Source organism: Manacus candei, unplaced genomic scaffold, assembly GCF_025592945.1.
Source record: "Manacus candei isolate 608988 ecotype Guabito, Panama unplaced genomic scaffold, ASM2559294v1 h1tg000008l, whole genome shotgun sequence".
Lineage (NCBI taxonomy): Eukaryota > Metazoa > Chordata > Aves > Passeriformes > Pipridae > Manacus > Manacus candei.
This window is the reverse complement of record NW_026138056.1, coordinates 10880166-11168523: the sequence shown is the minus strand read 5'-3', so window position 1 is coordinate 11168523 and position 288358 is coordinate 10880166. Positions and strand designations below refer to the sequence as shown.

General features: G+C 39.9%; 6 protein-coding genes across 12 annotated transcripts in view; 3 read left to right on the top strand and 3 right to left on the bottom strand.

Moving 5' to 3' along the window:
• The window catches only part of LAMA3 (laminin subunit alpha 3), a 114039-nt gene extending 6905 nt beyond the window's left edge, over positions 1 to 107134 (bottom strand). Inside the window, exons 1-68 of one of the 2 annotated variants that reach the window (XM_051774596.1) lie at positions 106751 to 107134; positions 100675 to 100827; positions 89953 to 90070; positions 89223 to 89341; positions 87523 to 87693; positions 84604 to 84701; positions 82998 to 83113; positions 79127 to 79245; positions 75066 to 75156; positions 73924 to 74055; positions 72455 to 72517; positions 71076 to 71117; positions 70806 to 70943; positions 69851 to 69985; positions 67052 to 67186; positions 65390 to 65527; positions 64893 to 64939; positions 63893 to 63992; positions 62650 to 62702; positions 62179 to 62284; positions 61158 to 61257; positions 60500 to 60656; positions 57483 to 57621; positions 55600 to 55742; positions 54172 to 54272; positions 53902 to 54055; positions 52369 to 52529; positions 50051 to 50159; positions 47806 to 47903; positions 45560 to 45725; positions 45030 to 45156; positions 43793 to 43932; positions 43307 to 43422; positions 42573 to 42784; positions 41544 to 41748; positions 40770 to 40914; positions 39892 to 40032; positions 38418 to 38582; positions 35533 to 35634; positions 34477 to 34560; positions 33288 to 33518; positions 29462 to 29575; positions 25625 to 25734; positions 23678 to 23758; positions 22136 to 22242; positions 19284 to 19334; positions 18745 to 18896; positions 18101 to 18211; positions 17891 to 18002; positions 17160 to 17327; positions 15846 to 16042; positions 14326 to 14442; positions 13638 to 13789; positions 12149 to 12290; positions 11467 to 11566; positions 10967 to 11083; positions 10704 to 10883; positions 8735 to 8877; positions 7549 to 7725; positions 6271 to 6422; positions 6000 to 6162; positions 5372 to 5505; positions 4736 to 4883; positions 3772 to 3891; positions 2719 to 2843; positions 2253 to 2373; positions 971 to 1111; positions 88 to 218 (exon numbers count right to left, since the gene is read on the bottom strand). In XM_051774596.1, coding sequence (XP_051630556.1) covers positions 88 to 218; positions 971 to 1111; positions 2253 to 2373; positions 2719 to 2843; positions 3772 to 3891; positions 4736 to 4883; positions 5372 to 5505; positions 6000 to 6162; positions 6271 to 6422; positions 7549 to 7725; positions 8735 to 8877; positions 10704 to 10883; positions 10967 to 11083; positions 11467 to 11566; positions 12149 to 12290; positions 13638 to 13789; positions 14326 to 14442; positions 15846 to 16042; positions 17160 to 17327; positions 17891 to 18002; positions 18101 to 18211; positions 18745 to 18896; positions 19284 to 19334; positions 22136 to 22242; positions 23678 to 23758; positions 25625 to 25734; positions 29462 to 29575; positions 33288 to 33518; positions 34477 to 34560; positions 35533 to 35634; positions 38418 to 38582; positions 39892 to 40032; positions 40770 to 40914; positions 41544 to 41748; positions 42573 to 42784; positions 43307 to 43422; positions 43793 to 43932; positions 45030 to 45156; positions 45560 to 45725; positions 47806 to 47903; positions 50051 to 50159; positions 52369 to 52529; positions 53902 to 54055; positions 54172 to 54272; positions 55600 to 55742; positions 57483 to 57621; positions 60500 to 60656; positions 61158 to 61257; positions 62179 to 62284; positions 62650 to 62702; positions 63893 to 63992; positions 64893 to 64939; positions 65390 to 65527; positions 67052 to 67186; positions 69851 to 69985; positions 70806 to 70943; positions 71076 to 71117; positions 72455 to 72517; positions 73924 to 74055; positions 75066 to 75156; positions 79127 to 79245; positions 82998 to 83113; positions 84604 to 84701; positions 87523 to 87693; positions 89223 to 89341; positions 89953 to 90070; positions 100675 to 100827; positions 106751 to 107008 — 8894 coding nt within the window. In that variant the 5' untranslated portion in view covers positions 107009 to 107134. Of the gene's footprint in view, positions 1 to 87; positions 219 to 970; positions 1112 to 2252; positions 2374 to 2718; positions 2844 to 3771; positions 3892 to 4735; positions 4884 to 5371; positions 5506 to 5999; positions 6163 to 6270; positions 6423 to 7548; positions 7726 to 8734; positions 8878 to 10703; positions 10884 to 10966; positions 11084 to 11466; positions 11567 to 12148; positions 12291 to 13637; positions 13790 to 14325; positions 14443 to 15845; positions 16043 to 17159; positions 17328 to 17890; positions 18003 to 18100; positions 18212 to 18744; positions 18897 to 19283; positions 19335 to 22135; positions 22243 to 23677; positions 23759 to 25624; positions 25735 to 29461; positions 29576 to 33287; positions 33519 to 34476; positions 34561 to 35532; positions 35635 to 38417; positions 38583 to 39891; positions 40033 to 40769; positions 40915 to 41543; positions 41749 to 42572; positions 42785 to 43306; positions 43423 to 43792; positions 43933 to 45029; positions 45157 to 45559; positions 45726 to 47805; positions 47904 to 50050; positions 50160 to 52368; positions 52530 to 53901; positions 54056 to 54171; positions 54273 to 55599; positions 55743 to 57158; positions 57292 to 57482; positions 57622 to 60499; positions 60657 to 61157; positions 61258 to 62178; positions 62285 to 62649; positions 62703 to 63892; positions 63993 to 64892; positions 64940 to 65389; positions 65528 to 67051; positions 67187 to 69850; positions 69986 to 70805; positions 70944 to 71075; positions 71118 to 72454; positions 72518 to 73923; positions 74056 to 75065; positions 75157 to 79126; positions 79246 to 82997; positions 83114 to 84603; positions 84702 to 87522; positions 87694 to 89222; positions 89342 to 89952; positions 90071 to 100674; positions 100828 to 106750 lie in introns of both variants that reach the window. The other variant, XM_051774606.1, reaches the window with a different exon arrangement.
• Positions 107135 to 121560: 14426 nt separating this feature from the next.
• ANKRD29 (ankyrin repeat domain 29) lies at positions 121561 to 154932 on the top strand. The gene is made up of 10 exons (XM_051775551.1): positions 121561 to 121628; positions 127345 to 127455; positions 129307 to 129405; positions 131246 to 131344; positions 137958 to 138056; positions 140781 to 140879; positions 146698 to 146796; positions 147270 to 147365; positions 148423 to 148521; positions 150116 to 154932. The coding sequence occupies exons 1-10, from the start codon at positions 121608 to 121610 to the stop codon at positions 150197 to 150199; spliced, it is 906 nt and encodes a 301-aa protein (XP_051631511.1). The 5' UTR covers positions 121561 to 121607; the 3' UTR covers positions 150200 to 154932.
• A 6282-nt stretch (positions 154933 to 161214) lies between these two features.
• NPC1 (NPC intracellular cholesterol transporter 1) lies at positions 161215 to 188516 on the top strand. Its single transcript, XM_051774802.1, has 25 exons — positions 161215 to 161467; positions 168261 to 168383; positions 169657 to 169763; positions 170324 to 170499; positions 171373 to 171540; positions 172147 to 172396; positions 173948 to 174024; positions 174698 to 175068; positions 175428 to 175654; positions 176193 to 176293; positions 177222 to 177324; positions 178292 to 178481; positions 178909 to 179091; positions 179748 to 179862; positions 180674 to 180801; positions 180891 to 181031; positions 181639 to 181728; positions 181837 to 182027; positions 182389 to 182504; positions 183058 to 183187; positions 183914 to 184114; positions 184936 to 185167; positions 186209 to 186322; positions 187086 to 187248; positions 187889 to 188516. Exons 1-25 carry the CDS (start codon positions 161390 to 161392, stop codon positions 187969 to 187971), a joined length of 3858 nt encoding a protein of 1285 aa, XP_051630762.1. The 5' UTR covers positions 161215 to 161389; the 3' UTR covers positions 187972 to 188516.
• On the bottom strand, positions 188432 to 204517 carry RMC1 (regulator of MON1-CCZ1). The gene is made up of 20 exons (XM_051775207.1): positions 204263 to 204517; positions 202442 to 202518; positions 201036 to 201120; positions 200596 to 200652; positions 199419 to 199505; positions 198093 to 198233; positions 196357 to 196460; positions 195803 to 195892; positions 195043 to 195148; positions 193615 to 193726; positions 192576 to 192620; positions 192132 to 192185; positions 191709 to 191837; positions 191272 to 191378; positions 190446 to 190565; positions 190162 to 190239; positions 189900 to 190004; positions 189746 to 189814; positions 189371 to 189596; positions 188432 to 188609 (listed from the first exon to the last, which is right to left on the bottom strand). Exons 1-20 carry the CDS (start codon positions 204476 to 204478, stop codon positions 188530 to 188532), a joined length of 2088 nt encoding a protein of 695 aa, XP_051631167.1. The 5' UTR covers positions 204479 to 204517; the 3' UTR covers positions 188432 to 188529.
• A 2840-nt stretch (positions 204518 to 207357) lies between these two features.
• On the bottom strand, positions 207358 to 219373 carry RIOK3 (RIO kinase 3). 2 transcript variants are annotated; one of them, XM_051775268.1, is made up of 13 exons: positions 218851 to 219373; positions 217923 to 218044; positions 216935 to 217080; positions 216702 to 216806; positions 216063 to 216172; positions 215206 to 215349; positions 214219 to 214346; positions 212887 to 213075; positions 212272 to 212431; positions 211243 to 211323; positions 210622 to 210711; positions 210151 to 210258; positions 207358 to 208683 (listed from the first exon to the last, which is right to left on the bottom strand). In XM_051775268.1, exons 1-13 carry the CDS (start codon positions 219043 to 219045, stop codon positions 208582 to 208584), a joined length of 1680 nt encoding a protein of 559 aa, XP_051631228.1. In that variant the 5' UTR covers positions 219046 to 219373; the 3' UTR covers positions 207358 to 208581. The 2 variants fall into 2 exon arrangements, with proteins under 2 accessions (XP_051631228.1, XP_051631231.1); XM_051775271.1 differs by having other exon boundaries at positions 212887 to 213072; positions 218851 to 219367.
• A 3402-nt stretch (positions 219374 to 222775) lies between these two features.
• On the top strand, positions 222776 to 278197 carry TMEM241 (transmembrane protein 241). 5 transcript variants are annotated; one of them, XM_051775507.1, is made up of 15 exons: positions 222776 to 222944; positions 226403 to 226449; positions 229041 to 229118; positions 232613 to 232694; positions 235759 to 235836; positions 237251 to 237276; positions 238968 to 239019; positions 240146 to 240194; positions 242210 to 242255; positions 243251 to 243286; positions 248276 to 248310; positions 249553 to 249622; positions 252329 to 252422; positions 270045 to 270133; positions 270869 to 274087. In XM_051775507.1, exons 1-15 carry the CDS (start codon positions 222873 to 222875, stop codon positions 270900 to 270902), a joined length of 888 nt encoding a protein of 295 aa, XP_051631467.1. In that variant the 5' UTR covers positions 222776 to 222872; the 3' UTR covers positions 270903 to 274087. The 5 variants fall into 5 exon arrangements, with proteins under 5 accessions (XP_051631467.1, XP_051631459.1, XP_051631452.1 ...); XM_051775499.1 differs by lacking the exons at positions 270045 to 270133; positions 270869 to 274087 and adding exons at positions 274118 to 274182; positions 277508 to 278197 and having other exon boundaries at positions 222778 to 222944; XM_051775488.1 differs by lacking the exons at positions 222776 to 222944; positions 270045 to 270133; positions 270869 to 274087 and adding exons at positions 223005 to 223209; positions 274118 to 274182; positions 277508 to 278197 and having other exon boundaries at positions 237254 to 237276.
• The last annotated feature ends 10161 nt before the right edge of the window (positions 278198 to 288358 follow it).

Below are 288358 nucleotides of genomic sequence, written 5' to 3'. Positions count from 1 at the left end.
CTATTTATCTAAAGAACAAGTCCCACAGAATTTGAATCTTCTTTCTCCAACCACAACATACAGAAGCAGATAAAGAACTGGACTCACGTGCTGTCTGTTTTTATTACTGTCACATAATGCAATGACCCATCCTCGTATTTCTTTTCCAGTTTGATTTCCTTCTCTCGCATCTTTGCAATTACAGAGCCAGGTCTCAAAAAGATGGTAAGAACATCAGGCTATAAAAGAATCCAAAAAAATCATCAGCCAAATGCAAGAGCCTTTAGTTCTTGCTTCTGCCATTAATGCTGTTCTCAGTGGTTGCTTGTAAGAAACAAATTTTCCTACACTAAATCTGCATTTCTCAGTCATCCAGTATGAGATGTTATGCCAAGTTCTGCACAATTAGCACAGTTTCTGTTTTAAAATACTTCTGCACTCTGAGTACCAAACAATTAGTTAAAATACTTGTTTATTTTTACAAAAAGCAGAGGAGTCAGTTCTCCCCTTCTCAAATGCCTGGTTTGCATTCATTTCTTAACACCTCCAGCCAGCAAGAATGCGGTTCTGCTTGAACCTCCCTGCTTTCTGAGGAATCATAGCCAAAATCAACCGTTCTTCTCTGCGTATTTGATCACGATAACCTTTCTATGTGGGCAGAACGCCTATTTTTCCTGAGAAAATTTCCAGCCAACTGTATCTGGCAACAGTTTTCTTACTGGGATGGTGGTGTTAGGTGCACAAGCTAGTCTGCAGAAGGCTCAAGTTCAAAGCTCAGTTACTGATCAAACTACTTGCTGGCTGTGTGAAGAAATTGCCAGGGTGAGTTTGTCTGGCCTATGACACCCAAGATGCCATGCTCAAAAGATGATTATAATAGCCATTTCTTGCCTTAAAATACAGGAATATACATGAGACTTAGAACAGAAACTGACAAGACTGCTTCAGAGATAAAACCAATCACATACACAAAGCTGAACAAGTTTCGTACCCGAAGATTGTAATTTAAGAGTGTTCCAGTCGAAGACATGGTCTGAAAGCCAAAGCCAACTTGGAAATCATTGGGATATGGGAAACCTGTTGCACTCAGGCTCAGAGTTCCCTCTGTGGAGAAAGCTGCAGATCTGACAAGCTGAAAGAGAGAAAATAATGTTTTCAGTGATTTTCCTCTTAATCAGAGGAAATGGAAACATGAGACAACAGCTGCCCCACTCAACATAATTGTGACCGACTCCAGTCAAAACCAAGCACAAGGCAAACAACAAGCACCATTATTTCAGTACAGAACACACTGACTGAATTGGTTTTACCAGCATTAACTACGATCTGAGAAATTCTAAAGCACGTCAAGTATAATGAACTGTTCGTCTCTAGCTACTCTGACTTTGAAAGTTTTCACACTTGGGGACACAAAAGTGAGTGGCTATGGAGCTGTGTAGATGAGCTACATAACTGAAACTGTGTGAGTCATAAGACAGAATATACCTGCGCCTTTTGAAACAAGACAAGTTTTAATACTTGAGAAGTTGCACAGATACGAAGAATGAAGGTCAGATCCTCTACACTGGGAAATAGCCTGCAAAGAAATTGCTCTGTGAAAGGTTTAGATGCCAAGAAGGGAAAGCAAACAAGCACAAACTTACAGTGCAAGCCCAGAGTAAAAAAGGGCAAATGAGATAATGCACCATGTAAGCAGCAGTAAGGAGAAGCAGGATAGTTTTCATCTCTCCGTGCAGCATTGGTCAAGCCAGCACTGAAATGTCACATTGTCCCATTTCAAAAAGAATGGGGCAAAACTCAAGGGTGCACAGAAAATAATTACAAAACAATCAGATGAGTGGAGCAATAGCCTTACAATGAGAGACTTCAGCAGAAGTAGTCAGTTAAGATCTTTCAAGAAAAAAGGTTGAGAGGTCATTTAATTAGGAATCACCTTGATGAGAGGGAAGATCCAGAACAGTATTAAGTAACTAAGTATTCCAGCCTAATCAATAACAGCAACTAGAAGCCAACAAGCTTACATGGTAAATATGAATTCCTAATTGTAAACAGTATTAAATAAGAGGGTGGACTATATGCTGGAGCAAACTATCACAGTAGGGATGGTGTCTCATTTCTTCTGTATCTTCATACCCAGCCCCCGTTCTTTTATTGCAGTCACATGTTAACCAAATACAATTTTTGACTTAATTAAAACATAATGGTCCAGGATTTACAGGCAAACCAGATCATGTGAATTCGAGGAGAAGTTTTTAAGGAACTTTTTTAATTACCTTCCAGTCATCTGAACATTTCTTGCTGACACCAAAAGTCTCATCAAAAATAACAGATGCAGTGGTTGGGTTTTTCACATTTTTCATGCAGCCCCGGAATGGAGGTGTGGATATATTAAAGCTGGTTTCAGGGAGTGGAAGGAAAAAGAGTTCAGTAGCCTCATATTTCAAAGTACACACCAATATAGTAGCCTATAAATGCTGACAATATAAGAAATAGAAAGACAACACAAGAGCAACCTTTCTTGCGTACACATACTTCATGCTGATCAAACCCAATCTTCAGGATACACTCCAGCAAAGATCGCACCCTTAGCCAAAAATCCCAGATGATGATCATGTATTATACATTTGTTCTTTTTATGTCACATAAGATACCTGACTGAGTGTGTAAGAAATTGTTTAAGGACAGAGTTTAGATGGAGTTTCCGTACAAAGCCTGTGCACTACAGTCTTTTTTACTCACCGTTCCCGTAAAAAAGGTGGAATTCCACCTAGGTAGTACTCAGTGAAATTGAAGACATGTATGTTGGCGTTAATACCAGGACCGACATAAACAATATTCCTTTTTCGGTCAAACACCAAATTAATCTGAAATATGTGAATCATGAGAATTACTTCACTTGGTAGAAACAAAAATAATTTAGCAGATTAAAAGTACTCCCATGGAGCAGGACACAGTGGTGGTTCCCCTCCCCCCCCGTTTACTAGTGATTAAATGCAGGATAACTGCAGTAGTTCAAAAGTACTTTGCAAAATTTGGGTATTTAGCCAAAGCAAATGCCTAAGGAAAATGTCTTACTATCTAAATACAAGGTGAGGTTTTATTTTCCTCAGAAAGATTGTCCTAAAATCTCATCTAAGATTCAAGTATTTTTGTCTTCTGTTTGCAGCTGAAGATTCAGAAGCTGCTGTCTGATACAAGGACTAAATCAGTCAGTTGGCTGGAGGTAACTTGACCCAGTAGGGCATAAAAGTTCCTTCCAGAGACCCTGCAACTTACACTATTTAGTTGGAAATATATTAAGATGAAAAGGGAGAATAATTCAACATGGAAATCAAAGGTTTTTAACAACGTCTTTACAATTTCACTAAGGTAGTGCTACAAAACAGCTGGACTGAAGCTAAGGAGACAAGCAACAACAAAAAGACTACAAAAGAGTAATCCCTATAAAGATCAGTCCACCCAGAAGAAATAAACCCTTAGGTGGTGAAAACACTAATCTAAGTATTAAACTAATGTCAATAATTGCAATGTACACATTGTAAGCATTTCTATGTAAAGCATTTCTCTGACAAAGTTTTTTTCTTTGGTGGTTTTACTGTTAAAATTGAACTTATTCACAGTAAAGCATGACAAGAGAAAGATTAATTTTCACATGTCCAAACTAATCCCTAGTGACTAGATTTCCTCATAGAAAAAGAAAACTCCACAACTAAACATTACAACAGGATATTTAATTTCACTTAATCTGTATTTTTACAAATAATGATCACTCGATTCTTTAAAATTACATACTTGTTTATATGTTCCATCATTTACAGTTGCGTTGGTTTCTATTTCTTTTGGAGGTTCAGAATCAACTTTGTATCTAAAAACTCTATGACCATTTTTAATTAGTGCACTGATGAACTGATCCTGCAAAATAAAGAACACCAACACAATTAAACTGCCACAATTTCATATATATTTCACTGTCGTGAATAATTTTAATGAAGCTATCTAGTTTATTCAAGAAAGCTTTTTGGGGAAATGGTAACACAAAGCAGACTACATCTTACACTAATCAACCATAATTACTTTAAACTATTATAAAGAGATCTGGTATCAGCTCCAGGTATTCTCCAAATCTCTAAAGGACTTCAAGTCATTTCAAGATGTCTACTGAAATAGAAAATTATCCAGAACATGTCACAGTGATTGCCATATGCCTACGACATTACCAGATAAGTAGCATCACTGCCTTTTTGAGCACCTTTACAGGTGTAAGTCACCAAGTCACTTTCAATATTTTTCCTTCCTCTGTTTCTACACACATCTAGATTTGGAAAGAATGCACTTCCAGTATTGTAGGATTTCAGTATTCCAACATAGGTTTGATTCCAATTACATTCCTCCTTTCCTGCCCCCAGTTCTGAATTCTCTGCATGGCCTAATGGAAGAGCTATTTGGAATGATTTTTTTTCTCAGCTTTGACAAAGTGAATATTCAGTAGCCATTGTGGAATCATAGAATATCTCAGGTTGGAAGGGACCCATAAGGATGATCAAGTCCAACTCCCTGTTCCTTGCATAACTACCAAAAACTAAACCATATGACATTAAACATACAGCAGAATCTACTAATTTTTTGCATAGAAAAAAAATCACACTTTTAAGACATTTCCTTACAATTACTACTAAATCTAACATGTTCTTGAATAAGCAAGATTTTTAAAGATGTTCTCTGACCACAAAACAGACAGAAACATTCCACACATTACCTCATGTGCTGCAAAAAACACAATGCCTTCATCTGCAGTAGTCTGAATTGTCTGCTCGTACCGTACTCGGTCAGCATTTCCTTCTCTTGCTGTGACACGGGCATAACCAGTGCCCTCAAAATAGCTTTGGTCAGTCTCTTCTTTATACCTGTAATAATTCAATGTCACAGGTGTGAATATATGAGAGCAAAAACTACTACCACATGGACTTACTGCTGTTGTAGTTTTAAAAAAGCTTAAGTTAAAGCATTTGGTATAGGGCCAAATTCTGATCAAGCCCAAGCAGAGAGAAAACCTTCCACTGCCTTCTATCAGACTCACGTCTAGTCTTTAGAGAGGAAATCATTAGTGACTTTTTTGAACTTAATGTAATATTTAGTTTATAAAGGAGCTGAACCCATTAGTCCACAAATTGCGTCTGGATTTTATAACACCTAACTTTAAACAGACTGCGACTGCCATAAATGTGAATTGTGCCATCACTAAGAATTTTCTCTAAGAAATGTAATAATGACCAAGAGTTAGAAAAAAAATCACCTGTTTAGCTACAGTGGTTATTCGTCTGGATGAGAAAAGACAAGAATTCATAATGATAAAATCACAGAACTGTGCAACACTTCTATGTTTAGATCATACCTTCTGCAGGGTTGCACTTCAGTGGTATTGAGATTAAATGTCCTCTTGAAGTTGTAAAGGCTGATAATATGCTCGTTTAGGCTGTCTAATTCAATGCAGCCTTCATAATTAGGATAGTCAAGATTACGTGGAGGCTGCAAAATAGTGTCATCAAAAACATTCCATCAACATCAGCTGATAAAATTTTACATTGACATCTAACTGCTAAGACTTACTGCAAATATTATTAAGACACAGAATATGACATTCTAAATATATATTAAAAATATTATATACTTGTATATAATCTCCAAACCATCTGATACCACCCTAGGAATACTGCAGCTCAATTAACAGTGGAGTCACATGGATGGATTGGGAACAGTACTTAGCAGGGCTGGACGGGTTTCATGCTTTACTCAGGTTTCATGCAAGTGAAAGATCATTATGGTCCCTGCTTTGAGTTTTGCATGCTACAAGCCAGGCAGCTTCTGTAGGAAGTGGCATCTCCTTGCATCCCATCTATTCCTAATGACACGAATAAACTTTTACACATGCTTTGAAAGACTGCTAGTTCCAATCTTTACTTGTAAGAACAACAGAATAATTAACAGAAAATCTCTTTAAAACACTAAGAAACTCTTTGTACCCTAAAATCTGCGGGGTATCCTCCAACATAAAAGACAACAGTGCTGGGATCAAGGTTTAGGAGAGTGTCACTGCCTCCAGTGCTTGCACTCATAGGGCTTTCCTGCTCTGGAGAAATTGATGTTGCTGCTCTGATGTAATTCAGCTTTGCATACTGGTAAATCCTAAAACCAAAACAGAGAGGAAGAATATCACATCACACTGAAAAAAAAAAACCCACCACGTTCTTAGCAGGTTTTTGAGAAGGTTGTTGTGCACTGTGGATCTTATACCTTTCAAACTTAATTTGATCCATAACAGCTTCCTCAGTTTCGCTTTGAGTCACCAATGACTTCACTCTTATTTCTCCATCATCACCTCCCAGGTTATAGACACAGGTAAGGTGACCGTCTTTCACAGCCATACCAATATAGTCCTTGGAGGCCTAAAAATAGCCAAGCAAATAATAATTAATAAATGATTAATGTTAATGAAGCAGCGCTTCCTCAGAGATATCATCATACTGTGCATGAGTCATAAGAAATCCACCCACCTAATGATGAGAATTAAGTTTATCAGTTCTGGGAAGAAAAAATGGTAATCTTATATGCTGCACTGATTCAATGAATATAGTTACAAATTAATGTGTCGCTTTTTATTTTTGTAATCATAGTAGCTAAAATAATTTTCACATTTGTAAAATCTCCCAGATAAAGCCATGAAAACATGACACCTTTACTAAAAGCTAGACTCAACATCTGTGAAACAAAAAAGATGTTCAGAACAAGTCTCAGTGAAGGACAGTGTTTCCTGCTGAGGTGACGGAGAGCAGTCATTTTCCAAAGAAATTCATACTATATTTCTTCCACATACCATATTTCAGAAGTAACAATTAAAATGCTGTCAACAGATATCCTGGCCAGTTATTCAGGGGATAAAGAGGTGAAATCCAGTGTAGAACAACTACCTTTAAACAGCTTTCTGTGTATGCGTGAGATTCACTACAGATACAGCTGCTGTTAAATATTGAAACTTAAAAATGCGTTCGGGAACTGCATGCAGGAAATTTTTAAAATGTTTGATGGTGATGGAACAAGCCTGAATGCACAAGCAGGTCTGCATTATTCTGCATATTCAGAAGTGAAAGAAATTAAGAGCCAAAGGGCTGAATTTTAAGACTGAAATTACCACTTCTTCTTAACCAACAGAGAAACTCACAGTGACTTATACTGTGAAAAGAGTCAAAGCTGTGAGGCAGGAGTTGGGCTGAGTTTGTGCTGACTGCTGCAGAAAGTGTCAGTTCTGACAAGACTGTGTGATGGTATCCATGACGGAGAGGTAATTTCCAAAGGAGCAAAACAGCAAAGAATTAAAGGGCAAAGCAGTCAGCCCCAAAAGTTACTTTGCCAGTGAGGGAATCAACAAAACACTTCTACCGCCATATATCAGCAATTATAAAGAAAAAGGCCAACAGGAGCTATAAACTTCAGTCAAAATAGACCACTTCCTATTCGTTTCTCAAAACATGATGTCTGTTCTAAAAATCAGATTAAATATCAAAATATACCTACATCTTTACTACCCAGGTACAGTACAAACTTATTTGATGCCCTTTCAGGAGCGTCTAATCTTTTCTGAGGTCTTTGGAGAAATAAAGAAAGTGAAGTATAGCCTTTCAGATCTTCAAGGTTGCTCGGAGGTCGAACCTCTACACCGGAGCTGCCATTGAACCTCATAGGAATAGCAACCTGTTAAGAAAAACAAAATTCAATACATTATAATTATCTCTTTCTACTAATTCTACTTACTTTACTGTTGTATTTAATTGCAAAGTAACCTATTACACATCCTAGCCATGTTTCAGCCACCAATTACTAGAGATTTGGACTCTGATCCTACCAAACAACATAATTAGGAAACAGACTGGATAATACAGTAATCTGTATTATCAATACTCACTTAACACAGCACTTTTTTATTTCAGACATCAATTAACCAGAAGGATGTGCCCTGCAGCTCTAAAGAGCAAGCCTGTGAATTATTTAGATGTCTACATACACATCCTGATGCTTCACTTAGCTGGACTTGACTATCAGTTGGGAATTATAACGCACCTCTGATACTGTAAAGACATGTCCTATTACAGCTATTTGCACCATGATCACTGATTCCTCTTATTCACTGTAACTGCAGGTTATTTGTGATGATCTCAGGGATGCTTTTCAGGGCCCTGAGACCACACTATCCCTTCAGCACCTACAGCAGTTACTTAAATGGAGAAAGAACAGTCTAGTAAGAAGGTGCTAGCAGCCAGCTTCTAACATCTTGGAGCAGCTGGAGAAACAAGAGCACAGAGCTGGCCAACTTTTTTGGCAGTGTCAAATTTGCTCAATTGGACACACATGGGTGGAGAGCCCTGCCCCTAAGCTGCAGATCCAACTCTATCTCTGCTGTCAAAGCCACAACAATGTACCTTGGAAGGCAAGAGGCTGTTGTACAAATGAATATTGCAGAGATGCCCTGGAATGGGAGAAAGGTGTAGCAGGATGATACTGCATTCACTCCTTCTTATGTACAAATTATTATGCTTCCCATCATCAGTTACTTTAAATGCTGGGTGGTGCTGTTGAATTAAATTTATGTCTGGTCTTTCACATACATTTCAACAAAATTATTTAGAAAGAGAAAGAGGAACAAAAGTACTGTTGTGTGTGCAAAACACTGGGGTCTAGCATGACTGCAATGCTCACGACAGACCTTATTTGCAGCATCTCTTGCTTGCTGAATCAGCTCTCTTATGCGATTTATGTTCTCAGAGATGTTGCTTATTGGCATCAGCTGTTGGTTGATACTCCTGATCTTGCTGAAAAGGTCTGGAAGTTGGTTTGTCAAATTTTTCACTGCAGTGAAAGAAAAAAATAATAGATGCCAAACAGGAAGAGGAAAACAAGATGCAAAAATGTGGTATCACTACACAATTACCAGAAATGCAGTGGGCAGAGTGATGACAGAACTCTTTTCACTAGTCCTACAATATTAGGAAGTTCTCACTAAACTGGCAGTTTATGCAGAGGTTATTGTACTCCTGAAATTTGTGGCCAAAGGTATTTGCAGAAGCAGTCAGAATCAGCACTTTCAAAAATGTCTTAGATAAAGGTCCAGAAAAAAATATTAAGTAGAACAGCAATGTGGTCTCTAACATTATTATCCAGTGACTGTGGATGCTATGGGAGGATGAGGATAAAGGACAGCAGACAGGGGTCAGGCTTACATATATTTCCTGAGTAGCATCTCCTGCTGCCACTGTCAGAGAGTGAATACTGGGGCAAGCACACTGCTGGCCTGACTGAATAGGGCATGTCTTATGTTCTTGTGTCAAGGTTGCTAGTCAGCACAATTTAGTAGTGAGCCTTACAGTATCTGGGCATGTTTATTTCAGCAGAAAATACTATGAGAATTTCCATTATAACATGAAACAATTTTTCACCTCCTGTGACTACAAAAAAACAAAACAAAAAAACTCACCCTATAAGTATCCGCAGACTGCAACTCTATGATGAAGAAGGTAAATAAAATGAAATACAGACCTATCATTTTTCTAAGTATTACTTATAAGCCAGTCTTGTATCTGCAGGGATGACTTATAACTCTGCAATAATAACCAGGACTAGTGCTTGTATTTATCTTATTTAAAATGTTTTCCTCTCACTTGACTTTATCAGATAAATCTGCTGAAAAGATGTAAAACAAACTTGTTTGGGATTGTGATTGTCCCTTTTTTTTGTATTCAGCACAGGCTCTATGTAATCCATTTCACTTAATTTCAGCTAACAGACATCTAGCCTAAGCTAATTGTCTAGATCCCTTCTCTACCCAGTATAGTAGAAAATCAATAATTACAGGGTGGCTGAGATTGGAAGGGACCTCTGGAGGTCATTTTGTCCAACCCCTGTGTTCAAGCAGGGTCACCTAGAGCCAGTTGCCCAGAATCGTGTCTAGACAGCTTTTGAATATTCCCAAGGATGGAGACTACACAACCTCTCTGGGCAACCTGTGCCAGTGCTCAGTCACCCTCACAGAAAAACAAGTGTTTTATGATGTTCAGAGGGAACCTCCTGTGTTTAAACCTTTTACCCCAAGAGCACATTGCTGGGTCATCTTCAACTTGGTGCCCACAAAGACCCCCAGGTCCTTTTCTACAAAGCTTCTTTCCAGCTTGCCCTCCTGCTCAACATATACTGCTGCAGGGGTTTAATTCTCCTCGGGCACAGAACTTCTCCTTGTTAAATTTCATGAGGTTCCTGTCAGTCTATTTCCACAGCCTGTTGAGGTTTGTCTGGATGGCAGCAGACCCTCTGGTGTATCAGCCACTCCTTCCAGTTTTGTGTCATGAGCAAACGTGCTGAGAGTACACTCTGCCTCCTCATCCAGATCATGAATGAAAATGTTAAACAGGATCAGACCCAGTACTGAACCCTGGGTTACCCTGCCAGTCACTGACCTCCAAGTCTTTAAAGACCAGTCATGGCACCAACTTTTAACACACACCACAGGATGGCTTGAGTCATTCTCTGCTCTGCCTATCCCTTTCTACTGGCAATAAAGGAAGCTCAGAATACTAGCTTAGTCTGCATGCCCAAATTTTAAATGTCTAAACCTTCCACTGCAAAACTGACCATGTTCACCAAACAGTGATTTGGCAGATCCCACATAGCACTTGCAATACCTGAATTGTTTGCCTCCATCAGTGCTTTACTGAAGCCAGCACTCTGTGTGCTTCCATAGGTACTCTTAATTTTTTCCACATCTGCTTGAATTGGGAGCAGTTCATCCCATACATTAGTTGTGACCTCCTCAGCACTTTTTACCATGTTCTTTGCACTGGTAATGAAGCTGTCAATGTCATCTGAAACACAGAGAAGTGCATGTGCAGGTTCTTATAGGAACAGATGAAAGAGGCAGAGCAGAAGTGGTCGCTAAGTAACTGACCTCTGTTTATCCCATTGAGATTATTTTGAACAGTGACAAGATCAATCTGCAGGGTATTCTTCTTTCCATCAGCAACATCAAGTCTTTGCTTTATGTCTTCAAGGTTTGGACCAAGAGCTGCAAAACAGTAATGCCCCATGTGAATTTTAAACAAAACTACCACCTTTCTGTTGGACAAGTGATGTTGCAGGACCAGCCTGCACTCTTACAAAGCTTGTGTTGCCACTGAGCATTGAGTGCACTGCAAAGAAAGAACAAGACACAGGATTTGCTGGGCAAGAGTACTGCAAAGGTATATAGCATAGCAGAAGCAAGACATCTACTTTCCCACCTTTTACCATTGGAATTAACCATCACAAGATGTCCTACTGTAGTAGAACTAGGTTTTATTTTTGGTTAAACAAGTGACACAAAGCTTTGCTGAATTCTGAAAATTTATGCTTCTATGGAAACTTCTCATGCTGTGCCAACATTATTACTAACACTTTCTTTCTTAGTACCTTGCAATGTCCTTTTAGTCTCCTGTGCTTGATTCAAGAGTGTACTGCTCTCAGTTTTTAACCTTGCAGCTTTTCCTGATAGGTCTTCTCTCTTCACAGTCTGATAACAGAAGCATGGTACTGTAAGATTGCTTCATATTAAAAGTTAAAGAGTAAAAGAGGTAGCCCAATCCAATTAAAAAAGCCCAAACTATACAAGGGCAAAGATCTAATATGAAGAACACCGCCTTTAGAAACAATTATCAAGATTCTTCTAGGGTCTTTAACAAACTTCAGGTAGGTTTTGGGGCATTAGGAAGAAATTACTAGCATACAGCTGTTAGATGTTAAGCCTCTGCTGAAGAGCTTGTGGGCATTAGTAGTGCAAAGTAAAAGGGAACACCTGAAATCACCTTCAGTGATTACCAGGCTTGCCTTATAAGATCTCCTTATTTTGCACTGAAAGCAACAGTCAGTATTCATATGAACAGTCTCACCAGAAAGGCAGCGAGAAGGGCCTGTTTAGTGGTGAGCCGAGGCTAATTCCTGAACATGCAGAATAGCAACTCATGTGATGGTCACAGACAAATAAAGCATGACAAGACACACAGGTCTTTGATTTTGGTGCCTCTCTGACAGTTAAAGAAAATAAAAATCTAGTTGTAACAAGTTTACCACAATTTGACCACTTACAGATACTTACCAATAAAGCTGAGTCAGCTGCTTTCCCAGCTTGGTTGGCTGCTTCCTCTGCTGCCTTGATGGCATTAATAATATTGTCATAAGCAGTAGAAGCTTCCACAGCACAGCCTACCAACTCATCCTTCCTGGCACTGTTCTTTATTCTGTGGGAAAAAGGGTAAAAAATGCAGCCTTCTGCAAAGGCTGTGGACTTCGAGAAGTATTCTGAACAGATCTGAACTCAGTCTTTTCTAAGTAATGAAAATACAGAAAATGTTTTTCTGTTAGATCTGTAACTTCATTCTGCAAAAATAGCAAACTTGGAAGCAGAACAACACACAAAGATTCTTCAGAAGACAGGATGAATTCTGGCACATGGAAAAGCACAACTGTGGGCCTCCAAAGCAGCCTTTAAATGATTAAGATGGAGAAAATTTACCAAAGCACTTGGCCAATACAGCACCTCGATCATAGCCCTCCAAATACACTTCAGTTAAGAGGAATTCATAGAATTGTAGATTCCAGATCATCTCTGGCTGCTTCATCATCCTAATGAAGCACAAAGATGGAGCAACTACAAGACCTTTCATGTTTTCCCCAAAAGCCAGCACAGCAGCTCTGGAATCAGAAACCATAGACAAAATCTCTTCTACCCACTCCCCGTGAACTGTACAATTGTCCAATATTAGCTGCCTTGTATCTGTGAGAACAGTGTCGTCTTAACTGAAAAAAATAACACTGAAAACTAACAAAAAAAACTAATGAAAATGTGGGGGGTTTTAACTAAGAATTTTCCAGCTGAGTTAGGTATTTTGGAATTTAACTTTTTGAGGCTTTCTAATTGGTGTAATGACAAATGCAAATAACTTGCACTGGAAAAAATAAATCAGGATTTCATTTTTTTTTATTTTGTTCTGATGTACCACAGAAGGCCTCCAAAAACTCCCATAATTCCAACCCAAAGTACAAAAAATGGAGAAACACTTGATTCCTATCAAGTTTATAATATTTTTGCCTTTCTAGAAGACTCCTTGGAAGGATGAGAAAACTATAGGAAGTCTTTTCCTTAGTAATGCTAGGCAGGTGTGTCTGAAGACTGCCAAGATAGCATTTCTTCCAATTATTTGCCTCAATTCACTGATATCATAAAAGCATCCCTGAGTACGAGTACTGGAAATAACTCTACAAAAAAATATGCTAAACATCTTCCTACTCTGTACATGAGGACTTTCTCTTGTTAGTAAGATGTTAATGAAGTGTTAGTGCAGTAGTATAAAAGAGTATTATGGGAGTTTGCACCTCTGGGAGAAAAAAATCAGTGAAAATACAGGAAGAGCTGTTTTGTGGAGAAAAAAGAAAACTTCCACACATTATGAAGAAGCAGAAAAAGATCAACTTAATTTCTCTCTAACTTTGCAAACAGTTATTAAAGCAAGTGAAGTTACAGACAGACCACTACAACCATGGATGCTCTGTACAAAAATTACTCAATTATAGGAATGGCAACATACTCTTCTAGTTGTTTTGCCAAGTCTTGCAAAGATTTGGCATGTTCCTCGGCCCTCACTACCAATGGTTCTTTGCTTGCTGATGAGATATTTGTCAGTTTTTCATTCATATCCTTCCTTGCTCCATCCAGCTGAGCAGCCAGGCTTTCATATTCCTATGGATTTATAAAGATAAAATTTTATTTTATTCGTACATGCTTGATTTTGTACTTGTCTACTTTAGTGTTACATATACTTTGCATCTGAGGAGAGCAAGGAGAAAAACATTATGTTCCAGCTTACTCTGCAGGTTATTGGAAACAACTGCTAGTCATTACATTATGCTTCCAGACCCATTACATAAAAACTGAGTCAGAGCAAAGACCCTTCTAGCCCACTATGTCTCTGACTGTGGCTGAAAACAATTGCCCAGAAAGAAATACAAGAATATCACAACTGCTTAGGGTATTTCTTACAGACCTTCTCCCAGATTCTGACATCTGCAGTTCAGTATCTTCCTCAGACAGATCACAACCCTCAAAGAGCTTCCCTTACAGACACCTGTGCAGGCAGACTCCTTTTGCATCCAGGATGGGCCGTGAGATCCTTTGTTGTGAGGCTCAAACAAGCCCTGTCTCCCAGCTATGCTACCCATTACAGTGACAGCAGCATATTGGGGTTTTCAACCTTGTGTTAAGAAGGTAAATTATACCTCTTTACTCTTTTGCAATAATCCAAGTACACTGTTAGCTTGGGTCAGGGAAGATCGGGCAGAGCTCAGAACACTCAAGATACCATTCTGTTGTACCTTTGTCTCCTCAATCCGTTTCTGAGGAAAAAAGAAAAGTTGAACAACATGTGATTGAGTTAAAAATAAGGGGCAGGAACAACCATATCTACTCAATCTAGCTGGCAGTAGGATTTACTGAAGGTACTGTTGCTGTGTTAATCAAATGCCTCTAATGTTTAGGAAATAATGCTGTCCTATTAGAAGGGAAAACTCAGGAGTCTGCACTAGCACAGCATAAAGCTGGACAGCAGACTGCAGTAGTTTAGTTACTAATAGTCAAAGTAAAAGGAGTATGGGTCAGCTGAGATAAACTGTCGAGACAGACCATCTAAGTGTCTGATATCTCAAACCTGCAAACTTCAAACCTGGAAACTTTAAAAACAGCTCCCTGGTGACTACCTTGATCTTCTACGTTCTTTGAAAAGCATGAATAAAATGATTACACTATCCCTTCATCTGGGGATCTTACCAAAAAGGAGGTGTGAAATCTCCCCGCCTTATCTTGAAAGCTTTGAGGGGACTGAAGCCACTCAGTCTCGGGCAGCCCTGTGACAACCCACAGTGTAGCTCTAGGATAATGGCACACCACAAACACAGCCAGACAAGTGGTGCTGCAGGTAAGGACACATAACTCTCTTCAGCTCGGCTTCTATCATTGTAACGTGTCAAATCTCTCTACCACAGAAGTGTATCAGGAGATGTAAGACCTGTACCTACTCGTCCATCTTTTAACACAACTGTGCACACTTATGGAACACGCACAATATCTAGTCCATGAACACAAAGGTTCAATTAAATATTGAAATGGACAGTTGAATGAAGGAATTCTTTTGTTCAAGCAGTGTCAGAAAACTGTATGGACATGAGTGTGCTAAAACAGTGATATATTTCAGCAAAATCACAATTAAAAGAATGGGTGCTGCAGCACGCATTTCTCGTACTATTTTACCAGCTCTAAAAATCAAACATTGCTCAGGAAGGACAGGTGTTTCTTGTCACATTTCTGATGAGACCTCAGAAGCAGTTCTACAGAACATTAATCCCAAATAATTTAACAGTATTGCACACATATCTGCTCCCATCTTTCACGGTTGCTAAAGCCAAATACTTTAAAGCACTTACTAAAAAAGTACATCAGCATCATGAATTTGATCTAGAATAGGAAACAAAAACACTAGTGGCAGGTGAAGTGCTAGGAAGAGACTCTTCTTCCCTGCTCTTATCAGAGTTGTCTTGGTCACGCTGTCTTGGTCCCACAAAGAGGCCACAAGTGGGACTAGAGACTATGTTTACACCTATCCATACACACATCAAATGATGGAAAGAGACCCTGGAGAAAGCCTACAGAATTAGTGCTGCTTGGCTTTGTAAGGTCAAAAGCAGCAATCAAAAGCTTCTTATCTCCCGAGTTCTAACTTTCTTCTCCAGAAGCCCAACATTACCTTAATGTCTTCCAACAGAACTCCATTGTCTCTGTTTAAGTTTTCAGCCTGCTTGATTTGCCCTGTTGCATCATTCAGAGCTTCACGAAGGTCAGCGATTTTGGATTCATATTCATTCAGTGAATCCCTCACAGCTTTAATAAGCCCATGATTTTCTTGGTGGTACTTTTGTAGTTCATTCTTAATACGTGTCAGTACTGCAGTATTGGGACCAAAAAGAAAAGTTTTTTTTCAGAGAAGAAGAGAAGCAGAACAAAGTTCATTCAAAAGGGTTTGACATTTAGGATTAGAAAGCTGTGCTTGTGTGTACTGAGCATCCTTTGCAGTGCTAATCTCAGTGTTACTACAGCAGAGACAGTATTCAGCATCTCCCTGGATCAAATCTGCTCACTAGTTTGCTGCTGCAGACACAAAGCACAAATAAACATTTTCTAAATTACCTAAGGGTGAGGCTGCAAATACTAAATAATTTTCTTTTTTTTTAATACGGAACTAACACAATTTCATCAACAGTTTCAACTGCAATGTAGACATCTACAACTGCAGTAGTCATCAATGTCTCCCCTTTAATCAATGGAGAGATATGGGCCCATGTAATCTGAAAGAGAGTAGGAACACAAAAGAGATCAAATTAATCTCCTAAGAGTGTTATTTCACTGCCTACAAAATAGGATACAGTAGAATTTCTCAGAGATAGGTATCAAAGTTGGGGGAAATAAACTATGACTCTTAATCTCTTACATTCCTCAGCTATGCCCCTGGTTAGGAGATATGCCTGTGACATTGTTGTTCTTGCTGTCTTTCATGTCTGGAATGAAGTTTCTGAATGTCCCAGTCAAACGTGTAGAGAACACAAAAGGGAGTACAACTAGTGCAACTAGAACTTCTGACTTTCCTAATCCTTGTATGATCTGGCCCTCAAACTACTCTAGCAGCTTCTGAAAATCTGTTGTTAAATTAAACCCGTAATTTCTCTAAAATAGCTGTACATACCGCAGCCTACGTATTACAATACACGGAAGTGCTGCATAGGTGTATTATAATGGCTACATCTTTATTTTACTGAGATCGATCTAATTACAAAACAAGTATCTACTGGGTTTCTTCCCCAACTCAGTTTCTTCCAAAACAAACTAAAAATGCCTTTAAATCCCCTCCAAAACTACCACTTTCCTGTTGACGAACAACCGCTACAGATCCCAGGGGTTCACTCCAAAAGGCCTCTCCCTGCACTCCATCCCAAACAATCAATAATGCTCCAGTTTTAAGACTGATCTTTCTGGAGAGTAAGAAGCTGAGAGAACAAGCACTTACACCGCTGAGCCTCTGTTCGCTCCTTCTCTGCCTCGGCTTGAAGTTGGCCAAAGTTACGGTTTCGCATCTCCCTCATCATGCGTTGAGCTTCTGCCAGTTCTTCAGAGGCATCTCCCAAGGGCAAGCTGTTACCTTCTGCATTTGTACCAGCTATTTGTTCCAGGAGCACTGAAAAAAGCATTGTAAAAGTCAAAGAAAGAATGAGCTCAAGCCTATTCAAAAGACACAAATGACAGTGCCAATTTCTTTTCTGAAATAGACAGGCCTATTTCTGAATTCCTTAATGAAGTTGATCCATTTTGCATTAATTCTATTAAGATGAAAAGTATCCCATGTCACACAACCAGAGCTAGTAAGATGGCACTGAGCTTGAAATTTGTCCCAAATGACCAATTTCACAGCAATAATTTTAAGTTTCTAACTTTAAAGAGCCTATGATGGCAATCTAGAATAAAGTTAGACTTAAGTCAGTATAGTCAATTTGTTGTTCTAAATGTCCCTGTGGTGAAGTTTCTCTGTCTCTATTCACTCCATAGGGAAGGCAGGCTCCTAAACTAACATTATATATTAGATTTCTAATAGGAAGAGTGAATTCCAGAGCTATGACTAAATTCTGACTTCTGAAGTTGTTTTCTAACAAAACCTCTCCTGTTTAATTAAGAATATTGTAAATAAATTGAAAAGATTTCATAAAACAAAATCATGTTATGGAGTTAGAAACTAATTTTTACCTTGTATATTGTTGACAACTATTTGTATTCGTGAAACCAAATCCTTTCCTTTCTGATGAGTTTGGCCAAAATTATTAAATAATCTCTCAGCTGCTTTGTAGTTCATTTCAGCCTAGCAAGGAAAAAAAATAATAGATTAAAAATATCTGGATACAGCATGCCAATATATACTCAGGAGATGTGTATTTTTAAATTGATTTGGTAAGTCACCTTTTCCTGAAGAGCATTTACATCACTATTTAGTTTAGTGAATTCTGTCTCCAACTCATCTACCTTTGAACCTTGATTATGAACAACAGAACGGTAGTTGTTCAATAAGACCTGAAAAGAAAGGAAAAAATAAGCCAATAAATCACCCATACACAGGAGTCAAAAAGCAAAACATTCATGTGCTTAGACCTTTATTCAATGTAAATAAAAGCAGCATTACTGACACGAAAACTCACCAATTGCTTCCCAAAACCTGTTTTTTATTATTTGTGAGTATAGCAACAGCTATTCCAACTAAAAAACATTTTCAAAATTAATTTCAGTAATGGCAACTGGAATATTGTTTTTTTTCAGTAATGCAGAGATATGAAGTGCTTGAAAAAGACAGAGCCAGAGGGAAACCTCAGAAATATAACTTTCAAGGGGAGCAGGCCTAAGAAAAAGCAGAGATACAAATTCTATTTCAGAGCATGACATAGAAACCACAGATATCTTCCAACAAGTGAAGCCCAGTGCTGCCAGCATCTGGTATTTGAAATCAAATGCTGATGTACGTCCCCTTGCAAACTGACAAAACCTAAGCTTCTGGGTTCATTTCTTATCCGCTTAATCTGAAATCCACTTTTCTGTTTCTGTGTGCCTACCTTTAAGTCCTTGATGCGTGTTTCCAGATGCCTCATCTGCTCCAGCGTGTGGGTACTTGCATCGACATTTTGCAGCTGAGACTTAATGAGCTGAAGCTCGTCACCTATTGTGCTCAAATCCTTCAGCAGCGTAATCACACAGCTATCGCAAGCTGGAGGGAGCACGAGCAATGGAAATCAATATATATCATTGATATTTGACACAGAGAACATTTCACTGAGCACATTAATAAGTGAGATGCAATGGAAATGCTTTGAAGGTTGTCATCTGGTAATGCCTGAAGAACAAAGGCAACGACAAAGCCCGCAGTATAAAGGAAAGTGACCAAAGCCAGAAATAAGAAGGAGATCTGAATTTACATCTGAATAGCTGACTGCCTCTTTAATCATTTTTCCAAGTGTTTGGTTGAATGTTTGCTTTTAAAATGTTTATTACAGGATACCTCCAGTCCTTTTTAAACTCTGTAGCCCTTAAAAGGGCTATATGCATCTGAAACCAGCTGAAAGTAATCCAACTGAAGTTCTATTTTATTACTTACAGTCACAATCTTCATTGGGATCCACATCTTTTGGTTCGTTATTGAAACATTCTGAAATGACAAGATTGTCAAACCAAAGTTTTCTTATGGAAATACTATTTCATTTTTGCCCTCACTTTTCATGGTTGGCAGCCATTAAAACACAGTGCTTCCCTTCCATAAATCTACACTCACTGTCAATGATCTGAAATGACCAGAAGGTTTGAACATGCCAAAATACTTCACTCCCACTTATGCCTTGCTGTAAGCAATGCCTTTTCCATCCCTCAAAGGAAACTTAGTGTAATCCCCTAATATATGCCACTTGGGTAGCAGCAGAAGGCCCTCTCATATCGAGTGTGCCGAATGTATTCCTAGAATTTGCCTAGAATAACACCAGGGGCACTGGAGCCAAGACAGAGTTCAAGAAGCTTTTGGACATCAGTATGTATTTGCTCTCAGGCACATGGGGCTGTCCTCTGCAGGTCCAGGAGCTGGACATCAATGATCTTTGTGGGTTCCTTCTAACTCAGGATATTTTATTATTCTATGACTATACTGTTAAAGCATTTTACCCTGGATGTAAGTTCAAACCCCTTTATCTATCTTAGTATCCATGTTCAAACCACAGATTCTGATTCCCCAAAGAATGTCTTACCCACAAGGAACTAAGAAATATTTATGGATTTCCTTCATACCTGTCACAGATTGCAAGATTTAGGTATTAATTAAGCTGGAGAGAAATCCACAGTGCATGCACAGAAGGAGGCATTTTATATAAACCAAGGCATGGAGCTTGGACCACAGATAGAGGTGGTATGTAACAAACATTGCCCTCAGACTTTTCAACAAGCCAGCACAAGTAACTGCATCTCCACAGTGCTCTTTCGTTTTGTTCATTTGCTTTATGAACCCTGTTACAAGAAGCTTAACAATCCCCAAGTGCACGTGGAATTGTAACATCCTGGGATCCTAACTCCTAGGAGGAAGGAGAGGAACTGGCTCCTACAAATCATATTACATAGATAACGGGAATCTTCCCCGTCTTGATGCCCAAGTCCCTTTTACAGGCTTGGTCTTACTGCCAAAATATCATCTCCTCTTGAAGATGAAAACAGCTGTGCATGTTGGTCAAAGCTTAAACTTGATGCTCTTGGAGGTCTTTTCCAACCCTAATCATTCTATGTCTTTTACTCTGCAGGAAAAGGATGCACCCGATATAGGCTGCTGCTGTCAACAGTCAACAACAGCTTGCAACTGTGAGAGGGTACAGTGATAAAATTGGACCTGAACTTTAACAGCAGCATGAAACAGCCTGGAACACACTGCCTAGATGTGCCATTTCCTTTGGCACTTGCACATTAAATCATCAGGAAGTTAAATGGGATTGGTAGTGATCGTTGCTGCCAAAAGCAGACAAGTCACAAAGAATATATTTGTGAGAGAATGAAGGAAATTATTTTGAGATTCAAATACCCATGCAATTCTGTTGTTGTGTAATTCAGCTAACACCAGACACATTTCAGCTGTCGCTGTGAAGTACCAATTAAATAAAACTATTATTACAGCTTGTGCACAAACAGCATCAGCCAAGAAATGGTGAAGTGTTGGCCAAGCGCCAAACATCACGCAAAAGAAACCTTCTAGAACATGCTGTGCCGATGATCACAGAGGGTTTTATTCCTAATGCAGAGAAAGAGATGGCTGATCAGAATGTATAGTTGGAGGAAAACAAACTGGCACATTGAATTTTGCCCTACGGATTAGTTTGTGCCAGCAAACTCTTGCTTCAAAAAGAAAGGAATGATAAAACATCAAACACTGGTTGGATCTGTTCCATACAAGGTATAAATATAATAGAGATGTATTACCTCAATGATGAAATGTGAAATGAGAACAAGCTATTGAAAAATTGCACCAGCTGCCAACAGCAGTTCACATCACCTGCTGGTTTTCTAATTTCTGTGGCCAAAGAAAGATAATGTGATCCTTGCAGTTACTAGACTGCAGTGTGAACAGCAATGCAGAGCAATGAAGAGCGTATTTGAAAGAGAAATATTTGGAGTTAATAGTTGGAAACTTCACTAACATATGAGGAAGAAAATCTGTCTACAGGGAAAGAAAAGTTAAGGTCATTTCAGGAGCAGCGGCTTATGTGTTTCTGAATAGAAAGGAGTATCCCACGGGACTGAGGTGAATTGAGGTAAAGACAGTCTGAGGAATGTAGGGATGATCAGGCCCTCTACTTCAAAGTTATAATAGATAAAGCAAACATATGCCCATGGTATTATATAAGAGCTTACTAGTAGTGAAGTACCTGTGTGACTGATTATGGGAAAATCACAGATGTCTTAGCTAGCAGAGCAGTGTATAGCTGGATTTATAAAACAGCCTCCTGAGGTCAGTTTCTAGCTTCCACTGTAAATGCAGTTAGCTTGAATACCTAAGAAGGCAGTGCCTGATGCAGACTCCAAAGACGTCACTAATCTGTGCCAAATACATTTTAACAAGGCACACTGAGAGTGCTCAGTTTCATAAGTCCATCAACACAGACTGGCATGATATAATTTAACCATGTCAGCAGAGGAACTATGATGCATTTAAGAACATAGCCATGAAACAAAAAAAAATTGGTACTATTTATGAAGGGAAATACAGGATAAAATGGCTTACAAGGGTAAACTTGATGACTCAGGACAGCCCATCTATTACTATGTTGTTATGTTGTAGGAAATCTTACATTTTGTAAAATATTATCTACATTTCTTTCAAGTCTAGATCTTTCCTTCAGTTCAGCTTATCCAAGTACCTTCCTTCTTTGCTTCCTAAAAAGAAAACAACACTCTCTCCCATGTTTACAGGCCCTCACGTACCTCCGGTCAGGTGGTCACAGCTAGCCAGCTGCCCATTATCATTACAGTTACATTTCTGACAGTAGCCTCCATATTTTTGTGGATTTCCAAAATATCCTGGAGCACAGCTAGATAAAGAGATACAAGTAATTTGGATTAAATATCTGAAGTTACTTTTGTGAAACATACTTTCCCTTGAGAAAAAATCCCAGTTATTGTCCTGAAGAAACTTTCAAGAACTTTTAATTTCATGTCTTGACTTAAACAGAAAGGATATATTTTTGGTTTACAGTATCCTCTGTACTATGCTAAAAATATCTTCGTAAGTGCTGCAGATTTTTTTTCTAAAAATAACAGCACTCCCACAATGCTCTTATAGGAATAATTCACTTAATCTGAAAAAATACAGTGCACACAGATACACAAGGAATTTGACAAGGCTTAACCCAGCAAACCATACCACTCTGGTCTGTGATCCCACCAGAAAACATGTAATAAGGAAGATCACAATGCAAGCACAGCTGAGATTTCAAACAGTAATGGCACTGAATGAAATCATCAACCTTCTGGCTGGGTGATACCTCCTCTTGCCACCTGTCAGCAAAGCAGTCTGTGTGCATGATCTCTAAATATTTCACAGGTAAAATATATTGTCCAGACTGGCTAGCTAATACTCCTAGAAGTCACTCTGTTTTAAGACCTATAAGATTGGTAATGTGGGATCAAAGGGCCATGATGAGTAGCTGACGTACAGCTATATCTAGAAGAGAAAGTCTCTATAACCTGCAGATTAGATTTCTAAGATAACAGTCTTGAAGCACAAGACAGTGTCCTACTGAGGTCCTGTCTACAGATGAGACATCATGACTTATTGGCCTCAAGTTTCCAAACCACACAACACCATTCCATTACACTTAAGTTCTCCATGGATTTGAAACTCAGTGAAATTGGTTCATCTGCCTGCCTCAAACTGCCATGTTGTTCCTCCTTGGCTTTGCCAAACTGCTGCAATGTTCCAGCAAAAGAGATGGCTTCAGCCTGGTGTGTGTAAGCTCCAGCTGTGGATCACATTAGAATGATTTTAGATCAAGGGTATGGTGCTAAATGTTACATGGTTGCTGTGGGATAATTAAGACCATTGAAACACCATCATGTACATTGGAGGAAACAGGACGATGTTTTTAACCTGAAAAGGGATGAAGGAAGTGGAAGTTACTATTACCAGAGTGCAGGATAAGGCAAGGCATAGGGCACTTAAGCAAAGAGGCTGACACTTCTCTTTTTGGTAAAAATTGTGTAGTCACTAGTCTGTGGAGAATTGCTTACATTTCTTCAAGGAAGCATTGGGTTTATTGCTGGAATTACACTAGAACACCACTTTTTAGCAGCTCTGCATGTAAGCAGCTACTCCTTAAGCATGTGCATACTATGTCCATATATATTACCCAATACAGACATATATTACCCAATATTACCATATGTCTGTATGTATTACCCAATACAGACATACTTCTTTTTATGGTGCCTCTCAAAAACGTTAGTTTTGAGAAACAAGTCACCTACCGTTCACAACGAACTCCGGTGTAACCTTCTTTGCAGAGACACTGAATTTCTTCACCATTTGCCACACAACCAGTTGCAAATCTTTGAGAAGAAGAAAATATTATCGTTAGCACATCATCAAATAGGTTTTACACTCTTGAGGTCCAGTTTAATGACTTTCAGATTAAAAAAGTATTTATACCACCAAAGTACTTCTCAGCTAATTTAATTGCCTCTAGATAATCTACCGTGACTAATTCTTTGAAGTTTCATATTTTTTGTGTATATTATTCCCTTAGACTAAAAAATAACCCTTTCCTGACCCTGTGGACTGACTATTAATAGTGCACTACCCAAAGGAATGCCTAAAATAAACCTTAGTAGTGATGTCATAAAATAAAACAAGTCTGGGTAGCTATTTTATCTTAGTAGGCAAGAATCAATAGCCTGTGCTAGACAACATTTCCTCCTGTTTGTATAGCTTTGCTTTTCTTTTCTTCCTTTTTAATGGATGACAACATTAGTGGATATTTTTACATAGCTAATATTGTTTAGGGTATTTTTAACCGAGGCTGAGTAAAGTTGTGCAGCATGTTTGGAATCTCTAGGGAATATCCGGTTAACATAATAAATATTTTTCTCTGCTCTTTCTAGCAGAATTATCTGGATTCAAATTTCACTTGGAGAGAAACCATTATTTTGTCCAATGTTCAGGAAGGAGAAGGCAGGAGATGAAGTGGGGCAGGCCATGTTTGCTATTTTCATTTTTTAATCTATGAACAGTTGGATAAAGCAAGTCTGTGTATCAAAGACAAATGTCTGCACTAAGCATTGCATATTATTTTACTAGATGGAAGACTGCAACTCCAATAATGCCAGGTGGGGTGCATTTCCTATGTCAGGAATGAGATTCACTACCCTAATGTGCAGCTATGAAACTGCATAGGTTTATGGTCTCTCTGAAATAGGTATTTCAGCACTCTTAAAACATGTTCAGTCAGCTTCAGGCAAGAACCTGCAGAAGAGGCTGTCAAAACTAGATCTATCAGAGAGTTCTCTGATAAATGAAAAACCTGTCTATTGTCTGATAGTGTAAATCTCTTACTTAAGCTTAGTTGGTGTTTGCTAATGCACCTGGCAAATATTATGTGGTGCCTTTAGCAATTTATAGCTTAATTTAAAAAAAAATTGATTTTATTTAACACATTTCAAAACTGACCAACGATGACAATGTGCCTAAACATACTGTGCATTTAAAATGCAATTTATTGCCCAATTTTAAAAACCTGGCAACCTCATTAGATCCAAGGAAGTTTCATTTTTTTCAGCTTTGCACTTCCAACAGAGCGTCCACGTGAAGAGCAACCACACTCTTTCAGAGTTCTAAATACATGCTTAAGAGCTTGAATGTTTTTATATTATTTTTGCATCTTACTAATTTTTCTGAATTCATATAAAAGGCTTGTTTCACTGTTGTTACTTATCTCCTAGCCAGAGTAATACTGTTAAACATCTTGCATTTCAGTAAACAAGAAAGATCCTGGATATGTCCAGTAAGGGAAAGGGCTTCCATCCTACATTTGCCATTATGAAGGAGTTACTCGTGGTTTTGTATGTAAGCCCACTACAACTGCCTGGGGCTCCCCAAGGCTGTGAGCAGCATGCCTCTGAAGCCCATGCAATGTCCCACTGAGCTGAGGATGTACTCATAAAGTTAAAGTTCAGGGTCTGAGTGAGAATTAGAATGCTCAGCTCATGAGAAAAGGCAAAGCTGTGAGACAGACTACCAAGTTACTGCTGGTGTAATGTGTCTCAAATGGGTCTGATGCCACACTATGTTGAGCAATATGAGAACACAGAAGATTATTATCTGCCTATGGCAGCAGAGTTTGGGCTTATGGTTTGGGGTTTTTCTCTCATGTTTTTTTTCCCCTCCCCTCCTTGACTTCTTACAAGCTTTTACTGTACCTGTTTGTATAGGGGCAAGGACACATCCGGCAGGAACCCTGAGTGGCATCTCCAAAATAACCATCTTTACAGTGCTCACATTTCTCCCCAGCAGAATTATACTGACAGTTCTTGAAAAGGAAACAAGTAAGACAGTTAGCAGTGCTTTACCACTCAGTATGACTTTACTATTTTTAAAAAAATACAGCTAATCTATTTAGAGGATATTTTCTTTCCCCTCCACATAATCAAGCATTTATTGCCATATTGCCTTCACAACCAGGACAGAGCAGTTTCAGTCAATTTTCTAACCACAGAAAGCACAAGTTCCTCCCTACTGCAGAAAAGGAATTGATAAATAAGCAGAATTAAACATATTTTTAAGGAAATTCAATCAGGTGCATGGTCAGTTAAGGAACATTCCATTAAAACACTCTCTATGTCTTGATATTCCAATTAAAAAAACCCACTACGTTTAAATTTTGCATCTTAACACTAATTAGAAGGCAGATATAATTTAAAAGCATGCAATGAATTGAGTCCAAGTACATTCTTTAAAAAAATCCCATTAAATTAATACAAAAATTGTTTCTCTTAATAGATTCAGATCAGAACTGAGTTTCACGTAGTTTCTCCAGTGCATGTGTTACTTGGTATCTGGGGTAACTGGAATAAACAATGAAATAATAAAATAATGAAATAATGAAAAGCAAAGACTAGGAATACAACTGAAACTGATGCAATTGAGTTACTTTTTCCATGATAAAATTGTTGCAAATTACATTTTGTTTTAGAAAAATTCTTAATTCTGGTTCTGTCTAATTGTCACACATTTATATTTTATGGGGACAGAATGAGTAAGTCGCTTTTGCATTACCTAAATTGATGCTAATTTAAAATAGAAGTTGTTCAAATACATAGGCGGCATAAAAATACATAAGCAGCCATAAAAATTCCAAGTGACCAACACTCAAGAGGCATTCACACTCCTAAGTCCTACAGCTGTTTGTCTTCAGTGCACAACAGACTGATCCAATGTCCCACAGAGCTGAGGGTGTACTAAATAAAGCGAAAGATGGAAAAAAATAAAGTGGGAAATTGGCTGGAAGAGGTTACTGAGCAAATTACACTTCCATTTCAGGGACCTTGATAGCTCAGGGCTATGTTTTACTACCATGACTAGCAGTAGAGGACCATTTTTCCCTATGAATGAGAAATAGTTCTGTCTCTCCCATCTCCTCTTACACTCCATTCTCCTCCACATTTCTTCATACCCAGACTCCCTTAACCACATCAACAGCCCTTCCCTCAAACTCTGCAGGTAGTAACCCCTAATTTTTTTTCATTTTGGTTAAAGACCTAAATCTGTGGCTCAATTATGAAAGGTTCTGGGAACGAACAGTAAAAGCTCCAGTTAAAATATGAGACATTTAACATGAAATTAAACAACAAGTAACACAAAGACACTATGTTTGCAAAAGGAATAATTTTAAAGTGCCGACTCTATAAAAGTTGGTGCATATATTCCTGCAAAAACCTAAGGGAAAATTCAGATTGTTTCTGAATAATTACTGTCAATTTTTATAATCCTGAAGAATAAATTTAACTGCAAAAAGAGTAAAAGAGACATATTTAAAAATACATGTGTTGGTTTCAACTTGGAGCAACTTCCTCCCATCCCCTGAAGTTTATCTCCTGGCTTTTTGTTTTGCTCACTCTGTCTACAGAAACTGAAGCAATTCTGTAATTGCAAAGAAAACGTAAGCTATTTCACACATAAGGCACTCTAAATGTGCCATGCTGCTCCTCTAGTTAAATGGCATATAAGGGCTGGAGGTCCCAAGGCACAGCGGAATAAAGCCAGACCAGCAGCTTCCTCATGGGTCCTCCTTCAAGTTTCACAGGGTCAGAGACAGTCCTGGAGTCACAGCATCTCCAAACCATCAAGTATTGCAAATCCTGAAAGGAAAATTCCCATCTGACTGTGTATGCACCCATATGGTATAAGGAAGTCAGAGTAGAGTGTGTCAGGGCCACAACAGAAACGCTGAGGTTATATGAAACACATGGGGTTACAGGACATGAAGCAACATGTCACAGGATGAGCAAGTCTCAGCACCATGGTGCTGCTGAGGGAATATGCCTTCAAGGAGGAAGGGCAGGGACCACAAGGATCACAAAGCCTGATTAATGGCAGAGAGCTGGCTCTTCCCTACACATAAGAACCAGCCTTTCAGTCTTCTCCACCTCCTCCTGCCCTCCATTCTCCCCTGCTTTCAGCAGTGCAGCAGCACACTCCTCTCCTTCCACTGGTGTGCAGCAGTGGGATAGTTATTGCCTGAGCTAGGGCACTGCTGCCACAGGGGAAGGAGCCAGCCTTGTCTTATCCTCCCTCACAAAGCCTTCTCTGGAGGCTGACACTCAAAGGACACTGATATATGTAGGTACTGGGGCCTGGGGCTCCAGGTGAGGAGCAGGAAGCCAAGAGAACAAGCTTTGCTCTTAGGATGTGGAACTTGGTGGCTTCTCAATGGGAAGCTCCTTTTCTTCTCTGCCCCACATCAGGTCTTTGTCCCATGGCTCCTCTACAGAGACACTAACTTGCTCACGGTTAGGCAGAGGCTCATAATGGAAATACAGGCCCTCAGGGCTTTCATTTTTCACTGCGTTATTCTGGATGACTTTGCTTGCCCTAAATCTTGTCCTTGGGCCAAGGGTTGATTTAGCTTTATCTGAAAGTTAATCCAGCTGTGAGAAAGAGGGGATGAAGAGAAATCTAAGTCACATACTTCATGAGGTGAAAGTAAAATTTGCCTTCATAATTCTAATCTGAAGTGAAACTTCCTCATCTTTCTTGCTCTGCTGCAGCACTTTCCTGTCACAGCCTGCCCTGCCCCTCCAAAGCAGCAGCCTGTAAGTCATCCCCCAGAATGTGCTGAATTGGTTTATGGTTCCCATCAAAGCAACACGGTTGGTTCAGATGAAGACGGGGGAAATGACATAACACACAGGAATGCGCCGCAGGCAAAATGGATGCAGTGCAAACAAGGAAGAAGTAACAAAAAAGACAGACTGTGAAAGATGTTGGCACGGTTTTTGTTTACACAGTAAATGAAAAATTACTGAAAAGTTTTAAAGAGGGAATTTTTCAGAACAAAGTATTCAAAGAAGCATCATAGATATAAACTGGAGAAGCACAGTCAGCCAAATGTCACAATTCCATTGCTACAAGGGCTGATCCACTCCCATGAGGCTGCTTTGGGTTTAATACAGTGTGCCAGGGAGCAAAATCTGCCCCACTACACCTTCTGTAACAGCTAAAAATTTCTATTTAATCTAGCTTTTATTATCTCATCTTAGTTCAATATTTTTTAATCCATCTAGCTATAGACTGAAGTTTGTGGAGATACACTGAAGCTGATTAAACAAGAGATTCTGCAAAGACTGTACAAAAGTCCTGTTTGTCGGCATTGGCAAATATTAGTATATTTGTATAACACTAAGGACTGCATACGCCAGGATAAGACCCATGTTTATTATAAATAACTACAAAAGCTTCCAAAAGTACTAATTTGATGACTTTTTGTACCAGGACCTAACAAAAATAAGAGGGGAAGGAAGAAAAAAACTGAAAACAAGGACACAAATTACTCCAATCACCCACAGTTATGTCAAATATACATTTAAGTGTATGCATCTTAGGTTCATTAACAGTACAAAATTTAGAGAATGAGGCATACAAGGATTATTTTTAGTTGCTTGGAATTTAACAATACTGCATAGTCTATACTGCAGTAAGATAAATGAGTTTTTCTCCTTTTCTTCCCATTAATTTCTTGAATTTTCGTAGTTACTCACAATACATTTTCCAGTACCATCTTGACATCTATTTGAATTTCCATTGCAGTTGCAGGGCACACAACGTCCAGCAAATAATCCTTTATTCTCACGATAAAATCCAAGGCCACATTCCTAGACAGTAAGCAGAGAGAAAAAAATTAGCGAGTGTCGGTGGAAAGAACACGTTATGGGAAGTGTATTTTGGAAATGTTTGTCATTTCCAAGGAGGAGTAAAGGAACACGTTTCTTTGCAAGCTCCTTTATTCTAATGCAGCAAATAGCAATGAATGGAGATGAAGAAGTTTCAGCTGCACCCCTGCTCTTTACACATTTTGGTAGTGATGATTTAATAATTTTCACTAACCACTGAGCAAAACACGTTTCCTGTGGCTATGTACAAAGGTGTTGAATATGATTATTAAACCACAGAAAAACATTTGACTATGAGAATACTGTATTGTGAATCTTAGGAAGAACATATGGAAATGTCACATATTAACTAGTGGTTATATGAAATCTCAATATATAATTTCACTACGATCTATTCCTTGGAAATACTTCTAGATATCTTTTACATACATTCATCATGACTTCCACAGTAAGTCTACCAAGAACTACACAAAGCCATGCCTAGACACAGCTAGGTGATGTAACAAAATATACAGTGATCTAATTTCTAAGTACAGGCTTGCCCTGGAGACCAGGGAAGCATGAGAAGAATGTTTAGCTATTGAGAGCACAGGAGCAGAAGCACAGCCTGTCAGATCACAGTTGGATTTAAGCAAAGAGCTGAACCAGAGGGACATTATGAATGAAGCAAGAGACATCAGGTTTATTAGCCTACACCAGGAAGGTAGTAACTCACATGTTAAAACCAGGTTCTTGCTTGCCAAGGACAGGGAAAGCATAAGGAGTTCCTCCTGTGAGCATGAAGCCCTCCTGTGCACAGACCCATTTAAAAATTCACACCCACCTTCTCTGTTCACATACTCCTGGCACAACAACCACACTGAAAATGACTGGACATAAGTCTACCCCTTCCATTCCCTAGCTCCTTTTCACTAGGAACTAAGCTAGTGTGGTGCAAGGAAGATCAGAGGCTGTATGGAAGTGGGGAGAAAGCTGTGCTCCCCACGAAGCCAGCACCTCCCAGGTTCCCGCCTCCGGGAATGTACTTCTGTGCTGTACCTATACTCACCTCTACCTCACAGTTAGGGGTTGGCCCCAACAACATGCAGAAAACAAGTGACAGTTGAACTTTAAAGCCATAAATCTTTTCTCACAATAATTGCACCACCAAGACTGATGGGACTAATCTGAAGAGCAAAGGGTTTGTGGGATGGTGTCACAAATCATGTTCCAGTGGTTCAAGGTATAAGAATTTATGCAGAGGCAGGATTAACCTGAAAAGAATTTATCAATAGATAGAACTGCCAGAGGAAAAAAAGCCTCTCAGAAAGCAGATCCCAAAAGGAATAATGAGTTACTGCTGTTTAAGCAACTGTTGCTAGTGGCACCTTTGCCTTCTCTACATATAGGATAAATGAAAAAAAAAAAGTATACAGAATACTAATACCATCAAAAACTTCAAATACTGACTTCAGTGTGAGCAAGGACTAAATTAAGAATAGACATTTGAAGTTTTTCAGATACATTTTTAAAAGGGGGAACATGTTCCCTGAACAACAGGGAGCCAATATACACAGCTTCTGAAGAAACCAGGGCCTGAAATACATTAAACAGCATGACTAAGTAAAATATAGGCCCTAATACATATGAATTTTATTTACTTACAGTCTTTTTTTGGAGAGCAAAATGAATCGTACCTTTTAAAAACATAGCCAGATGCATTTGGAAAAATATCTGTGCAGCCTTTTGTTTGTCTATTTATGCTGTGTTTAAAAGGACACATTTGGAGTACACAGGCACTTTGTTTTTGAAGCAGCATTTGTGATTTCCACACAAATGATAAGTTGATTCCATGTGAAGATAAAGCTCTCGCTCAGCACCTTCAAGTGCTTACGTATTTAGGATCATTGTTTTCAAATAACAGCAATTTAAAAGAAACTCTTGCGCACACTTTTGTTGGCAAAGTACTTTGAGACATAAGATCAGCCTTCTCATTACATTTATATTAGGTAATGCATAAGTTGTTACCAAATTAGTTAATTTAAAAACAAAGTGAAAGAAGGAAGCAAGTGAAAATGAGCAAATTACCTGTCTTGGGTAAAAATCCGTTTGAACTTGTTGCTGCTGACTCCTCTCCAGAAGGTGGGGATAGGAGAGCCTCTGTTGCATATCTTGTGTTAAACAATGCCCCAGGGACACTAACGTGACAACCAGCCATCCTACATTTCTTGGCCTCTGTGCTTGGGCCATCATTTTACTTTGGCCCCACGGCGGACATACGTTGCTATCCCTTCGGTGCTCACCCGTTCCTTCTCTTATACACTCCCTTCTTCTCTAGCTTCTGACTCAGATTAATGAGGCTCTGTGCTGTGATGGGCCCCACCTTCAAACTTTATACGTGAGTCAAGTCGTACAGCACACATTACTGTTCCTGAGGTTAACGAGTAACCCTGCAGTTCCTGCAGCTCAATATATACCGAAGTCAGGGTGGGGCAGGCATCACCTCCTCCCCACCTACGGCAGCCAGACAGAGCTGGGTGATTCGAGCAGTAAATCACTGCCTGAGTAATGCTGCATAAACATACGGGGCTTACCAACCTCCCAGGTGAGTGTCTTGGTCACTTCCTTTGGCTTTGTATTTCCACCAGGCTACATTAAAAAAACCCAAACGCCTGGTTTATCAAGGCAGTATGTTGAAAGCAATGCAATGGCACTAGTAAGTTCAGTCAATGCTCATCAATTTGTGTGGGGTACAGAACACCAAATGTATGAAAAAATAAAAAATATTTCCAAAATGGTATTTGAGAGATGATGAATAGCTGCCCTGAGCAGTGGATGCACAAATGAAATGCAAGCCAGACATACATATTTTTGTTCAGTCTCTCTGCAGCTGCTTCAGTCTAGATATTATTCGTTCATTCTCATTTCCAAAAACTTTTCCAAGGTTAGTACAGCAATTGTTGCTTTAGAGTAACCACCAACCATTTTCTGAGAGTAATTTCTCATATTTTGTGCACTTTGCATACTGCTTATCTCTCCAGTACTTTATTCTGCTGCACTGGGTGCTTACACGTGGCAACAGTCAAGCTCTAAGCTAAGCAAAAAGACAACCAAAAGAATTACAGCTACAGGAACAGCATCAAGGACAGGATTTACAGCTGTGGTTAGGATTTCACCAGTCTTCAGGTAACAGTATTACTTTGCAATGTTTACATTATCTTTCAAAAAGTATCTCCAAATTTTTTTTTGCAAATATGTTAATTTCAGATTTCAAATATTTTCCTAGAAATACAGTAGAATTATCTAGGGTCATGCTACTTCCCTTGGACCCAGCTAAAATAAGGAACACCAGGAATCTTCTCCACTGTGTATGATCTCACAAACTTTGATCAAGTCAATACTGACCTTCTCTCCATTAAGGTATGTGTTGACTGAGATTATTCAGCCTCTCAGAGGGCACCACAGAGGAATCCATCATTATAGTGCCTTACACACGTAAAATGACATTCACAGCTCCACAAAAGCAATCACGAGCTGAATAACTCTACAGTGCTTCTCAGACAGCGAAAGCACTTGAGCCATTGAAAGTGCACAGGCTTACAAGAAGCACGCTTAATTACTTTAATAACTAGCCTGTTCCTCTAACGAAGGCAGTATGTATAGCTGCAGGCAAGACAGAAGATAATGGTGCTGTATGAAGGCAAACGTTTCCTACCTGACATGAGTCACCGGTGTACTCTGGAGGGCAGGAGCACGTCTCTACGCTGTACGCAATGCTGCCGCTTCCTGCACTGGTGGCTTCTTCCAGCCCGACCTCACCGAGCGTCAGCCGCTGAGTCTCCGTGAAGTACAGGCCTCTGATGTGTAAGCCATCCAGTCTGGACAGGACTATCATCAGTTCCTCTCTGGATACAGGGTTATTGCTGCTGGCATGCCTGAAGTTTCCCTGTGCATTAAGGGTACAAAATGAGCACGGCCCTGCAGTTTCTTAAAAAGAGTATCTGCAAAGAAGACTGGAGGACGGGAAATGGGAGAAAAGATCCATGGAACAGACCCTTGCAGTGCCAATTGGGGTGGAGTGAAATAGGGGCCAGCAAAATAAACACAGAATGGGTGGAAAAAAGAATAATGAGCATAAAAATGGATGTTGCCTTTACTTTGCAAGCTATGTATATCTTTGAGGTATTGAGAAGTGAAGAAGACTGTAGGTTCCTTTTCAGTCATCCAAATTTCTTGGAGATATCACCCTCCAAACCATAAAAGAATGGAGGAAAATGCTTTTACTTCTAAGGTAGGTGAAGTCTTAGAAATCCCGTCTTTCAGGGATGCCTTCACATGCTGTCTTGCTGCTAATGGATGCAGCATTACTGAAAATGGAATCTGGCTTGAAGAAACATCTTTTTTGCCTACATATGAGAGATAAATAAATAACCCAGTCTGATCTTCTGAGCACAGATTTAAGTAGGAATAATCCCTGTTAAATTCACCTACTTGAATGTTGGACACCCATTCTAAACTAGATAACTAGACACCAAGGAAAACAGATACCAGTTCATTCCATCCCTTTTAAGTACAGTCTGAGGCTGCAATGAATCATCTTCCATTGATGACTGATTCAGTATTACTCCACTAGCCCTCGAGGGGAGTTCTAAGGGCTAAATTGGACAAGATGCCTAGCTCAGAGGTGCCAAATTTAGGTGACATGAACCAGGTTCAATGTGGCAGTAAAGAGAGAGAAAAAAATGTTGTTCATATTTAAGGTCTACAGTATTTAAGTTTATATCCACTACCATTATCAAGTCTTTGGTATTTCTGCACATATTACCTGTGTATTTATATTACCTGTGTATTTTTTATGTGCCACTGGGGAGAAAAGAGAAGGCCCTTCCTTCTTCAGTTCTTACCTCAACCAGCTGCACACGCCCGTAATATTGACGATCAGGCAGAGGGTTGTTGGGATCCATATAAACAACTTCCATTTGATGGCCCTATGTGAGAATGAGGATGTAACATTGCTGTTTCACTACTTGGCTATGGTAAAGTGTTCAGATGCAATAAAATTTGGTGAAACATTAACCCTGTTCTTTGGGAGATAAAAACTAAGTAATACCTCTGAAAACTGTAGCAAATTTTGTCAACAAAGTGGTATAGTGAGCACTGTGTTCTAGTGTCAGCAAGGTTTTCACTGTTTTTGCCTATTAACAACCTTGCTTTCAAGTAAAACATGAAGAGAATCAAATTAATGCTGATCAATTTTCACAGGAACTAGTTAGTACTTTTTATTAAAATGTTTTTGCATTTTCAAACATTATCCTTTGCATCCTGGTGCACAAGCAACTATGGATATTGCTGTAGTACTTTACGAGGCATGTTTCCCAGTAAGAATCCTAAAATTCTGAATTAATATTTCTGACAGTCTGAGGAAATAAGCCTCCCCTTCCCCCCACCTTGTGAATTCCAACAAACAGCCAAAGATTTTAAATTTTGGCCACAAAGTGGTTAAATTTAAAAGCTGTTAACCTCAAATGCATTTTTATTTCAGTCCCTTGAAGCCTTGAAATTATGCTTAATTTTATGCTGAAGAAAATTCTCACAGAAAATGAGATTAATTACACACGGAATTCAGGGCATCTTTTGCAGAGACCAGGCCATACTTGTTGACAAGTGTGTAAGGCACTAATTAATTTTTTTTCCACAGGTGCACTTTACAGAGAGAATCCTATTTCATCTTTTTATTTGCTCTCAAATCAATTATGTTTAATAACATGTTACTTTGGCAACAAAGACAGATGTGTTGATGGCTTTAAGCAAAATGCAGTAAAATCACTTTTACAGAAAAATAGCAAGTTGCTACTAAAGTTAAGTACACTATAGGAGCAAAATTTGCCATAGTTGTCAGGTAACATAAAAATCATGGTATTGGTGTTGCTTAAAACTAAAAATGGCATTTAAAAACTTACAGTTAGTCGTATATCAGGTCTCTTATTCAGAAGAACCATGCCCTCACTAGGTAAGCCAAAAGATTTCACTTGGTAACTTAGGAAGCCACCATATGAAGAAAGCTGTAGCAAAATGCACAAGAACAGAGATAACTGACTGCATTGTTGCTTGATATTAATGCAACTTTGTATTCCAGTTTACCCCATCTTCCAGCACGGTAAATAAAATACTCTTTGTTTTTAGAAAAAATACAAAAATAGTCTTGTTTGCAAGAAATTACTATTTTGTTTACTGTGTGTATCTGAGGTAACTTTTTGAGCAGATACTATTCTCTGAAAGGTTACCTACATCATAAGGGTTTTTTTCAGACCTGGGTTCACACTGTGTGTGTCATGGAGAAATCACATGTTCACATGAACATTGTTCTCCCCTGATTTTGCAAAACAAATTTGGTGCATCAAGAGTAGACATCAGATTGATAACGAAAGTGAACAGCCACAGACAAAAAAAAGTAAGAGTACAAATGATTACAGGTGGCTTTCATGGGCCAGCATTTTCTAAACTCTGCAAACATGAATGCAAGCAGGAAACCATTGCTCTAATTTCTGGAGGACAGGACTTCTACTGGTATCAGCTCTGTTGTAAGCAGGTCAGTGCTGAAGGCTGAGCTGAAACCACACTTCTTTTGGCTCAACTTCAGGTGACCACAAGTGGCCTCAAACTCAACCAAATACATACAGTGCTGCCCAGAACAGACATAAGCAAGTATGTTTGAATCATCTGAGAAACAGCTTCCCTGGGTGGTGTATGAGTGACTCAGTACAAAACATATTGAAAAGAAAGGAAGCTCCAGGCACAGCCTGGATAGTTTTTGTTCCAAGACAAGCCTAGAAGGAAAGTTTGTGGGTACTAGGTGAAATCACGCGTTTTGGAATGGATGTACTATTTTGTTTTGCACCCCTTGTCTTTTGCCCTTGTATCTTATGCTTGGTTTTGACATGGAGGAAGAACTACTTTGTCAGGTTTTGCTGTTCTACAGGTAAGCACCAGCCTTCAATCTACCCCTTTCCAAATACTTTGATGAATTACAAACAAAAGACTGACATCTCAATACTAAATTTGTTCCTTGGATCACAAGGATGTAATTAATGTCAATTGCATTTTCAAAAGCATCATCTGGAACTTGGCTATATTTTGTCAACACAATCTAACCACCTTGTAAAAATATTTTTTTAGAAAAAAACACAACAGAATTAAAAGTATGCAAAATTGTTTCTCAATGATTTTTTTTTAATGGGAAAATATTGGTCTTATAAACCACTCTCTGTATTCCAGATATATGGTATTTATTTTCTAACATTAAGTCATCTATTAAATAAAATGTTAAAATACAAAAGAGCAGAAAACGGGGACAATGTGATCCAAATTTCTCAATGACTGTTAGTTTCTGCACTGCTATAGAATTTGCATTTGATTCCCTTTTAACTTTTAAACAAAAGACATAGATAGGAAAAAAATACACTCTGCTAAATGTAAGTGTTCCAGTGGAACTAGTTAAAAGGTTTAAGATAATGGAAAACAGGATTTATACCTCATCACACTAAAAAATGTCTGATGTGCTTTAGTTCACATTTTCTGAAAGAGATGCTATCACTAGAAGCAGACCAAAACCTGACATTTTCAAAATACAGTAGTGTGAATAACTGGGAAATTTATGAGCTTGTAAACTAACAGCTGGATAGCATTTTGGGGGGACTTTCATTACTGCAGTATTGCCTGTGCTAAAATATACACTAGCACACTGAAACAGTAACCTATGAGTAACATAAAACTCATAGCACTGATCTTAATAGCTGTGTTTAAAAAGGGTTATTGCCTCCTTTATATCTTGTTATGGGAACAACAAAAGTCCTTTTGGTTCAACACTCTACGTGATAATGTATGCTTTAACATGAAATTTCTTTCAAAAATTATTTGCAAGCACTGAAACAAGAACCTCTATAACATTAACAAAAAGCACCCTAACTAAACATGCTGTTCAGCTGAGATACGGACTTCTGAGCATAGGAGAGTAGGATGAAAAGCACTGCTCTAATTTTTAAAATAAGGACTAAGAGGAACTTCAAAATTGTACCATCTTTAATGCTCTGGTGTCTATCCCATTAGTTTTCTCCTGTGCAGGATTACATCTGAAAAGCCTGTGTGTCCTATGACTGGCTAATAACTGTCAACACTGTCAGAGTTCAAAATGAGGAGAACCTAGGCTCCAGGTCTGCAAGTCACCATTATCAAAGTCCCCCCGGGTCAGTGTGATCCTTGGGCTGAGATGCTGATGGTAGTAACTGTGAGAAAAAGACTGCTCCCATGCATGAGTTGACAAAGCAGCAAGCAGTTCAAAGAACACAAAGGTTAGAAAACGAATTGTTGCTCTTCCTAAGCAACATATCAAATGCAAAAGGTTGGGTCTTTTTGTGTGCCACTGAGCACATAATCACCTTTTATTCTTTTGGAAATCTGCCCAGGACATACTCTAAAGAACCTAAAGGATTGGCAAGCTCTACGTGTTCTGGGTTTCAGAGTGGGCACATTGGCAAGCTCTGTGTGTTCTGGGTTTTGGAAAAGCAGCTGAAGGTACCAGCTCCCTGAACCACAGCTTCTGACCCTACTGTTCACATAAAGACCTCTCTGGCACCAAGCAACATGATTAATTCTGTGTAACTGGTTATAATTTTAACACCGTACTCAGAAGTAAAATGTTGAGATTCCTGGCATGACAGGTAAGAGAAACAAGAATCTCGTGAGAGAAGAAAGAGAAAAGTATCTAAGAAAACCAGACTTTTTATCAAAAATGCTGGCAAAAAAATTAATTCCTGTTATTAAAACAGATGAGTTAGGTGGCATTTACCTTCTCTCCCAGGTAAGACGGTGGTGCTTTCCAATACAAACTATGCACAGAAGCAGGCAATTCTTGAACATCAGCCACTACACTATTACTGACTGGATTGAAAGTGACTGGAATGTCAATATTTTCATCCACTGCCTCCAAGCGCCAGTTTCTCATGTCCACAAACTAATGAAAAATACATAAAGGAAATAAGCTTGTCTCATCCTTTATTAAACTCTACCAGCACCAAGTAATGAGAAGAAAATGTTTAGCTGCTATAATTCCCCTAGCATGAAATGCAACCGCTTCAAAGTCAGTCTAAAGTTTTTGTGCAGTGGATGTTGCACGGACTTCAAAAGAGAGAATAAGTGGGACAGATGAGCCAAAGCTACTTGGGATGCAGGCATTTGGTTTGTCATTTGCAAACTAAATTCTGTCTCCGGTCACATGAAGACATACCCTTCTGGAGGTGACTAGGAATTTTGTACACAAATCCAAGGACATAATTTGGAGGTGCTTTCTAAAGTCCATTCCAAAATCAAACCCTAGGACACTAACCTAAAAAACAGAGTTTGGGTTGGTCATGGTAGGTGCAAGGTACAAGGGAGGGGACATGGGATGATATTTCGGAGAGGCAGGCAATGTAGCCTAATATTCTGGCTCTTTAATGCACATTTTATGGCTGTTGTTTCATGAAAGACCATGCATCTTGTTATTTATCATTAGAACAGGAGAAAGAGTGCATAATGAATCCAGAACAATAACACAAAAAGTTAAACTTGTTCCCTAAAACAATTTTTGGTGAGGACAAGTAATCACTAGAGGAAATTTTCCTAAAGCAAATGGAAGTTTGCTGCTGACTTCACTGAGGACAGATTTTTATCCTTTGCATGAAAACAGCAAAGAATCACTGGATTGCATCTAGTCTATGTCTAAACCTTCACTAAACTCTTCATCCATGATTCTAGCTCTGCTTCTCTCTTTTTCTTTCTCTTGCATTGTTTCGAGCAGCTCTTGCTTTTTTCAGTCGTTAGACATCTTACCGTTCATTTATGCTACTAAAAATCAATCTTCATTTCTCACACTTGATGTTCTGCCTCTTTTATAGGGAGGGAAGAAAGACAGTTTTTACAATCTGTAGAATCTGTCTCACATTTCTGAAGTTTAAAAATGTATCTATGATATAGACACGTAAAATGGCATGTGCTTATCAAAGCATCTTGAAGGAGACCATTGACTTTATTGATGACATGGAGTTTGAAGATACAGCAAGGAAGATAAAGGCCAACTCAACTTCAGTCCAACTAATGATTCGTAAACAAACAGGTAAAAAGGGCCATTTCTACCAAAAGGCACTTTCAGATTACACATAGGTTTTAAGAAGGCTGCACTAAATCCGAACTATTGCTTGGAGAATATTTCTTATCCTTAGAAATGTCTTTAATGGAATAAATGTAGGTGCATGATAGAAAAGAAATAAACCTATTGGATACACCTTGGTTCTACGACGATTCGTGCTGCGACAGTTGCTGGTTGCCCCAAAACAAAAGCAAGAGGTACATCCCCTGGGATTAGAAGGGTCCAGATAAAAGGATCCTGGTCGGCAAGTATCACATGCTGCACCTTCAACATTCTCCTGTTAAGGCATAGTTCAAAGAAATCTCAGTGCTTTCCTTTTGGTTTGGGTGAGGTACTTACTTAAATGTATGGAAACATGAATGAAAATGTGAGATTCTCTAGCTAGACCATATTCCAAATGCAAATAAAACTGTCTTGGAGACTATCTTATGAGCTGTCTTTTCAGTTTATAAAGTGAACCACAGAATAATAAATATTAGTCAGAAGCAGCTGGTAACTTCTCTGCCAAAAGCCTCCCACTAGCTTTTGCAACCCTACTATATAAAAGGTCGCCTGTGAAAGTTCACATTTATCACATTTAATTATGCAGATCAGAACAAAAGAAGATTTCCTGGCTATAATGATGTGGTAAAATGTCAACTGACATAATACGGCTAAAAAAAGCATGGGACCTGGTTAACATCCAGAAGTCAAGATGCAGACAGATAAAACAGATATGTGCAGGGTACAGGCTGCTTCAGTGAATCGATGGACATGTACTCTGCAGCTATTTAACATCCTGCAAAACCTAAGACCATCTGTACAGCTGACACATATTGAAGTCATTAAAAAATGGCATCTAACGCTACCATCATAGCGTGTGCACATACTGCAAGGTGTTATATTTTTGTACAGCTGCATTTAATTTATAATAAAACTTAATGATAAACTCACTTCATTCGCCCATTAAGTATGAAATAGTCACTGATTTGCAAACGATGCTTGTGCATGTAGAAGTAATTTGATTTATCTGACCTTGCAAAGACAAATTCCTGTCTGGGGGTCGCAAACATCTGGCTCTGTTCCATCTCTGTTACAGTTACATGGCACACAGTTAGGGAAACCGTAAGTTCCAGGAGCACACTGATCACACTGACGTCCTTTTATTCCTGGTTTGCATCTTTATCAACAAACACAGGGAAGAGGAGGGAGTCAACAGAGGAGGTAGGAATGGAGCAAGGGAGGGAAGATTAAAACAACAGGCAGGTGGATTTTGAAGTGATTGTACAGCTATGACACAACTTTATGACTTCCACATACAAAAAGCAGCACGTTAGTATTGCTCTCAGATTTTAATAGTATGACATTTCAAATGGCCCTGGAACTGCCTAGGAACAGATTTGATTTTGAAGGATAAAAATGCCCACAATAGAATTAGACTTCTGCAGCTATTCAGTGCTTGCAGTGCAGAACTACTCCCTCTGTACACCAAGGTGTAAAACATGGATGCTGAATACAGGTAAGAGGAGCTGGAACAAGATTTACGGCTGGAAAATATGACTGGGCATTATTCAAGGCATGCACCTGCTAACAAAAAGGTGGAGAATTGTGGGCATATGATTAATTACAGAGACTTCAACCTTCCACAAAGCTTAGGTTAGTTTACAACTGTTCAGAATGAATAAAATCCACTTTGCTCATAGCGAAGGCGGAACGTCTTGAATTTCCCATATCCCCTCCAAATGCCTGAAAAGAACAGTGAAGGAAACCACTCATGCATTGTTTATAATGCACATAACTCAAACTTACTTGCATTGCCCATTGTTTTTTTCACATTCTGGGCTTGAAACATCAACGACTCCTCTTTCTGAGCAGTTGCAGCTCTCACAGCCAGCAAGAGGGTGGTAGCTGAAGTGATGTTTCTCGCACACTTCACATTTTGGTTTCACGGTTCGTGGAGGGCAAATGCATTTACCAGTCAGGTCATCACATAGACGCTGCCCGCAGTTGCATACTAGGTCAAAGAAAATGCTGCACAAATCAATTTCATCTCATCTTACAATGATCAACTCTTATTGGACTTGCATGTGAAACAAACACACACAACATTTATATAGAGAGAACATGGCTCTTTTCTTTCACTAGTTTAAAGCTCAGGGCTATAGAAACCAACTGTGTGACTGCAACAGTAGTTTCAAAGAACAGGTTTAGTGCTTGGCTCTTTTCCACCAATTGGTTGCTTAACTTCACCACAGGCATTGTTAATCACTCGCCACAACTTAAAAGGATTAAATGACAATAGTTTTGGTGTTAATGGCACCACTTTTATAGAGCAATATTTATGAACATCAAGTATAATATCTGGGAAGGCAGCTGAGGACTGTTGGTGTAATCTGTAGATCTGTCGATGTTATTAACATCAGAATACGAGGAATTAGGAATGCTGTGTCTCTGATTATCTATGGGAAAACCTGAAGGTACAAAATGGGATTAAACAATAATAACGTGGAAATGATTCAGCACTAAGTGTAGAAAAAATCCATTTCACTCAATAGTGACAACATGGATTTTAACCAGTTTATCTGTAAGCCTATTACACCTGATAAGACTACACATGCAAAGGCACACCTCATTGTGAACTAGGTGTGCTTTAAGGGAATGGGGTTACTTCTGCCTTAAACTGAAAGCTGTGCTATAGTAAAGTCAAGATGGTTCAACGAGCCTCTCACAGGATTAAGCCCTACAAAGAAAAGCGAGGCTGTGGTGCATCTGCAGTAAATTCAGAGGATTAAATAAAAGGTCGTGTCAGGTGCTGAACAAGCCTGAGCATGTACTTACACTTGCAAAATGGGAATCCATAGTAGCCGGTCTGGCATCGGGTGCACTGACGACCGATGACATTAGGCCTGCAAACACACTGTCCTCCCAGGGGGCTGCACGTAGGGCTCGTGGCACCTGCACTGTGGCAGTTACATGGCAGGGCTCCTTTGTTGTAGGAAGCCACTAGTGACCTTACAGAGTCCTTACAGAAGGCCGATGATCCCTCTGGGCTATTAGAATTGAAATATAAATCATGTAAGTTCTGGCACTTGGGAATTGTTATGAGAGTGCTTCGCAGTGGTTCAGTAAATTAGGGTCCTGCCTTTCAAACAGTTTGACATAAGGACAGCATCAGTACACATGCAAGGGTGTATTTTAATTAAATTAGTGGTGAATGGCTTTGAACATGCAGGTAAGAAATTTTTTTCAAAGCAAGTGCGTGTGTTAGTTATATCAGTTCAGACATGCCAAGCAAAATACCAAATACCAAATATGGAAATACCAAAGACAGAAAGATGACATAGATTTTCCTCTTTTGTACAGTGAGCAATAAAGCTCTACCTTTGCATTGCATTTGCAATAGAAAGTCATGGAAACGTGACTCATGGAAGTTTAATGGGCCAGCATAAGCCATGAAAAGCATTTTAATGTTGGGCAATGATGGTGATTTTATAAATCTCTTTAATACACAGTAAAAGTAATATTATTCCCAGTTTGTTGTCAGTGTTCAGTTTTTAGAAAGTGATGCTTACTCAATATAAAAACTGTTTCCTCCACATTGGCTGATAAAATCAAATGACTTGTCCACTGTCTTTTTGTCAAGTATTTTGTAACTGTAGGTGTCTGCTGGAACAACTAAGATATTTTCCTTAAAACAACAAGAAAGCTAAATTGTACATTTCAGAGAAAAACAAAAAGACACAAGCTAAGGCATTTAAATGTTGCTTCACTATATATTCTGTATTTTCTCAAAACCTGTAATATTTTAACCAAAAAAAATAGGAAAATACACTTCCCATGTTCCCCTCAAAGTTGTGATTCTACAAGGAGTGTAAAATAAAAACATTGTATAGTATCTTAAAAATTAAAAATAAAACCAAATCAGTGCAAAAGATCCTAAAAATCTTAAACACAACATTAAAAAATTAGTATTGTTGGCTTTCATCTTTGCATGTATCTCTAAATGAATGATGAAACTGAAAACAGTATTTTCAAGTACATTTATGTAATGAACATACCAGAACCAGCATTTTTCCATCCGGTATCATCACTGTAACAGAGACCTTGGGTTCAGAAACATCAAGCTCAATCTGGTTTTCTGCGATCACCTGATCCCGACAGCCAGACATATGGGGGCAGAATGAAGCCTTGAAGGTACCTAGAAGGACAAAAAAAAACGGGGTTGTGTGGAAAGGTTTTGTTTGCAGGGGGCTACTAGAGTGGGTTCTATGAAAACCTGCCAGAAGCTTCCTCTATCTCCAACAGCCAAAGCCAGTCAGAACCAAGACAGACACCCCACTGGTCAAGTGCGAGGCTCACCATGATAGCGCCTCTGGGATAACTTATTTAAGAAAGGGGAAAATAAACCTGCACAATGGCAACTACAGCCTGAGAGAGGAGTGAGAACATATGAGAGAAACAGCTCTGCAGACACCAAGGTCAGTGAAGAAGGGGGAAGAGGTGCTCCAGGTGCCAGAGCAGAGATTTCCCTGCAGCCCATGGTGAAGACAGATAGGTTGTCCCCCTGCACTGCATGAAGGTCTACAGTGGAGCAGAGGTCCACCCACAGCCCAGGGAGGAACCCATGCAGGAGCAGGCGGATGCCCAAAGGAGGCTGTGATCCTGTGGGAAGCCTGCAGTGGAGCAGGCTCCTGGCAGACCTTGTGACCCTGTGCAAGAGACCCACGCTGGAGCAGTTAGGGAAGAATTGTAGTCAATGGGAATGAGTCATGTTGGAGAAGTTGGTGGAGGATTGTCTCTCATGGGAGGGACCCCACACTGAAGCATGGGAAGAGTGTGAGGAGTCCTCCTTTGAGGAGGAAGGAACAGCAGAGGCAACCTGTGAGGAACTGACTGCAGCCCCCATTCCCTGTTCCCCTGCAGCACTTGGGGTAAGAGTTAGAGAAAACTGGGAGTAAAGTTGAGCCTGGGAAGAATGGAGGGGTGGAGGGAAGGTGTTTGAAGATTTGGGTTTATTCCTCATTACCCTACCCTTATTTGATTGTTAATAAATTAAGATAATTTCCCCAAGTTGAGTCTGTTTTGCCTGTGATGGTAATTGGTGAATGGTCTCTCCCTGTCCTTATCTCTACCCACAAGCCTTTTGTTATATTTGCTGTCCCCCGTCCAGCTGAGGAGGGGAGTGACAGAGTGGCTTTGGTAGGCACCTTGCGTCCAGCCAGGGTCAACCCACCGCAGCTCCATATGCCAAAATGCTGAGAAAGAAAAAGGGTTAGATGAAATTCAGACACTTACCTGACCACACACGTCCTGCATCCACACGGACTTGCACAGGGAACACCGGGTGTGCCGTCTGATAAAAATGTACTACAAATACGTATCGGCCCAAGTGGGGCACTCTGCCGTTCAAGGTAATCTGGTTCTGGGGAAACACGAACAGCTCTGATATTATATTTGTTTTGTGAAATATACCTGGGTTTATCAGCTGTGCTCAGTGCCACCTATCTGCAGTAAAAGAGATGAGGCTTAGCATCTCTCAGCAAGTTAACTATCTTGAAAGAACATGGCATTACAACTGCATGCTCTGTTTGCCTGCCAAGCACATCTAACATTCTTCTGCAGTCTGTGAGACTACTGCATAGTTTGGAAAGAAGATGGATTTTTTTTTTCTTTCTGTATATTGCCTCTGTGGCTTATTCAGCCTGCAATATTTTGATCATATCACATCATTCAGTTTTGACTCTATTATAGTGTTTCATCTATTTAACTTTACTAACAACATACTTTGTGATTTATGAAACAAAAGTTTGCAGAATATGAGATACCTGTAGTGGTGTCAAGGTGACTCCCTTAACTGAATCAGCAGGTAAAGGGGCACTGAGTAGATCATAGAGTATATTCTTCTGTACTTTGGAAATTTCCCCATCTTTGAACGCATCCAAAACCAAAGCTGCTGGCGGAGTTTCATAAACTGAGGGAATGCAAGTTGCACTAAACACAGAATTATAGTAATTATTCTTGAGGCCAGGAGAATTTCTTAAGCATCATAAGAGGAAGAGCTGTTGGCTCAGAAAAGTCAATATATTAGACTGTATTACAATTAATAATGCAATAATAACTCCTGTTCCTATTTGGATTCTACATAAATGATTGGAAAGTAACTGAAAACAAGAAATACAGATTTAACTTATACACGGGTAAGTGTACATTAACTGACTTTATTCACTCAAAATTTCCCTAACTTTAAGTCTCAATGGAAAGAGTTAAGGAAGAGGAAACTTAAGGGAACTAGGAGTGTTAAAAATTAAATACAATTTAGTTAATTCAGTTAGTTACAGTCACTGGAATCTGTACTAATATTGAATTCTCAGTTCTACAAACATTTACATAGGTGTATCCTTTAAACATGCAAATTTTCCCACTTAAATACTTAGAAGTTAAGTATACGCTCAAATATTTGTAGAATTGGAGCCAAAATAAATAACAGTAATCATTGAAAGCATCCTTATTCATTGACTGCTGTATTTAACTATTTCTTCCTTGGCATATTTAATTCTGAAGAACTTGATTGAGAGAAGAATTTTCCAAACTGCAGTATAAAATGTTTTTGGGGGTTTCCTGATAGTATTTAATCACTCCTCATAAGTACTCAACAGACAATGATTAATCCTTGCTCAAGACAGGCCCAGAACTAGAACGGCAAGGATGTCTCAGGGCCAGAACTGAGATGTATTTGCCAGGCCTGTGTGGGAAATCATGTGCAGCATCCATTTATAATACTGTTAAAATGAGACAAAACTCTACCTCTTTCAACTTGGGGAACTTAAACACTTTCAAGAAAGCAAAAATGCTTGCCAGATAATAATAATAAAATAACATAAACACACAGTAAACTATGCAAATATAATGAGACTAAAAAAACCAACACAAAACCAAAGTAAAAGGTACAAGTTTCTACATTAGCTTTATTTTAAATCGTGTTTTTCACCCAGCCTCTTTCCTCTGTTTTACTCAGAATATAAATGCCCGGATTTGCAAAATAACTTTGGTGCAAGGACAAGTATCTTCAGTCTTAGAAAGCTGCTCTCAGTGGTAACACTCCAAACAGGAGAATTACAGCTGCGACTCAGTTCTATGCACGCTTGGAAGCCAAGGACAGTCACATGCTTTTATCCAATTTACCATCCAGAGTTTTCTGCTTTCTATTTCAATTCAACCATTATACTAGAAGCTAGCCTCTGGAAAACTATTAGACCTAGTCACCAACTCTTTCTGCCTCTTAAGTCCTGCAAATGACATTTTTACTTTGAGGCCCTTCCCACTGCCAGATCAGTAGGAAGAAAGCCTTAACAGTAGCATCACGAGGGACATCCTGGGGAGTGTGACAGGCACTGAAATGTGGAATTCCCTAATTTGGAAGCTGCAGTGCGAGTTTCTCTGTGTCCCAAAGAATAAAAGATGGAGAGGGGAAGAGCTTCAATAGGACAGAGTAAATGCTCTGTGGAACCCAAACCTGACCGCTTGGGAAGTGAGGGTTCAGGTTCAGATCTTCACAGCAAGAGAAGAGCCATCAGCCTGGATCAACCAAGCAGTACATGAGTCCTCTAATTACTGGTCCTATAAAGTATAAGGAGAAGGAGGATCACCTGGCACTGCTGTGCAGAGTGAATGATAAGGACACACCTCCCCTAAGGGCCCCACGATGAAATGGACAAGGGAATGGCTTGTTTGTGAAGTGGGGGTTTACATGTTGAATAATTTGATACTGCCAAGTTGAGCCGGTGGATTTGTGTCTGGAAGGGCGTCACATCCCCTACCTAGTGAAAATTAAAGCCATTTGGGACAGCTGAAGCAATGAGGTGCAGAAGAAAACTCGAGAACAGTATTAACAAAACACTGTTCAAAGACTGTCTAGGTTAACACTAACACTGCAGCTTTTTTACAAATATTACTTTGCAAAAGTGGCCTAAAAATCAGCTGTGGGTTGCTGAGCAAAAGAATTAGAATATCATTTAGTCTGCCTTTCAAGGTCATCTTCAGGTAATAAGAAGGGTAAAACCAAGCAAGTTACCTTCCATCATGGGTACTCCTGTATGCAGCTATGCACTGTACTTTAGGATCCACATATTCTGGAGAAAATTCTTCAGCTGATATAATACAAACCTTGTGCTGAAAAACAAGCACAAAGTACAATTAACTATTAATATCATAAATAACAGGGCCAGGCCTGACTGGGAAGGATGAAGCCTAATTTTAGTATGGGGAGATCTGAGCCCAAAGCCATGTTCTGTCATGGACCTCCCAGAAGATTCTGGATCCCTTTACCTCCCTGCACCTCAATGCCTGAGGATTAAATAGCATTTTTCTGTCCTTCTCAAGGAAGGCTGTTCAGAAGTTAAACAACCAAAACATAAGCATGTGTGTGGCAATGGGAAAGACAGAAGACCAACTCACAGGGTGAGAAGCCAGGCAAGGAATGAAAAGAGGTGGGAGGGAAAAGCCCTCATCTGTCGTGTTAGACTTCTGGACCCTGGGTGAAATCCTAGACTCTCTCAAATGCAGGCACAAACACTTGCTCGCACAAAGTCCATAGGAGTGAGTTTCAGTGACACTAGGATTTCTCCAAATAGATTCAGAACTTATTTCAAGAGAAACAAGACCTCACTATTTTTTTTTTTTTGTTACTAAAACTCGACATGAACAAATGAATCTGTGGTAGTCCCACTGTACCCATGGTGGTAAGGACATAAGGGAAGGCTTGTGGGTAGGCACAACAATATGCACTAATAAAATACATAACAAAATACACACATGCAAGTTACAGAACTTGTGCATGGACTACTTGAAAAGAACAGTAAGATAAGCAGTAAGAAAGCTAGCACCAAGCATCAATGTAAATTAAAATTGCATAAATTAATACGCAAAGTGATTCAGTTTGGAAGCAGGTCCTAAGGGTCTGTGTTTTAGCTGTAGTGAGCAGGGACTAGAGTACTAAAAATACCTTTTCCTGGGCAGCCAACAGTTTGCCCGTCCTACATGTAACAACCCACAGGGCTCCAGCAGAACAAAGGTAGACCCTGAAGCTTTGAACTGTGTTTTATGAGTGGCTAAAACGTTAGTGCAAAATGTGGTCTGAGTTTAGACAGCTTGTCTGCATCAGTACGAAATAAAGACTATCACGTTGTAAGACCCTCCTGACAGATGACCTCAAGAACCCTATTTTCTCCTTATTTAGACCACATTTCTGAACTCCAGCATGGTGGGTGGTTCCCCTTTCCCTCTCTGGGCTACATGACAGGGGATCACACAAGGGTCTTTTAACTCCAGTGCTGCTGACATTGATGATTAATGTCTATATAAAACAAGTTCTTCTCTTCCACCTTCTTCCTATCTTTTGCTAAGTGCAGTCTTTACAATTAACATGGAGAAATATTTCCTGTATCTCAGAAGACTATTGAAATTTATCTTGCAGCAAGTTATTCAGAGAATTACAATTAGAATTCATAAATAAAAATAGAGATTCTTAGCACAAGAGTCTTCCATATGTAGAGATACAGACTAATAATGTCAATGCCTTTTGGACATGGATCTTGTTAACACAGCAATTGCTGCAGGGAGCCAACAATTTGAATGGTATTTGTTCACACTGAACACTCTCCACGAAATGAAGAAAGCATGTATCAGCTGTTAGTCCTAATAGTTCCACAAAACTACTCTTTGTTATTAGCTGGGTTTGAACACTAGATTTTAACAAACCTTGTGTTTCTGAAATGGAAAACAGAAGCAACACAGAAGAAGATTCAGTGTTGAGTAAAGTGTATTCCTGGTGTGGCCAAAAGAGGTCAGTGAAGGCTTTTTATTCAAAATATCTAAAAGCTATATGACTAATGAATGCGTTCATTACCTGAAATATATACATTATTATCTGAATTTTGTAAGAGACACAGGAAACTCCCACATGGGTTTTGAGGATTTAGAAAAAGTGAAAGATAAGGAGAGAAAATGAAAGATTAAATACAAAAGCTACCAGAACATTTATCATTTAAAGTTTATTCATAGAAGAGAAGGGGGAACTGAAATAAAGCACAAGAGAGTTGGAAAAATCCTTGCCAGTAAAGAAAAAGTTCTGTTTATCTTTGAAACTGGTAAGTTTGCCTCAGCATTCTCTAGGTATATACAAAGCATATCTATTCAGGTACCTAATATACATAATTTCAAACATTCCCTTACAGAATGTGAACACAGAGAGACAAATATCTCTCTTTACCCACTCAGGGAACAAGTATTACAAAAAGCAAAAGAAAATGGCAACTTACCAAAAGAAAATTAATTGATGATGCCTTAAGATGTATCTTTGTGTCTGCTAGAAGGTCATAGGCTGCAACGCGATTCCTGTCATCAACTACAACACTGCGACAAAGGAAACTGAGACAGAAAGCAGGATTAAGGACGAGTCTGCAGGTATTGCCACGTTGTTTAGGCTGTCACTTAGCATCATTGCCTGGCTTTTGGCTAGCCACACCACCAGTACCTAGCCACCCTGTTGGATCATAACTAACCTACCTTTGGCCATTGAGGAACATACAGTATCCTCAATAGTGAGACAAAGGATTTACCACACACAGAACTGCTCGTCTAACCTCTGTGTTGTCTTAGCCAGAGCCAAAGCCTCCAGACCTCAGCTCAGATATCCATTTGAGCTACTGGTTTAAGTAGGATGTGGACAGACAGATGCACATACATGCTATCTGCAGAGGTTTCCACGCTGCGTAACATGGTGTGTAACTAATGTTTCTGTGCCCGGACCGTGCTCCTTGAGGTGCCAGTACACACCAGCTGCTGCTTTCCACTACTGGCATGTGCCACTGATAATGTGGATCAGCAGCTCTTGCCCACACAGTGGCAGCTAGGCAGGTCCTGATTTTCGGAGGCTACAGTACACTGAGATACTCCTCAATACAACCGAAAAAACGTAGGTTTGCCCCTTATCGAGCACCTTCAATTGGCTGCATATGTTTGGTACAGACAAACACATACTAAGAGGAAGAGTCTTGCTAAAGCCTTTGAACTCTGCCTTGCTCCGGGAGCATGATTCCCGCACTTGCCAAAAGTTCTCTTTTGCTAAAGAGAAGTCATACAAGGCTCTGACTTCTTTCCTTTCTTCTGCACTTCCCCTCAGGTAGGCCAGCTAGCATGCCACAGATGTGCAGCTGTAATCACCATATCACTGCTTCTCTATTTCTCCTCTACAAGCCAGAGGATGTGGAAGTTTCACTCTTACTTCAAGCATAGATTAGAAATAAGGGCAGCTCAGGGCTTAAGAACATTTAATAGTAGGGAAATATAGGTCCCTTATTTGTGATTCACTGGAAGCTTGCAATGTTTTATTCTCTTACAATGTTTTACTGAGAATAATCAAGCTCTTAAGAAGGCCTGGCACAATATGTTCCAGATTCTACAAGTTACTCTTCTCTGTATGTACCTCACTATGTCATTGCTTGATTTATTTTTTATCAGAAGAGACTTGTACCTTCCTGCTTAGGAAAGATGACACAGCAGCTTACTTGCAATGTGCCCATTCATTTCATGCAGAATGGCCACAGAAGGGATTTGCTGCATTGCTGTGTTAAAGTAGCAAAGGTTTCCTCTGTATTTTCATGAGCAAGTTCTTAACGTATCATACAAACAAACAAGTATGTTCAAAATTAGCCCATAAAATGTGTTTGGAAAAAAAAACAAAAAACAAAAAACAATAAAATGGAAGATTTATTACACACAGTTTGGGGCTCAAAGTGTTATATAACAGGCTAAAATAAGAGCTTTCCCCAGCAATAACCTGACAAGGTCACTGCTTCACATAGCTCTGCTCTGTGTCATAAACATGCTGATGAAAATGATTTTTCTTACTAAGCAATTTCATCCTGAATATCCCTAAGCCTCCATTCTGCCAAACAGTTGGCTCAAAGGAAAACCGGATACATGTCCATAGTCCCCTGGCACTGGGCAGGCTCTCCCAAAGGCTCAAAATAAGCTGAAGTGCTCAAGTGTTAAAGACAATCTCACTCAGGACAGGCAAAATCTCTTGTGCAGAAACATCTGCAGTAACCTCATCAGTCAACAAGGATAAAGAAGCATTTGGCTGAAGACCTCGCCTACAGCCTAACAGCCAGAGGATGGCTACACTCAGAATTTCAGAGACTTTTATCCTTCTGCTTCAGCAAATCTTGTTAGAAACAGTGGGAATACCCTTGTAAAACTGGCTGCTACATTTTTTATAGCCAAAGCCTTTGGATACACTTTTAACTACACAAAACCAGTGCAGGCCACTGCAGCCAATGGTGATGCTCTTTCACTGGACTAGGAGATTAATAATTTATAAGTATTTATGAATGTATATAAAAAAGTAATCCTTTGTATAGGAAAATAGTTCACTGAAGTAATAGCAATATTTAATGAGCTGATTACACAGAGAGAATTAAAAATCTGTACAAAATCCACAGAATCATTCACTTGCTTTTAAATCACCCTACAATTTGAACAATCCACATAGTAAAGTGGATTCCAATATATTAAAAGTATAATTATATCCCAAAAACTTATTTAATCATTTAGTAATTACTTCTGAAATTATTACCTGTATTTACAACTATATATTCTCACTCTGCCTTCAGTGATAGGTCCAGGGCTATGTATTATGACCTCTGCATTATATAACCAATCCTCTTCATTGGCATATTCAAAAACCAGAACATAGCGACCGACTTGAGGAACATTTATGGTCATCTCTAAATTGATCTGGGTCAAAATAATTGAAAAACACAAAAGCTGTTAAATTTTTCACTTCCTTTTCTTGCAGGAAGCTCCCATTTCCTGCTCTCCCAGCCAACTGGTCAGCATTACTCCAGGGCCAATCCTGTAATGGTTCAACAGAAGACACCCAGCAGAATGTAAGTAATGCTTATAAATATCGCTTTGTCTAGTAATAAGAGTCAAACAAATTCAAGAAACACCTGCCACTCTAACAGTTCTAGGAAGGCTGTAAAATAACCCTGGGAAATGAGTATATTACTATTTCTCTTCTCCCCAGTAGAAAGGGAGGAAAACATTAATGACGCTAAAAATTTGTCACCATCGCCTCTAAGCTATCTTTAACAACATATAAAAATGTAGTTTACTTCTCCACTGAAAAAAACATTTCCAGGAACACTAAATTCCTACTACAGCAGTGCTGTATATTGATTCCCTACAATGAGTGAAAGCATCTTCTCTAGCAAACTGACAGTGACACTTTCTGAAGCAACAAGACTTTCTTTTAGGTTACTTGCACAAAGTGATTAACACAATATTTCATGCAAAATATTTCTAAATAGTTGCATGGAAAGTGCTGTGGTTACAAAGGTTTTTGCTTCAGATGACTATATAATTATTTTCAAATTTAAACTGTTTTTTTTCTCAGTATTTCCTTAGGCTACAAGCACTTAAAACATGTAAATAATTCTGTCAACAGCCCTCTTGACTTCACTGCAATTATTCATACCAGAAATTCTGCACGTGCATCAGTGATGAAGCACCAGAGGAGCCTATGGCATGTGAGTATTCCTGTTGCGCTTCATATTTTTAAAAGCAATATCCAAGCACATTAATAGAGGGCATAATCACTTTACATATCACTATCACGTACTTCATAAAATACCTTATTTTTGCCAAACACATTTGTAGTATAACTTTTCATTTCATAAAACATATGTTTCTCTTTCAAAGGACCTACAGCAGTGGCATAATTGCATCTGCTTGTTTTTTAGGAAAGGAAACATTTTATATAAGTATAGCTACTTGAGGAAAAAACCCAAAACTTAGAGTGATGTACGTACACCATTTCTGCTGACAAATTATTATGTCATTTCTTCTGAACAAGCCAGTATGCCTAAAGCAGAGGGATTTTTATTTAATAAAATACTTTTACCGGAGTGGAATGCCCACTCTACTCACAGTTATAAATCTGCCTACGCTGATCCTTTTACACAGTTCTGTATAAAATGCAGACCTTGGCAGAGTCTGTCTTTTAGAGATCCGCAAATCCTGAGCTTTAAATCTGCAACCATTTTAGTCTGGTAGGTTTACAGTCAAAAGCACAGACGAGACTGCAATTAGCAGGCAGGAATCTGACCTCTCTTCCACTGATATGGGCCATCACTGGTTGATTAGGAGTTGGCTGTCGCACAGGTATTCTTCTGTATTCTGCCCCATGTCTGAAATAAGCTGCCTCTGAACCGAGGACACAGGAAAATCTGCTCAGAGGCAAATGCTGATAGAGCAAGCAGCTTACACAAAAAACAACAAACAAAACACAGGATTATTATTGTTTTCAAGTGCAGCAGCATAATAACAAAATAAACCAAGGCAGTGCTTTATGCTATTCTGTAGCATATATACTGACTGCTCTGTTGAAGCAGGTCCCAAATATGTGCAAGGCTCTGTAACTTGTATCTGCAAGATGGATGCTTCATAGTAATCACTAGGTAACAGCACCAGGTAATCCTAAAAACAAAGAATACAACAAATGCCAGACCATGCAAAAAATGACATGAGGAACATCTCCAGACCCTCACAATACAACAATGAACAAAACCAACCTCATAAATAATTTTTACAGAGGATATCTATAAGGTGTGGGGGTTTTTTTCTGTTGTTACACAGGTTAAAAACATCAGAATGTGTCTCCCTAAATCTATTCCTTCAGAAAGATAGGACGAAGGTAGCTCTCTCATGAGCAGGGAAACTCTGAAGTCACTCTCCCATCATGTCTTGTAGAAGGCAGTGCTCTGAAAGGAGCCTCCCTGCAGCCAGAAACACGCAGCCAGATGCCTGCAGTTTTCATCCATGAGTGCAATCCACATGCACACAACTCAACTCTGGGTGACCCCACAAGGGAGATTCATGGATCCCAGGTAACTTAATAAAAATATTCATGTAATCTATTAAGCTGTGCTTCAAAAGCTGGTATATTTTTGTTCTGCTTTGCCCACTTAAATTAATGTATTAGAGTTTATTTATAAAAACTGTTAATGGGAGAACATGATGGGCTAAGATCATTAATAAATTCCTTTTCAAAGGTATTAGTAAAAAACTCAGTACAATAAGTACTGTCACTTCCAGCAAGAAATGTTTGCAAGCTCTTTACTAACACTTTAGGGTAGTATTCCATAAATTTAACACAGCCCCAGGCTTAATGACTACAGACACTGGCTACATGTTAACCCTATACATTAAAATTTCAGTATACACAAGAAATTCAGTCTTTGGGATCATACATGTTTAAGGTTTTTCCTAAATGATCATCTCAAATAATTTCTCTTTTTCTAGCAAATTCTTAGAACTGCTGTTAGAAAATTTTTCAGTTTTTCAGTGAGTGAAAGAAGAGCAATGATGGGAGGAAAAAAGCATTCAGAAAATTACCTGCACATCATGCAGCCCATCTTACAGTACTCTTATTAAGACTCTTTGTCAAGAAACTAAGGCCTTGGCTGAGCTAAGATCTAGATAAAACATCTGATATGTAAGAATTACTAAATTCTGTGAGCATTTATGGTCATCCAATTCTGCTGTATGTTAACATTACTTTGAAGGTACTGATTCCAGACAGACTTAGATTCTGTAAGTACAAGAAAAATTAGAGCAAGGTGAAAGTCAGAGAAGAAAGAAATAAGAGGCAGATCTGTAAATTTTCATAATTGTATTCTCCTCTTATACTCTTTTCAATAGTGCTGAATTTCAATTGCTTGCAGGGTTCTTCCCAGCAAATAACTCCAGAGCAGTAATATCATGACAGCCTTCAAGCACTTGTTTTCCTCAATTGTTTTCTTACCAAGAGGACTTCCTCTGCCATTATACTGACAGTCCACGTGCCTGGAACCAGTGAGAAAGGCTCTGTGGAGTTTTTTCCTGGGATTGTGACAAAAGCTGGTTCCTTACTGGGTGGGAAGACAAACTCTTTGCTCTGAGCAGCCCCTGCCAGCAAAAAAAAAAAAAAAAAAAAAAAAAAGAGTAAAAAATGAGGGACTGTGTAAAATGTCTCTATACTTGCTCAGTGAGCTGGACTGATGATCTGATCCATTAAACTTAGTCTAACAGGAGCTGATCAATGCTTTTCTGTCAATATGTATTAACAGTGCACTTGACCGCATACAGAGTTATGCAGTGGTTGTTGGTTTTGTTCTTATTAGCCTTGAGCAAACTGGTTCTGAGAAGCAGAGATCTGCCCCTGTAATGACTAGTTTTGTAATATTCTGAAATGGTCACTTTTTCAGTTTCTCCTTCCGTTACTTTGCATTCAGCCTGTCTCTGCACTGACTTACAATACGTTCAGCTGACACAAGGCTCGTGCAACTTTCAGCCAAATATTTTGGGTATTGGAGGTTCTCAACAGCACCTCAAACGTTTAGTTATAGATAGCAACTGAAGATAAATTCTGGGCAGAAATGATGGGCCAGTTGTGGATGTCCCATCCCTGGAAACGTTCAAGGCCAGGCTGAATGGGGCTCTGAGCAACCTGGTCTAGTGGGAGGTGTCTCTGCCCACGGCATGGGGGTTGGAACAAGATGATCTTTAAGGTCCCTTCCAACCCAGATCATTCTATGATTCTATGTACTACAGAAATGTAGCTGAGCATGCTTTATCAAAGAGAAGTTGTGAAGATCAATTGGTATGAATATTCAAGGTTTCCTCTTTGAAGACCCTGGACACAGACAAAAGCTGATTCCCTGCCTCCCAGTCAATATAAGCCAGTGATGATCCCAAACTGCTCCCACTCTGCCAAATGGTGTCTGTGAGGTCTTCAGTTTTGTCTTTGAATTACTAAAAGGATCTACAACTTAAATCCATTAGCTCCTATCAGTATGCTGAGGTTATGCACATAGGCTTGGTATGCCCCTACCATTGAAAGGATATGAAGTACTTATCTTTTATCAGGGCCCAAAAGACATTACATGCTTTTGAGGGCTGAAATCAGAACTAACTTGGTAGACTGGATTCAGCATTACACAAATATTACTCACAGAATGAAGGCAGAAGCCACATTTAAACTGAAATAATAAAGGCAAGTAAACCAAAATAAGTGCTGTTACCTCTTCTTTAAAAGCTTCATAAAGCCTACAGTTCAGAGTTTCCAAGTACAGGACTGAAATTACTGCGTTTGGCAAACATTTGATAAAACAGATGTTGATTATTATTGTAAGCAGGGGTTTCGTGCAAACACAGCCACATCAATTAACACTGCAAAAATATATTAGAGGAAGCACAAAAGCACTGACACTGTTAGAGGTGATGCATTTTGAGCAACACTAGAGATTTGACTTAGGTGCACCTTGAAAAGCCTCCTCTGACCAAGCATTCATCTGATCTGTTACGCTACTGGGTTACACCTACCTGCTTCGGGCCCAGATTGACAAGCAGATACGCGACCAGATAATGTTTCACCTCCAGGGTTAATATACCTCAGGACAATGCGAAACAAGTAGAGGTTTGATTTTCCCACATTCAAAGTTATCCTCACTTCATTCTGAAAAATGGAAGTTAATAAACAAAAACAGCCATAAAGTGCTGAATAGAGTAACAGTTAGAAGCCATGCAAGCACCAGACTAAAGTCCTACAAGAAAAATATGCATGCAGACAAGTATATACTGGAATGGCAATGCTGGTGTATGACAGAGGAAGACAGGCAAGCCTAGTGAGAAAATTAATTCACTTACAAGTATAATTAGTGCCAAAATGTTTTCCCTCAGCAACTGAGATCTTCCCTTTAGAGCTTTTTGAGCCCAAGCTGACATAGCGGAGGACTAGGTGGAAGAGCTTAGGGGAAGCCACAGTGATAGGCACAACCACCTCTGGCTGGGAAAAATAAAAAGAAAGGGAAAAAGGAGGAATGGAAAGTATATTATTTGTTACCAGCACCCAGAGAAAGAAAAACCATTTGGCAAAGACAAAAGGCTCGGGCAGCTTACAAAAGAACATAGAACAAAATCTCCTGTGAAGTAAAACTCTCGTTGAGTACACCTTACCCAGAAAGACTCAGAATGGCTGAACTAACGTGTGTTGATACCGCACCTTGATACACGAACAGTATTTTACTGTTATTCCCCACACTCATGCCATAAAGGAGGTATATGGTATCAAAGGCTGTCCATATTCCTGGTTTTCCAAGGAACAGGCCAGAATCATTGATCCTAGTCTGAGATTACACACAACACTCCACAGCATGAAGACTGTCACTGCAACTTTTGCTGCTTTACCAGATCCTGCAGTTTCTTAGAGATGCAATACCATGAATGTTCTCTTTGCCCTGGGACTGACATCTCTGGAACCACTGAATTCTCAAGTCTACAGGAGGTTGCATTCACATAGCCCCATTATTCAGTTTCCAGAGCAACAAAGACATGTTAAATGTCGGTGGAGGATTAGGAAAAAACAGAACTGGTGCAATCTCATGGATTTGGCTTCCTTCTTTTCATCCTAAATCCTAAAGCTTCCCTCATCCAACTCCCACCAGCTTGCCCATCACAATACACTTGCTGTCCTTTTCCAAGATGCTTATGGCACAATGACCTCCCCACCACTGTGGTTCATTCTGCTTCCCCAAATGCACACAGGTTTTCTCTGTTTCACACATTTGAGAATAGAACACATAGCATCATTTTTGTCTTACTTCTGAAAGCTACAATAATTCCAAGACTGCCAGCTCCCATATGCTCCTGTGAATGTATACTCCTCAGTTTTGTCATCATCATCCCAGAGACCTCCACCTTTTTAATACAAATGTAAAGCAAAAAGCAAAGCTAGACACATGACAAATGGGAGGGTTGAGAGATCTGCAGAGATTGGATAACTAAAATTTAGGTGATTGTAGTAGAGCAGTGGACCAGAATGGGAATTACAGACAAGTAGGGGAAGTGTCACTTTAAATGGAGAATAATGACTTCTGAAGGATACTACACGGATAAGACAAATACTGAGGGAACACCTGAAAAATAGATACAAACAAAACAGAAAAGGCAAAAGAAATAACAAAATATGGTTCAGGACATTTATTAAAATGGTTTCTAAGCTTTTATGGAAAATTTAGAAGACAATGTGAAGGGAGATAAAGAGGAGATATGTGAGGAATGAAGGAGGAAGAGGTGTTGGTCCCTGGCTTCAAGTAAAGCCAGGGAACAGGCAGAAATTATTCTTTGAGCTCTTGTCACAAACTTAGGCAACTCTGGCCAGTACCTCAAAATCTGAGCCTGACTGTCAGCTTCTCAGACTTATAATGAAACACCCATGTCAGCAGCATGACAGGGCACCAGTGATTTCCACTGAGGTCACACACAGCTTATCTATTTCACCCCAAATTTTTTCAATTGTATTGAATTAGTTTTATTTTCACAAAAAGTTACATTAGCCTTTTGCAAGAGGCTAATCTTTATCTTCTGCAAAATAAAAGTCAGGAGGGTTATTTCAGGGTCCTGCAGGACACAAAAACGCTATGTCAAAATTCGGAAAGTTCCTTGAAATTAAGAACATGATAGTATCTGAGTTATGCAAGGATCTAGCTAAGGATGGCCTGGAGCTGGCAATTACTTACATGAGTGAAAAGCTTTATGCAGGTAAGTAAAATAATACAGACTTTTAGCAAGATTAGAGACAGCCCTTTCATCACCTCTGTACAAAATGTCACTGGATAAGAAATGCAAAAAGTAGCTGAGTTAGAAAGCAGATGCTAAGAAATCACAGCTACTGGAGAGTTGCCTTCATTTATGAATGTGGAATAATTCTGAAAATCCAAAAACAGGAGCTCTGGAATAAAAAAAAAATAAAACCAAAAACAAAACAAGAACAGACACTGTAAAATGAAGATCATAAGGAAATCATTGTGCCTGTGCAATGATTATGTGCTTATGTCTCAGCCTATAGTGATTCACTAGTCCTTGGACAAATGGAAGCTGGATATAACTATACCAAAGCACTACTTTTAAGACAAGTGAATAAGTCCCACTTATTACTCAAATCTACTGTTTTAAAATCCTAGTTCACTTGCTCAGCAGTTCAGTTTAAAGTCAACCAGGTCCCTTCTCACTCAAATTATGGTGTCTTTCTTCCTGTGATTTACTTATTCCCTCAGCTGTTGTTTAGTTTATTTGTAGTCTGCCATGAGAATAAAACAAATGTTGCCAATATGCTCCTGCTCACAGCTTCTTTTACTGAATAACACACCTTCCTGTTTGCTGTAATGTCACGGTACCATTCATAATAAAAGTTGGTGCCTTTATCTTCCTTACCCAATATAAGTCACAAGTGTAAGACAACTTCAGTGACAGTACTGTGATGGTACCTGAAAATCTTATGGATGCAGACTGCTGCAGAATTGTGCAATTCAAATTATTTAGCCAAGCATCAATCTTCTTCTGTTTCTGCTGTCCTTGGCATGACAGGAATTTCTGCACTTAGTATTATAGACTTTAAAGCTATTAGTTCTTTTCTTTACAGCTATCTCACAAAAAACAAAACCCCAAAGAACATTTCTGAAGAACACATATTTGTACAAGCAATGACCTGACAGTAATACCACTAATGCACACAGCAATATAGTGCCAAAGGTTTCGGATTAGTGAGATCCTGCCCTTTTTTCTGTTTTTATCATGACCTTGCACACACACAGCAGTACTATAAAGACATACGTACCATACACTTATGTTTTCACCCCAAAGCCTTGAGTGAAATACCAGCTTACTTGTATAGAGGACATCCGGGCATATCCTCTCCAACTGAAGCTAGGAAATTCCTGAGGATCATAGCCAAACCGAATTTCCCCTCCCTTGACAGTAGTACCATCTTCAATCTCAAACTTCATGTGGTGCAGATCAGGAAAAAAATAGTTTTTTTCAGGCCTTTCAAGGAGAAAAAAACCCCAACAAATCAGCAAAGAATTATCAGTCATTTATGGTCTACATCTAAGAGCAAAAAGCAGTGGAAAGGAGGTGATATACTGAGGTATATCACTGAGGAGGTATATACTGAGGAGGTGATGCCTGAGGAATCCTGACAGCAGCTAATGAATTCAAGACAGCTGGTAAGACAGATGCAATGAGAATTCTCTTTCCAGAAGCCTTTACAGCTTACATACATTTTCCTATATAACCTATATATAGATACATACACAATACTACTGCAAAACAGGTATTGGTTATTTAAGGAAACAGGTTAAAAAATCTTATTAAAATAACGGAAGAAAACTGCCCAGGAAAATTAATATCAATAACCAGTACAATTTACAAACTTATTTATCAACAAATCCAGAACCTCACATGAAAGTATATCAAGGAACTTGTGGGCAGTTTCAAAAGAACTGTGCTGGAGCACGAGCTACCAGGAGCTACAGCTGGACTCACTCCTGACAGGTTGTCCCCACGACGTGCGCCCTGCACTGGCAGCTACCCATGGGCTCAGAACAGGCTGGGCTGAGGGATCCTCCAATGTCACACTGGCAGCCTGTCAGGCAAAGAGTAGGAGCCAAATATCCCATCAGAAAAAGAGTGATAAGAGTTATCAGAAAACACACCTCACTTCAGCTAACTAAACAACATTAATGACTTGCTTCCTCTTTCTGGAGTCCTTCAGACTCTTTCAAATACATGCTAATACACATACAACTTGCAATTATTTTGAGCTTCCCAGATTTGTGCTGGGGTGTTTTTTGTTTCTCTTTGGAATGGGAAAAAAGCCACTTCTTAAAAAAAGCCCACAAATAATACACCATGCCATGTTACTAAATTCAGGGCTACAGTTTTGCAGAACAAATGTTTTGCAAATGTTTTGCTAGTAAGTCAGAATTTCTACAGCAATATCACAAAGAATAATTATTAAAAAAGCCAGACAACAAAATCCAAAACCTAACTAACAAAAATTGTAAGATGTTAATTTTTTAGACTCTGGTATTCCAATATGTAATTTATTTTACAAGAATTGCAATATATGTGTTCATATAACAGTATATGCATATTTCTAACTGACACTAGACAACAATATTGAGCAGCTATCTACAGGACACAGGACTTGTGACACAAACTAACTAAAGGACAACCCTAGTAATGAGGTATGATTTATTGTACTAAGGAACAAGTATGACAAGGCTAATAATTTCAAGCTGAATTGAATGTTTCTAAACACGTATTTACGTCATAGTGTAAAAGCATCTTGTTTTCTGAGACATGTTAAGCACTTGTAATCAATCAAGGGTAAAAAGGCAAAGTAGGAGTTGCACAGATTACAAGCAACTACCAGCAGTAGTGCAAAATGCTATGCACACAGGTAATCCAAACATCCCCATTTTAAAAATACAACACAGGAAATTCTAAAGACTTTAGCACTAAGTGAAAATATTCTGCTAGAGATGTCCTTCATTCATTTTACCTCGGCAGCCAAAATAATTCTTGTTTTCAACAGCATAATAACCAGCTTCACAAGTGTCACAGAAATCTCCACAAACATTAGATTTGCAGTAACAATGCCCATTTTCCTGTGAAGGAAACAGTTTCATCAAAAATGTTTCAGTAGCTTTTCAGAACTCTAATCTTTCAATACTCAGAATTCCCTGTAATTCTAAAGAGAGAGAACTTTCTAATCTCAACAAAAAATATTGTCTGCACATAACTTATATTATTTATCATCTTCAATAAACAGAGTAGAAAATACATAAACTCAAGAACATGAACAATTTTCAAAACTTTATACATCCCTAGGATATATAAAACTAATTCTTTGCTGTATAAAACTAGCTACTTCATGTGCAGAAGCAAGAATCAGTACTAAGATTTCTACCTTACCAAATGTTACAATGATTTATCTTTACAATAAATAGTATCTCTTTTAATTTCACTTTACCTGTTGACATTCTCCGACTCCACTTAGTGTTCCACTCACATCACACTGGCATGCTGCACAAATGAAAAACAAAAAAAAAGACAACCAGCATTTTGTCTTTGAAGGGAAAAACCCCCACCATCTCGAATCTTCAATTTGGAGTCATTCTGCCACAAGGTGGATTTTGCTCTGGAAGGTTTGGAACAGCAGATAAATAGTGGTACAAGGTGAGAAGAAAATGCAAAGGAGAAAGAATAAGGATTTCTAAGTATGTGCAATTTACTGGTGTGTTTTCAAGTGATCTGACTTGTATTTGAAAAAAAAAACCAGTATTGAGTTTGAATTTACAATTGTTTTCTTTCTTAGAAACATTCAGACAATTGATGCAAAACAGCCTGACTGGCACCTTCTATTCTGCAGTGCTGCTCTGGGACCAGTTCAACTCTCCATATGAAACAGAAATGGAGCAAATATTGCAGGAAGGAGCTATGCAGACCTAGAAATTTGGTGAAACCCAGTATTGACTCCATGGTTGAAGGCAGAGATTAATTACATGAAAGGCGTAGTTCTTAATATTTGATGAGTTGTTTAGTATTTAGAGATCTAGAGTCAAAGATGTAATGATACCAGTATCAGCTCTAAAGCTACTCATCCTATCTACGTGGCTGTTGTGGTGGAACCTGTTGGAAAGAAAATAGTTGGAGAGAATCTTTAAAGAATTCTTGTCTTTATCCTTTTTAATCTTTATAATCCTTTTTGATATTTATAATTTTTATTGTCTGTCTGAGAAACAAACACTCACTGTTAAAAAACATTGAAAAATCACAGATTATTATAAAGACATAAGCCATAACAGATTTGACACACCCTCACAAGGAGGTTTTATATTTCTTTGCAACTAGGAGATCATATGAAGTGACGAAACACTTTTTTCTCAAAACAATGAGTCAAATTCTGGTTTCAGTGTTACAGGCAGAAATCCCGTCTCACTCCAGAAATTTGCCATAGAGTTGTTTGAAGTGCACATTACTGCAACTTAGAGCACACCTTGGTTCAGCACTAGACAAACACTCATGATATTATGGTCTCATTTCTCAAAGTAACTGCTGGTATCATGGGTACTTTGTTGCTACAACTAAGTAGCATAAGAGACATGCTGTTAATATGAGTTGTGAAAGTCCCTGAACATCAAAGATGATTTCAGTGAATACAGATGAGTTTTAAAAGAACTTAACACATTTCATAAGCCAAAGAAATATGTCACCTGTACATCCCTCAGGGTTTTCTCTGGCCAGGTTCCAGTACAACGGTTTGCATTTACTACAGGTAGGACCTTCAACGTGCTGAAGACATTGACAATAGCCCTAATGAGAGAAAGGAGTAAATATGAGTTCATCTGTTTCATAAAAAACACACTCCTCTTTTGTACTAAAAAAACCCCTATTATTATTAACAGCTCAGGCAGTTTACTGATTTCTAGAGATGCAGGGAAATTGAGGCTGATTCAGATTTCTTAAATTCAGAAAAATTTAAGAAGTCTATCCTATCAGCACAGGATTTTTGCACCCTGGATATTTTTTATGTATCTACTCGATTCTAAATGTCCCAATGGATCTACTTTCCAATTCTTTCATAGCCTTATTATAACTGCTATAAGTATAAAAAAAATTTCCTTAAAAATAATAATTCATTTTCACATTTACTTTTTCCTTTATTGCTGGAAGACACACACAGCTGTATAAAGGAACCCACATAGATAGCCCTTCCATCCATCAGACTTACCCTCTAGGTTGTCTTAGCTACACATTTAGCAATGACTGTGATTTCTAGTAATATGCTACTACTAATAACCATCATTGTATTAATAACAATAATAGTGGAACAGCAAGAGTTACAAAGATATAATAATTATTTCAAGAATAATTGATGCTGAAAGGGCCTGCTGCAACTCAGAACCAGGTCTTTTGAGACATGCATGGGCTTATAGCTGCACGTATATATTAGTGCTACAGCATACCAAGAAGACATAAAGAGTATGCATATTCTATATATAAAAGATAAAAACCCCTACCCTTGACAGTAAATTGCACTGGTGTGATCAAAGAACAAAACACAAAGTTTATTTCCACTGTTACTCTGCAAATAAGCTTGTGCAATTATTTTACAGTCTAAGAACTCAGGGCTTGAGCAATGAGGTGAATGTGTTCAGCAAAGGCACTTGAATGATTAGCAGATACTGTTAGCTGCAATGGTAGAATACTCACAGAGTGAGAACCAATGCTCCCGGAAGGGTCACATTCAGGGCTGACATCTTTATAAAGCAAACACATTGAAAGATCTTTTAAAAACAGAGCTGTGGAATGTAGTAGTGCAGAAGTACAACATAGCAGGTTGGGCTTTTTAATATAGTTACTTTGGAGGGACTCAAATACTTAACCTTTAATATTTTTCAAATGTGTATTTAGCCTGATTTAGACTATTTGGTTTTGTATGCAAAGTAGTTACTTGAAAACCCACAGATATTTTCTTAATGTTTCTGTGCTATCATCTAAAAATAGGTTTTAATATTACAGTTCACTTAATGAAATAACACACAGAATGATAAAATAGGTGATTTAGTACGTGCTCCTGGGGGGTTCCTCCCTTCCCAGGCTTCAGGTTTTCTACAAAACCTGGCATGCAGGAGACCGTTCTGGAGAGCCCTGCAACAAAAGGGGGGCAATCCCAGTCAGAATGCAGGATTTCCCCTCCCAAGCATTACCTTCGCAGTATGGAAAACTGCTGTCAGCAGAAAGGCATCTGTCACACCGTTGTCCTGTGACGCCTGTCCGACAGGGGCACTGCCCCGACAGGGGCTCACACACTCCACGCTGGGAGCCGTCGGGAGAGCACCGACAAGCTACACAACAACAAACTGTCAGTGGTGGGAGGGTTCACCCCATAGGCACCAAGCAAAAACTTTCCAAAACTTAAGTACTGAAGAGGTTTTCAATATTATTTGTGTAGAGTGTTCTTCAGTTTTCTTCCCAATAAATAGCTCACAGGTCCTTCTATAACTCCCAGGGTCCGTGGACCTACGGAGAAACTAGGAGTTTGAGGTGACCTGTACCATATGGACATGGTTTTCTTCCTCTGATCTTGACAGAAACAAGTAGGATTATCTGGAACCAGAATGAAACTCTCTTCCTCAACTTCTTTGTCCCATCCCAACAGCAGGCTTGGGTTTGACTTTCTGCTTTCTTGATCTTTTTATGGTTACAGAAACCACAGGGCAAATTCTGTAATTAGATCTCCACCTAAAAATATGATGTCCAGGGGGGTTGCAACTAGATGATCTTCACAGTCCCTTCCAACCCAAACCATTCTATGATTCTATGAAAGACAGAATCTCAGTCTGCATGCCCATCACAACTTTGGATATGTGGGCAGAGGAGGCCAGAGGCAACCTTTGATAAACACCATGCAACAGTCTTGTTCCAGATTCCTATGTAAGGCCTCAGATGTGAAATGATTTATGTACACAGGGTAAATAAGAATAATGCCACAAAAAAGAACAATGCTGTTGCAGCCCAGGGGATTAATCTTTGCTCAGATAGAGTCTAAGGGTTAATTAGTTACTGACAATTATTTTAGAGAAATAGGAGCCAGTCTCCTAAAGGGAGACAAAAAAACCAGTCGGATTGGGTTTTGCTGTGGTTACAGTGATTAACAACAGCAGAATTATGAGGGTATGTTCCTTCTTTAGCATTAATAATATTTTGATTTCTAGGAAAGAGCAGTCCTGTTCATAATGAAAAAAGAGCTTGCTGATATTAATGACAGAGCCTGCAGGCTTCCATCCACATGATGTGAAAAAACTATAAAAACGTTCTGGGCCTGACCCACATGGGCAGGAAAAATTGTTGGTATGATGGAAAATTTGCAGAGTCATGCCCATCAAGAACAGGACTTACAGTGCAGTGTTGGCACACATGATGAGCACACACTACTGCACTTACCATAAAGTTTACCAGACAGTGTGTCAAGTATTAGAAGCCCAAACCAGTTGAAACATAGCCTATGTTCTGTAAGCTGAGTGAGTCAGAACTCATAAATACCCATTGCCCAGCCTAAGCTTTAGATTTCATATTTTAAAAGAGACACACAACTGCACCAAGGGCAAACATTGCCATGCTCACATTAATCCAGTTAGCACACGAACAGCAGTGACGTGCCAGGGAGGACTATCAGAGGGTGTGCTGGTCAAGAAGACTGGCCACTGCCTGGATTTTCAGTGTTGTTGATGCCAGCTTTGGATGGAACAAAGCTATCATGGTTACATGGGTAGTTTTAGATGGAAATATATTAGAGAAAATTTATTTTCTTCTGCATTGCAAATACAAGAAGGAAAACCCCAGTAAAAGGAGAAAAGACTTTTACTCACGCAAACAGCTGGGGTAGCTGTAATATCCTGGAGCACACTGGTCACATCTAAGTCCAGCGTAGTTACTATGGCACAGACACTGACCTCTAGGATCACATGTATTCTCCACTGAGCCGACACCATCACATTTGCATTCTGCACAGAGGAAAAAAAAAATCTGTCCTGACAGATACATGTTTAAATCATCAGTTATTTAAATTAGAATTTGCAAAAAAACCCCTTATCTTTAAATGTAAATCAATCATGAGAAAACCAGACAAACCATTATTTTATCACCAAAAATTAATACGCTGAAATAGATGTTTATTCTGTAACTCAACCATTGATGGTCACATTCCTGCAATTCTATAATGTCCAGTTTAGAGATGCCTTGCAAAACGTGTAAGCAACAGAAATCCATCTTACAACATGAATAATGTCACATGAGAGAAGTACTTCACAGCTTTAAAAAAAATTACCTCTAAGAAACAGCATCCACCAAGCCAGACCAGGTCTAGTGGCTACCAAGATGTGTATAAGTAACAATGCACAAGCACAAGCTCATGATGAACAAGGTAAAACGTGCCAACATCTTGATTCTACAAGGTGGCAAGCAGTGCATTGCAGGAATCTGCGTGTAACACTGAAAGCATGTTGTCAGACTATAACTCCACAAATTTCTCGTGGAGTTATCACTATTTTGGCTAGCAGCTCCATCAGAGATAACACGTGCTATTTTATTGAGATGATGCTGGATGTTACACAGGGTCATACTTCATAGGGACACAAATGGGAGCCCATCTGGGAATCCCAGACCTCCCAGGTACAAGCCAAAGTGTTGTAGTTAATCCCTTGGATTTTATGACTGACAGAAATGACAAACTGACAGAAATATAAACCCAAAATATTAACGTTTCTGGATGCCCCTTTTGGTTCCTTTCTGCTTCAGTCAAAGACATCTGACTTTACTCTGTTTACTTCAAAGATGCTTGGAAAGATGCAGGGCTTGCTAGGAAGTTAGTATAAGAGAAATATGAAGTATGAATACTGAAGCTTCTGAAAACTAGAGTCCACCTCTAGCTGAATATTACATTGCACTCTATCCTAATTTTAATACTACTGTTTTGTTTGAAGGCTTTATTTTCATATCACTCTATTTGAATAAAGCTTCTATTGAGTTCAACAAGGCAAGACCAGAGAGATTAGTGTAGTTGCAGCAGCCCAAAAGTTATAGATCTATCTCCCTCTTGAAGATGACAACTCCAAACAGGAGTAGCAGGCTGGGCTACTCACTTTCCACCACAGTTTGCAGCATGCTGCGTAAATTTAAGTTTAAACCCATTGCAGCTTATTTTAACTGAACAAACTGTGAACTGCAGCAGTTTTGAGTAATCCAACTGACTGCATTTTTGACTATTTTTATCTGTCTTTTACAATTTGTTTTGCATGCTCCTTTAAGCTTTTATGTCTCTTTTCAGCTTTTGGTGTTCAATGATCAAACATATTCAATATGGGTTTGATTTACTTTAAGATTGTTTCTTGATTCTGTTCTAAGGAAAAAAAAAGGTTATTTTAAAACCACTGAACACTGTGTACCAACAGAGAATCCTGATTTTATGTTTTTCATTAAAAAATGTTCATCTACTCCAGATAAAAACCACAGTCATGTGCTATTTCTTTGTTCCACCCATTGTGTTTGGTAACACAACACAACACCTTTGCAAAGTGTGGTAGTTTCACCCCAGCTGGCAACTAGGTACATGCAGCCATTCACAGGCCACCCATGGGATGGGGAGAAGAATTAGAAAAAAAGGTAAAACACAGCACTGTACACAGTGCTAAGAAGAAAATTAACCCTATTCCAGCTGAAATCAGGACACAAGGGCATAAAGAATTCTGCTGTCCATTCACAGGAGATAAAAAAGTGTATAAGCAGAACTGACATAGCCAACAACCAAAAATAACACGGTAGAAGAAAGTAAATCATAATGGCCTACAAAAATCTTGTTAATCTGAACAGGAAAGCACATACCAGAACTCAGCAATAGTCTATATTCTTTCTCAACATAAAGTTTACTAAGGATTAAGGGCCCCTCTCTCACTCACTGCAAAGGCAGACAAAACCTAGGGTCCAAGTAATACTTGATGGAGTCCTCATCCACACACAAGACTGTTATGTTATACTCCAAAAGTCCATTTCAGAAGTTATACTTCACTGATTTCCTTCTCTTGTAAAAAAGCAGGCTAGTCCTTGGTAGCACATACACTGGGGAAAGCCCATGGAGATTTTCCACGTTTCATGATTACACAGACAGAGGTTGGCTTGGTGACTGTCAGATGATCTTAAAACCAGGGAGAAATCACCATGAAGGGCAAAATGGGAGCTTCAGATTTTCAGAACACACATTTTACAAGGTACCAGACATAGACCCTCTGCAAAAGTAGATCAGTGCTTTGCAGCTCTGCTATGCCAGTTCCTTAGCAGCCAAGTCTGCCCTGTTGCTGTGGGCCTTCACGTGAGAATAGGCTGTGGTTATTAGTAAGACAGCTGTGCTGACTGAGGGTACATCAAATAGTCTGATCACGCAGAAAAATAAAACAACCCTGTGAGTAAACAGACTATATAATTTTTCTCTACTATGGTAACATGCCTGGAATTGGAGAATTAGAGTATATGAGTATTTCAGCACAAGAGTGCCTGCCTATTTACTAGTGTGAATGTTGCTCCAGCCACTGCAAAAAGGGTACACAAAAAGGGTATGCTCCTGTCTGCCTTTTCAGGGGCTTGTTTGATGCTGTACGTGCAATCAGCAGCCTTACCTTGGCAGGCAGGGAACGAGTGGTGGCCAGGCTGGCAGCTGTCACACTGAAGTCCAGTGACCCCTGAGCGACAAAGACACCTCCCAAGAAAGTCACAGATTTCGGGCTGGGTACCTGCTGAGTTACATTCACACACTGCAAACGAGGAAAGATATTTCAGAGGTAGTCTCTGCACAGGTTCTCTTATCTTTCTTGAAATAAAAATATCAAAAAAAAAAGTAAAAGCAACTCCCTGAGGCTCAACAGGATCAAAATTTTCTCATCAGATTTATTTTGATTCATAACAGCTTTTACTGATTGCCCACAACAGTAATAATTCAGCATCAAGGGAAACAATGAAAGAGCAAAAGAAGCTGGCTTGAAGTACTGGGTTCAATATCAGTGCCAAAGCACTACACTTGGCCTGTTTCCACTCAGAGTCTGATTGATCAATACCGAGCGGTATGCCAACTATTGAAAGTAGTTCCATCTCTCTTGAGACGGCATGAAACAATTTATGGCTTGGATTTACAATCTCAGGTGGGAGTGGTTAATAAAATGCCTAAAAAGACAGTCCAGAGATGGATATTAAAGTTCAAAACCAGTTGGTTTTCCAGTATCAATGAGAAAGAGGAACTTGGTACATCAAAGTGATGCTGCAAACTCAAACATAATTTTTTTTAAAGAAAAACAAGGGTAAGTAACAGTAATGTTCCCAAAGGTATTCTAAATTTCATCAGTGTTACTAAATCCAACTCCAATTTGGAGTCTGGCAGCTGCATCACACAGCAAACAGCAACCAAAGAAACAGGGACATTTCTAGATTGAAATCTCCCCTCATCACATTTTTCTTCTTCTTTGACTTGTGTGAGTTTTGGGAGAGCCTTGCATGAACACACCTAGATGGCAAAAGAACTTAGTATAAAACTTGGGTCTGTGTTTTGAATATGCTTGCCAAAAGGAATGTTTGGCTTACCCTGGCAGAAGGGGTACTGAAAATACCCCACTGAACAGGTGTCACAGGAAAAACCCCCAAATCCAGTTCGACATCTGCACTGCCCAGTACTTCCATCGCAGTCATCACCCAGCGTTCCTGCGCCGTGGCACTGGCATGCTGAAGAGCACATTCATAAAAGAAAACATTTGCAGCATTATGATCATAAAGTTCTTATTTCCCTTGGAAGCCAGAGGCTGGCATTTACTCTGGAGCGCAAGCTCCAAGTGTCAAAGAAACTATGGCACTTACGCAGACACTGGGGGCCAAAATACCCTGGTTTGCAGCCACCTTCTAGTTACAAGAGGAAAGGAAAAGAAAGAAACAAAGTTAGTGCAAAAAATAACACAATTCCTTGTCATTTTGCAGAGAAAAACAAGATCAGTGCTTAGTAATTACTACTCTTGAACCAAGAAAACTACCTGTTACATGCAAATCTCATTTCAACAAACAATGAACTGTAATCGTGCTAGGTCTGTCAGCACAAATTTACAACTTCTACACAGAAGCTTTCATTCAGAGGCAGCTGCTTTTATGTCTTCAGATGCTGCTCTTTGAAAACGTAGATAGCTCAAGATCTGTTTTCTCCTGTTATATTCATTTTCCTTTGGAGTTTTCCTTCTTCTTTCTTTTAAAAATTTGTGAAAGAAGAGGATATGCAACAGAGCATACCCAGAGGCCTACCAGGGCAATTATTTTGGATGCTGTATGAAAGAGATAAGTGCTACAGGAGACTGAGGCTTTTTGGGTTGTGATGGCATCTGCAGACACTTTCAAGAAAACAATTGAGACTTGTAAATACATACATGGATTTGAATATACATACATGAATTTGTACTGTCTGCTTATATCTAAATGTCTGCTACATTTGGGGAAGAAAACACTTTTTCATTTGCCAACATAAATTCCAGTTTTATTAAAGCTAATAGAAATAAAGGTAAGCATGTTGATTTTGGGATATGGAAAAGGCTACAAGGGTTTTTTAAGTCATTAATCCTGACGTGCATTACAAGTACATAAGTGATTTAGTACTAGCTGTGATGATGTCTCTGTTCTGCAGTACGATAACATATACTAAAAAATATAAGCCCACCAAAGGATTGGATTTCAGGCAGCTTTGCAGTTGGCTATATAAGAAATATGTAGTTCTCTTAGAAATCAAAGTCCTTCACTGCCAAGGGCAATGTACAATTTGCCAGGTGAAAGAGGATAGTCCTAAGGCAGAGGCCAGTTAGCATTAAGGAAGAGATTTACACCACAAATCAGGGGTTGTCATGTCAGAAAGTTGTACGTGTCAGAAAGTCTTGATGGATCTGTTCATAAGAGCACCAAACAAGATGGTCAGCCCCTCCTGCAGATGTTTGCCAGAGGCTGGTCAAAGCTATTTTGATCCATAACTCTTTCTGGAACTAGCCCACTAAACTCTAATACAATATGATGAACTTATAGCAAGAAAAAAGGTTCTCTGAAAGATAAATGCCAACAGTGACAAAATTACTACATAAATCTCCATGAAAGAGCAACCTAAATGATTCTATGATTCTACAAAAGAGCAGGCACCACTGAAACAGTGAAAAACAGCAACATGGGGAAAAACAGCGAAATGGGAAAAAGAAACACCAAGAACTTGCCTATTATGTCACCAGCCACAGCATCTCTTGGAATCGGAGAAGTAAAAGGATATACGGGAGTATCTTTAAAACAAAAGAAACAATGAGGTTTATTTGAAACAGACACATTGATTTCATTGAAAATAATGACAAACAATTAATTCATCTCCTGTCAATACAGAGAGCATGATATTCATATGATTTCAGCTTAATTTTCTTTCAGTTAGGAACAGGGTAAGAAACATTTTACTTTTGATTTCCAATTCAGGTACAAACTTCCCTTCTCAAAATAACAGTATGAAAGGCCAGACATCATTTGGAAATTAAATCAAGTTGCTTCCCTGCTCCCTATATGCTTTCATGCAGAAAATTCACTTCCACCAAACAGTGTTAGGAGAGCTATCTAGGGAGTTCCATATTTATTTCAGACTTCCTGCTTCCAGTTGAAGGTTCATCTCCTTCTATGTGGCATTACCACTTGCTACATGAACTGCCAAAATTCATGACATGTACAGTACACCTCCAGAGCTTTTATTTAAAAATCCTCCAGACTGTTGGAATGTCTTTCCCATTCTTAAACATTCCTGCATTAAGATGGAATCCAAAGCCCATGAGACAAACATCAGTGGGACTTAGATCAATGTCTACCCGAGCTGAAATTATTTAAAAACATTGGATTTCAATCAAGAGGATATATCAGATGTGACAATCTAGAATGCACTGTACAGGATTTATGCTATCACAGCCATTGAATTCAAACAACATTCAATTTTTACAGGTGGGTTTTTTTTGTTTTGTACTGTTTTCCTCTTCTTGTGTTTTTATCACAGTACCTTTATTTTAGTCAGACCTCAAATCTTGCTCCAGAACAACACCTATTTTGTCAGAAACACACTTCTTTCTCCTAAAGGCACAAAACATCCCACCGATGCATTTTTACAATCTTTTCATGGAGTCACAAGCTTCTATGCAGCAAATACAATCCTGATGTTACATTTCCTTCTCAGTTATTTTATATATAATTTTTTATGGCAAAAGCATTGTTTATAAGATATGCAAGTTCCAGATCCTAGGAGGCGTCAAGGAGAACACATACACAGTTTCTCTTCTCTCTCATTAAAGTCATATTCTACTTCTTGATCCAAGTGGTCTTTATACCTAAAGACCCTGACACATGTTTAAATGATTTGTTCAAGGCTTTAGGACTGGAGTTCATTATTTACTGAGAGATAGGGCTGTAGACTTGATGTCTTAAAAGAATGCAGAATTGTGAGAATGCAGCAAAATCTCTTTGATTTTCAAGTCATTACTGTTTTGTTAAATAAACCTGACTCTCTTCAGTATTATAACAACTGATTTATCAGATCATGTAAACATGTGAAGCTGAAATACCAGATGTTTTTTAACCAAGTCAAGTGTAATGAAAACTGTTAATTCTTTAATATGCCTTTAAAATAGAGAAAAAGAAGCATTTGTACTTGTATACTTACAGATACAAAATGGATAACCATAGAATCCATCAGCACAGCGTTCACAGTTTTCTCCCTGGAAATTCTGCTTACAGAAGCAGCGGCCAGACCCTTCCTCACAGCCTTCTGCATGCTCCAAGTTACAACTGCAGGCTAAATAAAGGTATCAGCAATTAGGCACTCTTTAGAAAATAATAATTTGCCTTTCACAGCAGCTCACAGTGCCATTATAACAATAAATTTGCAGTTCTGAATGACTCGTTATTGAAAGAATTAACATTTTCATGCAGTTTTTCCCAAGGACTTTATATCATCAATACATCTCTTAGAAGAAAGACCCATGTTATTTTCTTAGAGTGAATAGGGTATTTTAATTCCAAAATCTGCACATCATTACTCCACAGCACTGCAGCAATTATCTTTTCTGTGGCAACTTCTCATATCTCTCCATGGTCTAGGCTAAGCACCACACTCCATCCATGTTCCCTGACACACAACATGCAGTATCAAGGCCATGGCTTTGCCGACTTCCCATTCATTTCAATACATAACTGTATTTTCATCCCACCTGTGACATGGATCCTTCAGCCTGTTTGTAATCCAACCTTTATCTCTTACCTATACTCAGTTCTTCTTTTTTAAATGTTCCATTAGTAATTATCCTATTGCATCCCTTCCCAGTCAATAGGTTCAGCATTGCATAAAATCAGAGTAGTGATCCTTGTGACCTTTTGAGCTATAGAACAAAATCTTCAAGTGACCAAGAGCCAAAGGATACCTCACATGTACATTAGAGAGCTAAGAGAAGCAAGATCATGAGGAGAGATGAGAGTGGTTCCCTAGAGGTCCTGAGGTCCTCCTCACTGTGGGGTGTGTAGCAGTACCCCAGGTTTCTGTGATCCTATCTCCTCACTAGCCTTTACTGCCTTACTTCCTCCTATTGTCCTGCTCCTGGTTGAAGCTTTATGCTCATATGACACATAAGTACAGAATAATACAATTAAAAAAGTCTAAAGCAAGACAGAAAGTCATTTGCAGATGTTCCCCAACATCTTTTGGCCACTTCTTCATTTTTCCTCCCCAAAAGATGCATCTTATGCCTTTATTATAGCCAAAAAACTCTCAAACCACCACAAGAAGATACTGCATAGAGTAGGACTCACGTATACAGCCATCAGGAGCTCTCACTGGCACACCATAAGGACGATAGTAACCTTTTGCACACTTCTCACAGTTAATACCAGCTGTGTTATGCTGTGCAAAATAAAACAAAAGGAGAATATGAGGTAAAAAGAGGAACTTGGAAGAATTAAGAAACAGTAACATCCTGCTTCTGTATACAACTAAGAAAGGATTGGCACAGGAAAAAAAGGGAATATGACTGCAATGAAGACAGTAATCATCATGCGGCCTTCTTTAACCACCTATTCTCTACAGGTTTCTGAATCATGGTATTCTTGCATAAAGCAGTTGAATTTTATCTTTAAAACACTATAAAGAAAAAATAACTATTTAAAAAATTATTTGGAAAATTCTCTTTATATCATGATATATCTTCTTATCATTCTTATGATATCTGCTTTCTTATCATAATAAATATATTTTTCAAGCAATCATGAATTTTTCCTCATACTATATATCAATTTTTTGCATACCCTGTGTCTAAGATCAGCCATATCAAAACAAACCAAAACCTAAACAGTCCAGTCAGCACAAAACAGATTTTTCCATTAGAAAAGTATATGTCTCTATAAATAAATGTTTTAGGCACACAGAAAAAAAATCCTAAGTAATTTGAACTACAGTAAAAATATGTAATTGCGCTGTGAACACAGTCCTGAGTATATTTCAACTCGTGCAGCAAAGCTCTCTCCTGCAATGGGTCAGCGGGAGTCTGCAGCAGCAATGGCAAGTACCAGTTCAATAAATCATGGTCACATGAAGGCATCCTGATGAGTTTATAGATGTGTGAGCAGGGAACCAGAGCAGGAAGCTTTGCCCTGGAGCAACCAAAGCAGTTTCCCCCAGCTCCCACTCGCTGTTTAGTTCCTCCTTAGGGAGTGTTGCAATTCAGGGTTGAGCAGGGACCCAGTATTTACTAGAGGGACTGGTGGGCAGTCATGAACAGGGCAGCCAGGACACTGCACATTCTTCAGAGACTACTGGTGCTAACTCCAGCGGCACACCAGAGGCACCAGCCCAGACAGAGCTTCAGGAAGAGGATGGCACTGTCCAGGTCTGGGGCGGTGGAGAGTGCCCGGGCCTCTCCCTGGAGCTTGGGGCAGGTCATTAACCTGTACAGAGCTTGGGGGTAAGGATCAGAGGACAGGCCAGCACAGCTGATACTGCAGACCACCTGAACAAGAAGGCAAATGAAACCTTCTTTAGGGAACAAGAGAAGGTGTTATTACTCAGATAACTACAGATACTACAGAGAGCTAGAGATACCACAGATAACTTTAGTAGGGCAATGCAGCAAGGTACAAGCAATCCAGAAATTATTCTGAATGTATGAAAGACAATTTCTGATGTAGAGGTTCATGAACCACTTAGGGGAGATGCTCTGTTCCAAATGACACCCACTAACAAGGAAGAACATGTGAAGTTGAGGGCAGTGCTGGCTGCAGTGATCTCAAAATTGTGTATTTTACGATTCTAAGACAAGCAAGCAAGATTAATAGCAGAATTACAATTCTGGGCTTCTGAAAAGCATATTTTGCCTTGCTCACATAGCTGCTTTGGGAAGATTCTGTGTGAAACTCTCCTGGGGGGAAAGAAGACCAAGAGAGGTAGTTGATTCTCAGGTACAGCCTCCTTAGAAAAACAACAGTTCTTTCCAATGTGCAAGTATGGCAGAAGGCCAGAACAGATAAACACAGATTTCCTGATTGACCTCTAACTCAGAAACAAAGTACACAGAAGGCAGAAGCAGGGACAGGCTACTTGGTGGCAATACAAAGATATTGCCCAAACGTGCAGGAGTGGAGTTAGGAAAGTTAAAGCCTAGCTGGAGTTAAAACTAGCAAGGAAGATGAAGTGCAAAAGGAAAAGTTTCTAGGAGTAGAGCAGCAGCAAAGGAAAAGACAATGGGAATTCACTGCTCAGTGTGGAAGGAGATCCAGTGAACAAATCATCTTAGAACACACAAAGGACTGGAAGGTGACAGGACATATTTAACAGAGTTCACCTAGGGCAAAGTATGCCCAATCAACTTCATGAATCTCTCTTACCAAAGGTGCACAGCAATAGGATGAGAGGCAACAGGCACAGACTGGAACATGGGAAATTCCAATAATATATTGGGGGAAAAAATTATCAAGTCAAACACTTGAACAGGTTGCCATGAGTGGGTATGCCATTCCAGTCCTGGGAGGAGTTCAAAGTTTGGATGAACGAGTTCCTGAGCAACCTGACCTAATTAGACCTGGTCTGAGAAGGGAGTTGGACTATGTGATTTCCAGAGCTCCACTGTTATAAGACTCTAAAGAAACTATCTTTGTATGCAACATTTCCACTCTATCACTTCTTCGTTGAGGCATTCATTCCTAACACTTCTTTCCCCCCGATGAAAACAGAAAAAGCAAATTTAAATCCATGTACTTTATTAATTAAAAAAAAAATAAATCTATAATTAGATTTATGGTAAACTCATTTAATCCAAATTCACTTCCACAAAATTAACTGCAAACAATTCATAACAGTCATATAACATAGAACTCATAGATTTAGACTAATTTTGCTCTTTTCTATCCTGGAAGTAATATAAAAGAAATGTTCTCTCATGAACAAAGAGCTGACAGAAAGGACCAACATGATAAATCTTACTAGACTGCATGAACAAAGTTCTGCACAGAAATGTCAACTGGAAGACAAAGAACATTTCTTCTACCCATGCTAGTAAAAATAGCTCTACTCTCTTCTGACTGCCTTTTGGACAATATCTGATTATATTGTGGCAATAATAATATGGAAAACATACTCTTTACTGGATATTTCCTTTTTTTGTTCCTTAAATACAGCTATATTTTTAAATGCACAGCATGATAATACATAAATCATGAGGTTTCACAGGAACACAGACTTGATGACAATTTTCCTGTAATGCAACGTTCTGGTCAGCTGCTTGTCACCACACATCATGCACCAGATGACTAGACAACAAAAGGAAGACAGACTTCCAAATAAGTTTGGATGTATTTAACCATGAAGTCACTGAAGCAATGAACAATTCAGGTTGAAAGGGATCTCAGGAGGTCAAGTGGTTCAGTTTCACTCAAAGCAGAGATAAGTCCAAGATAAGATCAACTTTATCAGAGCCTTTTATGATCTTTCCTCGTAGTAATTAGCCAGAGTAGAACAAGCTACTCAGAATGAGAGACATTCTTTCTCTTTCCAAGAACATGTTCTCCATCTGGAGAAGAGATGTTCCAGGAGGATAGAGGTACCTAACGACAGTTTTCCTCTACCTAAAGAGGGAGTTACAGACAGAAGTTAAGACAGAACCAACTCTTCTCACAGATGCACAACAAAAGCCCCAAAGCCAACTATCACAAGTTGCAATTGGGTAAATTCCTACTGAACAGTAACAAAAATCTCTTTACCATGAGTGTGATTAATTGCTATAAAAGATTACCCAGGGTCTGTGTAATGTGCATCCTTGGTCTAATTTTCAGAAGTAACTGGGTATTTCTCAATGCAACCAGACGTAATTTTGCATCTAGCCTTGGTTTGAGTGAAGCACTAGTCCAGATGACTTCCAGAGGTCCCTTGAATGATTCTGTGCTTTTCCAATACCAGTAAGTTTTCATCTTGGTAGAGTCTATACCCTCCTTTACTTCTGCTGATGAGGGAGAGCCCTCTGTGTTTTGCTGCAGTAAGGAACCCACCTGGCCTGAGCTGGCATTTTATTTGGTTAATTTTACTTCCCTCTGTTAAGCAAGAAAATGTTTTTATAGTAGATTGAATTGTTACATTATGTGGTTTTATTTGAATCACACAGGACTGAGCCAATAAATACAATTTGTATATGTCTTTTACACATTAACAAATATTGTTGTACAATGTAAATTATTTTCACACATCTTTTTCCATGCTTTGAGTACACCAGAAAAAATAAGCCTATCTAGACTAGTCAGCCCCAAAACTATTGGTGTGGAGACAATTCCACTCCAGTAGCCCTTCTTCAATCATCATTTATTTAAACTGACCAAAATGATGTTTTTACCTGGCAGTTAATGCAGACCCCTCCACCTTCATAATGCCCATGGATGTTTAAGCTTTCTCGACGCTGATCAACATCAGCATCATAGTAGCAATCAGTGGCATGTCCATGGCAATTGCAGGCTGAAAAAGTAATATTCCAAGTCAGCTTTCTTTTTTTGCTGGAATTCAGTAATGTAGCAAAGTGGAAAAGAAGCTTAGATTTTTTGTATGGGTATACTCAGGCATGCTGGGATACACTCAAAAGCACATATTTACCTACCAACAACTGAAATTTCATATTTTCATACCAGAAACATAGTACAGTCATGTAGTAATGAAGAAAAAGTGCTGCTAGGCTTATCAGAGGAGGCAACAGTTGTACCATCTCAAGCCTATTTATTTATGCATAAATGCAGAACTAGGAAGCTCCAGAAGAATGGTTACAGTAATTTTTTAAAATTATCAAAAACATGCTCAAATGTTTATTCTATTTTTTCATGTCTAACAAGATACATCTGGGCTGATGTTCTGTGCACGAAACCTTTATTTAAAATAAACAATTACAGATAAGATATACGTATTTAAACAGAAATACCTACACCAAAGAACTCTCATATTCAGCTGTAGATACAGATACACCAGCAAGCTTGGCTATACATTTACCCAGCGGCTGTCTTCTGAATGGAGACATTTTAAATATGGGCTGATTCTACTTCCCGAGAATTGTGAACACAAGAAGTGTGGTTTAGAGAAGTATGGTATGAAGAACAGTAATACCACCAACAATATTGTTGTTGTTGTTGTTATTATTATTATTATTTAGAAAAGGATAGAATTGGGTGACTGAGATAACCCATTTCCCAAGTGTACGGTTGTTTATAGTCTCAGCTGTGATAAATTTTACTTTAGGTGGTTTGTGGCTAGCTCCTTTCCTTTACTTTTCCCTCCTGTTAAGCTAAACAAATGTAACAGCTGAACTCAGAGTTGCTCTGAATCCATCTACACACATATGTTCTGCTACACTTCTTCTCATAGATGTTAAGAATGCACTGCTCAGAATCCATCTACACACATATGTTCTGCTACACTTCTTCTCATAGATGTTAAGAATGCACTGCTCAGAAGAGATCAAGAGATATTTGTGAGGCTTTGCTTGCAGGCACATCAGCCTCACAGGTGCTTCACCCTAGGATATTCACCTATTGAAAACATCTGAGATAAATCCACTGATGTATCCACTTGTGGCCTTGTACAGACATCAGGCCTTCACCAATCTCCTTAGATCAAGGTGGGAGAACTTAATCCCAAAAAAACTTTGCTCTTTTATCTTTGGCAAAAAGGCCTGGCAACATAAATTGCAGGGCCAGTCTAATGTTTGAGTAAAGGGTGATGGATTTACCCAGAAAATAATTTATATAATTTCCTACAGATCAGTTATTTGTATCTCATCTTAGTTAAAACTAATCCCTTCCCATTAGTCATATAAAGCCCTGCCTGTCTTCACTGAAATCTTCCAGAACTATAATATAATTCAGAGTAGTAACCAAACATAACAGCAATCAAATAGAATAAATCAAAGGGCATGGCCATGGTTTTACCAGAAACTCATCCCACGTCCTCTTTTTTCTCATCTGATTTTTCCTCACTGGAGAGGAACAAATAGGAATTTTCCTGAAAGAATGCAGGAACCAAAAAAGGGTTCCCAAAGCATCTGCGTGCTAGATGAGCCTTTAACTACAGCTGCTTCGGCACTCCAGAGAAACCTTCCCAGGAAATTCCTCAAGGTTTGAATTGACAATGCTATTATTTCATGTTTAGGGAAACCCTTCCTTCATCTGGACCTGGGGATACAATACTCTGGAAGGCAACAGGTTACAGAAGTTAAGGGTCCTGGCCCTTCTTTCTTCATTATGAGGGAAGTATATGGGAGATAATTCCTCCAAACTCTATTCCAAGCACCTGGTGCAACTGGGAGCTCAACTCAGGGACAAGTGATTCTCCATGCCTTGCTACATGATCATACAGACAAGGGAAACTGAATAATTCCCTGTATCTGCTCCACGTTCTTGTATCTGAACAGCTGTGGACAAGGAAACCCTTTCCTAGAAACTAACAACCACACAGCTGAGGTGCTGGCCTGCCATCAGGTTCCCTTAAGGTCTGCTGACAGGAAACCAGACAGGTCAAGACTGGGTTCCCTGGCCAGGTTGTGATAGCCTAGGAAGAACTTTGGGGTTTTTTATTCATGTAATTGTTCAAGAAAACAAAACATTGCACAAATGACATGCTGGCTCAAGATATTAAGTCAGAAAAGGAAAGAAGAGAATATAAAAAATATATGTATATATTTACAGTGTAAATAATTGCTCCCATGCCTCTAGGGCCAAACCGTCTCTGAGCTACAGTTCACATGTCTTCTAACAGCAAAGGGGAAATTATTTCCTCTGATTATAGTAATAGTATGTTCTCTTAGAGGGCAATAGAGACTCCTTCTATCTCATCAAGCATGTTTTCACCACTTCAGGCCATTTGCTGTCCCATACAGTACTGGGAAACTCATAACAAAATGTTGGGCTGATCCCTACAAGCTCCCACCAACCTCTTTCGGTTTCCCTCAAAGAACCTCAGGCTTCTGGAAAGTAATGGGGTTGCTTTAATTCCCTCACTAATGGCTGCCAGCAAAAGAGGTCTGCACCTGGCAAATGCTCTCAACAAATCACCTCAAACCGCTAGGAGCAATCCATACTAAAAAGGCTATTTTTTTCAGAGGCACTTAGAAACAGTTGTTCTGGCTCAGAATCTTGTAGATGATATTCTATTAACTCACTCTTTAAAAAACATGACATTATTTATGCTCTTTATCTATCTCTTTTCTGGTAGAAAATATTTTCCTTTCAAACAGGGGAACTTGAATGAGGTTTCACATATTGTTCGAAAACTGTCCCAACATGCCTACTTCCTATCAAACATTTTAATCACACACAACCTCCCTTCCCCCTCCCAAGTCACACTACTGCAGTTTTCATTAAACAAGTCATCTCTTTATTCCTCAAACTAATTATATAGTTACATCTCTTTGGCTTTCGAATAAAGTTCTCCTGTTAACAGTTTGTACCCACTGGCTGTGCTACTCTCAGGAAAGGCAGACGGGAAATATAGATTGGGCCAGACACAAAGGAGATGGCCGTGCACAAAGGTTGCAACACTTTCTGTACCACACTACCTGGTTTCTGGCCAGAGGGATGCAAAACACCTCTGTGTGACAGCACATAACCATCACCAAAAGAGAGTCCGTGCCGTCGCTTTCTTTAACAAAAGAATAAAAGACAGGGAAGTGGGAGAAAGGCGAATGAGTGGCCTTCTCCAGCTTGGCTACTTTGTCTGGCTAGCACACTCCAAACAAGTGTGGGATCACCAGGACTCCCCAGCAGGAACACCTTTTTGCCCACTGACATATAGTCAGCGAGGGACAACCATCAGCATGAGAAGGGAGGGCAGCTCAAGCACCTGTAAGCCTTGAGCAATCTCTCTGCAATCTGAACACCAACATGCCTCTAGTCTCTGCTCTTTTGGGGGAATCCACAGTCTGTCAGCAGACAGCTATGACTGGGGAGAGATGTTGACTCAGCGTACTACAAGAAGGCTTCCACCTTTCTCATGTCATATTTTCACACAAATTAGTATTTTAGATGTTTAGTAAGAAAGAAGAACATAAATAATATTCACTGCATCATCTTCTTCTCATTGCTGTATGGAAAGAATTTCCTCTGTAAAGAAAAAAGGGTGTTAAAACATGCAGTGTGCTAGTTAAGTTCAATGAACGTGTGTGCTGCAGCTAATTCCCACCATCTTGTCAATACCCCTTTTAACCCACCCTCTTTTCAGCTACTCACGTTCACATATGTTTGTGCTCCCAGCTGTTGCAGGTTGCCACTGTTTCTGATTATATCCAGGGCAGCAGTGATCACAGGTTTCCCCACAAGTGTTATGCTGACATTCACACTGAAACCTACAGATGAGAAATGCTCTTAATGAAGCTGAATTTCAATGTTTTTTCTTAATTTTTTAAATAAAAACTATTATTTTTCTTAATTTTACTGCAGTCCAAGACTAACATATGTGTGAAAAGGACAGGATATAAGCTCACATGTAAAGAGGTCAACCAGTAATACTGGAACATTTTGGAACTTCCATAAAATTCTTCATGATTGACTACTTTAACCATGTAATTATGAGTTTATTAGCACAGATTACTTATAGAGAACATTTATAATTGGATTTAATAGACTGGATTATGAAACTATTCTAGAATATTAAACAAAGATGATATATAACAATTTAGGATGTATTCTATTTCAGCTTCATTCCAAGGCTTAGGTTTGTTGACCCACAATAAATCAAAATATTTATCACCCTTATATGCACACTTTCATAATTTTTTCATTATGCTTTGTTTACAATGATTTTATCAGTGTTTTTAATAAACCAAGATCATAACTTCATCTATTATTTTAAAAGTAATTATTTTAAAAATAATATTTTAAAAATAATATTTTAAAAATTTTTCTATTCATCGAGAAATTTATTTTTTTTAAATTTAGCTGAATAGCCAATGTAAAAAGTAGACTTTAATTATGGGCTAGGTCTATCACACATAGCAACTAAATCCCAGGAGGAACAAAGACTTTGAGACTGGAGAGGCCTTTTCCAATTTTCCTCTCTTATCTATGTAATCTAATAATAAATGATAATAAATTTTCAAGTATAACCATCCTATTCCTGTAGATTTTACAATTTCTGTACTTACTCTTCTCTAATATAGACATCTTGAATGGAAGCACTCATCTCCCCACTTGCTGTTCATTAAAACACAACAGAAAATATTGCATTGCCCTGATAGAAGATTGTTTCAATGCCATCATGGATAAAAGCAACAGCTGGTTTAAACCAGGTTTTTAAAATATGTTTTAGACAGCCTGACTATTCAGTCACTTCCATATAGCAGGTGAGCCGAGGAGTCTGATCTAACTCTTTGTGAAATCAATGTGGAGATCATAAACTTCACAAGGAAAGGGAATGGTTATTTTTTTCTAGTAATGATTGAAAGCCACTGAATCTAGGCTGAGCTCAGTTATAATGCTCAATACCTCTATGAAGTTCACTGATTTTGTTTCTGAGTTGGATTTCCTGCTTTAAGAGGTCATATCAATTCATGTTTCCAAAAAGAACAAAGGGTTTCTAAGAAATTATTCAATCTGCCAAGCTTCTATTTCAATTAAAAAGAAAACTCCAAGTAAAGACTTTTTATTATTATATTTCCCATTAAATATAATTCCCTTGTGACATGTTTTCTTGTTAACCATTAGTAGATTCTATTTTTTTTTAAAATGTAATGGAAAAAATCGTTGTAAGACCGTATCATTCTATAATAAAAAAAGATCATCTGAAAATATTTATGTATTGTTTTTATTAAATCCATGTTATGCTCCATTTACTTACTGGTATTGGTTTTCAGCACTCTTTGCCTTACATTCTTCAGCATGGCCATGGCAAACACATCGGCCACCAATACTGATGTCCTTTATACTGTAGTAATACTGTGGGACAAGTACAAGAAGTAGTTATACGTCTTTCCTTACTTGTATTACGTCAGAAATACCAACATCACATTGTTAAATCTTGCTTATTAGAACTTTAAAGGCACAACTTTACAAAAAGTCAAATCAGGTAGCCAATAATCAACCTCCTGTTGATGGTGATGTCTCAGTATGAGACATCCAGCGAATCAAATACCCATGGGGCACCTAAAAGGAGCAGGCTTGCGCAGTTCACAAAAAACACATGTTGCTGAAGTTCTCCATTCCCCAGCAGCTACACAGTCACCAGTACCCAAGCCCAAAGCTTGTTCCAAATCAGCTTGAGGATGGAGATGTAAATTACTGTCAACACATCAGTTCATGAGACTGTGGTCTGATCAACAAACAGAACATGCTGGTAAGGGCAGTGTAGTTTCCCCATTCGGTCAAAAACTATCACTAAACAGTAGAAAAAGACTGAAATTACCACCTTGGTCAAAATCACTCATGGCTGAAGATGGATTTGAAACTGTGACCTGAAGTTGAACCACTTTGTATCTCATCCCCATGCCTTGCAGAAATACAGGCAAAAAAAAATTTAGTTGGTTCAACTCAGTGGAAATATCATTAGTGTACACATATCAATAGCAACTTCTGCATACATTTTTGTAGCTCAGAAGTTGTTTCCTTGTCTCCTTATGGCCAGGCAGAACAGAGAGCTGGTTGTACAGATTGATACCCTTTCAGAAAAATTAAAGAGGCAGATAAAGCCACTGGAGGACAAAGAGAAAAAGAGTTGCAACGCCATGCAGGTACATCTCCTGTGCTCACTCTATTCACAGTACATCCCTTGTAAGCCTAGACTCTCTCTGTGGTGATCCTTCTCCTCTATTCAGCATTAGTGAGGCCACACCTGGAGTGCTGTGGCCAGATTTGTACTCTCTAATACAAAAGACACCATGTGCCTGAGAGCACTGTCCAAAGGTTTCTTGAATTCTATCAGGCTTGGTGCTGTGGCCACTTCCCTGGGGAGCCTGTTACAGTGCCCAACCACCCTCCGGGTGAAAAAACTTTTCCTAATACGCAACCTAGACTTCCTCTGACACAACTTCAGGCCATTCCCTTGGGTTCTGTCACTGGTCACCATATAGAAGAGATCAGTGCCTGCCCCTCCTCTTCCCCTCATGAGAAAGTTGTAACCATAATGAGGTCTCCCCTCAGTCTCCTCTTCTCAAGGCTGAACAGACCAAGTGATCTCAGCTGCTCCTCATATGGCTTCCCCTCAAGGCCCTCCTCTGGAGACTCTCTAACAGCTTAATGTCTTTCTTATATTGCAGTGCCCAAAAGTGCACACACTATTCAAGGTGAGGCTACACCAGTGCAGAGCAGAGCAGGACAGGGTTGGCCCTCCTGGCTGCCAGGGCACTGCTGACTCACATTCAACTTGCCATTGACCAGGACCCCCAGGTCCCTTTCCATGGCACTGTTTTCCAGCACCTCAATCCCCAGTCTGTACAAACATGCCAGGTTGCCCCATCCCAGGTGCAGAATCCAGCACTTCACCTTGTTGTACTTCATAAGGTTTGTGATTGCCCAGTCCTCTAATTTGTCAAGGTCTCTCGGCAGGACCTCTCTGCCTTTGATGGAGTCAAGAGCTCCTCCCAGGTTTGTGTCATCTGCAAACCTGCTTAGTATCCCTAAGTTTTCATCTGTTTCTGTAATAAGTTTAACATAAAGATTTTTTTAAGACTATTAACTATTTCATAGACTTGGAAGGTCTCTACAATAAAAATTTACACTCTCTTTTAGCAATTTAATAAAACACTTGACATCTCATTCATCTATCCTACACCCCATAGCTAGGATAACATCAGAAGTTCTTCATACTAAAGCTGTGCTGCTCACCAAGTAAACAAAATACTGCATTTACATCTGCCTGCAAGTAACATCTCAAAGTTCACTTAAGACAATAAAGGCAATTAATGAAACTGCTATCAAATAACTGGAATAGCTTTATGTTTTCCAGTACCAAAACGCTCACACGCATTTGTGCAGTGCCTCACCCCAGGGCTTCCTCCAATTGTTACTAGATCTTCATTTTAAAAGAAAAGGTTAAAAATAGCAATACAATATGAAATCTTCAATCTCTGTAAGTATATGAATTTCTGTCTGGTGTTCCCTTGAGGAAGCTGAATTTCCTTACATTTCCCCACTGAACAGGAGTGGGACTCCAGCCTTCAAGCTCTTAGATCGCCCAAAATCCACAGAAAACACCTAGGCATCTCGAACAATTTGTGGAAGGATAGTAACTTTCAAGTACAGCCTTTGATTCCTGCTCCTTCAGAAATTCAGGTACAGAGAATTTTACAGGTTTTTACAGGTTTACAGAGAATTTTTCTTTGGATACAAATAACAGAAAGTTATTTCTTTCAAAATAACTTTCAAAAAAAGTTGAAGAGATTTGGTTCCTCAGTTCTGTGTAAGATTGTTTAGAATATTTCTGCTCTGGCTCTTCATATTTCTGCTTTGGCTCTTCATATTTCTGCTTTGGCTCTTCATAGCTCCTATGATGCACCAAACTTCCTTCCATATTAGAAAGCAGAGAATGAAGACAGTCTGCTACAAAATCATTAATCACTACTTCCCCTCCATAAATCTGTGCTCACTTAGTTACCTTCTTGTCTCAAATGAACCTGGAGAAAATATGGGGATTTAAAGGCGAGTCAGGGTAAATTTCATTGTTAGCATGTTGCAAACTTAAAACATTCAGACCATTTTTTGGTCTCTAACATGCTTTAATATGATTGTTGAGTACACACATCTCAGTGAAAACAGTACTTACTCTGCGAGTTACAGTGGGGTCCCGCTGAGCTTTGGATATCAAGTGTCCAAGAAGAGTATTGGTTCTGAGAAAACGAAGGCGAATGTTTGTTGCTTTTGTGAATTCTCGAAGATCAGGGGAATAAGTGAAGTTTTTTGCTCCTGGGCGGCCATTTACCAAAGATACTACAACCTAACAAAGAAGTAAGCGTGTTTTTGTTAAAATATATCAACTGCAAGTGCCAGCGGTGGCACAAAGCAAAATAAATAAAAGAATCCAAAAACTGACTATTGTTTCTGAACGTATTTGCTGTAACAACTAGGCATTTCATGCTGAAGCCATGATATTGGGAAAAATAGTGTTGTTAGTCTTGGCCCTTCCTGAATTCTTATTATCCATATGGCACACTGGAAAAAAAGAAAAAAAAAGTGCCTCTCTCTGTTTTGGAAACAGTAGGTATTACATGCAAAAATTACATGTCTTAATAGCAAAAAACAATAGGAATAGTTGCAAATAGTTGTTTTAACAGTTGACAGTGTTAACGAGAGTTTTGCCTGAGTAAAAACATCAGGTTTTGGCTCCTTCCCAAAGCACATTTATTTTTGGGTTAAGGCACAAACATTCCTGGAAAATATTATTGTTACCAGGTCCAGTGCCTGCGAGCATATTAATGGTATTTTGGAGGAAAGTACACAGTGTTGCTTTAGAAAACCCCCTCACATGAAAGCAGGTTTGTCTGACTTCCAAAACAAGGGCTCCAATACTTTTTTATTTTCTAAAGAAACAGCTGCCAGCAGCCTAGCAATCATGGACCTCTATTGAATGAACAATCTAGTGTGTAGTACAGGGCTTAATAAAAGACTTTCCTTTATTTATAACCATCCAGATAACAGATTTCTATTTTCAAATGGCTCCTGTACTCTAAGGCACGTAACAAGGGAATGATGACTGTTCCAATTGCAGCACAACTCCTTCAGAAATAGTCAGACAGCATATAATAGGAGATGGCACTAGCAATGTTCCTCTGTGGAAATTATCCTTTACAATATCTTATTAGGAAAATTTTACAGATATGTTAACAAATTCTATTCTAATATGAATCCCGAGATTCATGCTCAAAATGCTCAAAACTCTGGATAACTCTTGAGGAGCTTAGATCTGTATTCTAACCACATCAGGAGAATGCCAGAAGAAGCCATCAGCACGACCAAGAGTTTAACATTCATTCAAATAATACAAGCCACAGTTCTGCCCAGCAAGTAACAACAGCAAAAATCAGGGCAACTTTTTCCAAATACATGTATTATATTATAAACATGTAGCATTTTTATACATTCTTTTTTTAAACAGCTACTTATTCTTGAATGGTAAATATCTGTTTCTACAGCCTTTACTCACATGAGCAATTTAGGTGCACTAAGTTCTGTCATACACAATGGAAGTGTTCAGAAAATGCAGTCAATACCTTCAAAAGCATATGGTTATAGTGAGGTACCTAAATTATGATAAATATCAACACGGGTTGCTCTGAGGAGCCCCTACCCCCACAGGGAACAGTGAAATTTAGGAGGAGTCAAGTCACCCTCCCAAAATCTCACCATGGTTATGGACTTACTAACGCGGATTCAAGCAGTCATAACTGAAAAATTACTTCCAGCAAACTTCCAAAACCAATGCTGTTTGCTTCCAGCATTACACATTACCTTCCTAAAAGTACTCACCTCTCCATTTTCCAGAGGCAGAATGCGAGAGTACTCTGTGGTGCAAAGGACATCGTTGTCCCTCCTCACGGGAAGATTAGCTTCCTTTCCAAAGCGCTCCAAGCAATCCGCTTTTGAGTCTACTCAAGCAAGAACAAAATTAATCTTACATGTGAAAATAAACATTATTGTTCTGATTTAAATTAACAAAGAAGAATCCCCTGTGCTTTCAGGTAAATTCTATCCCATAACAGAATAATAACAGTGATTGTGTAGCTCAGCACAGAAAACCAGAAATTCCTAAAAACAATCATTTCTCTTCCCAAGCAATTCAGCGGTGCCTGACAAGACACGGCCCTGTATTTCTCGTATCATCACAAAGAAAAAAGTTAGGTAGGTACTCCAAAATTTTGCATTGTATTTCACTTTGATTTTTGCAAGAAATTTCGGGGTCCCATGGGATGAAGGACCCTGCAGTTCTGACATACCCAAAAAACATGACAAACAAACCAAGAATTCCCAAGAGAGTGAAAAAAATTCACATGCTGAATTACTCGTTCAAAATATCATACTCATACACTCTTATCACTAATGTATTGTAGCTAACTAAGAAAAGAGAAACGTATTTAACATCACTGTCTTCTCTGCAGTTGAATCTTCAGCGAACCCCACAGTTAGATTTGCTGCTACTGAGTGAATGATTAAAGAAACCTGCCAACAAAAGGGCAGTGACACAAGGATTGATACTTACAAGCAAAATATTGCCAGGGACTGTAAGTTCTTCCAAAGTCCACTGATCTTTCTAAGACCCACAGATCTGGACGAGGAGAATTTGCAAACTTGATAAGGATATAGGCAACATGGAAGAGCTGGTAACAGAATATACATGGATCTTGTCAGGAGCTTTTTTGAAGTCTATAAAAGTACCATAATAACAAAACCAATGCAAATAAAAACTTTTTCTTTAGTGCACGGGGAGAGGGCTATTCTCTGCACTTTCATTCCCATTAAAACAAGAGGACAGATTCTCAGCTGGCTACCTCACCTGGCAACATGCTCAAGTATAAGACAACTGCAACAGGACTGTGTTAAATGCCATCTCCTACATTTCAGAACAGGTCTGTTGTGCAGACAACGGACTGCTTGGGTGTGTTAAGGGTATAGTACTTAACCTTGAAAAGTTAGCATCTCAACACATCATTGAACTAAGATACTTTTGCAGAATCCTGATACATCGGTTAATCACATAATTGTGCTTGTAGTCAAGGAATATGAAAATGGTGTAAGAGAAAATGCACGCACCCTTAACGCTGGGACTCCTTTGCCTGTGTTTGATAGCAATCTCAGAAACCTGTTCCTCATTTTAAGAATATTTCCAGATAATTTTGCCACTTGACAGATTTTCCAAGTAGAAGAAGCAAGCCACGCTAGAGTTTTGTGGGTATGAAATAACACAGGAGAGATTCTTATGACTGGTAGCTCATTCAGTGTCTGCAACAGCTCAAAGAGCTTCATCAGCTCAATGTTTCTAAGGCCAAGGTGCTCATTGTGTATCACAGAGATAGACCACAGAGACAGAAAGCTCCCAAACATTAGAGTAAAAATGGATTTGACAAGAAAAGGTGTCTTACTGTAAGCCTCTTGGGACAATCCACAGCCATAAAACCGAGAACATCAGTAAAAACTATCTTTTCACAAAAAGCTAAACAGATTGATTCTAAAGGTCATCTAAAATTTAAACAACCACAACATGGATAGGAGCTGCCAATAAAAGTGAACCAATACTGAAGTACAGTCAATATTCAAGTGAAGCTGCACTGGAATTTCCCCCTCAACAAGCTCACTTGAGAATTATCTGCTGGCAGGAGATTCTTACTTTGATGGGAGAGTTACAGTCAAAGGTTTGTCAAGCACCTGATGCCAGAGCCCCCACATCAAACACATCAAGCAGTTTATTTTTGCACAAACCTCACAAATGTCATAACCCTGAAGCTAATACTTTGCAAATGTTTTTAGACTCCAAACCACAAGTGCATACAAGCTCTCAACCACAAACTGGGAACAGCATCTTTTGGCATGCCTGGCCCATTCAGCTGCCAGCTAGGAACAGTTCAATAGCTGTCACACCAACTGGGACCACCAAGAGGGATATTGGCCATACAGACATTACATGTCATCCAGTACGGCTATTCAGTGCAAAGACTGGTATACTTCCAGGAAAGCATAATACTTCTAAAATTCCTAAAGAAATAAGGTGTTTTATATTCCTGTTTTAACTCAGTTGAATCTCTCAAGGGGCATTTATGTGTTCAAACCAGGTTTGCACTCGGCAGGCAACTGCCTATCTATGACTAGTCTTTCTTCCTTTATGTTTTAAGGTCTTTAGAAGTCCCATCCTTATGTGCACATTAGCAAGATAACAGTCTATGTTTTGAATGACACAGATTTAATCAAGACAAATGATTAAATTAGAAATCTCAAGAGGAAATGAAGGAAACATGTAGACAAAGTCCTGCCTTTTCCAGGGCTCCATTGCTTGTAGTCATGTTGTAGAATCATTACAACAATGACCTTCTACCTACTCTCCAAAAAAGCAGATGACATCTGCTTCAGCTTGTCATACAGTCATTATATTCTTCTACTCAGATGCTACTCAAAATGCTGACACAGCCATTCTCATCTCGTCTCTCACAAGAAGCGATACCTTCTCCAAAGAGTCAGCAAAATATTGGAGTGAATTCCTTTTCCACAGTATTTTCACACCGCTGAAGAAATACGAGACAAGCCCACTTACACATCGGTGTCACTCTGGACTATAACCTTTCATACACATCTAAAGAAAGTGGCCAAAATGAAGGCACACAACAGTCGAATCAACACATGGCACCTGTCAAACACCTGTATGCCACATCTGCTATCCAACTGTGCAATTTGCTTAAGCCTATGACTACTCAATGCATGTGAAATTGAAATACTGTCCGATATGTGTTTTATATGAGGAACTCCGTAAGTCTGCCAATGCTTAGAGAACTGCCTCCCAGCACTCTTTGCCTATTTCCATGCAAATCACAAAATGAAGTTAAAAAAAAGCATGGCAACTTCACATTACCATTGCACAGGAATATCTTCAATTCACATGCAGCTCTCCTAACATCTCACAGTTTGAAATACTGCTCAGGTTTGTACAGTCACATTCAGGAAGGGGAGAGGGGTAAGTCTTGATAAAAATTAAATTAGTGTTAGTTAATGACAGTATATCACCAAAACACAGTCACCAACCCTACCACCTGTCCTGCTTCTGACTTCACGAGTGCCTATGACTTGGTTTTGACCTGGATCAACAATATAGAATAGCATCCTGAATATCCAAACTTCCACTACAATTAAATACTGACCAAGTTGATGAATGATCTCTCTCCAAATCTGATGAGGCAACAACAGAAGCAAATTAACCACTGGCTTAGAAAATACATCCTTGCTAAAGCTAAAAGAGTAATCTTGCTGACATAAGACCTAGAAAAACAACTATTATAGCCAATTTTAATCACATATTCTAAGCTGGCATCTCACTAATTTAAATCTTGATCCCAACCTAAGACCTACTCTGTAAAAAAAGGCAGATTAAACTGAGAGCAATGTGTTTCTTCAGCCATTCAGTCCTGAGGGAAAAAGGAACATGTCTTAATTTTTGAGAAAAAGTTTATTTGGTTGATTTTAAGCTGAATTTCTTTCATAAAAAAAAATACTTGTTCCTTCAAAAGGTTTGTTAAAACGCTAAATAAGCATCAAAATAACAGCTTTTTTGGTGCAACTATATAATAGTAAAAAAACATTTTCACCAAAAAAAGCCTGAAATATGGCTCAATCAAAATTCTTATAATTTTCTTGTATTAATATAGAACTAAGTTTAAAAGTAGAAACAGCACTTTGTTTCCATTACTGGAAACAGTCCACTCTGGAAATGCATGCTTGAGAGAGGATGTATTACTGTAAGAGTCAAACATCGTATCCTGTAATCTAGCAGCATAGTTGAAACCTGATGGATTATCAACAGTTGGAATTTAACTAGTCTGATATTGATGTGACTTTTTCCTGTTCACTCAAGTTCAGATTTGAAGTGTTCTTGCAGTCAGTGACCTTGAAGATTCACAAAAACCCAGAAAAAGTTTTTACAAATCATCCAGCAGAGTGAGCAAAATGCCCTCCTCATCTGAGAATGAAAATTAAAATTCAGTGTCACATATTACCAACATCCCATTATAAAGACAGAGAGATTTTTACAGAAGCTCTTACAGGTGAATTTAAGATTGCATTAAAAGAGCACATTTAAATCGACTGAGAGTTACACTGTACCATTATTGTTAATGATACAATATTCATGACCTCTAACAGCATGCACACTACTTATTTTAACCCAACAGAAAGAAAACTTCCTGTTACCCATTGCATTCTCATAAGAATTCTAAAAATCACAATAATATTGGTTTAAAATGTTTTCTCTATTTTCTCCTTAAAAGTTTAAACAACTCTTTATACAGAGAAATTTTCAAGATTTGTTGGAATCCTAAAATACATGATAAGATGGAAGGAAGTTAGATATACACATATAAAGATATAACACATTTTTCTCCATTCCTGCCACCATAAACTCAAACCAGAATATTAAAATACTGAAATGACTTGTAAGATGAGTGTTGGACACAAACTAGCACAAAATAAAAACACACTATGTTCCAAACAATCATAATGCTGTGTGTTGCATCTGTAGGAAAAGATCGTTCTTCCTTTTTGGCTCATGACGAATAAAAAGTGCTGGAGTGTGGTAGTAAAAAGAACCCAACTAAATCCAGGTAGACCATCTCTGTGGCATTCTATATATCTCAAGATGTGTTCAAAAAGATATCACAGCAATCCTTCTTCGTGTAATCTGAGCTGTAGAAGTATGGAGAACAGCTGTTTCCAGCAGGATGGAATTTCCTAAGACAGTATTATCAGATATATCTACACCACCAAAACTTCCCTCAACATAGTAAGACTGTTCCTCTAGGCTGCTGGCATTATCTTGAATAATGTGGTTGGCATTGCACATTACTCAGAAGAGACAGAAATCTGATGATCATTCTAAACTAAACTCAGATGTGGGCTGATGAAGGAGTGGGATTTATGGAAGAGTGCTTGGCATCTGCTCCACACCTTAGTGCCACTGACTGCACAGGGTTGGCATGTGCATGCCCATTACTTTCTTAATGTAATGAAGCCTTAAGGTCTTGAGCGTTGTTTCCTCTCAAAGACCGAGCCATAAAGGTAACCATCTATTTAAATGAAATAAAAATCCCATATACTCTGGTTAATATTAAAGGCTTTGATTTCTTGAAGTTGCAAAGAGGTAAGCACTCCCTTTATTCAAATATCTTAGTGGGACTTGAGGCACTCCTGCAGATCCCGATATGTATAAAACACTCCTGATAGTCACTATTTGGCAAATTCTCAACAACGTATTTTGCAGATGAAACGGTAATATAAAAAAAATGCCAACTAGAGAGAGCTGACCCAGTCTTTCTGGCAGTTTCCAGCTACTCTTCTGGGCATGTGGAAGAGTAGCCATAGCAGACATGCAGAGAAAATCATGTGTGGGTAGTATCTGAGAGGCATTAGATCTTTTGAATGTGCTTAACTGTGTACAAATACACACAGCAATGTCTACACCTGTAAAGAGTGACAGTGACTGGAGAGGCTCCCACTGCACACCATGGAGAAGTTATTCCTTGTGTGCCAGCATCACAGCCTGGGGTGTAGAAGCAAGGAATAAGCACAAGAATTCCAAGGTCGTTCAGTTATCTCCGTGCACATTGTATTCACATCATGCTTTCATTTAACTAGCCACTGATGCTAGAGAGCATATTTAGTTAGGTAAGTCAGTGCCTGTGCATATGCCTCATTGGCACATCTGGAGATCTTTTCTCTATCCCAGTTGATGGCAGGACCAGAAGGGAGAAGCTCTCCATATATTTCACAGGCAATACTCTAGAAGAAGGAACTGCTTCCAGAAATGAAAGGGTAGCCCATTCTTCAGGTTCAATCAGTCCTTGGTCTTTTTGCCAAGGCTGCAGGCAAATACATCAAGGACTGTCAGTTATTTTCCTGAAATTTCTCATGCAGCCACTTTTCCACTGGGATTCGGACAAAGACCAACTCAATGTTCATAATTATTTCTTACATATGGCCTATTTCCTCACAGAACACTGAAGCTATTCATGTGGGAAAGGATTTGTATGATTCAGCCCTCAGTTGTCCAGAAGATAAACGTCCCCCTATAAGGGTTATAGTCCAAAGTAAAAAGAACATAGTAGTACTGTCAGCAGTGGAAGGCAACCTAGGGAATTGCAGAGGCTATGAGCAGAGGTTCTGCTCTTACTATATTGTGTTGAGAGTGAGGTATTTAGAACGACATATCACAAAATGAAAGTATCATGTAGGAATGAGTATTAAAAGGAAGGGGGGTGAAGCAGAAGTACAGACATGGAGGGATGGAAGTGAGATGAATGAACGGGAACAAAGATCTTCCTAAAGGGATGCTGAGAATCGGAGGAAGACAGTGTCAGGAAAGCAAAGGAGTGCAAGACTTGCAAGGTTTTATTTTGAGAATAATACCAACTTAGAATTAAAAATGCATTTTAAAGCCAATGACACCCATCTATTAATGCAAACATAACGAAAAAATTCTAAGCCATTCGAAAAGGTTTTAATTAAAGCTTGAAGAAATCACAACACATTGACTACATCTTAAAGGATAACATATAAGCAAGAAATAATGCATAAAGGGTATTTCCCTGATTAAGACTGGCAGCTCAGCTCTGAATGAGCTGCTTGTAGTGTGACTGACGAATAAATGGAACATGTATTACCTGATACAACTTTTAGAAAATTCCATCAGGCAGCTGTTACTTGATCAGCTGAAGTTGTGTTAATCTAGAGTTTACAACTAGATACACCTCACTGTGGTATCAGCCAAAAATCACAACTAATTTCAAAGCATATTGTTTTGTGGCATGATCCCAAATGAGCTTCCTGCACAAACTGAAGCACTCAGAACCAGACTTCTCTAATATGCAGTAACACCCATTTTTGGGTACCATAGGGATGATATAGTACCTTTCCCAGGCTAAAAAAACCCCTTTCTCCTCAGTGTGAACCACAGAGTAGGGCTCAGTGTTGCTGTGGATTCAGAGCCAACAGGGGCTCCAGAGGAAAGGCTTTGACTTACTGCTGGGGCAGTTCTGTAGGACTGCAGAAGCTTCATGCAGTGGTTCTCATGCCCTAATCTGTAGGACTTCTCAGTGTTATTACAGAGGTTATGCAATTTCACATCAGACCTGGGCCTAATTTCAGGGTCAGTCTTTAACAGCCAAGTACAATGAGTGCAATGACTATTTTTAGAAGCCCAGTTCAACATAGCTTATGATAAATTTCCCACCACCTTGACAGTTTCTCCCTACAGGAGAAGGGCCTACAGGACACTATTTTACAGAGGGATAATTAAATTAACTGCAACTTCAGAAACATTTAAAATTATTATGTCAATCCTTTATAAGTTAAGAACAACTGTTTTTAATGACAACAGTTAGTCAGAGCTACTTATATTCACCACAACAAACCTACGGACATAAAGGATTGTTATCAAAGATAAAAATTAAACCCCTACCATATAAAAGCAACTCAGAAGATGTAACAAACTGTGAGGCTTTTTACAAAATGTTTATATGCTTTAATTGGCAGAAAACAAAATCACGAACTCCTCCACAGGCCATAGCACTTATCTTAAATTTATGGTTGAGTTTGTCTCCTTCCCTAATAAAAGTACTAATTTGGACATTACATTCCACTGTGTGCCTTTAATTTACAACAGTGACTAATAACATTATTACATAAAAATTATTGAACATATTAGTGCACAAGACCTCACCAAGCCTGAGTCTTTCAGCACTACATTATTGCCACAAAAGCACAGTAAAAAAAAAAATTACACATAACTAAAGCAACAATAAAATTTGTGGGCTATACTTTTTGAAGTGTAATAGTTAGACATTTCTTTTTCATCATACACTATACTGAACCTTCATCTTCTTCTGAAGACAAAGTTCAAAAAAATACCTGGGGGAGTGTTACTGTAATATCTGCTGAGCATTAAGAAAGCCAAAGATGAGGGCACACCTGCTAAAATTAGGCAATCCAAAGAGTCAGGGGAAGGGCAATGAACTTCAGCCAGACATTCTGAATTCAGAAGTTTAAAATATGGTGAAAACTACATCGGGGAAAAACATGACCAATTAAAGGAATAACTAAGACTTCATTTGATCCAAATACTTTAAACAAGTCAGGAATAGCCACAGTGTAAGCAGGTATGTTAACAGAATGGAGAGACAGCCTCAGGGATCAACATTATAATTGTTATTCAGAAGGACTGTGATTGATTAGAAGTGTAACTATAGTACAGAAAGTCAGAAAGGGAAGTAAAGCAGGGCTTTTGCTTTAAGGTTTTTTCTTTTTCTCATATTACAAAGTGCAGCAAAATGAGCATTCTTCTAGCAGAAAGCTTTAGCATCCTGAAGGGATTTTGACTTTCAAAATCACCCCTAGCCCTTGTGAAACAGAAGCAGGACTAGGTGGGTGTTCTGTTCCAACTCCATTGTAGTGAATGCTAAAACTTCCATAGTGGTGCAACTATTCGATTAAATATTGTTATGAGACCATGGCAAAAGGCTCCACTGGGACTCTGCTCTCAATCAGAAAGATTTAAAGCAGGAACATAGTAAATTAAAAGCTTTTGACTCTGCTCTAAATTTTGCTTCCTCTAATTGTGGATACTTGATGACCAGCTTACACTCAGTCATTGCTTCCCTGCACGCATATGTACCTTACTCATTGTCACACTCTGCACATGCAAAAACATTTCCGTATTTTGTTTGCAGAAAAAGGTGACTTGTATTAAAAAAAAAAACCAAACAAAAACAAAACCACAAAGAGGACAAATATTCAGTGAGGAAAAGTACATCCCTGCTATCTTTTCAATATTACAGCCTGTGGTTCTGCAAAGTGTTTAGACACATATCTAACTTTAGGATTTATTTTTCCTTAAAAACCAAAACCTTCATCTCAGCTCACCTGAGGGGGAACTGCGCTCTGAAAAATTGTCTCTTAACTAAGAAAATCTGCATGACTAACACACACCAAGCTCTTAGTATTTAGGACCCTGAAGTAAGGTAAGGTGAATTGGGGTCTCAGTGTTTACCTGTTCTCTTGAATAGACTTATTCTGTCACAGTGTTTACTGTTCTTCTTCATTAATAGTACTGTGTGCTACTATATGAATTTGGGGTGTGAGACTACTAAACAAAATGTCAAAAGCGAATCTCAAATTCAAACAAATCCTGAGATTAAGCTTTAACTGGATGAATGCAGATATAAGATAATGTCCCTGAAATGGGGGAAAAAAACACTATATGAATCCTACTAAACCCTCATCCATCCAGCAGCTAAAATGATTCCTTCCTGATCACAAGACCTGAGGTAATTTTCACCTTTGTCTTGTTCCTCTTGTTTCCAAGTAAGGGAGTTCAGAGTCACCTTTCCAAGACGTATCATAGTAATGAGAAACACATATCCTCCTGCTGAGAAATTCTCTAATAACTACAGGAATCTTAGCACATAGCAATTGGTCTCCAAGGAGTCTTATGAGAAGAGGGCACTCAGTTCATATCCTTCCCCTGAAAGAAGGAGGTTTCTCAGAAGTTAACTCCACATAAAAAATATGATGTCTGTTAGTAGGTTCTCCAAAGAAGATAACAAGTGCATAGAGGGAATAAAAGTTTTGGATGGAGCAACGTGTTAAACAAGAGGGTGATGGTGATGCAGCACAAGCATTGGTCACAAATATACTGGGTTACACCACAAGACAAATTACAGCCTGTAACCTAATCCTGTGTCTTGCAGAGACCCTAACAAACAGCTCAAAAAGCAAGGTCTGCCTTACTGGGAAGTGATTGCCTTCCTGTGCCTATTCATAGCACCCTGCTCTGCATTCAGTGTCCCAAGTCTGCTTGTTCAGCCTGAAACAAACATTTCCCTGGAGTTTGCTGGAAAAGAACAACTGAGAGACTTGCTTCACAGGAGCACAAAGCAGTGGGGATACACCCCCCCCTCAACTGTACAGCGTAACAGAAAGAGCAACACAACTCACAGGGGTCCAGCTACTGTCTGCCAAGCTAATGTGGATGCTGTGGCCTCAAAATTCATTAGCTTCTACATAGCTCTCCTTTCTTTCATGGCACAGTGCAGAAAAGCAACTAAGAAAATAGGCATGTTATTAGTGTAATCAAAAGAAATGCAAATTCAGAATTCACAGCAATTTGGTTTAAATTACTGATATCCTCTATCTTTAACTGTCTGGCCTTTCTGCACTGCGGCTATACCAGATACAAAAACACCTAATGAAGATATTCTCAAAATGAGAACCATTACAGACATGTGAGGGACACAGGCAGTAAAACACCATGTAACAGAAGACGTAAAATAAGTTGCACCTGAATCCTCAGTAAAATGGTAGGTGAGTCTCAGAGAGAAACATTTGCTTAGTTATCCCTCCCTTTGCTGTCAACTAAATTGAATGCCCACTGAAAAAGTCCTGTCCAATAAAATCAGTCAATAAACAGTTACTACTGTCCAAAATATATATGCACACATATACATACACTATGTAGACCCACACATGTATTTATAGTCATATATTTTCAGCTGTTGTGAACTTGCACAGCGCAACTAATTTCACTGGATCAGTGCCCAATTATGGCAGCTGAGAATCCATCCCTGTGACTTAAAATACATATACAGAGGCTTTACTCAGCTACTTGCCCATCACTTGCACAGGAAATATGGGTGCTCATGTTACTGTCTCATTATTAATTAATATTACATTGGTTTTGCTGTCCCTTCCCTTTTAGACCATGTTATCAGTATTTGTCTATCATGAAGATCTTGCTGGATGACAGAGAAACCAGAAGGACCCCTGAGGCAAAAGCAGACTCAAAACATTATTCTCAAATCACGTACATGCACAGAGATCATGGAGTCTCTCTCTCTGTGCTCATGGAAAAGGAAAATATTAAATGGAAGACAGAGCCCTCAACTAAGAGGTCCCCCTGTGTAACCTCAGGTTAACAAGTTAAAATGTCTGTGCAAGAAAGCACACCGTTTATGTGATGCCAGTGGCAGGAACTCCTACCTTCCAAATTCCTAAAGGAAAATAATCACTTTAATATAGTTAACTCAGCCAAAAAAATACCGACATACATAAATCAGACAAAAAAGCTGTGCTGTTGGAAGTCAAAATCATCAGTTCAGAAGTCTCCCTGCAATTGCAAAGCATATTTATAAATGCAAGAAATGATCAAACTTCACCCAACTGCTCATGCACTTACCTGTCCCAGATCTAAAGTGACATTGACTTCGTTGTACTTCAAGCCCATAGAAAGAGGAGGACTCTGCCACCAGCGCTCCGTGCCATCAATTGCATTGGTTACCGGGTGAGCTTTGCTGGGATCAGCAGCATTGCAGTAATCACAGAACTGGCCCTGAAACACAATAAATTAAAAAGATCATCTCAGACGAAATCTTATGCACTGGTGACACATGTGGTTGTTAACTGAGATTCTGATCTAGAGTGTTGACTAAAAATGGAGTTAAATTTTGTTTCTTTGCCTAGTATAATTTTTAGAGTGTAAGTTATTCCCCTGGCAATTAAATTACACACCCATACTCTGAAACACACTAACATTTATGTTACAAAGAAAAATTTCAGAATCTCAATAAAGGGGCTACAGTAAATCTTCCTTTATTAACTAATTTATTTACATTTTGGTGAAATTACCTATATGACATCTACAGTGGTGTTTGCAGGAAATTAATAAAACAAAGCTCCTTAGAACTGGATTAGGACCAACAAACAAATTATCCTCAATTCTCCCATGAAATATCCGCATACGCACATAGCCTGGTATTAATAAAAGCATAAAAAACCCCTCCGTTACTTGCCTATAAGTTTAGTGTTACAATTTTATAACACTTTTCATTTTTTTCATGCCACTATAATACATTATGAATCAGAGGTTTCTGAACAACATGTGCTCATGGAAAATGCAACAGAACATATAGACTGTTGTCTTTAAGTTTCCCTTTAAAGAATCCCATTGTATCCTCATTTCCAGAAGTTACTGCCCAATTTCCAGCGCACAACTAAAGTCACACTCCAGAGATGCCCTTTGAGAGTCTCTAAAGCTCTTTGTACAATAATGATGAATAAACTTCAGGAAATTTAATTGTCTTTTGATTTCACATCTTGGCTTGCCCCACAAGCTATTTTTATCTCCAAGAAAACACATTTTACAGTCCACTAAGATTAGTGCTGAAACAGTGTAACTAGTTATTAAGGAATCTTTTATTGTCCTATGCATTTCTTATTCCAATCACTGGGTGGAGATAATCAGTGAAAATGCTAAACTGTGCCAGGCACAGATCTTTGTAGAACCCCAATAGAAAAAATTACATTTGCATTGAGGCAGTACACTCATCACAGTTACTTAAGTCAGACAGTTGCTTAATCCATCAGCCTGTGAGGTGCTGACACTGTTGGACTCCCAATTAAAATAAAAAGAATGGGGCAAATGTTACCTTCTCAACTTGGCATATTTTCATCAAATACACGACAAGTCTTTTGTTGTTCCTGCAATCCACATTGCCTGGCATGAAGCATGTTCCTACCCTTTAAGAATTTAGAGAATCCCATATAACTGCCATTATTTTGTTTGTCACTGCTGTCAGACTAACCAGTGTGAAGTAACTGGAGCAATCATACTTGTCCACTTTTAACAGAGGAATAACATAAGGGCTCTCACATTCTTGCTGGGAACGGTCTTGCAAGCTTGGTGAATTTAAGATGTTTATCTCTAGTGGAATTTATTTAACATCTACCATAGTTACTAATGGATTGGAAAATACTTCATCATTCTCATGTGATACAAATACACCATCTTGTGTCTTTCAAACACAAAACATAGATATTCACTGAATATTTTTGCATCAATAGCATTAATTTCAGTGTCTACATCTCACAATACTTCCATCCTCATCCTCCTTTTCTGGAAAGCCCAGAATATGACGCTGTTTCCAGAGGCCATGTCTACCATTAGCTGTTCTGATTCAGCACTGCCAGTGCCAACCTGACTGAGGGTTAACTCTCGAGAATTCAAAGAGTTGTTTAGGGACTTACAACTCGCATACACAAGTCAGTTAACTTTATCTGGGGTCATGTTATAACACGATCCTCCTCCAGCTCTGCTAGAGAAGATGGTTTGGCTGATTTTCATATGAACTACAATATGCCAGGACACTGCTGTATTCAGGTAGTTTGCTGCAGCAGATACCACATCAGCCCATGCTAGCCACGGGCAACATTGCCAGTGTCTGCAGTGATGACAAACAGAATCATATTGCTCTCTGCAAAATCAATACCCTGAGAAATCGATCTATGCACCAACAACTGCAGCTACTACCACGTCACAGCATCTTTCCTCACAAATGCATGCTCGAGTTCTGACATATATGTTACAACAGTACAAGCTTCCCTAAATAGCTTTATAATGTTCTTGAAACATAGTTTAAATTCACATTCACGATGATCAGACTGGAAATATACAGGAAACAGTTGCTGCTAGAGCAGTTTCAGCTCTGATCTGGAAACAACCTCAAAGAAAGGCTGAATGAGCAGTAAACAATGGGGACTACTAAAAGCAAGCATTTAATTTACATACACTTAGGTGATTTCAGTATACTAGAGCACTTGATCTGAACTCAAGATACATCTTTTTCTTTTGGGGCACATAATTCAAAGAATTTCATTGCAACAGCTGGAGTTTCAGTTATTTAAAATTACGTTCCAGCAACCCTGCCAACTAGGCAGCAAAACAAAAAATGAAAGAAAAAAAATTATTGGACAGAGCAGCCTTCCTTCTCACTGACAGTATCTCAGGAACTGCTACAGGACACGTCTCCATTCCAGGAGACTGGGGCTCGAGACTTGGTCTGATTTTGGCTGCAGTTCATCAGGCAGGCAGGTGTGCATTTGCTGTGACCTTGTTACCCTCCTTTCCCCTGCTTCTCCTGAGCAAAGGAGAAACCTGGAACTGCATGAAAGGATTTGCTGAAATACACCAGTGTGGACCTGAGACACCCAGGGATGAAAATGTCTTGCCTGTAAGTTATGGAAAGTGACAACAATGAAGAACTTGTTCATTATTTCATACCTAGCAGTTCTGTGCACACTGGCAGGGCAGGACAGGTATGCAGTTAGACTTTAATGCACACCCGCACACCGCTGTGGACAGACTGGCAGGCAAAACCAGGCATGCCATTTATCTATCAGCTGCTGAAATATTTTACACTCTTGTACGTTTCTTCACTCAACACTGTTCTTATTAAGTTATTGTCCCACATGTCGATGCGCTACATAAGGGAAATACACTGCTTTCCAGAGGGCATGTCCAGCACTGTCTTAAGAGCCTTGGTTGAGCTGCCCAGGAAGGGACTGTCCATCCCACTGATCACCTTTAAACAACTTCCAAACACTCTTTTTGGATTTGCTGGATAATTCAGGCTTCACTAAAACACACTCCACCAAATGACAAGCTGAACAAGAATGACCAATGGCAGAGCAGTGGAAATAAAGCTGTGTCTGCTTTTCCTCTCTTTGCCTCATTTTCAGATAGCACTAGCAACAGAGCTGTGTGCTCCCTTTGACAGAATGAGGATCACTCTGCACACCTCCTTTCCAATTTCTTTGCTCATAGAGCAATAGCCACAACCCAGCCTTGTAGAGGAGACAAAAAGAGAGTGACTCAAGTGTGTGGTGTCACTTGACCTTGCATCAGCCCAACATAGGGGCTATTACACCTATTACTTTATGTAAATGCCACATGACCTTCCCTCAGACTCTTTTAAGAAACAACACATAAATACTTCTGCTGATTTTAAATCCTTCTATGCTTAGGTTCTGTAAAAGCTTAATGCACTTCTCTCCAATTTTCCATGAAAGAAGAGATTCTCTTATTTACAGTGTCTTTGAACTTGTGAGGTGAAGTGGCTTGAAAATATGCACATTGTGCTGTTATCACATTTTCCCTTGTTGGATTTCCCTGGCCTTTTGAAAGACCTCCCAACCCTTGCTGAACCACAAGAACTACTGGTAAATCTCAGAAGTATTCATGTTATGTATCTCAATGGAGCTTTGTTAAAACTGGAGAGAAATGCTGCTGTATCCATGCTTACACAAACGCTGTAAGAGGCACAACACCCTTCCTTGTGCCAGGGCTGAGCTATCAGTACTCCTTCTGGGAACTTGAATTGGACATGAACCATAACAGCTTTCTAACCTAGGACCTGCAAGTCAACTATTTAACAGTAGGAGCTCCCTCCTTTCTAGCCTCCCTCTTCCTTTATACAGCAAACCCTCATTACCAGTTGGGTGTTAGTCTATAAAGGGGATAATTACAAAAACCATCAATGGCAACATGCATCACACAAACAGGCTTCATTCTGCTTGCTTAGCATGTTTGTCTGGTGTTTGCTTTGGCTGATTTTTATTATCCTGTGATTTCTGATATTTCAAGACGTCAGTAGGAGATTTCACTGCAGCAGTGGGCTACAGCAAGTTGCTGAGAGATTTTTGGGCTTGCTGTTCACCTCCTGGTATCGTTGCTTCAGGCAACTTTAAACATGGGTGTTGCTGCATTCAGTGTGGAAGGACGGATGCCTAAACTTCAGAGGTGTGTTAGAAACGGAGAAGCAAGCAGCTTGCTGATCATTACAACTCTTTTTTGTAACCTCAGTTTAAGCATGTAATACCTGTGTCCCAGTTTTCCTATTAGTAAAATTGTATATTACTCAGCATGTAAGCATCTCCAACCGACTCTGAGCTTTTTTTTTATGACTGAGGGCAGTACAAAGATATAAGGTAAATTGAGATTTCATGGTGCAGCAGAGAGTCATGGCAGAGGGAAGCCCCGAGCAAAGCACACTGCTGACTGTGGCTGCCTAATGAACTGCGAGGGCAGGCTGAATGATGGTGCATGCTCCCTGAATGATGGCACACGACAAGAAGTACATATGCTTCACCTTCTTAGTCCTCTCCCCCTTTCTTGAGCATCTATTCTCATAAAGAAATGAGAAAAACAACTCTTTTATCCACTGCAACCCCTTCTGAAACCAAATATGCAGGGTTATTTCACTATTAAAGATACAAGCACCTCATAAGACTTTGAAACACTAACCCTTCTTCCAAGACACTAAAAATTTAATTGCATTCTTTCTGTATTGCCTGGAGTCAGACAGTGGACCTTAGAGCTTTCAAAATCCCTTTCAAATTGCAGTTTCATTCTGGCTCTCTTCTCCCACCAAGAGATAATACAAATAAAATAACTTCGGAAGGTCTGATGCTTCAGGAAAGTCCCCCCTTGTAACACAGTTCTGATCAAACTTATACTGAGCATAAATCGCAGTACACCAGCTTGTTACTCCTTCCTTTCTCTCTAATAGACATGTCAATACAAGTTTCTACCAAAGGAAAAATATATTTCCATTAATCCTTTGCCGGGAGTTTTGCACTTTATTGTTATCTTTCTTGTGACTGGCACAAAATGAGTGCAATAATCTTGCGCTATGCTAGGAGAGAACAACACGATCCTCGCTGCCCTCTGTGCTTATACTCCCTGTCAGAGTTCCAAGGAGTCTCTGGCTTCCTCCCACAAGCAACGCGAGGCACAGACGATAAGCCTCACATTTAGTGCTTGCAAAATACCACAGAGCCACAAAATACTTGGCTAAACCCGGACCTCTTTTCCCGTCGGAGCGATGCCTGCTCTCCAGCGAGCGGTTGCCACTGCAGCCCCGCCCCATCCATCCCCCCCGAGCTCATTGCTTTACCCCCAGAAGCATCACGCTGCCCACCGCGGACCATAGGCCACGCACTGAGGCCACAAAACACCACCTGAGTTCCCTCTAAGGCACTTCCAGGTGCCCGACGGGACGAGCAGCTCACGCATCTCCGGGAGAAGCCGCAGCACCGCGTACACCGCGGGCATCGGGGCCGGAGGGGAAGCGGCCGCTCCCCGTGGCGGGGGCAGTGTGTGGGTGTGTGTCTCCAGAAGGTACGGGAGCACCTGAGGGCAGATGTGCGGGCAGAACCGCCGCTGCCCGCTTCCATGCTGCCCAGCCCTTCCCTGCCTGGGCTCCCGCCGGTCCACGCTCCCCTTCCATGCTCGTGGCACACGCCCAGCCAGGAGAAAACGAGACCACGCATCCCAGGGTAGCGCCAGCCCCCCCAAAAGACACACAGCCCCCCGCCGCTCCGCAGCGCCAGGAGGCGGCGCGGGATAGGGAGCAGGTGCGAAGGGAAGGGGGTCCCGGCGCCGCCGCCCTCCCCGGCTCCTGGGGTCGCCCAGTTACCTGGATGGCGCGTCCGAGGGGCGCGGCGGCCGGGCCCCCCACCAGCTTGCAGAAGAGCTCCGGCCGCCCGCCGCCGCTCGGCCCCTCCCCGCAGGTGGCCGTGGCCCAGATGTTGGCCGCCGCCGCCAGGTTGAAGTAGGGCGGGTGGAGGCTGAGCCCCGTCCCGCGGGAGGCGCCGGGCTCCGGCTGCGCGGGGCACAGGGCGAGGAGCGGCGGGAGCAGCGCCCAGAGCAGCGGGGAGCCCGGCGGCGCGGCCATCCTACGCCGGGCTCTGCCCTCGCCGCCCCCGGGGCGGCACTGCAGCTGCGGTGGGCGGGCGGGAGCAGAAGGAGAGGGAGCAGGAGAAGGAGCAGGAGCCGGCGGGGGGCTGCCCGCGCTCTGCCCGCACCTCCCTCACGCCCTGCCTGCCTGCGCCGCGCGGGCTGGGGCGGGACGAGACGCAGCCCCGATGCGGGGCGGGCCGAGTCTCCCGGGCGTGCGGGTGTATGGGACGGGGCGGGACGGGACGGGACGGGGGAAGGGTCTCCGGTCCGGCGGGGTTGCTCCAGGTGTGTGCCCAAGCGCCCAGCTGCGCGGGCATGCCGAGAGGTGCCACCCCCCCGGCTCAGCTGGCGATCTTTGATCCTCCTCTTCCCGGATAAATGTGAGGGTTAGTATTATCGACAGACCGTGGAGCAATCTCAGAGCATCCCGCCCTCGTTATTTGTCCACAATACAGTAAGTTGGGGATGCCCCATTCCTGAAGTGTTCAAGGCCAGATTGTATGGGGCTCTGAGCAACCTGGTCTAGTAGGAGGTGTCCTTGCCCAGGGCAGGGGGGTTGGAACGAGATGATCTTTAAGGTTCCCTTCCAAGCTAAACCGTTCTGTGATTCTGTGATAACCCCCAACCTGTCATGTCACATACAGTGAGTGACAAGTTAAAGTTTCCCAGCCTTCTCCTTGAGCAGGGATACCCCTGCACAAGGTATACCCTTCTCTCAGCAGACCTTCAGGAAGACATCCTGCGTGACTGTGCTGCAGAAATTGCATCTCCTCTTGCCATTTTCAGTGCTCTGAGGCTGCTGGAAACCGTGCAGCCTGGGCCACCCTGCTGCAATGCACAGCTAGTGCTCGCAGCTCCTTGTGAAATGGGTGTTCATGCTCATCCAGAGCAGACAATGAGCCTCCTGTCTTTTTGAGCTATTTGGCACAAGCTTTGGGTAACACAGGAGCTGGAGGGGATGTTGGAGAGGTCAAAGAACCATGTCATCTGTATCAGGATTTACACTGCTTAATGGCATTGCTATCCTAAGTTTCATACCTGTTCACATTTCCAACCCCACACATACACACCCAGTGTTCAGTGCTCTTAACCAAATTTGCAGGATTTAGACAAAAGATGTGGTTAGATACACATAATTACAATATTTTAATAGTGATTCATGTTAGTTGCAAGGTATTTCATAACTTTAGGAAAGCTTTGCTACATGCCACACAGCAGTAGCAAGGGAAATCCCTGGTGTACTGTTACAGGAAGCACCAGCCACAAGCTATTGATTTCGCCTACAAGAAAATATCACCACCCTTGTTTGTTTACCACTATGGCTTTAGCACCCCATAGAGACACGTCTGTGGGAGACAGTTTTTGTGTCCTCCATAGTAAAAGCTGGCTTCCATAAATGTAGCATGCTGTCAGTTCATATATATCAGATTTCAAAAATGCTTTCAATCTCTAGAGCACCTTAAAAATACTCCCCTTTTCCAACTGTGGCATTGTGGAAATGAAATTATCTTATTGCATGTGTATATCATGTCATTTCGTACAATAGATTGTACTTCGTGAAAAATATGAGAGCTTTGAATACAAACAAATGTTCTGTTAAACAAAATGCCATGTTATCAGATAGGATAGCCAGTGATCTTTTAAACTATTTCTTGAAAATTGGTGAAATCCGAAGTATATCTTGGAGTAAATCAGTTTTTAGAAATGGAGATCTGGAAGTATCTGATGTAAGTCCAGGGCAAGCAAGCTCTTACAAGGGCCTGCACGGGTTGTTTTGGGTAGTTCAGGTTCAGGAAATCCTTTGCAATCTCATTTTAAAGAGACGATTCTTGTGAGCTGTTTGGTACGTTGCGCAGCACAAGAGGCAGTCCTTGCTCACAAGAGATGTCTATTCTCAAACAGGGAATATCACAGAATTTATTGGGAAGTATCACATAGAAAATGTGGCTTACATGAGCAAGAACCAAACAGCTTGGTAAAATAGTAACATGTTCTTGGATCTGGTTTCCTAGAAGTTAAAAACAGGTACGAAACTTTGTAAACATTCACAAAATTAGCCTATCTGGTAGAAAAAGAGAGGAAAAAATTTCCTGTTCCGATCTTCCTGATCCTTCCCTCACAAAAGTGTCTATTTTCCTTAATGTATAGGAACATTCAAAAACATTTTGTTGGCCTTCTAGGAGATTTTTCTGTTCTTTTGTTAAACACTTATGCCAAACAAGCTTTTTTTAATTTGCTGTGTTTTCTAGAAATGGAGATCAAAGTGCCACCTTTTAGATTTTCTTGACAAAATCTCTGGAGATCCAGAGATACCTAAATATGTGGGCATATATTGTTAAAAATGCTACGACAACTTTTGCCTTTGACTCAAAGCAGTTGGGAGAAAATGTTTACAGTGGCATTCCCAACATGGGTACTAAATAGCTTGATTACTATACAAAGTGACCAAAATTCTATGCAGAGACCTAGGACTATGTGAAGCCATAGTGAACTAAGTATGTGAGGAAGCAGACAGAAGCAGGAGCGTGGATGTATCCATGGAGATGATAATGACAGCATGGCCTGTCCCTAGCAGATGGAAAACTGAAAATTTGCAGTGCTGTCTTTGTCTGGTAAGCACTGTGCAAGCTGTGGTATGACCTTGAGTCTATCCTGGCTTTTGCGGGATTTTAGGACCATGGGAAGTAAAAGTAAAATAAGAATAGAAGAGTGAGAAATTTTTTTTATTGAATGGAACTGTCCAAATTTCTAAACTCTGTATCTCTCTCTTTTTTTTTTTTAATCTATTTTAAGCCACAACCAAAGCCAACAGAAATCCACAGAAAAGCACTTGCTGACTTCACTGAGTTTTGGCTCAGTAGAACTTCATCCTGTAAAAAGGTCACTATCAATAATTCATGCAATGATACTTCATCTTCCCCTCACGTCATGTTTTGTTGTAATTACAGTTTCTAGAAACACAGGTAAGAATTTATTAGCTGGCAGCTCAGCAATCAGCATATAACAGGGCTTCTCTGCAGAAAATGCTCTTCTCCAGTGACATGCCCTTTTTTCCCCACAGTAGAGCCTCTCATCCTTTTTTGTTCAGCCTTTATAAGATTTACTTTCCCTATTTCTTCCTGTCTGCAAGGAGTAAACTTTGTTAGTTGATTGATTTATTGAATAAATGTAAGCAATTGAAAATGTTTGTGGGTCTGTATTATTTTAACATCATCATGGCTAGGCTTCGTGAATGAAGACCTGGGGAGGGCACTACCCATGTTTGTTACAAGTGCACTGGTGGTTAAAAAGGCCATAAACAGATTACATTACATTAGTAGGCATTTATGCTACTATAACTATAGATAATTCTTTCTATTCTAAAATATGTTCATTTAAAATTTCAAATCAAGAGTGTTTGTTCAGAATTAGCTTTGCTGATATAACTTCTCTGTTTCATTCTCTTAGTGATATGTGCAGTATAGCACATCTCATCTCATACTGCTGTTTCATAAATGTTATGTTATAAACTTGCAGTGAAAATGAGATCATCAATAGATAATCTCAGTGAGCAATATTTTTTATTACTCACTAATTAGTGGTACTATTTAGTTCCTATATTACCAACCTATGTTGCCACATCAGTTGATACGGAAATTTGCTCTTTTTTTGAGATAATAATGAATCAATATGCCAGCAGGTAGCTAGAAATTCTCTCAGATTATTTAGTCCAGAGTCTCTGGTCAGTGGTCATTAAAGATTAAATTGTGTGTCTTATTCCCCCATAAAAGTTTCATCTATGGCATTTATGTTGAAACCAGTCCTAAAGATTTAGTCTGTGGAAGAATCTTCCTGCAAAGTACTGAACCTTTCTTCAAAATTATAATCAGTTAAGCACATACATAGCCCAGAGTACTAATACCCAACCAGAAGCTTTCTAGCTCATATTAGACTCCCTGGTTTTATCAAGGAAATAAGACATTTATCACATCCTGTCATAAATGTTTATGCATGGTTAATATTCAGATGGCATCTATAAGTAAACTTTCCTTAGTTGTAATAAAGCTTTTTTGCAGTACAACTAGACTAAACTAAGGTTACTTGCAGACACTCTGGTTTAACAGAAAAATGGCTCAGTGTACAGTTATATGCTGGCACAACCCATGTCTTCACTGAATGTCATTAAATAAGATGCATTCTGTTAAGATCATGTGGGTCTCTGCTATTCTGGTAAAAGTAGCCTTTTCATCTTCCAGAAATTTCTTGTGCCACAGTATTTGAGGACTGTGCCATGTCCCTTTGCAAAAGATAAATTATCCTCCATGTAACCAGAATAGAGACACAAAAAAGCTGGGACCTAGGTCTAAAATGCAGTTCTGTCAGCAGAAACAGTTTAGATGCCTAGAGTACTTAGTGCATCCCAAACCCAGTTATTCAAAACTGCACTTTTGCCTTGTCCTTTGGTTTGATTTCTTTTTTTTCTTGTTTCTTTCACCTGTTTCTTTCTGGATGTACATGTTAGGATGATGCCATCCTTCTTCACAGACCGTCTTTTTCTAAATGTCCTTGTACTGTGCCTGGGAGATCTCATTACCCATGCAAATGGAGCCTCTCATATTGCCCATCCTATCATCTCATATGATTCAGGTATCTCAGCTGGGGTACTTACAACTTTTTCGCAATTAATTGTCTGCATAATGTTGTCGTACCATGCAACTGTGCTTGTTGCATATTGGTTTAATAGCTACCATTTACTTAGCATCCTTCTACAGCCTAATATGAGGGCTGTCTTTTCTTCTGCCAGCCAGAAATCTCATGGATTTTTTCCTGTACATTCTGCTTCCTAAGTTTACTTGATGTATTCTTATAAATTCACAGAAAGCCACTGTGAATACTCTCAGTTTCTAAGGGCTCTTAAGGTAAATTGCAACATCTGAAGAGCATTCTCATCATAGCTCTTTTTATATCTTTTGGTCTTTCTGGAAATGTCCTGGCTACAAACAACTTACTAGTGGGTGCTCATGGCTTGATGGGATTGCGGACAAAAAAACTTAAAAATGTCTATGTGGCTGATGCGAGACTTAGCTTTATTATTTCAAACTCTTTCACTGCAGAGAAGTGCTAAGCCAAAGAGGGAAGGTGAATGTTTGGTGCTTTACAACACTTTCCTCATTCGTGAGAAGGCAAATTCCATTTTCAAGGCAAAACCATGAGCTTTCATCAGTAGCCAGTGTGTAAAAGTCATGCCTGTCCCTCCCGGTTTTGATCTTTGTATGTTTACTCACTGAGTGTCCTGGGCTAGGGCAACCCTGGAAGGGAGACACAACTTCTTTGCCATTCGATTCCAAATAATGAGTCAAGAAAAATACTCTGAGGTGTGTAGCTAAAGGTATAGTTAACTTAAGATTCCCTAAGCAAACTATGCTTGACTGTAACTCATGTTGACTATGTGTATCTTTCTCTTTTTTTTTTAACTTGAAGAAACTTTCTAATGGACAACATTAAAATCCATCCACTTTATTGTTTTTCCTTTTAATCGATTTCCTTTTTATTCTTGGCTTCCTGTATTTTTCATAGAGTTGCTCATGGACTTAAAGTTCAAAAAGAAGAAAACAAGTCTTGGTCATATAATGCCTGGTCCTTTGTGAAGAAGCACATGCTTCCTTTGGTCAGTATCCAAAGACTTGTCAGTCAAGTATCTGGGGAAAAATGTCTACTCTTGTATTTTTCACATCCTCCTTTTTTATTTTTCTGACATCGGTGCTATTATTACTCCTTTGGCCATCATGAAGGAAAACAGCCTTGCACAGACTCCCTGCCACAGTACACCAAGCAGCTCCTCATGGAAACCACTTCTTTGTAAACTGCTTTTCTTAGCAGGCTTTTTTAACCATTAGTTAAATTAGAGTGGCATCTGGATTTCACAGTTTTCTCTGCAAGAATTTTCTGTGATCTGATCTCTATTAATTAGGCAGTGTTTTTCCTGGGATCTGTTTCCAGAAAAGTTTTTATACTCTTAGATAGTGTTGCTGTCACAAACTGCCTCAGGTTTACTTCAGTCTCAGCTCTAGCCTGACCATCAAGTTCTTAAATTTTAAATAGAACCTTATGTTTAATTGTGATAGGAAGACAGACTTCTAGCAGTATAACCTGAGGAGACAACAGTGCTATATCAATTTATTCCAGCTGAGGATCAGGCGACAAATATAACTAAAAATTCAAACAGGTACAGTGCAAGAACTTTATGATTTACTTATTTTTATTTTTGTAACTTGGAAAATATAGTAAATTTAAAACAAATCCCTTGTGAAAGTGTAGAATTAGTGGAGAATACCTTCACTTTTTTTTTAGCACAATTACAGATTTCTGTAAGACAGACATAGTACACTACAAAAATTCTCATTGGAAGAGAGTTTATAATTATAAAAGTTATAGCTCTTATAAATCCCTAATTTTTTTGTTTGTTTTTAATAACTGGTTTCAGACATGTTAATTATCAGATGCTTCATTAGGAGATTGTGATAGTGATAGCTTCTTAGTGTTGCTGTGGTATTAGTCATTTGGGTATTTTATGCCTGTGTCCTTTAGCCAAGTCCTTTCTTTTCCATTAGTGGACTGATTTTCTGAGCAGCAGAGCATAAGACAGAGAAACTGAACAGACTGAGCGGTAGCCAGTAACTTAAATAAATTTTGTACCTGGCAATGTAAGTAGTTTTCCTCTCACATGTGTAGAGTTGACTCCCATGGAACTTCCTTGTGCCCTGTCATTCTTACCCTCAGCCCAAGGTCCTCAGTCCCTTCCTTTGAAGACCTCCACTCTCTGCAGCTGAAGATAAAGCCAATCAACCAGATCAGTTTTACTGAGTGGTATAGACTCTAAGCTCCCAGGGAGCCATCTCAGAGATGGATCCTGAAACTTATGTTCCGCAATGTCTTCTGTTGTCCCTGGACAAGGCTTTTGGGACAGAAGAAATAATGAAACACATACGGTCTTGCTGTTCAGAGCGCCTCATGAGAATGAGATGGCAAGAATCTTGTGCTTCCATGCTAAATACAGAGCAGTTTTGTGGTTCCTGTGCAGTGCTAATGAGGTTTTCCCCCTTAACAAATCTGTTTACTTAGGCTACAGTAGCTTATGGGATATACCATGCATTGTTCTCGCACTCATGTGATATGTATGTTTTCGGAACCACAACACCTCCCACAGTAAACTTATACACAACAATATTCAAACAATGCCTGGGAAAAATGACTGTGATATTATTTAATTCGAATCTACCTTTATATTTAGACAACTTCACTGCCCATCAAGTTTAGACTCTCCGTGGACTCGGATGGTTTCATTGTCTGCATGAGTATCCACCAGCAGTTAAGCGCCAGGCATGGAATTAGAAAACTTGCAAACTCAAAGCACTTGAATGCAGGCTCACAGACTTCTCTCTGGCTGAGCAGACAGGAAACAGGTAAACAGTTCACTTCAGACTGAGTCATTAAATCAGCATATACAGAGGATAAGCAGGGAAAGCAAAAGGAAGTGACAGATGAAGAAAACATACAGTCACAACCTGTACTCGCTGTTTTAAAACCACGTAACTTGAAGAGAGCAATATTCTAAGATTGGGAAGAGAAGGATGAAAAAAAAACTTGAGTATGTTGTATCTGTACAGATGCTAACATAGAGATGTTTAAATTGGAGCTGTTTGAAGGTCAAAAGGCATTTGCACCTAAGTGAAGATGACATGTTGGTTCTTATGCTGGACTAGAAATTGGTCTTAAATGGTGGTTGTAGTCCTTTCACTGACTTCCTTGACCTGTCACTTGATATCTGTGGCAAAAAGCGTTAATTTGCCCTGAACAAATGGAAAAGAGAAAAGAGCAAGGCATTGAAACACTCAAATGACAATTTGTGGAAATTGCTCTCTACTACTTTTTTAAATGCTGTGCTAACTTCTCTCTGAATCCCAGGTCATTATCTCAGACATCAGTTCAAAGGTTCACATGAAGGAAGTTAATAACACTCTTGTGATTCCTAGCAGCTACATGTCCTTACACAAGCTTATACTAGCAAATTTGGTATGAAATTGGATATCATAGGAGGCCTCAGCAAAAGGGCCATGTATTGAAAAGACAGATTCAAGGTAAGAGCTCCCTAAAAGGATGAATGCATACAGTTATGAACATGTTGGGTAAACTGTTTCTATTATTAGATAAACTTTTCCATTTTCAGGTCCAGTTTTGTAAATTCTCCATTCTATTTTTAAAAAGTTTATGGGATTCATAAATATTTGGTACAGTTTTCCTGAAAAGTCTGCAAGATTTGTTTTAAAGGATGTTTTACTATTTCTCTCATTATCACTATTAGCTCATAGGACTTTCTTTATACACTAGTTTTTGTAAAATAGACCTGGGGGTTTTTTAATTATGGAAATAAGGAACAGCCCATGTAGCTGGCTATGTTACAGTTTAGCAAGGGAAAGATTCATGGAAATGACAGACCAGATGGCAAAACTTTTACTCTATAGACTGCTTTATCAAAGTTATTGCTGATAATTTAAATGCCTTTTCTTGAACATGTAAAATTTAAATTAACTAACAGTCAAAAAACGTTAAGATATTAACATGAAAAGTGCAATACACAACTTGAAGACTATAATGTTCCTAGTAATTGCAAAATTGATGGTCAATCTATTAGCTTCCTTTGCCCTGAATTTTGCAATATTCCATCTTCAAATTAAATTAGATTCTACAACAAAGATATCAGCAAAACCAGGTCAAATTCCTTAAAGAATCACGCATAAGTGCTTCCCAAATCCTGAAGTCAGTCTCCTAAAAGAGGGTGCAAATGTACTGGAAAGACACGACAGCATGGATTAGCCTGATGCGATCTGATGAGTTAATCGTCAGAGGTGTCACCGTATGGTAGGATTTACTGATTTCAGTGTCCGAAGTATCAGACCTTCATGAAGTTATGTTATTGAAATCGTTGTCCCTGGAGTGCTAGCAAGAATAACATTTTGGCTTGAAATGAGTAGCATCGTTTTTGTTCATAAATAGATCAAGTTAGGGAATTACATACCACCCTAGCAGCAAGGCCATGTGTGTATTTCTATGCATTTTCACAGTGACACATTGATGGATATGTACTGGCACTTTCCTGATTTAAAACTCCTTGTACACAGGTGAATGCTGGAATTAAAATACCAGTTCGCTGAATTAGTTTAGAAGTGCCTCTCAGATCTGTCACTATTTCGCTTCTTATGAGTAGTTATCTAAACACATATTGAAAGACAATTGGAATTACAATAATATGTTGCACTCAAAGTAATATTCAACTCATAATGTCCTAGCATTTTGCATGCAAAGGTTGGCAAGTACATAAACGATGGTCCACCTGAGACATGCTGTTGTTTTCATCTGTGGCTGTTCAAGTGTTTCCCGTGAAATGAGCAGTGCTATTCTCATTGAAAGAAGCAAGCCCATTTATTCAACCTTGAGTGCCTATGAAGGAGCCAAAGGGCATCAAAAGTTGCAGCCAAGAGGCAGCCAAGGATTCCTTTTGGTCAGAAGAATACTCACACGCAGTATAGCATGCTAGAAATGATTAACACTCCCAGACAGGGGATGGGCATGCCCAGGCTCTCCAGAACGTATCACTCTTGTTGGACACGTACAAGCTGATGACACAAGCTGTTTTCAGTAGATACAACAAGCTTGGAAAGTATCACATTTATTGTGTATCCTATGTACCATGAATTTGCTTGTGCATAGTGCATCCTGAAAAAGTCAGGTTCACCATGTCCCTCTAGAGGGTTGATGGAGCACACATACATGAAACCTATAGTAAACTGCAGTTCACAGGCTTAGGATCTCCAGAGAGTTTGCAGCCCATTTGTAGGGGCTGCAGGATGTCTGGCAAATACTGAGACTATCCAGATTCTCACTGAATGAGAGAACACACACCGGGCAAGGAGAAGAGCTGGTGGCACAAGGCTTTGGATAATTTTCAGTCAGGAGGGGGGGGCAACATGGCTGTACCAGACATCTTATCATAAGGTGTTTTTTCTACATCAATGACTACATTGCAGTGTAGAGATACCTAAGCTAGCTGTGGTAGTAGTAGCACAATACAGGCTGTCTGTGTTTGCAAGTAGTGCAGCCTAACAGGAGTGAATCTGTAGAGCAAATAGATGGTGCTGAAGACCTGAATTCTACATTGTACCATTTAATGTTGCGTTTGTGTGTTTGTTTTAATTCAGATTAGCTCTCTTTCAATCCCAGGACATGAATGCAGTTTGCAGCTGCAGTCCACTGAGTCTGCTCCTGGAGAAATTCTTTGAGATTAGTTCAAAATGGATCCAGTTTATATAGTGCAAGATTCCTCCACAGTAAGAAAAGAGCACAGTAAAGAGAGACAATCGGGAGAGTCACTTCAGCTGTGTACTCCTCATCCAGACTAGAACTCTAATGTGAATGTCCCCAGAGAAGTCAGCATGAACTGATTTAGCAATCCAAGCAGTTGGATTTGTTGGTCTATGCAGATGTCCATGCTTGCGCAGCAGAACTGTTGGTGGTGTCTGAGCTTGCCAGCTCAATTCACTCCACAGTGCATTGCAGGCTTTAGCCAAGATCAAGAGTGATTTTAGCAACATAAAGAGTCCAAAGGTCGGGAGAGAGAAAATATTTTAGAGCTGCTCTCTTACTGTGTGCTGGTATTGAATCTTGCTGACAAAAACTGATGTGTGAAAACCTTAGGCTGATGGTTTCAAAAGTAATCTTTGTCCTGGTGTCAGCATTTTGAGTTATAAGGCAAGAGAATGTAAGGAAGCCAAACTGAGAAGCCATTTTTGAAGATTTCAGCACAAAAGACTTGCCTAAGCCCACACAGGAGGTCATAGGCAGAAACATACAACAGTCGTCTAAGAGGCAATGATCCAAGATTTTGAAATCATGCAAAGAGAACTAGAGTAGTATGGAGGATTTATACCTTTAGTAAAATAGAAATAGAGTTTGCTGTTCACAGTAGCAAGGCATATTACTGTTGTCTGGGTAAAACCAGGCTTCAGAATTTGTAGCTGAAACTGCTGAAGATTGCTCCATTTTACATTTTAAATTGCCTTTTGTTTTTAATCTTTGGGTAAAGTAGTTTATTTCTGGAAAAACATATAAACCTATTCGCATTTAAAAAAATATTTAAATAACTAAATGCTAATGGAAGCAAATGTCTGAGGAAAGAAGACAATGTAGATACAGCTGAAATCAATAACATTATACTAAGATCTCCACCATTTGCAAAACTTCAGAAAAAAAATAAGTTACAAACGGAGGATAAATTTCACAGGCTCTCATCAGTGATCTTTATCCAGGTGATATTGAAAGCAAATGCATTGACACTATTGACATACAGCCATATGGGAAATGAGAAAAGGTAACGCAGAAACATATTTGTCAATGCCATATCTCCTGAGTTACGCAAATGCAATTGTGTGACACACCCTGCAGTAAAGAGCTCTGGAGTCTTGAAGGTGGCAGTCAAATTTAACAACAGGTTCTCAAAATGGGGGCAGAATCTCATGTCAGAGTTTGCTGAAGTTACAAAACATACACTGATCATCTTATCTGCTGAAATATATGTATCCATTTCCATACACAGCAAGCAAAATTACATTACTCTTCACTCACGTTTCTAAATGGGTATTTGTTTGTTGATGGCTATTTTTAAAGCAAATAGAAATTAATGTTGTCTTTGCATAAAAACTTGTAGATGTTTGGATCAAGAGCTCCAAATGAATGTTTTGGCTAATCCAAAATTTGTGCTACTTCTTTTAATCCTTCATATATAGATGTGTCTGAACTGTTCTGGCTTATGTGAAGTTTGTCTGTGACTTACACAGAATGGTTGATTCAGCTTAAAGGCAATAATTTGATTTGTTCCTGCAATTCATCTTAGATCGCCTTCAGATTTGTACAAGACAACGTGATTCAGGATATTTGAAATAATCACTGTGATGAAATACTGGGTGATAGGAATGCAGCCTACTGCCCTGCAGATGAATTCTGCCTAACAGGTAACAATTCCCAATCCATTCAAGTATCTTGCAATCTTAAGTATTCTGCCAAGAATCAAAAATAAGGGAGATGTGGGTAGCATCACCACATAGCCCTAAAATGCAGTATTCCCACAGCTAGTAGCAGACATTGGGTTTGCAAGGCATCAGGGCTGAGCCTTGTCAGGTTTACTGTCTTTAACTTTTCTTGACCTCCCTCAACTTTGTTTTACATGGCTTGGCTCTAACAGCGGTTCTTCTAATTGAAATTAGAGTTTGGTTGTAATGTGGAGCTGTAGACTGGTGAAGAAAGAGTCAGATGTAAAAGCATGTTAGCAAACATATAAACTGATGTTATGCAGACCCTAGAGGGAAGAAGCCATTACCATGAACATCATATTCCCTGCAGCGACCAATTCCCGATGCTGACAGCTCACCATAACATCCCAAAGCACTGCCATCAGAATGAAACCACCAACCTTGGGACTTAGCAGAGGAGGGGAAAGGTGAGGATAATATCAGGAAAAGGAGTAAAAACTAGAAAGTGTGTATAGGTTTTAACTGTAGTATTATTAATATTACCTTTTTCTTCCTGTATGGACTTCTTTTTCTGCAATAATTGTATCTGCTCTAGTAATGGTTCTTGTGTTAGACTGTTAAGATTCAGTTATACTAATTATAAATTCTTGGTTTTATATATATGAGACGTGTTTCCTCTTTGCCCATAAACATGATTTTGAGTGTAACAATAGATAGAGATCAAAAAACAGAGTTTCTAAATGCATTCTGGGATAAACTTTCAAAGGATCACCAAAAAAGAACATACCTTATATATACATTTCTGTATTCAACAGTTCTGACAAATTATTGAACCTGAATAAAAGAACAGAAAAATCACAGGAGACCGTGTGCAACAGAAAATAGGTGCAGTTTCAGATTCTGTGGGGAAATTTAGAAAGGCACTTCAAAATTTTTCCCTTGACATCCAAAATACAGACACAAAAAACCTGTACTTCTTTAGTCTCCATTTTTGTTGTTTATCCAAAGAATTTTTTGTTTTTCCTTTGTCAAATATTTTGGCTCATGAATGTGAAAAATTTAGCATGTTATTCACAATAGATTGAATAAATACAGGGATTTTCCAAGGGTGAGGTAGGGAGTGTGTACAGATCAGTAATATTTTCCTCTGTCAGTGGGCAAGCAACTCTGTGCAATTGGGTCAGAGCAAGGATGACTCTTAACTATGTAATCTACTCAGTTTATTCCGTATTTTTAAGCTTAAGAAGAAATCAGAATGATCATCCATGTTTGTATGATCTTCTCAGTAATTAAAGTGAGGTTCACACCAGGCCATGCATTCTGAGATGAGCTTGTGCTATTAGTGGCTTTCATCTGCTTCCCTACCGTTTGTTTTACTGTATGCACAGATGAATATTGCCTCAGGAAAAAGATCTGTAGAAAATCCTTCACTTGCAGATTTGTAGAATAAACTATTTGGATCTCAGCGCAAGTATTTGCTCTCAGTGCACGCGCATAATTTTCCCATGAATGGGATTTATGTGTGCACATCAAAAGAGTAAAATCCCTAAGGGCTCAGTTTAAACCAACAATAGCAAAGAAATTCAGGAATCTCCCACCAGAGCATGCCCTGCTTTGCCTATTTTATATCACGCAGACTTTGAATGAAATCTGTGGCAGCCAGGCAAAACAGGACATGCATTGGCTTTATGGTTGTTCATTTTTAAAGGCTTAAAATTAAGCTCTTAAGAACTCACTGGCTTCCTAATGAGAGCACATCACCCATGAGAGATAGTGTTGGTGATAGCTGGATGCAAGCAAGGTGAAGGGGTGCTCACCCCCACATGCTTGTGTGGCAGCAGCGTGGGTGTACTCACAACCATTACTCTTAACAAGGTTTTCCTGGATATGAAGGGAAAAGGCTGCGAAGTACAAAGGAGGTGCTGTGGAGGTGGCATTAGCTCTGTGATGGGGCTGGGGCTGGGGTAAGGGTACCCGAGTTTTGGACCATTTCTGTTCTGTTTCTGAGCCACAGAGGCCTGATCTATAGGTCTGAACGAGAGGCTGAGAGCAATGGGTCCCCCACTGCGGGGGCTGGCTTCTCAGGATGCCGCTGCTGAAGCCGGGGGATACTACTACTACTACTACTACTACTAATAATAACAGCAACAATAACAATAATAATAATACCACCAATAACAATAGACTAAAATTCTATGTAACTACATGAAATTATATGCTTAAAAATAATTAATTATATTCTACTATTTTCTAATTTTATATTCTTAAGGACAATAATAATATTAATCCCAAATATTCTCCTCCTGCATAAAAAAAAACCAAAAAAAAAAAACAACAAAAAAACACCAACAAAACAAAACACCAAAAACCAAAACCTTCAAAGGGGAATAATAATAGCCAGAAACCCCTGAGCACAAAGTGATGCGGAGGGAGGCGCCGGCCCCGCCCCGGCCCCGCGCAGCCCCGGGCGCGGAGCGGTGCGGACCGAGCTGCGCGGGCCGGAGCGGAGCGAGGCGGAGGCGGAGCGCGGCGATGTGCAGGATGTCGTTCAAGGTGAGCCGGGCGCCGGGGAGAGGGGCGGGGGGATGCGCCTTTGGGTTCCCGCTTTGCGCTTGCCGTGCCGGCAGTCCGTGAAGTGCTCCGTCATATTCATGGGTTCGGGGATTGATTTTATTTCTTTTTTTTTTAGGAAAAACGAGGGTGGTTTAGGGCGGAGGGAAAGAAAACAGCAGCGTCCTTCCCGGGCTATGGGGTGCACTGGGAGTGCACTGGCAGCTGATAGAGCGGACGCTTTCCACAGCTGACAGCCTCAAAAGGGTGCGGGGCTTGTGTTACATAAACTGCGAGACTCCGTGGAGCGTAAAGCTGGCTTTAGGGTGGCCGGGCTCCTGTGCTGTGGGTTTTGGTGCAGTCAGGAGCCTCCTCTTCACTTTTCCAACCGTCTCTGCTGGTGCTGGTTGTGTAATAGTTAGGAGGCAGCCTTTATCCGTGCTCTTCCTTTCAGGCTGTGGTGTCCACTGAAGCCAGGCTGGTTCATTCCCTTTGCTGCCTCCAATTCCTGTCACTTTCTGTACTTCTTCCAACCAAACCCATGCAAGAGCTCTCATTTCAAATTCAAAAACTGAAATAAGTTTTTTAATCTGAGGACAGGATTAAAAAGGTTATTTGGCAAAGAGGGAAGCAAGCAGCAATTTACTAATTATGTTAACAGATAATATTTATGATGGATGTACGTCTTCTCCTTAGTTATGCACTTTCTGGATGCTGTGCTTGCCCTTCTCTTATTGATCAGCAGCTCGGTGCCAGTCCTTTGCCATATTGCTTGTGTTGCATTACTTTATTTGATGGATTATTCCCTGTACCTGCCTCTCACTCCTGTCAAGTTATCTCCCCCATGAAGTGTCAGTGCTTCAGAGGCACCATGTCAGCTCAGTGGTGGTGTAGCGGGTGGTTTCCACCTGCAGTTATAGCCCTGGCAAGCAGGAGAATACCTTTGTTCAGTGCAGCTCAGCCTTATACTTGGTGGTGAAATCACAGGGTCATGCAACGGTTTGTGTTGGAAGGGACCTTAAAGATCATCTCATTCCAACCCCTCTGTCATAAGCAGGGACACCTCCCACTAGACCAGGTTGCTCAAAATCCCATCCAAGCTGGCTTTGGACACTTCTAGGGATGGAGCATCCACAACTTCTCTAGGCAACCTGTTCCAGTGCCTCACCACCCTCACAATAAAGAATTTATTTTGATCTAAACCTCCCCTCTTCCAGTTTAAAGCCATTTCCCCTTGTACTGTCACTACATGCCCTTGTGAAAATGTGGGGGCCCTGGATATGAACATAGTACTCCAAGTGTGGTCTCAACAGAGCAGAATAGAGGGTACCACATTCCTCAACCTGCTGGTCAAACTTCTTTTGGTGTAGCCCAGGATACACTTGGCTACAGTGCAGTCTCTGTGGTTTATTCCCATTTTGGTCCTGCAGTGGTCTCATACCCCCCTTTTTTTTTCTTAGTCTTAGTCTTTTCTGTCCTTTCATTCTGTCTCTGTGAGGTTTTTTCCACCTTCATTTCTCACAAGCATCCACCCTAGCTTCATGTTCCTGGCGATGCCAGCCTTGTCTTCTTGTATTCTTTTTTTACTTCCTTGGTTTTTTCTTCCATCCTTCAGGTCTTATTTTCTGTTATGTCTCTGTGAGCTCTTATTCTGTGCCCTGTTTCTCACTTTGTGAGAAAGTACTCCTGTTCAAGGTGGCTCACTGCTTTCCTGCCCCTCTGGAGAGTTGCAGCCCACACCTCCCTCTGCTTTATTTCTCTTTTCTGTGTCTTTTTGCTTTGCATTTTCTCTTTTTCTCAGAAAACTGTATTTTGCTTCGATCCCTACTGTCCCAGTTTGCTACTGTCTATTCATGTTTTCCATCTTAATATTCTACTTACCCATGATGTACCATTTGTCTTTCTTTCTCACTGTGTATATACACGACTATTCTCTCTTCTTCTACCAGCTTTTGCCTGTCTAACCAACATTTGTATCTTGAGTGACCTTTCTTTTTATCAGGACCCTTCATGTAAGATATATTGCTATCTAATAAAGTACTCTTTGCTCCTAAGTATCACTAACCTTTTCCATCATATCATGCTTGATCCTGATTTGCAATTCTTCTTAAAATTTTTCACTCAATTCCTCCTTTCCATTAGGACTGGATTGGAAACTAAGAAAGAAAACAGAATTTTCTTGTATTTTGACAGTAAAAGGAACACACCACTACCAGGGCTAGTGTTCTCTTTCTCCTCTCTTTTCTTTCTCTTTTCCTACTGCCTCTTTTCTTTCATCTGCAAGACCCCTGTTTAAGAACTGCACTCTTCCTCCTTAGCTGTTACCCCACTGTCACCTGGCTTTTCTCTGCAAACAGCAAGTCAGAGGTAGCCCACGGTGCTGGTGGTAACAGCATTTAAATTATATTTTTCCCCTCAGTATTCCTAAGATAACACAGATATATTAGCACAATTTATTTTTTCCTGTATCCCTGCACAGAAATGGTCTTGTCAGATTTATAATATATATTTTCCTCTAGGCCATTTTTGAATAAGTATTTTTTCTAATGTCAATACAACATGAATATAATGCCAGCTTTTCATCTATGGGCTCTTGTAAAAGCACACAAACAATCAAAATTAATAGAACAGCCAGAGTTTGAAATGAAGCTTTAGAGAACTTGATGAAGCGAAGGAAATTTTATCCTGAAAGTTGCTGATGCTGGAGCAAATGACATAATGAAACAAGCTATTTTCACCAAAGCTATTAACTAATCACTTTTTCAAACGTTTATCACATTCTGTTCCAGACTGTCAGTGCTGAGGATCGGTTGTTTAGTTTAAGGATGCTTTGGGAGCAGACTAGCTTTATGATAAGAATTACGTGAAAATTTTATCCGGTTAATCTTTTGAAATTCAACATTACCTCTCCCTAAGACGTATCTGATGAGAACAAGATTGAGTTCATAACTGAACAACAGCAGTCACATCCTGCAGCTTAAAACCCATTCATTGCTAAAAAATTATTCAATTATTTGAATTATTAATCCCAAAGTAGTGTCTTACATTTGCCTATCAGTGATGTCAGTAGTGCTGATATCACCTGAAAGTGAAGAGCACAGAGGTGTAAATCCTTGTTTGAAAGCAGAAGAGAAATTGCCGCACAGTACTCAATGGGGCTGTTCTTTATCATCTGAATGACTTTGCACTTACCATTCACTTTAGGAGGTAAAATAGCTCAGAATTGTATTTGCTTATTTTAAACTAACCACTGGATGGTTGATGGTTGTGAGTGTGCTGTGTACTCTACTTTTGTACGAGGAATCCCCAGCAATGAGGGAGCACGAGGGGTAGTAGAAGTACTAGTAGCAGTCATTGCCAATTGGGTTGAAAGCACCACAGGGAAAAATCTGGTCCTTGACACACTGGAGAATTCTTCCATTCCTTGGGTCTGATCCAAAGCACAAGGACAAGTTTGCTGAAGAGCTACTGTAGGAGCTACAGGGGGTGGGGGGAGGCAGCAGGGGGGGGGGGGGGGGGGGAAGAGGTAGGAATTTATGACTCATAAGGCTAAAGACTTTGGGCTTCTATTTCCAGCCCAAGGTAACACTGGACACTTAGTTCTTTTCTCTCCTCATGTGAGCTGGTGAAAGCAGGTAAGGAGTTCCTAAATATTCATTCCAGTTCCTACCTACCTGACCAATGGAGGTGGTGGTGGTGTATGGTATGAATAATAAAATGCAGTTGCCCTTGTAGTGTAAACTGAGCTGGATTAAATAAATCTTTCCCTTTATGGATATATTGCCATACCCCAAAGCTTTCTAAACTTTAAGGGATAGAGTGAGACAATAACAGGTAAAGAATTTGATTTTCCATTCTGTAAGGTCTAAATATAATTCTTTTGCAATAGCTTTCCACTGAATATCATAGTGATACAGCCAATAAGACAGTATTCCTAACTGCCAGCTCTATAAATAAGTTATAAATATCTGTCTAATAAATCAGAGGAAAAAGGGCAACATGGGCCACTGTGTGTTTGGGTCAGTTGTTTGCATTTACATAAAATTTTAGTGGTTGTAAGGCTAAAGATAGGAATACACTACAGCATTGCCTGCAAGGAGGATATAAACTGCAGGCTCTTCTTTGATCAACATTATCTACAGATTCTCCAGGGAAATCCATGAGCTATGAAGGGAAGATCAGAATTTAGCTTATTGGGCTTGCCAAAATATTCAGACTTCTGCAGCTATATGTGCTGGTACAAGAAATATTGTTATCAATTCATAGGAAGTGACATAATTTATTGAATTGTTGGAACTTCTCTCGTCTCAAACAGCTGCCAATTTTCAAACCTATGAATATTAAAAATGCATCCCAAGGAAAGTGCTCAGTGCAGTGGACCTGAGATAGATTGAGATTCATGATTCGTCTTGTGTCTGCTGGTTTCTGCAAAGTTTATTATCTGTATGTCAGTGAAGGGAGCAATTTAAGCTCTGCTGTACGTGTGCATTTTAAGTATCAACTGTAAAATCATTAAATCCTGATTCTCTACCACATTACATGTGTGCACTGACATTTAGACAAGGAAAAGTGTCTATTACATTTCTGAAGCTGAATGATTGACTTTTATATCCACTCTGAACTCTCTTATCATGAAGGCAGGATTCACTGGAAGGCAAGGCCCCCAGATATTTTTGACTCTGTTTTTGGTATAAGTATCAGTGAAGTGATACTTTATTGAACTGTTGGTGGTTTGGGGCCTTATTAAAAAATCAGTAGCATGAGCCTTCTCTAGGATATGTATAATTGCCATCACAGTGTTGTTTCTCCCTGTCACAGTGCTTACCTGTCAGGGCAGCACATTGACAGCTGTCTGCATGGATCAGATAAGGAGGTTAAGAGCAAAGCCCATGGCTTTTTTTTTCTGCCCTCTTCCTGTGCTGGGGCAGTGATAATTTGCTCCTACCCAGGAGAATTCACACTGTGGCATTGTTTCTAAGAGTAAGAAAGCCTCAAAAGAGTATTATATTACTATTATTTTGTTCAGCAGTGGCCTGTGTTATCTAGTTTTCAGAGTTTCTTAATTTTGCCTTTCATGTTGCCTTGCATACCTAGTAAATGAATCCAAAATCTATAAACAGCCAGATTTTAGCCTTTTTTCTAGCATCACCCAGGAGATATCACACATGCCCACAGTTACAGGGTGTTAATTCCAGGGAGGAGGCAGACCAAGCAGTCTAGGAAACACATGAGCAATACTTTTTGTGTATTGGAAGTTTATATACAGAAAAGAAGGAGATGACAGAAAGCTAACCTGAAACCCAAGAGGATGTCCTGCAGCAGGACATGTCAGCAGGATGCTTCAGCCTAACTGTGGCCAGCCCCACCACAGAAGCAAACAATACAGGTACCAATTAATATGTTGTTTTCTATGATGTCTCCCTGTGGTCTAGCATCATCATCTCTCATTACAGAGCAAACTAAGAGATATAGGCTGCCATGGACGTAGGGAAGACTTGAAACAACATGAGGTAGCACAGGAAGTCTGATCTCTTTAATTGCACAAAGAAATTAGATTAGCTTCCTTTCCGTGCTCTGGGCTTGAAAGAACAGCATGCTAAGCTGAAACTTGCCTAGCTTGAATGCAGAATGTATGCAATGTGTATATTTGTCCAATGTATCTTCCAAAATGGTTTATTTCTGCTTTTTTTTATTTTTTTTCTTTCTCTTTTTTCACCAGAAAGAAACACCACTTGCCAATGCTGCATTTTGGGCTGCAAGAAAAGGAAACCTGGCTCTCCTCCAGCTGCTGCTGAACAGTGGGCGAGTAGATGTGGACTGCAAAGACAGCGTATGCACACAATGCACCTACACCCACACCACTGATTTTGCATTACTTTTCATAGTCCACTGTGCAGAGGGTGTGGTAGGAATCTAACATGAGACATTTGAGAGTCTTAAGGCACTTAAGGATGATTTAAAACCTTCTCTTGTCAGGAAGCAAGTTTGAAACTTAAGATCATGATTTACATCAATGGCAAGGGGTTAAGAATTTGCCAGCATTCAAAAATGTGTCTTACACAGTTATTTGTGGGGCTGACATTTAAAACACAGATCCTAGCACCTCGGGCTTCTCTTTGCAAAGAAATGTCATTGTAGTAATAGATCACAGTGGAGAGTTAGCTCAATTAAGCCCAGGTAGCAATGATTCTGTCAGCTAGCAGAACTCCTCATAATTAGAAGAACTGGTGGTCTGCTAAATTCTTCCTCCTCCCCTCCAGTATCTCTGGACTGGGCACCAACATGAAGGCACAAGATTGCCAGTTGAAGAGGAGCCCAGACACGTGACAGAGAGATTTCATGGGCATTTTCTCACTGTAATTGACATGGGTTGAAATTAGTTTTGAGATTAGAAATGGGTTGATAACACGGATAACGACTATTTCTTTCTATTCTGCCTGTAACATATGGTGAGATACTTGATTGTGCTAAGCTGTGTCAAAGAGCAGGAGAAAACTGAGGTTGGGAAGTTCCAGGTTTCTTTCCCTTGGCATGGGGACTGACTGACATGGAGTCATGCCAGTGTTGTACAGGATTAGTGCCATTTCAAGCCTGAAACATGAACCTGCCACAGCTTCTCTCACTTTGAATACCCTCAAAGTGCAAGAGATTTTTTTAAGCACATTGACTTTAACCTATCTTTTCATTTTCATTTCATTTTTGCTGTGTAGGCAAGAATTTGTCCTACAGTACTTCTGGAGCTGGTGCTATGACTGTCCTTCTGCCAGGGAGGGAAGGATGTTCAGATGGAGGCTTGAAGTAAACAGGACAGAGATCAATGTAAAAAAATAAGGTCCACTACTGCTCATTTTTTCACAAAAAAAGACTAACTTTGGTCAAGAATTTTCACACTGCACTGCATTATTAATTGTATCAGACATACACATTTTCTAGACTAAATTATTTTTGTACAATTAAGACCACATGCTTCTTTTTTGCAATGTCACCTATTTCTTCTTTAAATTGAAGTGGTGTGGGGGGAATGTTTTAGAAGTATGAGTTTCATCCTTATATGCATATGGTTTTCGCATATTATCCATACACCACACACATATAACCTCAATCTTACTTGGTTCACTGGAACAGTGACCTTATAGTGTACTGAGGGAACATATTTCTGGACAGAAAGTTCTCTTTTATAATGTGAAGAGTCACAAAATGAGTTTGCTCTGATTGTTTGAATAGGGAATTAGTGTTCAAATCACCCAGCCCCTACTCCTGACTGTGACTCAGAATAAGTGACTCAGCTGAGTCACTCAGCTCCTGTGTCTAAGGTTATTCTTCTGGAAATGATGCAAAGATCTTTGGGATTCTGTGATTTAAAAAAGCCTGTGTATTAAAAAAAAATTCTTTTTATTCTTGTGGCACTTACTGTCAGGCAATAAGGCAAAGTATTTTTATACATATCTGTTGAACAGTCAGGCCTTAACACTGCAGGCAAGTCTGTAATGTTTTTGCTTAAACACCTGCTAATTGCTCATTTTCAAAGTATTCTTGATAGTAAGTTTAAAATGATAGCAAGTTATTTGATGACCATAATCTTCCTTCAGCTTTTCAGAAGGGATGCTGTCTCTTTCAGACAGCCTGATTCATTGCTGTAGGTGTCTGTTGAAGGTACTGACTTATTTTTCCTTACCCCCAGCTTGGCACAACAGCTCTGATGGTGGCATCTTACTATGGCCACATAGATTGTGTGCGGGAATTGGTGTTGCAAGGAGCAGATATCAATCTGCAGAGAGAGGTAGGAGAAGTTCTGCATTCAAACAGGGCTTGATTAAGTTTGTTGTTTGTTTATTACAAATAATAATAGACAGTTGTCTGTGGCTTTTTGCCAGTTGCTTCTTTGTCACTTGCTGTGCAGTGCATGTATAACAGGGTCTGTTCTCCTGACAGCATCAGAGAATCAGATATCTGGAGTTTATAACAGAAAATGAGATGCCAGAGGTACATTTAAAAATAACTTATCAAACATTTTCAGCACATATGGTTGGGGAGGGTCAGTTACACCTGAGATGTAACCCCCCCAGGTTATGCCATTTATGTATTTGCAGTTTTACTTATTGGCACAATAATTTACAGCTCTCTAGATGGAATAAATGATAAATCCTTTACCTTTTAATTTGCATCCTGGTTGTTAAAATTGAGTAGGTGCCATTGCTAGCACAGGGGTTATTTTGACTTGGTATTCTTTAGAGTTTCTACCTCTTAGTCTGAGACAACTCATTTCTAACAATCACACAACTTGATCACCCATACCCTTCCCTACATCTCTGCTTTGCATTCAAGGCATCTCTTGCACCATGACATGCTTGCTTGTGGAATGGACATCAGTGACTCGTTTTGGGAAACAGCCTTTCACTCATGCTCCATGCAAATGGTTGTAAGGAGTATGCAGTTACTCTGCTCTGTGTGTTGGCTACACAGAGCAGAATTGCTCTGGGATAACCACAGTTGTACTGGTCCTAAGAGCAGCTTAAGGAGGACATACAGTTACATGGGGTGGCAGCATGTAGTGCAGGACAGCAGTATGCTGGTTGCTCTAATAATACAAGCCAATGTTTCTTACTTTCCTTGGTTACCTGGAACTAGAGCATTAATCTCATGCTGACATCTGTAAGTTACTGAGTCAGTGAATGCCATGGTTGATGATATAAGTGTCTTTGCACTTACTGGCCTAAACTTGCTCTAATCATGATTGTCAGTGTCTTTCAGTGGGGTCCTGTTCTAACAAAACATATATTTAAACATGTGCCTTCCCCCAGGTAAATATTGCTTGGAAAGCAGCTACAAAAGAAAAAGCTGAGAACAGTTTTATGGAGCTGCTCATGAGTATCACTAAGGATATACTGATTCAACAAGCCAACAAAAAGAGAAACATTGAAAGCCTCCAAAATCACTCTGTTGCAGAAAAGGAGCAGAACAGATGAAATTTAAGCCCTAAAGACCAATGGCATTGCTCTGCAATTAAATACACATACTCAAACCAGTGCTCTTGTGCTCTGAAGTTGTAGTGAAGCTTGGGGAAGTGAGTGCCCCATAAATGTGTCTCCAGGAGAAGGGGTTCTGAAATGGTCTAAAGGGGCTATGTGCTATTGTAAAGGCTTTTGGTACTGGAGTGAATTTCATGTGTAGCTCCCCTTTCCTGCAACTTCTATGTGGGATGAGAGAGCCCAAAGTCAGGAAAACCTGCGTGTCTTTTCTTTCTCTCTTTCTTCCTTCCTTCCCTATTTTCTCCCTTCAATCCAGCCATTAAAAGCTTACATAATGATTTTTGGGGTCTTGATTTGCTCACATGTTAATGACAGTATGTTACACAACTTCTATAAAATACGGGGTTTCAGTTCTTCTTGGATTTCACTCAAGTGTATGATGCTGGACAGATTTCCCAGTGCAATGGGAAGAAGACTGAGTTAAGATACCTAGTGTCCTCTGCAGTCCTCAAAATCATCATTCAGCTGATATTCAACTGATTGAGCTCAATACTTTTTCATTGGAAATGTATACTCAGTCCTTATTTGCATGTATATTCAGTTGGGTGTGTTATGTGTTTGGAGTTCTTTTAATACATTTTTCTCTTACAGTCAGGTGCAACTCCTCTGTTCTTTGCTGCACAACAAGGCCACAATGATGTAGTGAAGTTTCTCTTCTCATTTGGAGCCTCCACTGAATTTAAGAATAAAGTAAGATGATGGGTCTATTTTTGCATGATGATACATTCTGACAATCAAGGCTGTTTTTTCATATTCTCATGAAATATGACAAGACAGTGCTAAGATGATAAAAGGATTTCCTCACTTGAACATTTTCTGAGTAATATGCATAATGCAATACATTGTAAAAATATTAACTTGTGACTAGTTTTTATTACCTAGACTTAATAGCATAAGTTGATCAAAGATCTGTCCCTTAATAGTGATATCAGTCTTTCCTCTTAAGCCATCCTCCAATACAAGATCAAAGGGTCTTTTTGTACATGTTAGATATGATCTCAGTTTAGGTGTTTATGTACTTCACTTGCATAGACAGATATTCCATCTGCATTGGGATATCTCTGCATACCACCATAGGATGCATAGGAGTATAATGGCTTCAGTCCTCCCTAAATTCCCATTTACCCATCTGTAAAAGAAGATGAAATACACCTCAGAGCTTTTATTTCTTTGTTCAGGCAGGTCCTTTTACAACATCTTAGAACAGTCAAAAATGCAGGCAGCAGAGCCTGGGTTCGTCACCCCTCATGGGGTGAACAGCAACAAGCACAGCAGTTCATCACTGACAGCAGTACATCAACTAAGTTTCTTGGCACAAGGCAGTACTAGCACCTCTGCCTTCAGCAAACAGAACCAAAAGCAACATGTTTTCATTAAATATACTTGTCCTTGACATGCTAGCCACATCTCGAAGCATTCCCATAATCTGGGGAGGACACTTGCCAGTCACTCTGGGATCCATAGCATTGTGTTTGAAGAAGGAATAGTTCTTTATCCCACAGCACCCAATTTTTCAAGATACTCTAGACTGTGATTTGAATGATTCCCTCAATCCATACCTGCTTTCTGCAGTCCCTGGAAATATAGGCTCTAAATACAAAGGAAATTGATGGAACACCAGAAACTCAATTCTTTATGCTCCAGAGGCTAAAAATCCTAAGGTTTTGTGGACAGAGTCCACACATGCCCTTAGAGTAGTATTCCAGTACCTCAGGGAGCTATACTTGTGGTGAAAAGCTCTCTGACCACAGCAGCAATCAGTAATAAAAACATGAATGAAACTGTAGCCGTTTAACACAACAGCAAGTGCAGCTGTAAAACTTGGCAATGCAGGAGGTTGCAATGTTAAATACAGTAGCTGGATTTTAAAGTGCTGAATAATTTCTTCTGGGACAGATTTATAGGGTAAAACTGCACATTAAAATAAGCATTGCTTCTCTGACTTTTATTTCAGGATATAGGTGAGGCTAAGCAAGATTCAGAAAGGGAATCTTCCCTTGCATTCAGCTGGGAAGTCAGAGGCTCATACCTTGTTCTATCTAGGCGGACAATTACATTTTCACTGAATCTTTCCACAGCCTGTAAACTAGGAGTTTGTGAAGAGGCCAAGACTTGATCCAGAAGGTGAACAACAGGCTTGAAATTGTCTGATCCTTCATGACAATATATGATCTTTTATGAAGCATGCAAAATATATTGATGTAAGACACTAGGGCAGATAAAAGGGAGCGAAGATCTAAATTAAAAAGAAATATTTCTGCATTCAGCTGCTCCAAATGGCTTCCATCTTTGGACAAATGCAAATTTGGGCTCTTCTGTTGCTCGCCTTGAAACTTTACCTCCATCTCCCCTTTTCCTGCCTACCTCTTCTTCTGAATCCAGACCTAACTTGGCCCATATGCCAGTCCTAAATATCTTTTAAGCTGCAGGATGCTCTTCCTCTGCAGACCACAGCTTTCTGCCATTTCCACACAAGCTGGTCATAAGACAACACCAACTCCCACTGGACATAACATGAGAAACTGATGTGTGATGTGCATGTGAGGCTCTTTTCCAGTAGCATCACCCGACATACCTGTCCAAGTATTCCCTCCTTCTCATCCTTCTTCAAGAAGTGTATCGATCACTTCAGCACTCACGGTGTGACACAAGCTACAGTGCCTGAAAAGGTTCTCAGAAGCTGAACAAAGGATTGCTGAGTTACTATGAACCTGTGCCAGATGAAAGTGACACTTGTTTAAAAAGTTGAGGTAGACTATCATGTCCATGCTCTCTTTGCTGCAAGGATCTGCTCTCTCTGGACACTAGTATGAGGGCTTTGCTAAATGCACCATTAATGCTGGGACCTATCCTGGATATTTCCATGTTCATTCTTTCACTCATTCCTTTCTTGGGTACTGCAGCTCTTTTGAAATGAAGATCTAGACACAGGAATCTAAATGTTTATAGCTTCCAGGCTGGACTTTGGTAACCCACTGAATTTTTAGACTGAGACTGGGTGAGAAACTAACTACTTTGTGCAGCAGTGTGCACTTGAGCAGGAGGCATTAGTGAGATGCAGTGCATTGACAGTGCACATCTTCCATTGGCCTGCTAGTGTGGTTTTGTATCAGTCCAATTTTCTGATTCAGTAATGTGGTTTTCATAGCCTGGAATTATTCCATTGTTCTCTTAAGAGGTGACCAAGGTAACAGGCTCCTCCGTCCCTCTCAAACCCCAGAAACAAATAGTTGACAAAATATGCCTTTTCAGGTTAGAGATAAGGCATTTTCTGACTAAGACATTCAGTTGGGAGCAGCACTGGAAAAGGTATGGCTGATCCTGGTTGTTTTTAAAGGGCACTGCAAAACGGATCAATTTGCAAAGAATATATATATTTCTATTATAAATGAAGACGTGGAATTAAAATAAGAAAAAAATTGAATGTATCTTAGAAAACAGAGATTTTAAAACAAAGAAATGCAAAGCCCAACACCTTTTCATGCACTTACCTGTAAATTGTAATTACTATATTTGTTACTCATATATGAGAGTGCTGGAGAACTGTCTTAATACAGGTGTGCAATTCTTGTTACCCCTTGTGTCATTAGAGTTGATATTTACTATGGCAGGCAAAGCAAGCATTCTAACACAGTGTAATAAAATAATTAGCAATAAAAGCTGATGTTGTAAAGAGAATGGATAGTACTACTGAAGGTTAATTATTATATATATATATAAATCAATAATATTATTCTGCATTGTCCCAGTCTGGCATCCATAAAAGTATGTAACATAGATTGAAACTTTTTTTCTTTTATTCCGATACACGTTATAAGCATGTGGGTTCTTAAAAGAGTTTGCGTAGTGGCAAACCCTGTTTTCTGAGCAGTACTGCGGGTCAAGCGGTATGTTAGAGGCTATTTTGCAGCAAGTAGTGATTGCAGAAGATCAGTTCCCCTCCCCTGTAGCATATTTCAGAGATGGTAAAACAACACATAATTCTAAGCTACTTTCAGGCGACGATGACAGGCGAAGGAAGGGTAGGCAAATAGACAGTGGTCTTACTGAGTGCTGCTGTTTCAGTTACTTGCATTGGAGATTGGCGGCTCTGTTATGTGCTGTCAGTGGGGAGGACAGACTGGGCGTAAGAAAAATGTTTTCTGGGGAAGAATTACAGAGGTAGCGGAGAGAACTGGCTCCTATCTGAGCTGGGAGGGTTTGCCGTGCAGGAGTAATAGAAGCTTCATTGTGTCAGGAAAACAGGATATGAGCATGACATGAACCCAAGGCCACGTGCTTTCTCTAAGACGCTGCACCAACAGCCTCCTGCCCACTGCACAAGGGCGAGTGCCCCGGGAGTGCCTCAGTACTTGCTCACGTGTCCAGCTCCCACTTGCTACTCTGCTCAGAGTTTCCAAGAAGCTTGCCAGTACCAAAGATGCTGCTTCAGCTTTTTACTTGTCTCAGCTGAAGCCAAAAAGGAAAAAGGGAATCACGTGGCTGAAAGGGATATTAAAACTCTGTAATTTACTGGTTTCCCCCCCCCCCCCCCCATAACTTATCTGCTTTCCCGTGGTCTGTAAAACATTGGGGTGTCCAGCTACAGCCTTCTGGAGTAAAGTGTAAGAGAAAGCCAAATGGAAGCTCAGTAGGGTGATAGGGGGACTGAGTTTTCTCCTTCTAAGAAACAATGGACCTTTACACTGTTTGACAGTTCCTTGATTTAACTAAGTGTTGTCTTACCACATGGTCAGTGGAAAAGATTCCTGCCCCCAACTTGCCTTTATTACAGAAAGATCTGTATCTGCTTTTTCACAGTGGTACCCCAACTTAGAGCATGCAGAGGAATCCCAGTCCCTTCTGTTGAATCAGACATGCAGTAGAGCAGGTCTTTGAGCTCAGTTGTCCTCCTGATCAGGGACCAAATATTTGAGCCAAGAAGTTGTTACCCTGTTCTTTCTGACACAGTAAATATTTGACTCAGAGTGGACAGATGGAACTGGGAACCACCCAATACTTTTTTTCTGACCCCTGGACTCTGATCAGGCTGATCTAGGAAAACTTAGTCCCTCTAATCTGAAAGATCCAAATGGTATATTCTGGAATTAGGTTATTATTTGAAAAAAAATGTCTCTGTCTAAAACTGTTCACTGGATTGAACCAAACACTTGACCAGGATCTCCACTTTGAGTCACTTAGGCATCTCTTGGGAGGTAGTATTGCCTTTCTTAAACCCCAAGCTATCACATCTCCCAGGATGGGATCACACATTTGGATTCCAAGCTGGTCTTTAACTCTGCCATGCTAACTGTGGTTGCTTTGCAGGCTTGTCTTTTATTTGGGACCTGTCATTTGGTTCCCTACAGAAATTATGGTAATAACCAGTCAATCTTCTAAAAATAAGAAGAGTTTATTGAGAACACAAAAATTTTAGAAAACAAAAGCCAGATCATAAAATAATAAACAAATATTTCCCATATGCAACTCACTGAGCATGCCTATTTACCCTCGATACAGGAAACCTCAACATTTTTAAGGTTCATGAAACTCATCCTTCCCTGCCTCTCCACAGAGAACCTCCAATCTGGGTATCATAGTTTCTCTTCTTAATTCACTAACCTTTCTCTCTCAATTTCCTTCGGGGGGAAGAGTCTTTAAAAATGTCTGGGTTTTGTTTGTAGCCCTTTGATCTGGTAAGTCACCACTCAGGCAAAGAGGCTTTTGGCTGGTTGGAGACGGGAAACAGGTTTCACAAAGCTATTAGCTTTTCCATTGTCTTTTAAGTGTGTATAAGGTGTTTTTTAATCCAGGAACAATAGTGATTGCTTTTGTGTTTTGTTCCAGCAGCTCCTATTAAATTACAGTAGTTTAATTTGGCAGGAATGTCTAATGTCTCATTGTATTTATAGAGAAACTTAGCTCCACTGACCTGATTACACACTGTATTTACTCAAATAATCCAGAATTAGTAGGCAATCCTTAGACTGTCACACAACAGCCTTACATCTGTGATTTCTCTGACACTCAAGCGTTCTTTGTTTTTCAATGTTGTAGGGAGGAAGGGTAAATATGAGGTTTTGAGAATAGCTATAAACAGTGCCCGTGGGTTGTTTCAGTCATGTCAGAGCTTGAGTTTTCATGAGGCTAATATAGCCGTGAAATAGCACCACTGATTAATAAATTTGATTGGCACTTCTCATTATAAAAGATCCATTTAGGCCATTCAAGCTGTAACTGCTTTTCTGGATATCTGTCTACGTGGAAAATTTCAGACAAAACTTTATAGCTATTTCAGAGAACAAGTTTGAGGCAAAACACAGTCATGTGGCCACATTAATAACAGCTCTAGAAACCATTTATCTGAACTTTAGATAGCTTATCTTGTGGAGGAGAGGCTAGAGACTGGGAGAATGCAGGGAAGGAGAGAGAAGACCTGTAGTGTGGATGTTTTGGGCTGTGCATCATCTTTGCATGATGGCATGGTTCCATCCCAGGCAGAAGAACTTCCCTTCCATATCAGTGTCAGAAATACTGGTAATTTTTGAGTAGGTCACAGCACACTTAAGATGGCAAGACCTATGTTTGCTATCTCATTTGTTTCAGCTGGTTCAGAGTCAATTGCCAGCAACTCTGAGGTGCTTCCGTTCTCAGATGACTCCCAAGAGAGTGCCTCTACGAGCAGGATTTAATGCATGTGCCTAGGTCTCCCTTTAGTGGTGATATGCAGCAACTATAACTGGCTGGGATTGATCCTACCTGCAGGGATTGTTTCTTAAGCAGAGGTAACAGGATCATGGGTTTGGTCCAACTCACACTTCTACAATCAGCTAGCATACTTTAAAATGCTTCCCCCTCCCCCCTACTTGTCTTCAGTCCAAAAATCCACAGATGAGAGGCAGGACACAACAGGGCACAAGGTTCTGGCCAAAGAAGAGCAGATGATCCATAGGCTTTGGAGCAGGGGAAAGGTGTGCTGTCCTTCCATCGGTGGAAGAGCTTGGCAGGCACGAGGGATTTGGCTGTAAAAGCAAGAGACATGGCGGCGCTTGGAGTTTTGAAGGGAACAAAACTTCTAGTGGCAAAGCAGAAGATGAAGAAAAAACCCAGAATTTTCTTAGTTCCTATCCCTCCCTAAAAAAACTCGGGAAAAATAATGACAGAGCCAAGTTTAAAGATTTATGTGGCAAGACTTGGTATTAAAATTATGAAAGATTCAGTAGCTAGTCACTATAAAACTGCCGTGAGCCAAATTCTGAAAAGCCTTAAAGCCTTTGGCACGCGCCCTCTCACCTGGCTGTACCCACTCTTTGCTTTTTCACAGGATGGAGGTACAGCTCTTCTGGCTGCCTGTCAGTATGGGCACGCAAAAGTAGTGGAAACTCTGTTGAAGCACGGCGCCAACATTCACGATCAGCTCTACGTGAGTTATTTGACACACATAATATTGACAGTGATGGTGGTGGAACAAATGTGCTGTTGGTTGGACAACAGCAGACACTCTGGCTCCAGCACAGAGAGGCATTTGCCAAATGTTGTGGTTTTATAGTACTCTGCCCTTCTAAGATGTGAATTTTGTTAACTGTCTGCTTTTCATGATGCTGAGAGAAGTAGCACAAAATCACAAAAGGTGCTTTGGCTGCCTTTTGGTTTGGTATCTGTATGAAAGACATGTACTAAATCTGGGTCTGAATTATGTTGTTTGGTATTTGTGAATCTCCAGTTTGCCAGTGTTTTGGGCAAAGAATGGTTAAAGTGGCTGAACTGGTGTTATTTAGTTGACTTTTCAGAAGGTTGGATTGAACCAATGAAGCTCTGGATTTAATTTACTCCAACAGAGACACAGATAAGTCGAACTTTTCAGCATTCAACAGAAATGAGTGGCAGATTTTCCCTCTGCTTCCCACCACTCTTTCCTACCCCAGGGCACTCAAGACTGACAAAGAGGAAGTTGTTTCTCCGGGATATATGAGTTTTTTCAGCTGTTTCCACTGGCTTTGGATCTGCAGGGTGCTGTTGCACTCTCAGTTCCCATCTTAGGGGCTGCTGACTGCAGAAGTCACCAGTGCACTGGGGGCTGTGCACTGGGGGTTAGGGGCTGTGCACGGTCATATGGGGGGTCCCCATCTTGGTGCTGCCCTCACCCTTTATTTATAAAGAAGGCTGTTCCTCCCTTTCTGCTGTGCAAATAGCAATTGTCTTTCTAATCTGAGGGCAGTGATTCATACCTCTGTACGGTAATCCCAGGGGTTGCCACTCAGTTTAAAAATAGCTGTGCTGCCACACCTGCAGACACTTACCCAGAGGTGAAGGCAGTAAAATAACTTCCTTGTTAGTCTCCTGGAAATGAGCTATATTTGCAATTGGATTTAGAAATATATTTTTATTGCTCATGGATATTGGGCAAAGCCAGTCAGAAACAGCTCCTTAAGAATATAAGAGCACAATCTCTTGAAAATAAGTGTTTTGTGGGACATGGCCAAGCTGCATTTGCAAAGTGGTATCTGGATGGCAGTTTCACTGGCAGGCAACCAAATGAGAGGGATTTCCAGCATGCCTTTGGATACTCCTCCCAGAACCATTGAGATCTATGTTTTAGTCTTAAATAGACTCAGGTGAGGGTTCAAGAGGGCAGAAGACAAGAGAATACCTTAATTAAATAGTATTTCTTGCAGAACTATGTTATAGCCTCAAGACAGCTTTCTCATTGCAGTATCAATTCAAACCAAATAGGTGTCAGGAAATGCAAGATTCTCCATCTTGATTGATGCTACAATAAAGACCTTTTTTAATATTACACAACCTTGTTTACTTTTTAAATTGAAATGTTCTCACTGTATCTGTCTCTGGGGGAAGCCTGCAAAGGCTCTGATACCATCACCCTTTTTCTCACATAGCAACCAGAGAAAACAGCCCCTCACAGAGCACAGGGGTGTGCATTTATAGTGCCAGTAGACACCTCTCTTGTTTACCAGGACATTTGTCTTGCAATCAATGTCAGACACTCTAAATTCAGTCCCTGGGGCGTTATATTCAGCTCATGCTTCACCAAGTCTGTGCTGAGTTTTGCAGGAAGAGGAGTAGCTAAGCACTCTTTCTGCAGACAACAGCATTCCGTCCCAACTTGGTGATATGCCAGTGAGGTCAACAACAGGCTTTCATTAGAATGCCCTATATTTTGTGATAAGCATCTGCCTGAGTTGGAATGAGGTGTGTACTTGCACATCTGAGATGCAGTGAGGGGGTTCATTCATGTTTCTATTTAAACTAAGTGAGTCTCAGCTTCTGGAAAAACTTGCCCGAGCACGTTCTGTGCTGAGTGCTGTGGATATAGGATGGGTAAACACCTGTTCCACCCTCAGTACAGATTTCTATTTCTAGCTGGTTGGATGGATTATAACGCTGTTTGAATATGTTTCATCAAAAAAACTTAATGAAATACGACTTTTAAATTTTCTTCCCAGGGGAGAAGTTTCTGTGAAGTCAAATTCTGAGAGCATCTGCACATGAAAGACATACTGAAGAAAAATAAAATCCTGTATTTGTTCAAAATTTATTCTTTCACAAGCTTTTTGTAGGAAAATTCTGGTTTCTAATAGGGCTATGAAATACTTTTAGATTGCTATATTACAGGTGAAGTCTCTTCTACACGATGTGCCGGAGCAGTGGCATGGTAGTTGCTGGGGAAAGACAGGAGTATGGCACAGTCTTTACTCCTTCAGCCTCAAGAGCAGACTTCAGTGTTGAGAACTCCAGTTTTGCAAAGTACTTGAACATGTTTTCACCATGTGTCTATGTAGCAGAATACTTTGCATGAGCATATAAAAGTTAAATGAACCTATATTGCTATACAGGAATTAATTTCTAGTTATGTTGATCAGTGCTTCAAAGAACTACACTCTTAGTATTCCAGACCCAGGATTTTTAGCTCAGTTTGATATACTTGCGTATACTGAATGAAAATGTTACCGTAGTTTATTATGAACTAGACTTTGGATTTTGATAATTAGTTCTTAAGCATGGCTTTTTATCTGCTGTTACACAGCATACTGACTCAAGAATGAGAACTTGATTCAGTTTGATTTGGTTTTGTGTAGAAAAATGGCATCATTTCAACACGATGTAAGGTGGCTGTGTTTGTTCTTAGGATGGAGCTTCTGCAATTTTCCTGGCGGCACAGGGAGGCTATCTGGATGTCATCCGACTGTTGCTTTCTTCAGGAGCAAAGGTTAACCAGCCACGGCAGGTATGCTCAACACCTCAGGGTTGGCTGGCTTCTAATTTTTTACAGTTATGAAAAATTAACACTGGAATTTTGTCCAGGCATTAGGTTCCCATGGAGGTGTTTCACAAGAACGCAGTTTGTGGCTGTGCCCACATTCTGTGTTTTAGTTCAGGTTGGTAATGTGATTTTCAAGTGAGTATCTCAGTCATTTCTGCTCGCACACAAACTAGACCATTTTTGGAAGAAGTGAAACTAAAAGCTCTGTTCCAGGTCTGCACCCATTGTGCTTACACCCCATGAGTCACCACTCCTAGAGGTATTTAAAAGACGTGTAGATGTGGCACTTGGGGGCATGGTTTAGTGGTGGACTTGGCACTGCTGGGTTAACGATTGGACTCAATGATCCTAGAGGTCTTTTCCAACTTAAAGGATTCTGTGATTCTAAAACAGATCAAACCACTGACTGCTCATTTGAACAGGTTTGAACTACGTGCGTGTTTGGGCCATGGACTAAACTAAATCAAAATAAAGCTGTATATAATAATATAAGGGCCTTGCACTACCTTTTGCAACTACTGATCCCTTTGTGTGGTACCATGTTACCTGTGAAGGTCTACACAGCCTACCACATCCGTGATTTCTTTTGGAAATCCTTGGAAAAGCTTTTGAAAATCATGAATTCTAGTAGGAGTATATTATCTATATATTGAAATCTCCAGGGCTTCAGTTCTGTGGCTTTGATGGCAAAGTTGATCTTTGACAAAAGCTTTTATTTTTAGTTTTACTTTTTTGTTTGTTTGTTTTACTTTCTCATCCCTGTGCACTCTGAAACTTGAGCATGAATGTTACCTTCATCTCTGGAAGTTCTTGATACATGTGGAAAGCCTTTCTCCCCATTTCCAGCTAGTTAGTCTAGTGGGCTTGAACCTGCAAACACATATGACCAGTGGCAGCCATAAGCGTGAAATTAGCTCCTCTGCAAGCAATGGGTCTGTTGTTTGATCATTAAGTGATATATCTGAGCTAGATTTGTGGCTGGTTCAGAGGTCCCTGCTAGGGGGTTAAGGGCTGGATCCACCATGCATCGCTGGATGCTGGTGTTAGATAAGAGTGCAAAAGGCTTTCAAGGTGTTAAACTAACCATGGGATAGGTAAGCATGCGTGGTGTACAGAAACATATGAAAGTTCTCTTGATTTCCAAAAAAAGGGTTTCATAATTGTTTAGCTGTTTCTTGACTCTAAAATCAGTGCTGAAACAGCCAGATGTGGCAGTTGCACAGCTAGCTTTACAACCCAGCATGTAGAAATGCTTGGTTAGAGACAGGGCTTCTCAGGAATCTCTACCTGCTTTGAGAGAGCCTCCACTGTGATCTGCTGAAACCCTCAGGCAAGGTAGCTGTCCTGGGTCTTCACTGCACATTTGAAATTGATGGGATAAAGTCTTGTCCTCGCAGTCAGTCATGTATGTCTGCCAGGTGGCTGTGATCACTGACTGCAGCAAGTGAAAAATCAGCAGGCAAGAGCAAATGAACGCGAAAACTCTAATAACAGTGAACAACGTGGCATGCAACAGGCTTTGCCAGGTATTTTCAGTATTTCCTTTCATCTGCCCTGAAAGCCTGACAAATCATGGCTTGGCAACAGAGACTGATCTATATATGACTTTTGCTGCATCTGTAGGTGTCTGTGTACAGTCCTGGCTGTGGGGTAAGGAAACAAAATTAGTATTTTAAGTGCCCAAACTAAAGTAGTTTTCTTTTTGTCCCTACCCCCACCTCCCAGCACCAGAGCTGTGCTGGCAGCTACTCCCTGGATCAATGCATTAGCTGCTCCTAGGTTGCCTTCACACTGTCTCCCAAGAAAAAGATTAAGAAATGTTAAGGCCTGTTAATTAACACGGTCTAAAAGATCAGCGTAGAAGGAGAGACTAAAGTATGCATTGATGCCTTTGGAGTCATTCAAAATAGAGTTGTTGAGCGTTAGATTTAGCTGAACCATGTTGCCATAAAAACTTCATTCTGCTAACTGTAATTATAGTGCACCAGCTAATTCTTTCTGACACTATTTTTTTAACTCTCTAATCCAATTTCTACAACATAATGTTTCACGAGGCATTTTTGAATCTTAGTTGAGGCGAAGACTTGTCTCTGTGTGACTGTTCTTCCTGGCTCCTCTGTTTCATCTCCAGCAGGACAGGCTTACTTTGCTTCAGGGTACCTCCGATCCCTGCTAAGACTATGCCTGGATAAGTGCATGGCATTTGTATTTGGGGCCACTGTAATCTGAAACATTTCCTTAACAAATGGAATTTTTTTACTGTTTAATTAGTCAAGTAATGGTTGGCTGAATCTAAGTCTCTTTCTTACTAACAAACCAATTTATACTTTGTTCAAAGGTGGCGTGTTGGTCATGAGGAATGTAGCTCTAGATGGGGCAGTTTTGATGCCAGATGACTCTCACTGTCAGTAACAAGCTACATTGCTCTCACTGTGGTAGGAAACTTCCAGGCAACATTACCTCAAATACAGGACTGAAGCGTGCCAGGTGTGAGTTTATGCTTCTCCTTCCTCGTGGTATAGAGCTTTTTCTCTCTACCTTGTGAATTTGAAGGCCTAATTCATGTGCCTGAGCACATGCATCTGCGTTATATGTCTCCTTCTGCTGCAGTGGTACCAGTTCCCCTTCAGTTTGGTGTCCCACCTCCCACATCCTACAGCATTGCTCATGACACCACAGAGCATTTCAGATGGTGCTGGCTGTTTGTGTGCAGGCTCTTTAGCTCAGCTCTCAGAAGACCAAATAGTGAAGCTTTCCTGGCAATGTGAATTCTCTTGGGTTTTATTTGCCTTCTGTTCTTTCCAATATTGAGGAGCAGGGCAGGAATTCTATTGTCATCTTTTTGTCTAGACAGAGCTGGGCGCAGTGTCTGAAGCCTGGTGCAGGAGTGGTTTCTATGCTTCTCCAACTCAAAAAACAAAGCTATAAGATTTTTTGCCAATGAATTTCACGCTGTTTTGGCAGCCTGTGTCTCAGCAGGCTTTAGTCTGTCTGACTAAGCAGATTCAAAATAATCTGAAAAATAATATTTTTTTTCTTACCATGTGATATGCAATTACACTTACATGTAAGCCAGTAAAATAGAGTGGACTTCAGGCAAAAAAGCTTTTAGCTTTTAGCTTTTAGCTTTTAGCTATTAGCAAATTAGGTATAGTGGTGCAAGTGGACTAATGGGCACAGCAGTGGAGAAGATAACACTGAGTAGCCTGAGAGTAGGGGGTCTGTGCCCCTGGAATCCCCTACTGGTAAATTCAAGGGGTCTTTCACCTCCCACCCTACTCCAGCCTTTTCTAAAACTTCAAGCCATAAGCAAAAGCTGAGATTTAAAGCTGCAAAGCAAAGTCAATAGTTAATGGGTAAGAGAAAGAGGATCAAAAATTTCAGTCAGAGTATCTTTGGAACTGCTGGCTGCTAGATGTAATAAGGTATAGTCCATATATACTAGCTTGTAAATAAATATGGAAAAAAAGAACAATTTACAAACATATTGGGTGTTTAACATTGTTCTAGGAATGTAATAGTCTGAAGTCTGCTAAGTGGGCAGAGGGACAAGGAAAGGAAAGTAGTTTTTGGACTTTCTTCCTGACTCATCTCCAATCTTTATTATCAGTTTACACATGAATTCTCATGTGACCTCTTAGTAAAATGTAATATCTCTTTTGCACCATTCACCAACATGAAAATGGACAGAAGCTCTTCTACTCTGTATAAATATTTTACATATTTGCATAAACCTGCCTGTTAGATGCTGTTTGCTCTAGAGAAAGAGGATGACCACAGTCAATGTGAGCTCACCATCAGTTTTAGCATCTTTTTTTTCTTCAGGCTAAATCCTTCAAGACAGCCAGTCTTTATTATAATGTATTTTTGCCTCTAGCCTGTAACTGAGCCACCAAGGATGATGTCTAACAGCAATACTATTTAAGGACAGTTAATGGTAGCAGTGATGTTACACAACACTTGTATTTCCTTCTGCTCCTTTTCATTTATATCTGAAAATAAGAGTTGTTCTTACAGACTTCACTGTGATTGAAAAAAAGCTGCTATGTTCCCCGAGCTTCTGTTTGTATTTCTTGTGTAAATACACATGTGGATTTGCACAACTTTGGTTCTTCACATAGATTAAATTGTAGGCGGCTCTCAGATATTTTCCAAATTTTGAAGGCTTTTCCAGGGTCCTTACTGCTATTTTCTAGAGCCCTCTGGTGGGGGATGATTAGAAAAATATGAAGTGTCAACTTACTGGTAGGGAAAACACTATAAATTGAAGAGGGACAGTTTTTGCCATCACGATAACATCACAAGACAGCCTTCGTTATTTTTGAATCACAAAGAACACTCATAGCAATAACAGGATATATACTAGAATGAGGTCAATCACTAATTTCAAAGAGTTAATTTATAGAGAAATTATACAAGAGTGGGCAAAGATCCTGTTCCTCGCTATTTCAGAATACTAAAGATCTCAGGATGTGCATTTGCTCTTTCTCAGAATCAGAAAAAGAAAAACCCAGAACATTTATACCAAAGGAAGAAATAACTTTTCTGTTTCCTCGAAAGGATTAAGTCTAGCCCATAGAAAGCAGAAAACTGGTACAACAATGGTTTTTTGGATTGCATGATCCAAGTCAGTTGGCACTGAGAAGAGAGATTACTTCTTTGATCAAGGTGGAAATATTTTATTTAAAGTAAAAAGTTGATTTCTTCTGAAGCTTCTCATTAAGACTCTTTTGGAAGCCTCAGTATATTTTGTCTTCCACTTTCGGGCCAAGTCTTCAGGCTGCTAAGGGTGGTGAGGGGAACTGGCAAACGCTGAAGGCAGAAGCAGACACCCTGCAACGTGAGGCCTCACTTTTATGTTAAAGTCCAAACAGCCAAAACCTTTTGTTAAAGGCTCACAAGAATCAGTTTGGCACCACATAACTGTTGTAGTCTTCCTGCAATCTCAAGAATCAGACCATTTAGAAGCAAAAGGAGAAGAAGATACAAAACTAAATTCTAACTACAGTGAAAAATACTTGTAGTGCTTCAACTCACTTTTGCCTTTGAGATGGAAATCCATCACAAAGTTTAGCTTATTCTGAAAGTGCATTTCATTTTCTAGGGGTTTATGCTCAAATAATGCCTGCATAGGACAATTTTTCCAAACCAGATTGCTTCATGCTGGATTCCTTGGTAATTGCTCTGTTTTCTAGTGGAGTTCTTGAAGATAAAATTTGTAAAATACTCACCATCTCTGTAAGGCAGGACATTTTTACCAGATTCCCTGAGGGTGTATAATGTAACCTTATATTGAAAGTTGATGATCATCTTGCATTGCTCCCTAGCTTCTTTAAACAACTTTCACTCCCTATGTACAGACACCCAGCTGCAGAATCTGCCTGTGCATGCTGAGGTTTGTCTGTATCTTCTGTCACATCTAACCACCTAGAGTTCAAAGTACACAGGATACCCTTAGTCTTTGTGTTTCAAATTTACCCGTGTATTTTAAGCACAGCTGGTGCCTGACTGGGCTTCAACTGTTCGCACAACAATGCACATTTCCGTCCAACTATGCAAAAGAAAGCAGATAAGGATGGTTCTACTCCACAGACTGAAGCAGTTCTAACTTGACACACCAACTTCCCAAGTGTTTTTGGACGCAGCTCCGCATATGTCTCCCTGTGATGCAGGATTTCATTGAGTAATTGAAGTACATCTGTTCCAGTAGGCTTGGGCAGTAAAATATCAGAGAGCCTAGGACATCGAGGTGAAACCATTAGCAGTCTTATTTTTCTTGCAGGATGGGACAGCTCCCTTGTGGATCGCCTCACAGATGGGTCACAGTGAAGTGGTGCGAGTCATGCTGCTCCGCGGTGCTGAGCGAGATGCTGCGAGGGATGTGAGTAGCACTTCTTCCTGCACTCTGTCTGCAGCTTAATGCCTCCTAGCTTTTCCAGGGACTATAAGTCAGACTGTCTGAAGGCCTGGTGTCCCTGTCCCCAGAGTCCTCCATGTTTGCCAGGTTGAAAAGTCCCACCGTGGGTTTCCTTTTTCCTGCTGTGTCTGGGACAGCTTCCTGGAGGTACCTTCTGGAACAGGGGAATGGAAATGTCCACATAGATGAGAGACAAAGGCGATGGATATATGGTGTCACTGGTTCATTTTCCCCCGAAGTTTTCACGTGCCAGAGGAACAATCCTCCAGATGCCCTAAAACCAGCAGCACATGCTGTGGAGGTGCCTCCTCAAAGATGATGAACAGAGGAGATCCTCCTCTCTGAGGCACAGGCAGGAGCTGGTGTTTCCCTCCAGCCAAGAAGAATGCAGGTAAAGCATCTGCAACAGCAGAACTGACCTCCTCTCTCTTTTAAAGGATGGTACAACTGCTTTACTGAAGGCTGCCATTAAAGGATACAACAATGTGATAGAAGAGTTGCTGAAATTCTCTCCCACACTTGGCCTCCTTAAGGTTAGTAGTTAAACACACAGATTTGTAGACAAAATCTCAAGAAGGCAAAGAGTCTGATGAAAGACCTGGAATTTATGACTGTGCTAATGGAAGACCACAGGAGCTTGAACCCAAAAAAAGTCAAGAGAAAAATGAAATGATCTTATTTAACTTTTAATGCCACACATAAAAGAATATTTTCAAACAAATCTGGGAATTTAAGTTTTGGAATGAGGAAGCACATCATGTCATAGAAGGAATTCTCCTGCTTTTTGTCACCTGATTTTATTTCTACTGTAAATTAATTGCTCTTGACAGTGCAATTTTTAGCATTATACTCAGCCCTCTTTTGCATTTAGTCAGCAAAATAGTGTCCTAAGAAATACGTTGCAAGCAGATTCTCTACTTGATTTTGTTTTTCTCTGAATTCATAAAGTGACTTGAAAAATAACGGATATTTGGAAGCTGCTTTTTAATGGCTGACCTAATTTTATGTGTCTATGTCACATACTTTGATAGCCTCTATGCATGCAACAGATTGGCAACTTTGGTGTACTTGATAATGTAGATGTTAATTACAAGTATGAAATAGCTTCCTCACTTACTTGAACTGTCAGTTTGCAACCACAAAGAAAAGGCTAGCCATAAAAAACCCCACCATTCAGCTGTCTGACAGTGAGGCCATTAATCATCAAAAAAAGAAGATAAAATGCACAGATGGTTTCCATTACTGCTTGCGCTTCTGTTTCACTTGCTAATGACTGATTTTGCCAGGCAGAAGCAAGTGCTATGTTCATTTCACCTCTAATCTATTGACAAGGGTAATTTTTAAAAGGAAATATTGCTGTGGTAAAGTGAACTTGACTCTCATTTTTATTAAAGCATTTAAAATCACCTCCTTCATAGCCCCCTTAGCTACCAGCACCCCATCTAAACCAGACACTAGGTCTTTGATGGCCTAATCTCTTCTGTGTTACTTCTCTCTCATTCATAGGTTTGTTCTTTACAAACATTTGTGTTTTAATGCCTTTTACTTTCTTCCCATGTCTGGTACAAACACCTCCATTGGTATTTCTAGAATGGGACCTCTGCTCTCCACGCAGCTGTCCTGAGCGGCAACGTGAGGACAGTGGCACTGCTCCTTGAGGCAGGAGCAGACCCATGCCTGAGGAACAAGGTATGTCCTGGCAGACCATCCCAGGGGAGGAGCAAGTGGGGATCACTGAGCAGTGGAGCCGTGTGTGCCTTGGAGGTGTGGGCAGCCCATGTTTCCGTGTTGCTCTGTGGTTGCCTGTTGATCCTGTCCTGAAGCACCACCATTTAGTCCATTTATTTCTGTATACAAGTACCTATAAGGGTGATAGGCAGTGCCACTGGTGATGCTGGGTCTTGAGAATTTACATCAATCTGAGAATAAACCAAAGCACTCACTCACTCACTAGAGCACCACAGATAAAATTAACTATAACTAGTCATGTGCTAGCTAGGTTGCATTTTAGGGAAACAGTAATCTGTTACTGTTTTGATAAGATGTAAGTTATATTTGTATCTCCATAATGATGTATAAGGAGGATATTTCTGCAGAAAGAAAAATGTGTATCTAGGTACCTTTGATGAGAAAACTTGGTTAGAATTCAGACCATTGCTAATACAAAAAAAACCCCTCCAAAATTACATGCATCTTTCCCATATCTTACTGTAAAGCTGTTAGTTTATTTAATTAGTCTTGCATTCTTTTTATAATGGCAACATATCTGTACAATACTTGTCTTGATTTTATTCTGTAAAGTGTTTTAACTTTAACTTTACATCTTTGATAATTTCAATGAAAATGTTTTCTTTCCTCTGACGTGTTTCTGAACTGTTTGCTGATAGCGTTTGATATATAGCTGGGTTTGTTAAGCTGTGAATGGATGGTCTAGTGTTAACTTCTGGTTTATGACTAAGTGAATGAAAGCTTATAATACAAATAATCAGGCACATACCTTCTAAATATTTTGTGCATTTAATATATCTGTGGCTGTTAATTTCTGTATTATTCCACTTGATGGCAGCAGAGTTAACAGCATTCACACAGTCGTCTTCATTAGTATGCACTTTGGTTTGATACTATAATCTAAACGATGTGCAAGATTTTTCTGCTACTGATAGTGATTTGCAGCAGGAGGGTGTTTAGTATAAAAAAGTCCGTGGCTGTAACCTCTCCTACTGACTTTTAATTTTTTTTTAAATAACATTCAATTTGGCACAACAGAGTATATCTGCAGGACAGAATTACTGATTTTCAGAAGTAGCTTCATTATAAATGCTTTATCTTACCAAAATTGTATTCAATAAATTAAGAAGAAAACCCATCCAAACTCATATTCTATTACCAATCTTACAGCATAGCACCACTATTCCATAGCCATTAAAGTCTTCCCTCAGATTTTTATGGACTTTAGTACATAAAGACCTGCCTCATCTCCCCCAAAAAATCAGCAGCTATGCTCTCTGTTATTTTTGTGGCAGAAGCATAGGGAGGCCAAGGGATACCATTTAGCCTGGATAGTCAGCACAAAATAAGCTGATCACTCAAATTCTATGCTGGGATTATTTTTAAGACTTAAGTGAGACTTGCACATGAAAGACAAGGTACCTTCAAAAGTGGAGGAGACAACACTGGAAAACATCACATCATTATTATGCCCAGTTCCATCTTCTTTAGAGTTTAATGCTTTTAAACCACATTTGGGAAATACTCTTTCTCAAAGGTTTTTTTTTTGTTCCAGGCAAATGAACTGCCAGCAGAACTAACAAAAAATGAACGCATCCTCCGACTCCTCCGTGCAAAGGAAAAGCAAAGGAAAAGCTAATGCAGCCCTGTAGCAAATGCAGTTTGACAGAGATGTGCCCTGACCACAGCAGCATGATAGTAAACCCAGGCTACCCAAGAAGGGCTTGTTGGAACAGTTTGCAGAACTGATTAGCCTCTCCAGTACATGCTCCCTGAATGCACGATGCCCTTGCTATAGGGTTACCATGGGCTGAGGCCTCTGCCCGGCATCACTAGACGCAGGACTATGACAAGAGCAGGGGCGGGCCAGGAGCTGCGTTTGCACCGCAGCCCTGCCTGTACTCCAGGATCCCACCACTCCCAGCACCAACGTTTGCTCCTCCACGCCTCCAAGCGTACACATCCTCACACAGGCGAGCATTCCTGCTGTTTCAGACACGCATCCCCATGGCCACATACCTGTAACAGGTGCCTGGGGGTGCATGTGTGGGCTGGGAGCACTCGGCCCTTGTGCCAGAAGGATGCCCAGACCTTGCAGCTCTTTGGATTCAGACAGTCCTGGCATGGCCCCATGGTGCTGCTGCCCTCCCTTTGCTGACAGTGCTAGCTCAGATCATTCCTCTCTACCTCCAAGTGCCACGTGAGGCTAGAGGTGAGATCCTGCCTGCAATATCACAACAGGAAAAGTCCTCCTGCCAGCCCAGGGGTTTGGTAACATTTTTGCTACTACATGAAACTCCATAAAAATGATCAAGAGCATTACAAATGATGCCAAAAGCTATCAACCAAACAAAAAGCAAGGAAATGTCCTCTCAGTTGTAGCATCTTGATCTGTCAGTCTGTCCAGCAACAGAAACACAGTGGAGCAGTTGATTTTGCAATGACTATGCAGCACTGTGGGGATCCATCCCCAACCTTATAGTCTACATATGTGCATTTTTCTGGGTAGGGGAGGACCAGTTATTGAGCAAACCAACAAGGACATAAATCCACTGGCACAAGTACATCAGAAATTTAGCTGTCGGGCACAACAAACAGTACAGACACTATACAGGTGGTATACATATGTTCTGCAACCACAGTTATGTGACACTATGGTTTAGTACCCACAGCTACTATGCAACACACTTGTTCCACAGGTCTGTGACAGGAGCTAAGGGAGACGTGCACAGTATACAGGTATTTCAGCAGCTGGTGAGGGTAACACGTAGTCATACTGAACGGGCCCACTAATTAATGCAGGCATGGAAAATGGACTCTCAGCAGCAGTTTTGGCCTTTGTTGTGGTTAAGACACTTAGACATGCTACTAGTGCCTGTGTGGGGAAGGCAGTGCAAATTGCAGGTGGTTTGTAAAGAGCTGTGTTTTAACCATGTTACTGTAAGACAGCCCATTAAAATCCAGTCATTTTTGCCATATAAACAGTATATACCAGGTCCTGTTGGCCACAAAAACATTAGAGATTAATTTACAGTGAGTTGAGGTAAAAAGTTAATTCAGTACGTAAACACAGGCACTTCACCTGCCTTCAAAGACTGTCAGGAAATGAAATGTTACTTGCTTAAAAAATGTCTGCCTAGGATTCAGCTGAACTGTTGCACTTTTGCTTTAGTGAGTTAAAAGGAAATCTTTTAGTGAGCTAGCACAAATGAATGTAATTTGTGTAGTGAAAATTAGCCATATATATTAACAAATCATAAAGCTATTCTATCTGTAAATTAGGTAAGAAGTCAATGCTCTGGTGAAGAGAACAGAAGTGGATGTACCTTTGCTTGCATGCTGGAATTGCTATTCAATTTCTATTCAGCATTAAAGAGGAAAGCTCTTAAGTTTTCCAACAATGTAATAGGATACCAGAAAAGTCTATTTGTTTAGGTAATTTATGCTGCTTTTAAATTAAAATAATGTTCTGCCTAAGAGAAACTTGCAGATGAACTGGTACAGAATCAAAGAATTATGCAAGATGCTTAGAGGATGGCTATATCCAGAGTTAAGTTCTGCAAAGACTAAAAAATACTGAGCATGCAGAAATCTCAAGAGCTTTATTGAGAACTTAAGTTGCACAACATTAGATGGGACTGCAGTCTGACTTCTTTAACAAACAGCACTGGAGAGGACAGGTTTATTTAGAGCCTGGCTGAATATGAACGTATTGTTTTGAAGAAAACTAGAAGAACTCTAGGGCAGCGTGGTCTCAATATTGAAATTTCTCCCTGAATTTTCTTCAGATCAACAATTGGGAACAACCACACACTCAAGAAGAAAAGCTCTTTCGTATTGGTAAAGGAGGTGAATAATCATTAGAAGGTCTTCAGTAGCCATGCAGTAAATACTCTGAATATCAGATGAGCTGTAGTGATCAAGCAGTCTTTCTAAACAATGTGGAAGCATCCACTGTTGGTGAGGGTCTCCAAATTTTTCCTGATAGCAGAGCATAGGAAAGAGAACAAGGCAAGCCAACAGTGGTCCTGCAACTGCTGAAGTAAGCAAGCTGAGAAAACAATATGCAGGTGTCGAGTATCTGCTGGTGGCCAGGTTTATTTTCTTTGGATAGTCATCTCACCCCAAAGGGGGTAGCTACTCAGCAAAGCGCTTCCTCAGCTGTGCTTGTCCATGGGAACATGCACATCTGCTCCTCACCATTTAGAGTAGGAATTTCCAAGTCCTGTGTCCAGCTGCCTCCGTGAAAGGTCACCACAGCCAGGGCTCTTAAGAGACATGTGAAGAACACCTGGGGTGCTGTGTCCCGTACAGAGCATCTGCTGACCTTCTTCCAAGAGAATGCAGCTACCTGGTCCTCTTTTTCTTATTTTTTTTTTTTTTTGAGACAGTGATATTGGGCTATAGCTGGCTTTTGTTATTTCTAAATAAAATTTGAAATGTAGGGCTAGTACAGGTTGAAGGGAGAGGCTTGTTGCTCCCTCATTGCTCTTCTTAGTGTTGGCTGACAGAGCACACAGGTTGGGGTGAGGGGGAGCTGCACGGTGGAGAACTGCCTGTCAAGTCTTTCTCTGCCCCGCTCAGGCTGAAGTTCAATCTAGTTTCATCAAAGACACTATTCAACCAAAACAGGACTTTTAGTGGAAACCTTCCTGTTGGGAGCATTTGTTTCATCTCGGAGCCTTTGGAGAGAGAGGTGGTTTTAGTTTTGGGTTCCCTGTAACCAAAAGGTGCTTATTCTGCCTGTAGATGGGCTTGAAAGTTGCAATACTGTTTATCACCATGCAATTAACCTTTTCACAAAGAAACCTTAATAATTCTTAGTATTTATGTAGCTGTTGTTATCTTTAAAGTGCTCAGTAAATACCACTGTGGTCTCTTTGTTGTTCTAAAACAGAAACCTGCTTTCCTGTGGTGGCTGAAGTGATTCACTAATATTGACAGTATTCCTTTGCATAGTCGTGGTGCCTTTTGTGTAAGGCTTTCAAAGTGCTCTGTGGACACTCTTACCTTTGTAAGTTCCTAAATGCACTGTGGAGGAAAGCAAGGAAATTGATGATTTCATTCACATGCCAGTGAAATGAGGCAGCTCTTCATCATGTCAATAGATAAGAGTAAATTTAGACTAGAAATTAAGGGGCACCAAATTTATTTCATAGATGGCAGGATGAATCCTGGTACAATACAATGTTGTGAAATAGAACTGGGAAAGGTTAAGAGGCCAAACTGTTTTTTGAGTTAGGTTTGGGGTTTTTTTTTTTGCCAGAAAGTGCCATATATATACCCATCTTATACCCCAAAAGAATCAGCTCCACTAGCATACTGCTATCAGGCTTGCTTCTCTGCGTATTCAGATCCAGGGGCCTAGCCTGTTGTTCTATTCATATGGGATTTAGGCAGGTGCTACCATCTTGGTGGCTTCCCATCAGCTGCAAATGAGTAGAAAGAATGTGCAACCAAACAACAGGCTACACCAGTGAGTCAAGGAAAAGCATATAGCATCTTTCTTTTATTTCACTAGTGTCAAGCCATTGTAGGATGGGGAAGAGCACAAGGAAAAGCTCATGGGGTATAGGGAGAAGTGGCATACCATGAGTGACACGGTAGTGGTGTAGCCTCACATGCCTCAAATGCATGGAGTTCTTCATTTAGATGATCACTGCAGTGCAGTGTGCAGGAACATCTATTTAGTAATGATACAAAAGGCAATGTTGTACCTCTTGACCACATGCTCTTCTTCTGGAGTGAAACCATCTCACTATTGATCCACCCACCTTTGTTTAGTTTAGAAGAGCTGAGAGGATTAGAGCACAAGATCAAATAGCTGCAGGTCATATTTAATGCACTTTAACAACGATGATTATCTGCCTCAGAGTCAGAGCTAATTGCAAGAATAATTCACACTTCTTTATTCAGCCAGTCTCGGTGACTATTGGAAAAGCCATAAGCTAACCAAATCTAGTGTCTCAGAAATTTCAGAATTGTTGTACAGAAAATGGGGTAGCACAAACCCCAGTCCATTTGTACTTAATTTGATATGAACACTGAATGGACATAAAATACAGCTCTTGCCTGGAACCCTTGAGTCATCGGTGTTAAAATGTTAATGTTTGCTGCGAGCCTAACCAAAGATAATACACAAGGCTCCTTTTTCCAGCAACAGAATATTGTACTGCACACCCAGGACTGAATGGAGTTGTGCCTTCTCACAGCAGCTCTGCTTTTGGCCCTTGGGAATGTCATGATTTTTCATACTTTTCTGAATTCCACAGTTTGTTTTGACCTGACCTTTTATGAATTTGATAAAACATATAAAAATGTATGTAACTCCATATAAGACTAATATTCTGCAACAGGAATGTTGCTTTGCATACCATCATTTCAATAAAAATATACTATTTGGATTATCTTGTTCTGCATATTTAACATTTCTTTCTTCTGTATTCTACTCTTTCTCCTTGTACAATACCAGAATTAGTTTCCTATTTGTGCAAAGACCACTTTGCTATATTTCACTTGATTGATTAGGCTTTTATTGTTTTCCAGGTTCTCGCAGATGAGATGGCATTCATGGGAAAGAAATAAAAAACAAAACAAAAAAACAAAACAGGTGCCCTGGCTTGAGAAACAGGAAAACTTAATTTAGCATGACATAAGAAGGTTTGCTTCAAAGATCCAGATGTCACTGACAAACTCCCCATGACATTAATATCCATTAGGTCAGATCAGTCTGAAGGGAAGATTATAAAAAGCAACATAGGAATCAAAGGAATAAGACTGTACTTTTAGTCAACTGTGTCTTGGTGGTTCTGTTATTATTCCTAAATGTAAAACTGGCCCTTACACTGATCTGATGTACCTCAGTTAAAAAAAAAAAAAAGTCAACACCCTGTTGACATGCTTATTATGGTGTGCAATGGATTATGCGCTTTATAAAAGGGGCAGAGTTCACACTGAAAACCATATTTTTCATCTTGTGTTTGACATCCCAGGCTTTTTGCCTTATTCTTACAATTTTCTATTGAGTTGAGCTACATTTTAAGTCATTATCAAAAATTCCTACAGCCTCAACTCAGTAAAGCATCTTCATCTATTCAGAGAATATCAAAGAAAAGTGCTGTGACTTGTTCATGGCCTAAATCACTACAAAGGATGACTTCTGGGAGTGGGAAGCTCCTTAATTTTGCACATGAAAGCATATCAAAACAATATCAAGAGGCTGAAACTAGACAAATTCAAACTTCAAGCTGTGGATTTTCAGGAGTGAGGATAATTATTTAAGAAACAAATTGTTGAGATGATTCCTTCATAATTTGAGTTTAAAAAAAAACCCAAACAAATCCTTTTCATTCTGAAAGACGTAAGATGTGTTTCACCTGAAACATTTTGTGTTTGATGCAGGAACTACTGAGTGAAATTATATGATATGCTGGAACTAACGTTATGTGATCATAATAGTCCTCTTGATCTTAAAATATATGAATCAATATACTTTTTGCTTCATCTCCTCAGTGACTTAGAGAGATGCTAGCTCTCATGAGATCAATAACAAGACCATATGCCTAGCAACTCTGGCTGTAGCTGCACAGCAAAATGAAATCTGAGACACATACCTAAGTTGTCTCTAAATAATCCATTTCGCTCTCACAATGTTGACAAGGCATTTTAGCTGGACTAATGTTTTAATGTCCTACTTTTAATGTCAAGTCAGTTGGTTCAGAACTGGCACAAGTGCTGCGTAGTGCTGCACCTTGCCAGGGAGCAGGGATCAGCAGAGCCATCTGGGGTGTGCTGGTGGAGAACACAGCTAAATCAGGAAAGAACAAGGGATGCAACTTTTTTCCATGGAGCTGTTTCACTGGCTTGGTTGCACAGATGAAGCATGACACTAACCTTCAATGCAGATCTGAAACAGTCTGCAATTTCATATATAGTCCACAAGTGTGTTCTTGTGGGGTATATACATGTGCACCTATGCATACATGCTTTGTATCCAGCAAATGGATATAGGTTCCTATAACCCCCTCGGAACAGTGATACTAGAACCTCGTGATTTGCTTGCCTGGACTATATTGTGTGAAGAAGAGGCAGAAGAATTATTCCACTTCCTGAAAACTCCAAGAACAGTTTCTGCATGTGCTGCCTTGGCCATGTTGCTGCATCGGACCCTATGCACTGGGACAAGGTGTTGTAAAACTGACAAAATGTCTTCAAGTCTAATCATAATCAGGCTTTTCCTCAGATGAATTGTAGCTAATAAAGCCATGTCCTTTTCCTCCTGCCAAGTCAGATTTTGGTAGTGCCCTTATGGACTCCTCTGTGACAGTTCAGCCCTTATTCTCCACTTCGATAGCAAATCCTTAGTTCCTCACCACGTGGCAGCATGATGCCATAGGGGCTCAGTAAATTGATAATACAAATCATACACAGCTGTTAGTAGGTCAAACTTTGAATTTATCAGCCTACCCACAGTACATACTGCACATATTTGCTCACAGCAACAAGTGCAGAGTGTCTCCAGACTGCTGTAATCATAAGCTGTGTTTCTACAGTGTTTTCCTTCAACAGCTCAGTGGCTGACACCTGGTTTTGGAGACTTTGAGCTACATGTTGTGCAATTGGCACCCCTTTACAGAAGAGGAATTGCACTGCCAAGAACATCCAGCAAGTTTATAGCAAAACCAGAACAAACATTGAATCGATTGAATCAAGTCCCCAGCTTTTGCTACAAGGCAATAAATAACTTTACCTGATCGTAATAAAAATGAAAAAAGTTTCAATTACTCCAGTGATAAATGCAGAAAGGATGTGATCCTAAAGAGTGACTATAGGACTTTTTAAGGTTAGATAGGGACACACTGGCATGGGGTTGATAGAGCAAAATATGCTAGGGCACATAGGAAGAGGAAAAGACTTGATTAAGCATCACCTGACATACTATTTGTATGTTTAATTGGGTAGTGGCAGCATCAGGCTCTGATTTGATCCCACATGGTGAATCCAAGAGCATCTAACCAAAGAATAGATACCTTGAGTCATGTATAATAAAAAGCCAAGCAGGTCTCCACAGGTGAGGAAGGCGGACAAATGAGGGCTGATGAAAAGAATGTGATTCACATACAACACCAAATGGGAAACACCAGATTTGTTTAGTACTAGCATTATTCTGGTTTAGCTGGAAGAACAGTCTTGGAACAAGCTACAGTGGTTTCATCTGGGTCTATGTAAAAACGGAGGTGTGAGAAACTGGATGAAACTTCTCACTCACCTGTTGCAGCTTGCAAGATTGCAAGACATCCAAGGAGAATATTGTGCTTTCCCACATGCAAGGTGTTCCTTATTATAGCTCCAAATTCTTGCAAGTGCCTCTGGGTGCTATTGCAATAGAAATAATAAAGACTCATAAAAAATTACGGGGAATAAGCAGCGATGGACATTTTAATGGATTTTGCTGCAAAGTAATCACGTACTGTGTTTCCATTGGCTTACACGAGTAATTCTTCAGACAGATTGCCACCTGGGAATTGCAAGGTCATTACTATTAGGTGTTTCAGTTTCTCCTGGAAGCGTTTACACAAGTTTCATTTCTGTATTGAGTAAAGGGATGGATACACAGTAAAGCCTCCACCTCTGAAGGCAACGCTCAGGGCTTCCAGTCAAAGACACAGAACAGAGCAAAGCTGGCAGTTATTTTATATGAGCTTCCTGGCAGGCAACTTTACACTGTTCAGGGTACCCAGTGAGGGAAAGGACCAATTTAACCTTAATGGCCAATTAAAGGACTTGTTCAATGAATTAGTATTGGCCTCTTCTTCCAGGCAGGAAAACTTAGTTTTGTACGTGCTGCTGAGAAGCAGAATAAGTATTCCCCATTAACCTTCCAAGTGGACAGTGCCTAGCAGCTATGCATAATCCTGGGTTTAAAAGGGAACCTTGTAAAACATAACTTGATAAATGTCCTTCTAAAAGAGCAGCCAGGCCTGGGAATGGTCTCTTTTGGGCCATGTGTATCACAGACAAGGCAATGAGCTGCTGGCAGCATTGACCTGGGTTAACTCTTCAGGGCTGCTTTTTCCCTGCCCAAGATGAACGAGATACCCTTAAGATGACACAGCCAGCTTTGCCATCGATAACACTCATGCAACTATACTTAAATTCCCACAAGCTGCTAGAGACAGCTCTGCATCCTCATCCCCCAAATATGGCACAGAGCCGCCACCAAGACCGATAGCTGCAACAGGACTGAGGGCATATCCTGCTCTGGTCACCCGGCTGCCAGGGTACAGAGGCTACATGAAAACAGATACATGTTTGAGTTTCTGCATCTGCCATTACACAAGATTTCAGTGTTTGTTAATTAGTCTTCAAACCTATACCACTTAACTTCAGCTTATGAGTGCAAAAAGGCAGAACTCTGAGAAATTGCACCAGAATGAGTGAATTTAGACAGCCATATAGAGATATCCATACGAGAGTTAAAGAAATATTAAAATACTATCTCTTTTCTCTGTTTATGCTGTAGGTGGTAGACAAGTGTGATGTTATGGACTTAATTATTTTACAGTGGAAATTGTCATTGCAATAGCTTCCCTTTTGCTTGTTTTTCATTATAAATTGGTTCTCTCTCACCTATGATTCTTAAATCACTTATTCACTATGCAATGCATTCAGAAAGAAAATGCCATTTCTGTTCAGTCAGTTTTGCTATCCTTCACCTTTTTCACAAGCACTGAAGCAAGGCTTTTGCATTTTTTTAACCTGTAGCTATGTAAGCTATGCTAACTGCATCCTCTGCCTATGTGGAGTGCCTAGAAAATGTAGCAACTTGTTCCCCTGCTTCTAGGATCACACTGTGTAGTCCTGAATAAATTTTTTTTAATTACATGAAAATTAAAATTCAATGTAACTTAAACTACTCTAGCTTTGTTTCAAAGCAATTTGCCAAATACCAAATCCTTCACCTGGGATCAAATAATTACACAGAAAAGTACAAGATGGACAGCAGCTAGAAGGAAAATAGTTTGGCAGAAAAGAGTGGGGTGGTTGGGCTGGGTGAGATGCTGAACGTGAGTCAGCAGGCTGCATCATCAGCAAGGAGGCAGCCAGTAGGTCAAGGGTTGGGCTTATTCCTCTTTCTTTGAGACTGGAGTACTGCGCCCTAGTTTGGGCTTCCCAGAACAAAACAAAAAAAAAGACCCTGACATGCTGGAGCAAATCCACTTTACTGCCATCACAACAGCTAGGACTGCTGGAGTACATGAGCTTTGTTTGCTCATCCCTAACCAGAAAGCTGGCTGTGGGGACATCTTACTGCTCTCTGCAGTTACCAAACGGGAGATTGTGGAGAAGGGATAGCCTTCTCAGGCAGGCACCATGACGGCACGAGAGATAACAGCCTCAAGCTGAAACATGGGAAAATCTCTTCAGATACAGGAAAAACCTTTTGCTGCAAGTGTGGTCAATCAGTGGAACAGTTTGTCCAAAGAGGCTGTGAAATCTCCATACCTGAAGCTATTCCTAACGCAACCAGACAATTCCCTGAGCCACTTGCTTTAACAGGATTCTGTTCTCAGCGGAAAGTCGGATTACGTGACCCTCGGGAGGTCCGCGGCCAACACGTTAGCCCGCGAGGCTGACACGCATACAGTGCAGACTGGTCTGCATTTTTGCCAGCAGATGGCAATGTCAGCTAAATTACATGCTTTATTCCAGCAGCGCAATGTGCATTAACTATCTGGGAAGGCAATAAAGTGTCTGGGAAGGCAGTAAAGAGGTGGGGAAATCAGACAGAGAATGCCCCACCCCGCTTTCAGTGTGCCTCCTCCCAGCCAGGTCTCAAATTGAACCAAAATAGGAGTCGAAACGAGCAGAGCCCAAGTAAACAGAGCCCAAACAAACAGATTGCTTTGGCAGAGCGCAGCCAGCACTCCCAGAACTGCTGATTGCGACACGGGCGGGCCCCCGGTGTCAGCGCGGCGGGAGCGGCCCCGCACCGGGAACAGCCCCGGGACGGCGTGCCCGGGGTGCATCGCAGCTGCACAGCGAGAGCTCACGGGGCTGCGAGACCAGCGCCTGAAAATCACGAAGCAATGACCCTGAAGCCAAATTAAGGCGCTTTTGCCAAAACCAGGGGGGTTTTAAAGCGACTTTTGCAGATTCACAAACTACGCGATTAACACTTCCGCGCCCACGCGAAGCCGCTGTCCGGCTGCCGGTACAGCCTGGGCGGGATTGTCCACCCCGGAGAGGCATGGTTTCGCTCCGACACCGGGACGAGCTTCCCGCCACAGCCCCAGAGAGGATTTCCCACCCCCCACAATGCAGCTGTGCCGTGATGCGAGGCCCCGCCCGCCGCCGCCGGGGGAGGCGGTGCCGGGGCGGGCGGTGCCGGGGAGGCGGTGCCGAGGGAGACCGTGCCGGGGAAGGACGTCCCAGGGGAGGCTGTGCCGACGGAGGCCGTGCCGGGGAAGGCGGTGCCGGGGCGGGCGGTGCCGGGGCGGGCGGTGCCGGGGCGGGCGGTGCCGGGGCGGGCGGTGCCAAGGGAGGCGGTGCCAAGGGAGGCGGTGCCAAGGGAGGCGGTGCCAAGGGAGGCGGTGCCAAGGGAGGCGGTGCCAAGGGAGGCGGGGCGGCGGCCGCGGTTGGTGGCGGCTCTGGGGCGCGGCCCCCCCGCCGCTCCTCGAAGGGGCTGGTGGCACCGCCCGGGCAGGCGAGAGCGGCCTTTCCGGACCTGCGCTGGCGCGGCTGCCTGTCCACCTCCTCCTGCCGCCTCCCGTTCGCCGCCGCTCGGTGCTGCTGCCGAGAGCCCCCGCCGGCCCCCTGCGCTCCAACCATGGGGACCTTGCAAGGCAGCCCCGGGCGGGGCGGCCTCGGCCTGCTCCTCCTCCTGCTGCTGCTGTTGCCCGTGCGGGTGAGTCCCTCACGGGGAGGTCGCCGTGGGGTAGGGCATGCGGGGCCTCCTGGCACCGTGAGGAGGAGAGGGAGCAGGACCCCGCGGGTGGTGCCTGGGGCGGGGGGAACCGGGGCTCTCCCGGGCGGTGGGGCTGGGTGAGGGCGGCGGTGTCCCGGGTTAGGCCGCTGGGCTCGGGGCGCAGCCCAGCTGAAGCGTGGTACCGAGGTGCCCCCTCCTCGTCCCGCCGTGCTCTCCGGGTGGCAGGCGGGGTGACAGCCGGTGGCGCGGCAGGCCCGCCGGGGAGCACCGGCGAACTTCAGCTCCTGCCCGGCCCCCGTGCCCCGCGATCGCAGCCGGCGGCTGCCCCCGGGGTGCCGCGCTCCCCTGGCGTGCCCCGGTTATGCAATGCCCGGTGCATGTGAGTGGCCGCGCAGTCACATGCTCCGGAGAGGCTTGCAGATGTCCTGGGTGTCTGGTTTGTTTTGCTCGGGGTGTTGCTTATGCTGGGTGACGGCTTCCTGGGAGTGATAGTCTGTGCGGAGTGAGCTGCTGTCTGTTGATGTGCCAGTGTTAAGACTGCGTGTTTCCTCAAAATTAAGGGCTAAAATAAGTTGGATTTCTTGATACTTTAGGAAAAAATACTGTAAAACCTCACTCCTCTTTTCCCAGTCATGTTTTGTTATGCTGTGGCGCAAGATAGGAGCAGGATACTCCACATTCCTCTGGAGAAACAAGGAGTGTCTTCTAAGCCTTAGTGGTTGTATTGGTTTTTTTCCCTCTCTGCCTAAGTTGGAAACATACTTTCTAGGTCAAGTTTTATGACTAGCCCTTTTTAAACCCAGGAGTTTGTCACCTTGTGTGTGTGCTGAGGTTCTCCTGTTTTCTTATCCTCTTCAAAAAACCTCTTGAAGAGCTTAAACATAAAACTAGGAATCCATTCTTCTATTACCACTGGAGAAGGTGATTGTTAGTAATGACTCATGATCTCCAGGTGGGTTAAGTAATTTACTTCACTCCTTACCAATGTGCTTCTATGTAGTGTTTTTTGGAGGGAGATATGATCCTATGGCAATGAGGTGTGTCCTAGGCTGGTAAAGAAATTACAACATGCTTTCATTTATGTATCAGAAGGATACTGAGCTAGAGGAGCTTGAAACAAGTTCTCCTAAGATTTAGGGGAATCCTTGTAGAGGATGTGGCTTTGTGGTTCTTAGAAGTAAACATTGCAGAATGACTTTAGCCATGCAGGTTTCAATTTTGTACTGTAAGAAGGCAGAATTGAGTGTTTTGGGTTTTTTTTTCCATTAACTCTTATTTATGACTAACACTCCCCAAAGAGGACCTTGATACTTTTCAAGGACAAGCTGGTCCTTCAGTTAGACTGAGCCCATATAGATGCTTGCGGGAGAAAAGCTTTGTGAAGGCGAACCTGTTTTCTCCCTTAAGTGTACTGGTAGTGTAATGGGTTTGTGCTTTCAGTTGTGGTGCATATAAATTCAAGTGCTATATGTCATGTTTCTTCTTTTTTAAAGAAGCCAGTGGACTAGAGTGGCACTTCAGTTTGCAATCCTTTGTCATCCATTACATACACATTCACAATGGACTTGAAGCGTTCAGCCTGTATAAGGTGCATCTTTCACTCTGAACAGTGCATGGTACAAGATTTGTGCCAACCATCCCATTACTAGTTTGTGTTATCTTAAAAACATCCTGATGTACTGGATGGCATTTATGTGCTTAATGGCTGCTGTTGCAATTGATCCTTGTGTAATTATACTAAAACATAAGCTGTTCAGTTATGGCTAATCAAGGTTGGACACAGATTTCCTACCAGCAACTGGGATTCCAAACTGTATGATATATTTGAGTTTCTGAAATCCTATGGGAAAATTTTAATGACAGGTGCTGCTCTTGCCAAGTGGCCTGCAGTGTGGTGTTACCTGACCTTGGACGTGAAGTTCTGAATGTCTGTGTGGAGCAGTTTCCTTGGCAGGCATGACAGTGTAGCTTCAGAACAAGGCAGTAACAACTTTACCTAAATTACTTCCTGGAAAATCAGGAATGACTTTTTCAGTCTTTCTGGATGGAAAGTGAGGAAGCTCTCTTAGAAGGGGAGAGATGACTGAAGGGAGTGACTGGTAGAACTTACTAGTACTTTGCTGAGCAGTAGACAAAATAATCCAAGTGTTGTGCAGTATTATTATTTCCCTGCAGGACATCAGAGGTATTTTGGTGTAGATGGACTTAGATGCAGACAGCTGCTAGTTAGGGGCCCTGCAGTTTCTGATCATGCATGCAGTGTGTGTTTTCCCAGTAACTCCTTGTCAGCTAACACCAGCTCGTTCCCACAGATATTGAACTATTGCAACTTTCTTTTGCTACTCGACCTTGATTTTACTGTGACGTCTCAAATATGCTTGGGTAATCCCATAACTGTGGCTTGCTTTGCCTACTTAGGAGTAGCTAATAATTTTTCTGTCTGAAAGGGAGCAGTCCCTTACTTAGGCGCAACGGAACAAGAGGAGCTTGGGAGATAAAGTGTGTCTCTGAATTGGCTGCCTCTGAATAAGGTACTGAAAGAGATAAAGTAAGAGTAAGAATTAAACCTGTAAAGTTTCCTTTAGTCCATGGACCTCCTTCCTTCATAGGGAGGGCTGTCAGGTCATATGCAACTTCTAGGGCAGATCTTTGAACTTGACCTGATGACCTGTTTCTATAAACCAGGCTTGCCATTTATTAAGGGTGGTGGTGTAGTTCTCTAGAACTCTCAACCTAGTGGGCAATAGCAGATTATTAAGGGAGTGGAGGGCAAGAGTATGCTCCTTCCTGGATTGATCTCTTTGCCCTGCAGGATTCCAGATGCATCATCCTAGATGAAAGGAGGGGAAACAGCTGTATCTGAGGCTGTTGCCTTTTCCATACATTAGTAATCTTAATTTGAAGAGCCAAACAGTGTTCACTTGTCATTTGGTATTTGCAAGACTACAAATAACTGCTGTTTCTGCATATAACATCATCATTGTTCTTTGTCCGCTTAACAGCTATGTATTCATTGTTGGTGATGGCAAATGTTGCTGGAAGCATTGAAGATTATCAGTTTGTTTCAACGTGCAGTTGAAGAAACACGGGCTGAAGTAAATGTGTTTATGATCTGTTGGAACACTAGTTTTATTACAAATAAATGATAATGCCTGGGAACCAGAAAGCTCTAACAGAACCTTTGTAGAATACCCATACTTGCTCATGTGCAGATTCTTTATTAGGGCTCCCGAAGCTTTGACCTGAGGTGAAATTTCTCTTCAAGCAGACCGAGTCTACCAGAAATAGGAATACAGTTTTCTGAACTCTGGGGAAGTACTGAGGGTGCTGCCAAATGGTTTCTAAGATATGCTGGAGGCAGGAGGGAACAACCTTAATCTAAGGTTATGTTACTGTTGCTTTATGAAGTACTTAGGAAAGTCCCATTTTAATATACGGAGTGCTTAGTTATGTGATCTTAAAAACAAAAAAAAAGCAAAACAAAACCAAAGAAAAACCAAAAACCAAACTAAAGAACCCCCCAAAAAACCCCAAACTCCACACACATAAAAAACTCGAACCTATGAACTGAGCCCTGTGTTAGACTTATGGATATTTTGCCTTTTTTAGAAGGCAGTTGGTTTCAACATCTGCTAATTTTGGGGCTAGGCTTTCACCCATTTAAGAAAGATGATTGCTTGCCTGAGTATTAAGTGACTTGAAAGTCTGACTCTGCAAGCAGCAACTTTGTTAACTACGACTCATTTACAACGACACTTACTCATCCCTTTCTCATCCTACCAGTATAGGAGTGTTCTTCTGAGAGAGTGGAAAGAGCAAAGTGCTTGTCTTGCTCTGTAACTTAATCTGGCTTTTACTAGAGGGTTTGGGGGGGGGAGAACTTCCAACTCTATCTTATCTGTGATAATGGAGTAGTTACTTAGTTACTTCTTGTAACCCTGAATACTGTCTCAACCCTAGGAGACCAGCCCTCTCCCATATTTTGTGGCTGACTCAATGATGAGCAGGCTATTGTCTTGTTAGTGTTCAAGAGCTATGTTGGTGACTTTAGGCTGTTGACTTATGATGATTTGATGTTTTTTAGGCTTATTGACCTGGTTCAACCACTGTAAATCAAGGATCACCAAAACTAACTGGTTCAGGGAACAAATTTATACTTTTATTAGTTAAATACTGCTAGGTTATGGCATAAATGTAAAACCTTAGACTGTCTCTGAAATTACATTCTTGGTGTTAATATTGAAATAGAGTATTCAGACTTGCAATTCTAGGTCTAGGTGCTCTTCTAAGTAGTTTAAAGTCGCTGATACGTTCAGCTTTTCTTAACAGGCTGAAAGCTTGAGTGGCAAACATGTTGGATTTTCCACTGTAGGTGTTATTGCTGTGGAACTTTAGTAATACGATATGAGTTTTTATCCAAATTCAAATGTAAACTAATGCTAGGCTGAACCTCATCTTGCTTTATTTTTCTCACATGTTTAGCTGAATGCTTTTTGGTATGTGATCAAATGTCATGCGCAAGTAAGATGCTTTATGTTCTGTCCTGCAAATGATGACAGAAAGCCTTGCAGGTAAATTTATAGACATAATACAGGTTGTATTTTATTTTGTATCTCTGTAGTTATAACCAAGGAATTGTTGCCTTGAAATACAGACAACATTTTTAAAACAGTAGAACTATCAGTCAGACTGATGTGGTAGCTGAAATTTACTGAAGTTTTTCTTTGCAAGAAGTGCACTGATAAAGTTTTTGTAACTGTTGACTGCATTACCAGGTTTCCCACGCTTTCTACTCTGGAAGAAACAAAGTCTTTCTGTAAAGAGTAGGTTGATGAATTTGTGGGGTTTAAAACATAAGAAGTGTTAGATAAGACTTAATGAAAGTGTGTTTTAGAAAGGATGATTACAAACCATTCTAGACTAAACATCAAAGCCAGTCTGATACTGAAAAAATACCTAATTCTTTTCTCATGGGCAGTACTAAGCAGCTCCAAATTCTTTGTCATTTTGTAAGAATGGTAATGAATCTGTGCTTTCTCCTGAAGAGATAATTCAGTTGTGACACTGGTACATAAAAACACTAAACAATCTTTCCCTACTAGTAGACTGTTTGCTATTAAAACTGAGGTAAACAGATGCGATGAAGCAGAGTTGAAGATGGTGACTTTGCATCAAAAAAGTGTGAATTTATTTGAGGCGTGAACAAATTTATGATGTAGTTTTGATAAATGTTCTCCAAGTTATGGAAATCTAATGTTTTCGATTCATACTGGTGTTAAACATTCAGCGTTTATAAGTGCAATCTGAAGGTGGTGTTGTCCATGTTGTATCTTAGCAGCTGGTAACGGGTTTAGCTGTAAGTGCTAGAGTAGACAAATGAAGTAGTGGTCTAGAGTGGTATGTAAACTCGCTTTTAGACCTGGCTTGTAGTGAGTGACTTTGAAGCAAGCCATGTTGCCCTGGTTAAGTTAAAGGGGGAAGCAGGTCTAACAGGGCTGGGTAAATTGGTGGTGGGTATTGTCCCTGATAAACAACCAGTTGCTGATGTATTTTTTTGGTGAACTGTCAGTGTTGTTCAGCACAAAAATGGTTGTTGTGAAGGCATCGCAGTTCTGGGTAACTCTTGGGTATTATGAATACAGCCTTTCAGGGGCCTCTCTGGTCAGTAAACAATATTATTCATGGTCAAGCACAGCGCACAGCAGTCTGTCCTTGCAGCGTAAGCATATGGTGTCTCTACAGATGCTAGGTCAAGGTTGCTCAGGAGATAAAAATAGGTCAGTTATCTCTCAAACTGTACTAGCCAAACTTCTGATCAGAGCTGGCAGAAGTGTAGTAAATGTTTGTGCAATCTGCTTGCAGCCGATGTGCATAGGAAAACCTTGGAGCTGTCTTAAAGCTTTTGCTGTAAATAACTTGTTATTGCATTAAGTGTTTTAATTTTCAGAATAAATATTTTGGCTTAGTATTTCAGATGTCTCAGTGTCAGTACCACTGACAAAAAATACAAGGCTTTCAAGGTGCCACTGTCCTTTTTCAATTTCCCTTATTTTATGCACATAATAACAGATTTCTGAATTTTTCAATAGTCTCTTAAATCAAAATATGAGAGTTGATGCTTTTTCCCTTTTACTTAACACTGTAAGCCCATTTAAATGTTGATACTTAGGCTTGGAAGTGATGATGGAGAGTATCCTTTGAGATTGTGACAATACATATATGGCAAGTGTAGAGCTATGAAGTTCTGTTTCAGAATCCTCTTTATACTGCTACTTCCTCATTCTGTCACTCATGAGTTTGCAAGAAGGATCAGGTGGCAGGAGGAACTGAAATTGCACATAAGCAATACGTTTCTCTCCATGTATGCTGACCTGTGTGCCCTCACATGACAGTTCACCCAGTAATCATTTTGTTGTTTTGTGTGGAAAAGAAATATTTTCTAAATCATCTTATAATTGAAGATGCTTTTCAGGTATTGAATTAGATTTTTCTTAAGGAACTCTTATACTTGTTCTTAACTATAAACAATGCACTTCCTGTTTCCATATTGGGCAGGGAAGGGTGGGAAGGTGAGCTGAAGATCAGTGGTGATGTGCACCATGTCAAAAAATGCATGCTTTTGTTAATGGGAATTTTATGTAGTATGTGCTGATGGGAAGTTATCCAATCTGCATTGTAAGTGGCTTTTGGAATAGTAGCACATAAACTCTATAACAGCTGAGGAATTTGGCAACTATTCCTTGCAGTTAATCAGTTATCTCATGTTAATTAGGTACGTCCACAAATGTGTATCTGGTATGGAGAATGTGGAGTTGCTTCCGGAGACAAGAGATACAACTGTGCTTATGATGGACCACCAATAGCACTACCAGAAGATGGCTATGACTTAATGCAGGTGAGCTTCTTTTGGAGGTCTACTGCTTAATAAAAAATAGTTCTCCTACACTTGACAATTCTGTATTGGTTTCTATTGGACCTGTGCTGTGCCCTTTAGCTTTCTCATCCTAACTTGATGACAAAGCGAACAGATTATCTCTGATTTCTCATGTATGGCTCATAGCTCCAGTTGGGTGAGGGTAATATACCTCAGTTCCTTTTCAGAGATATGAGAAGTCTCCATAGCATGTGATTAGGAGCTTTTACAGACATAACCTTAAATATGGGATTGGTCCACTTGTCTGCATAGTTTCCTCACTGGTTTGAGTACTCTTCAGTCAGATTGTTTCTTAAGACTCTCCCTAACTATGATACATTCCGTAGTTGTGCCCTTTTAATCTCTAAAATACAAGACTAAACTGTTTTACATCAGATGATCATTCCTGATCTCTCCTTAAATAGGAAGGCATTAACTGACACTTGTTCAAATGGAGCAAATTTGGACAAAATTAGCTGTGCCTAGTGGGAGATGGTATTTCCTTATCTGGGCTTTAGCTGCCAAAATGAACAAACCCACAGTCAAAAGAATTTGTATATTTGGTGCACAGTATAGGATGATATTGCCAGACTTGCCTTCTGGCATCTGATAGTTCAAAGCTATAAAGTGTGCAGTAACTATGGCATTAAAGGAGGGGTTTACTGGTGGCAGGAGTGACTTAATTAAATATGTCCGTGAGCTAACTACTGTTACGTACTGTTTCTGAAGCCTTAAGATACAGTTCTTGTATGTTACTATCAATTATGCTTGTATTAAATGCACTTGTCTCTTCTGTAACTGAACACGAAATAGCTCTTCCAGGTAATCAGTAATTTTTGTGGTTAGTGGCTTGTCTTCTGAGACTTTAGAATCTGATACTGTCCGGAAGGAGTACTAGAGGATAAGCTGCAGGAATACTTTCAACTTGGATAAACGTGTTGTCCTCTCACCAACAGACTCTCAAATGCCATTTATCATTCTATATATAGACTCTGGTGACTAAAGATCATCTGAAGGAGCTTTTTAAAAGGAAGTGCTGCCTTGAATAAAAGAAGTGAAAAAAGTGATTCTTCTCTCTAGTCTCTAAACAGCAATCTTTTTTGCCAGACTGTTTTTTTTTTTCTATGCATCTCCCACAGCAACAGCTACTGTCTTCTGAAATATGTTGGAGCAGAACCCATAACTATAATAAGTTCTGAAGTCTTAAACATGCTTTTTCTTCCTTCACCCCTGATCTCAATATTGTTTTTTTAAGGAACTCTGTCCAGGTTTTTTCTTCGGCAATGTTAGCACTTGCTGTGATGTTCGTCAGCTTCAGACTTTGAAAAATAACTTGCAGCTGCCTCTGCAGTTTCTCTCCAGGTATGCTAATGAAGTAACTAGTTTTGTAATAGAATAACAAAGCATATTAAAACTCTTCTCTTCAAGTAGATTGTAGGAAAGGTGGTAATTTCATTTAAAGGCTTATTGGAGATGCTCTTTAAACGACTTCCTCATCTATATCAGGAGGCTGTAATGTCATGAAACAACTGCTTGCAGTCTGGATTGAGTTAGCTGAGTTAGAATAAGCATTCCCTTAGTTTGTCTCAAGCTTCTGTGTCTAACGAAGCCTTCAGAAGAGGGTGACATAAAGTACTGTTTGGTCCTGTTCTAACAGGAGTCCTCCTGCTAAGAAGCAGTTAAGTTTTTAATGAAATTCTGTTTATATCTGTTTGAGTTTATATCTGTATGGTGCTTAAAATTGCTTATCTGTAGCATCAACAACTAATGTTGTATTGCTGATTAAAAACTTGCAATTTTGAATATTTTGTTCCGTCACTCTGAGCAGAATGTTTACTCTTGCAAGGCATACCTGACTTGACCTATATAGATGGCATCTTTACCTCTTAATCTGATTGCTGTTCATTGACTTTCCTACCTAGGTGTCCATCGTGTTTTTACAACTTGATAAACCTCTTCTGTGAACTGACTTGCAGTCCAAATCAGTCTGACTTTTTGAATGTTACAAGCACCATACCTTATTATGATCCAGTTTTAAAAGAGAACAAAAGTAGCATTACAGAGCTGCAGTACTTTATTGGAGAACGCTTTGCAAATGGTGAGTAAAGAGTATGTTAATTTACCTTGGCCTTTGTCAAGGTAACAAGACCAGTGCTTTTTTGAGAAGAATTGGGAGGGAGAAAGATCTGTCTTTTTTCAAGTTTGAGTCATTGCATAGTTAACAGTAGTTCCCTTGAAAACTTCTGCCCAGGTAGGGGACATTACACTGACACTGTTAATAACAGTGTTTTTAAAGACTCAACAAAGCCTGAACATCCCTACAAATGGTTAATAGCTGTTAACCATGATGACTTTAACTTCAGAAAAAACAAAGTTGTTGCCAAGTACTCAATGTCCGAAGCCTACCTCATAATAAAATGGTCTGGCAAGTATGATAATAAGTGTACACAGTTCACTACAATGGGCTCTCTAGGAGGCACTTACTCCTCTTGAAATGGACTGTTTTATTTCTTTGTCAAAATCAAAGATATTTTTAGAGAACAGTAAATTTGGGTTGTATTTCAATTTTGTAACAAGCTTAAATCATTAATTCAGTCTTTGTATGCTTTTTGCAGTAACCTTTAATCAAATTATGAGACACCTGAAAGTCATATGGCCTACAGGTTAAAAGTACCTTAAATGTTGGTCATAACTTTCCCTGCAAATAACTTAGTATAAAGTAGTGTTACCTCTCAAGTAGAAAAGTGTGTGCAGGGATAATACAAATTTGGGTGGCTTACTCAGAGCAAGGTAGCTGTAACAAAGCATTGCAACCTTGAATACTATAAATACAACTGAATCTTTTTCTCTTGAAAGCTGTAAGTCTGTTTTTGGAACTTGGTGAGTCTGTAATATTGGAGATACTTGGAATGCTCACTCAAATTATAATGTTGGTTTAATGACTCTTCTGTCTTCGTTCACTTATTCCTAGCAATGTATAATGCCTGCAAAGATGTAGAGGCTCCATCAAGTAATGTTAAAGCACTGGGGTTGCTGTGTGGGAAGGATGTCAAGGATTGCAATGCAACCAACTGGATTGAATACATGTTTAGTAAAGACAATGGACAAACTCCTTTCAGCATTATTCCTATCTTTTCAGGTAAGAAACTGAGTAGTCCTTGCCTTGGAAACCTCTGTCAAAGGCTGTGTGCTATGGCTAGCATACTAATTTATTAAACAGCAATGAATGTCTGCAGTCAGAGGCTTCCAAAGCAATGTAAGATCTACTTACCTTTTTTTGATTTTTGCTTGGAAGTCATACTTGGTGCTTTCTTTGTATACAGCTTGTTACTGTATAGATGTCTAAAACTTACTAGTGATGGACTGAGCTTAGGCAAATGGCTAGCTTGTATTACTTGGGAAATTGGCAGTACCCTGATCCTTTAAGATTTGTTTGTAAGAAGATTGTTGCACATTGTGCAATCTGAACAGATAAGGAGGATGACAGATCATTGCTGGGATGATAGAAGTATGTGCTTGTTACTTTTACACCCTGAAGTGTTATAAGCATGACCAGTCATTTAATTAGTAGTAATATATAAATAGCTGGTATGGAAAAGGCAGTGGCTTCTTCATCTGTAAGGCCAAGAAATGCTGCTCTGCATAGAGGCTAGAGGCTTTCATACCAAGGGTTAACTCACTTAACTGTGAAGGTCTGAATTTTTCCTGGTAGTAAACTGGCTCTGCAACTTGTGGTTTGTTGTAGATGTTCCTGTCCATGGAATGAATCCTATGAATAATGCTACCAAAGGCTGTAATGAGTCCATGGATGATTCAACAGGACCATGCAGCTGTCAGGACTGTTCAATTGTTTGTGGTCCAAAACCTCAACCCCCTCCATTGCCTCCTCCTTGGCTATTGTTTGGTTTGGATGCTGTGTATGTCATCATGTGGATTTCCTACATGGGCTTTCTACTCATATTTTTTGCACTAGTTTTTGGAGTCTGGTGCTACAGGTAAAGCATTCAAAATACTCAGCTCTGCAAGTCACTTGTTTTTCCCTGAAAACTTTCTTTGCCCAGGTCAGGTGCTTGTTGTCTCTACTACTCCAGCCAGCAAAAAGTTATGTTCTGTTGCAGGTGCTTATACTTACAGGGAGTGTTCTGACTCCTAAAATCATCTGGTGGAAAGTGAATGCAGAAGTTGGTTTAGTGGATTCACAACTCCCATAGCATCCCTAGCTACAGGATCAAATACACTGTTCTCCAACTTCCATATGCAAGTATGCAAAAAGTCTGGGGAATGCATATGCATAACAAAGCAGTCAGTGCTGTATTGGAAATGAAGTCATGAATACTCTTCCTTAGGCTCCTGTTTTGAAAAATATTAAATGGAAGCTGGGCTTTCAGTAACTATAGCGTATCACCCTTGATCTCATGTCTGGAACACCTCTCCTATGAAGACAGGCCAAGAGAGTTGGGGCTGTTCAGCCTGGAGAAGGAAAGGCTCTGGGCATACCTCAGAGCAGCCTTCCAGTACCTAAAAGGGGCCTACAAGAGAGTTGGAGAGGGACTTTATGCAAGGGCATGGAGTGATAAGAAAAGGGGCAATGGCCTTAAGCTGAAGGAGGGTAGGTGCAGATTAGATATTAAGAAGAGATTCTCTACTGTGAAGGTGATGAGGCAGTGGAAGAAGCTGCCCAGAGAGGCTGTGGACTCCCTATCCCTGAAAGTGTTCAAGGCCAGGCTGGATGGCACTGAGTAATCTGGTCTAGTAAAAGGTGTCCCTGACCATGGCAGAGGAGTTGGAACTTATGATCTTTAAGGTTTGCACCCCGAACCACTCTATGATTCTGTGATCAGGAAACCGAAATTGCTCTATAATAAGAGTTAAGTCTGTGTGGAAAAGGTTAGTGGGTACAACTGGCCAACACGAAATTGTAGGTGTGTTTGAGATGTCTGGTTCGTAGCCCAAAACATCCTGCTGTAATTGGAGGTCTGGTTAGATTAGCAGGAGGATGCTGTTGAACTTAGCTCCTGCTCTGAGTATCAGGAATGGATATAAGCAATTTAGTTCTTTCATAAGTGTTCTGTGCTATAACTTACTTGTCTTCAGGACAGGAAGAAACTACCTTATTTTCCTTTCTTCCTCTCCTCCTCATTTTTTCAGGCTAAGTATGTGTAACTTAAGCATTTTGACTAATAAAGCAGAATATTTCTTATGTAAAAATCTCTTACAAATGTTATTTCTCTGTTATATGGTCAATTTAAAGAGACTCTCTGTGCTGTTAATGCTACTGATCTTTTAAATATGCATAAAGAACCTGTGCTTGATCTAAGCTGGAAACATTTATTAAGACAGTGGAAATGACTGTATTTTGTTCCAAAGCATCATAAAGCTGGAGATTACTGTTCTTCAGTGGGTGGGTGTAGGGAGAACATGATGCCTGTAGATTCTGGAGGAGTCAAATTTCAAATTTACTGGTAGCTTTGAACTTTATTCTTTCTGTACAAACAGTACAGACGTCGTTTTGAGTAAGAATGTTAACGCAGCTTTTTCTCTTGCAGGAGGCGGCACTTTGTCTCAGAGTACACCCCAATTGACAGCAATGTAGCCTTTTCTGTGAATTCCCACCGCGACAACGGTATGTCTTGGAGAAGAGTGAGAGGTTTATCAGAAACCTGACTTGAGTGCATCCCCTTCTTGTGGATGGGCTCTGGAATTTTAGCTTTGTTAGGCCATATAATGCATTCTTAGAGGGCTTTATTTCAGTCTTTTGGCCAGTAACTCTTTTTTTAGAGCAGTACTTAACCCTGTTCTGCTGGGTACACAGTTCATGGATCTAACTATGCTACAAGGAAGTTCTGGAGGGCTTTGTAGCAGGAGATGGGAAGGGCAACACAATGCTAAAATTAATTTAGTTGTGTTTTGACTCATCCATGTATCCATTTAAAGCATGCTATGAAAGAATTGTAGTTTAACTTGCATAGCAGCTGAGATAGCTCATTTTATTGATTTATATATATATATTTATTTTTATATATATCTATAAATACATATATATTTTAGCTGCTTCCTGCCTTTATTTGCTGCTTCTGTCAAAGACAATCTTATATTAGAAGGGGCAGTGTTAGGTACAAGCTGGTTTCTGCCCCCTTGACCTTGGATTGGTCACAGGGTCTGACTGTCAGTGTAGACATAGCTTCTGGTGCTTACTACAGACAGCTAGAATAAAATTTCATCTTTCCTAGTGGATTCAACAAAATGTTGCTTAACTGACTTATCAAACACTTACTGTTTACTTCTTGTTCTTGCAGGGAAAATTACCTGCAGTGAAAGGCTTGGTGAAAGGTTTGAGAATGGCCTGAGGATGACATTCACATCATGGGGGGCTTTCTGTGTCAGAAATCCACGTCCTGTTATCCTCTTCTCTGTGGTCTTCGTTGCAATGTGCTGCTCAGGCTTTGTATATATTAAAGCAACTACAAACCCTGTAGATCTCTGGTCAGCCCCAAGCAGCCAAGCTCGCAGGGAGAAGGAATACTTTGACACACACTTTGGGCCTTTCTTCCGTACTGAACAACTCATTATTCAAGCGCCAAACAGCCGTCCGGACACCTATTCACCTTACCCATCTGGAGAAGATGTACCTTTTGGGCCTCCACTTACCAAAGATGTTCTCCATCAGGTAATTTGAACTTTCCAAGAGTGGAGATGTAAGCATACCTGACAGGTATAACCACATGGATTTGGCTTCCATCTCCAGAGTTATATGTCTATTGAGATGTTCACTAGATATTCATATTAAAAATCCCAGCCTTGCTATAAAAACTTTTTGCTGAAAACCTTTCTGTTAGAGAGACTTGCAAGCTAAGTCCCAGTAAGTATTCTTAGTATGAACACAGGAATAATATTTTGTGATATGCTTCTATTGACACGTGCCACTGTCTCTGGGAACTTGCAGGAATACAGCATGCACTTAAATCCTACCTTGCAAGAGAAATGCTTTCTTGTGCTGCTCTTAAACTGTGGTTTGCTTTTTTAAAGGTGCTGGATTTGCAGGATGCTATTGTCAACATAACTGCTTCTTTTGACAACGAGACTGTAACGCTGAAGGACATTTGTCTGGCTCCTCTTGCTCCCTACAACAACAACTGCACTATACTGAGCGTACTCAACTACTTTCAGAACAGCCATTCTGTCCTAGATCACACTATTGGGGATGAGTTCTTTGTCTATGCTGATTACCACACTCACTTCCTATACTGTGTTCGGTAAGCAGTACAACTACATGTTTTTTCAAACTGTGGACCAACTAGGCCTTTGTCTTGCTGGCAGACAAAACTAGCTAGTTCTTACTGCCCCCTTGAACATTTTTCTACCCCTTTTTAAACTTGCAATACTATGTGGAACTGCAGGTTAGTATAAGATTGCTTGTGTTTGTGTCTTAGTACTTCAGCAGGAGTTGGATTTTAATCAAGTTGCCAGTTAAACTTGGTTTGGTACAGACACTGACTCTGTTTACCTTAAACATGTTTTCAACACTTCTGAGGAGTTCTGTAACAGATGATGATTTCTAAGCTTTCACTTTAGTTTATAGTTCAGTTGGATAAAAGCTACTCCTTGTCTTAGAGGCTATAAGGCACATGCCTTTAAACTATATTTAAATTCAAAGCAAATGTAGCACAAAGGCAATGTATCATTAGCAGTCTTACCTCCTCTTTATCTTGATTATCAGTTATAGCACAACAGCTTTTAACTTTTTTATGCTGTGCCTCAGTTGTCAACAATTATTGCTGGTGATCTCCTTAGGGCTCCAGCATCACTGAATGACACAAGCATGCTTCACGATCCCTGCTTAGGAACATTTGGTGGACCTGTATTTCCGTGGCTGGTGTTGGGAGGATATGATGGTAGGTGACAAAACAGTATTGCAGCTTAAGTCTTGAGAGTACATACCTGTGTGATGTCTTTGGTGCTAAAGGTACATTCTCATTTAACACAGATGTTTAAATGTACTCCAGAGAAACTGGAGTTTTGTTCAACTTTTGGTAAGTAAGGGTGTTTTAAGTAAGTTTTCAGTAGACCGGTGCTGGGAATGGAGGCAGACTGCTCAGAAAGTGCAAAATGGAAGCAGTCTGTAACTAGAACATACTGGTCAACAGGATAAATGTTTGGGGCCTACTAAAAGATCCCTAATTTCTGAATGCTAGATAAAAATATGAAGTAGCTCAAGTTGACATGGTGGGATGTACGTGTGTTTTGCTTTGAGTTAGAATAGTTTTGTCACTGATCTGATAAAACAGTTAGAAATAGATTAAGATGTTCACAAAGGAAATTCTTCCATTATTACTCTGAAGCCAGAATTTTGTTCAAGCGATTAATCTAATTAAACATAACTTGGTAGTACACTTGTGTTTGATATATCTAAAACAGTGCTTCAAGGCAAGCACTTCTTGATTAAACTGTAGGGGTTTTGTACTTGCTTTGAGTAAAATCTAAGTATGCAAGAGGCAGTGTTTAGGAAGACACATCTTATTTCCTGTTAGATGGAAAGTCATAAGCACTGGTTATATAGTAGTCCTTTGTCTAACCATGCAACAATTTAATGTTGGTGTCATGAGCATGGTAAATTATGAATAATTACTTTTGAATACAATCTGCAGTGCTTAGCTTCTGTTCTTATTTCAGTAGTGTTTGAGAACTCAGTGGTGTTAAATGGAGTTGTAGGGATGAGATTGCTTTGGACAATGCTAATTTTAAATTTACTTGTATCTACTATACTAGAATATAGGCTGTACTTCTTCATGCCAAATGATTTTTTTTTTTCCCCCTCTATAGATGATAACTATAATAATGCTACAGCTCTTGTGATTACTTTTCCTGTCAACAACTACTACAATGACTCAAGAAAGCTAATGAAAGCCTTGGCATGGGAAAAAGAGTAAGTAGTCTTCCTGTATTCTGAAATGTGTATGTTACTTAAAGCAACTTTAAATGTATATACATGAAAAATACCTGTACTGTACTGACAGTTTTCTGGTATAACTATAGGGATGTTTTGAGAGGAGCAAAACGGTTAAAAAGAGACTGTGCTGGTCATAAGCCCTTCACTTTATCTGGCACACTTTATTTGCTTGGAGGATGTAGGTTCTAGTCCTGTGAGTGACCATCTAACCCAGTACTACTTGCTGCTAAGTAACTTTAGATATATTTGATATATTTTTATTGTGGCTAAAATGATAGAGGTAGACTCATTAATCTACTAAACCATTAAGCATGAGTGGAAAGGTCCAGCATGATCCTGTGATTTTTAACATTTAATTTTTGAAAGTGTCATCCAGAGGAGCATATAAAGCTTTCATCCCCTTCACCATCTTGTAGAGCTGATATTGGCTTACACAAGTCAGCTGCTCTGGCTAGCAGTTCAGATAAAAACTACTGTACTAAAAAGTTTGAGACAAAGGTAAAAGCATGACAAGAATCTGCTTGTGTGACAAGCACCTCTCAAGCTGGGGAACTGAAACAAGGGCTAATAAATTGTTCCAGTCCTGTAAACAAGCTGCAGTCACCTTTCAAGTCTGCAATCCTAGGTTTAACTTTGAGGAAACTTGCACTGAGTTTGAAATAAGTTATGCAAGATACCCTATTTGTCCTCAAACTCTGGAGAGAACATGGAAAGTATTTCAGCATAGTGTATTTCTAGTGCTTGGAGTAGAGTTCTAGGTATATGTAGCCAGCACCTCTCTTTTTTTAAAAATGAGGAAGCTCCCTCAAAGCACTGTCTGGCCACAGTGCACTCTTGTACCACACAGATGATGTAAATTTGCCATCAGCTGGCTTCCATGTATTTCTAATAGAAGATGTTTTGTCTTTTAAAGTGTGACTGACCTCTTGGTTTTGTTTTTTAGATTTATTAACTTTTTGAAGGACTACAATAATTCAAACTTAACTATATCATTTTCTGCCGAACGGAGTATTGAAGATGAAATCAACCGGGAAAGCAACAGTGATATTAGCGTTGTGTTGATAAGTTATCTTGTTATGTTTGTATACATCTCCATAGCTTTGGGACATATCCAGAGCTGTAGAAGACTGCTGGTATGTGTATAGTTTTCACTGCTATAAAGACTGAAACTATAGCTTGCTGATAGCTTTAAGTGACTTAAATATTTTTGCAGAATGCTCATGTTCAATTTCGTATTAGAGCATTGAGTCTTCCTTGGACAGGAGTTACAGGGAACAGTATTCTTGTCATACTTGATAGTTCATGTGTTCTTCATAGTCTCCACTAAGTATTATCACTTGAGATGCTCAAGATGTACCGAGTTAACTTCAGCTTTAAGACTTGTAACTTCAAGTTTGATTCTTTTTTTTTTTTTTTCTTAATGTCTGGTTCTTGAAAAGAACCAGAAAAGTAAGTTTGCTACTAACTACACTAAATGTAAGAATATGGCTTTTACCTTTGCTATAATCTGTCTTGTGTGATGATGCTTGTTTAGTTGACAGTCAGTACACCTTTTTTTAGGTGGATTCGAAGATCTCTCTGGGCATTGCAGGCATCCTGATTGTACTGAGCTCAGTAGCGTGTTCTATAGGCATTTTCAGCTACTTTGGAGTCCCACTGACACTGATTGTGATAGAAGTAATTCCTTTCTTGGTGCTGGCTATTGGAGTGGACAACATCTTCATTATGGTTCAGACACTTCAGGTATATATTCTTTCATACAGATTCTTCTAAAAGTGCCTGTCATTTTTGAAGGCTGTAAACTTAAACCAGAAGGTCTCCTGCATTCCAGAGCTCAGCTCAATCTGAGCAGCTCTGGACTCTCACAGAATATCTAGTGCTCTTGAAGAGAGCCAAGATTCTATGTACATTCTACCTTCACAACCCCCCCTGCCCCCAGGTTAAAAGTCTCTGCCTTTTCTTACTGCTGGCTGATACAAAAAGATTGTACAACTTGACTGGTATTTTGATCGCTTGTAAGTTTAACATATTGTGAGCAGTAATCATGAACTAAACTACATACTTAAGACTAGAGACTTCTGAAACCAAGTCCTGGTGGGTAATCAGCTTCTGAATTTGACAGGCTCAGTAACCCACTGAAACTGGCACTGCCTCTGGCAAGTGTGTAGTTTTGGCTGAAGTACTCAACTTAGTACTAAATTTTAAATTTGAAGCAAACTAAGAGGTAATGTTCATGGTGCTCTTGTTTTGGAGAATCTCAAGCTGTTTAACGCTTGTTAATGTGGTGAAAACAATAAAAGTTCACGATACTGAAAAGTTTTGAGTTTTTTTAAAGCCATATGAAAGAGCTTCCTAAATTGTGTGATTCCTAATTATAATAAATTATTGCCTTAAAACAGAGAGATGAGCGCCTTCAGGGTGAAACTCTGGATAAACAGATCGGCAGAGTCTTGGGAGATGTGGCACCCAGTATGTTTCTCTCATCTTTTTCGGAGACTGTGGCATTCTTTCTTGGTAAGTTTTCTTTAGTATTTGAAGATCAGGGCCTTATACCTGTGTGTTGCAAGAATAAATGCAAAACTAAAGTATAAAAGCAAAGTAAGAATTTGTATAGGAAGTCTAGCTTAGTTGTTCATTGCTCTAAGCAAGCTGAACTTCTGCTGGGGATAGGCATGGTGGTACTTTGAGTCTGGCACAGTTAAAAGATCTATTTCTGAATCTGTCATGCTTTTCAGTATGAAAGGCTGGAGCGATTTACTGACTTGCAGTGATTGACAAGTCTAAGTTTGACTTTAGTAATAGATCAAATGTCAATGTGTATGAACTTCTATATCACATTTAGTCATCTTGCCACTGCTTGGAAAAATGCCTCTGTGACAGAGTATGTTTGAGGTTCATTTTACAGTACATGTTAGAGGTATATCTTATGTTGTAACTCTACAAATATAATTTGGCCTTCTTTCATTATGGACTTGTTCACCTGGAGGGCAGTTTATCACTGGTCCAATTTGCATTGGAATGGCTTAATAGAGGAGCAAGGTATTGCATGACAGCACTCCTTAACTTCCCTCTTACACAGTCTGCATGTACTTTTGGAGTTAAGAAATGTCTTAAAACTGGTCACTCCTTTGCATAGCCTTAATGCTGTTAATCAGGTCAAAGACAGCAGCTGTAGCCAGGCTCATATCCAATGTTTTCTTTGCTCTGAAGAGAAAGGCTTTGTCCTGCTAAAAGGCTAGCACCTAAACTGGATATTTGTCTAGAAAATGCTCATGCGTTTCTAGGAGAAGAGAGCTTGCTTAACAAACTTGGTCACTTCCTTCAGGGACACTGTCTACGATGCCAGCAGTTCGCACATTCTCCCTTTTTGCTGGAATGGCTGTGCTCATAGACTTTATTCTTCAAGTTACTTGCTTCGTAAGTCTCCTGGGCTTGGATATTAAGCGTCAAGAGGTGAGTACAAATGCACCTGTAAATACAGTGTAATGGGGATGATGACATCCACAGAAATGCACTAATCTGGCATTTAATCCATTTTTCAGGGGAATAGACTGGATATTCTGTGTTGCATCAAAAGCAGTGAAGAAACGGGTGGAGTCCAGCGTTCTGAGAGCATGTTATTTCTGTTCTTCAAAAATCTGTTTTCTCCATATCTGCTTAAGGATTGGATGAGACCAATAGTAGTATGTATACTCTGTTTCAAATAAGCAGTCATCTAAACTTGAGCAAAAGTGTAGCAAGCCTGAAGGCCTAAATAGGGAAAAAAAATCTTCAATACAATGAAACAAATGAAGCCTCTAGTATTTTTGCTTTCAGCACTAGTATAGAAATAAGCTTTTGTAACTGCAAGAGTAATGAGAATACACAGAGGCTTGATCATGGATTGTCCAAAGCCCAGGTTTAGGAGTTGCATTACTGACAATTGAATTACTTTAGTCCTATGTAAAAATCAAGCACATGTTGGCTCTTACCCTGCATTAATCTAGAATGTTGTTGCTGAATCCATGCTTCAGTTTGGAGTTACTGTACTTATTTATGGAAGGTGTGTGTTTGTATCTTTCACTGCTTATTTTTAAGGATAAATTTCCATATGGTTCCAAAGGGAACTCTGAGTAGCTAGGTTTTACTGCCTGTAAACTGTAGTACTGACTACTTAGCACTGTTTTACTAAGCCTGGCTAGCATACCTAAACTAGAGCCTCTTTGCATGGTTCCTATTAGCTTAGTAAATTACTCCTATTGCTTGTTGTTTCTGTACAGTTCTCACTTCCATGGATTTGCTTTTTTGCAGATAGCAGTGTTTGTGGGTATCCTGTCATTCAGTACAGCAGTTATGCACAATGTAGAGATTGGACTGGATCAGTCTCTCTCAATGCCAGATGTAAGTCCTATGATCGTGTCACTGTTCAGCAGTTTGTGGCTGAATTGAAAACATTGATACCTTGTTGTGCTCACTCAACATATAATAACTCAAAACCCTCTCTTTAAGGACTCCTATGTAATCGATTACTTCAGCCACATCAGCAAGTACCTTCATGCGGGTCCCCCTGTCTACTTTGTCCTCGAAGAAGGACACAACTACACCTCTTTGGAAGGGCAGAACATGGTGTGTGGTGGAATGGGATGTAATAACAATTCACTTGTCCAGCAAGTCTTCAGTGCTGCGGAAATTGGTAGCTAGTAAGTCTTTCATGCCTGTCTCTGTGTAGTTGCATGGAAAAAAATGTAGCTGACCAGTGTGTCTTTCTGATTTAGTTCAGACTTAGCTGTTGGTTGTACAACTGACACACTGTTGTATTTGCATTATACTGTGGTTTTGGGAGGGAGGAGAATGGAAGAAGCTGCGGCAATCTTCTAGAGCTAGCTGGGCATTACAGCTCTTGGATGGGTTACTGGAGCATGGGAATATATGGAGAGCTAAGTAGCTTGGGTGAGAATGAGTTGACATGGCATAAGTTGGCACTGGAGAGATCAAGGGATATATGTTCTGGAATGAAATATAAAATTACTGATGATGGATATGTTGCATTATTTTTATTAGCACAAGGATAGGCTATGCCCCATCGTCCTGGATTGATGACTACTTTGACTGGGTGAAGCCACAGTCATCCTGTTGCAGAGTCTACAATACCACTGGACAGTTTTGCAATGCTTCAGGTATTAGCATCCATCTTGTTCCTAGGGGATTAGCTTGGTTTATAAGTTTCACAGCCAAAACACTTTATCGTGGTATGAGTCAGGTGAACTTACTGCAAGTGGGCATTTCTTGAGTTGCCCTCTAATTTATTTGAACTGCTGTTTGAGTGAACTTTAATATTCTACTGGAATGCGGCAGGCTAAAGACAGTCAGACTACTTAGACGACTAATGTAACTTGCTATAAAAATTTTGATCCTTCTGCTGGTTTCATTAGAGCACACAAACTTAGTGCTCTGGTTTTGTTCAGGTCGTTCAGTTTGGTGTAATTCTTATCAGGTCTAATGTAGGTAGTACACAAGTAACAGAGTTCTCTGTTAGCCCTTGCTTTAGTAGTAATAAATAAAAATAAAGGACTATAGGTTTTATACAGAATTCCAGGGCTGATCAGTTAGTTCATCATTAAAAATGCTTTTTATGGAATCGTATCCTGTAATATTGCAAGTCAGAAGTTACTACTGTTAGGACAAAGAATGCTTGATCCTGTAGCTGACATTCTTCCTGTATTTCTTCAGTCACTGATCCATCATGCACTCGTTGTCGACCACTGACTCAAGAAGGCAAGCAGAGACCACAGGGCAAAGACTTCATGACCTTTTTGCCCATGTTCCTATCAGACAACCCTAATCCTAAATGTGGCAAAGGGTAAGAGTCTTTATTTTATAGATCTCGCTTAGACCAGTCTGTCAAAGATACTTGCTCTAGACTTATGTCTGCAAGATTATCTAGTGTCCCCCCTAAAAGGCATACAAACATTGACATCTCCCCTGTTCTGTAGTACTTTCTGAAACAAAACTGGAAAAACAAATGCATCATCAACTAAATGGAACAACAGCTTTCCCCTGTACAATGAGGAACAATTTCTATCATCAGTCTCTTCTGGAATATCCTATGCAATCTTGAAATGTGTGGTGCTCTGAAGCTTTTATAGTTTTGAAAACTGCCAGAAAAAACTAACAGCTGTTCTGCATTAGCCTCCTGAATGGCACCTACAAGTGGGCTGGAGGAGGACTATTTACAAGGGCATACGTAGGGATAAAACAAGGGGGAACAGCTTTAAAATGAGAGGATAGGTTTAGATTAGATGTTAGGAAGAAATTCTGTGAGGGTGGTGAGGCACTGGAACAGGTTGCCCAGAGAAGTTGTGGATGCCCTATCTCTGGAAGTGTTTGAGGCCGGTTGGGATGGGGTGTGAGCAACCTTAGTCTGGTGGAAGGTGTCCCTGCCGATGGTGAGTGTGGAACCAGATGATATTTATGGTCCCTTCCAACCCAACTCATTTTATGATTCTATAAGATTATAAATTATAAAAGCTAATAAATTTGAATGATGCTGACACTTGACATCTAATATGTCACTATGTTTATACAGAGGACATGCTGCATATAACTCTGCTGTCAACTTTATAAACAACAAATCTGATGTTGGAGCTTCTTATTTTATGACTTACCATACTGTACTGAAAACATCATCTGATTTTATTGATGCCATGAGGAAAGCTCGGATTATAGCAGATAACATTACTGAGACCATGGGCATCAAAGAGAAGAACTACCGGGTGTTTCCTTACAGGTATGGTTAGATCTTTCTTGCCTTGGTGACAAATACTCAAGCAACAGAGAAAAAGTGCTGGCTAATAACATATTAGAGACTTGAGTATTGAGTTTTGTCTAACAGAAAGTAATGCAGAGATTATGGAATTTCTAGTAAAACCAGAAAGATACATTCTATATCCATATCACTGACTTCTCTTTACTGTGGTTGATAATACCTAACTTCAATCAAGAAGCCTGTTGTTCACGACAAAGGTAGCTCTGGCTCCATTTTGGGCATTTCCTAGCTTTCATAGTAGGATTTAATAGTTCAGACATAAGCAGATATGTTGACCTGGGTACTTGCAAGTTGTAATATGAAAGTATTGACTTCAAACAAGTTATTTAAATGCCAAGCAAATGCAGCAGGGAGGTCAAGTATAAGAGTACCGTAATGAAATTGAGTTGGAATTGGTATCTGTACAGCTGAAATACTGATTTCTTTGCATCAAAGAATCCTATCCATACTTACAGTCTGTCTGCAGTAGCTGCTGCTACTGCATACCACAGTGGTTCTCAGGACCTACTTTCTGGTATCTACTAGCTACTTATGTTGAAGTGTGGGAACTACCCTGACTTCCAGACACAACCTTTATTTGAAGTGTTAGTGAGGAGTTGTCATATAACAGCCAGTGTTCTATTGGAGTCATTCCACTGATACAAGGAAGCCAGTTCCTAATGGTGAGTTCTGTAATGGTAGGGAACTACTTTAACCTTAGCACAGAAGTTAATCTAGTGTTTGGACTAGATACAGCATACAGCAGGGAAGATGGCTAACAACAACCTCTCTTCTTTCCACAGTGTGTTTTATGTCTTCTATGAACAATACTTGACAATTGTGCACGATGCTATCTTTAACCTCTGCATCTCCTTGGGATCAATATTTTTGGTGACAACTGTGCTGCTTGGTTTTGAAATATGGGCTGCTGTTGTAGTTTCAATAACTATTGCTATGATAATCATCAACATGTTTGGAGTGATGTGGCTCTGGGGCATCAGCTTGAATGCAGTTTCATTAGTAAATCTTGTCATGGTAAGTCAACAAGACATCCCTCTGCTTCTGTTTCCAAGTCTTGAACAGTTCTGTGTCCTAAGTATATACTCACAATACTGAGCAGTATTTCACTACTGAACTTTGACAGGCATTTGAACAACAGTGGAACTATCTTAATACACAAGTTTGTTCTGACAACTAGCCCTAATTGTCATAAGATACTGCAATCGAACTGTAAGCTGCAGTGCATCTGGTGGGGGTCACTTCAGTTCTGCAGCAGCAGCTGTATTGCTGCTGTATAGGCCAGGTGCTGCTCCATATTAACACAGGTTGTTCGTGCTGAAGGTGAGGATACTTAGGTTCATGTTAGGGCTTCTGCTCTATTTGTGTTCTACAGAGTCGATCCGGGACGTGCTAGCCACGAGTATTGTTCCTGCATAAACGGAAGAAATCATGTGGGCAAAGAGTACCTTAGTAAAACACTCCAGAACTAGCTCCAGCAAGCAGCTATTAGTTGCTCTGGCTTACCATGCTCTCTAGAGGTTTGTGGCAGGTCTGAGAAAGTTACAAGAGTAAACTGTTGGCCCATGTTACAATTAGGTGTATGTTCAAGCAAATCTACCTACTAGATAAGGCTAAAATTAGCCTTAGTAAATGACTAAGCAGATGAACTGCTACAGTATCAAATCAGGATGTATATGATATTGTTTTTCTAAAGCAATGTTATTGCAGCTATAATAGCTGTGAACTGATTTTAGTGTTCAATATTCACTGCACACCTGCACTGAAGCCAGCTTGCTTCAACATCAAGAAACTTTTTGTTTTGGAGGTCAAATCTTGTATCCTGCTTCCTGTTTGATTGTCTGTTGGTAATGACTGGTGCTAGAACACAATACAGTACCTGCAACAGCCTCTGGAAAGCAACTAACACTGAGCTTGTAACTTCCCACACCATTTTAACCCTAGGGAGTGATCACAGCTGCTAGGAACCTTTCTAGCCTTACAAACCTGAGTAGAAACCTTGCCAGCAAAGTGCTCATCTAAATGATGTTTCTGTGTATGTTTCTCTTCACTCTCCAGAGCTGTGGTATCGCTGTGGAATTCTGCAGTCATGTGACAAGGGCATTCACTGTTAGTACTAAGGGCAGTAGAGTGGAGCGTGCAGAAGAAGCTCTGTCTCACATGGGCAGTTCAGTAAGTATCTACTATATGGGGGGCAAACAAGAAGCCAAGTTACAACTTTACTATTTCCTTAAAAATAATACAGACAATAGTCTTCAAGTCATAAAGATGGCCTTGCCTTTTCTTTTTGGAATACTTAAAACTCCTTAAGGTCAACCTAGGTTCCTACTAGTAATAGGGATGATGAAGACTACAATTTTTAAAATGATGCTACTAGTACCTAAAAGTAGAATAGAGCTAAAAGCTTTAGCTGAACTAGCAGTTTGGATAAACCTCAAATTGTCCCATTAAAGTGCTTCTCTCTTCCAAATACTGAGAGGTGACTAGGAAATGTTATTTTGAGCATGGGAGGCAATTGGAGCTTTGGGAACACAAGCAGGGCTCAGTGTTTAGGCAGTACTGTCATGTTACTTATTTAAGTGACCTGGATGGGGTTGGACTGGGACTACTCTGGTGATGTGTGTACTGGACCTAGGTAAGGAACTTCACTGGAATGAGTTACTTCAAGTAATAGTGTTCATCTGTATTTGCCTGAAGGAGAAATTAAACTAGGTGACTGCACAGATCAGAGTAGATTTTTAATCATACTGAGCTTGTCCTGTGGGACCAAAAAGATAAATTCTTCTCCTGAGTGAATCTTGGATTTCGTTCTAAGGACTAACAGGGAAGGAGCCTCAGAAGACATAAGAATTTTACTAAATGCTAAACACTTGAAGTAAATGGGTTATCTAAAGCCCTACTTACCACTTAAACACTTTTTTTTTTTCATTGACAGGTTTTTAGTGGTATCACACTGACCAAATTTGGAGGAATTGTAGTATTGGCTTTTTCCAAATCTCAAATCTTCAAGATATTCTACTTCAGGATGTATCTAGCTATGGTTGTGCTGGGAGCGACACACGGACTAATATTTCTTCCAGTTCTGCTTAGTTACATTGGTAAGATGTGACAGTCTGCTCTAAACCACACTTCAAACAAAACCAGCTAGCTGTCTGTGGACACTTTCCATTAAATGGAAAATATTGCAAAGATGAAAAGCAGTACTTGAATGTGCCTCTCTCATTCAAGCCTGTCTGTTGGAAACCAAGGGCTGACTGGTGGCAATGCAAGCTCACTGTTGTGGACTTGCTGAACTGAAGCAACCACAGCCTGGCCTGTGTGGTTGCACTTTGCTGTGCTTTGTGGAGGGCCCATGTGGCATGACTGGCATGTCTCAACCTGGGGCCAGGATGTGGATGGAAGCAACAAACCTCTTCTGGGACGCTGTTCCTGTGTTAGCAGAAATAATCTTGCTTTGTGGTGAGGACGGTCCAAACACTGTCCTCTTGAAAGTAGAAACACGTGCATAGCGTAGTTCTTAAAAGTAGACTTAAACTGAGCCTTTACTTAATGGGGCTAAGACTGATTCACCTACCGCTGCCCTTGTTGCTGCTGCTGACAGGTATTAATAGCTAAGCAGAAGCATGTTTCTGAAGGTTAAGCTGGACCTAGACAGTAAGATCATGCACGCTTCCTGATGACTGTCTGATTGTCTGTAATGCTGAGACTGTGGAGTAACTCTTGTGTTCTCTTACTCAGGCCCATCAGTAAATAAAGCTAAAACTCGTGCTGCACAAGAGAGGACCAGAGGTACAGAACGGGAGAGACTCCTCTACTTCTAGTTTTTTAACAGTGTTCAGTGGACTTCCATGAACTGTGGCTTAGGCCCAACTTTCAAGAACTGAAGTGCAGCATTGTTCTATGACTATCACACTGTAACCACCACTGACTTGACTTCTGCACACATTCAACTAGATGATACCAGCTGCGGCTTTGGACATAGCTTTAAACTCAGGAAATGCTAAGTGTGGCTCAAATAACAGTATTACTAAAACTAGATGTGTTAATAAGATTTATAAAATACTTCTGTTTTCAAGAGGTTGCATCTTTTTCTTCTAGAAACCTAAACCAGCTGTATTGAGAGTTGAATAGCATTTCGTCAATGAAATCGAGGTGATGTGGATGAGAATGGACTGCTAAACCACTGACACTAATTTTAAATGCAGGTCAATGCAATTTTTGTCTCTATTTTTAGGGGGAAGCCATCACAAGTTGTAATATTTTTAGTACTATTTGCCAAAATGTCTTGTATATACTTTATTATAAAATAGCAATTTTGTAGTTCAAAAATCTACTTAAATGCAATAAATTAAGTTTATACATTTCAGTGGAAGAGTCTTTCAGAATGTTGTGGGCTTCATGAGAGCTTGTTCTCCGAAAACTTGTTTGAAGAAGGTGACATGTTCTTCACAGTGCTCACCTAAGGGCGATAAAATAAAAGTTACCGTTCACTTCACAACTCAGAAACAGAACCAAGATTGTGTAGTTTCACTTACCTTAATTTATTAGTACTAATTCTTTTAATGCTCTTGAGTACAGGAGTTTAAAAAATAGAAAGCAGTGGAATACTGAGGAATTTGCAGTCCTGTGACTAGTATTCTAGTGGTTAAGCAGTTGTTTGATCCATCTAATTCCTGGATCTAGTTCGTGTACCTAACCGGCAGATTCATATCCATGAGAGCCCTTTACTGTCAAGATACAACATGTTGGAGTGGGATTCTGCGCCTACAGACTGTCGGGTGATCACAAACATGTTGCTGGTGCAAGCAGTTTAGCTTGGGTTTTAAAGGAGGAGGAACTGTACTACAAAACAGGCCTTGAATTCTTGTAATTTGTGGAAACAGACAACTGAACTCAAGGGTTTCCTGACCCAGTTGCTGACCTCAGGAGAAAGCACTAATTGGAGATAATGGCTCTGCTAAGCTAAGCAGTGAGAGCAACTGCAAGTCAAATAGGTTAGTTAATCTGCAGGTTTCTGCTTGGCTCAGTCTCTTTACTCCTAGTCTTTATAAAGGAGTAATACAAGTTAATTCGGAATGATGCTTAAAGGTAAGCCTAAATATAGACTAAAATGTACCGGGAGTTTCATCTTCTAATACAGACTCAACTGGATTGGTAGCAAAACAAATCTTAGTTCTGTTTGAACAACCAAGTATCTTGGTCAAACTGCTTATTGCTTACCTGGTGTGAAACTAGGATTTCCTCGTAGCCGCTGATTTCTTTGTTCAAAGAATCGAAATATGGTATAGAAAAGCATGTCATCTTCTGCTTGCTTTGCTGCATCGAGGAATTTGCGGGCTGATATGCTGTCATGTCCTCCAATACCCCTGATGAATCTCAAGGCAGCCAAAACTTGGTGTTTGGACAACAGAACTTCCACTATTTCATCATTTGCTGTGGAAAGTCTCTGTGAAGTCAATCACAGCTGTAAGATTATGCTTCTAATGAATGCAAATGACTGAGATGCTAGCTAGTCACTTCAAGTGTGATCAGGTAAGCTGTTTGACCAGTCTAACCCACATGTGACATGGAGTTATGATAGTCAGAAATGCTTACTTTTAACATGTCCAGGGAGAGCTGATGTGCAGGAGGGTAAATGCTTTCCAGGGACAGTAAGAGACAAGCCTAGAGCAAAAGCAGAAATAATCTTAAAATTACAAGGACTTCCCACCTCCATCACCAGTTTCTTGAAGCTGCTTGTCTCACATACCAAAGGCTTTGAGTCACTGAGGACATGGTACTGCAGAAACTGATGGAGCATGTAGAACAAGTTGTGTTGAACAAGGGTTTTGATGACCAGCTCATACAAGTAGTGCTGTGAATGCAGGAAGAAGACCATCAAAGGTATGTCTCTATACCAGTTTTTACAATCAAAAAGGCAGTATTGTATAGGACTGAGACACGTGACCAAGACTGGACTAAAACTCCATTTCATGGAGTGGGGCAATATACTTGGCATATAAGTGATTTACCTGAACTGCAATCTGGAACTGGTTGAGAGAGCGAATGTATTCCATCAAGACTGCAATAGTGAACTTATGAGGTGCTTCCTGGACAAGGAAGAAAGTGTTAGGTGGAACTTGCATAGCTTCTCTATTTATGACAACCCCGTAAGAACGAGCATCAAAATACCCTAATCCTGACAAAGCCTTCTGCAGCCTATCTCAAGCAGTCAGCTTAAGTTGGCTGCCCTGAGCCTGCTGCCAAATTAGCTCTTCAAATTGCTTAATTTAATTAGCCCTTAAAATTGACTTACCTTCTTCTCTGTAAATACAGACAAAACATGTGTGTACATGTCAGACTGGTCAATAACGGCTTGAGTGCGGACAGGACGTTTCAGGAGTGGATTACTTCTACTCAGGCCTGTTTCTACCACCTAGAAGAAAAAAGTTTTTTTTAAAAAGAAAACTACTGTTGTAGTACAGTTCTAGTCAGACTCAGCTGTACAGACAGTTTTCTACTCTGAACATAACTACGAACATATTAAGGAGGAAGTTCATGTTATACTAGATGCATCTTGTTCAGTGGGGCTTTCCTATTACATTTAAAGCTGCTTTTTAAAGTTATATAAATGCAGCTGCTATTATATAGCAGCCTCAAAGCCAGGAGATGAATCAAACTTACTACACTGATGTAATACTCAGATTTAGAAGGATTTTGAGTATGTGGCTGTACTCTGAGTGCTTGAACTTGGTTTTGTAACAGGAATTATGAGATGCATCAGGGCTGAATATTTTATGCAGTGATACAGTGTGCAGTGAGATCAGTGGTTTGGAAACTAAGGTATCAGTTATTGATTCAAAGTTGCTTTTTGAGCTTCTACCTTCTTCCTGCTTTCAAGTGCTGGGGTATGTTAGTCATCACTCTGAACATGAGCTATGCAGCACCTGCCACCCAAGTGCTAAGTGGAGGTCTTAGTGCACCTTGCACAGCAGACTTCTACTGGGAGCCTGAGGCAGCAAGGAGCTTGGGGTAGGCCCAAATTTCCTAAGTAGAAGAGAGCATGACTTCACCCTGATGCCACCTGAAATGGAAACAGCATCATCCCATCTCTGTAAGCTGCTGTAGCCAACATGGCTTACCATAGTATAGCTTTGCTCAGCTTCCAAGTACTTCTTATATTCATGATTCAGTTTGTCAAAAACAGTTGCAATCACAGACAGTGATCCCCTTTCTGGCTCACTGAGCACTGAAAAGAAAAAGAACTATGAGGGGAAAAAAACAGGGACTGTAATGTTGCCTTTTTCAAAAGGTGATCTCAAATACATCTGACATGATTGAAAGCATTTCTTAAAAGTTTAAAATTTAAAGTTATGGGGGGGTGGGGAGTTGAATTCTTTAATGCTGTTAAATTCCTTTAGAATGGTGACTGAGGGTAATCTAGGCAAATGACACCCAACAGGACCAAGTTGGCTTCAGAGGTGATCTTAAATCTAAGGACAGTCCAGCTATCTTGGGTGAGTATGTATGAATAAGCACTGAAGTACTTTGAAGATACAGATAATGCATTTGAACTTACTCTGAGAGCATACAGATAGGATAACCATTTTGCATTCTTTTCTTTGGAGAAGGAAATCCATTAGTTTTCCTTTATCTAGCAAGAGGTTAACTACAGGTTCAAGTTTCACTTGAAGACTCCAGAGGTAACCTTGATTTGAGAGAGTAAAACAAAGTAAATTGCCTTATATAGTATAGCCTTTTCCACCTTTAAACAAAAACACATCTAGTTTATCACTTATTTGCCTATGTTTTAGAGCAGCATTACCCTTGAAAAGTTGTAGTAAAGATATAGTGTCATCCTCAGTTATCACTACCAAAAGCCATCAACTTAGCAGATGTACCTAATAAGTCCCTTACATTTTAAGCTGCTTTGTGCACTGAAGGTATAAACTAGTGCCACCCTGACACTGAATATTGTAAAGTCCAAGAGCTCACCACTTACCTTCACTTGCACTGATGATAATATCAGGTTGAAAGACAATCCAAGAAGAAGAATCTAAATGTTAAAGTTTTAACATTCATATTAACATTGATTCTCAACTGTTGCTACTGAATCCACATTACTGTACAGAAGCAGATCCCATTAACATACTTTCATTTACTGTCACTTGTGAGGTTTTTGAACCATGTTCTTGGAATTATATCTTCAATTCTATGGTGTACCTATTCAGTAATTTCATACATGTGTCTCAAATGACCAAGAAATGTGGTATTATACTAGATTTCAATATTTACAACTCTGTGAAAGCACTGTGTTACGAAAGACATTATTTTTTTGAAGTACATATGCATAATCAGCTAAAGCTGCACTTAGGGGGTCAAGGTAACAAATGCTAGCTTCTTCTGTGCTTGAGGTTCTTACATTTGGAGAGGATTTAAAGGATACAGAGTTTACATGGAACAGGAGCCTGACTTGTCACAGAAGCTGGACCTGCAGGGAAAAAAAAAAAGAGCTGGAAGCTGTCCTAACTACAGTTTTATACTGAAAAGGCAAGTATGGATTGTAACATTGCAGCATGCAGTCAAAAAGATCCATTTGTGTAGCCAGATGTTCCACAAGGAAAATCTGACACTGAGAAGGCAAACATATTCTTCAAAACACGATTGTTTGGTTTTTAGCTGAGGGAAATAACACCTGCAGAACTATTCCAGCTCTAGTACTATAATTCTAAATACACTGACTCCATTGGCTGTGTTTATATGTAATCACTTCAGTTCCTTTGAAAGGAAGGGTGATTTGAATTCTGACCTTCTGTTTAATACAAATCTACACCTGCAGATTTATCAGTCATGCTTGCTAACATGTGAAAGAGCTTTTAATGTGCAATCTTTTTTGTATAGAAGCATCTATCTCTTCTACAAGGAGAACCTTGCTGCTTTACCACTTGCTAGTGAAACTGTGCTCAGACTACTTCTAGCTACTTCCAGATTGAGGGTATTACCTGCTACACTTCTAGGACAGGAGAACAAAAAGCTAATCCAAGAGGAATCATCTAAGTGTTTAAGGCATAACATTGATCACAGTGTTACTTCTAAACTGGTCTCAAACTTGATTCTGACCCTGGATTGTCTTTCAGCCTTCTTAGCTTCCTAAGTCACACAGTTGAGACTTAAGCCAGAAAAGCATAAAGTGCTTTTGAGCACACTCAAGTTTTTGTAGCTGTGGCCAAAAGAAACCCCAAACCAACAATTTTCAAGTGTAAAAGCAAAGTATTATGTGAAGTATGCACCTTAAACAGCAACTCTTACTCTTTAGGCACACATTTGGAACACAAATTTATGCTCAGTTACTCCTTACCTTCTTTTTCCCCTCACCCTCTCAAATACGTGTAATTGAAATGTTAGTAACCAGCATCCTAAAAATTGAAGCACTGCTTTAAATATTCTTGGTAAATGTTAGGATATTCATTATATAGTGGTTTTACCTGCTACAGGTATTTGATAGGGTTGTATTGATCGAGGTGGAAGTACAAATTGATGGATGGTAGCAGACCCATCAAATTCTCCTCTTAGTTTGATGTCAAATATAACTGAAGTCTGCAATTAAAAAGAGGAAATCAGTATTCACAAATGTGAATTACCACCCATTTACATGTATTCAGGCTGCTTTTCACATTTCTGTCTTGTATTCTCTGTTAGGACCACTGAATGGCTGGAAGGGATGTACTATGGGTAGGGAATGCTTCGCTTATCAGGCTCCTCAAACCTCCATTCCATCTGGCCTTGAAAGCTTCCAGGGACAGGGCATCCTGTTACAGGGTCTCACTACCTTCCTGTAAAGAGTTGCTTCCTTGTATCCAATCTAAATCTACCCTCCTTCCATTTAAAACCACTGCCCCTTGACCTGTCCCTACAGGCCCTGCTAAAAAGTCTCTCTCAATCTGTCTTGCATATGACACGACTTTGATATTCACATCAAATTCACTGCTCAGTTATGGATGCTAGAAACTGCAAGGAAAATTCTGCAACTTCCTGTGCTATCCTCATACTTCTACCATTCACTCTTGTTCAACTGAGGTCACTAACACTTCTACCCAGTACAGGCTGCCCTAGAAAACAGCTTTGCTTTCAGTTTCAGTGAAAACTGACTTCAATTACTGGTGTCTCCCAAAGTCAGGATGAATATGTTTTCTGAGTTTCTGTAGTCACATTTGTAGCTTGACCAAAATGCTCAAGATTAAGTGCTCTGAGTTAAATGCTAATGTGTCGAATTAACATGAAATGTAACTCAAGTATCAACTAATCATCCTAAGGAAGTAACACGCCCCAGCTCTCAAAGAAGAACATAATACAAGAAGCCAAAGCCTTTCCACAAGTTATGAGCAAAGTACCACTTTAGCTTTACCACTGACTAAGCCTTCCTACTGAGACTACAGACAAGCAAGTTTTACCTATGCTACCATACGCATAAGAAAGCTTGTGTTCATTCAGATTTTTACAGATCCAGGCCTTGAAACTAAATGAGCACAAGTTTATGTTATAGAAATGTATAATTCAAATGTTTGTGATATGAGAAGTGTCCCAGGGTTAATAACTTAGTATCCAATTTAACTCCACCTCTTTGCATAATGCTTTAAAAGCCTACACAGTGCAGCAGCAGAATATCATAGGAAACTTAACAAGAAGCAAAACCAGAGTGTATGAAAAAGCAGGCATTAGCAACAGCCCTGATTAAATGATAGCTCAACAAGGTAAAAGAATAAATTTGAATCTCTTATACTGTTATGGTTTTGATCCTACAAATACTCTGGCTTTTGGCAAGGGCAACATAGAAAAATATTTTCTTGAGTGTTAGTAATATCTGCCCATAACTTCTAAAAGTTACAGCATGATGTAACATAAATAAATCAGACCTCAGTATCCTGATGATGTACTACCACCAGGTTATCCACCACATTCAGTGCAAACTTCCCAGTTCTGTTCAGCTTTAAAATATGCGTCTTCTTACAGGAGCCCTCTCTGTGGAAACAAACAGAGATGAGAACTGGACAGTAAGCCTGTTTAGACTATAAAAGCAGATGTCTCTTTGTCCTGGTTTTGCTGGAACTGAGTTTATTTTCTTCCTAGTACCTGGTACAGTGCTGTATTTTGGATTTAGTATGAGAATAACATTGATAACACATTGATGTTTTAGCTGTTGCTAAGCAGTGCTTACCCTAAATCAAGGACTTTTCAGTTTCCCATGCTCTGCCTGCACGCAGGTGTGCAAGAAGCTGGGAGGGAGCACAGCCAGGACAGTGGACCTGAACTGGCCAAAGGGATATTCCACAGCACAAGACATCATGCTCAGTATATAAGCTGGAGGGAGTTGGCCAGGATGATTGCTGCTTGTGTACAGGCTGGGTGGTGAGCAATTGTATTGTGTGTCACTTGATTTTCATGGGTTTTTTCCCCTCCCTGCCCCTTTTCATTACTACTAGTTTTTATTTCACTTATTAAACTGTTTGTAATTTATGAGCTTTTACCTTTTTCTGATTCTCTTCCCCCTCCCAGCAGGGATTTGGGCAGAGAGTGAGCGAGCAGCTGTGTGGTACTTAGTTGCCAGATGGGGTTAAACCATGACACTCTCACACATACAAGAATTGCCCCTAATGTTTTTCATTCTGCTCTTACCTGGGTAAGTGATAGAGAACTACTTCTGCTCCTGTACTGTTGGAAGTCCTCGAGTGATGCCTCAAATACAGAACATAAAGCTGCCCGTATCTAACAAGACAACAGGATTAAAGCATTATTTTCAATTAAGAGCTCTACCAGTCTGTTAGAGACACACATTTTATCCTAAAAGAAGAAATGAGATTACTTAAATCAGGTAATCATATAATTAAAAGTGAAAGACTAAAACAGTACTTGATATATCACAATGCATGGCCTACACTCATGCAAGTTAGGCATCTCTGAACAACTCCTCTATCAAAATATCGATTAATAAATGAAACATTCTCAAAATTTCTGTACTAATCAAGAACGATTTCATGTAATACTTCTCAGTTTGCCTCCCCTCCCCACCTTTCCCCAAGAGGGTTGTTGATGTTTTGTTCAAGGCCATAACTGAAGCACTTTAAAGCAACGGCACTGCTAAACCAAGAAAAAGTGCAAGAAAAAGTTCTCTCAGCATCCCTAAAACTGTCACACTTTCCCAAAAAACACCTGATGAGTTAGATACGTACATTGTGGCCATAGCAATATCTCTTTCAGAAAGGCTGAGCTTGGACGACTTGGGTGCTGCAGGTAACTCAATTTCAAATTTTGATAGTTTTGACATGGTTCCACTCTGTTAAACAGCAAAACAAAAGCTGTCAAGACCTGAACCAGAAAGATCCCGAGCCGCCTTTCCTCAAATGCGTGTCGACAGCGCCCCCACGAGGAGAAGGATGGTCATAGCCGAAAAGAAAAGGGTTTATGCTTGCTTTCCTAAAACAATCCCCAGTGTGTGATTCTAAACGCATACTTCTGCTATTGTAACTTTACTTTTATAAAATCAACGTCTTGATTTTATAAAATCAACTTCAGCTAGAGAAATATTTCTATTTTAATTATGTCAAGATAAATTTGTATGCAAATCCCATGTAAAATTGGCCTGGCAGTTCTCAAGTTCCCTTCTCTCTTCCAGCAAAGTACATGCTCCAACTCTTAAATACCTGCTTACTGGGGAAAATATCAGTACGTCCTATTAGCCACAATCTCCTTTTGTTCCTGCTAACTCCAGAATCTGCCTTATACTTAAAGCATATCTTGGCTTTTGCCCAAGGTTTCCTCTCTCCCCTTCCTCTTTTCTATGGAATTTATATTTAAGCAAGTTTTAACAATTTCCAAAGCTTCTACTGAAATTCACTTCCTACTCTCATTAACTCATTCTTGAGTGTGAGGTATGAACACTACAGAAGTATTTCCTTTGCTAGAGCTCTATTTGCAAATACTGTTTTAGTACAGTACCTTTCTCAGGATATCCTTAAATATTACCTCCTGAACACATAATAAAAATTATTTAGCTTCAAGCTGCAACTTTAACACAAAATGTTAAAGAGGGGAAGCGTGACCTAAATCAACAGAAAGAAAACTGTGAGAAGCTAGTGAGTGGCTGGCTACTCAGCCACCTAAAAGAACATCATTTCAAGATGCAGTACAGACCCTACACAAGATTAACCCAAGCCAGGAAACTCACTTGAATAAGCTGCTTTTTTAATCTCTTCCCTTAGACTGCAACAGAAATCTTCCTAATCCCTTGACATGAGCAAGCAAAATGCTGTAGTTCTTCTCCTCGTTTTTAAAATCATCTAACTCCATGGTTAACTTAAAACAGATGCTAGTTTACACTACACTTTTTCCAAGACAAAAAGAAAAATATTTTCCCAGAAACTGCGAGTGTTGTTTACAGGGAAGAACACCAAGAGAAATAAATACTGCAAACAAAGCCCTCTTATGCTTGGGACAACTGTTGTTTCTTTCTTCTTTTTCTGTTTTTCATCCACTCACATTTAGAAGGTTGTAATCACAAACACAAGTGAAAGGCCCTTATTTTTTCTTTACCATACTACAGAGTGCATATGTCCTTATTAAAAGTAAATCATAAATACCTATTTAAGTGAAAAAAAAAAGATCACTTGAAAGACATTTAAGTTATAAAATACTTAGTCACCAATTTTTTTCTTTCCTTTCAGAAGATCAACTGTCCAACCTTGGCTGGACACACCTCTTTCCAAAGAGGATGTAAAAACCAGCAAATTACTTAATTTTAAGGCATCACCTAATGAACTACCTTATAGATTTGCTTATTGTCATACAAGGATGTGAACATGTGTATCTCTTGAAATAAATCCAGGAAAAGCAATAGAATACTTGAGTGAAGAAGTAGCTTAAGAAAAGGAAGCACACTAAATGAAAAGTTTGGAACACATCCCTTTACCTTGAAATAGAATGGCTGCAGGACATTGCCAAGGACAGTGGTGGAAAGAAGGATAACAGAGCTCTCTGGACAATACATGTACCAGTTGACATTAATACTCTGATTCTTCAAAAGTTTTAAACTTCGTTTCTCTGGTAATACCTGGAAACACAGGATATTAGCATTATATTACCAGCAATATCCAACAGCATAAACGGCACTACATAGTAACACGGGATAGTAAGTGAGAAACAATTAAGTGAAAGGACATTTACAGGGCTAAATTACAGCATTGGCCCCAATTTACTGTAGCTAAGGAAGTGCACATCAAATCCTCCTCAAACCCTAATGCAGTCAAAGGTGCTGTGTCTTCCCACTCATCCAGACAGGGGTATAGGTTCTGTCCATAACAGAGTAAACAGCTAGCTTGACACAACTAGTGAAATTTTATTAAAAAGTTCTTTTTACAATGTCTTTGCTGCGTTCACTTCCCAGTTTCCCTAATTTTTTATATTTTAACAACTAAAACAGTATATAAATCTATGCTGTTCATTTTAAGGGCTTAAATATCTTCTCTTAAAAAACATACTTTTTTGATTTGGTCCTTTTACCTGCAGGGTTGACATTCATAATCCTTTTAGGTGCTAAATATATATTTTCCCTCTCAATCAGCAGGAAATAATGCTGCTTTTCCAGTTATTTTCTTCAGTACAAGTTATTAGTAACAATAATTACATGAAACATCGTGTCTTAGCTCCAGGACTGAAACTATTGGGAAGTGTACAACTTTTTTTTTTAGGAAGTTTTTACATATCCCTCATTGTGACTGTCAGAAAGGGTTATTTATTCATTAGACTTCTTTAAAAACATATGTAAAGGTAATTACATGTTACACAGAGGAACTCAATGAGATCAATACAGGAAAAAGCTTCCAATTTGCAGAAGTGTATACTAGCTAGTCAATTATTTGCTCTTTGCTACATTTTAAGCATGCACACATCCTCCCTAATGCTAATTAATTTTGCATGAAGTGGTATTTCACATTAGATTTAAATACTCATTTCCATACAAGCCAAGAGCAGCTCTTAATTTAGAGTTCTCAAGGCTTAGTTGAGTACTCCTTTATACAGGGTCTTTAAACCTGTTCATGACAAATTTGCTCTGCTCCAAAAAAGTATTTCTCTCAAAAAAAAAATAATTGCAGTGTGCAAACCAAATGGCAGAATTTGTCTTTTCTTGAAGTGCACTTTCTCAATTGGAAAGACAGAAGAAAGGAATTCAAAGATACTATCACAAATTTACATTTTCAAATCTCTAAACATGTCCTATGGGAGTTATTTGTGTTACCTGGTAGAACTCAATTCCTTGATCTGTGATGAAGACAATTTCTGTAGAACTCGTCCAGCAGAATCCTAGAATATTGGCATTCTTTGTCTTTTAACAAACAAACAAACAAATACTCTTTTACTTGGAAAAATTAACTATTCACATAAGCTAATATTACTAAATGAAGAACATGAGACCAAAGGCAATTGAGGTATCCAGTCTCTGGAGTTAATACTTTTAGCCAGCCAGATACCCAGCACATATCAGTCGCTTTTATAAAGACTTCCAAAACTACATATGAACACAACTACTGTATGACCTGGATTTTTGGCAGCATGTAAGATTTACAAGTTTATTATACAATGAAATTTTATTTTCAACCTAGATAAAACTAGGTTCTTCTGCTTCAAAATGTACTGTCAATTCAACCAATTCCTGACACAAAAAGCAGTTTCCTCATGTTGAGAGAAAGTGGAAAAATTTGCAATGACTTCACTCAAAAGTCTACTTCTACTACTACACTCAGAAGCTTCACTGCCCTAAAAGCTTTGTTAGAATGGTTTACTCCAACACATAATCCTAAATAATGAAGCAGACAGTGCTTCAGCTTTAAAAGCTACAGAAATAAAGGCATTTTTGCAAATCAGGTGTATAAAAATCTACTTTATCATTCTCTTACTCCAAAATGTAATTTGTCTTAGTTAAAAGTTGGAAAGTACCAAATAATGACAATAGTACTTGTTTCTGGTAAAATAATCATCAAAAAATTAGAAGGATTATTTAAAAATACCAAAAATAATATCCAAACTAGTAATAGCTTACTATTACTGATTAGTGAAATTAGGGTAAAACATCCACAATAACACATCTGGCATTAATATCATTACTGTCCACTGTTTCTGTATCATCAGCACTTTGTCTCTTCTCCTTCCCAAACCTTGACATTTGTGGCCTCCACAGCATTTCCACTCCTTGCTAGGAAAGAATTACACTCACAGGACCAGGAAGTTTTTTATGAGATCGTCAGTACGTGTTTGTTCACCTTAATTTAGATAAATAGTGGTGACTGCATATCTCATTTACTCCACATTAGTATTTTGAAAGGTATCTCAACTAGTTCTGTTGTAGAGTAGAGGCCACCAGTGTAACTAACATTAAAGTTTCACTTAAGCATACAAGCTTGGGACATTTAACTTACCTTACATTCCTGTGTATATTCTAGCTGAGGGCTATCTGGAATAAAATTCAAAAAATCCTGCAAAAACACCCATTAAGTGTATTAGAAGTTATGAAGACAGACTGGCTACATACATAGATACAAAGGAACAGATACTAGTTTATCAAATTGTTTTGGATGGCATATATCAAAGAAAAACTTGACTCACTATATTCCACTTCACCCCTGCCAGAGAATTCTTTATAGAAGTTGGCTCCCCCTTATACTTTTTCTTAAATGATGATATTAGCAAGACAGTAATGCTGCCTGTCCAGCCTCTCAGGATGATAGAGGAATTTTTCACTACAGCTCTTGTTAGCCACCAGACCTCTTGAACATTTGTCTCAGAGACTTCTACTCTGGTACGGTAAGGAGAAGATTTCCAACTCCAATTCCCTATCTGCAGGGTGTAGGTTTCTTACCACACTCTTCAAAGTTCTCTGCACAGCCAGAATCTTGTTCCCCAAGGAAAATTTGATGCACTTCACTTCTCCTTTATCTTCCATTCTATACAGAAAGAAACAGAAGTTATGAAATTATCTTCTAAAACAATTTATTACAGAACTCTGTAATGTACCCTCAAAAAAACGAGGAGAGAGGAAAAAAGTGTAATGCAAATGATTCTGAATACAGATGATTACTGTTGCCTGGCAGTAATGGATTCAAAACCCAGACTGAAAAATTATATCAGCTTACTCTTCAAAAGAACACATTTTTTACAGAATCACAGAAGAGGTTGCACAAATTAGCACCTAAGGTCACTACGAATGCTCAGCTCTGTTGGCCTGTGGTGTGGAACTGGAAGACTTGTGGGACTACTCAAACCTGCATTATTGGTCCTGTCCCAGTGACTCAGGAGTACTGTGGCATCCACCAATATCCTGCAATCAGCTCCTTTACTTCCAGGACTACACCTAATTAACACAAGCCTACTTACTTCCTCTTTAGGACACATCATTTGGAAGAACCTCTTACGTTAAAGGGACAGTGAGGCTGTTTTCACACCATCTCATGAAGTTCTCTTAGTATTTTCAGCTCCCTCGGGATTTGTGACAAGGGTAGTCAAATAAAAATAGCAACTTTCAGGAAGACCCTATGCAATACCTAACAGATCACAGCAAACACACCTCAACTACGAATTGTTTCACCCACATCTATACTGAAGCAACCTTCGAGTGAAAGGACACTTCCTTAGACATGGACAGCAGAGTTCAAAGAGCCATCACTCTTGACAGTGGCATATATAAAATAGTTTTCTAAAGACAAAGTCATTTAGTTGAAAGTATTGTTGTTGTCAGATGCCGCAAAAAATGTTTCCACAAGAAACAGAAGGCAGAAAAGAAGCCAAGTTAGGTTAAACAAGGAACAGAATGCAAGAAACCCACATGTAGATTTGTACACTGTGCTTGAATCATAGGCGTAAAATTCATTAATTATACATTAAAGTTTACTTCATTCTGTTTTACTTGCTAACTGTATCCTTAGAGAAGTCATTGCCACTGTAGGAATCACAAGTCTGAATATCCATATTCTCTTGCGTGTTATAGCACATTTTAATAAAACACTATTGTTTAAAAAAAAAGAAGACACAGCCTAATAACTTTTTTTCCCCCCCAGAAGACTATAAATTTGTAAGGGCAAAGCATACCATCCTAACTGCAAGATTATCACAGAATCACAGAATATGCTAGGTTGGAAGGGACCCACAAGGATCATCGAGTCCAACTCCTGGCCCTGCACAGGATAAGTTTTATGCCTGAATTACAGCAAGTCAGGAATAAGCACCTAATTTAAAGATCGCATAATTTCGTCCCCAAAGGTGCCTTACCTGAAGGAGATGGGATTTCTATCCTCTAAACCTTTAACAACAACTCCTGTAGCTCCACCAGATCGAACAGCAAAAACCTACAAAAAAAGTTGTGAGCATATTTTTAACTTGTTCAAAGTCATAACCTTAACATGCTGCCTTTTCTATAAGCCACGCCTTTAATTCTTCTTTTACTAGATACAATTTTTGTTCTTCCACAGATCTGCCAGTTCACACTAAGATAATCAATTCCTCAGTGTGAATAATCAATTCCTTCCTCTGGACTTCCAAGTTTGCTTAGAGTTGACAGGTTTCCAATGGTATTATTACAAGTCTTGTAGCATATTCTGAACTAGCGGGCAAGTTAAACCAGTAAAAATCTCTATAATCTATTCTCTTTTTTTTCTTTCCTATATTAATATTTTCCTAAATCAGGTGTTAGCAAAAGTATCCAAGACATCAGGGTATTGTTTAAAACAAAAAGGAAATCAGCTTGGGGATTGGGAAGCGATGCAACTCAATGACCCAGAAGCTTGATCCTGGCAGAACATGCTACTAGAAGGAATAGTTTAATAGTAATCTGCAGTTTTGCACTGGTGAGGCTGCACCTTGAGTGCTGTGTCCAGTTCTGGGCTCCGCAGTTTAGGAATATTGTTGAGGTGCTGGAGCATGTCCAGAGAACTGTTGAAGGGTCTGGAGCACAAGACATATGAGGAGTGTTTGAAAGAGCTAGGGCTGTTTATCCTGGAGAAGAGGAAGTTTAGGGGTGCCCTTATCCCTTTCTACAACTGCCTGAAAGGAGGCTGTGGCCAGGTGGGGGTCAGTCTCTTCTCCCAGGTAGCAAGTGACAGGACAAGAGGACATAGTCTTAAGCTGCACCACGGAGACTTAGGTTGGGCATTAGGAACAATTTCTTCCCAGAAAGGGTGATTAGATACTGGAATGGACTGCTGAGGGAGGTGGTGGAGTCACCGTCCCTGGAGGTGCTTAAGGAAAGACTGGATGTGGCACTTAGTGCCACGGTCTAGATGGCAAGATGGTGTTCAGTCAAAGGCTGGACTTAGGTTAGACAACCTAAGTTGTCTTATTTCTTGCAACGGCAAGAAACACATCCCAGAAGTACTGCCTGCTCTCCAAACACCCCTGATATGTCCACACCACATATGGCAAAGCCGTGCCATCTATACGGGGAAGAAAGCTTGAAGGTTTTGACTCTGTGAATGCTGAGGTCGCAGAATGGTTACGGGAATTAGACAGTGGAATGTATCCACACCTATATAAGCCTGATGACAGATTGTGGATCTTTTAGCTATACTGAGCTCAAAAGCCCACAGGGGTATTAAGGAAAACATGCTTAAAAGCACTAAAAGCCAAGAAATGGTCACCCGGGTCTGAGACACAAGTAAAGCTAAAAATATTAATTTTTTATGATTATATTGAATTTCAGGAATTGAAAAGACGGTGGCAGGGGAATCAGAGACATTAAGCTAACAGTGAGGTGACAAAGTTTGACAATCATGCTAGGACGCTTGGAACAAAAAGGAAAAGTGCTGACTGAAGAATTTCAGAAAGACCTCACGGCAGCGAGAGTAAGGCAGGTAAAATTCAGCCTAATAAACTGGGGGGGAGGGGGTGGAATCTGCCGCCTGTAGCACGATGACAAGTCCCGAGCCAGCACCCGGAGGGAAGGGGAACAACCAGGCTCATGCTCAGCAGCCGAGGGGAGGGGAGGAAACCAAACCCGGGCGTGAGAGCCTCCAGACCCCGCTCCTCGGAGAGCAGCAGCGGGCTGTGCCGAGCCCCTCGGCCCGTGTGAGGGCAGGGAGGCCCCGCCGCCCCCACCTGCTTGTTGGCCTCGTCGAAGAAGACGCAGTTGACGGGGTTCGCCTTCTCGAAGTGCACGGGCCGCGCGCACAGCGCCAGGTAACAGCCGCCGCCCTCCCCGCCGGGCCGCGCTCTCCCCTCGCCGCCTTCTCCTCCTCCTCCTCCTCCTCCCGCTGCTCCCGGCGCCTCCTCCTCCGCCGGCCCCGGCGGCTCCCGGCTCATGGCGGCGGCCATGGACGAGCCCCCCCCACCGCCGCCCGGGCCGCCGCTTCCTGTTTACACTCCCCTCGCGCGTGACGCGGGACGCTCCCGCCTTAAAGGCGCCGCGGCGGCCGGAGAAGGGAGGGAGGAGAGGGGGAAAGAGGGGAAGAAGGAGAAGGCGGCGGCTCTCTGTTTCAGTCTGCGGATTCGCGGCACAGGGCTGCCGGCGGGAGTAGGGTATCGGGACCCAGACCTTGTCCGGAGAGCAGGCAAATTTCTATTTCCCCTGCGCTAAGTGGTGCCGCTCTGTTTTAATCGGAAAGCTTTTAAATTGGTACAATCTCAAATTTCCCCTCTCTGAACCAATGTCTTCTCCGTCTTTTGCTCGCGGTATCGCATTTCAAAGTCAGCCAAGCGGGCGAGAGACCCTGCACTTAGAACAGCCCAGATCCCAAATGGTGCAAAGCTCGGAGAGGCTGGGGTGTGTCGGACATCAACATCTGAAAGGTACCAGTGACCTTAACAAATGAAAGCAGGAACCTGAGAAGCTGTAAAAACTCTTTCATAAAAGGTGTGAATGCTTGCAAAGAGGCAGCTAAGGAACGCGCCGAAGGAGCGTGGAGTTACAGGATGGTTCCACAATGTAAATATTTAGGGGTGCAAATGTTAGAGGAGTTAAAAAGAGGGAATGAAGGTCCTAGGGTTAGCTCTGACTTTAAGCAGTGCCACTTATCAGGGCACCCCTCTAGCTGGGAGGACTTATTCTGCTTTTTAAAGCAAAGGTAGTGGACTTCAAAACAGTAAGCAGACAAACAAAAGCACTTTGTCTTTCTAAACCAAAACAGCATCGAGGCGGCCGCGGCAAGTGCGGGGGCTTTTGGCCCAACCTTTTACAGTGCTTTTAAAAACAACACAACCCAAAACTTTTAGGTGAGGGAAGAAAAGGAACCAGCTATTTCAGAGCTCTGCCTTTATTTGTCCGCATCATCACTGAGAAGCAGTCACTATTGATCCTGCTCCTGGGCAGGAAACTGCTTTTCAGTGGTTTGTTGTAAAATAGTTCAGAAATGGAAATTATACTCTGAAAATAGCCCTTATTTCAGGGACAATATTAATAAAGCATTATTAAGTTAAAGTCTGGCTTGGTCCTCAGCATTTATGCTTATTTGTATTTTAGTCTTGACAGTGAACTAGCAATGGGATTTTTTTGGTTGATGCACTGGCCTTAGTTCACTAGTTGCAAACCCTACAGTATGATTCAGAATTTTTTGAGAGAATATCAATTATATGTTTGCTTATTGGTTTAGAAAGGGAAATTTAAAGAGAGGGGGGGGGAAAAGACTGAGATCTTACCGATTTAAAAATTTTCAGATTAAAACAGAGTAGCAGAGCTTAGTACAGGAGAAATAGAAATTTAAATACCAGATACTAAGACAGTATCATACAAACAACTGCTGACTGACTTGCTGACCCAGTTAATCCATCTGCAATAATTTCACATTAGACTAGAGATACTGAAGTCGCAACTAGGAATTACAGCAAGATGTTTGTTCTGCAGAATCCTCCTGCATCATCAAACAATTCTGTGTTAACTGGAGATGACAAGTATTTCCAAAGCATTTAAAGTACCTAAAAGTTTATAATTTTTTACAAAATAAAAAAATTAATTTCATGTTAGCCAGAAATTTAGTTAATCCAAGGTCAAAATTTAAAAAATTCTACTGACATTTAACATTCTCCTACTTCTCTAAAGAACAGCATGCACTTCCTATAATTGCAGAACAAACAGCTATCTCGTGGCTGAAATCAGCAGACAAGTAAATAAACACACAACTTGAAACTCTTGTGATGGCAAATTCCGAAACTAAGATCCTATTTGCTTAATAATAATAATAATAATAATAATCCTGGAACCTTTTATTTCAAAGGAGTCCGGGAAAATGCTTGTTTTAGCAAATACTTGTTTTCAACTACTTGAAAACATACCAAGATGTCTTAAAATCTCAAAGCAAATTCCTGAGCCAGTTTTATTGCTGGAAGTAAACATATATATGATATAAAATATAGAATACAGAATATAATTGGGCCCAATGGCTTTAAATTAGACTTAAGAACAATTACTTCATTTATTTGGGGGGTGTTGTGTGATTTGTTATTTGGGTTTTTTTTTAAAACCTGTGCTAGCCAAATTTTAGAAAGAAATTAAAAATTATAGTAACAGCTGTGGGTTCAGTCCAAGCATAGTGATACAAGCAGGGCCTGTTTCAAATGGCAAACAGGCCAAAAACCACCCTCCCTTCACTTCCCTTTATCTCTGCTCTCTCTTCCTCTCACCTGATGCAACTATCTGTAGATATCAGCATCTTTCCTAGACAAGAATGTTTTAAGGTATTAGCAACCATTTTGAGATTTTTTTTCCCCCCTCTAAGAAATGTTAAGAGTATCAAAGCTAGTTATAAGCCTAGAATAAGATTACCCTTTTCTTTTTAAAAGCCTTCTCCTCTGAAAAAGATCTGCTTATATTTGACAATGGAAGCTTGTAGTCTTCCTGAAGGGGTCAGCTAACAGCAACACCTAGTCTGTTCTTTCCCTAATACTATTATTTTGGGAAACTTTCACTGAGAAATTTGGAACAGACTTAAGTATCCAAAAGATAGAAGTTCCTTTATTTCAAAAGTAAGGGGTAACTGGAAGACAATTACCTGATTTAGGAAAGGGAAGAGGATCTAAGTGCTGGGATGAAACTGGCAAAACCATCAAGGTTGTGTACTGTTCATGTAGTATCCACTCAAATAGTAATTCTTCTATTGTTACAAGGAATGAGTGTAGTCCTACCCTAAGACTGCTCCAGTGAAACCCTGAGGATCAGTGAAGGCCTGTATGATGCAAAGAACTATACAAGAATACCACCATAAGATCTTAAGATTTTACTTCACCACGAGTTTTCAAACAAAGAGATAAAAAAGTCACTTTCACAGCACACTGTGAGAATGTCACATGTAGCATCACTATATTCTGCTTGATAAAGAGCAGCATCAAAAACAGCAATCTGTTAAAAAGAAGTTGATTAGAATTTCTTAATTCTAAACCATCCCACCACATCAGTCCATCTTTAAATGTGTTGTTTTGGAGAGAAACGTTACTAGATTTTTAGTACTTTGTAAAAAATAAAGTCTGACATTAAGAATAAAAGTATGAAATAGATTGGGGAAACTAAATATTTCTAAGTGAAGCTTTTTTGCTTACAGGTGCAAAAAGAATACACAGATTTGTCTATGATTACCTTCAGGGCAAGCACATTTGATGCTCTAAACTGACATCCTAGGCAGAGACAGGATTATTACAGAGTTCTGTTTTTGGTTTGCACCGAGTTCTTGGAACCATTTGTATATTGAGTGAAGCTAACTGAACTTACTCTTTGCACCTTGGATGCAGCTGTCAGGATTTCCTGGCATGTCACCAAGGAAGTCCTCTGCAGGTTGAATTCATATCTGTTTCTCATGTAATACCCAACTGTATTTACAGAGATAGTTAGAGCCACATTCCATCTACTTCAAATGAAAAGGTCCAGACTTTTGCATATATAAATACATTAGTTTGTTAAATTAACATTTTCATACAATTGCAGTGGGTAGTTTGACTTTTCGCTTTGCCCTTGGTGGAGATGGATGAAAGGTTCACTGACATTGTGTCCATACACATTTTTAAATTAGTTTTTCAAGCTGCAATAGGAAAAAAAGAAGGGCTCTTCTCGTGTGCTTTCCCACTAAATACTTTGGATGATACAGATGATTTTTCAAATTTTTTTTTAAACTAAAACATATATAAGCTCTGAATCATGCAAAATATGACCACCTGAGCTACATCAGTCTAACGTAACTGGGAAATTGGTGAAGTTGTCAGACTGTCCAAAGTGGTAGTGACAGTCCATTCTTACAGTGCCAGCCTGATGTGTGGGACAAGTTAAAAAAAAAGCAAACCACTGAGGCATCACCATATGCTCGCTGTGTTTTCCATTTTGGTATTCCCAGCCAACCACTCTCTCTTGACATCGGTAGTTGACATTTACCACTGCACCAACATAGTTAGAAGCAGTAAATTTGTGTTTAGTTTTGTTAGCAGCTATACACTTAGTGCTATTCATCATATATAGGTGGGTCTCCATCACTTGAAAACGTTGACAGTTTCTTTCCATGATTCTGCACATGATCTTCATTCATCTTTTCCAAAGCTTCAATCTAGAGAGACAAAAATAAAACCGTGCTGAAATCATGAAACCATGCCTGCACCAAAATGCTGCTAAACAGCATTAAAAAGTAGATGACAGAGCAGGTATGTTTCAGTGATTGAAAGTACAGCTTGAAACATGTTCTCAACAAGTTACTAAAATGAGTTGCACTCCGTTATAGTTTCAAGCTACGTAACTGAAATGTACCAGTTGCAGGGAGGACTGCGTGATTCTTAGGTCTTAAGCTGTATTCCTCAAAGTATAGAAATGTCCCTTTCTCCAACTCTGAACACCTCCACTGTAACTCAGCCAATCCATCAGCATGAGAGAAATACAAGTAATACTAACATTACAAATCCACTGCAGTAATTTTTAACAGTGAAAGCTGAATACAGATATACTTCAGTGTTTTGTGCAATAGAAGTAACACAGTACAGTGGCTTATTTTGATCTTCTGATTGTTAAGTTTGGATTGCTTCCCCTTCTACTCCAGAGGAGATAATTTTGACTTTAGTCCCTAGTAACAAAAGTCTGAAGTTTAAGAAGCTGCTCAAATTCTCCTCTATGTAAGCAGCAATGTTAAATCTTTCCCATAAAACTTACAAGCACTAAAAGTGACATAAAACAAGAAGAAAAACACCACACCCTACCCCCTGGTTCCACACCACAGTCAGTAAGCAAACTGTTTTTTGCTTGATTACCTGATACATAATGATCGTGAAACTGTGACATTGTAGTCCCTTTATCTCTATCTTACTCTAAGGACCTTCCCCAGGAGTTACCTAATTTCAAGCTGCCACTTACTCCATGCAGGACTAGCATACACTGCCGTGAGTAATTGGGTAGAGTAGAATTGCCACATCGCCCTAATTTTAATTAGTAAATATAGACTGTTTGACACCCGTTTTTTTCAATATCTGATATCAGGATGCACTCCTTGAAGAGTTACAAAGGTTGAAAATTAAAAGCCAACAGTGACCAAAGATTTCCACATCCATATTTACAGTAGCATGATTTTAGGCTTGAAAATTGAAAATGCTAGCCCAAACTCTAAATTCAAATAAGTTAATATCTAAACCATGAAAATAAGCAGTAGAACAATTATTATTGTTTACCCAGCTTTCCTTTCTCTGCACAACCTTTAAGGTATGTAAGGGAAGAGAACAATGCTAGCTTTTAAACTAAAACCAGATCACTAGATTTGCCTTAATCCTGAAAGAAGCAACTAAATGCAACATGAAGCCTTTTACACTTGTGAGCAGGGGAATCAGGAAAGGGGGTGGAGAGGTCTGTCAATATGAGTTTCTGTAAACATTTGTACTGGCTGAAATACTCAAGTTTTTAAAAAGGGATGCAGAATGACTGCTGAAATTTTATTCACACACACTGATCATGCAAACTAAATGTGGAAAGTTAAGGTATTACAACAACTACTATAGCTAACCAAATTAAAATTGTTAGACAGAGAAAGCTATACCTCTGCTTGGAAGTCTACTTCATTGTCAGCTGTAATATTTAAACCTGAGACAGCATTGAAGAGTTCACGCTCATTAAGTGCTTCTGCCACACCTCCTTTCTGGAAGAACTAGTCAATATAAAAAGCACATATTAAACACTTTACCACACAGAACAAAATATTCCTTTTCCTTCCCCAAGTTACAATCACAATATTTAGTCAAAGTTACATTTTTGCTTTTATTGACCCACAAATAGAAATAACTGAAATAAGTTTTAAGTTCTAGTGGTATCATTTTACTCTTCCACACTTTTTTCCCTTTCAGAGAAGAACACCATCAGCGTGGACAATATGCAAGAGTAATCTTGTATATATGTGGTGGTGATCATTTTTTACTGAGTTGTATTAGTTGATTTTTCATTAGCTCTGAATTGATTTTTATCTTGGAAAACATTCAGCAGAACAGAAGATTGTCAGACAAAGAGGTCCTACCTGTGCAACATTCCTACAGTCTCTGAACAAAAACTCAAGTCCGTGAGGATGGGTTGGTTCTACAGACTGACTGACATCAATGAGCCAGACCTGTAGTCACAGAGAAATAGCGATTCACTTTGTATTAAAATTTCACATTGGAGATAATGTCCAAAGGAGGGCAATGAAGATGGTGAAGGGCCTTGAGGGGAAGCTGTATGAGGAGCAGCTGAGGTCACTTGGTGAGGAGACTGAGGGGAGACCTCATTGCAGTCTACAGCTTCCTCATGAGAGGAAGAGGAGGGACAGGCACTGATCTCGTCTGTGGTGACCAGTGACATGACCCAAGGGAATGGCCTGAAGTTGTGTCAGGGGAGGTTTAGGTTGGATATTAGAAAAAGGTTCTTCACCCAGAGAGTGGTTGGGCACTAGAACAGGCTCCCCAGGAAAGTGGTCACAGCACCAAGCCTGAGGGAGTTCAAGAAGCATTTGAATAATACTCTCAGGCCCATAGTGTGACTATTTGGGATGGTCCTGTGCAGGGCTAGGAGTTGGACTCCATGATCCTTGTGGGTCCCTTCCAACTCAGCATATTCTGTGATTCTGTGAAACATTTCCTCCCCTCATTAAGAACACGCTCACCTTCCCATCATGCCAAAGCATGTTGTATTCACTCAGATCTGCATGGACCAGGTTGCACTCCCTATACAACTGCTGCATCATCTGCAAGGAACCAAATTAATGAAAGAAGTATGCTATACTCCACATAAATATTGCTTGTGTGACTATAGAATAAACAAACAAACAAAATGCCTTTCCCCAACCAACTGACTTAATTTACATAATTTTTACCCAAGTCTTCAATAAATTTCCACACAGGGAATCGCAGTTTTGGTACTCTGCCAGCAAACTAAGCTTTTATCACTGAATTTAGCTTTGGCAAGTCTGAGGAATTAGTCTGGTAAACTCAGGTCAGCTCTGCCAATCAGTCCAAGTGCACGAAACAGATAAACACATTCTCTAGATATACATGTCATTTTCACTGCTATCACATAGGAAAGAAGTCTCAGAGTTGTAGATGCTGAATCCTAACCAGCATACATATTCATTTAAAACATGGTTGTGTTGCTCACTGGTCTCACAATTTGAGGCCTAGACTATATTACCAACATGCAAGGTTGGTTGGCTGGTTCAATTTTTTAATTTCTATAATGGAATAGTGAGTGGACAGTTAGCAGGTACGTTTGAACCAATTACAGCAGAAAATAGAAAAATCCACTGTGCAATATTCTAACTCATTCTTTGAAAGTGCTTAAGCCTTGTAAATTATGTGTTTGGTAAAGACACATAATAAGAGAATTTTATAAACCACATGCTGCTTCTATAAAAGGACTACTTGCTCATAATTCCTCTACTGCCAAGTATCTGTCATCAAGTCCCAACATGTCTTCCACTCAGATTAAGATTAAATTTAAATATCTTTTTTTAGTGGATAATTTTTTATTTATTCTAAGTCACACATTAAACAGCAGCAAAATAAGACTTTGAACTTCATATCTTGGAAGTGATGCAAGCATCCTAAAAAGTAAATAAATGATGATTTGTCCTTTAAATTATTCACCTAAAAGAAAACACAACCCAGAATTGGAGGAGAAATCAGCATTGTCTTACATTGAGAGTCTGATAGTAGGCCTTTTTCATGTCTTCACTACTAAGTGTTACATCCTTTAGTTTAGGAGCTGGGATTTGATCTTTGCCAATGAAAGACATAACCAAGACGTGTTTCTTAAGGATAACCACTTGAGGACAAGGAATTCCAGCATTTTGCATTCTGTGGATCAGAAAATAGATACTGATTTAGAAAAACAAAAGCCCCAAGACCATATAGTTCTAGTTCCTGCTTGCTCATTTCCAATCTGAGAGTGTGTAAGAAACTCGATCCAAAATAAAAAAAGTCTTTGAAATAGAGAGAATTGAAAATTGAATAAATATATTTATTTCACATAGGAAAATTCAGATCCTAAAGTCATAAGTGAGTCTAAGAATGCTCACTGAACACTTTTACAACTAGAGCCTGCTAACTTCACGGGCTTGTAAACTGTGCTGCCAAATCACTGAAGATGCTGACAACTCATTAAACTGTAAGAAACCAGAGGCTTTTTCAATCTATGGCACATTGTATATTATTTTGACCTAAAAAACAAATCTAAACTTCTACCCAGACATAGTGTATCTTCCTTACACAGAGAAGGCATTTGACAACGACCCTTGATTTTTTTTCTTTACCTTGTTAAGTTATGCATTTCTTTCTCAGCCCACATACGAATAATCTTTCGTGGATTCAATTTACTGAAGCGGTCTTTAAATCTATAGTCATCCTTGATGTATTTGTCACGGTTCTTGAATTCATTAAGAGTTGTTTTAAACACTTTGATGGCACATTCCGGAGGAATAACTTTATCTTCAGTTGCACTTCTCGTGGAAAAAGTCAAATATATAACAAAGTTAACTATTTGCATCTTTACAACCAAATGCATGCTTTTGTTTTTTTTATATAATACAAGATACAGCAATTTTTAATATAAGAGGTCTGACTTTCTATCAAATCTAGAAGCCAACTCAAGTTAAGTTTATAACAATTCTATGATTAAACTTGCATATGAATGTTTGGGTTTTGGCATTTTGATTATATGTTGCTTATCAAACACGTTACCTCTCCCAGTTTGGTAATATTTTACTTAAATGTCATAGCTAATAACAGCCCTGTTAATGGATATACCTGCTACAAGAATTTACAGGTGAAAATAGTCTTCCCTTAGAACAATAATAGTAGCATCATAGTATTTTGTAAAGCACCACAAAAATATTAAATAGTACCAGGCAAAAGAACACTCCTGAACATCATTGAAGCAACGGTCAAGTTAAAAAAAAAAAAGGGCACAGCTTTTCTCCCCAACTCCAACTTACAACTTACCTCTATCTTGACATCTCTAAATCGATTATCTGTATTTGGGTTTTATTATTTCTTTCTCAAACACCACTAATTTAAAGTGAGCTAAATGTACTACAATCACTACTAATGTATTATAATCCTTCCAGTGTGGCAGCTTTTACAACTGGACTCTTGCATGACTCACAAAGTGAACAGCATCCCAACACTATGCTCAAGGAAACCCTAAAGTAACAAACAGCACCTCCACTGAGCTGCACAGATGGAGCTGACCATACAGCGATCTGTACAGAAAGACAATCTTCAGGTAGCCTAATACCATCATGACACCTCTATAATCTGGTGCAGGTTGGTGGAAAGAGTTCCTCAAAAATCTCCAGACTTCTTTTTTATAAAAGGAGTACATCTGTTCCTACAGAAAGGCAGGCGGATGTGTCCCCATTCATTAAATGGACTCCAAGGAGGAAAGTGGGGATTTTTTTTACTTCATGGTTGGTACCATTTGGTTTTTAGATTTATTATTATTATCTGCATACATATGAATACAGACTTTAAAGGCTTGGAAATAAAAAAGCTATAAAAGGAGCTGTTTAAATATTTCTGTGGTTTCTGCTTTTTAAATCATCTCTGGTACTTAAAGCTACCATCAGTAACAACAACATACTTACTTTCCTCCATAGGCATGAAAAACAACAGATTCTTTTCCTGTGCTGATGCAGCCTGTGATGGTCTCCAGCATCCCAGCATTGACCATCTTGTACAGAAGTAAACGTGTTTTAGGATCCACTGCTTTCTCCTACAGGAAGGAAATTAATAGTCAATTCATTAAAATAATTCTTTGTTTTACAGCGAATTTAGGATATTTATACACCACAAGATTTCAACTATGTGGAAAGAATAATGTAATAATAAAATTCTATCAGCTGATAAAGAGGAAGAAAAACCAAACTGAAATAAACAGATGAAGCAAAATCAGTCTGCTCCAGGACTGTCATCTTAAGATTTAACTCTCAGGTTCCTTATCAGCTGTGTAACACATACAGTATTTTACCAATTCCACACAGACTCAACAGCACTTTCTACAGTGTTTTCAAGGTCTTTACAAATCATAAATCAAAATATCCTAAATATTGTATTTCTTTGATATCAGTAATAATAAAGAAAAGCATAACACTCAGATTTGAAGAACTCCACAGCAGGAATCACCAGAGGCTCTACTCTAAAAATCACCCATAAAGCCTATCAACTGACTTCCTAAATTATTAAGTCAGTTTAGTTGGTCACCTCATCTTCCTGGAGCTTGCTATGAAGACAGATATTTGGAGCCAGAGGGTTGAACTGCAGAGGATTAGTCCTCTGGATAGTTTCTATAAATAACTTCCAGCCAGTTTATTCATTATAGCTGATTAAATTTAGAAAGACAAAAAGAAAATGGAAGGTGCTTGCTCTTACTTTGATATGGCTCTCACAATAATGCAGCTCAAATAAAAACAGCCTTTTTCTAGGAGCTGGCTGATAACATCTCCTTCAGCAATGTTAGTATAATATTTCTTAACTGTTTTACTAAAAATGGAATGTTTCAAGAAGTTTCCAAAGCAGTGTTCAGCTATTACACAAGATAAAAAGTATATAGAGAAAATTTATTAAAAACATACAGCAGTGGAGTGCTCCTTCTTTTCATGGAGCCTTGCACTTCGACGTTCCTCAGAGTATGCATGTTGCTTTAAGGCATTGAAGACTTGATTGGACAGCTTTAAGTCCATCCCAATTCCATCCCCAACTTGGAATTCAGGTGCAAACTACAAGTAGAAATAATAGAAATTTAAGCATTGTTATGAGCAGACACCAAAAGTTGGCACAAACAGACGTTTCTCATTCTGATTTGGAAATACCCAGGGTAGATTAGGACCTATGTGAAACCCACTTTGTGTAATGTTGTCACTACGTTAAAAAACATATTGCTTTCAACTCAGAACTCAAAGTTCTACCCAAATTGATATGAGATTACCTAACATCCTGCAAAAATAGCACTTGCAGCATTTCCTTATTTGCAGAAGTTGCACCACATACCTTAAAGAAAATGGAAAGCATGTGCTATAGATAAACAGACTGAAAAGCTGTAAATCAATTATTTGACTGAAAATAAGTTACTTGGCTCATCAGACGAAATTAATTAAAGAAAGGAGGTTACACAACAGCTATGCCTTTCAAAAGTAGCTTCAATGTTTTATTTGCCTGTGTGCCAAACTTGCTGATAGTTTTGTTTCGCCAAAACAGTTCTGTGCAAATTCTTGAATCATGGTCAATAACAAACTATTATTAAACAGAAAACCCACACAACTCAAACTGCCAATTTGAATAACTAAACCAAACACTACGTTGCTTTGATTTGATGGGAAAAAAAAAATCAGCATCTTATCCAGTAGCACACATGGACAAGCATTAGTTCTTTGGCTGAATTGCAGCATTCCAGTTTTATACACAAAATAAATTTCCCGAAGTTTTCACTTACATTTTCCATGCGAGCAGTGTTCTTTCTTCCACATACCACTTCATCATGTTTAGTAGTAATATCTTTTCCTTTTCCTATGAAACCCCTTCTCGGTGTGGTAGTAGGTTTATCTGCCAGCAGTGAGAAAAATAAATCAAAATTTACACCAAAACATAACTTATGCTCACAAAGGTCCCACAATGTCCAAAAATGTAACATAATTTCAGATTACTTCAATTGTATGATCTTAATGAAGCCTTCTCTTATCCTAAGCATGACAGCTTTTTGCTATGTTATGACTTACTTCTGTATCTTCTCTGGGGTATCAGACACCTTTTTGGCATATTAAGACAGGAATATTCAATGTTGTGTGAAGATGATATTGACCCTAGCCAAATGTAGATGACAGATATGCCCATCTCAGAATACTTTCCATGTACAATAGTTATTTAGCCAGATTCAGCCACTGAAGCCAATATACTGGCAGACAGAAGCCTGAAATTACCTGCCCAACCATCTGCTGACACCTCCCAATGAGGTGTCATTGCTTTTACATACCACTGGTATACCTCCTTACATTCAAAGAAAACTTGATTTAACTATGTCATATTCTTAGGCCTATGAACTGAAGAAACTGTATTGCTTAAAACTGTCACATACCTGCTCTGTAAGGATCATGACGGGTATCTTGCCAATCAACCTCATCCTCTGAGCTGTCGCTGTCATAGGGATGCACCTTCCGATAATTTTCAAAGGATATGGAGACTTGAGAAAGAAAACAAGTAAGTATGTCAATGATTATCAGGGATTTGCTACTTCCTCACAGCTCTGCCAACTTAAACAGAGTGCCAAGAATATCTCCAAAGCAAAAATATTTCTTCTGATGAAGGTACCTTTGCTATCTCCATTGATCTTCTTCTCTTCACGCCGAAGCTGTGCATCATATTCCCTATCAAATTCCATCTGCAGCATCTGAGCTAGCATTAGGTCACTAGAAGTGTCAATATTTTCTCCTGTAATAAATGGACCTTCAGCAACACTATGTGAGATGAAAGCAGAAATTTTAAAAAGTTAAACTCAGTACTGTAAGCATAAACCACTGCTTTGTATCATTTCATCACGCTATACAAAAGACTTCATGTAGAGCTGCACAGAAAGGAATGGATCTTAGCTCTCCACCTCCCCTTCAAGCCAACACTAAATATTAATAGACCATGACTTCATTTCTCTCTGCCACTTTTTACGATGGAAACATTACTTGAACTTTCACTTGCTTACCATTCTATAAGAAGCATTAAGCACTATTTTTAAGGTGTCCTTCACCAAAAAAAAGGCAGCATACAGGTGTATGTGTGTGTGTACATATTTATATGTTTTGTAAATAAAAACAAACCTGCAAATAGTGTCACTTTGCTTTGCTCTGCTTCACAGGAAAGACTGCAGTAAAAATTTTTATAAGTTTAGAACTAGTAAGCTCTTGGCCCTTGTTTAGAGCTTTCAAGTAGTAGGAGGATACAGGTGATATACCTGACAGTTCTTGAAATAACATTTTAAACTGTTAAAAGAAGTCTCTAAAAGGGTAGGAAAAAATCCCCATTTCTGAGATTTCTCTAAACATAGCTTACAGACTGGGTTAATGCACCCAGAAAATGCATTGAAAACACGAGGAAAAAAGGAAGGGCAACAGAGAAGAGAATCTAAGGAAGATTTTTAACTGGGGGAAGCCATCTTCACTGAAAAGATCTGAAGAAGCAGAGTTAGGAGGTAACAGGCAAAGCATTTGCCATATTGCTATGCACTAAGCACACTGTAAGAAAACGCACAAGAGAGAGAAGATGGCAGCACAGCTATGGAGATCACTAATCCAGGGCTCGAACTTACGCAACCACTTCAGGAAAAGCAGCATTTTCCTCTTCCAGCTGCAGTTCTTTTGCCAGCTGTTCACTCATTACATCAGCAAGAGAACATGATATTGATGTTGTGTTAGGGGCTCCCCACGGACACTGTAAATAAGCATTTTATTAAAATCAGCAAGATTTGTAAAGTGACAACACAATAATCAGGATAATTAGCTATCGCTGGCACCAAAATAAGCTCACATAATCTTGTAAGAGCTTGTCTTCTACAGATACTTGGGGAACTACTCAAAGAGTAGTTTCATAAACTCAGTAGGGAGAACTGGGGTTGAAACTGGGGTTGGTAGTCACTAATCGGGGTAGGAAACAGTCAGTTTGTCGGTACTCTCTGAAGACGGGGTAAAGCCTTCTGAGAAAGTTTGCTTATAAGTGTACACACTTGTATATCTATGTAAACTTCTCCTGGAATAACACAACCGTAATAGCTTATGCGCAGTTTCCTCCCCCGTTTTTAGGGCCCTGAAAAGACAGCCGTCATAAAACATCCCCTCAAAACTGCAGAAGCACACACATAACCTCGCTGAGGAAGGCGGCGGCTGGGAAGTGACGAATCCAAGCAAGCTGTGACTCACTGCCTACCGCCGTGATAACCAAGCTCGCTTAGCTCCAATTCCCTGCTCGCCAGCAGAGCTTGGAGAGAAGCAACGCATTTATCAGGCTGCCACAGCAGCCCCCTCCAGCAAGGAGATAATTGCCGGTAGCAGCAAGAACGCCATTCCTCGTCCATCGCTGCTCGGGTGGCTCTGCCAAGTGACCGTGACCCTGGCGGTGCTGACACCGCCCCGCAGCGCCCTCTCCACGGCCTCAGTTCTCCCCCTCCTCCACGAGCTCCCCGGAGCCCGGACAGCGGCGGCGGCCCCGCAGCGGCCCCGGGCTGCCGGCACAGCGCTCACCTTGCTCTGCCAGGCGGGGCCCGGACCGGCGTCGGGGGCGGCGGCGGCGACTCCCACCGAGTCCATGGGGCACACAGGGGCGGGCGGGGGGCGGCAGGAACGGGGTCTCTCTTCGGGGCAGCGACGCTCCGACTGCGAAATCTTCCGGGTCCTTCCCGGTCCTCCCTGGCCGTCACGGGCCGTCAGGCGGCCCATTGGCCGCCGGCTCGGGCATCGCCCGCCTTTCCGCTGATGTCAGCGGGGCGGTGGCGTACGGAGCCTTCGGTAGGGCCGGCCCGTGGTTCCGGCTCCCCGCCCCGTCCCGCCAGGCGGGCCCAGAGGGCTGAGGGACAGCGCCGGGCACCGGAGCTGGGCTGCCGGCAAAGCGAACGGGGGGAGTTAAAGAGCTGATGTTTGGTTTTATCTCAGGAAGTAACCGAGGGAACCGTGGAAAAAAGCCAAACCAAACCAAACCAAACCATGAGCGAACGGCAAAACAAATGGATGGAGTCCAGAGAAGGGCAACGAAGCTGGTGAAGGGTCTGGAGCACAGGTCCTGTGAGGAGAGACTGAGAGAGCTGGGGTTGTTTAGCCTGGAGAAGAGGAGGCTCAGGGGAGACCTCATCACTCTACAACTCCCTGAAAGGAGGTTGTAGCCAGATGGGGGTCGGGCTCCTCTCCCAAGCAGCAAGTGACAGGACAAGAGAACATAGCCTTAAGCTGCACTAGGGAGACTTAGGTTGGACATTGGGAACAATTTCTTCCCAGAAAGGGTGATTAGATACTGGAATGGGCTGCTGAGGGAGGTGGTGGGGTCACCGTTCCTGGAGGTGTTTAAGGAAATACTGGATGTTGCACTTAGTGCCATGGTCTAATTGACACAGTGGTGTTGAGTCATCAGGTTGATTCAATTATCTCAGAGGTCTTTTGCAACCTAATTGATTCTGTGAAATTAAATAGGCGATGTTCGTTTTTATCTCAGGGAGTAACAGAGGGAATGGAAAAAAAACCCCAAAGCAAACCATAAGCAAACAGTTTAATCCCAATCCCATACCTCATGGTAAATACAAAATTAAATATTTTCTATGTGACCTACCACCTCTTACACCTCAATTTTATACATAATATTTTTCTGGAAAATAGTATTGTGATTTAAATGCCCTCTTTCCAGGACAGGGGCAGCAGAATGGCATTTTGCAACAACACAGATGCTGTTTAGGTCTTCTTGGGCAAGTTTCCCAACGAGAAGGAAACAATGCCTAGAACCCTCAGGCCTGGCTCACCTCCAGTTGTTGAAGGTATCTATCAACAGTTGTAGACAAATGTGCCATCACAATTGCCATCAATAACCTGAAAAACAACCTAGCAAAGTTGGCTGGCTCCAAGAGCAGAAGTGGTAAGGAATTGCATAGCTCCTGTGGCATCTCCCAGCCTGCTCAAAGTTCTGGGCTACACATTTACCAAAGCCCATGCTGCCAGGCAGGCCCAGCAAAAGCCACTCTCATCAACTCTCAGGCATGCAAGAATCAGCTTCATCAGCCAAAGTTCATCTAATTTGTCTTTAGCAACCTGCAGTGATGTAACACAGTGCAATATCCCAAGACAATTTGTTCAGTGTTCATTATTGCAGGAAATCCCCGACTAAAAAACAAAACATTTGGAAGGTGGCAGGGACCCAGGTTGTAATGTACAACCTGCAGGTACGACACAAGCTTGTGCCATGGAGACATTATAGTGTCATAATATCATTTAGGTTGGAAAAGACCTTTAAGATCATCAAGTCCAACTGTTAACCCAGCACTGCCAAGTGCCTGGCGAGGGTGGCTTTTTCTGGTGATAAGTACCAGTGTGGTTGTTTTCCATTCTGCGCTTAGCCGTGGCAGAAAGGGATTATTTCTTTGCCTTTTCAGCTGCCTTTTTGGGATGTGAAGATTGCTGCCATGCCCCCTTCAATCTTCTTTGTCTAAATTTAAGAGTTTTATAAATGAGCAGAATATCAAAGCAGTGTCCTGCTGCCCTGGGAAAATCATTGTTCTTGCACAGCTGTGCAAGCACTGATTAAGAAAATGGGTTTTGGTAGTTTTTTATTCAAACAGTGACTTAATATTCCTATATCTTGTTATTAAGTTTTTAATTTTCAAAAATAAGTCTTCTATTTTGGTCTCTTAAATATTACCTGATTAGGCCTTGATCCCATGACCTCCTATATGAATGGATCAAGCTTTGAACTGAATTATGTTAAGAAGAAATGTTCTGTAAAATGACATCTAAACTAAATAATTAGCAGCACATTCACATCTCACAATAAAAATAGTTAAAATCTTGGTAGAGCAGAAACTTCCATTCATATTAATCAAAATTTAGAGCAAAGCTGTATAGCAAATACTTAGTATGCAATTCAAGTCAGTCATGATAAACAATACTGGCAGAAATTTATACGTTCATTCTTGATCCCTGACTGTAAGTGGTTAACAAGAATTCAAACCTGCCTCTGCATTTAGCTGTAGGAAGATATATCATCTTTGCCCAAGTCTCCCACTTGTAATAAGAAATACTGCAAAAAACCAGAGAGATCACTCTGGAAATGATACCCCACTGAAATATGAAGTCAAAAGTGCTTTCATTAGTCTCTGCAGATATCTGTAAACTTTTCTTATTATTTTTTTAAAGCTTTACAGGCTGAATTTTTGACACAATGCAAAGTATACCTTTGTTTGCAAAATAGACTTCCGCCATGCTTATATAAGCAGGTGCTCTACAAAGTGGAAATGCTGTGTCACCTACCCTGCCATCTCTAACTCTGACAGTGGCTTGTCAGTGATCTCTGTAGACCTGGATGGACCAAATCTTTCAGCACTGGAAATCTGATGTCTGTTTTGGGCCACCACCTTACAAACCAGATAGGATCACGTCTGATGCACCAAAATGCTTGAATTTGTCTTGATGCAGTGGCGACTGTTCAGCTGTTGCACTCTGTTGACTTTGTCTTTGGAGGCATAGCAGGTTAGACAGGCTTATTTTATGGGTTGTATTTGACTACCTAGTGCCCCCTTAACTCCCCAGTTTAGGCCATGGTCAGTTCCTTATTTATGCTGCTTTGTCCTCTAAAAATAGGGTGTATGTGTGCAGAGAGAGTGTTACCTGAGCAAAGTCAAGGTGAGAACTGCAGAGATAGGACCTCGCTAATACCAGGCCTGACAAGAATGAGGCTTACCTAGGCCATAATAAAAGGGCGCCCAGTAACCATGACTTGATAGGGCATGTCTTTCTCTGCTTCTCTACCTCCCTGGGATATTTATAGTTTACGTGTCACCAGCGAATCATATGATCATAGAATAGTTTGGGTTGGAAGGGGCCTTTAGTCACCTAGTTCAACGTCCCTGCTGTGAGCAGGGGCACCTTCAACTAGATCAGATTGCCCACAGCTTCACCCAGCCTGAATCTGAACACTTCGAGGCAGATCCACTGCCTGTTGCAGTGTCTCACCACCCTCACCGTAAAAAATATCTTCCTTATATCTAATCTAAATCCACGCTCTTTCAGTTTAAAGCTATTCCCCCTTGTTCTGTCATTACATGCCCATGTAGGAAGTCTCTCCATCACTCTTATGGGCCCCCTTTAGGTACTGGAAGGCTGCTCTAAGGTCTTCCCAGAATCTTCTCCAGGCTGAACAACCCCAGCTCTCAGCCTGTCTCCATAGGAGAGGTGCTCCCGCCCTCTGATCATCTCTTCGTGACTGGACTTGCTCGCTCTAACAGGTCCGTGTCCTGTGCTGAGGGCCGCAGAGCTGGACGCAGCCCTCCAAGTGGGGGTCTCATGAGGGCAGTGTAGCGGAGACCTTGCCCTGGTGCCCGCGGTTCCCTGGGTGCCGCCCGGGACGCGGCGGTGTCCGGGCTGGGGGCGCTCCCGGCGGGCCCCTCCCCCGGCACGGCCGCCAGGCGGCAGCAGCGGCGCCAGAGGAGGCGGCGCCCAGCGGAGCGGCGGCGGCGCGACGTGTCGCTGCCATGGCCGGCGGGCGCCGCCGGCGGGGGCGGCGGTGACAGATGTACTTGAAGAGGCCGGCGGGCGGCCTCGCCTTCTGCCTCTTCTACCTGGCGTCCTGCTTCACCAACAAGGTGAGGGCGGGAGCGAGGCCGCCCCAGTCTCGGAGGGGCCGGGCGGGGCGGAGGGAGGTGCGGGGGTGCCGGGCAGGCGGTCCGCTCAGCGGGAATGGGGCGCGAGGTAAGTGCAGGGACCCAGCAGGAGGCGAAGGAGGGACGATGTCTTCTGCTTGCCCTGCCCTGCCCTGCTTTGCTCGGGGAGAGCCGCGGACCAGCCCCTCCCCGACGGGAGTATCCCACGAGTGAAAAATTCCCTGGCATTCCACCGCCCCCCAGCGAGGTGAGCTCCCGAAACTGGGGATAGGACTGTCTGCTACCGGTCTTGTTTTTCTCAGTGTGTGACATCTCAACCTTTCCACGACACAGAAGTTCCAATACTGGCTTGTTAAGGAGAGCAAAGAGGTGACGTCCTACCATTCCAATGAATGAAGTGTTATAGAGCCAGAAATGAGGCTGCTCTGAAAGTATCGCTGATGCTGTATATAATGCACGATTGGATATCTAGCAACCACACTCATTCTCAAGAGAAGATCTGTTAACTGGAACAATAATACCAAGGGAAAAACCTGAAATATTGAAAGTGTTGTATCAGTAGTGGAACAAATGTTAACTTCCATGGACCCTGTGACAGTTTAATTAGTCGGCAAATTAAGGACAAGAATTTTGTTTTCCACTGTGTGACTGAGTTGCTTATTAGTGTTGCTGAAATGTTTAAGCAGAAGGAGAAGTAAGCTGCAGATGGCCACATTGCAAATAAAATTGTAGACTTAAAACATAGTTTGAAGTAGTTTTTTCACTCTGGAAGGGGGAGATAGAGTGACTGCTCCTTGCTGTCCTATTTATCTTAGAGTAAGTGTTTCTGGTTCCAATTTGTGAAAGAAAAGATGTTATTGAAGGAATCGTTATGGATTTTCTGGGAGAGGGCTAGAGAAAAGCAGCATTTCAGAGGTGAAAATGAAACCTCTTCTGGGCAGTGGCCACTGGTTTCTGTTCCAAGGTACACTTGCCATTAAGGATACACAGAAAAAGACTGAAGTCCAGACAGGAAACAAAGTTTGTAGGGAGAGATAATGCGCTTGATTTGACAGACTGCTAGGAGCAGTGGTTACTTAAACAGAAAGAGGCTAGAAGAGCTGCCAAATTGCGTCATGGGTTGGGAAGGGTTCTTGGCTAACTGTACTTGAGAGGAAGTCAGAAGGACTTCAACATAGGGCCTCCATTTTCAAACCTGAATATAGATTTTGGTGTAATAAAGTTAAAAATAACTAGAATATAGACCTTTTAGTTGTTGCAGCTGGTATGCAAATGCAGGCGGGGGGACGGACGTGCAGATATATCATCCTGATTTAAAACCCGTGTGGTAGTTCTGACTCTTGTATGTGTAATATGGCTCATCAATATGCCTTGTCTCTCTGTACTGATGCCAGCTTCTTAGTGACACCCTACACACCTAAAAACTGGACTTTGCAAAGTACTCAGCACAGTTTCCTCTCTGTTGAAAGCTTTCAGCTTCTCCTTTTGCCCTTGACAGCTTCTGCTGACTCCTGGAAGGAGCAGCAGGTATGTTTCATTTCCTCTGAGGAAGCTTCAGTCATTCTTCTCCTTTGCAGGAATAGTATTTATGTACTGCATTACAGGAAATTGTTAGATCCAGATATACATGTTGAAAGACATGTAATAATGCCTCATATTTGCATACATACATATATAGCATGAAAAGACACCAGCATCCATACACACAGACCCTGACAAAGAGTGCTAAAACAATAACACAGAGACTTTGCGTTTCACCCTCATGTATTATATTTCCAATAGGCTTTCTGGACTGCTTAGTATTTTACACGTAATAGCATGTGAACAGAATGTTAGGTGTGTGAGATGCATTGATCATAAGGAGACAGTTATGTTAAGATTATTGGTCTTGATTCTGCCAAAGGTTGCCTCTGTGGTATGATATGGTGTTAATTGACAGGTGCTTATGGGTTTTTGTTTCTGTTAATCCTTTTCCCATTCAGTATGATGCATGGAGTGTGCTCAGAAAGTGAAAGTACAATTCAGAAGGTAGCCTTCTCCATTGTTCAGTCACTCCATGCCCCATATACTTCAGTGTCTGTTACCTTCCGCAGTACCTCAAGCAGCATCCAGCAGTTCTGGTGTGGGAAGTGTCACAAATGAGTGTTTTACGTTGCTCAAAGAATCACTGGCAAAGGTATTGGCAAGAATGGGTTTAATGTTAAGGTGAAATCACAACGGAGTTCATTGGCAAGGTTTGCTCTACTACCATCATTACTACATACATTATATCATTATTACATTACTACATCATTGCATCTGCTACATCATTTCCAGGTGGTTAAAGCAGACAGAGAGAAATCAGACTAAAATCAATCAATTTAAAAATAAATCAACCTAAAATGATCTATGTGGAAGTAAGGATACAAAAGTGTAAGGGTAAAAGGGAATAAGACACTCCAATTGAGTCACAGGGTTCAGAGTGGACCCCCATGCCAAACTTAGCCCCAGACTTGACCAACAGTTTAGGCCTAAAGGTTTTAACAACACTTAAACTTAATGGTGCTAAATGAATAGTTTAATTTAAACAATTTAACAAAAGATTCATACAGAATTTACAATAGGTACAACAGTGACTCACTTAGAGGCCTGTCTTACTTATGAATCTAACATACTTAAGAATCTAAGAGAGCAGCATTCATAGTACATTTGCTATAGCATGTTGACACTTGTGTGCACATAGACCTGAAGAAGTATGTACAAGGTATACCTGTGAAAAATTCCCCTTGAGTGCAGTGAAATGGTCATGTCTTGAGGAGTGGGGGTGTCAGCCCAGGCTCCATTGTCAGTGTTCGGTGGCAGTCCTCCAAGTATAGCAAACTTGAGAGTTCACTGGCTCTGAGAGGCGTCCCACTCAGAGGGAAATTGCTGATCACAGCTTGCTATGGTCCAGGAGAGATCAAAGGGGCTCACTTAGGACTGCTGTTTATAGGGTCACAAGAGAATTGGCTTTAGTCATAGTAATTTTCCATCCTGGCTGCAATGCGGGTTGGTAACTTTCTCTAAAAGTTCAATAACGAAAATGTTGTTCCACTTGGGTTGTTATGCAGGCAAGGAAAATAAGTTTCCAAGGTTGTTTGTTAAAAAACAGGAGCTCATTAGACAGCAGTAGTTCCTGGGAGCAGACAGTGTTTCTGATAAGCTCAAGAGAAAGTTAGCTCAGGTGCTGTTCGTCAAGACTGAGGCCTAGCAAGCATTTCTGAGACCACAGTGTGGCCTGAAGAGAGCAGGGGGGGAAATGTGCCACGGAAAGAGAAATTACTAAGCATTTTTTTTGTCTTTTCTACCAAAATAAGGAAAAATGAAAACTCTCTATGTGTATTTTGTTGCTCTTGTGATTGTTTGTTAATGTTATAAACTCTAGGTGTTTGATGTCCATTAATTTGGTATTTGTTTTCCAGTATGTCCTGTCTGTCCTGCAATTTACCTACCCTACCCTTTTTCAAGGGTAAGTACTGTTTTAAGAATACAGTTGTTTGAAAAATGACTTTAATGTCTTGCTGTTCCGTGCTGAAGCTAACTTCAGTACTTCTTGTCATTACTGGCTTTTGCTGTCTAGAGAACATAATTCATAAAGCCTTAGTAAAGCATTCATTAATGTGTCTTGGTTAATTTTTTTTGACATCCTGATGGTGATGTAATTAAGATATACAGAGTCCATAATTTCTCATTTTACTGGAAGTCTTAGCTTCAGCATAGAAAAGTAACAATTATAGTACGACCTGTCTTCTTTGGAAATGACACTCTTGGATAATGTGCAGTTGTGGTGTATTCTTTAGCTGTGCTAGACAAAACCAACCTTAAATCCATCATTAACCACTTACAAACACCACGTTGCTTATTCTTCTGCTTAGCTTTGGTTGTAACCTGTGCATCACAAGTCATCTTGATGATTGTAATGAGAAATTTAATGTTTTGACAAGTGTCCATATATACCATCAGTGCTGTTGATAATTTGTGAGGCATTCTGTGAAAATCTGGCCTCTTAGAGTCAAGACTTCCCCCATTTGTTTTTTTGAGATAATGTCGAAATCTGCACACACTGGATATCTTTAGTTCCTTTTCTGTTGCTTAGCATGGCTTACATTTTTGTCTGACTTGCAGACCCAGGACTGCAAGCAACTCTAGAAATAGTTGCCTGGGGAATCTCCATTTACTTTGAGTGTATTCAGCTCAATTAAATATTCGGTGAACGGTTTCTTCATTTTTGGCACACACAGAGACTGTCTCTTGGACAAGGCTTTTATCATATGGGGAAAGGGTTTTGAGTAAAGTTTGAAAAATTATATGTGTGGTAAATCAACAGTAAACAAGCATATTTCAACGGCAAGCAACTGCCTTATTGTATCTGTGTTACCACAGTTATTTCCTTTTTCTATTGTTTGGCAATGCATTTCAGCATCTTAATATTTTTCCGTAAGTTCTGGCTTTTAAAAGTGATCTTTCCTTGAAATTTTTTTAAGTGGCTCAGACATGCTTTCATTTGGAGCTGTGACGGATGAGCAAAGGAGGAAAGGAATGCATTTCTCAGTTCATGCAGTTATAGTTCACTGTCATTGGTTTTGTTCCCATTATAATCTAAGAATATATTGTATAGTGCTAAGCATCTGAGACTGTCAGTAACTTCAACTTCCGTCATTAAAACCTGAGAAGAGGAAATTCTTCACAATAAAGCTGATAGGAATTCATCACTGGCTTGAATAGAGCATGGTCAAGACTGCAGCAAACATCAGGAAAATCTGGCTTTTAAGCTCTTGTATGCTTCTCATCTTAAAAAAAGTTCAGTGAGCTATGATGTTAGCATTGAATATTTACCATATCCATGTGGAAAATGAGCCCTCTCTTCTCTGACGATGTCCAACTGCATGTAATACTGTGTAGAGTGAATATTTGTTTATTTGTGTATGTGTGAGAAAGATTTTAAATAATCACTTTAAATCATTGGATTACAATGAATGGGAATAATAAATGAACCCACTTCTATACCTGTTATGGATGTTAATGTCATTTAACACTGTAATAGGGTATCTCTGTCTGAACTGTGCTAGATATTCAAGGATTTTCACCCAAGAAACATGAAACACCTCTCTGAAAACCACTAACTTAAGGAAGAAGAAAGCTAATAAATTATTTTAAAGATTAAAAAAAATCAGTGTGCATCACTACTCATTTTGAGCTATCTGCAAATATTTCCTAGGCCTCACATTCTATTTCTGTAATAGACAGAGGAACAGCTTTGTGGTAGGATAAGTCATTAGGTAGATAAGTCAGTGCAGAATGAACGTAATTGTTATGTACATTTTCAATGAGAAAACCGCAGCATTGTGGTTCATACACAAGGTGATCTGGCTGTAAAGATGTTTTCTCTAGGGGCTCTGATTCAGAGGCTCATGCAGAATAATGATGTTATTGTTGATGACACTTCACTTGGTGCTTGATACACAAGCTCTAGAGGCAGGGGAGGATGCAGTCAGTTTAAGGGATTTTGTAATCTAAACCCAGCATGAATTACCGTGGGAATTCATGGAGCTAATGTTTGAAACTAGTAGGACTACACACGTTATCCTTGGGGCTTATTACTTCAGGTGAAGTGAGTCTTTCAGTCCTGAAATCATGTTTATTTGTTCCAACAGTAACAGTTTATGTATGAAAAGATAGTCATCTCTTGTCACAAACCTTGCCTCGCTTGCATCTTCAGATCATTGTGGCTGTAATATCGCTATTGTTATCATAAACCTTGTGTAGGAGGAGATGATAAAATGGGGATTCAATAACATGATTAAGGTAGTTGTGGTAGATGGTAATTTATAAAACATTTGAAAAAGGATGTGGAAGCACCAGATTATTAGAAAATCTGCAGGAAATGAAAGCCCACAGAAATGAAAGATTCAAAGGAGAATAGTGGCATCCCTGGTAACCTAGAGAAATGGTAGATAACTGGAGTCATGGATGTGCTGTGAGAAGTTCTGTGGATTCTAAGGTCGTTCTCGTGATTAAAGAGGACAAACAATTCAGAGATGCTGTGTTGTTCTGTTTCAGGTGGCAAACATTGGTGGGTGGACTTCTGCTTCACCTCTCCTGGAAGCTGGGCTGGGTGGAGATAAACTTGTGTTCGAGGTAATCTGTTTTTTTTGGTATCTGCTAAATATTTATTTTCTGTAGCTGGATCACAACATAGTTAGATAGGTTGTGAAAGTTACTAACTGGCAAAAATACAGGTTGGGGGGTGTGTGTGTGTGCATGCTGCTTCATAGATGTAGAAGAGAACTTGTGTTTTACTCAAGTAAATCTTTTATCTGCTGTGTAGATAAATAGAGGATATTGTTATAATAGCCATCAGTGATATTGGTAGAAGCAAGATTAGGTACAGACATTGCTTTAGTGGCAGTTACTGATATCTATATATTATTATCAAATGTGTATTTTTGGTGCAGACTTTGTTTTCACAGAACAGTCTAAAGAAATACCGCTGTCAGTAATGTCCTTTTTTAGTTCAAATTGTCATCACTCATGATTACTTCTGCTTTAAACCATGAAATTAAAGAAGTTGAATCTTTTTTTTCCCGAACTTGGAAAATATATTTGATTTTTTTCAAATTATGAAATAATTTAAAGAAAATACTGGACAAGAGCCACTTTTATGATGTTGAAGATGTTTTTACCTATGAAAAGTTTTGGTGAAAAATTATTTGTATTTTGATGCTGGAGACTTCAGGCCACTAGGTGTCAGTGCACTGTAGTAAAACGGATTAAAATACATCTTGAGAGACTTCTTATTAGTTTAGTGAATACAGAATACCTGTTCTAGAATAGACTGAATGGAACGACCAGAATTAATTGACACGTTTTGGCTATAATACAGACAAATACTTAATCATGAGTTTAAACCTGTCTTTCTTCAGAAGAATCAGGCACATACTTTAATGCTTTACTGAGCTGGACTTGTAGCTTGTATCTCCTGTATTAAAACAAAACAAAATTAAAACAAAATAAAAAAAGCAACCCCAAAAGCCAAAAACCAAAACCCTGTAACACCCAAAACCCAACCAACAAACCAAAAAACTCCCCAACAAACAAACATAATGTCAAAAGGTGATTTAGTACTACCACTGGGATGTGGATATTTCTACACCCCCACCCCTTACAGAATATTGGTCTCTGAATCCATCTGTTGGTTTGGGGTTTTTCTGTCTATGTGTAGTATACTTAGGAATACCATATCCAGTCTCCTCATGCTTCAAATAATAAACTGCCATCCATTTGTTTGTTTATTTCTACAAAGTCTCAGTTTTTCTGTCATGTGGACTGATCTCATATACCTTATGAGCCAGTTCAGGTTATCTCCAAATGTCTCAGCTGTATTAAATTATTACACAAAGATCATCAGCCTTTGTGTAAAGTCCAGAATACTAACCTCACAATAAAGACCAAATGAAAACATATTACTTAGGGTAATCTCTCTTAGATTTTGTGGATAACCTGCTTTTCATCTGCTTCCCCCCAGTGCTCCCAACTTTAAGGGACTCTCCATCATTGCTTCTAAACAGCAAATACTATCTGCAAAGCTTGTATCCAAAACAAGGTCTTTGTGGAGCACAATGGAATATGGATAGCATCTACATAATGCTACACAGTGCTGCAGTCTGCTGCCCAGCTTCTGCCTAACCCTTGTAGGCACATAAGTCCAATATGTTCTGGTTGGCATTCTTTGTAGTGCTGCATTTCCCTCACAACTAAGCAGCAGCTCAGAGCCTTACTTAAACCAAAGCTCCAAAGTGTGGTTTAGGGGAACCTACCTGCTGACTTTAGTGGGCTTTGGATTTAGCCCTGCAACAACCACAAACTCATCAGTTATTTTCCTGTTTTGCATGTACATCACTGTAGTACCAACATAAGAAGCTGCTAATTGGTTTACATACAAGGCAGATTGTTGATGCTGACACGTTACATCAAACATCCATGCATTCTTTTTTAGTCCTGAAATTCCCACTTGGCAGCATAAAATTTTACCCTTACATCATGGAAAAAGCATCTGAAGTCCTTTTCCGTTGCACTTCACAGTATTGCATTGGAGATGAAGACATATTTGGGATTCCTACAGTTTAGTGGTGGGGAACATGAAAGAATGATATTTTTATGTTCTAAATGAAAATTCGGTTTTCATCATGTGTTCCTTTCATCTTCTCGGCCCTGCTTTCTTTTCTTCCCTCCCCCTTCCTTCCATTTGTTGCAGTTCCAATAGGGCGGCGGGTATTTTTGTTGGTGTCTGATGTGAACTCATTGGTAATGAGGCATGACAGTTTTAGATCTCGGTCTTGATGAAGTTCCAGTTGAAGTCAATAACCTTAAAAGGAACAGCGTTTTTATAAAAAATTATGGTGACTACTCAAGAAGACCCAGAGCAAATATTTATGCCAGTGAAAGGATCTAAAGATTGTATTCGTGGCCCTGGGTTTCTGATTGAGTATCTTGGAAAATCATATAACAGGAAATGTGATATTTATGGTTTCTTCCTTGTCTGTGATTGCATGTATCTTTATGTTTTATTTTCATTCATACTGTTCTGATTTCATTATTTAGTGGTCTGTTTTTCTTGTGTTCCATGAAGTGTAGTAGTGTAGCGGTACCTGTAATTAACGTTTTAAGTCTTACATACTAGTTGGAAGTGTAATGCAAATAAGGAACTACAAGCAGTTTGGTTTTATTTGGAGAACCAGCATTATTTGCTAACTTTTTCTTGACTTTAATTCAAAACTTGGGAAGAGTTAATGGATTAGCCATGACTTCAGTCCTGGGAAGCCTTTGATTCAGGCCCTTACCTCTTCCTTTCTTCCCTTGCTCAAAGTCTTCCATTATTCTCTCTGAAATTTACCACCTACCTGGTCCCTTTTTCCCCTTAAGTAACAAGATTTAAAAAAATGGAAAAGTGCCAATTCTGAAGCCCCTTCTCGGAACTGAAACCTGACCCTGCTGCAACAACCATAGCTAAAAAAAAATTAATCAGATCAATCTGATGACTTCATTCCTCCATTAGTTGTCAAACTGCCTCCAGGAGTTTGGCTTAGTCAAAGGAATATCATTAGGAAATCTCAAGAGATAGGCTCCCACAGAGACAATCTGATCTTTAGGAAGAATCTCTTTGTAAATCTGGCTGAGAAATGAATGTGTGGGTGGCCAAGTGTATTTGTACATAGTGAAAATGTGTGCTGTCTGTGCAAATGCGCCATTTAATGCCTTCATTTGTCAGTTTTTGTTCCTTTCACAGAACATCAAGGAAATTAGTTGAAATTTCTCTCCTTTAAAACCAGTGCAAGTAATTGCTAAGGAAAAAGACAAACCAACACAATTTTGGAGAGAGAGGAGCCAGGGAAAGAGTAAAAGAAAAAAATATATCTGCAGATAGTTCCTCTCTTGGATTAGATGAAGTGAATAATTTCTGACTTGGATTTGTAGTAAATTGGAGGAATACTGAACAATCAGACAATGACTTTAATATGCACACATTTGAAATTTATGTACATATATACATATTATATTCCTTGCAAGCAACTGTTCTTGACTGTATGTAAACAGAATGTGGTGAAATAATGAGATTTTAATTGTTTTCACAGGTCTGAAATCCTGTCATGGCTTCCTGCTTCAGTACTTTTTGTGGGCATCATTTATGCTGGCTCTAGATCACTGTCTAGACTGGTAAGAAATGCACAAGTAGAAGTCAATTCTTTATTATCTCTACTTTGTAAACAGAGAACATTCCCTTCATCCATGGTGTTTAATGCTGTTCCTGGGTTGAGGGGAAAGGAGGGAGGAGGGGTTTAAATAATACATCGATTGTTAATGGTGCTAAAGCAGTGGTTCAGTCCTATGAAGTATCAAAAAGCATCTCTGTGACAGTCCAAAGGACTCAGCATCTTTCCAGAACAGATCCTCAGTGGTCTGAATTTGCAAGTAGGGAAGAAGCTGAAGAACTTATTAGCTGCAACTTTGCAAAAGGGGGAATGAGACTGTGGGATCTGTGGGAAATCCATCCAGGAAAGTGATGAAGACCATTTCAGTGAGAGCTTTTTGTTTCTTTACCGGATTTGAAAAAATAAATTGAAAGTTGGAAAGAGATTATGGGAATGGTTAGATTAATCAGTTTTATGATCCATTTGCATCATAATAACCTATCAAATGTTTACAAGATGTCAAATCTGCTTTCATTAAACTTGAATGCTTTATACTTAAATTATATAGTCTTTCTTAAAAAAATAAAATAAATTAGTGACACGAATTTTTTAAAAATAATAATGTTTTACTGCTGTTATGCAGTCTGCAAGCCCAAATTCTGCACTAGTTCCCTTCTGCATTCTGTCAGTGCATCTTACTGTAACTCTAGAGCCAGCTTGCTCCTGTCAGCTCCTAAACCCCGAAGAAGATCAAAAGGGAATTTTTTACAGGATTCTGATTGTAGTGATCCCTTGAACATCTCAGTAGAGAGGCAGAGCAGAAAAGGACAGGTGGTCTCTGTCCTCATAAACAAGGTTGGAGGCCTCATCTTGGAACCAAATAATCTTGTGAAAACACAGGCCTGTGCTCAGAAGCCCCTGCTTCCACTTTAGTTCTGTCTCAGGGTGATTGCATTTGCTTCCTCTTGGTTCCTTGTCAAACGAAGTTCCATTGGCCTTCTCTGGTGTAAAGCGAGCAAAGATCCATGAGAAGAGCCTTGCCTGGAAACAGCAAAAAGCCTTGGCAGCAGCATCTTTTCTGCTTGCTCACCTGGGTGGTGGAGGAGTTATGAATCACATCCTCTCTGCTATTTCTTCTTACTTCCTAGTCATGCAGTCAGTTACTGTGTTTCCCTCCTGTTCCTGCTCTGGTCATTCATGAGTGAGCTGCACTGGAGTGGCAGAGGGGCTATGAATGGTTTTGATTTATTTCCCAAACCTTTCTTAAGGAGAATCTCCGATTTCTGAATGGCTTTTTGTTGTACCTGAATGGGGATTTAGAGGCCTAAGTCTGTGGCCGTTTTAGGAGGAAAGACAAAAGGACAAGTAGTCTTAGGTCGTAGTTATTATGTACTGCCTTGTACTGGGACTGGGAGCATATTTGAATTAAGCAAGTTTATTCCTGAAGCAGAATTTATGTACACTTTTTTGATCAAATCCAAGGAGACCCACTTTCAAACACTCCTGTATACTGGCAGGGCTACAATTTTATCTCTGTTTGTGCCTTTCCCGAGAGGTGCTGGCAGTCTCCCCTGCCCAAGGGTTCAGGGGTGGAAGTGGAGGAGGACTGCTTAGCTCTGGACTGTGATGCATTAACAAAAGTATGCAGAGCTGTGAGGGGAGGTTTGTACAGAGTCAATTCACCCTGCCTGCCCAACCAGTAAACCTTTCTTTTCATAACCCTCTCACAAATTCAAGAAATAGTCACATCAAAGGCAATAGACATATGGAGAAGGTTAACTGGGCTAGGCAAACTGGAGCCATTGTTGGCTCCAAAACACATTTGGAAGAGCCAAAAGCAGAGAGGAGGAAAGAAAAACCCAACAAATTGGCTTCACAAAAGGAAGAATGTAAATTCTGCTGTCAACTTTCCTTGTTTATGGCTATTTCTTGTATTTCCTATTACTATGTCAGGCTCAGGTTGCTCATGTTGTATACTTCTGGTTTTATATTCTCAGTTGAGAACTGGCTTTCAGAACTGGTGAAACTGTTTTGTTTGTGTGATTTTTGTTCCTTTTTAGTTTAAAGATGTTAGAAGTTACCTTGGTGTAACTCCTGTGTTTATGGATCCACCTCAGCTGTCATTATGACTTAAAATGTTTAATTAGCGATACTTATCTGGCTTCATGGTAAAGAAAAGAAAATTACAGAAAATACAGATTTCTGAACGCGAAGTCCGATTTAAGAGATGTTTGCTGCTTATATCACCTGATACTTAAAAACATGGACATCACTGAGAAATTACCTCATTCTCTACTTATGTGATTTAAATACTATACACAAGTGGGGAAATACTGCTTCCTAAACTGACTTAGTCTTTACATTATCTTAATCAGAGCAGAGAATTGCTTCTGTTTCAACTGTATGAGATACCATGAATCTGATTTGGAGGAAGTATTATGAACCACTAATTCTGGTTGGGTTTGCCTCCGGCAATGAGTGTTTGATTCATTATTGTTATCACTGGGTTTTGTTTCTTAATGATTTCATGTTGGGATGGTGTCCAGATGCCTCAGTGAGTACAATTTCAACATCACTTGTGTTTGAACTATTGCATTTCTACCCTAATTTTGGGCATCTCTTCCTAGCAGTAACTGAAAGCAATCACCTAAAGTCATCTTGCCCGCAATTCTGTTGCTAGGAGTCACACTGTATTCTTAGTACCAGTAGACAGAGATGGGAAAACTAATGAGAACTGTTTACTGTGGAGGGTGCAGATGCTGGATCAGAGAAGGAAAACTAGAGGCAGAAACCTGGAGCAAATCTTACTGAGGTAGCTGTGTACAAACAAACTGGCTGAGCACTCAAAAGTGGGAGAAGCAGCAAGCAGTGCTACAGCAGGGCCTGCATTTAAAGATGCCTGTGCCATGTGGTAATGATTGGAATGGGTCTAAGTCCCTTTTAGGAGATATGGCACGGGTTTACAGTTTAAAAAACAAAAAACCCAAACCACAAACATGTGGGACAGCTGTCTCTAGGAGTAGTGCCCCTTGCTATGTGTGTGACTGTTCTGGGTTGATTTGGGCATTTTTGTTCTCTCCCAACGGCAGCCAATCCCAGTGTTCCTCACTGTGCACAACGCAGCAGAAGTTATAACCTGTGGGTTCCAGAAGTTTGTGCAGAAAGAGGTAATTGATCTGTTTGTTGATACATTCAAGGTAACTACTGTGATATAACTGCCCTATAACAAGATACTTAATTTCTTTTAATACAAGCAGCATTAGTACAGTGTGCTTTTCTAGTCTCTCTGTGATAGCTGGTCATTAGTGATACCCAGAGAGAGTTTTGCTGTTGGCAGGTATCTATACTGATACGAGATATGAAACAGGGCATATGTGTATCACCAGTTTCATCTGCATTTTTAAGACTGGCTTGATCCTGCTTGTTTTTTCCTTTTGAAAACTAATATTCCCTCTCTGTCATAATTTTAATGTCCCCACATAAAAATCTCATTGTTTGAGCTGAGAGGGAGAAGAACTGGGTCCTTATATCTAACCAGTATAATATATCTAGTGTGTTGTATGATTATAGATAGATCATATCTCCATATGAAATGCAGGAGGAACAGTGCATTTTTAAATTTGTTTTGAATTCTTGAGAATCTGCCCTAAGACCTGTGAAAGTCAAGTAAATAATTCCTGCACCCTTTAGTAAGAGCTGAGTTTGTTTCTCACAAACCGTAATAGGAAGCCTTCTTTTTAGGCTTTTCTTGAAATGTTTTTCTAATTGACTAAAGAGCTGCTGTATGAGCTAACACGGGGAAATCATTCATCACAAAGTCATTTTTACAGTGACCTCTGTCTTGCTGTAAAAGGGATCTTCCATTCATTATATCTGTTGTCTGTATAGAAATAAATGACCCATGTTTACTACTTGTAACAAACAGAAGAGGTCACTAAGGTTATGCCTAAGGGACATAAGAGTGTGTACCATACTATGTCCCTGTGACATTGTCCTCTGATTAGTGTCCCTGTCAAGGTGTTTCATATTTTCCTTCTATGTCACATGCTTATGATTCCTCTCTTTAAAAACAAAAGCACTGCAGACAAGGATAATGCAAAGACAGGCCTTGCTGAGAAGCTTCTCAGGAATAATTTTGTACCAAAAAATTGGGAATCTTTCATGAGTTTAGATCAAGACTGATTTGACTGATATCTTTTATTAGGTACCTAATTAGTACCTAATTAAGAAAACTCAGTATTTGAGTACATACATGACACAGTTTTGGTATAATTCAAGTTAAGTTTGAGGACGAGGTATAAAGTTCATGCTGGTTTTAGATTTACCTGCTGGTAAGTAATCTGAAAATATAAATCAAGTTGAAGTAGGCTAATCCGTAATCCTGATTCTTCTTTTCCAGTTTAAATTTGCTCAGCCATGCTCAAATGTAATGGGCTGTTGAATGCTGCTAATTGAAGTTTTAATGTGTTTGGTGCAATAAGATCAGCTATCATCATTTTCCAGTTTTTGGAAGGAGAAAGGACTATTTCACCATTTTTATTGTTAAATTTTAATCTTTTAATCATACTTTCTTTTTTACAGCAGACCTCTCATCTGAAAGTCTGTAGGTAAGCTTTTAAAACTACTCACATTCAGATTCAGACTTGTTTTGGCTCCAGCTTCTCTATTTGCTTCAGATAATGGCACCAGAACAATGAAGAATGTCAGGCACATTCCTGTGGGTGGTGAGCCTAAGTTGCAACATAGGAGTAATTAAATATTTTTAAACTTTTTTTAACCATTACTTGAATCGATATGTTTTTTCTTCTTACAAAAATAAAAAAAGACAGAAGACCAGTCTTCCTGAATGAAAAAGCAGTGCTCATAACGTTTTTGGAAAGGAGATGGAAACCAGGTTTGAAGTTCCAATGGGTGATCATAAACATTATCAGAAAGATGATTAATGTGTTAGAAAATAACTAAAAATGCCTTTTGTGAGAAATAAAAGGTAAATAATATCTATTTCTGCTAGAATAATTAATTTCAAGGTGGGAGTGTGTCTCTTCTGCCATGTCTGAAGTGACAGGATGAGAGGAAATAGCCTTAAGTTGCACCAGGGAAAGTTCAGATTAGATATCCGTAAAAAATTTTCACTGAAAGAGTGGTTAGGCATTGGAATAAGTTGCCTAGGGAGGTGATGGAGTCACCGTCTCTGGAAATGTTCAAGAGGCATCTGGATGTGACACTTGAGGAGATGGTTTAGGGGTGATTATGGTGGTACTGGGTACTGGGGGCCAGATGATCTTAAAGATCTCTTCCAACCTCAGTGATTTTGTGATTCAGTGATAATAAGCTACACAACCTACCAACCCTTGATGGCCCTGGTTGTTTAGGCTTCAAAAAGGAGATAGAAAAGGACAAACAAAAGTCAACCAGCCATGTATTAAAGTTTCATTCTATGCCCCCACGTCCCTGAAGAAAGCACACTTGTTATTCTCCACATCCTGTAATCTTTTAGCTGTACTTAAGAATGGATAATGTTGGGTTACTATTTAGTATACTTAGAGGCATTATCTTCCTAATTTCTTCCTGTTATTTCCATTATCTAACTTACTCTGGCCTTGTCTTCACCACTGGATTATTGTCAAGGATACTGGAGTTTTTTATAATCTTTATTCTGTCTTTTCCTATGCCCCTAGAGAGCAGGAAAATAAACTCCCAACCCAAGTCTATGTTATTATTAATAGTGACAGTCCACAGAAATTCAACATCAGGATATTCAGTGTAGCGTGAAGAAATACTGACTCAGCCACAGGTTGAGAATTTATTTAAGTCAGTGGATTAGGAGAGGACTTACATTGTCCTTAAACCATTTCTAGTGTAATACCTCTCATTTTCACTTTGCTCTGTGTTCTGGAGTAACACCACTACTTTTAAGGGAGTCACTTCTGCTGGAATTATTGTAACAGGCAGTTCACCTTAATAAAAGAAGTTTTTGGTAGCCATTCAGACAGAAATTGGTTGATTTTGGCTTTCTGAAGAAGCCTAGGGAAGCCAGATGGCAAGTGAAGAATAATATTCTCTACCAAAAAAACTTGATTTCATCACTTCTGAGATGCTTTTTGCTGCTTCTGTTCCATACAACTTTGCTGTGTATGAGTTACAAAGAATGCATGAAGTAAAACTTAATTGTGGTGGCGGAAATTGCTTTTTAAATATAGAATAAAAAACTGAAGTGTCAGTGCCTCTACTTTGCTGAGAGTACAAATCCAAGTTGCAAGCTTTTGATCTTGTGGGTTTTTTTTTCTCTTCTCCACAGTGTGCTGTTCCTCCTGGCAGCAGCAGTGTGCCTTCCTTTGTGTGACACACAGGTGAGTTCTGCTTAGTAAAGCAGCTCTAGTTAGACCTTGATGTGTGACATTGTGTTAGGATACGAGGGATGCAGCTTTTACTTGTAAGCTAGGGTAGGATTCCTGTGAAGGAACTGTAAATGTTTCCTGTTGCTGTGTTGTAGTCATGCTGTTTTTACTGTGTTTGCATCATGGTAAAACCTCTGAGCAGTCTGGACATGCAGCTCTTTGGTGAAGATGGTGGCTGGGGAAACCATGATTTTACTTCTTACAGGGCTTACAGCAAATCACTTAGGTTTGAGTTAATTGCATGTACTTTCAGAAGGTTCCTAAACTAGTTTTGTATTCATTCTACACACTTTCTGTAGCTACTGGAGAAAGAAAGGAGGTACCTCCAGAGAGTGCTCCATCCAGCAAAGGTTTCTTCATTGGAGATTCTCATTTGGAGACCTATGAAGGCCGCTTCCTTGCTTTAGACACTTCAGTTAATATCTGAAGTCGGATGAATCTGGAACTTGTCTGGATTCATCTGATCAAATGTGGCCATCGGAAGCATTGCACTTGCACTAGCTCTGCATAGTCCATGGAGCAGAGCAGGAACTTCTGATATATGATTCATCTCCCTTGAAAGCAGACATCTAAAATGTCTCCTCTCAAAATATTTGGTTTTACCCATTGATTGTGAAGAGGGCCTGCTTTGTTCAAGGGCAGATGTCTGTTTGAAGCACTCTTTTGGATACTCTGATTAGTTGGAGCCTTAGCTGCTGCAGAGGCTGAGAGGAGAAAGGAGACATGATAAACACCTTAGTGATGATCCTCTGATCCTTTTGCTCCTCCCTGATTGCCAATACAGGACTAAACAGACTGAGGTCTATATGATTGGATTGTTTAAAATGTTGTACATAATGGAAGGAAATAGAACCATCCCTGTCAAGACAAGCTGAGAACCTGGGTAACTGGCATATGCCAGGTCTCTAAGGGGGACAGGAAGAACTTCAGTCTTCCCAGTCTTCTTTAGTCATCTTCTCTTTCCTTTTAGCATTGCTCCAACTCGCTGTACTTGCTTTGGGAAGTTAACTGCAGGGAAATCACAATATGTATGTTTACATGAACATGTTTTTATTTATGTAGATGTTCTTTATTGCAGTTTGATCCAAGTGGTTATTTATGGGCTCTAATTCACTTGGTCTGTGTTGGTAAGTAATTTTCTTTAAGAAAAGACTTAGGAAGAGAAAATATTTCGGAGAAATGAGCTTTATTATGAAATTACCGATATTTGAGATTCTTTACGTAAGAAACGCTTGGAAAGAATGAAGATCAGTAAACATAAGAAAATGCGTTCCTATTATAGCTTTTATGTTGAAAACAACATCAGAATAAACTAGGTATTGCAGTCTGTTAACCGTGGATGAGAAAATGCACATACAATTTTAATCAGCACTAAGCTCTTCTGGTTGTTTTTTAGTGGTTACCTACTGAGAGACACTTCTTTCTAAGAGGAGAATAAACATGAAAAAGGCAAACAATAACTTGTAGTTAGACCTTTATTGCACACACAGATTTTATTTAAAAACTGACAAAAATACTCTAAAATATCATGGAATATGGTCCCAGAGGAAGGATGTTGAAATGCTGGGGTTTTTTAGGCAATCATACGCATTTTTTAAGAATTTTAACAGTGAGTCGCATAACCCATCAGGTTTTCTTTTGTCTTTTTTTCAGACTAAACATTGATTCAGATAAATCATAACTCTTCCCTGAAAAGCTAGAAACAGTCAGACCCAGAAAATCTGAAGAAAACAAGAGTAGTAACCTTTAACTAGGAGATTTGTGTCCTTTGGAGCATTTGGGTGGATAATCAGTAACTTGTATTTGATTCTTACTTGTCCTATAGACTGAGTGACTCATTCATATGTTAAGTCTTATCTGCAGATTAAGGATGATTCCTTCTTTATTTCTTCTATTCAAATTGTAAAATTTTCAGGGCAGAGGTAATGTGTTTATATGTATTCGTGTCTAGAGGAGGTCTACAGATCCCATTCTAAAATGTTGTTAATATACAAATGTGAAATAGGAGGTTTTTTCCTCTAGGAAATATTATATATATATAAACATTTACTCATTTAGGAAAAAGTAGAAGCTATGGATTTTTTCACATCAAATACTTATTTGATGTAATGAGTGATGTTACTGCTTTATCAAAGCCAAGTGGTTTCACTTGTAAAGCAGTGCTTGGTCATGGAGGTGGAAAACTGCTTAGAGAATCTTCAGAAAGGTTCTTCTGAGTGTTTGAGACGTGTAGGAAGTGCCAACAAAATGTTTATGCTCAAAATATAGCTTCTTTCCATTTCTTTGGTTTTGAGGGTTGTTGATTTGACTGTTGGTTTTTGTGTAATTAGATTTCCTATCAACTGAAATAAAGATGCTATAAGAAAGGGCAAACAGATGAACCAGCTTCCTGCATTAAGTTTATCGAGACAGGGCATTAGAGAAAGGACATGTGTTCTACCCTTCGCCTTGTCTAGCAGAGGCAGAATTGGGTACATCTGTTTCAGTGTTCTACTGGATTTAATTTTCATGTTCCGGTTCTCTCTGTGAATTAAAAAAAAAAAAAAAAATACCCCAAGGCCTTGAAGAAAGAGTCTGAAAAAATAGAGCCTGAAGCTGTATTGTTTCTTCTATGAGTGCTTAAAGCTTTACCCAGAATAGAAAGGTGAGCTAACCAAGAGGTGGGTGGGTCAAAAATGTAAAGAACCTGGAGATGCTAGAGCTGAGAGAACTTTAAATAGTGAAGATAGCTCAGAGCCAACAGCTCTACGTAGGGGTCCACACAGATTAATATGTCACAGAACTTATCCCCAAAATCGAGTGGGCTGAAGAACCCATTCTGTGACACTTTTCTGTATGTATTTACACACAAAAGCACGTACACACACACACTCTCCTTTGTAGCTGCTGTGAGCTAGAAGTTTCTTCCTCAGAAGAATTAGCAGAACCACAAAGCATGGCTGTACTCTGAGATGATAACACTTTGAAAACTATTAATTTGAAGCGATAGGTTCATTTTACTCATGGTTTAGGAATCCTTTGTGCCGTGTTGCTAAACTGTAATTCAGAGGGGTTCGTGTCTGCCAGTACCACGGCCAAACAAGCTGTTGTTTGTCAGAATGATTGCATGTTATGGCAATTACACATGTCATTTCAATTACAGGGGTTTACAAAGTATTTCACAAGTTGTGGAAACCTGGCTCCTTAAGGTAGTGTGTTTTCATATTCTTTTACAAAGAAAGAGATTGCTATCAAAGGGGCTTAGAAACACATCTGTGTAGCAGTCAGGTAAACTGTAGGGATCTCTGCATTATCAGCATGAGCTGGGCCACTCTTGGTTAATCATTAATGACTTCCCTTGCAAGAGGAGCCTTATTTATTGTTGGTAACAATAGCATGTGGTTATTGATAGTTGTACTGCTAACTGGGACACTGAATTAGTTTTAAACGTTGTGTTATCCAAGGGTGATGACTCAGTCCTGGAAAAAGAACCCCTAATTACTGGCACAGGTGTTAAGAGGCAATGTTAATTTGTGTTCATGTGGAAAGCTGCACGGTTTGAATCTGTCAGTACTTCCCTTTGTGACAGTCTCAGAAGTGTTCAGCAGTTGCTGACTTACCACAGGACTGGAATGGCCAAGTGCCTTAAGCACCTTGAAACCTTTCACTAATCCCGTTTGCTTGTTAGAACTCCAACCATGCAATAGTAGTCTTAGAATCAGATGGCACTACATGTTCAGAGTGTCTGTAATCTGCAGTTGTCTGTATAGATGGAGATGGATCTGTTGCCACTGCATATTATGTATATGTTCATAATATCTGCCTCTGTAGAATATGGATGACCTCATTTATTTCAAAACCGTTTTCCATCTCTGGTTAAAGGTTCTAAATTTTAGTCAGTCTCATTTTACTTCACTTTAAATGAGACTTTCACTGACATAGTAACAACAAATAATATGTGAATTATGTGTAAATTAATATGCTGATTAATTGAGAATTTAGCTAATTTATTAATATCGATAAAGTTATTACTATATTATATTCATTATGTATATAATATAATGTTACTATTACCTAACTATATTATATAAATTAATATAATGGAATATTATAGTGTTATAATACTGCTTAATATACTGATCTCTTATACCAAATGAACTGCTTTGCTAAACAAGCACTTTTTTTTCTTTCCCTCCTCTCCCAGTGATCTGGACCAACAGTACATCAACTATGTATTCAGGTAAAATGAATAAGTCTTTGATACACCATAGCTGGTTTTATGTGGTATATGTTTTCATTTTCAACCGTGGCTTGTTGAGGAAACTCATAGCTACCACTACTTAAATGTATTAATTTAGAAGGACATTCACTGAAAGAACAGTGCTAAGCTGAATGGCTTAGCAGATGAATTTTTTTGGCTCTGGTTATGGATGGATATGCCAATATACACCTGGGAAGGTAACGAGGTGTTAATTATGAATTTTTAAATCACCATGTGCACAAGTGATCTATCATTTCCAGAAATAATATTTACAGAGTAACTCCCTGGCAATACCCCACTTCAGAAAATAAAACTTGTACAAAATTGCCAGAAGGGGAGGTAGTGATTACAAAAGTACTGTGTGCAAAGAACATGAGCAGTAACTGATTGTTCAGAGTGCTGTTAGTGGGATTGAGTAATTCAGACTTTCAGTTGTTTTTCTGATTTGGAGATATAAAAGTGGCTTGTTATTTTTTAGCAAGTGAAAGAGCCTGAGTCACCGACCATATTTTTAAATTCAATCCTTTCCTCAAAGAGCCACACAAGTCAGAACATTCAGTGTACTTGGCTTCTGTTGGGTTTTGGTGAGGCTTTGTTTGAAGCAGGGCATATAGAAACTTGATTAGATTCTCCTTCATCCATATGTTGGATGCCCATTCTCCTCCATCCATATGTTGTATATGTTGGCGTCTTCTTAGGATGGTAGCTAAAGTCATATGGGGACACTATGAAATATGAATAATAAATTCAAAGAAAGGGTAGTCAAAAGGAATGAAAGAGGGAGCAGAAGTTAGGAATAAGCATAACAAAAGTAAAGTTGTACTTCTCTGTTTGATTAGATGTATGACCACATGAAAGATCATTGATAGGAACACATCAGAGACACCAGTGTAGGAACATTGCTTCACTTCAGTTCCCATTTATCTTGTAACATCATCCATATGATAACAGTGCCTCTCTTTCTATCTTAGTTCAGTCAAATCTGCTGTTTCGATACATAAGTAATGCAGGCCTGTGATTTTGCCTCTATATGATTCCAGTGTCTATTCACCAGGGTCCCATTCGTGGATAATATCTGAATATCAGTTTGCTTGAAGTGGTCTCTTGTTTAAATCAGTTGTTTTCCGTCTATGCAATGCACTATGAAATGCAAAGCAAAGCAGTTTTATGCAAAGGAGGTAGATGTGTTTATTGAAACTTTGGAAGAATTAGTTGTGGAATTTGCAAATAGCTGCCACATGCAGAAATAACCCATGAAGTCTTGAATGAGTTGTAGCTGGTTTTCTGTGTTGAAGGGAAAATAATTAAACAAGCAGTAAAATCAATTGATTTTTCATTTGGCAGTTGCCTGAATATGGCTTTCAGTTGTCATTTTAGTTGAAAATTGCACATAGGCCTGAACCTTTAAATTCAGATTTTGGCTGAAGGTCTTAAATTTACAGCTTTGTTTGAAAAGTCAGGGCTGGGTGTCTTCTCTGTTAATCGGCGATCATGGTCCTTTGTAGTCTGTGAACTTGTGTCCAGCAGAGAGCAGGAGTTCCACATTACATGGAAAGTATGATTGTTTATTTGGAAGCTTTTGAAAGGGAGAAACTTCTTGCTAAGGAGCTGTGAGGTGCAATGGTATGTATTTTAAAACTTTTCCTTTTACAAAAAACCCAAACAAACAAATAATCCAACAATGGATTTGTGCAAATTGGAAGATGGCTATTTTCAGCATCTACTTAAAAACAAAAATTTGTTATCAAATCTTCCAAAGATTTTCACCAATAAGAGGCTTAAAGGTCAGCATAGCTTATAAGATGATGGTGCAAAGCAATTGCTGGAAAACAGGTGACTGAGAGGAGGTAGCAGACTGGATGCTTCTTTGTTTGGCTTGGGTCTATAGATATCTATATACGTTTGTATTTCTTTGTATTACAAAAGCTCACAGTCCATAACATTTGGACTAGGGGAAACGAGCAGTACCATAGAAATGGGATAAGTGACATCTGATTTCTTTTAGAGTTTTGTTTTGTCATAATAGCTGACGATGTTTGAAAGGGTGTGAAATTTGGTGGAAGCTCTTTCCATGTTTGCAACCTCCATGGCATACCACCTCCAGTATTTAAAGGGACTTAAATCCTTGTGCTGCAGAAGGCACTGGTGGGGTTTGTTTCTTCGTGAGACCTTCGAAGAAGCTGTTCAGAGTGTTTGAGAGCTATGTAGAGCTGTGTACACACAGCTTTACTGCACAAGCTTAATTTCTGTAGAAAACAGTCAAAAGTATTTTTAGATCTCACTGAGTAGAAGAATATTCTCCAAATGAACTCCTCAAAGGCAGCTCTGGGTCAGAATTACTGTAAACGTGGGTTTGTCTCTGTGAGAGGGTACCCAGTGCTAAATTCTGTGATTTAGCAGGTATTAATGTGTGTACTGCTTCCTGTACTCAAGGCTTCTTGAGGACTGTTTTGGCCATGACAGAATCACAGTTCCACCTCCAGAACAGGATACTGTAACGTGTACTGGAGATCTTGCCTATACAAGCATGATTGTATGATTCTATGATTTATGAAGGAACTTGCTAGTGTGGTATTAGTGCAACTTTCTCCTCTTAGCACTATGATCCGTGGGTCTTTAAAGCTGCTTATTTCTAACCTAAATCACACAGCCAGCGTGCGGCTGTGCGGGTAAAAGAAAGCAGCTGTGTAGGCACAGGCAGATAGAATGTAGAATCATTGAATCATTTAGGTTGGAGAAGATCCTTAAGATCACCGAGTGCATTAACCAAACACTACCGAGTCCTACACTCGCTAAACACTGCATGTATATGATGTCTTTTAAGTACTCTTGGGGATGGTGACTCAACCACTGCCCTAGGCTCTACTCTATGCAGCTAAACTAAATCTGGATTCTGGAGGAGCTGCTAATCTATCAGTTTTGTGAATTAAAAATGCTGCAGTAGATTTTCTGCATAAGAAGAGGGCAGCTTTGCAGGCAGAAATTAATATTCTTGCTGACAAAACCTCTTTTTAGTCAGAAAGGAAACTGCAGGTGACCCAGCCCTCAATATTGAGTACAGGGAGAAAAGAGAGGAGCAGAGAAATCCAGCACAGGGGTTTTAGTTTTGCTGCAGCCTGGTATCCAGGCTGTCCTACTAGAAACCTTTGAATCCCTCATCTGTCTTTTCTACTGATGCTCTGTTCAGAGCAGAGCTACAGTGCAACTGTAATGCCATCTAACCCATTTGCCTTAGCCTGCCCCACACTTCACAAATAAGGTTTTGTTTTCCTCATATGTTTTCTTTGGTTCAAAACCTGGGATGTCTGGTAGGATTATCAATTCCTCCTGGTTGCAGAAGGAAGTTTCTCTCTGAGTTTTCCCAATCTCGGTGTTTTTTTATTTAAAATTTAATAGTGCAAAAAGGAAGTGGAGTAACACAGTTTAGTCGTAATTCTCATCACTGTTGATACAGTTTCCTTTCCCCTGCCAGTCTCCTGTTTTCTCTGTTTCTCAGTCAAAAGCAATAGACCTTTGCTTCCTTTTCTCTCTTTAGCAGGAAACTGAGGAATTGGGCCTGTTTATTGTGAGTTCCTCTTGACGTCCCATGCAGGGAGAGCACCCGTGTGAGGGGAGGAATGTGGGGGGGAAATTACCTGCTGTGATCTGCTTTACCTTCTTCATTATCTTTGTGGCAACTGCATCATTTAAAAACATGTATAAATGTTGACAGTGTGAATGTACTGTAGCAGCTGATGCCTTTCAAAGACATACAGAATGTGAAGCCTAAAATACCTGCCTGTCTATCCCTCATAAACCCTTTCCTTCTCCAGCCCATTATGTTCCATGGCTGATTTCAGTGACAAGCTCCCCCTCCAGGGCTTCCTTGGCCATGGCATTTCCATGCTCTTGGCAGTTCGTTTTGCTGCTGGTGCCTCTGTGAATGACGCTGGAATTCACCAGAGCTTGCCGAGGGCAGGTCACCAAGTGCAGTAGCCTGATCATGTAGAGAGCTGGGACGAGCTGAGTGAGCAGGTTTCGAAATAGTGGCTCTGTTAACACTGGAAAAGGGAGTTGGCCTGGAATGCTTTAGCATTCATAACATTAATGAATGTCTTTTTACCTCTCTAAGTGCAGTGCTTGCTGCTTTTTTCAAGAAGAAGACTCTGCAGATGCTCTTTTGTCCTTCTCCCACTTATCCTTAGTGTTTGTCATCGATGTATGTTGTTAATTGGAAGAAACTGTAGCTCTGCTTTGGAGACATACATGCTTCTCCCATCTTAGAGTGCCCCACAATATGTTTCTATAGCCTTCTAACCTTGGAAACTACTTGGAATGAAAAAAATTGGGAAAAATCAGAAATTTAGAGGAAGAATCAGTAGCACTGAAAAAGACTCTGTACAGCCTATGCAAACTCAGAGGATGAAGTCTTTGTAAGACCTCAGAAATCTTAAGTGATACTTCAGGTAAAGGACTGGTTACAGTTGATTTGCTTGATCACTTATATCTTTCTGAAAAATCATTTGGGCTGGTACTTAGTGTTATTTTCATGTGTTTTTAAACTTATTTAAGTGCAGTTGTTCTGGCATAACACAGAACAACAACCATACATTTCAGCTTTGATGGTTTAAAAATGGGACAGCAGGAAAAACTTCTTTGCTAGGAGGGTAGGTAGAGTGGCCCTAGGACAAGTTACCAGAGACCTGGAATCTCTATGCTGGTAGATTTTTGAGACAGAACCACAGAGGACCTGCTCAAATATTCATGACAGTTCTACTTCATGTGAGAAACTGTATTAAGTGACCCCAGAGATTCTTTCCCAATCAACTTTGTTTTTCTTTTAATTGATACTTATGCCTCAGTTATTCTACTTAACTGGAATAAGTTTCACCATGAAAAAAACAAACACAAACCTTCAATTTATAATGTTCAGCCCTTGTCATATATTTTGTAGTATCCAATTAATTAATTTTTTTTAAATTTTTCTAGTGTGGTGCTGTTGGCCTCTGCATCCCATCCAGCAGGTAAAGTGTATTGAGTTGTTCCTTTTTTAGGTTTTCATATTGCCTTTCCTTTCCATGCATGTTTCTAGAGACCATACCCTATAGAATTTTAGCCTTGGATATGACCAGTAATATGTTATCGTGTAGGAAGAGCAGAGAATAGTATATAACTTGGTGTAATTTGCATGATATTTCCTAATGCCTTACTTAGCTGCCCTTTGCAAAGAAGCGGCACGGGATAGACAACAAAGAACAGTTTTTGAGTTGGTGCGTGGTAAAAAACAAGGATTCCCTGGGTCAACATGTCCTCTTCAGAGCAGTGTCCCAGCAGGCCATATAGAACTGAGTTTCCTTCTCTGCATTGCCCTCAGTGCTATGCAGAGTGTTGGTTTTGTTGCTTTCATAAGAGGTATCCCATTGCTTGAGCCCATGACAAGATTTGAAGTAGCAACAGATCAAATGGTAAAAATTGAGAACTTTGTTATTTTATGGTGGCTAATAATCCTACCATACTGGTGTTTTTATAGTTAGAAGGGTAAAGATGATCACCTGTTGCTTTCACTAGACATTTGTTCACTCAGAAATCAAGGAAGCATTTAAAGAAACATAAATTCCCCTTTTTGCCTGGTGGTGCATGTTGTGTACATAGGCACCCCCCACACACACACAGGATAGACATAAATGTTAAGCAAAACAGTCCTGAATTTCAAAAAGTGAAGGATGGAGCTTCCTGCAAATCTGTAGAGCCTAAAGGCTAGAGAACTCCAAGAAATTGTTGCTACCAAGAGCAACCAGGGCCCAGGTTCCTGGAAATTCAAGTACTCAAGAGCTCTACTTGGACCTGGGAGAACTTATCCTCTCAACATGCTATGTGTTAGAGAGTTCAAATGCCAAAGACAGAAGCAACCACCATATGTGTGTGTTTCCTGTTACTTCAGTAGGAATTATGTCAAACTCTATAATAAAAGAAATGGATATAATGCATGTCTGTCCACTGGCAACTGTTGCTTAAGCCGGATTTTCTGTATACTCGCAGAGAATACTTTTACATATCCCTTTTCCCTTTTTCAGCCAAAGGCAGGAACTGGCTAAAAGCAAGGTCAGAAAGAAATCATTAAACACACCAGAAATGTGGAAAGCATCATAAATGAAAAGTTAGCCAGCTGTAAAGGCTCAGAGGAATGTTAAACTAATAATGTTCCTGTAATTGCTTTTCCCTTGCTTGTAACAGTGTTCCACTGAGTATATTGCTTTGTCCCTCAGGTGATCTCTTCAGTGCCTTGGACTTTCCATTCCTGTACTTCTACAGGTTTCATAGCAGCTGTTGTGCCAGGTAACGTTTCTGTAACAGGACATGTAAATGTTTTCAAAATAAGAGAGCACATTGACTTCCAACCTTGACTCTCAGTTAAAAATTTTGGAGTATGTAAAGCCTTAGTTATACTAGTTTCTGCTGGCATAAACCAGTAAAAATGCAGAGAATATACATCTGTGCCTATCTGTGGATATGCATTTGAAGGCCTGAGATTCAAATGTGCTGGAATTTTATGTGTTTCCTTGAGTGAGCGCATTCTGATCCGGAGAGTTCCCAGTCACCAGTAAAATAATTTTTACCAAATGTAGCAAAGCTTTGATACAGAGCATCTCTCAAATGCTTCTGAAGTCGGATTAGCCCTAGTAAAACTTGCTGTTTGCAGCGATTACAAAGTATTAGTCTTCAGCAGTATATGGCTGTACATGGATTTATTTGCCTGTACATCTTGTTATTTGGCAGAATGCTTTTTTGGGGTAAAAAGGAGAGGCTTTAACAAGCATTCCATTATTTTGAGAAGCAAAAGTTCACTGCCTAATAGCATAATTCTTACAGGACAACATAAATATGTTTCCTATAGATCTTAATTATCTCAAAAAAAAAAAAAAACTTATTCCCATCTTTTCCCTTCAGTCTTTTGCTAAATAAAAGTATTTTCTTTTTAGAGGGGAAAAAAGTCTTTTCATGCTAACTGATGGCAAAAATATTTCCTCATTTTTAGGGTTTTTCTTACTAGTATCCAGATTTTCCATTAAAAGGGGATATTAAGAATGATTGTTAAATAATTTCCAATGTACATAGGTTTTTGTTATGAAAGTGACTTTTTTTTCAAGGGTGGACTATCCATACTGCAAGTAGCTTGTAGTTAGGTATTTTTTTGTGAAGGCAAGGTCTAACTGCAAGCACTAATGGATATCTGTCTAGCCCAGATATTCTTCTCTTTCACTTCATTAGAATTTTGACACTTGTAGCCTCCCACTTCTGTTTCCATTGCCCCACCTTCAGCAGATGTATAGTAGATAGCACACTGCACAGCAGGAAGGGGAAAAGGAATGGTTAGATGGAGAAACAAGCATCTCATTTGCTCTCCTACATCTTGCAATCCAGTGTCTTTATAGACATAAAGGATTTGGAGGAAAACCTATACAATGTAAAGTAAGGGCAACTGATACAGCTAAATCTACTGCCTCTGCAGAATGTCTGAAGCATTAGTAATGAGGTGCAAAATGCTCAATCTATTTAACAAAATAAATTGATGTTATTGTGGCGTCAATATTTAGGTAAACATTCCCATGCTTTGCTGTTTCACTGTTTATCTTAGAATTACACTAAACATTATCAAATCTCTCTGACTAAAAGCCCTTCACAGCAGAAGATCTGAAACAAACTTAAGCCAGCTACTGGACTCTAAAAAGTCTGGGCAATGCTGGATCATTGAACTAACTCATTTCTCAGAGTGGAATGTTCTACTGCTCAGCACTTCATCTTCTGCAACAAGTTGCTGAGTTTGGGCCTATCTTTTATCATCAAAACAGCATCTGCTTCCTTGTCTTCGGGCATAGCAGATAGTCCTTTAGGGTCTCATGTTATGGCTCAGTGTAAGAAACACTAGTTCCTTCTACTTCTGGGAAGTTATCTTACCTTACTGTTTGGTACCTGTACTGACATGTGGCTGAGATGGAACTTTGCCACGTGTATTGAGCAGGAAACAGCACTTGGCTGATATACAGGAGCCCAGCATGGAAAATTCTGACCCGGGGAGCCAGCATTTTCCACCCTTCCTGCTGTTGTAGAGAGGGGACCAACTGCACTGCATCGCTATCCAGAACAGCATACCCTCTGCAAATACCAAGGCACTTTTTGCTTCATCACTTGTATGTGGTATTGATCCTATCTCCTTTCCCATGCAGCTTCCCACAGTACTTTGTGATCTCTTACGCCTCACAGTAATTTTTGCCTTACATATTCTGAAGTCCTTTTTCTATTCCCTCCTTGCTGGTTTGCACTATTTTGCTGGTTCACAACCAGTGGGTTGTACATAAGTCAGAAGTGAAACAAACTCTGGAACCAAGGCTCATAAGTTCTGTAAAGTCCAGTGAAATGTGGAACAGTTTCCTTTAGAGTACTCTTGGCTACAGGAGCATTGGGAATTGCTGTCCGATATGACTTGAGAATCAAAATTCTCCTAATTGTCAGCAGAAAACTTTGGAGCATCCTGTTCCCAGCACTACTGAGTCATCTATTTGTTATACAGTAGAGATGTATTTGACTTCCTAATTGGAATTTAGGTTTCATGAGATTTAAACAGCTTGAAAGCTTCAGGCAGAAACTTTCCACTGGATATTTTTTCAGTTCAAGACTCTGTGGAGGTTGAAGTGAGTTGCCAAACATGTGTGGTTCCTGTCGAAATTAGCATTGCTGTTATTCAGGGCCATTTCAATGCCTGAAGTTAATATTTCACCTCATGTTTCCAATAATCTCTACTTTTCTGATTATGCAAGTGCATTAGAGACCAGCCATAAGAGCGTCAGACTTACTTTACTCAGATTCTAGTCACTGACTGAACAAAACCCAAGATGTACCGGACATAACGTAAGCTCCTTGTCCACCAGCTTTCTTTACCCAAATGGGATTAACACTGCAAGTTCTGAAAACCAAGGTGCCTGTAAAAGGTTGTTTAGTTGAAATTAAGAGACTTTATTAACACGCTTTCCCTATCCCTTGCAGTGGACTGTTGGGATTCTTTCTGATGTTGCACACAGCAAAGCTAAAAAGCAGCACAACCTCAGGGCAATATGCAGCCTGGAGTTTCCTTGCAAAGGTAAGAGACCCTCACAGGAACACAGTGAATCTGGGCTTCTCCCAGGAGAACTGAGGAATTTCTGCATCTCTCTAGTTTCCCTTGCTATTCCTACTTGACACTCCTAGGGCCTGTCTGTGCAGCCTGCATGTAGAGTTGACACAACAAGTATCAGGTGCATAATACACCAAGATCATTAGCTGAGATGAAATACTGTGTATAAACTGAGCATGGTGCTTTCCAAAGCAATCTATACTTTCCAAAGGTGTTTTGGAGAAGAATACTCCTTCTGAAGTGGGTACACCAGCTGTTGTTTGCAGCATGCCTTACCTGAGCCAAAAGTTAAAACTAGTTCCCCGAAGTTCAGTACCAGAACTTCCACTGATTTTGGAATAGGGGAGAGCTGTGGATGTCATTTGCCTTAAGATTAACAAGGCTTTTGACGGTATGTCCCACAATATTCTTATATCTAAATTAGATTGTTACAGTCTGGATGGACAGACAACCAGATGGGTAAAAAAAATGATGATCAGGTTCGGAAGGTGAAAGTTAATGATTCCTACTGTAACTGGAGGCTTGTGACAACCAGAGTGGTGCAGTGGTCTGTCCTGGGGCCCTTCCTGTTTAGTATCTTTATTGAAGAATCAGAGGTGATAGAGTGCATTCAGGTTTGCAATGGACACTAAATTGGGAGGACCAGTCAATAGTGCTGGAGGACAAGGTTGCCATCCAGAGGGATCTGGACAGGCTAGTGGAATGGGCTAACAGAAATCTTAGAAAATTCCTCAGTTACAGATGTGAAGCCCTGCACTTGGGAAGGAAGAACGCCTGGCAGTAATACAGCCTAGGGACTGCACAGCTGGGAAGCAGCTCTATGGAAAAGGAGCTGGGGATTTTGGTAGAGAGCAAGCTGGACAAGATCCAGCAGTGTACCCTGATAGCTAAGAAGGCCAAAAGGATCCTGGGTTCTACTTAGAATAACTTAGACAGTAAATTCATGGAAGTGATCATGCCCCTCTACTCAGCATTTGTTAGACCACATATGGAATAGAGAGCCTTGTTTTAGGCACCTCAATATAGAAGAGACATTGATAAATGGAGTGAGTTTAGCAAAGAGCTGCCAAGAAAGCCAGGGGACTGGAGCACTTGCCTTTAGGGGAGTTGCTGCTGGACCAGGCTTGTTCATCCTGGAAGAGAGACAACTCTGGGAGCACCTAACAAATAGCAGCCACCCAGTAGCTATGGAGAAATTATCAAGAAGACAGATCCAGGCTATTCACAGTGGTACTTAGGGGTCTGTGTGTAAGATAAAAATAGAGGTTCAGAGTGGGTATAAGGAAAAATTATTTCACCCCAAGGACAAATCAGGCAAGGGCAGAAGTTGCCCAGGAAGGCTGTGCAGTTTCCATCTTTGAAGGTTTTCAAGCCCCAGCTGGATAAAGCCCAGAGCAACCCAGTCTGACCTCCTGAGGTCCATTCCTACTGGAATTATCCTATGATCTGAGGATTTAGGGTCTGGCTGTGCTTGATTTAAGTTATTAACAGCTGATTTGTTAAATTATTGGTGATGAATGCAGTCAGAAGAGCTTGTCAGACTCCTTTTCCCTGGTTAGATTTTACTTAGTTTCATCACTCTCAGCTAGGTCATCTGAAAACCACAACCTTCCTATGTGGTTTGTGATCACAACTTTCCTTCTACAGTGAAATGAAGCTGTTGCCTTACAAAAAAAAAAAAAAAGTAGACTTGCATAATATGCTTGTTTAGAAACTGTAGTCAAATGAGTCTGGTTTTTCTGAGGATAACAAGAAGGGAGTGATGTGGCTTGCTTTGTGCTTTGCAAGCTGTTCCACACTGTACAAGTCTCACCAGTTTGAATTTCTTCCAAACATTCTGACTGTGCAGATTTCAGTACCTTAGCTTTCTTCTCTCTTCTTGGTAGCAAGTCAACTGATCTAAAACTTGCTCATGAGTCTTTTTTTTTTTTTTTTGTTTAACATTCTGAGTTGGAGATGGGAATAGCTGCCTCTGCTAGTGGGTGTGGGTGTTTTGTGTGAATGAGGGTAAATGGTTCTACATGTGGTATTTATGACCTATCTGAAAAAACTGCAGGCAGAGATGTGTTGTGAAATATATTTTAAGCAGATTTGGGTCCTTCCCAGCTGAAGTGGATCAGAGCCACAAAGTCTGGACTGGATCAAAGCTTTCCCAAAGTTCAAGGGTTTCTAGATTTGTGGGGGTTTGGCTAACTCTAGACATAAGTTAGACAAAGTTTGTTCTAGCCACTGTTGTCAATGAAATTATGTGCCTTTATAGCAACTAGAAATTTGCCCCATGTCACTGTGAGGATATAATCTGTTTTTCAACCTTAAAAGTGTGTGCTTTTTAACATGCATGGTTTCATTATCTTGCTTAGGAAGGTTTTTGTAACAGAGCACATTAATCCTTTTCCTTTTGTTGTAGCTTCTAACTGAGTGCTCAAAATATGTTTTGTCTTGAGTTCAAAGAGGGGAATAAGTAATGAAGACATGAGATTTGTCTGTGGCACTAATAATTTTATCAAAACTAGCAGTTTCCCTATGTCTTTGACTACTGTTTTAAAGCTTGCTATAAGGCTTATTTAAGGTTCTGATGTACCTATCTGGGGATGCATGAGGAGCATGGAGGAACTGCTGCTCCAACTACTGAAATGCAACTGATTTGGGATTAGAAGTCAGTGAATGCTTGAAAAATTCGGAAACACTATACATCAGTTTTAGAAAGGGATCAAAAGACACTGCAGAGACAGACACAGATAGGCAGAAAGCAGGAGCAGAACTGGAGCTTGCCTGAAGGGTCAGGGCTGATCTCACAGCTCCTGCAAAATTCTCCCAAGGAACCTTCTATCTATAAGGAACTATAAATTTACATATGGGGTAGTTAAGAAAAGTCCTATCTGTATGATCACTAATGCTGCTTCCTGCAGGTGTTTGAAAGTGTTAGAACTATGTACTAATCCAACTCTGCACTGCACGGGTATGAGAGTTGTGTCAATCACATCTTAAATCATCATAAGTGCAGAAAAGCAGTATTTAACTAGCACTATAAAAATCTGTTTAAATCAAAGTGTGTGGCTCCTGTGAAAAAAAAAACAAACAGCCAAAAAAAAAAGAAATTAAATTAATGTGGGTAAAGAATAAAGGTAGAAAGTATTTGAATCTGGACTTGCAGAATGGTATTCAGTGAAAAAAAAAAAAAAAACACCTCTGGTCACGACAACAGCTTTGCCTTCCCATATGAGCATTTTTCTTGGATTGAGTAGTGCCCTAGATCATCCTCTTAATCTCTCAGACTGACTGGAGTTTTCACCAGCAGTTGGAAAGGAGCAGCACTAGAGGCCAGAATATGTTTATCTTGCAAAAGAGCCAAGAAAGGAGAATGCTGTAGTCCTCAGACAGCAGCACAGGCCTCTAGGGAGGTGCAGAGAATTGGAAAATCTGTTTTCCATGTGGATGCTTTGTACCTATCTGACTGATGAGCTGGGCCTGAGATCGTTGCCACCGCTTCATTTCCAATGAACTAACCATGAGATCTGATCAGGCCTGCTTTGCACATCCAAGGAGACATTCTTTGTGAAGCCCACATATTTGGCCTCCTCCCCTCTAATTTTTCATTCACTTATAAATTGGAGCTGGGTCGTAACTCGTTTTTATGATACTTACTTTGGCTTAGGCAACTTAATCAATGTATGAGGTTTTTAAATTCTTCCCTGTAATGATTTCTGACAGCTTTCATGTCAGAGCATTGCTTTGTGCAGAAACAGACGAAGCGCAGGTTTCATCTGTGTATGTAGTCCAGTGTGATATTTATAGTGACAAATGCTTTCTGCACTTTTTCTGTGAGAGCAAACTGTGTGTGTGTGTTAGTCATATCTGTATAACTTCGTGAGAAATGCCAAAAAGAATCACTGAAGTGATCTGTATAACAAAAAAAAAAAAAGCTTTTAGGAGATCCAAGAAATATTAAATGCTTAGTCATAGCCTTGCACAGATTTAATCCCCAGAAGAGCAAGGATTTGAAGCTGTACTTAGATTTCTTGTTTTAATTTGAGAGCAGTGCTGGTATCATGGGTCATGCACTGGAAAGAAAAACTGGAGATGCTCATATACACAGACAGAAGCATCTGGTGAGAACATTAATGAGCTCTAACAGTGCTGTCAGTGAGTTTGTTTTGATTAAGTCTGCCAATCTATATCTGGTGATGAAGCCTGTTAGGGCCTCTAAAAGTTAAGTAGCAGAAATAATTTAAATAATAAATAGAATGGAAAAATTCAGCGAGATACCGGTTACTTATAAATTCATATTGCTATATCATGTTTAATGTTATCCTAATGAACTTATAGTAGGGAATTCAGCTTGTTCTCAGTAGGAATCTATTGAGGCAGCTTGTTATAAAGAGGAAGAACAAATGAGAAAATCAGTGGATTTGGGATTCTCTCTTTCTTCCTCATCTGAAGAAACAAAATTGAATAACTGAGATCAAGTTGCATTGAGCTTTACACTGGTTTTCTTATGCATTGTTTGGAAGAAAATTCAGATTAATCAGATCAAGAGTATGCAACTCTTTTCTATATGACCATCCCAGGCACTATTATGTAATCTGTAGTTTATTGGAACATGTTGGAGGCTTCCTAATACATAAAACTATCCCCTGGCAGCTGCTTTGGTTCCTTGTTTGTTAACTTTAGACGTGTTTGCCCCAGGTCATCCTGTGTTTAATGCTGGCTGCCAGACGTTGCGAAAGCAATTTTGCAGGAGTGTCTGAAAGCGTCTCTCATCCATGGGTCCTGTGTACCTAACTGTAACCCACTATACTTATACCCCAGCAGTTTTAGTCTTCCCCCAAAATATATAATGGCTATTCAGAATCCCTTCTGCTATTCAGAATGAGTCCTGGTGTCTTGGATTTTATATTTTGTGTCTCTGTGTCTGCTTCTTTGGTCCCCATGGTGCCTTGAAGAAAATGGATACACTAGATCCCTCTTCATGTCAGTGCAAACAAAAAGGATGATATCCAGTCTTAATGATTGGAAAAGTACTTATTGAAGCAGAAATTCTCTTTTTGCTGCTTCTCATGAAGTGGAGAAGCCACAACTGCAGGTCTTCTGAGGCTCCTAGGCTGATTGTGCTCACTGCACCTTTTTGCAGACTGTTCACATTTTATCTGCTTTAATCCCAGGTGCAAACCAACCAAGAGAAATAAAATTAATTCATGCTTTCTTTTCCATATTTTTACAGTCTTAAAGCCTCTGCTAAAGCATGTGCTTCTATTTGTATATCTCTTAATTCCTCTCTCACTGCTGCTTCGCATGCAAGTGCTAGAAAATATTCTAGTCCAGAATGTCAGTTCCTTACTTCTGTTGAGGGCTATTTACTTGCAGGAAATAAGTGGTGCTCAAGAGTCCTGCCATGGATACTTTGTGAAGCAAATGGATCTCCTTGTTTTTTGCTGCCCTAGTGCATCAGGATTCTGTGTTTAAAAAGTCTGTTCAAAAATTTTATATGTATATCATAACCAGAAAAAGAATGTGTTTGATTTTCTGGCACTTGCCCACTTGGTTATATTGTAGAGAGAAAAAGTGTCTTCTTTGCATGCTACTGGGCTCAGGCAACAGTGACAGTGAGATTCTTGGCTGAAAATCACGTTGCTTTCTTGGCTAGGACCTCATAAAGCTTTATGCAAAAATGTCATAAACTCCCACTGAAATTCCATAAACACAGTGTGGTTTCATTCGGCAAAGATCCTGCCCTGTATGCAAGACTCTCTCAAGATCGCTCCTCACCCAACCTGGAGAAACTGTGCAGCTTCAAGCCAAGGCCCCAGGAGAGAGGGAGAATTGTGTGCTAGACCCATCTGGACTCTACTGGTAGGAACTCTCCGTGGCACCAGCATTGTTAGAAGTGTGTCTCTAATCTGAGAAGGAGTTTCTGTGACCCTAAAGCTTTCAAGGATACCAGGAAGGGGTTCATAAGAGCAGAAGTGAGCTGCTTCCAGCTACACGTGTTGTGCACTGTAATGCACGTGGATATGCACACATGTATGCATAAAGGTAGTTGAAAATGGTAACAATCCTTATTGTTTTGTGATTGGTCCTCACTGTATGAAATATGTACATTATTCTTCATACACAAAGTTGATTCCTGTGAGTCACGATGGGGACTATGCAAATACCTTGGAAAAGAAAATGTGTTTCTCAGCTGAGCCTGACAAGCAGATAAGGCAATCAGTGTGCACTTCACTGCGTATGAAGGGTCTATAAAAAAGACCAGTTGCTGAAACCTTAAAAAATACAGGGGTTTGGGTAGTTTCCATGGAGACAACTTGATAGTTATGTTGTAGCAGCCAACACTAATTACACCATATAATTGTTAGAAAGACATCAGTCTCCATAACAACTCCTTTGTGTGCTGCATGACCACTAAGCTGAGTGACACAGGCTCCCTGGGGCACTAATGCAGTTTAAGAAAGCTGTCTTACAAGAACAGCTGAGACTTGTTGGAGATTTTGAATCTGCAGGTAATGGAAAACTTCAGTATTTTGAGAGGCGGTGTATAGGGCTGCAGTTGTGTATCCATTGAAAATGCTAGCTACACAGCTTTTGGGCATAACAAGTCACACAAATAAGTACATAAAGTTACGTGTTATGACTTGGAGGAAGTATTGCAGCACAGTTTTCATCTGTGCTCGATATAATCAATCCAGTCTTAGCAGACATTACTTGATAGATTGAGCCCTAAGAGATGCTCTGAATTAGTTTGTTTCCTTTTATCCATTATGATATCCATTTGAAGTGTACATTTGGTATTGTCATTTTCTTGAACATAAAGCTAACAGTAGAAGCACTAGCTTGGAGTATGTCTTTGGAAGGTACTTTTTCACTCCTACTGCTGACAAACTGTCTCTATATGCTTGACAGTAGAAAATTATAATTTAAAACTAAATTTTTTCAAATCTAAAAGAATTTTGAATTGCAGAGGAGGGAGGTTCATTGCTTCCTCTGCATAATAGGCTCCTAGTCTCTCAAGTTTTTATTTGGTCTTCTGGAGTTACTTATATATGGAGAGCTGAGGTTGGTAGATGAATCATAACTGTGACAAAAAGAATGAGAACTGTTTTGGAAATAATTTCCGCTGCTAATGCACTGATGTAAATGCCAAAATTACATGGGAGAACTGCACACTATGTAACATACTAATGTAGAAGGTTTCAAAGCTAGCTAAGGCTGGGCTTCTAAAAATGAGCAAGAACAGCCACGTTCTTCTCCTTTGCTGGTTCCCTGTTTTTTTCCGGATCTGGATTGCTAGCTGCCTTGTTGATTCACCTTCATGGGTGAAATGTCTCCAGACTGTCTCACAGCTCTTGAGGGTAATCGTTGACCTCTGTCATAGGCACTCGGTGTCACACTTCAGGTGGCTTCCTTCAGAAACTTCTCATGTTTACAAGCTGCTGCTCTCTGAAATGGGGCTCCCTGTCTTTCCCTTCTTCCCCACCTTGGACCCGATCCCTGCCAGATCTCAAGTGCATTAATTTCTCAGTCTAACTATGTACACCTGTTTAAGGATTAGATTTTGACTTTCAACAAAAGTAAGCAAACAACCATAGGGCTCTGGGGAACTCAGACTAAATGGCATATATCCTGTTCCTCAAATATGTGGTGCTCAGGGAAATCACATGGGCTTCAGACAATCTCAGGAGATGTGAGTTGTTCTTGACCTATACATGGCTGGCATGGACAGGAAGAGGGCAGAGTCCAGCTTTTTCCATGTGTGTTACTATGGATGGTTGTTCTAAGGAGCCAGAAGGGAATGGGTCTGCCTTGCAGAGGCTTCCCCACCCTTTATGAGGGAATGGGAGGCCAAGACTGTGGTCAGCTGTAGTCACTTCTGTCGCTGTCTTCCCATGCGTGGGACATGCAGGAACTGCTGAGGCCCACAAGGCTAAGTGTATAACCTTGTGACGTTGCTCATAAAATGCATTACTCAAAATTGATCAACTGTGTAAATGTTTTGAAAAAACTTTTTTCACGTATCATATTTTTTAATGTTTCTGATGGAATATTTTGACCTTTCGTAATAGTGAATGGTTAGAAAGCCCTGGATAGACTTTTGTTTTTGAATGGAAAAATAAAACCTTAAAGAATACCAATTCTTCCTTGCAGTCCTTAGCATAATAATAATAATAATAGCATGTCACTTACTTTCCATTACATCATTACTAAAACAGCATAAACACACCAAAGAATGTCAATGCAGAGACTGTGTCTCTGTTATTGTTGGGTTATATGGAAAGGGGTTAGTAGGAAGATTTAGTTATCTGGTCTGGGAATTGTTTGTTTATGAAGTAGGCTTTCCCAAAGGAGTCGTGAGATGGGAAATACAATAGGAAATGGACTTTATACATGCACAGAAATACCAAAACTGTAAGTGTCATGGGGAAGAGAGGTTGATGGAAACTTGCTATTTTTGCTAACAGATTTTTTTAAAAAAACTTGATTACGCATCCCAAAGTTTCCTATGCTATTTTGATACTACTGATATCCTCCACAGAGTCCTGAGTTAAGTCATGGCAGAAAAATGTTTTACATCTGATAATGCTGACAAGGAACGTAAGCACTTCAGGTGTTTCTATTGATTTTAACAATGGAAAATTGCATTTTTGTTGCTTTTAACTAAAACAGTCCCCTTAAGCCAGGCAACCTCATTGGTTCTCACAATCTCCTTGAACCCTTTAAACAATATTTGGGCTTTCCATGCATAAGTAAAGCAGCATGTGTAGGATCTGTTCTCTTATAGCAGTGATACTGGGGACAAGAAACAGTTTGAAGATTCACACAAAAACCACACAGGTCTTGAACTGACAGTGGCCTCAATCTGCAGTGTTCAGCCTGAGACCTTTGGGCAATCTGGCATGGAAAGAGCAATCTCTGAGAATGTGTGCAGCATCCTACCCAGCACCCCTTTACAGCAAAGTACTCCAGATGTGATTAGTCCTGAGCTAGTCCCCATCTGGGTCATTTGAGTCAGTTGTGTAATGACTTCAGAGTGCACAACTGGGTGGGTGTTCACCTACTTGATGTCTGTGTGGATAAGAAAAGTTCACTGTTGGCTTCCCAGGTTGCTCAGGGGATATTTACTGCTCTCAGTCTTCAGGTCTGTTCTGTGAAATTATTGTCTGATATAGAACAATACCTAAGCACGTGGCTTTGGGCTGAGTGTCCAGCTGACTCGTAAAAAGACGTTCAGGTTTTGTGATGCATGGGAACACACTGATGTAGCCTGCAACAAATGCCTTTGGCCCCATTTTTTTGCCTTAGTCACCTGATTGTTGAAGTTGACTTTCAAAAGTCGTGGTTCCTTGAACTATGTTCTCTTGCACTTTGAGAGAGATCGAACTGACAGTGGTTGAAAGAATCAGCCTGATTAATTTGGACTTTAGTAAGAATTATGAAATGGTGCACATAAAGTAGCTAAATGCTGAAGAGTCATCACAGCCACCGAGCAGTCTATTATAAAAAACACTGTCTGCTGGAACCAGCTTTTTCTTTTCTCCTGAATGCCAGCTGAGCCACCACTGAGCCACTGCTGTGGAGGTCATGGTCCACCTTTGAGGAGTTTGGAACTGCATCCTCTCCTGCCGTTGGTCAGAGGTCCTGATACTGCAAGGCAGTTACAGTAACAGTTCCTGGCTGATCTGGCTGTGGGCCCACCCATTGGCATCTAGCACCTGGGAAGAAGGTAGACATAGGCAGATGCTGAGCTTGGTCCTTCCCAAGAAGCCAGCTCCTTTTGTGCCAGATATACATAGCAAATTGTCAGTTTGCCTGTTACATTCACTGCTGTGTTGGGTCCGGCTGAGCTGAAGTTCATTTCCCCACAGTAGCCCTCACAGTGCTGTGCTTTGCATTGGTATCTAGAGGGGAGTTTGTAACACACCAGTGTTTTGGCTACTGCTGAGCAGGGCAGGCACAGCATCAGCACTGTAACATTCCTTCCTCAGTCGAGGGCAAGATCCTGGGAGGGGACCCAAGTAGGCCAGCTGACCCAAACTGACCAAAGGGATATTCCATACCATATGACATCAGCTCCGATATAAAAGCTAAGGCACAGAGCAGGAGGGTGGGCATTTGTTGTCTCCAATGGCTGCCTGCTGAGGAACCATCACATGCACCGAAGCCCTGCTTCTTGGGAGTGGCTGACCATCACTTCTCCTGGGAAGTAAAGGATAAACCCTGCTATCTTTCGCTTCTGCATGTGCAAGCTTCGCTTTACTTTTTGCTTTAAATAAACTACCTTGTCCCAACCCACAAGTTGTTTTTTTTTTCCACCTTACTGTTTCCCCTGTCCCACTGGGAAGGGGAGTGATAGAGCGGCTGGGTGGGCACCTGGCATCCAGCCAAGGTCAACCCACCACAACTGCTTACATGTGACAATGAAAAGCATGGTTTCTTATCTGGGTTATCAGTCTCTGTCTCTTTATGGTAATTTCTATTTCATGATCTCATTAGGTGAAGAGTAACTTGCCGAAAGGCTAGCTCTTTCTGAGCTTAACATAAGATGAAGTGTATTTTATTGTGGTATTTTACAGCAGCAGAGGGTTAGTACAGCTGACTGCTCCCCAAAACTGAAAATCAGTGCTTTCCAAATCAGATAGAAAAAGTAATTGTTTAACACAGTGTATGATATTACTGACCAGTAGAATTTAAGGCATCAAACAGAAGATAATACTGAGACTGAGTAAAGGTAGAGAGATGTATATCTTTTACAGGTTCAAAAGGTTCCAGTGACTGAGTTGCTAGTAATTTCAGCAGAAGCAGACATTATATGGAAATGTTTCTAAGACAGCAGTGGAAAGATTAATGAACTGCATGCCATGGGATGGAAGTTTTGCATCAGCTAAGATCAAGATGCAAATAACATCCTTTCCTCTGCTGTGCACATTGACTGCAGACTTGATGCATTAGGGGAGATCATAAATTCTCCTGAATTCTCTGCCATCAACCAATACTTGACTAAACAAACCCTCAGTCCCATCCAGTTGGTGTCTGCAATCCTGGTAGATAGGACACTTCATAACTGTTGTTGTTGCTACTGCAATGCTTACTCCATTAGACAAATATTTAATAATTCATAACATAAGAACAAGATGATGAATCACATTGCCCTGTCAGCTTCTGAGCTCAGAAGTTTCAGGGGAGAGACCTCATGTCAGGAGCAGTTTAAGGCCTTTGCAGTATTGAGGCAGCATATAAGGGAAAGAGACTCCTTGATAGGCTGAAAAGCTACAGGAAAAGTACAGTTAAGCATTATAATGCAGGAAGCATTTACACGAAACAGGAGGTATTGGGTCTTAAGTTTGGTGTAACCTGGAAATACAAATATATTTCAGCTTTTGGTCATATATACGTACATTAACAGTCAATCCGGTAATAGCAAGAATAGGAAAAAAGGTTCTTGGTGATATCAAAGAAAATCAAATTTATTTGGCCTAAAGAAGCCTTCTCATGTCCCTCGTTAAATGACTGTTGTTGTCCTTGCTTGACAAAGCTTCAGCATGGATTGTGCCTCTCATTTGCAGAACTGACCTAAACAGATGCTCTTAGTCTGGTGCATGTACACACACCTGTTTGAATCATGATTGATAGTGTTTCCATATCAGCAAAGCGTGCTTCGGGGAGAACGTACAAGAATTGCACAGGGTTTTCCCTTTGTCCCCTTAATACAGAACTGTAACTGAGAGTAATAATAGTATCTGGATTTACAGACTGTGACATTTAAGAGAAATATTTCCATATGAGCAGAGGTACTGTTAAAATTGAGTTCTGTACTACAACCACTCTATAGGCTGAAGATTGGTGGCACTTCTCCAGCTATCTCTAGTTACAGGAAGGGGAAATGTATGTTTTGGCCATTATCTCCAGGAGCAGAGGGCAAATGTTTCTTGTATTCACTTTGGCTTTGACAGAAAGTCTGATCTTTATGTTTGACCGAAGATGGGGTGTAGTGGCTACTTGATATTCAAAAAGAAATAGCTACCATAATTTTCAACCCAATGTGGTATTTTACAAGGAGCAAAGAGTTTTGATTTTCTTTAAAAGTCTCACTTTTTTTGAGGAAAACAAACTGAATTGTAATGTGCTTGTAATAGTTCAATCTTCTCTCATCTGTGATGTACATTTATATATTTCAATGGTATATATGTAGTATATGTTTATATACGAATGATAGATACATGTTTATACATTGATAGATGTAGGCCTTTCTGAAAAGGAGGAGTCTTGTCTTGCCTTGCCTTGTTCCTGTCTGATCATTGTAAATATGATCATGATATCCTGCTTCTCCTAAGAGGAGAATGTTCTTACACAGATCCTATTAATTACACTCAGTAACACACATATCCTTCTTTACTTTACTTTAACATGGTAAGTTGTTTCTGCAACACAAAATAATTGCCATATCTTTCTCTGTGGTGGCTCATGTAAGGTTTAAATAAAGAGACAGTGCAGAGCCAAGAAAATGAAGGTATTGCCACAAATTAGAAGAGCTGTCTGTGAGCTATACATGAAATCTTTGTATGGCTGAGAGCTGTAAGACCAGGTGCCACATATCTTAAAGAGGTGAAGGCAGAGGATTCTCTAGAAGTGATTCAGAGGCAAGAGACATGAGTTTTTCTGAGCCCTTTCTGAATTGTGGAATGGGGCTGGGCACACAGCTGGGTTCCAGAATGACCTACTAACCACAGCTTCCCTAATGGCTCATTTTCTCCTGCAGCCAAACTGCTAATGAGATGCATACAGTACAAGAACAATAGCTTGGCCATTTTCATCTTATGAGGAATTAAAAAATTATGAAGTTACACAGTAGTTCAGCAAGTTCTTTTGGTATTCACAGGATGCTTGGGGCTAAAAACTAGTTACTATAGAATATTAATCTGAAAGTATTGGACGTTAGTCATACACAGTTCATGTACTAATCTGGTAAGACAGAATACTGGATGACTTTAAGGAAACTGATACAACCACCTTTTGCTCCAATCTTGAACTTGCAGAATCTTGGACTTGCAGAATCAGCATCATGGTTGTGTTGGTCATCAAATCCTGGAAATGAAAAGAACTTACAGAAAACAGCACCAAAACCAAATCTTCATAAATGAGATAGAAAGTAGAGGATGGATACGAAATTCTTTGAATACTACGTCTACATATGGGTATCTAGCCATAGAAATGCAGAGGATTATCTGCCCTCTAAATGCATACTAGGGATAATTAAGAAATCTACTTTTATTATAGCAGTTGAAAAGCTGATATATAGAAATACTCCTTTTCAATACAGAGATTATTGGTTTAGGTATTGGTAAAGTGAGAAAAAAAACCACTTTAAAATATGTAGGGGATTTTAAGCTTTGTCAGAAGTTAATTTTTATGAAAACCAGACAGATTCATTTACCCAATAATTAAGTTTTGTCATTATCATGAGGCATTTGACTGCTAAGGCGTGTTTAAACGTTGGCTACTTTTGAGTCATAACACATGGAATTGATTGTGTTCTTAGCCCCTGTAATTTACCATTATTGTTGTAATAATGCTCAAAAAAAAAAAAAAAGAAAAAAAGAAGAATAAAATATAAGGAAAGGGCAGAAGAGAGTGACCAAAAACTCATCTGAGAAAAAAGAGACTTTAGGGAAGATGGAGATGAGTGCAGGCATTTAGGCAAATAAGAAATGAAGATTCTAAAAGAAATTTACAGCAGCTGGAAAAACTTCTGTGTGGCTGGATCAAAGCTCTGTGGATCATGAAGTTACTGACTCTGTCACTGTTGTCATGGTGCCACTGTTGCCATGGTGCCAGCAGCACCAGATTATCCTTTAGGGAACAGCCTGTGTGTCAGAAGGGTTAAAGGGTTTTCTTCCTTCAGGAGAGCTGAGCGGAGTCCACCTATGAGCGATGTGCACCTAAGTGTGCTGTAATGCACAAACTCATTGCAGTGTCCCCTGATTTCATAGACTGAGGGTCTCCAGTTAAGTCTGTCAGAGAATGAAAACCCTTAGGGCATGTCTGCACTTTGGTCAGGCTGTGAGGGTACGCAGCAGACATGCTCAAGTTAGCTTTAAACTAATAGGGAGAATTGAGAAGGAAGCCTGGTTTGCTTTCCCCCCTCCTTCAATGTATTTTACTTTGGATTGTTTCTTTCCCTTGTTTGGGCTGCTCAGCTTTTCAGGTAGAATCATGGCATTGCTGTTTCCTTTGGGAAGAGCCATTATTTTGGTGGTTCACGGCTAAAACTTCATTACCTTTCCTTGGAAAAAGGTGTATATCTGCTTAAGATCCATCCTTGTCAGTGCATTAATTAGTAGTGCTCTTCAGGGGCTGTGTTATCACCTGAAGCCTGTAGGTTAAGCAGCATATATTGTCTTGCTTTTCAACTGGTAACAGCAGACCCCAGAGCAAAGTTGAAAACTCTCACAGTTCGTTTCATTGTATTGATTAATACAACTAAATCAATAGCTAGAGGGAGGAGGCTTTACAGGAGAGTTGGTCAGAGGAATTTTGCCTGCATTTGCTGTATCTCTTTTTTAACCAGAGATTGTTTGCAAAAAGCCTTTGAGCTTCTAGAAATGATTGCACAGAAAGCCTTGTCATTGCAATAGGCAATATACTTGAAAGCTTCCAGGGAGCTTTTTATTTCTGGGTAGGTCATCCCCAAAGCTGACCAGAAATTGAACAGCTAATGCTACTTTGATTTTGGTCTGGTTCTGCATGCAGCATTCATTCAGATACTTAATTCTGCTCAGGATGGAGGAGATCTGTTCACAACATCTGTAGCTGTTAATGGTTGTTAATGGTGCTTTATTTTGATTGATGATCATGGGGAAAAAATATTACTTTTTTTCTACACAGTTTGTTTGTATTTTTTTTCCCCTATGCTATTTACAAGCAATCCTGCTGTACTTGACATTAGTTCTAGTCCCATCCTGTCTTTCTTATGAGGGAGGATGTGTACCATGTCTGTCATCTTTAGGAGGGGTTTTTGCTGTCAACTAATGGCAGGTTTCCAGTGATGGTACCAGCCTTCCACAATCATTGAGCTTACCGGTGGTCTTATTGGTGCCTCTCCTTGTTCACTGCTGACTTTCTGCAGTTTGAAACCTCACAATCACCACCTGCTCTATGAAGATCTCATCTCAAGTCTGGTTTATTTCAAAAAGATTTGTCAGTACATGCTGGACCACTTCAGTCAGGGTTTGGACAAGGGAGATCTCAGTCCCTCAGTGTTTTTCCATGTGTTTGGCTGTCCCATTTCAATGCCTTCATCTGTTCATCTGTTTCTGTAGCTACTGAATGTCTGTGAATGAAAGTATTCCTGCTAGGGTGCAGAGAATTTACCCATCTGGCAATGTTTGGTTGCCTTAAATTTGGATATAGCAAAGCCAAGGAGAGCTAGATAAAGATGGCTTGTAGACAAGCTGAGATGAAAAATGTGTGCAAACAGAAGAATGATATTAATAGCTTAGAAAATTCATGTGAATTAATGAATACAGAAGATGGCATTAAAATATTAGCTATTCCTTTTTTTCTATTCTGAAGATTTTTGGTTTGTTTTTGCTAGACTTCCATATCTGGCATAACATTTTGTGTGCACATATGTACATATGTTTACTCTGAAGTAAACGTATGTACAAAAGAGATGTAACTCTGAAATCTGGGAAATTATTTCAGTGGCTCGCCTTCAAGAAACAAAAGATTATGTGTTTTTACTGATGTTTACCTGCTCTAATTTTTACCTTTTTGGTAGTACTGGATTATCTTGGTGTAGCTGTTTTCAGTGTCACTAACAGTGATCCATTTCCCTGGTGATTTTTGTTGATTATCTTAGCAGCTGGTTAAACCACGCAGAAGAGGGACAAAACGAATATTATGTCTATAAAAAGCTTGATATTGCTTTAATTCCAAAGTAGAATGAAAACAAAGGTTATGTACATCAGAAGCTTTTTCCTGATGTTTTGAGAAGACGATCTGATGGTAAATAGAATGATTTATTTTGAACAGTGAGTGAACTTGATGAGCTGTTTCAAAACACTGTCTTTGGAAAAAAATAGGCGTTTTTGTAAGGACAGAGGTTTTGGCAGTTTGGGGAAGTGAGGTTACAAGGATTGGCTCTGTGTGCACAAATTAAGGAAAACTTTTGTAAAGTATTCTGTGTTCACTTACAGCGAGAACTATGACATTTAACTTTTTAACAGTTTAAAAGTATCAGAGGCAACATACTTTTTATGTGGTGTGTACAAGTATGGTTGTAATATTAACAAATCGTGGTCATGTCAGGACTAAATCCCCCCCATATTTTTCCATTTCAAATAGGAAGATTAAATCAGAATCTAAAATTTGAAAATGTCCTCATCTGTGTTCTTGGCTGTATAAACAATATGTTCTTGAACAGCTCAGAAATGCTAGATATTCAGAAGCTACAGCCAGCTTCTGCAGCTTGAAAATCTTTTTCTGAAGTAATTGTAAAGTCAGGGATGAAAGGAATCAATAATTTCGTCAAGAATGACACATTTATCTAGCCCAGTGCTGGCTGGTTTTAACTGATCAAGATTTGACACACTAGCAGCTGTGGTATAACCACAGCTGGTCAATGGGGAAGGCAAGACAGAGAAGAATACAGAGTTCCACATTCCTGTATCTCCCTGGATGCAATTCCTGCTTTGCCAAGGAACAGAAACCCTTAGAATGCCATCAGACTTACCAGAGTTTTCTGATGTTACGTGGTCAAGAAAAAGATCTAATAGGGATGTTGGCTCAATAGTGATCTTGCCTTTTCTTAAGATCCTTCAGCAAGAAATTCTCCAAACAGCCTATATTTTTTTATTTTGTAATCTATAAAACTAAATTAATTTCTAATTCTAACATAAATTCCATTTTCCCTCAATTTTTTTAAACAACATTTATGAAACAAATTTTACTGTCACTTCTGAATCCTTTTTCTTGTCTGATCATGATTGATTAGGAGAAAGGAGATCATTCATGCCATGAGCTGTGCAGGGGTCTGTCCATCCAAGTTTCTTGGGAACTCTTTAAAGACAGTAGTAATAGTGCATCCCTCCACTCCTGAGTCACTAAAGCAGATTTACAAAAACCAGATGCATGAGAGCATATTCTTTCCTATACCTACTTTTTTCCTGTGCAAAGGTAATTTTGAATGCTGGATTTGTCCCTACTCTACAACAAGTTCTTCCACACATTAGGATATTCGTGCTTTGTGGATCTTAGTCTGTTACCCAGATCTTCAATGTTGCTGTTGTTTTTCTAGTAGCCAGTAATTCAGCCTGATAAGTGGCAAGCTGGAGCCCTTCTTCTCTTTGGATCCTGAAGTTGGGCACTGTGTTGTTCTTGAGAACAGCTTGTTAAATGTAAATGACAATGTAAACAGTGTATGGGATGTTTTATGGCATCCAGGCCTGTCTTTGGTTCCCAGAATGATGTTGATCCCTGAAGTTTTCACCCTTTTCTGTGGGGGACCTGAATTTTGGAATGTCCTCCAATGAAGAAGTTTGATACCTCTTAACTGGCTGAGTTGCCCTCTGTTTTTTTCTCCTGGTTCTTGTTCAGTCCCTGTATTATTACCTGACTATTCAGTCCCAGTCTTTTGTGTGGAGGGGATCAGCCCACTCTCCTCTTATGCACAGACCTCTTCCTAGGTAAGTATCCATCACAAGGATATGCTGATACACCGTGTAAAGAACTAGAACTGGTTTGATTGAGATGACAAACACAGTTTGAAATGCCAAGATTTTTAATAATTTTTAAAATTACTTGTAAATAACACAGTGATTGAAACTACAGAAATAGTTGAAATCAAGAAAAATAGGTGTTAATAAAGTGTTCCTTTAAATGGGTCTTGTTTCCAAAATACAATGGAATGACACACTAAACTTAGATTTATTTTAGGAAATAATATTTTAACCTTTTTAACCTTTTTTTTTTTTTTGGTGCACGGAAGGGTTTGAAATGATTTCTTAGGATAAAATTCAGCTCCCATGGAAATGTTTTGTTAAGTGATGCTCCACTTGGATTTTTTTCCTAATCGTGGAAAACTGTGTTAGAATTTTGGGAGAAACTTTCAGGATATGGATGTTTTTAAAGTAGTTTTTGCAATACTGCCTGCTCACAGTTCCTTTAAGCAAATAAATAAACAGAGTCTATGGAGCTGCTCCTGTTTCTAAAATAGTCGATGTTCAACCATCCAATCTGTATAATTTGATAGAATAGTGACTGTATGTCAAAATCTTCAGGACCTTTGTTCAAAATGGGTGTATTACAGCTGAATAAAATTTTCCTTTCCATCTCTTAATTTTAAAGATTCAGCATCAAAATATATTTGGAAATCATTAACTTTAGTTTGCCCTTTAACTTGCTTTCTTTTGTCTTGCAAGCTCATTCCTTTTCCTAAGGCATCTGAATGCCTAGGAGGACAACTGTGACCTTTAAAGTGAAGAAAGAGAGATTACTGCACTTAGCTTGTTGTGATTTGGGTTTTTTTTTAAAGGCCATTCAGAACATCAATGTAGGTGGTTTTTTTTTCAAACTAAATGTGCACTTAAAACACTTCAGAAGATGCTGAAATGTACTTAAAGGAAAATTACCTTCTGTACTATGTCCCTAGATTTTAGATTTTTCCCCTGGAACAAATTATATAGTTAGCTTCTCTGAAGACTTGTTTTTCATTTTTAAATATATTCCTCTTTCAAGGTAAACAATCAAAGGTGGACATTTTAGCAATGTGTTTTCCTTTTGGTTTGTTTTGTGGTTTGTTTTTTTTTTCCTTACACACGCTTACTTCCAACCCACATTTTGTCTGTCTTTGGCACTGAGACACTCTTACATAATTTTTAAAAAATACAGCCATGTTCAGCTAGAATAGTCCAAGAGGCTACAGCCTTCATTTTTGCAGAGGTCTGGGATGATCGCAGTAGAATGGTGTATTGTTTCTGATAAGGCCTGTGTTGGGAGGGTTCTTAAATGCTTATTTCTCTGCTGTTGGCCTCGATTCTCAAGTTTCTAATAAACAAGGCACTACAAGGGAGTGGGTGACACAACTTTTAAGTTGTACCACTTCTCATGTACAGCTCTTCAGTTTCTTTTGGGAGAAGAGATTAAAGAAAAGAATGCTCTGTAGATACCACAGCTGCCATACTTTGTTCATTTCTGTTGACGTGCTTGGTAATTAGGATTGTATATTTTTATGTAATGAATTAACGTTAACCTAAAATAAACTCAGTACAGTTAATTCTACAAGCATTCACACTGATATAAATGAGAAATAGTTCCTTGTAGGTCAATGCATCTGCTGCAGTGTGTGTAAGGAGAGAATCCAGCCTGCTATAACAAGATGTGAATGTATTTTAGAGTGCCACATTTGAACTGATGGATATCGAGCCTCGGAGCTGTATTTAGGTAAAGTGCACGAAAGATTCAGCTCCTGAATGGTTAAATTCCACTGTTTCGAGTAGGTGTCAGCTCTCTCTCTGGCTGCAAATGACTATGCATGTGCACAGTTGCAATATGATCTGCTTGAGTTTTGAAGAATAATTCTACGTTTATGACTTGTTCTTTGTCAGTCTCTTTTTGGTACATATATTTAGTTGTATGTTTGCTTGTATGTATACATGAAAGAGTGTAGGAGTAGAGCTGATACACATCTCTGATTTTCCCTTGGAATAGGGGCTCACTTTTTCCATTGGCTTTAAGCTTTACATCATTGCCCGTTTTATACACTACTGCAGTTGGCAGTGTGAAAATACTTAAGTCAGATGAAATTAGTATCAGGAGGTATGTCTGTGATTGTATTGATACCAGCAATTTTGCATTTGGGCAGGAATGGACTGGGTCTGCAGTCTTGTGGTATCCTGCCTGGATCAAGTCCATCTCCTGCTTCATTTCCTCTGTCAGGTGCCTGGTCTATAGGCAAATGGAGAACAATCAGGGTGTGATTTATGGTAATGTCTAGGAAGGAGAAAAGCCATCTGTATACCTGACTCTTCCTAAAGTAGGAAACATCCCCAGATAGGCCAGAGGAGGTATTCATTGTGTAGTCCCCATTGGGCACCGTCGCTCCTGTGTGGTGCATACTACCGTTGCATGGTCTTACTGCTAGCTTTAGATTATTGTCCCCTCTCCAGCTAACTCTTAGAGTGGGGCTGGAGAAGTGACATACAACCGCCTCTTCTTCATCTGCCACTGCTGCTCGTGATCCTGCACTGATTATATTCCAGGCAGATCCAGAACCCAACTTTTAAAATGTGGCCGTAACAAATGTAGTAGGTATTGACTGATACACTGTTAGCCCAAGCTCTGGTGCACAGAATCCACTATGAAATGATATTTGCTTCCCTAATGCACACATAGTAGTGTTTTAATAAGTAATAGATTATGGAATGAAGTTTCTTCTGTCTCCCCTGGGAGTCAACTAGGCAAACAACGATTAGGAAATCTTAGCTGATAATTGTTTAAATGTTTTGTTTCTTAATTTCATCTTTTTCCTTGGGCAATTTTGTATTATCCTAAATAGTTCCTTTCATTCCTCAGTGCTTGTGTTTTCCAAGTATTTGTAAACCACTACCAAGTCTTCCTTTCCCACAGGCATTGCTTATCCTAACTGTTGACTGAAAATCAATCCCCTCATCTAATGACTCTGTCACTGTTCTTTGAACTCTTTCCATTTTACATTATCCATCTGGCAACAAAATGTCCAAAACTGCACACAGGCTGCAGATGTGGTAGCTCTGTAGCTGCTGAGGCGGGGATCTGTATGTCAAGATCTAGCTGTTTCTGGGATCAGTACTAGGAAAATCATTTCTCTTCAGCTTCTCTGCCCAGGACACCTTGTGGTAATGAGAGATTTGTGATATAAACCTACCGAAGTTGTGGGTTTTTCCTTTACCGTATACCCTGATAATTTTTTTTTATTTTTTTAATACAACCATAAACACATTTTAAGCTCTCATTCTCCTCAAAAATGCAAGGCTTTCCAAACATGGGATCTGACTGCTCTCCCCAGTCTGTTGTTGGCAAGTAAAAGCCAGCAGGGTTCTATGCCAGGCCAGGTGGGATGTGTGATAGAACCCTGCTCTGGTTCCCTGCCCTCCCTCTGCTGTGTCCTGGGTTCTGTAGGAGTCAGAATTGAACTGTGATGCATGACTGTCATACTGTTTTCTCCACTGGTTTCCCAGCCTGATGTTTTGCAGCACGTTTTGCCCACGTTTTCTCAGCAATACCCCACAATCAGGTTCCTGCCCTAAACTAGCTGTGCAGCTCTTGTGTCCCTGTCTGCTGGGTCCTTTTCTGCTCTTTCTGGCCTGTCTCCAACTGGCTGAGGGGGAAAGGAGGTGCCTGTATGTGGTCTCTGTACCTACATTGGGAAGAAGGCTGGGCAGGAGGGTAAACTCTGTCTTCAGCGATGCCTCACTGTTTATCACAGACCCATTTGGTTTCTCCTGTACATTGACTGTCTATTTTAGGTACTGCATCTACTGCTTAAGAAAACAAAAGAAAAAATAAAAGCAAAAAATATGACTGCATATACAGAAATTAAATTTCAGCAAAAGTATTCCAGTTTTCATTTGTGATAGTACAAGTTCACAAAGTAGTTTTTTGTTGTGTTTTTTTTTTTTTCAATTTAACAGGTTATCACTGCTAGCTTATCACCATTCTTCTTTGCCATGACTGCCAATGTACTAACAATTTCTTGGTAAGTGCCTACACGAGCTTTTTTCTTAACAGTAAAAATGAATTTCCATACAGTGCTTTGTGTGGAAATACTTTTAAATGTCAAGTTCTATTGCTGCCAGTATTATTTTGCATGTAAGGAGAACCAGGTGTGCAGTGATGGATGCAGTACAGTAATAAGAAGAGTGTTTCTTCTGCCTCTGTGGGAAAACGTGGACATTTTGGATGTTAAGCCTTGCCACAATTCACTCAGCATGTTTTACTGCTAGGCAAATAGATGCAATAGGCAAATAAATGACCCATCAAAGTCATGCTACAATTTAGTGGCAGAATTGGAAATAAAACACTGGAGCCAAGGTTTGCTGACATCGTTTTAACCAAAAGGGTGCATTCAAGTTTCCCTAACACACTGTGTACTGTGAATGCATAAAATGAAAACAGTAGAAAGTAATGATGATGAACTTTTTCCAAAGCTGTATCTGGATTTTGAAATGTGTGACCACACATTATGAATCACCTAACCTGAATTTTTTTAGGTATTAATATAAAGGATTGTGGTGCAAACTCCTTTGGTCAAAGGCAGTGTTTTTGATCTGTGTTTGTATAGCACCCAGCAAAAGGGAATCACAGACCACAGCTGATGCTCCTAAATGCTTCTGCCATGCAAATAGCATCTCAGTTTGGGATTAGGCATGTGTCTCTGAGGATGGCTTTGTTAATGGAAATAAAAATCTGCTTACTTTTGAAAAGCTTTAGTCTTCCTTTTTGTACCTTACAGTTTGATTGCCATCCTAAAGACTAAGCTCTGCACTGAGCGGAATTAGCATATTCTTTTTTCAGGTGTGATAAAATTGTTACAAAAAGAAGAATCTCAGTGCAAACCAGCCCCGTTTACCTGTGTGTGAATATGCACTCCTATGTGTATTTTAGGCACATGTAATCTCGAGTGCTGAAATAAGTTGTGTATTTTTTTTAGTGCTAGGAATACACGTGACCTGTGTGTAAGAGACTAAACTAGTATCAATGCACCTACAACACTCCCAGTCTAGGCCATTAACTTGCTGCTCTTCACCGTGTTTTACATGTGTTTGTGCAGGTCTATCATGTGCGTGCTAGAGGTAGGCTCGGATTAAATATATGTATTCACTGAGACGTGTACTAAAAAATAATGTGTACCTTTGTTAATGTGAGCACGTGGACCCATGTAGTTGCACACATGCCCTGTATGCACTTCAAGTTATATAAAAGATGGACACTTCTGTATGTTTAAGAGAAACTTTGCTTTAGCCCTTGGGCCACTGTTACACTTTGATTGTCATAATTCAAAAAGAAAACCATTTCTTTTATTTATTTTTTTAATTTGAATTCTCATATTGCTTGTGCATCGGCAGTGTCTTGGCTTATCAGCAAAACTTTGGGAATAGTTTTTTAGATCATAGCAGCTGCAAAACACTCATGAGATCATTAATCACTGAGGATTTTTAGTGTTGGTTCAGTGTTGTCATGGACAATATCATACATTAATTTTTGAATGACAGGCAAATGCAGTTAGCTGTCACCCCACTATAAGCAGAAGCTGAAGGATTTGCCAGATGGTAAATTGAAGGTAAATCAAGGGTTGGCATTTAGCCGTGGTTTTTGCTCTACTTTATCTTGAAGATATAACAATGGTTTCTAGTGGCCTAGTAATCTGGCTTCTTCTTCTCTTATGTAGGATGTATGATATTAAAGAACAGTTTAGATGCAGGCATCTTTTTACAGAATGGGGCTGTGCAGTTTACTATCTTTTGTACAGAATTGCCAGTCTAATTTTTGGGATGGTATGTCAAAGTTAGGTTTGTTTTTTAAAGTGTCTTTTAAAAATTTGGAAAATTACTCTGTAGAAATGGGAAAAAAAATTTCTAAGTCTCTGTTGATTTTAGGTCTTCTACATGAAGTGTTTTGGTTTGGGTTTTTTTTTCTTTAGGATAAAGAATACATTGTCCAACCTTAGTTTCCAAAGAAATTAATGCAGAGTGTATGTTTATAACTGGAGATGAAATCCAGGCAAGACAGTGGGGTTAATCCTCTCCAAAGAAAAGCACTCGAAGGTTGTTAGTGATCGCAGGCAACCAGACTCAAGTGGTTTAGATCTTTTCGAAAAACTTGCAGCCCTCTCAGCCCTTTGCTCCTTGTTGGTAATTCCACACCAAAGGTAGTCTGTCTCCCCAGTGGACTGTCTACAGACTGTCTGTAGCACCTACTTTCCAGGGCTGTTTACTGTGTAATTGTAAGATACTGTGCTGTTGTTATACAATATTTTTTCCCTCTCAGAACAAGGGCAATTATGTGGTTTTTAAAACAGCTCACTAAAGCTACGATTTAAGTGAATGTAATACTATTAGACCAAAGAGCCTTCAGCCTTACATGCCTTTTTTTTTATCTTCCCAAGGAAAAAAAAAAAGCCCTCTTACAAATGAACTTAACAGGAGTTTGTTTTGTTTATAAAGTTCATTAAGGAGCTTTTCTGTTTCATAAGCTAATTAAGCCATGAGGCCAAGATGAAAGGTCAGTACACTTAGCTTTGCCCTGTTATAAAAGGGGAGAAGAGTCGGCATCCTACCATATTCTTGTCATCTATGATAGATAGCAGAGGGAGGATATTTGGGGATTAACTATTGAATGGATTGAATGGGTTGATAGCATATTTCAGTGAAGGTTTTTGTAAAACCATTCATCCTGCTTCTAGCCTGAGTCTTGGAGGGAGGTGTTATTGCCTCCACTACGCTGTGAGCAGCACAGGAAGCGCTTGGGCATGTGTGCCATTTTGGATGGTGCAGGTTCTTTCACTGTGTTCTGCACAGAGAGAGGCAAACACGAGCATTTCTGCTGGCCTCACTGTGCCAACGGGATCACACCAGAGCAAAAGTATTTTTCCCAGATTTCCTTAGTCCCCAAAACCTAGGCTTTACATCTCCCCTGACATTATCAAGTGGCAAGTTTTCAGGACAGAACACAAACAGAAAGAGGGAATCATTAAGCTAATGAGGTTCAAATCCCTTGCCTTCCTTTCCTATTCTTGCTAGTGTGGAGCTATTCTTGTAACTAGGGGCAACCTTCTCTATTTAGATTTCTGTCTATGCATTTTCACTGAATACCATCAGCACTAAAATATAGGAAAGGTTGTTTCTGATGCGATCAGTTAAATAAGACATTTTGGGTTCCAGCGTTTTCTTAGCAAGACAAGTGAAAAAAATCACCTGGGTTACTGTCTCTAGGTTGAAATGTGTTTAGGTAAAACAATACCTTTGTTGTATCAAGTAGAGGGACTTGCCTGATGCTAAATTTGTGGTGTACTTTGTTTACAGCCTTGTAATCAGTGGAGTTGGAGAAGCATTGCTTGTTTACACTGAAAGGACAGGCACATAAAGAGGAACCAGATTTCGCCAGCTGGAAAAGAGCTGACTTGCAGCCTAGAGACACTATGATGAAAAAAATTGCGGCAGCAGGAATGAAGAAGTGCAACCAAACATGAGGAAAGAGATCTATTGTTTTTTCATTAAGAAAGAAAAGCTATGCTATTAATAGTGCTGGTAAGGAAGCTGCATAGTTGGCAAGATGATAAGGAGCCTTTGCCTCAAAGCACAAGACAAACTATATCAGATTGATGTGGTAAAGGAAAAAAATGCACTGTCTCATGCTGATGGCTCTGTGTGAGAACCTCTCAGTAGCAGCTTCTTGCACAGGGAACTAAACTCAGGAAAAGCAACATTCCACACTGGATGCCCCCAGTTTTTTTTTATTGGAAGCTGACAGCAGGTCATACCAAGCAATGTCAGAGCCCAGATCCTGCCATAAATTCAGGATCCGGAAGGATGGATTTTGTCTCCAACTGTTCTGTAAGCAGCAAGCTGCCACACGCAGGTCTCTGGTCACGTCGTCTGAACTGGCACAGGGACGGAGGCCAAGGGGCTTCTGGAGATAATCCCCTTCTGGAACTGCAGCAGTTTGACAGCTTTGCAGAAAGGGAAAATCAGCAATAAATCTCAATATCTGTAGTGATTGCTCTTTGTGAGTTTTTTTTCCTCTTCCATTCTCCGAGATTTCTCTTGAACTCTGCAAATTTTTGTTGACCGATGGGGTTGGAGGGACACATACTGTTCCCAGCAGTGGTTTGTCTCTTAAGTTATTGCAAGAGACAACAAAGATTATGAACCTTGAATGAATGTCATAAAGACTGTAAAGCAATTCATATCAAGAGTTCTTAAAATAATTTCATTTCAGGTTGCTCAATGGCTGTTAGAAACTAGTCTTGATATATTAGAGCCTACAAAAGCAATCTGTATGAAAGTAATATTAAATGACAAGGTGATAAGATTGAGGAAAAGGTCTACATGGTAAAAGGAACTCGATAACAAATCTTCAATGAGGAGAGGGACTTGTCTCACATGACATTAGATATGTAAAGTGTAGTCCTTTAATCTAAGTTGACAAACTCAATGGAAAGAGAGGGGTGCCCTAAAAGAGATAATTCTTCTGGAATAGAGTGCTGTGTTAATATGACTGAAAGATCCTCTGAAAGTGTTTATCTGTCTGTAGATAGAAACAAAGTGACTAGTGTAGACAAGACACATGGCCTTTACAAGGCTACAGTTACCAGAGGATATCTTCTTCAATCTAACAAAATGGATCCTAATGACTTACCAGTCCATAAATTCAGACAGTTCTGGGAGTGATGGCTGCAACATTCTGGCTTTCCCCAGACAACTCTGCCAACCAGTTGTAGCAATACAGTAGAACCCTTGCTGTGCCACCTTTCTGCTGATTTTTGAAGTGAATAGTGACCCTAGGAGACCTCATGAAAGAGTCTCTGAGTGATTGCTGAGGTTTCGCAATCGTAGCTGGAAACTTTGCTGTGGGAAAAGCTCATCATGTACCTCTCTTCTTGCATAACTTTCAAGGATAGGCTGCAGTCTGGTTTTTTTTTTCTTCCTCTGTTTTGCCTGTGCTGTTCATAGCAATGTACCAAAACCCAGAACACCCATTTGCTTTTTTGCTGGTGGTCTCAGCGGAAAGGCAGTGGCCAAACCAACAGCCAGGCTTGTTGTAGCATTTTAATCACAGAGGGCATACTTGGGGTGGCTGTGGGAGCTTGTTTGCCTGCAACAGGCATTACATTGTAAAGGCTTTGGGGGAATTCATTCTCCGCAGCTACTGCATTAGTATCCCCCTGCATAGTAAGTCCACTGCCTTTTTATTTAACTTCATGAATGTTAAACAACACTGAGCTGTTTACTTCTGCTTGCCTCTTTTTGTGCCTTAGTGCAATTTGCTTGCATTTCTAAGACTCTGCTTGAGGTAAGTAAAATAGTGCAGGTTTAAATTCATTGCTGTGTAAGCAAATCAAAGAACCAGAGTTAACAGTGCAGTTGGGCTCCTTTCTCAAACATGACTGGGAAGAAGTACCCTCTGAACTGACCTGGCCTGCTTCAGGTGAGGGTGACTCCTATGGACCAGCATGAGGCTCATCAGTCTTGCTGAAGACTCAGAGTAGGGTGGAAATAGAGCTTGATGGCCTTGGAAATCCATCTTTGCATATTTGGAGTTGTCTCAAGGTACTAAAGACATGGGTTGCCCTCCTTGCTCAGACTGTGGCAGAGGGGGCAGCAGGGCTGGGGTCCAGTGGGGCATCCACCTCTGAGGGGAGGGCCTGTGAGCCAAGGGCCAGTTCAGCATTGATAGCAGTGAGCTGTTGGGGTCAGCCTGTTGTAGGGGAAAAGGTGGTGGGGAGAGAGCCCTAAGGGGGTCTTCTGGCTGCTGGAACAAGTGGTGCCTTTGTCAACACACGTGTGCTGGGGTGGGGATGTCAACTGGGACATGGAGAGCTGTAGCAATTGAAAAGCCCCGAGAGGACATCTCAGCTGGCAGTGCCTGCCATACAAACCTAAAGGTGGGCTGTGGGAGGACACCTACAGGAAGACCCTGGCTCCTCACCACTGCCCTTGGGAAGGGGTGCGTTCCCACCAGTGGCACCCAAGGGAGAAGAGACATGGAGAGGCACTATTTGGGCTCCCTGTCCTGGCAGCACATAGCCCCAGGCAGGCAATTTGCAGCAGAGGGGAAATGTGGGGAGGGCAGGCACATACTGGCTACTTGCAGAGGCTGGAGACTGAAGGGGACAGGGCAGAGCAATTTCCTGAGGAAGCAGCGGCCTGATCTTTAATTCAGCCCTTCCTCTGAAGAAGGGATGCTGCATGGTAAAAAACAACACTTCAGTGTTGTTAAAGTGATCTTCAAAGCAGGAAACCTCAGAATTTCAAGCTTAAAATGGTTCTTGCAAGACTAGTGAACAGTTATGCTCAGTAATTTAGAGAAGAAATATGCAAGAGTGGATCATTTATATCTAACAGACCTTTTTTTCCAGTGAATCAAAAATACAAAGTGACAAACATATAGCTCTGAGGAAGGAGGAGTTCCTTTACATTGCAATGTTGCAATGACACCAATTACTACCTGAATGCAAAGTGGTGGGTCTGCAGTTCAACTTATAGAAAAACCTCCGATTTTATCAGTATCCATCACTTAAGGAACTTACTGTCTGAAAACTCCCCAGTTCTTGGGTTGTCAACACATGAGACTAGAGAGAGAAATTGGAGTGTGCTGGTATTTCTGAGAAGCAGCAGATGCCTGGAGGCTGTCCTGTCATGCCCTTTTCACATCTACTAGTTTTGATCAAAACACTGACAGAGATGGTCCTGAATAAGGTAATACCTTTTTGATCTTATCTTGCTTACACTTTTATTTTCCAAATGTCTTTTTTTTTATTACAAAGTAATTGATTTGGGACAAGGCTTATATTCTTTGCTGCAGTGGCATGACTCATGCATGTGGCTGGCCTTTATAATAAAGAGCCTCTACTTAAAACCAGCTGCCACTGAACAAAGATTGAGACAGTAAAACTGCTGGATATGGAATACAAGTGGATTACTAAAATGCAGGCGACAGAGATTCCATTTTGAAACAATATTCTGGATCTGATGGCTGTAACATAGCTTCCAGCAGAACATGTTATTAAATGAATTAAATGAACCTGATACCACTGAAACGATTCTGTTGTTAGTGTGTGGCGGTTGTGCGTTGGGTTGGCAGAGAGTCTACGCCAGTCTTTCAGGACCAGTTTAATACAGAAGCTGAAAATCTGCAGAGCAAGTGATCTTAGCAAAAAGCAGTGGGAAAAGCCTTTAAAATTATTTTTAAAAAAAGCACTGGACCTATTAAAACATTTGGTAAGGGATGGAATTCTGATTTTCTATTACCCTTTTTAACACCTATGTCTGAGTTGGTGGATGAGTGAATATATGGTTATGTTCTTGTTTCCCACCCTCAAAAAAGAAGATCTGAAGAATTCAGGAAATGTGATGTCAACATAGGACATGCATTGAAGAGGATGCTTTTAGCAAGTATTGAAGAAAAGGTAGTTCCTGGGAGCTGCACTGAGTGCTGAGGACAGGTTTCATCCAGCTTTGTTTTACCTGTAAACTATAGGAGGTAGTGGGTTGAAGAAAACTCCATAGCAAATTTGTCTTGCCCAGGGCAGAAGCTGAATGAACAGCTTTCAAACAGATCATCTGCTACTGTGAACCAGGCGACAGGCTCAGTGTGAAACTTTAATCCTGTTCCAGAGGGTAGACACAGGGACAGATTCATTTTGTTTGAAAAGAAGGCATGGGTGAGAGGAAGGAGATTGGGGGCAGGACTGAAAAAAATTGAGGCTGAAATACTTTTGTAGAAGGAGGTAAAATGGGAAGAGATTTGCTTCTGAAAAATGTGTTTCTTATTCATAGGTTTGGGGAGGGGTTGTTGGTTTCGGGGGGGGATTTGGTTGGTTTTGGTTTTGGTTTGTTGCATTTGTGTTTTTTTTTTAAATTAGGATATATAATAAATAAATGCCTCTTTTGTTCCAAAAAGGAATTAGAGGAGCCCATGTAACTATTTCCATATTAATTGTCTGGTTTGAGAAGCTTAACCCTTTTTTAAATTATGTTTTGAAAGTGACATTGTGTAAGCCTTAATTTCTTATAGAAAATAGACTGGCTTTTTGAATAATGCTGATGAAAAAGTTCTGCTCTCTACTTGATCACTGAGGAGAGGAGTGTGCTTCCTCCTTACTGTCTGGGATGAGAAGCAGTCACACAGTGCTCTTCTTTTTAATAAATGTCTTGGCTTCCAGAATGGGTGGGAGTAGGCAGTTGACATGTTAAGTTCTTGATTTGGTGGTATACAAAATCTCTCTGAAAACCACACTGAGACCATACTTAGTGTATTTTGTCTTATATATTCTGTCATTCATATTTAAAAAGATATAGCCCAGAACTTGTTCAGCTGTGAACTCATTGCCCCTATAGAGAAGCCTGTATGTAGAAGAATCTCTTAAAATGGGTGTGAGCCTCTCTCAGTGCTCCTGCCAGGCAATGGGTGAAATCCCATAGCTGCATTCACAGGCATGACTGTAGGAGAGCCTGCAGCTGCTGAAGCTTTTTCTGCTTGCTGTTTGCCATCAGCAGTCCTGTACCTTTCATGACTCCTCACAAACATCATTTTGAGAGGAAGGCAAACTTGCATGTTTACAGATGAGTCTGTTTAGGAAGTGGTTGCTCTAAGATTCACGTTAGTTCAAGTTCTTGAGGACCAGTACAACTTGGGAAGCAAATGCAAGGCCCATTTTCCTGTAGGAGTTTGATCCCTGTTTACACTTAAACTTCTGATTTCTGTACCACAGCCAGTGGCGAAAGCTGGTGCACCAACAAGTTTGTTTATGCTGGAGTTGCAGGCAACCAGTGCCTTGTGATACCGTGTAAGAACAACACCTGCCTGAAGCAAGCTGGCTGGATAAAACAACCAGCACAACCCCTTCGAAACTGATAAGGAGAAGGGCTGATGTTGTTTGAAGAAAATGGTTATTTGGATTGAGAAACTGGTCATTAGGCAACAAAGATGGAAAGGGAAGGTGGAGAGCCGGGAATGCTGTTTGCCATGCATAAGCACAGAAGGAGTATCACTAACACCAGATAGACTAACAAGAGGGTTGGAGTTTCTGCTAAGAGGACAGTGGCTCAAGCGTAAAGTTATTGTTAAGCAGAAATGTTTTGGAGATTGGCAGATGCCCACTGTTGAGAACTGTACTGCTGTAATTAGCAGTCACACCACAAAAGCAGGAAGCATTCATTGACTGGGGTGGGAAACACCTCAAGGCAAATATTTCTCAGACTTTTCTGTGAAAGATGTGGAGACCAAGCCTGTCTGGCTCATTGTCCCCTCAAGGAACCAGAAGGGATTTTTGTTGTTTCACTGTCACATACCTTCTGGGACACCAAGGGTTAAGCTTTGGCTTCAAACAAAGCATGGAAAACTTCTCTCAAGGAGTCACTTCTCCCTTACTGATGCCTAGAAATCAGTCTGTTCTTTGCCTTTTCAGGGAAGGCGTCCCTGTACCAGTTAACACCACAAGTTCACAAGTTAGCAAATTAAGTTCCTTCAGGTTTGAGCAGACAAAAAACATTTTAATTGAGACCCTTCATCCCCATAAGTCTGCAACCCTGTGGGCAGTCCAGTGCCAGGAAAAAGATTATCAGCATGTTGCCAGGGATGCTCAGCGTGATCAGCCCGTACAGTGAGTTTCTTCATTTAAGCTGAATGACAGAAGTGACAACCCTATTTTGGTGTCAGTGGAGATCAAGCAGGAGGTAATGTTGTGCGTGACTCTGCAGGCATTGCCCTGGATCTCACCTGCAAGCAGTTGAATGGCCTGGTCTACTTGTGCAGCAAACTTCAGCAGTCAGTAGAGAACATCCCAATAGCTGTAGTGCAAGAGACACAATAAAATTTAGCAGGCAGAAGCCAACAGCATCCAAGTTCTTCTCTTTGCCATTCTGTTGCTGGCTGTCCCACTGCCAAAGACTGAGATCTGCAAATCACTCCAGTAATGGCCACTCAGAAAACATAGTTGAACTTTCTTTCAAACATTATGTTCCTTCAGGGTGAAGTTAATTGTTTTCTCTCATTTAATGTCTCCAGTTACGGTCAAAAAATTGGGATGTAGGATAGATACAGAAGCTAAAAATTTCAGCAAGGCAGCTTTTATTTCTTTATTACAGCTGTCTGTTCATACTGTCTTCAGCATGGGTGCTTCTTGGGCTTATTATTGATGATGAATAAGAACAGACTGTGCATAGATTAACACAGATGGTTGTAGCCTCAAGACTTCATGAGCTGTAACCAAAGAAAATAAATCTCTACTTTGAAGGAGAGCCTTACACAACAGAATTTCATGTGGCTCAGCTGTATTCAAAGTGGAATATTAAAATTGCTGAGCAAAGAATTGAATGGCTCCTGTTGTGAATAGCTGTCTGTATGGGTAAGTTGCTTACCACAGACTCTCAGATGGAAAAAACTTAACTATATTGTTTTCTTTTGGGTTAAAACAAACAAACAAATCCATAAAACAAACCCTCTGTGATTCAGAAATGTTTGGAGAGAAGCAGTGTAGTTCACCAGATCAAATGCTGAATTGCAAAGGCAGCACCACTGAAAATTTTGACAGAGGAACCCTTAACCTCCTGCTAAATAAATTGATGTAAAGGCTAGAAAATAACTTCCCCTTTCCCTTCAAAATCTCTCTCATGTTTTTTTACTCTTCTTGTTTCTGAAAACGTGACACAAAGGCACCATTCTGATTCAAACTCCTCTTTGAAACCATGGAAAGTCAAGTTTAAAGGAGTATATGCAGTGGAAAACAACTGAGATGATTGTGTAACCTCTTGCTGCCAGAATCTGGAGCTTCAGCAGATCATGGGAAAACAGGGAGAGTTTTCTAGACTAAAGGTAGCTTGGGTATTCAAGGTAGTTCTGCACTGTGAGTTAATAAACCATATCTTTTAAACTGAGGCAAATTAAATCTGCTGTATCAGTCGTGGTACTCACTTTGCTTTTTATGGGCTTCAGGCTAGATACAGCTCCTGTAAACAGATGGCTGTGCTGATGGGAATGTCTTAGGCTGTGTCTTCAGCTAGGAGGAGGAAAATAATGGAATATTATGTTGCATCAGCTCCTGGTCCACGCAATTATTTCATCCAAAGGTAAAGATTGGAAAGGTTTTGCAAGTGTTTCTTGGAAAAAGGAGAGAAAGAGAACATGCTCTTAAAGAGCCAATGTCTTTTGTGTTGGTCTTTCTGAGAGCTCACTTCATGACATATTCTTTCATGGGCTGGAGGTTTGGCTATCTTGCCTTAATAGGAAGGTACAAAATAGCCTGAAATATTTTTGACTACTCCAAAAATATGTTCCTGCTATAGAATTCTATCATCATTTTCCATGTAACAGTTTAAAAACAAACAATAAAGCAAGACCATGGCATGAGATTTCAGCTGGAGCATTCTTAAAGATTTTGGAATTTTGGGGTAGGGGGGTTGGGTGTAGAATCCCTTAAGTTTCCATGTCATCCTCCTATATTCTATAGTAGCCTTATATAAATAACTATAATTACGGTTATTCTTTTACTTTACTGCTACATTGTTAATGGCAAAAAAAAAAATCATATGAGGTCAGTACGGTTATTATGTCAATCAGTGGGTTTAAGAGCAGCAATTCTGCTTGTTTTTACAGCTTTTAACTTATTTATTTTTCCCCTTAGGAATCTCATTGGTAGACTCTAAGCTCAGTTGTGATTTGAAAAGTCTGTTCAACTGATATACTGCAGCAATTCAGGTGTAGATGGGTTTCTATGTGCCTTGATGGGCTTCTCCAATGTCTTATAAGGTCTTCAGTAAAGGCTCCTATGGTAACTTCATTCAGCTGTTCATTCTAATAAAACTGCAGAATGATGTCTCTGAGATTCCTATCACTTTCTCAAACCTATTGAAGAGCACAAAAGTGCACAGGGGATGCCCGAGTGTCATCAGATATGTCTCAGATCTTTAAGAGGTGAATAACTTGGATGGTCAGCAAATTTAACATCACAATGATTGTTGTCCTATTGTGTATGTTCAGTTTTGAAAAATGTCTGAACTTCCTGCTGACGAAGAATATTTCAGTTTGTCAGCCCTGTGGCCTTGCAGATGTTCATGCTACCCTCCTTTATCTTTCCACCTAAAGATCTGCTTTGGGTCACAAACTGCCATTTCTTTAGTATTTGTCTGTAATAACTGCTGCCACCATCAATTAAATTCTCCAGATATTTTTCTTCCTGGTCTCCTGCAGCTTTAGTCTGAAACTTTCCATTTTCCTGTCCATGGACACCATCACAGCCTGAACAGAGTCCAATTTTCCATTAATGGACACAGCAGGCTTTTGAAATAAATCAGACGAAGGGTGGAGTCTGCAGCTCCGGATGCACCGTGTGAAAGAGTCAGCCAGACCCAACTCCCAGCACTGCACCAGCTTCTGTTTATCTTTGTGTTTGTTGAAATAATAAAAGGTGAACCAAAAGCGGAAAAAAAAAAGGGAAAAAAAAATGCTTAAACAGCAGTAGTCAAGAGAAAAGCCCATAACAAGGAATAAAAGAGGAAATGGGATCTCATAGTTCCTAATCTATCTGCATGATCTATAATTTAAACTGTGATATCTGAAATGTTCCTAGGAGAGTACATCTCAATGCAATGCCTCCTGTGTTCCACTGACTGGCAGAAGTCTGACTAGGCATGGTATTTCTCAGGTTTGAGGAAATGAAGGAGTCTGTACTAGACAAAAAAAAAAAAAAATTCTTATTCTATGAGGATTGTTAACTTCATTCAACTCCATTCTGCACAGATATACAGGTTGCCCTGAAAGGGAGATGACAGTTTGCAGAGTTTTATTTTCAGAAAACATAAATTAACCTCTTGGACTGTCATGGGAGATGACAGTGTTGGCTTTGTGTGCGTTGTCATCTCTGCCCATGGAAATAGCCCAGATGTTGATGCCACCCACTCTCTGCTGCTCAGTGGATGATGTTTCAAGATAGCTGGGAGGATGTTGTTCTAGAAGAAGCCATTAAATATTGAAATTCTAACAACGTACTGATGTTTGGAAATATATTGGACTTCGTCCACCTAAAATGTCTAGATCTATCCTTAGATGTTTTAAAATGCCTGTGCTCTGTGAGGAGCAACAGTGCAGCCAGTTTGTGGGTTGCATCACAGGAGGTCAGAGCACAGACCAAGCCCTCTTTGAATAGCTCACTTTTGACTTGGAAGGCAGAAGGAAGGTTGCTAATGGTTGCATTTCAATCATGCTGTTCATTCAGCACCCTCTTAGTCCTCTCACAGGACTTGTGGGAGATGAGAGATCCATTTCTTAAGAAGAGATGATGGTGAAGATGATGATGAGTGGGTAGTCATTGCTTCGACTCTTTCTTTAGGTGAACATGTGTTAAACACACCTCAATTCTCCCTTTTCCTCTAGGGATGCTCATGTGGACAATTGTGATGGCCTCTAGCTTCCCTTTTTGTTGGCGCTGTGTTTCCTTTTAAAGGAAAGCTGAAAACCTGGCTTGCACAGCTTCTTCCCCAATAGTCATACTCACTGATATTAGCCAAGGCAACACTTCACTGCACTTGGAAGCTCTTGGAAGAGGATTGGTTTTCTTGCCTTTCCTTTCTCCTTTTATTATCTTGCTTAACTAAATGCCAGAACTTGGTTAAGAATCTCAGCTGCTACTGAGGACCCCCCTACCCCAGAGTTCCCATAAGGGAAAGATTTCAGATTCAAGTTTGTCCTACTTACAGGGGCTGAGACCAGTTTATTACTATGTGGGTATAACCAAAACTGTGTATTCTACACCCTCTATGTCATTTCTGATGGACTGTTAATAATGGATCATTTGCAGCAGCTGCCCAGGGCACACCTGATGACTGAGCTATGATAACTCCCTTCTGGAGAGGAATTAGCACCTTCACATCCAGCCTGAGGGGTCACCTCTGCTAATGGGCCATACTGGACTGGCATAATAGGCAGCTGCAACACCCAGACCATCAAAGACTCCAAAAATATCCCATGAGTGACAGAGTTAAATCACCCATTATGAAACTCCCTGCCCTGGACATTCTCACCGGAACCTGAGCATATATAATCTTGGGGTTTTGGGACTTCTGGTACCACTTGTTGGATCAAAAGGAGGCCCAGAACTCCAACAGGACTGCCACTGCCACTCTCGACAGGATTGTGATCATTACCTCAACAGAACT

What these genes read in the sequence shown, in the direction of transcription:
- ANKRD29 (XM_051775551.1), top strand. Translation starts at nt 121,608, where the DNA reads ATGTGCAGGATGTCGTTCAAG. An exon ending in ATGTGGACTGCAAAGACAGC is followed by an intron (nt 127,456 to 129,306) that starts GTATGCACACAA and finishes CCTTACCCCCAG; the next exon opens with CTTGGCACAACAGCTCTGAT. An exon ending in CCACACTTGGCCTCCTTAAG is followed by an intron (nt 147,366 to 148,422) that starts GTTAGTAGTTAA and finishes TGGTATTTCTAG; the next exon opens with AATGGGACCTCTGCTCTCCA.
- NPC1 (XM_051774802.1), top strand. Translation starts at nt 161,390, where the DNA reads ATGGGGACCTTGCAAGGCAGCCCCGGGCGGGGCGGCCTCGGCCTGCTC. An exon ending in TTATGGTTCAGACACTTCAG is followed by an intron (nt 179,092 to 179,747) that starts GTATATATTCTT and finishes GCCTTAAAACAG; the next exon opens with AGAGATGAGCGCCTTCAGGG. An exon ending in ACAGTTTTGCAATGCTTCAG is followed by an intron (nt 182,505 to 183,057) that starts GTATTAGCATCC and finishes GTATTTCTTCAG; the next exon opens with TCACTGATCCATCATGCACT.
- RMC1 (XM_051775207.1), bottom strand. Translation starts at nt 204,478, where the DNA reads ATGGCCGCCGCCATGAGCCGGGAGCCGCCGGGGCCGGCGGAGGAGGAG. An exon ending in TACATCATCAGGATACTGAG is followed by an intron (nt 193,727 to 195,042) that starts GTCTGATTTATT and finishes TTTTAATTGCAG; the next exon opens with ACTTCAGTTATATTTGACAT. An exon ending in TCCTGTTCCATGTAAACTCT is followed by an intron (nt 192,186 to 192,575) that starts GTATCCTTTAAA and finishes TTTAACATTTAG; the next exon opens with ATTCTTCTTCTTGGATTGTC.
- RIOK3 (XM_051775268.1), bottom strand. Translation starts at nt 219,045, where the DNA reads ATGGGCCGCCTGACGGCCCGTGACGGCCAGGGAGGACCGGGAAGGACC. An exon ending in ACTGTAGGAATGTTGCACAG is followed by an intron (nt 210,259 to 210,621) that starts GTAGGACCTCTT and finishes TATATTGACTAG; the next exon opens with TTCTTCCAGAAAGGAGGTGT. An exon ending in AAGTAGACTTCCAAGCAGAG is followed by an intron (nt 208,684 to 210,150) that starts GTATAGCTTTCT and finishes TTGTCTCTCTAG; the next exon opens with ATTGAAGCTTTGGAAAAGAT.
- TMEM241 (XM_051775481.1), top strand. Translation starts at nt 223,039, where the DNA reads ATGGGGCGCGAGGTAAGTGCAGGGACCCAGCAGGAGGCGAAGGAGGGA. An exon ending in TTCCACCGCCCCCCAGCGAG is followed by an intron (nt 223,210 to 226,402) that starts GTGAGCTCCCGA and finishes TTTGTTTTCCAG; the next exon opens with TATGTCCTGTCTGTCCTGCA. An exon ending in TCTCATCTGAAAGTCTGTAG is followed by an intron (nt 237,277 to 238,967) that starts GTAAGCTTTTAA and finishes TCTTCTCCACAG; the next exon opens with TGTGCTGTTCCTCCTGGCAG.